Source organism: Perognathus longimembris, unplaced genomic scaffold (genome assembly GCF_023159225.1).
Source record: "Perognathus longimembris pacificus isolate PPM17 unplaced genomic scaffold, ASM2315922v1 HiC_scaffold_5537, whole genome shotgun sequence".
Taxonomy (NCBI): domain Eukaryota; kingdom Metazoa; phylum Chordata; class Mammalia; order Rodentia; family Heteromyidae; genus Perognathus; species Perognathus longimembris.
The window spans coordinates 32,038-252,779 of NW_025960975.1; the positions used below are offsets into that span (position 1 = coordinate 32,038).

Consider the following 220,742-nt stretch of genomic DNA (forward strand, 5'->3'; position numbering starts at 1 on the left):
CACCCCATCCCTCTGGGCCTGGACAGGGGACAGGGAGAAGGCAGGGAAGGTGGAAGGCCACTGCCCGCAGGGGCCTCCAGGCCTGAGCCTTCTGACCAGCCCCAGCACCGAGGAACTGACCCCACGGGAGAGAGGCCAGAATTTTCCCAGCGGGGCCTGGGACCTGAGTGGAGTTGTTGGGACGCGGATGTGCTTTCCCCGGCCCCACGTGGAGCCGCTGGCCCAGCCTGGCTGGCCCTTCCTCCCTGGCCTCCCTACTAAACCCACCCTACCACACGGGGAGCCACCCGCACCCTGGCCGTGGGGGACAGTGACCACCCTCTCCCTGTCCAGATCTGGACCTCGATGAGACCTGTGCTGAGGCCCAGGACGAGGAGCTGGACGGGCTGTGGACCACCATCACCATCTTCATCACACTCTTCCTGCTCAGCGTGTGCTACAGCGCCACGGTCACACTCTTCAAGGTCAGCCACAGTGTCCCCATGCTGTCCCCGTGCTGTCCCCAAGCCTCACCACAGGGTCTCCATGATGTCCCAAGCTGAGTCTGTGCCTTTGCCACCGTGTCCCATGCCATTTCCCTTCATGTGACACTGCATCCTGACACTGGCTACTGCCATCCACACTGTCGCCATGCTGTTCTCCAGCAAGGCCCCATGCTGTCCCCACGCTGTCCCCATGCTGTCCCCATGCTGTCCCCACGCTGTCCCCACGCTCTCCCCCATGCTGACCCCCACGCTGTCCCCACGCTCTCCCCCATGCTGACCCCCACGCTGTCCCCAAGCTGTCCCCACGCTGTCCCCATGCTGTCCCCATGCTGTCCCCATGCTGTTCGCCACTCTGTCCCCATGCTGTCCTCATGTTGTCCCCATGCTGTCCCCACGCTGTCCCCACGCTGTCCCCCATGCTGTCCCCATGCTGTCCCCACGCTGTCCCCACGCTGTCCCCCATGCTGTCCCCATGCTGTTCGCCACTCTGTCCCCATGCTGTCCTCCATGCTGTCCCCATACTGTCCCCATGCTGTCCCCATGCTGTCCCCCATGCTGTCCCCATGCTGTCCCCATACTGTCCCCATGCTGTCCCCCACGCTGTCCCCACGCTGTCCCCCACGCTGTCCCCACTCTGCCCCACGCTGTCCCCATACTGTCCCCATGCTGTTCCCCACACTGTCCCCCACGCTGTCCCCATGCTGTCCCCATGCTGTCCCCCATGCTCTCCCCATGCTCTCCCCCACGCTGTCCCCATGCTGTCCCCATGCTGTCCCCATGCTCTCCCCCATGCTCTCCCCCATGCTCTCCCCCACTCTGTCGCCATGCTGTCTCCCACACTGTCCCCCACGCTGTCCCCACGCTGTCCCCCACACTGTCCCCATGCTGTCCTCATGCTGTCCCCCACACTGTCCGCCACTCTGTCCTCATGCTGTCCCCATGCTGTCCCCCACGCTGTCCCCATGCTGTCCTCCACGCTGTCCCCATGCTGTCCACCACTCTGTCCCCATGCTGTCCCCCACGCTGTCCCCATGCTGTCCCCCACAGTTTCCCAATGCTGTCCCCATGCTGTCTGCCACTCTGTCCCCATGCTGTCCCCATGCTGTCCCCACGCTATCCCCATGCTGTTCCCATGTTGTCCCCCACAGTGTCCCCCACAGTGTCCCCATGCTGTCCCCATGCTGTCCCCCACAGTGTCCCCCACAGTGTCCCCATGCTGTCCCCCACAGTGTCCCCATGCTGTCCCCCACAGTGTCCCATGCTGTTCCCCACAGTGTCCCCATGCTGTCCCCCACAGTGTCCCCATGCTGTCCCCCACAGTGTCCCCTTGCTCTCCCCCACACTGTCCCCATCGGTCCCATGCAGTCCCCCTTTTTCCTGCATGTGCTGGAGTGAGGAGCCCAGGGGTCCTTTGCCTGGCTCACCCCTGCCCTCCCACAGGTCAAGTGGATCTTCTCCTCCGTGGTGGAGCTGAAGCAGACAATCGCCCCCAACTACAGGAACATGATTGGGCCGGGGCCCTAGGACTGCCTGCTACAAGGGCCCACGGCTTTGCATACCCTGAGGACACAGACCCTGCAGTCAAGGAGCCTGACAGCCAGGTCACACGTGTCCTGGGCCCTCACTGCCCTGTGACCCTGTGGCTCCTGATCCTATGCTCTGGACCCCTCTTCCTGTGAAGGAGAAGGTGAACAGCAGGCTCTGCCCCACCACCTCAGCCTCACAGACATGCACAGCACCCACCAAGAAAAGTGCCTATGCCCACAGGGGCCTGCGTCCCTCACTGTGGCACCTCTGGCCTCAGGGCTGCTAGGCTCCAATCTATCGGGTGTGGACGTCAGCACTGTCCACATCCACCTCAGGAGGATCATAAGCCCTGGAGACAACCTCCTCCATGCCAGCCTCGGACAGGAGTGTTCCGGGGAAGGACAAGTTGTCAGAGCCTTGAATGGAGACATCCACCATGAGGATACGATGCACACAGCCCTGGGTCCCCAAAGAGCTTCAGAAGGGGTTGCCATGATCGTGTCACGGCCTTTGCCCCAGCCATGCACAGCTAGGCTCCATCCTAGAACTGGAAACCCAGCCGGGGCCAAGGTCTGAGATGGCGCATCCCATAGGAGGGCAGCTCTGCCCTGCTTTTTCTGCTCACCCACCCACCTGCTGGATGCTCTGAGGAAACATTCAACCCTGACACAGGCAAACTCACCCTCTCAGAACAAGACACAACCACCTCCTCTAGAGCCAGGCTCCATCAGGGCACCGCACAGAAAAGGGCCTCTGTTGCCCGGCTGCTGTGGGAGGCTCTGGCCCATGCCCTTCCGACAGGTAGGAGGGCAGGGATCCCTTGAGGAGGGGCAGCCACTCCCCCAGATCACATTCTGGGGGAAGGTCTGGCGAGCAGATCCTCTTACAGGAGTCATGGCTCATGTGCGTGAGATAGCAGTCAGTTCTTTCTGACATCCAACAAAACAGTCACATTATGTTTGGACCAAGGGGTCTGTTTCTCCCTCCTAAACTTGATACCTTTGACTCCACTTTCTCCTCTTAGTGCATTAGCGGGACCTTGCTGTTCATTATGCAGTAAAAGTGTTTTAGGGACAAAGTCTCCTTGCTCCTCTTCTTAGGCAGAAAGCTTAGTGCTTCTCATCATTAAGCGTGATGGTCACTGTAGAGGTTTACTTTGTCAATCTGAGGATAGTCTCTTTATAAAGATTGCTGAGGGCTGGCCATATGGCCTAGTGGCAAGAGTGCTTGCCTCCTATACATGAAGCCCTGGGTTCGATTCCTTAGCACCACATATATAGAAAAGGCCAGAAGTGGCGCTGTGGCTCAAGTGGCAGAGTGCTAGCCTTGAGCAAAAGGAAGCCAGAGACAGGGCCCTGAGTCCAAGCCCCAGGACTGGCAAAAAAAAAAAAAAGAAAAAAGAAAGAAAGGAAAAGATTGCTGAGACTTTTGTGATAAATGGTGTTAGGTTTTAGTAAGTTTATTTTCTTCATCTGCTGATATGACCATGTGAGGATTCCTCTATAGCCTATACATGCAGTGGGTTGTGTTCGCTGAGTGGGAACGACTTTTACTATTGTCGGGTTGTTGGGTTTGCACTTCCGGGAATCACAATGAGGGCCTATGGGCACTAAGCAAGCATCACACAATTAAGCCGTGATCCCAGCCCCTTAGATGACTTGGGGAAACTAAGCCAGCCTTATTGAAGGAGCTCAGTTCTACAAATAGGTAGAGATCGCAGTATACATCATAGCATGATAACTTATTTGGAAAGACAGATTTTGAGAAGCTGGCTCCCATGATTGCAGTGGCACCAACGTGAGACCAGTGCTGACCTGGTACCAAGCCTGGCCAATGAGACACGCGGATGGACCGCCAAGCCCACTTAAGTCAATGAGTCCCAAAGGCCTGATTGCGTTTTCATATTGTGCTATTCAATTTGGCAATATTTTCTTGACATTAAACTTTACAGTGTAAAGTATGAAAACGATTCTCAAAATTAGTCCTTTTCATCTCCCTTACTTCACTTTTTATTATGATTGATGGACATTGCATATGCAGAGTTGAGTTCTCATTGTGGCGTTTCTCCTCGTTTATGCAATAGGTCTTACTACGTCCCCACCCCACACCCCATTTGTCCCCTTCAGTCTTTCCCTCCTTCTCCTTTTGTCCACAGCACAGTATCTTATCGCTTGACTTTATTTTTCATTTTCTAACCCTAGCATTCACAAGTGAGAGAAAACAGGAGTTTTTGTCTTTCTCAGTCTGGCTGATTTCACTTAACAAGATGAAGTCCAGTTTCCATCCATTCTCCAGCAAATGACACAATCTCATTCACCTGTTACTGCTACGTAACCTTCCATTACATACACACACCTGCCTCTTTGCAACTTCATCAGTGGACAGGCTTGTCAGGGCTGAATCTGACAGGCCAGGCCTCCCCGTGAACCCTCAGGTCCAGTCATCCCGCTCAACCCCCTCCAAGTGAGGCGCCGAATGATGTCCTGGGGCCTGTGAGGATGTCCCCCACCTGGAATGATTTTATGACTGGCTACTGGGAATGCTGCCACTAGACCACTAGTATGCAGGACTCTCTGCATAACCTGACTTTGATTTGGAGGCTCCAGACCCAGATGTAGCATAGTGGATATTAGAGGAATTCTAGCTGTAATTGAGGGGAACTTCATACTGATTTCTGCAAAAGCTGAACCAATTTACATTTCCTCTGGTAGTGAATAAAGGTGCCATTTCTCCACAACCTAACAATTTTCTGTCAGTTATTTTCTTACTGCCATTCTGTTGGTTAAGGCAGAATAGCAACACAGGTTTTATTTGCTTTTTTCCTGCTGGCAAAGAATGCTAAACATTTTTATCTTGTATTTATTGGCCATGTGTACTTCTGCAGTTGAAAAGACTCTGCAATTCATTTACCCATTTATTATTTGTTATGATTGTTTAATTTGTGTGGATTTTTAGTATTTTATTGCTATTATAAAGCTAGATACAGAAGGGTTACAATTACTTAAGTCAGGAAAAGGATACATTGCTCTATTTTTTTCCTTTTTCCTTTTTGTCTGGTCCTGGAGCTTGAACTCAGGGCCTGGACACTGTCACTGAGCTTCTTTTTGCTCAAGACTAGCACTGTAACACTTGGGCTACAGCTCCACTAGTGGCTCATTTACGAGTGGTTTATCGCTCTAGTTTCAAACCTAAAGCCTCAGAATTGAGCCTCCTGAGTAGCTAGGATTATAGGCGTGAGCCACCAGAACCCAACCTTCATATACAGTCTTCATTCTCTTGAGGAATTCCCCATGAATTCCTCGCCTCTTTCGTGCTTTTATCATAAAGAGGTCTTAAATCTTGTCAAGTGCTTTTTCTGCAACTAGTGAGATGATGATGTGCTTCTTCTCCTTGCTCCTGTTAATATGTGGAATTACATTTATTGACTTACATATATTGAACCAGGTTTGCAACCCTAGAATGAATCCCATTTGGTCATAGTGTGATTTTTTTTGGTCATTTGTTGACATCCACTGGTCAGAATTTTATTGGGAAGTTTTGCATCAACATTCATCAAAGAGATGGGTCTATAGTTCTCTTTCTTTGGTGGGTCCCTATCTGGTTTGGGGATGACCGTTATGCTGACCTCATAGAATGAGTTTGGTAGTGATCCTTCCCTCTCAATTCCATTGAAGGTTTGAGGAGTATGGGAGTATGTTCTCCTCTGAAGGCCTTACAGAATTCAGCAGTTAGAGAGCTCACAGAAGGTGGCAGAAAGACAACAGGGAACAAACTAAGCTCTCTCCGAAGAAAGAGAGTCTTATGGAGCCACCAGATTTCCACATCTAGAGTCACACCAACTAAGCTGTGGTTATACAGAGAGTTATACCAAAGAATGAAATTTTCAACAGCCTGCATAAGAAGGCAGAATTAAGCACTCACTGGTGGTGGGGGCAGTGGCAGTGGCGGCAGAGCTAGTGGGGGTAATGCCGGCGGCAGAGGCTGAGACAGTGCCGGTGGCCGAGCCTGCTGACTTTCCATGTGCTTCCACTGCAAATTTAAAGACCAGGAAGAGGAGCCCACAATCTAGCCAGACGCACGTGGATGCAGGGACACCTTGTCACGTTTCAGACAGCCTGAAACACCAAGGGAAAGTGTGAGTTCCCCACAAAAGCCCAACCTCTTGACCAACCTAATTCTCAAATTCCATCCACAAGAGAATGTATTTGCTTACTACAGACGTAATGGTTTTGCCATACGCGTATAGTCACAGTAGAAACATTAAGAAACAAGATTCTTCGGAACCTCCTAAAGAATGCAATCAATTCCAAATATGAAATACTCTAAAACAAATTCAAAATAATTATCTTAAGGAAATAGTGAAATACATCAGTGTTGGGCTCTGGGTATACCTTTAAGGGGCAGTCCCGAGAGGCCTGCCTCTTTTCCCGCCCAGGGGCTGCGTGGCTGTTATCCACTCCTACCTTTTCCCCGGGTTCGGAACCGGAAAGGCGGTCCAAACCATCCCCGCCTCCCGTCTGGCTCGGAGCTCATGGATATCATGATGGCGCCGAGCCCAGCCCAAGGGGGCGGTCTGTGGGCTGTGATCTCTGTCTCTGGGGGAAGCTCCGTGACATCACTGTGATGGACAGCTCAGATTAGCCTGTCGCCAATCTGAGCTAGGGACTCCAGGTCCCTCCCCTTTCTGCCGCCATTACTGTTATATAAACCCCTCCCCTGAGTAAAGCTGGTGGACGTTCCAGAAGCTCATCCGGAAACACCGGCGCAACTCCCCTGTCGTTCTTTAAGTGTGCAAGGGGAGGAGGGTTGTCTTGTGACTACACACCACCAACGTTTGCATATTGGGATGCCATCCAGCTTTCCGCCCGGCGGGACGGGGCAGAAAACGCACGAGGGTGAAAGGGGTCCCGACACAAGAGAATATTGTGTGGTGTCAAGGGTTCGTGCCTGTAGCTACTCAGATATCTGAGATTTGTGGATCCTGGCTTGAAGCCAGCCCAGGCAGGAAAGTTCATGAGACTCTTATCTTCAATTAAAACTCTGGAAGTGGAGCTCTGGCTCAAGTGATAGAGTGCTAGCATTGAGCAGAAAAGCTAAGGGACAGCAATCTCCAGGGTGGGTGTACACACAAGAACACAAAAATCTTGAAGCTGAAGCAATCAGTGAATGGAACATAATAACAATGGAGAGCTTCAATGAGAGACAGGATCAAGCAGAATAAATAATTTTGAATTTGAAAGCAAACCCTTTGAAATGCCATAAGAGAAAAGCAGAAATGAGCATCAGGAAGAACTAGGAAGCTCACAGGACCTATAGGACACCATTAAGCAAACAGATAGCCACACTGTGGGAATTCCAGAGGGAGAACAGCTGGAGGAAGTGACAGAAAGCTGGCTTGATGCAATTAGAATGGAAAGTTTCCAAGTGTTGGGAGAAATAAGGACATCCAGATATAGAAACTTCCCAGATAGACTCAACACAAGGGGTCTCCCCACGGCATGCACAATCAAAGTGTGGGCAGTAGACAAAGAGAAGTCCTGGTGCACTGCCATGAGATTTCTCAGGTCGAATCTCCTAGAACAGGAAGGGAAAGGATGATGATACATTCAAAGTGCTGAAAGGAAAACAATCTCTGCCAATCATGAAGACTATTCTGAGCCCAGTTATGCTACCGAAACGAAGGAGAGGTAGTCTTTCCCTAACAAGCAGAAGCTGAGAAATTTATCCCCATGACACTATCCTTACTAGATGCTTAAGCACGCGTCACCTCTGTAGGCAAAAGGACAATCATTGTATCAGAAAAGCATATGAAGCTGTAAAACTCACTCTTGTGGGGAAATTTACTATTTATATACCGATTTATAGTCAAGCTCATTATTTGCTAGTACCATACCATGCCATATAGGTCTCTCAAATCACTAGGATGAAGGTTAAAATTCAAAGTGGTCTAAGTAACTGCAGGTAGAATTTCTTGTTAAGAACACAGGAGGGCTGGGAATATGGCCTAGTGGCAAGAGTGCTTGCCTCACATACATGAAGCCCTGTATTCGATTCCCCAGCACCATATATATGTAGAAAATGGCCAGAACTGGTGCTGTGGCTCAAGTGGCAGAGTGTTAGCCTTGAGCAAAAAGAAGCCAGGGACAGTGCTCAGGCCCTGAGTCCAAGGCCCAGGACTGGGAAAAAAGAAAAAGAACACAGGATACAAAAACATGTAAATTAAGGTGCCAAATATGTAAGTTGTCAGGTAGGAGATAAAATTCAAAGTATTTGTACATGTCTAAGAATCTTCATGTCAGTTCTGTGGTAACCAGCAAGACATGCAGCAATTATTTGAGGGACAGCACTTTACACTAGGCCATATTCCCAGCCCCAACAGCAATTATTCAAACCAGAAAGAGAAGGGACTCAAAGTTCATCGGGACAGTAAGCCACCAGTCCATCAGGTAAGCAAGGAGGGGAAGAAGGCAGCCACCATGTTCAGGACAACCAGAGAACAACAAACACCATGAAGGAAGAATGGCCTTCCTCCCCACCAGTAAGCCTGAAGAAAACTGGTTTGAACTGTCCAGTTACAAGATGTAGAGTCACTGATGGGGTGAGGGAAAGTGGCCCCAATGCAGGCTGCCTACAGAATACTCCCCTCTCCTGTAAGGACGCAGAGACTGAGAACGAGGGAACGGAAGAGATACTTCATGCCAACAACCAAAAGCAAGCAGGAATAGGTACACATGTATTAGGCCTCAAGTCCAAACTGCAATAGTAGATATACATATTTGTGGTAGAGATCAGTTCAGCTAGAGCCTATAATGTAACAAATGTAAATCCAGCCACTCTTTTTTTTTTTGGCCAGTCCTGGGCCTTGGACTCAGGGCCTGAGCACTGTCCCTGGCTTCTTCCCGCTCAAGGCTAGCACTCTGCCACCTGAGCCACAGCGCCCCTTCTGGCCGTTTTCCATATATGTGGTGCTGGGGAATTGAACCGAGAGCTTCATGTGTAGGAGGCAAGCACTCTTGCCACTAGGCCATACTCCCAGCCCCCGACCACTCTTAAATGTAAAGCAGATATTATTGTATCTGTAACGAGATACAGAGTGAATGTAATAATCATGCAAAAATTTGAAGTATATTTTTTATGATGTTTATGTGTCCAAAGGAGTTGCCATTTAACAAAGTAATTTATAAGTACAATTTCTCATGGTGTCACCCTATCAACATTCTCCCTCACCCCTCCAAGTGGTGAGTTGGCCAGAACAAGTCTGTCAAGCCTTTGATTTAGGTTTAGGAAGATGCCTGTGTCCTGTTTGTTACCACTGCTGGAAACAGATGGAGTCTGTCCTGTAGGCTGGTGTTGCTACAGGAAAGCTGTGAGGGGCAAGCTGTGAGGCATGGCAGTGGCTAGGACCCCATGTCACAAGGTCGAGTGACAGCTTGTGGCTTTGGTGCCAGGAAGGTGCAAACCCACAGTCACGTGGAGGCCTAACTTTGTCTGCCACGTGTGCAGCACATAGATTTCTGTAGTGGTAAAGAATCAACTGACATTGACGTGATGAAAAGGGGAACTCATGTGGGAAGGCAGCAACCTGTGCTCTGTGGAAGTGGTGAAGTCGGAGGAAACTTCACAGAGGGCCGGGGTGCTGGGCCTCAGATGTGTTGGAAAATACGACGGCTGTGTGTGACAAGTGGGGTCACTGTGTCCTGGGTGAGGCTCATGAGTGTCACAATGTAGTTTTTAAAAATATGTTTCCTAACCTGAAGAAAAGCTCAAATACTGCCCCTCCAGTCCCAACCATGGAGCCTCTGTCCTCAGGCCAAACCATGTCTTACGTTCCCTCCCACTGCATGGAAATCTGTGGATGGGGCTCTGAACCCAGGGAAAAGTCAGGAACTAGCCACCCAGGGACAGCCAAAGGGCAGCTGTGATCACTCAGGAGGACTTCTCCCCATGAGCTGTCCCAGACCTACCTTAGGACAAGGGCTAACCTATCCCTCCTCTAGTCTACAGGATCCAGGACTATTTTCCTGTCTTCCCGGTCAATTTTCCCTCCACCATTCATTTATTCACCCACTTATCCATGAGTTCTTCATTCACTCATGTGCTCACCCTGCTGGCTGGGGTGTGGGGTGTGTGTTTTGCTCTCTCCTGGCCTTTGATCCAGTGAAGGAAGCAGATGGACAATGACATAAGACGTAGGATTAGGATGATTGGTGGTCAGAAGATGGGCCTTGCAAAGGGTGTTTGTGAACAGGAGTTTCTGACTCTGAGAGCTGTGTGTGGAGGCACGGGGTGTGGGCAAAGTCCTACATTGCTAGAGTAGCCTGGGTTTCAGCGGGTCCAGGCCACAGGATGTCTAATTTCTTAACAGGCTTAGTGGACAGACTACAGATGAAGGTTTCAGAAGGACCATCCTGGCCTTGCGTGGGGCAGGGGCCTTGCCTGTGATGGACCCACAAAGGAAGGATGTGCAATTTGGGGACAGGGCAGATTTTGAGGATGGAGTCAGCAGGACCTGCTGATATGGGTGATTGGGACTGTGGCCATGACTCAGGAGTCCTTGGGGATTTGGCTGGAAACACGAGAAGTGTGAGCAGGGCAGCGTGGCCAGGCATGCAGAAAGTGTGAGGGGGGGGCGGCCTGGCCCAAGGCAGCAGAAGTGTGAGTGGCGTGGCCTGGCTGGGGACATGGGAAGTGTGAGCGGTGTGGCCTGGCTGGGGACATGGGAAGTGTGAGCGGCGTGGCCTGGTTGGGGCTGCTGGAAGTGTGAGCGGCGTGGCCTGGCTGGGGACATGGGAAGTGTGAGCGGTGTGTGGCCTGGCTGGGGACATGGGAAGTGTGAGCGGTGTGGCCTGGCTGGGGACATGGGAAGTGTGAGCGGTGTGGCCTGGCTGGGGACATGGGAAGTGTGAGCGGTGCGTGGCCTGGCTGGGGACATGGGAAGGGTGAGCGGTGCGTGGCCTGGCTGGGGACATGGGAAGTGTGAGCGGCGTGGCCTGGTTGGGGACATGGAAGTGTGAGCGGCGTGGCCTGGTTGGGGACATGGGAAGTGTGAGCGGCGTGGCCTGGTTGGGGACATGGAAGTGTGAGCGGCGTGGCCTGGTTGGGGCTGCTGGAAGTGTGAGCGGCGTGGCCTGGTTGGGGACATGGAAGTGTGAGCGTTGCGTGGCCTGGTTGGGGACATGGAAGTGTGAGCGGCGTGGCCTGGTTGGGGCTGCTGGAAGTGTGAGCGGCGTGGCCTGGTTGGGGACATGGGAAGTGTGAGCGGCGTGGCCTGGCTGGGGACATGGGAAGTGTGAGCGGCGTGGCCTGGTTGGGGACATGGAAGTGTGAGCGGCGTGGCCTGGTTGGGGCTGCTGGAAGTGTGAGTGGCGTGGCCTGGTTGGGGCTGCTGGAAGTGTGAGCGGCGTGGCCTGGTTGGGGACATGGAAGTGTGAGCGGCGTGGCCTGGTTGGGGACATGGGAAGTGTGAGCGGCGTGGCCTGGTTGGGGACATGGAAGTGTGAGCGGCGTGGCCTGGTTGGGGACATGGGAAGTGTGAGCGGCGTGGCCTGGTTGGGGCTGCTGGAAGTGTGAGCGGCGTGGCCTGGCTGGGGACATGGGAAGTGTGAGTGATGCGTGGCCTGGCTGGGGACATGGGAAGGGTGAGCGGTGCGTGGCCTGGCTGGGGACATGGAAGTGTGAGCGGCGTGGCCTGGTTGGGGCTGCTGGAAGAGTGAGTGGTGTGGCCTGGCTGGGGACATGGAAGTGTGAGCGGTGTGGTCTGGCCTGAGACAGCAGAAATGCCAGTGGTCGGCCAGAAGCAGCCTGCCGCAGAGGGAAGGTCAGTGCACCCATTATCTCGGCTGCGTATGAGAACCACAGACTCGCAGCAGACCTCTGCCCTCTTTTGGTGCTGGAGGTGAAGTCTGAGGCTGCCTCAGGGGATCAGAGTGAAGATCTGGCACCCCACGGCTCATTCTAGCCTGTGTGGGATCCATCCCTGCCCTTCCTGCAGTCCATCTCTGTAGCTACTGCCTCTGGCTTCAGTGTCACATCACCTGTGTGTCATGAGAACTTCCATCTTCCTCTCGAAAGGACACATGTAGGACCCCCTGCGCATCTATCTCAGAGTCCTTCATTATATCTGCTCCTGGTGTGATGTCTGCTCACGGGTGCATGTGTGTGAATAGATGCACATCCTTGCATGCCTGTTTGTGTCTGTATGCACTACTATGTGTTGGAGGGTGAGTAGTAAGTTGCATGTGAAAGTGCATAAGCTGTACATGAGTGCACATATATGTTTGTGTACCTTATGTGTGTGTGTAAATGCTAGTACATGCTGGAAGTAGGAGGAAGATCTCACCCCACTAACTCCACAGCAGTTTTCCTCAGTGTATCAGTTGACATTTTTGCCCTCTAGAGAGTGCTCAGCCTCTGTGAGCTTTGATTTGATATAGTTGAGACTTCAGAGACAGAGACGCAGGGGACAAGTGAAATGAACCAAAGTATGTTTATGGGGAGGGAGGGAGGAAGGGGAACAACAGCTAGAATGGCTCTCAAGGGAGCAGGGGACAGTGCAAGTCAAAGCCAGGCCAGCAGGACACCCTGCTTGCCTGCAGCTGAGAAAGCCCACCGGATTTGCCTGTGAGGCTAGGTGGACAGAAGGTAGCTGGGAGGTAGGGCTGGGGTATCTCCATGTGTGGAGGGCATCCAGGACAGGCTGTCTCTGTGGACCTCTTCTCAAATCCAATTGCAGGAAATTCTTCTGTTTGGGGGTTACTTCACCTGCATAGAAGGCTGGGGTCAAATGGGCCACACCCAGAGGAGTAGGAGGAAGGGAGCAGGACCCTGCAGATAGGCAGTGTCCACTGTCTAGTGATGTCCTGGAGCATTTCCCCAGGCTCCCCTCAGCCCTGCCCTTGCCCATCCAGAATTTCTGACATGGATCCAGACCTCTACCAGGATTAGCATCTCATGCAAGCCGCATACACACATGGAGGGTTACCAAACCCAGGGTCCCTCACCTTGATGAAGGTGACAAAGCCACTGTAGAGCAATGTGAGGAGGAACAGAGCCACAAAGGTGCACAGAGTGGTCCACAGGCCGCCCTCCTCCTCCAGGTCTGTGTAGTCATCACTGTTCTCATCTCGGGTCTGTGGGGCCAGTGGTGTGGTGGTGACCAGGTCTGGAAAGGAGCCAGCACTTGGTGAGAAGGTCCCTATGTGGTGGGAGGCTGCCCCTCGCCCAGCCACACCCAGGTGGTGCTGACTGACGGCATAGCTCCCTTCCAGGGCTATCTTCTTGCCATGATCACCTGCAGCAGACACCCACTAGCCATTGTTCTCACCTATCTGCACTGGGCCCAGGGGGCTCAAGGGCAAACAGACCTGAGCCTGACTTGATGGACATAAGTCTACACTGTGCTGCAGTGAAGAGCAAGGTTGTGGGGGTGCTCACACAGACCGAGGCACAGGGCGGTCCCAGGCAGGCCTGCCTAGGAGGTGACTGTGGAGCGGCAGCATGAAAAACAAGAGCCTGTTAACCAGGTAGAGGGGAGGAACAGCAATCTGAGAGAAGGACAGCATGCTGTGTGGCCTTACTTGAAGGGAGAACGGCAAGGAGAGGATAGAGGGGAGGCCACCAGCTTATGGTAGGTCCCGGGGAGACATGACAGTGTCCAGGGCATGGTAGCTTTACCATAACATCAATGGGGATGCACAGTGAGATTTTAAGGAAGTGTGAGTCATAAACAAAAGTGTACATTAAAAATCTAGCTGGAGATAAGACTTGAAGGTAGCTGTTGTCCAGGCCCATTTCAACACACTTCCACAGAAAGCACATGCCAGCCTGTGGTGGGAGAGCCTACGGGCCTTCGGGGAGCGCGGAGACACGGCACTGCCCGCTGCCCGTGCCACAAGTGCTTTACAAGGTTGCCCCACCTGCCCCGTTGGTGGCACTGCAGGTGGCACGGGTGGGGGGGGGGCTGGTCCAGGACCATTTCACAGGGGATGGGCAGAAACTGGGGGAGTGTCAGAAACATTTATAGCATCTAGTGGATCGAATAACAACATAAAAAAAACACCACCAATCAGTATGCTGCTGGGCACCAATGGCTCATGCCTATATTCCTAGGTACTCAGGAGGCGGAGATCTGAGGACTGCAGTTTGAAGCCAGCATGGTCAGGAAAGTTTATGAGACTTGAGACTCTGATTAACCACTTGGAAGTTCAAGGTGCCCTCTGGCAAGGGTGACCTTCCTGTTCACTCTGTGGAGGAAATACAGTCATGGTCGGGAGGCCCTATTTGTGGTGGGGAGACTGGGCGCAAAGGACGGGTTCCTGGTTGGATGGGTGGTCAGGAGTGGACTGAAGCATCAGGGTATACCCTGAGATAGAGGGGCCTGAATTGTGGCTGCTCTTTAAAGGCACCTTTGCAGGGCAAGGAGGAGTAGCTGCCCACTAGGATAACTTCTGAGCCACCTAGGCAAGCCACCTGGAGCCAGGCACAGCCTATGTCCTGCCCCTTGTTGTTGAGGTGTCTTCCTGATTCCTCTGTGTCCAGACCCCAGGTCTGTCTCACACCCGGGTGCTCTTCTGGCAGTTTTCTTGTCCAGGACTCTGGGTACAGAGGGCACACACTCGGTGTTTCCTCAGTCACCCTGCGGCTCTGCCGGTAGCAGTAAAGGCCATGTCTGGGTATCATCCTGACCAGACACCGAAATTTCCTGTGAGGTCCGCTCCCATTGTCAGAGAGGAGGGCATGCCTACACCCTGGCTGCGTGACCCAAAGGCTGGGTGCCTCGACCTCTCTCTGGCCCCTCTGAGCAGTGTACCATGGCACACACAGATGCGAAGTCACTCCCATCACTGAGCCCGGTCCTCACTCCTGGCTGCCTCTGCAGACTCTCCTGATCTGGGGTCCTGGAAGGCGAGACGCCATCTCTGGGGGCTGGAGGGGCAGTTTTCAGTAGAGACCACACCCACATTTACCCGGACACCAAGCAACAGGGTCATCTGACTAGGCTTGTTGGGAATTGTCCAGGGACAAGGCCCACTTGGTGCTGGCCACTCCAGGCAAGCATACAGCATGCTGGCATGGAGGGGAGCTAGGTCAGGACAGGTTCCAGGACACTGAAGTTCAGGAATTTTGGAAAGGCTGTTTTCAGAGGAGTGTGGAAAATAGCACTGGGAACAGCTGTGCTCCATGGGGAGTGGGGCCGTCACCTGTAGCAGCCCAGGGCCCTGCACCACAGACAGAGCTAAGGGCCCCTGTGGCCTGGCCTCCCAGACCTGTGCCTGCCCAGCCCTCCCTGCCCCAGGATTACTCACCACCGGTGTTCAGGCTCCTGCTGGCGTTGAGTATGGTCCGGGAGGCCTCGTGCCCCACCACGCACGTGTAAGTGGCCCGAGAAGGGCTGGAGGTGGCCGGGATGTGCAGGACGCTCCAGGTTTGGAATGTCATGTTGCCAGATTGAGGCATAGGACTTGCAGAGGTAAGCCAGGCAGAGTCCACCTCCTTCTGGTCCTCCAGCCACATCAGGAGGATGTGTGTGGGGGAGAAGCCAGACACCATGCACAGGAGCCATGAAGCTGTCTCCATAGAGACTGGAATGGTGAGCAGGATGACAGAGAGGCTGCTGGGAGCCTGGGCTCCTGCGGAGAAATGTGAGGTGAAGCTTGTCATACTGGGCAGGTGGTATCAAGAGAGAAGCCAGGGAGCTTGACTGACAGTAGATACTCTGGCTTTGGAGCTGACTGGGCCCTGCTGGGGGCCAGTTTCCCTTGGGTGGGACAGGGGTGAGGAGGCCTCAGGGTAGGAGTGGGGGTGGGTGGGACCCTGGGCATTCCTTCCTGGGTGCTGCCTTACCGTGCTCCTTCATTGATGTCAACACTTTTGGGGACTGTAGGCTGGCATGGCTCAGGGTGCAGGTGACGGGGGTCCCCTTGTCCCACGTGGACCTAGGCAGGGCCAGGTGACTGCTCTGACTCTGGGATCCATTGGCCAGCCGATCCAGAAGCCCCTCCTTCACACCACTGGTGGGGGGCTTTCCATCTACCTCCCAGGAGAGGTGGGCCTCCTGTAGGTCATTCCCCACCATGAGGCAGGTGAAGGTGGCATTCTCTCGGAACCACAGGTCCTGAAGCGGAGGGGGCAGCAGGTAGACTTGGGGAGGTTGGTGGTGGCTTGGACATTCTGAAAGGAGAGGGCAGTCGGGAAAGTGTTATGGCCACATACTTAGGAGCTGTGCAGAGCTGCTGTGTCCTGGGGTTTGGAGAGTGAAGATGTGGTCAGTGCTGCCCTTGTCATTGCCTGCCCTCCAGGACTGCCTAGTGTCTCCGGACACACCCAGATCCCAGCTTTCCTGTCAGTTGGGTTAGGGACTCATTGCATCCCAGGTTTTCTCTGGAGCCCTCTTCTAGTCTCACTGTTTCTCCATCTGTCCTGAGGCATTGAACAGTTTCCTGAGAGTTCTATCTTCCTGGTTTCCTGAGAGTTCTATCCTCTGGCTTCCTGAGAGTTCCATCCTCCTAGTTTCCTGAGAATTCTATCCTCCTAGTTTCCTGAGAGTTCCATCCTCCTGGTTTCTTGAGAGTTCCCTCTTCTGAGTTTCCTGAGAATTCTATCTTCCTGGTTTCCTGAGAGTTCCATCCTCTGGTTTCCTGAGAATTCCACCCTCCTGGTTTCCTGAGAGTTCCATCCTCCTGGTTTCTGGCTAGGAGTGGCCAGGAGATACTGCAGGGGGAAGTGGAGTGGTGAGACAGGGTGTGGTCTTTGGTGTGGTCATGGTGGGGCACCTGTTGTCAGGCTGTGTCCTGCCTGGAGGTGTGGAGGCTGCTCTGGCCTCTTCGTGGAGCCCTGGATCTGCCCTCAATCTCGGAAAGTAAGGGTACCCATGTTCTCGGCTGAATGTGCTCCCGCCCCCCCTCTCAGAGCCCCTCATTGCCTTTAACATGCTCTTTTTGAAATCCTGGTTCTAACAGGACCCTGATTGGCCCCTTGGAAGCTCTTAGAGGTCAAAGGTTCTCAATATTCAAGGGAATTCATATCCTATTCACTTCTATACTTTAGGAAACAGACAGCTCACATGTTACTGTGCCATAGATCTCTATAGATCTCTATGGCACAGTAGTCTATGGTCTTTGCTTTCTGAACCTCCTCTTCCTTCTTCTCTTCCCTTTTAAAACATTTAAGTGACAAAAAATTTGTATGTCTTTACCATATGTAACAGGTTGGGTTTTCTTTGTTTCCATTTTCATTTGTCTTGAAGTTTTGAATTTCAGTTTCTTGACTAGCTTATGTATTATTCAGGATTAGGCTAATTTCACCTTGTAAAATTCCTGAAGAGCCTTTTGATATAGTCTTATATTGCCATTCTAGTCTAGTCTTATATTGCCATTTCAGTCTTCTTAAGTTTGCTAAAACCATCAATGGTCAAACATATAGATAAATACTGGAAAAAATTACAGGTGTTGTGAGGAGAAAGTACTTTCTACAGATGTTGGATGAAAGGTTCAATAATGTCTGTCTGTCCACTTAGTCTAGATTGCAGTTTAAGTCCAGTGAATCTTTGCTGATTTTCAGACTGAATGACCAGTCCATTGCTATAAGTGAGTGTTGAAATCTCCTGTTACTATTGCATTGCAGTTTATCTTTACTTATAGATTGAATAGTACCTGGTTTATATATTTACATTAGTATCTTTGCATTTGCAATCATTGCATTCTTTTCTAAATTGATAGTTTTTTGGAGGAAATAACCATTTTAATCTTCTTTTGCAGTTTGAACTTGAGGCCTATTTCATGTAATACAAGTGTATCTATTTCTGCTTGCTTTTGGTTGTTGGCATGAAGTATCTCTTCCGTTCCCTCGTTCTCAGTCTCTGCGTCCTTACAGGAGAGGGGAGTATTCTGTAGGCAGCCTGCATTGGGGCCACTTTCCCTCACCCCATCAGTGACTCTACATCTTGTAACTGGACAGTTCAAACCAGTTTCTTTCAGGCTTACTGGTGGGGAGGAAGGCCATTCTTCCTTCATGGTGTTTGTTGTTCTCTGGTTGTCCTGTACACGGTGGCTGCCTTTTTCCCCTCCTTACTTACATGGTGGACTGGTGGCTTACTGTCCCGATGAACTTTGAGTCCCTTCTCTTTCTGGTTTGAATAATTGCTGCATGTCTTGCTGGTTACCACAGACTGACATGAAGATTCTTGGACATGTACAAATACTTTGAAATTTATCTCCCCCTCACAACTTACGTTTTTGGCACCTTAATTTACATGTTTGTGTATCCTGTGTTCTTAACAAGTAATTCTACCTGCAGTTACTTAGACCACTTTGAATTTTAACCTTCATCCTAGTGATTTGAGAGAACTATATGGCATGGTATGGTACTAGCAAATAATGAGCTTGACTATAAATCGGTATATAAATAGTAAATTTCCCCACAAGAGTGAGTTTTACAGCTTCATATGCTTTTCTGATACAATGATTGTCCTTTTGCCTACAGAGGTGACGCGTGCTTAAGCATCTAGTAAGGATAGTGTCATGGGGATAAATTTCCTCAGCTTCTGCTTGTTAGGGAAAGACTTTACCTTTCCTTCGTTTTGGTAGCATAACTGGGCTCAGAATAGTCTTCATGATTGGCAGAGATTGTTTTCCTTTCAGCACTTTGAATGTATCATCATCCTTTCCCTTCCTGTTCTAGGAGATTTGACCTGAGAAATCTCATGGCAGGACTTCTCTTTGTCTACTGCCCACACTTTGATTGTGCATGCCGTGGGGAGACCCCTTGTGTTGAGTCTATCTGGGAAGTTTCTATATCTGGATGTCCTTATTTCTCCCAACACTTGGAAACTTTCCATTCTAATTGCATCAAGCCAGCTTTCTGTCACTTCCTCCAGCTGTTCTCCCTCTGGAATTCCCACAGTGTGGCTATCTGTTTGCTTAATGGTGTCCTATAGGTCCTGTGAGCTTCCTAGTTCTTCCTGATGCCCATTTCTTTTTTCTCTTGTGGCATTTCAAAGGGTCTGCTTTTAAGTTCAAAATTATTTATTCTGCTTGATCCTGTCTCTCATTGAAGCTCTCCATTGTTATTATGTTCCATTCACTGATTGCTTCAGCTTCAATATTTTTGTGTTCTTGTATGTACGCCTACCCTGGAGATTGCTGTCCCTTAGCTTTTCTGCTCAATGCTAGCACTGTATCACTTGAGCCAGAGCTCCACTTCCAGAGTTTTAATTGAAGATAAGAGTCTCATGAACTTTCCTGCCTGGGCTGGCTTCAAGCCAGGATCCACAAATCTCAGATATCTGAGTAGCTACAGGCACGAACCCTTGACACCACACAATATTCTGTTACATTTCACTATTCCTTAAGATAATTATTTTGAATTTCTTTTAGAGTATTTTATAATTGGAATTGTTTGCATTCTTTTGGAGGTTCCGAAGAATCTTGTTTCTTAATGTTTCTACTGTGACTATACGCGTATGGCAAAACCATTACATCTGTAGTAAGCAAATACATTCTCTTGTGGATGGAATTTGAGAATTAGGTTGGTCAAGAGTGTGGGCTTGGGTTTGGCCAGGTTGCATAGAGGAGCCCCTGTAAGGTGACCTTCACTGTCGGTCCAGTCAGCCATGTCAGAGCGTTCTCCGGTGGCCCAGGCTGTGAGATTAGTGGCAGCAGTGGACAGAGGGTACTGAGCTGCTTTTCTGATGGAAGAACTGTCAGTGCTCTAGGCTGGCTGACCACAGAGGCAGCTCGGGTTGAACAGAGTCATAACTGTGAACTCTACATACAGAGCTCCTGCTCAGAACCCTGTTCTGGAGGCAACACACAGGGAACAGGTGGCTCCAGGGCCAGCCCAACCAGGGGGCTTGCAGACAATGGAGGGAGCAGGAGGGAGCAGGCAGCACCAAGGCTCCTCTGCTGTCCTGCAGAGTGGGGGCCATGGCGCTAGTCTCTCAAATGAGGTCTTCCACTTCTTAATGGTCTCAGAGCCACATTTTGCTCTCTCATCAGCCATATGCTTCCCTGGGCAGTCTTGAAGAGCTCCTGACACAGCTCAGAAATGCAAAGCTGGGCCTGGTGGGCCAGGAGAGTCCCAGTGCTGCTTCCTGCTCTGTGTTCTGTGATGTGAGGGCACCCTTCACTCAGGAAGGGCTGAGCATGGCCTCTTCTGTGGCCCACACAGGGCCTGGCTTGCACCAGGTGGAGCATAGGCATCAGTTCAGTGCCTGTTCCTCATCTTGACTCTGGGTTAGACACTGAGCTGAGCAGTCAGGGGAGCAGCCTAGAGGATTCAGCCTGGGGGGTGAGACATGAGTACAAGAGAGGCTTGCTGAGAGGGCAAATGCTCACCTGTATTCCTGGTGGTGGCTCTCATGGTCTCAGTGGAGCCCTTCTCTCCTGGAGGAGGAACAGTGGATTTGGGGAGGATCTGAGCCTTCCCAGAGGCTGAAATCAAAGAAGGAGTGGGCAGATGAGGGTGAGAACACAGAGAGGACTGAGGATCCCAGGGCTTGGTGTGGACCACTGGCAACTAGTGGAAGGAGGATAAGCAGGCTGGGTCACGGCACATAGCAGTATGGAGAAGGGATGTGTGTGGAGAGGGTCCGCTCTCAGCTGTTGCCTTGGCTGGGCCAGCTACTTCCTTGCTCATTTGGGAAAGCATCTCTGAGACAAGCATGGAAGCAATGGACAGATTGGCAGCTGAAAGGGGGTGAGGAAAGTCCAGAAGGAACAGTGAGGGGGAGGGCAGGGGAGCACCACAGAGATAGCCTGAATGGGAGGGCCAGGCAGAGGGGGCAGACGCAAAGACTAGAAGAGAGGGGCTGGGAAGGGGGGCGCGTCATTAGAAGAAGATGATAGGAGAGCCCTGGCAGAGGGAAAGGAGAGAAGGAAGGGCTGCAGTGGACAGACAGAGCAGAGAAGGAGGGGTTCCGGGACTAGAGCTAGAGGGAAGGACCAAAGTGCTCACCACAGAGGGTGGTTAGATGGGGAAGGTCAAAGGACCTGAGAGCAGTGGCAGTGGGGTAGAGCCAGAGGGCACCCAGCAAGAAAGGCCCTCCTGGGTGGTCCAGGACTACCCACCTGGCTTCTGGAAAGTCTTTTCTATGTTGCTCTTGGTCCACTCGTGGTAGACACTGCATTTGTGTGGGCCCAGTTTCCACTGTGAGGCAGGAAAGGAGAATTGGCTGGTCACGGTGTAGAATGTGCCATTCCACGTGGAGGGGAAGGTCTTCTCACCCTTTCTCTCTGCCTTTGAGTCCCAGGTGACCCTCACTGGCTCGGGATTGTACCCAGTCACCAAGCACGCCAGGTTCACGTTTTCACTTGGAACTTTGCACCCTGAGGCCATGGGGAACACACTCGGAGCCATGGTGGTTTCTGCAAGACAGACAGTGGGGTGAGATGGCAGAGAGCTGTGGCAGGGGAGGAGCTCTGAATGAATGGGAAGAGGTGAATGAATGGGTGGAAATGAGCTTGGAGAGAATGGGACTGGATATGTGTCCTGGGCCTTCTGACTTCCAGCCCCACAGGTGTGAGTGACTCAGGTCCCATGCCTCCTCAGTTGGTAGAGACATCTTTGTTTGCTGATGATGTGATGCCAGAATGGGGCCTTTCATCCCTTTGCTACCCGCAGGCCTTTTGTGATGTATTGTCTTTGCCTGAGAGTAGGAGGGATACCCTAGTTTAACGTGAGGCTGGGCACTTCAGCCCTGGCCAGTGCAGACAGTGTCCTGTCCATTCTCAAGGTGCTTTCTCCTTCTGCATTCTCCCCTAACTCCCCACTATCTCTGTGCATGTGCAGTACTCTTCTTCCAGGAACTGCTCCACTAGTCTCACATTCCACATTTCTTTCTGACTCCCTCTGGCCTAGCTCACAAGCACCTGAATAGATCAGTCTCCACATCACATCTTAAGTGTCTCTGGATTATTCTTTCTAAAAGTGTCTTTTAGCAGTTGCACAAAGAGTTTTTTCCTCGCTGGGTAGGTTCATGAGTACAATGCACCTTAACCAATATTCCCCATTTGGTTGTCCCACCCCCCCCCCATCTCTCTCAACCCTACCCATCCCCATCAAGTTACCAGCTTCCAAGTTCACACATGTGCATGGACTATTATGACCACATTCACCACCCTCCTTCCTCTCTTCATTCATCTACCTCCTTGCCTCTTGGTCTCCCACACTGCTACAACAACACATTCTTCTGCTTATGGGTGTGTGTGTGTGTGTGTGTGTGTGTGTGTGTGTGTGTGTGTGTGTGTGTGTTAGTCCTGGGCCTTGAATTCGGGCATGAGAGCTGTCAGAGAGCTCTTTTTGCTGAAGGCTAGCACTCTACCACTTTAATCCACAGCATCACCTCTGGTTTTCTGGTAGTTAATTGGAGATAACAGTCTCCTGGACTTTTGTACCATGGCTGGCTTTGAACTGGGATCCTCAGATCTCAGCCTCCTGAGTAGCTAGTATTATAGGCACTAGCCTATGGTGCTTGGCATTTCCTGGAACTGTTATTGTTAAACGCAAAGTTCACAGAAGACACTCTATTGAAATCTTCCTCTGCAGATACCACATTTATTATGTTTCTGCATATATGCATAAGACCCTGCATGTTTTCATATATGTTTGTAATTTAAATCTAACTTCCAGATATGAGAGGAAACATGTACCCTTTTTTCCCACTGAGCCTGATTTACTTTACTTCACATAATTTTATTACAGGTCCATCCATTTCTCTGCAAATGACATAATATTTTTCCTGATGCATGAGTAAAATTCAATTGTATGAACATATATACAAATATATCTCACACATTCATATTACATCTAGCACACACATACTCACAGATTGATAGGTGATCAACAGGCAAACAACATTTACTGACCCATTCATCTGTTGTGGCACATCTGGGCTATAACTTGGCCATCCGTAGTGCAGCAATGAACATGGGTGTGCAAGTTTGATTACTATTTTCTGACTTGTCATGTTTGGGTACATGATTCTTGGCCATTCTTGACTATACTGGGATTTTGGATGTTTTCCTTGCCTGATTACCAACCCTACATCACCGGGAAGGAGATGTTGGGCCATGGCTGTGATTACAGAGTGTGGTTATATTGCTGAAATGGCCCCGGAATGGGAACCAAGCTGGGGTAGACTCATATTGGCTCTGTCCTGGCACCTAATCCAATAGGACTGGGGTCCCTGTAAAGGGCCAGTTGGGGATTTGGACACACGCCTGAGCAGGCCAGGAAGAGGAGGCTGCCTGTAGGCACTGCTTCAGCTGGCCAAGGGACAGCATCCTGAGTGTCACAGAATGAGGAAGGAGGCCTGGGACAGCGTCTCCCCATGACAAAGGCCCTGCCCTGTGACCCCAGCTCTGGCCTCAGAGCTGGAAAGAACCAAGCCCTGAGGCTCCAGCCAACTGTCTGTGTTGCTTTCAACCTGCACAGGTTTGGGTCCCAGGTATAGTGTGCAGGTGTAACAGACACCTGAATGTGTGTAAGAGGATTTGGAATTGCTTACTGGGGCCTGCACATCCCCAGTTCTGTAGGCCCAAGATGTGCTTAGCTGCTCTCTGCATGCTCAAGGGGCCCCTTCTGAGTCCTGGCTCTTGACCTTGACCCTTCTAATGGCACCGTCCTAGATACTTCTGTTCTGATCCCTCTTCACGCTCTGCATCCCCAGGGTAGGCTGCTCTTTCCCATGGCTTGGTGTTTACTCTAGCTGTCAACACCATGAACAAGGAGTGTCCCACCGCCTTCCATCCTGTTTTTTCAGGGCTCCCATCTCTGGGTGGTGGGTGGGGGTCCCACCATGAGCAGCCCTCTGAGGAATCCCCTTCCCTCTTGTGTGCTGTGGCCCGGCCACCACTTCCTTTCTATTCCCAGTGCTGCCGGACCCTTTCTCCTCTTCCTATGCCTCCTGGTCCCACAAGATTTCAGCAATTACTTTAAGTCTAAGTGTTCCTGACCACTCCCAGGGTGATGCTCTGAATTCCAGCCTGGGGAGGGGGGAGGGAGGTGATGAGGACACCATGGGATTTGCGCTTGGAAGAGAGAGACTCCACAGGGACCCCCACCCCTTCTGAGGCCTAAATGAGAAGGTGCCACCGCGGCACCAGGAAGTTGACTTCCCCACACAGGAATCTGCTGAAGCCTTCATCTCAGACCTCCAGCCTCAAAACCTTGAGAAATACATGCCTCTATCTTAGGTCATCACTGTGGGACATTTTGTTATGGCAGCCCAAATGCCCTGAAACACTGGTTCACCCAGAACTCCCACACTCCTGGCTGCAGTTCACCAACAGGCACACATGGAAGGTAATTCTTGCACACTATGGGAGGGACATGCCCAGAGTGCTTAGCCTGCTAGTCTTGTATCCTGATGGCACAGGCCTCACAAGCCACAAAGGTTTGGAACAAGACCCAAAGTGTCACAGCTTGCTAGAAATCCCGCACAAGAGAGATGGTGGCGGTGCTGGACTTCCACTGTGTCTGAGAGACCAGTTCTGGAATTCTCCCAACTGAACAAGCCTGGCCTGGCTGGCCACATGTGTTGTGGTCTCCAATGCTGAGCGCTCCGGATGGCTCTCTTCCCTTCCTCACAGCTCCCTTTGGACTTAGGTCATCCCTCCAGATGCCTACGTGGAAAGTTTGTAAAAGAAACAATCCTTCACGAGAAAGTGGTTTCACAGGAGAAAGTATCTGTTTATTTTGGTCCACATATGCGCACAGCACAGAAGTAAGCAGGCAGACCCACAGACGGGCTCCACTGGCCTTGGTGGCCAGTCTATTTCAAAGCTCAAAGCTGAAGGGTGACATGCGGGAGAGTTGGGTACAAGTCTGTCTGCCACACAGATTGAGCCTGCCAAGCTCAGAGGTGGTCCCTTGTGGCTCAGCCCTTAGATCTCCAGTGTGCTTCCCTAGGCAAGTCACTTCACCTGCAGGCATCAAAGAAAGCGAGTGTGAGCCACGGTCCCCTATTATGAGTGGATGTCAGGGAAAGTGAGCCCAGGGTGGACCCCAGAAACTTCTGTCCAGCCCAGGCTGCTGCTCCGAGTCAGCTCCCAGCACCCTCTCAGCCCCAGCCAGTCTACCTTGAACAGGGTGACTGTGGTGCTGTAGAAGAGGCTCAGGAGGAAGAGGACGATGAAGGTGGAGGCCGTGGTCCAGAGGTTCTCGAAGCCCTCCTCCTCGGCATTCACCTCCCCCTCTGTGAGGGAAGACACAGAAGGAGAGGGGGTCAGTGTGCGGTGGGTGCTGGAGGTACAATAATGTCTAATGCTGCCTGGGCACCTGCCTGATACCTGCTGTTGGGCTGGGAGCATCCAGGCTGGGTCTGGAGGAGACCTTGCCAGCACAGGATGGGTTCCTTGACAGTGCTGGCTAGACAGAGGACCAGCATAGCCAAGCAGAAGCAGGCAGTGACCCAGCACCCTGCCCTGAGCCCTGGGGCGGCAGACAGAGCAAGTCAGATACAGTATGTGGACATGGGTGCAGGGAAAGAGGAAAGACAGTGTCTGGTGTGTCCTGGACTCTCTGTGCAGGTGCCAGATCCTAGGCTACCTGGCCACTTGTCTTCTGAAAAGCTGAAGAGGAGCTCCCTGTCCCTGTGCTTCACGACAGAGCAGTGGGAGATGGAGTCTGAGGTGGCCCTGTCCTTTTTTTTTTTTTTAAACAGTCCTTGGGCTTGAACTCAGGGCCTGAGCACTGTCCCTGGCTTCTTTTTGCTCAAGGAGAGCATTCTATGATGTGAGCCACAGCACCACTTCTGGCTTTCTCTATGTATGTGGTGCTGAGGACTGGAACCCAGGGCTTCATGCATGCTAGGCAAGCACTCTACCACTAGGCAACATCCCCAGCCCTGCTCTGTTCTTATTTCTGGGCAGGACTCTGACAGCTGGTCCCACCCCGGAGCAGAGTCCCTATGGGTAATTGTCCTTCCTCTCCCAGCACTGATGGCTCTTGGGTCCTGAGGACAGACACAGAGGGAGACAGGGGGATGAGAGCACTCAGCAAGGCCTCTGCCTGGGAACACAGGCTACTGGCAGCAGCTGCAGCTCAGGTCATAAGGGGCTGAGAGCCCTGGGAGTGTCTAGGGTCTACCCCAGCCAGGCAGTGTCTGGTGGGCATGTAGTTCTCACCAGGGCTTTGTCTTCCCGGCCTGCCTCTCCTGGGTAGCTGGCTTCTGCAGGCCAGCCTGGCAAGCAGGGTGGGTATATGGGGGACAGGTTCACTAGACTGATCTCCTGTGGCTTCCTACTAAAAGGGAGCATCCAAGAGCAGGCCTAGATGCCACTCTCTCTGTCAGGATGTTTCTCCAAACCCCGGGGCTGGAGTTACCTACTGCCTTCACCTCAAACCTAGACAGGCAGGCACACTCTGTCCTTGGGCACAGAGTTGGTTCTCCTGGAAGCTGTGGTGGCTCAGCCCAGGGCTTTGAGCCCTGGGCTTGGACCGAGGGATGGTGAGCCTGGTCAGAATCCAGGCTGGGCTGGGCTTGGAAGTATGTCCATAAAGACAGAGACAAACAGAGCTGTGGGAGAGAAGCCCTGGAGACAATACCTGCAGCATAGTGCCCCTACTGGCATCTGTGAACCTTGTCTGTGCCTATGTGTCCCTGTGTTGATGTGTGCAGGTGTGTGCTATGTCCGTATCTTTGTACACAGGCATGTTTGTGCTCTCATGTCTTTGGTCTGTGTGTGTTTACCTTTGCCCCTTCTGTGTTTGTGTGCATACATGTGTATAGGTGTGCATGTGTCCATGTGTATCAGAGCCTGCAATGTTTCTCTGTGTGGCCACACGTGTTGATGCCTGATTGTGCTTCTCTTCCTGCTTGTGTGCATCATGTTTGTTGCATGTAGAGTCCATGTGTGTCCACGTGTGTGCCTATGTACCAGTGCAGCTCTCCGCTTATGAATGCGTGTTTGCATGTATGCACACATTCACATCCATGTTCATGTCGCTGGCTCTATTTCCTTGTGCGGCAGGTATTTCCATGTGTGCTCATGTGTGCGTGTGTATTTCCACATGTGTCTGTGTCATTTAGTGCTCTGTGTGTGCATTCTGTGGGTTGCGCAGATCCTTCCTGGGGTCACACAGAGGCAGGCAGTGCAGAGGTAGAGCATAGGCCAAGAGGGAGGGACCCTGCAGGGTGTGGGCGGGGTGGGCACGGCCCAGCCATGCTCGCAGCAGGCAAGAGCATCGCACACTCAAGACCAGCATCTTTTGAAAGGATCTTTTTATTTCTACTTTTATAAAATGCACTATTTCATCCCCCTGACATGCTTAGTTTGCACACACCACATACACACACTCACACATACAGAGCCCCTGGGTCTCAGAGCCTGGCTGGTGGGGGCCATGGTCAGTAGCAGGTATTGGCTGTGTCGGACATGATCAGGGACACGTTGTACAGAGTGGGTTTACCAGTGGACTTGTCCACGTTCCTCTCTGTCACCATGAATGGCAGGGCCTGGTGAGCCACGACGCATGTGAAGATCTCCCCGGAGTTCCAGTCCTCCTCGGGCACCGTCAGGAGGCTGTGGGTGAAGTAGAGGCCTGGGGCCTGGGGCTCAGGAACCGGGGGGCTGGTCACATACTTGTCCGAGGACAAGGGCTTCCCCCCCTGGAGCCACCGCACAAAGACATCGGGGGGAGAGAAGGCCTTCACCAGGCAGCTGATTGTGGCTGACTCCCGCAGGACCAGCTGTTCCCGGGCTGGGGGCAGCAGGTACACGGCGGGTGGGTGCTTGGCCACATCTGTGAGCAAAGAGACAGTGGTGAGTGCAGGGCGAGCAGCGGGCAGTTACCTCCCGGGGGCCATGGAGAGGCGGGAGTGGGAGCCTGGCCTACCTCTGGGCTTGGAGATGGTCTGCTTCACCGGTGAGGGAAGGTCTGTGTGGGTCACGGTGCACGTGAACCTCTCCCCAGACTCCCAGTCCTCCACACAGACGCTCGCCTCCCCACGTCTGCTGAAGGTGCCATTCGGGTGGCTGTTGACGTTAGTTAGGTTGGTTGGCAGTGCCTCACCATTCTGGCGTGTCCAAGAGATGTTTAGGGTTTCACTGGTGGCCATGTCTGTGACCAGGCAGGACAGCTTGGCTGACTTGGTGAGGAAGATATCGGCAAAGGAGGGGGGTGTGGCGAAGACTTGGATGTCTGTGGATGGACCTGTGGTCAAGAGAACACTGCTCTCAGCACTGGATCTGAAGTCCAGGAAGGGTTTCATTTCCTCCACAAGAGTAGCAGCTGACTTCTGAGTCCTCCCTGTCCTGTTGCAGGGGGACACTTGTCCCTCGCTGGACCTCCCACCCTGCTGCCCCTGCCCCTGCCCTTGCACTTGGCAACTGTGGGAAGCCAAGGCTCAGGGAGCAGAGGGACATATGTGATAGAGTCTGCCACGCTTGGGTGGACGTGTGTGTGTGTGTGTGTGTGTGTGTGCGCGCACATGTGTGTACTCTGACCTGGGACGTTGGGCAGTGTTCTCAGGGAAAGCCACTCACCAACATTGCATGTGGATGACACGTTCTTCATGAAAGTGAGTCCTTTGTGATCCACGCGACAGGTGAACACGCTCTGCCCCAGCCACTCAAACTGGGTGATGGTCAGTTGGCTAACGATGCTGAAGGTTCGGGGCCCGGATTCTTGGATCTCTGCCCTCACCTCTTCAGTGGTAAAGCCAGACATCACAGGCTTTCCATCTCGTAGCCAAGACACTGTGATCTGCTTGGGGCTGAAGCCTGTGGCCTGGCAGATAAGACTGGACTTGCTTGTGCCAAAGAAGGCATCTCGAGGGGGCATGAACACGGTCACAGTGGGAGGCTGCTCTCGGACCTCTGCAGTGGAGGCAAGAGGCATTAGTGGGGTCTGATCTAAGCCCTGCCCACTGGTCCCCCCATCCCAATCTTTCCGCCTACAGTGGGGAGTAGTTGGCTCTCACCTGGAAGATGCACATGTAGGTCTTTGTTGTGGTCACCATGCTTGACTTTGCACACCAGGTAGTCATCTGTGCCTTCCACGATATCCCTTGAGGGCAGGAGCACCTGCGAGGTGGCTACATACTTGCCCCCCTTCTGCTGGGTGGGGAAGGTGGTGATGCCCTGGCTGACCTCAGATCTGTTCTTGTAATTCCAGGAGAAGGAGATGGAGCTGGGCAGGAAGTCCTGTGCCAGGCAGCCCACGGCCACCTGGTTCTCATCGGACAGGGGGCTCTCGCAGGAGACGAGGGGGAAGACACTTGGGGGAGATGGGCTTGCTGGGGACCCAAAAGGGACAGAAGAGAAAGGAGGGGTGAGAAGTGTCTTCCCATGCCTGTAGGCCAGGGACTCGCTGTCTACTCCCTATCCCACTGCAGCTGCCGGCTCAGGACCAAGTCTGTCTACAGCCCTCCCAGAGCAGGCAGGGCTCCCGCTGGCAGAAGGCATGGTGCTTCCTGGTGTACTGACACCAGGCTGGTGGGGGAGTGAGAGGACCTCCATGGCCCCCTGCTCCTACCCAGTTTGGAGCCTGGCCTGAGGGAGATGCGTGTGTGTTAGAACTGGGGATCTGGCTGTCACCAGCCAGCACCATGCAACACCAACACTGTGCTCAGGCTCAGGCTGCATTTTGTACCTCTGCTTCCTCTGCGCATCAGTCCAAGGTGCCAGGTCCCACACCCAGAACCGGAGGAGCCACAGGGGCCTCAGCCTCAGGCAGCACCTGGCCCAGTCACGCTGGAAGTCACTATAAAGCCTCTGTAGGCTTGTGGTGAGGGTCCTGTGTGGTAGGGGTGAGGTGAGATCTGATGGGAGAGCAGGTGTAGAACCAACTTGATCTTCTACCTAGATACAAAATCATAAACACCTGCCCAGACCCCAGGACCAGTAGCTCAGCACAGCTACATCTGGCTTTGGACAAAGTCAGCTCAGTCAGCTCAGACCAGCTCAGGCCAGCGTAGCCTAGCACAGCCCAGCTCAGGCTAGCTCAGGCCAGCTGAGCCTACCTAGCACAGTCCAACTCAGACCAGCTCAGGCCAGCTCAAGCCAACTCAGACCAGCTCAGGCCAGCTCAAGCCGACTCAGACCAGCTCAGGCCAGCTCAGGCCAACTCAGACCAGCTCAGGCCAGCTCAGGCAAGCTTAGCCAACTCAGACTAGCTCAGGCCAGCTCAAGCCAACTTAGGCCAGCTCAGCCTAGCACAGCTCAGCTCAGTCCAGCTCAGTCCAACTCAAGCCAGCTCAGTCCAGCACAGGCCAACTCAGGCCACCACTGCTCATTCACCACGGCTCTCCTAGCTAATCAACTTGGAACAGCTAAGTTGATACCCTGACTCAAACCAGCTTCAGAGGTGCTCCTCAGAGCCCAATTCAGGGGAAGCCACCCCAGCTGCTTCTAGAAAGGTTTACTCCAGCCCAGTTCACCCTAGCCTATCTCACCTTATCCCAGTTCAACTCACCTTAGCCCAGCTAGCCACAGCCCTGCTCACTCCAGCCCAGCTCACCCCAGCCCAGTATACCCTAGGTCAGCTAATCCCAACTCAGCTCACCCCAGCAAGGATCACCATAGCTCAGCTAACTCAGCTAACCCAGGCTCAGTTCAGCTCAGCTCAGCTCAGCTCAGCTGAACTCACCCCAGCTCAGTTCACCCCAGATCAGCCCAGCTCCCCCCAGCTCAGCCCAGCCAAGCCCAGCTCAGCTCAACTCAGCTCACCCCAGCTCAGCTCACCCCAGCTCAGCTCAGCTCACCAAAACTCAGCACACCGCAGCTCACCCAGGCCCAGCTCACCCCAGCTCAGCCCAGCTCATCTCAGCTCAGCTCACCCAAGCTCAGCACAGCCCAGCCCAGCTCAGCTCAACTCAGCTCACCCCAGCTCAGCTCAGCTCAGCTCACCCCAGCTCAGCTCAGCTCACCCCAGCTCAGCTCAGCTCACCCCAGCTCACCCCAGCACAGCTCAGCCCAGCTCAGCTCAGCTCACCCCAGCTCAGCTCACCCCAGCTCAGCTTAGCTCACCCCAGCACAGCTCAGCTCACCCCAGCACAGCTCAGCTCACCCCAGCTCAGCCCAGCTCATCTCAGCTCAGCTCATCCAAGCTCAGCACAGCCCAGCCCAGCTCAGCTCAACTCAGCTCACCCCAGCTCAGCTCAGCTCAGCTCACCCCAGCTCAGCTCAGCTCACCCCAGCTCAGCTCAGCTCACCCCAGCTCAGCTCAGCTCACCCCAGCACAGCTCAGCTCACCCAAACTCAGCTCACCGCAGCTCACCCAGGCCCAGCTCACCCCAGCTCAGCCCAGCTCACCCCAGCTCAGCTCAGCTCAGCTCAGCTCAGCCCAGCTCAGCTCAGCCCAGCTCACCCCAGCTCAGCTCAGCCCAGCTCACCCCAGCTCAGCTCAGCTCAGCTCACCCCAGCTCAGCCCAGCTCAGCTCAGCTCAGTTCACCCCAACTCAGCTCACCGCAGCTCATCCAGTCCCAGCTCAGCTCAGTTCACCCCAGCTCAGCTCAGCTCACCCCAACTCAGCTCACCCCAGCTCATCCAGTCCCAGCTCACCCCAGCTCAGCCCAGACCAGCCCAGCTCAGCTCAGCTTACCCCAGCCCAGCTAAGCTCAGCTCACCCCATCTCAGCTCAGCTCACTCCAGCTCAGCTCACCCCAACTCAGCTCACTGCAGCTCACCCAGGCCAGCTCACCCCAGCTCACCTCAGCTCAGCCCAGCCCAGCTCAGCCCAGCTCACCGCAGCTCAGCTCACCCCAGCTCACTGCAGCTCAGCTCACCCAATCTCACCTCAGCTCAGCCCAGCTCAGCTCAGCTCAGCTCACCCCAGTTCAGCTCAGCTCACCCCAGCTCAGTTCAGCTCACCCCAGCCCAGCTCACCCCAGCTCAGCTCAGCCCATCCCAACTCAGCTCAGCTCAGCACAGCCCAGCCCAGCTCAGCTCACCCCAGCTCAGTTCAGCTTACCCCAGCTAAGCTCGGCTCACCCCAGCTCAGCTCACTCCAACTCAGCTCACCACAGCTCATCCAGGCCCAGCTCACCCCAGCCCGCGCCAGCCCAGCCCAGCTCAGCTCACCCCAGCTCAGCTCAGCTCATCCAGTCCCAGCTCACCCCAGCTCAGCTCAGCTCATCCCAGCTCAGCTCAGCCTAGCCCAGCTCAGCTCACCCCAGTTCACCCCAGCCTAGTTCAGCTCAGCTCAGCTCACCCCAGTTCACCCCAGCCTAGTTCAGCCCAGCTCACCCCAGCTCAGCCCAGCTCAGCTCACCGCAGCTCATCCAGGCCCAGCTCACCCCAGCCCGCGCCAGCCCAGCCCAGCTCAGCTCACGCCAGCTCACCCCAGCCTAGTTCAGCCCAGCTCACCCCAGCTCAGCCCAGCTCAGCTCAGCTCAGCTCAGCTCAGCTCACCCCAGCTCAGCCCAGCTCAGCCCAGCTCAGCTCAGCTCACCCCAGCTCACCCCAGCCTAGTTCAGCCCAGCTCAGCCCAGCTCAGCCCAGCTCAGCTCAGCTCACCCCAGCTCACCCCAGCCTAGTTCAGCCCAGTTCAGCTCACCCCAGCTCACCCTAGCCTAGTTCAGCCCAGCTCAACTCACCCCAGCTCACCCCAGCTCACCCCAGCTCAGCCCAGCTCACCTCAGCTCAGCTCAGCTCACCCCAACTGAACCTACCGCAGCTCACCCAGGCCCAGCTCACCCCAGCTCAGCCCAGCTCAGCCCAGCTCACCCCAGCTCAGCTCAGTTCAGCTCAGCCCAGCTCAGCCCAGCTCACCCCAGCTCAGCTCAGTTCAGCTCAGCCCAGCTCAGCCCAGCTCAGCCCAGCTCACCCCAGCTCAGCCCAGCTCAGCCCAGCTCAGCTCAGCTCACCCCAGCTTACCCCAGCTCAGCCCAGCTCAGCCCAGCTCAGCTCAGTTCAGCTCACCCCAGCTCAGCTCACCCCAGCTCAGCTCAGCTCACCCCAACTCAGCTCACCGCAGCTCATCCAGGCCCAGCGCACCCCAGCCCAGCCCAGCCCAGCTCAGCTTACCCCAGCTCAGCCCAGCCCAGCTCAGCTCACCCCAGCTCAGTTCAGCTCACCCCAGCTCAGCTGAGCTCACCCCAGCTCAGCTCAGCTCACGCCAGCCCAGCTCACCCCAGCTCAGCTGAGCTCATCCCAGCTCAGCTCAGCTCAGCCCAGCTCAGCCCAGCTCAGCTCAGCTCACCCCAGCCCAGCTCAGCTCACCCCAGCTCAGCCCAGCTCAGCCCAGCTCAGCTCAGTTCAACTCACCCCAGCTCAGCCCAGCTCACCCCAGCACAGCTCAGCTCAGCCCAGCTCACCCCAGCTCAGCTCAGTTCAGCTCAGTTCAGCTCAGTTCAGCTCAGCCCAGCTCAGTGCAGCTCACCCCAGCTCACCCCAGCTCAGCCCAGCTCAGCCCAGCTCAGCCCAGCTCACCCCAGCTCAGCTCAGTTCAGCTCACCCCAGCTCAGCTCACTCCAGCTCAGCTCAGCTCACCCCAGCTCAGCTCAGCTCAGCCCAGCTCACCCCAGCTCAGCTCAGTTCAGCTCACCCCAGCTCAGCTCACTCCAGCTCAGCTCAGCTCACCCCAGCTCAGCTCACTCCAGCTCAGCTCAGCTCACCCCAGCTCAGCCCAGCTCACCCCAGCTCAGCTCAGTTCAGCTCACCCCAGCTCAGCTCACTCCAGCTCAGCTTACCCCAGCTCACCCCAGCTCAGCTGAGCTCACCCCAGCTCAGCTCAGCTGAGCTCAGCTTGCCCCAGCTCAACCCTCTCCAGCCCAGTTCACCCTAGCTCAGTTCAGTTCAGCTCACCCCAGTTCAGCCCAACTCAGGCCAGCCCTGTCCATATCATTAGCTCAGGCAGGTCGGCCAGCCTGGGTCTTCTCTACCCCTCTGAATAACGATAGAAGTTGCTCCTGAAGAGCAAGGCCAATGCACCTTCTCAGCAAAAGCTTTATTCTTCCCACCTCTGCCTATGGCTCTCCACCCATCACTGCTTCTGTGTTTAAGGCTTCCAAGCAGTCTTGTTCACCTCATCCTTTAATAACTGGGAGGAGTGTTTCCTGGAAACTTTAAAACTTACTAAAAAGTCTTGGGATTTAGATTAAAAATATATAAGGTCTTTTCCAAAGAAAAGTTGCTTCTCCTCCATTGTGAACAACTTTGTCTGTGCCTAGGGGCTGGGGAGTACCCAGAGGATCCTCCATCAGAGCCTTTGCCTCCCTGAGCACCCCTTTATCCAGAATCTCTCCTTTCTGAGTGTAACGCTAGCTTCCTACCCTAATGTCACTCTAGATTAAAACCATCATCAGCAACAACCAAGATATTTATTTTGTCAAAATTTGCCACTTAAAAATTCTTCTGTTGGCCATAAAAGCTCCTTAGAAGTCATAAGAAAGATATAAAACTCAAAGCTGCAGCTAGAACATAAAGTGGAGACCGTACTAGTGGTCTTTTGTATTTTTTAAAGCATTATAAGCATCATAATCAATAGTTGATATGCAACAGAGCATTCCACTTCTCCTTGACAAGTCAATTATGGAAAGTTAAACGACTCAGGCAATAGTCACTCAAAGAAGTCATGAATCAATCTTCCCTACCTGAGACAATGATTGAAGACCGATTCCCCTTCAATTAGAAAGACACTTGCAGAGCAGCGTCTGCAGCATGAGCTGCCTTCTGCTTACCGTGCAGGGCGCCTGGTCACTGGGAGGTCTGGGGTCTTGGCATGGAATGGCTCCTCCAGGCCCATTAGAAATGGTTGATTCATGAATAGCCAGATGGGCTGATAGCAGAAGCCACAACTGCACGTTTGTCTGTCTGAGTTGTCCCCAGTAGGCCTGGCCTGGTCCAGCAGCAACCCACTTCCAGCTCCTGCACACGTACCCCTTCAACAAGAGGCCAGTCCGGTGGCCACTCAAAACAGAACTTGTTTTTCCACAGTGGTACAATTTCCTTTCTTTTTCTCTCTGGCTGGGTTCCTTCTTAATTCACCAACTAATATATGTAACTGAAATAATCCAAATTCTAACCATTTAAACTAAAATTTATCATCTCAAAAAGTGGTCTTGGAAGGTACTTATGAAGGTATCTTTATCAAAGTATTTCTTCTTAATCATAAAGAGAAAATTGACAAGACTATAGTCATGTAAAAATATGGCTTAAGATATTGGGGAAAAGGTTGAGATTAATTATCAGAGAGCAACAGCAAAGTAATTTAAAAAACTTTCCTAAAAACATTAATGATAAAAGATAAACTTCCCCAGGCAATTCAATTTCATATGCTGTTGACCCTTACTTGAAAGTGAATATAATTTAGAAGTTGATAAGCTAGGTTTCAGCAAATTAGACATTAGTAAACTTAGATTGAAAAATTGAATGCACAAGGTTAAAAGAGGATCTTTCCAGTTTCGGTCAGTATCCTCACTCTATTTTAGAAGTTGATAAGCTAGGTTTCAGCAAATTAGACATTAGTAAACTTAGATTGAAAAACTGAATGCACAAGGTTAAAAGAGGATCTTTCCAGTTTCGGTCAGTATCCTCACTCTATTTTAGAAATGCAAATTATCCAGGTGTTGTTTTGCTCAGAGGGAACTTTCAGAACTGTGGTGCTGGGCAAAACACTTCAAAACCACATTTCCACAACTAATGCTATAAATTCACCTGTGGTGTTTTTCTTGGTTCCTAAAATAGACTCTTGACATGACTTGCTTCCAGCCACCTGCAGCAGGTGTCCTGGCCCCAGGAGGCCATCTTGACTCTAACTCAGCAACTACTCCTGGCATCACTCAATCAATTAAAAAAAATAAGCTTGCTTTATTATGATCACATCTCAGTTCTGAACCAAGGGAAACCTTGGCTAGACTGTCAGAATGCCAATTCCAAATGACACACAATTGCTGAGAGGTAAAGGTTTTAAATACTTAGACATTAAAAAATTGAATGTAGTTGAAAACCTCTCATGTTTCTAAGTCACACTTTGCTTTCATAGGAGCCACTTATCTTCTAACACTTAGCAGGCACTCTTGCCAGCATTTTAACCCAGACGCACTCCCCTGGCCTTCCCCAGTCTCTGGGCAGTGGCTGCCCTTTCTCTCAAGACAAAGGCACATCTATCAAAAGACAATTGTCAGATTTACTTATCCAGACTATTTGCTTTCCAACCAATATAGAATTCAAGACACAATGCCGCTCAGAGCATTACTTGCAGTGTTAAAGAAAACATTCCACTTTGGACTTTACGCCTGGTTATCTTGCTGCTCTACAAATGCAGTTGCCAGCACAGTGACTCCCAAGCGGAGCTGCCCCAGCATGGTCACAGTGATTCTCCAGTCACCGGGACAGTTTTAGCATCATGTCTGTCCCCAGGCCCCTCTTTGAGAGCCCCAGCCACACCGTCAGAGGTGTCTGTCCTTATTCCAGCTTTCCAAAAGCAGCAGAAAACCCAAGGAGGCTCTCAGAGCCCCCAGACACTCCAGTCCCTGGCCTTCCCTGGCCAGCCTGCCCTGTCACCTCAGGGACATGCCCCAAGGACCACTCTGCGATGCTCAGCAAACCCCACAGGCAAGAGCAGAAAATGAAGGCCCCAGAGAGGCAGTTCTTACCTGAGGAGACGGTGACATGGGTCCCTGGACCCCAGGTATCTAAGGCGTAGTAATCACAATGGTGGAGTCCCCATCTGTATCCCACATAAACCGTGGTGCCTTTCTGCCATGGCCCCTGCCACCCGAACTCCACGCTGGTCCCAGACACCCATCAGAACTGACAATTCAAGTTTCTATCCTAGATTGTCCTTGCTGCATTCCCACTGGGCCAGACACTGGGGAGCCCTCTGTATCTGCCAGGCACTCAAAATTCTAAGTCTAGACTCTCAGAAGCCAAACTGCCAGTGGCCTGGAGAGTTTCTCAGATCACATAGGAATCTAATCTACCCTGGTCGGGAAAGTGGGGTCACAGAACAGGTAGAGCCAGGTCACAACAGTCCCAGTATCTCTGATGTTGCTCCACAGAGGAGGGAGCCATCACCCATATCAGCCAGTGAAGAAGCCTGTCCTGAGCTCTCATGGCCCAACTTGGGGACCAGGGTGCCTGGATGTGCAGCTCCCATTTGTGGGTACCCTCTCATTGGCTCCCTTTCTGACTCCTCAAATGATCTGAGCCTCAAGTGCAGTTAAAGTAAGTAAAGGTCAGAATTCATTAGAGGAAAAGGTGACCAGGGCCTCTGTCCCTGGGCAATCAACCATAGTAGGACACTCAACAAGAACAGGTACCTTACCGGGTCCTCTGGACAGGAGCCCTGCAAGGACCAGGACAGCAGGACCAAGGGACCTGGTGGCCAAGGGTGGCCTGGATCCTTGATGGTCTCCTGGCTGCAGAGTCTACAAGTTGAATGTGTCTGTCTGTGAGAGTCAAGGCCCTCAAAGACCCCCCTTCCTGGCCCCCAGGCGGCCTTGGTCCTTCCTGGCCTGAGATCCAGAGATACTCGCTTTTGTCCCCCAAGTATTGCAAAATTCTCCAAAGTAAGTAGAGGAGAGAGGCTGTAAGGACTCACCTGAGGAGACGGTGACCAGTGTTCCGGAGCCCCAGTAGTCAAAGTAGTCACACTGCCTCAGACGCCCTTAGGGCATCTACAAAAACCTGATTCCCCACCTGCGCCTGCTTCCCATGGTCATCACAGTCCTAGTGAGGCCCATAGCTCTTCCCATCCTTCACCCTGAGCCAAGGGTCCCTATCTCCTCAGAAAAGCCATCTGCAGGGCACAGAACCCATAGTCCAAGAGACCCCTGTGAGCCCGAGAAAGCTCTACACAAAACAACAGACTTGTGAAAATCTCTTTCCCAGTTCCAGACAGAGGATACTGGCTCTGATCAGGAGGCAGAGAGGAAATCAGCTTACCTGAGGAGACGGTGACCTGGGTGCCCTGGCCCCAGACATCAAAGTACCAGTATCACAGTATTAGCTTTCCTGCTGTCCCTGCTCATAAACTTATCACCCGCCCGTTTCATAACACTGTTGGTCTCAGATGCAGGACTCACCTGAGGAGACGGTGACCAGTGTTCCGGAGCCCCAGTACGCAAAGTAGTCACACTGCTTCAGACACCCTTAGGGCATCTACAAAAACCTAATTCCCCACCTGAGTCTGACCGGCCTGCTTCCCATGGTCATCACAGTCCTAATGAGGCCCATAGCTCTTCCCATCCTTCACCCTGAGCCAAGGGTCCCTATCTCCTCAGAAAAACCATCTGCAGGACACAGAGCCCATGGTTCAAGAGACCCCTGTGAGCCCGAGAAAGCTCTACACAAAACAACAGACTTGTGAAAATCTCTTTCCCAGTTCCAGACAGAGGATACTGGCTCTGATCAGGAGGCAGAGAGGAAATCAGCTTACCTGAGGAGACGGTGACCTGGGTGCCCTGGCCCCAGACATCAAAAGCATTGACACAGTGAGCTAGCCCTGTACTTAAGGCCACAGAATACCAAGGCCATGATCTCCAAGACCCCAGAGAACCTGTTTTCTGCTTGAAAACATGGCCACACCCACCCACAGCCCTAGCAAACTTCATCTGCCTCAGATCCTGATGTCTGTTGTGGGCTACAGGGCCCCTGCCCAGTCCTTCTGATACTGGTGTCCACTCACCCACTCCTAATTTCAGTGCTCCAGGCCCTTCCCATTCCACTCTCTTCTGGCCTGACTCCTGTCCCCAGGAAAGGTCCTCTCTCCCTCAGAGATGGCCAAAATCTCTTCTGCTCTAGCTTCCTTCAGATCTCTACTGCTGTGGGGCTCTGCAGGCTGCCCTAGGAAAGCTTCAGAGCTGGGTTTTTGTAGAATTGTCAATCACTGTGGTCCCAGTTAGCACAGTGGTTCCTTGCTCAGCCAAAACCTCTCATTAGCCACACTGCCCATGGCTCCTCCTGTCCCAGTTGTCACTGAGTCAGGAGCCAACCACATCCCTAGTGGTGATCATGCATGCAGGAAGTTGCCTTGGATCTCTTGCTTTTAGAGCAGATTGGAGGCAGGCTCCACCTCCTGTCTTTCACTTACCTGGAATGTCAGCTGGAGAGAAAGTCATTCCCTGGTGGGCAATGCCTTTACCTAGGTGGCAGTGGACCCCTGGGCACCCAGAGCTGGGCATCTCTGGAGTGTGCCCTGGGTGTTCCAAGTACTCTTCCTGTTTAGTATCCCCCATTTATGCGGATGGGCAGCTTCCTTGGTGCTGGGGCACCTGCTTCCTTGGTTGGCTGTGTCTTTATCTGTCTCTGTTGGAGTTTCTAGGCCTTAGTGAAAGGTCTCAGCTCTGCCTTGGATGGGTGAAAGTGGAGGGTAAGGTGGTCAGACCTGTACAGTCTGTCCTTACCTGACTTTGTGTGGTCCTAAGGGAGAGAGAAGTCTCCATTCACTACCTACAAGACTTTGGGTCACAAAGAAACATGGACTGTATGGTCTCCCTTATTGGGAATAATTAGTAACAGGTTTAGGCAAGCCACAGCAGAGGCTCACAAGAGCCCAATAGCTATACCCTTATGAACACATAAGATGATGCTAAGTGAAATGAACTCCATGTTATGGAGACAATTGTTATATCACAGTTGTAACTACTTTCAACGTCCCATGTGTATCTGTAGCTTCTATTATTGATGATGTTCTTGTATCACCTTCCTGTGGTTGTATCTACACTATGTCTGTAATCTTATCTGAGTATATTGGAAACCATGTATACAGGTATTAGAACTAGGAAATTGAAAGGGAATACCAAAATTGAGAGACACAGGGTAAAAAAAACCAACAACTACAAAAGCAATACTTGTAAAACTGGTTGGTGTAAGTGAACTGAACACCTCATGGGGGGAAAGGGAAAGGGAGAGGGGGAGGGGGGTATGAGGGATGAGGTAACAAACAGTACAAGAAATGTATCCAATGCCTAACATAAGAAACTGTAACCTCTCTGTACATCAGTTTGATAATAAAAATTGGGGAAAAAAAGACTTTGGGTCAGGCTAGGCCCCTTAGGTGAAGCAGGAGTAGACCTTTAGGGAGGCATATGGGTCAGGTGTAAGCATTGCAGGTGAACTCATGCATATAGGTCACTGTGGGAGGAGGCAGGGCAGCTGCAGATGGGAGGGTGCTCCCGGAAGGCCTGCTCAGGGATGTGATGGGGGTGACATTTTGAAATGTCTATGGGTGAGGGGAAGTAAATTCTAGGCAGTGGAACAGCCAAAGCAAAACCCAGAAGCTGGAACCTGTATCTGGTGATATGGTTGGTTTACAGGTGGCTAAGAGCCCATCCAGTGGGCAGAAAGGTGTGGGGGCTTGTTTGGCATTCCAAGAGTGGGGAATATCCAGGCAACAGGCCATAAAAGCCTGCAGCATCATTTGGTACATGTCAGGACATAGATGCTTTTTCTTGGCTGCTCCTGAATGTCTGCCTGTACTGAAAATTTTGCATGGCCTGTGGATGATGTAAATATTCATTGACCCCTGGAAGAAGGTTTCTCACTGCTGCACAGCTCTCTTGCATCCATTTGGCTTAGGGCAGGGCTCCTGGGGAGGGAAGGCTGGATGCAGAGTTGGGGCTCCCACTGTGGTGTGGGCAGGGTGGGAGTAGATTGTGGGATCCTTAAAAGGAGTCTGGACATGAGAGGTGATGTTGAGTAGTGGCTATTATCCAGATGTGGCTGGATGTCTTTGCTCCTGTGATATCAAGGATAAGGACAATGGGAGAGCCTTAGCCAAGCCACAAGGGGCTGGGAACCCTTTTGTTTAAGGATGGGTGGGACCCAATATCCCAAGAAGGGGTTGTGGAGATTGATTGAGACCAGAGCGGACTGTGTTCTGGGAACCTGGGGGTACTGGGGGTCTGAGTGAGCAGAGAAATGATTCTGGCTGGGGGTCCACAAGGCAATGACGGGATGGAGGTGGAAGGTGTGTAAGAGTAGACTGTGGGCTTGAGGCTTCAGGTCCTCAGTCCTGAACATCTGAGACACTGGGGTAGGTGACAGAGTAGGATCTGGTCATCTTTCTCCTCTTGGCTGAGGCTCAGTTTTGGAGGAGCACTGGAGCCCTATCCTGAGGCTCTGGAAGACCACTGGAGCCTGCGGCTCTGGAGCAGCGCTGGAGGCCTATCCTGAGCATTGTAGGAACATTGGAGTGCTACCCGAGGCTCTGGAGGAGCACTGGAGGTCTATCCTGAGCATTGTAGGAGCACTGGAGTGCTATCTTGAGGCTCTGGAGCAGCGCTGGAGCCCTATCCTGAGGCTCTGGAGGAACACTGGAGCCTGAGGCTCTGGAGGAGCACTGGAGCCTGAGGCTCTGGAGGAGCACCGGAGCCCTATCCTGAGCATTGTAGGAGTACTGGAGTGCTATCTTGAGGCTCTGGAGCAGCGCTGGAGGCCTATCCTGAGGCTCTGTAGGAACACTGGAGTGCTATCCCAAGGCTCTGGAGGAGCACTGGAGCCCTATCCTGAGGCTCTGGAGGAACACTGGAGCCTGAGTCTCTGGAGTAGCACTGGAGCCCTATCCTGAGGTTCTGGAGGAACACTGGAGCCTGAGGCTCTGGAGGAGCTCTGGAGCCCTATCCTGAGGCTTTGTAGGAACACTGGAGCCTGAGGCTCTGGAGGAGCACTGGAGCCCTATCCTGAGGCTCTGGAGGAACATTGGAGTGCTATCCCGAGGCTCTGGAGGAGCACTGGAGGCCTATCCTGAGCATTGTAGGAGCACTGGAGTGCTATCCCGAGGCTCTGGAGCAGCGCTGGAGACCTATCCTGAGGCTCTGGAGGAACATTGGAGCCTGAGGCTCTGGAGGAACACTGGAGTGCTATCTTTCCCTTTAAAACTCATTTTTATTGGGTGGGGGCCAAAAGAGCCCTTTCAGTCTCTTTTTCTTGTCTTGTTTTTGTTCTCAGTCCTTTTTTTAAATGTAGGAAATGAGGGGGTAGTGTTGCCTTGGTCCTTCAGGAAGCACCTGCTTCTGCAGTTTAGTGCCTCAGTTCCTGATGGGACAGTGTAAGCCTTGCCCAGTCCCCAACCTTGACTCATTGGTCCTGCCTCTTCACAAGCTTCCTAGGGACCACCAAGCTGCAGACACCATCTGCCATCTGAGGTCCTGGTCCTCTCTTGAAGTGACGCATGCCCTATTTTTCAATTTTGAGGGGGCTCTGATTTTCCAGAGGGTCTTCTGATGGGCACTTTCTCTCCCCATTTCCTTCTGCAATGCTGTGCAGAATTGCCAAAGATGAGAGGTCAGGGTCCCCACCATGTCATAGCAACTCCCCACCATGCCCCACCATGTCTTCTGAAGCAGGTATGACCCTGTTGGAAGCACATTCTTATCCTACTCACTACTGTCACATGCCAGAAAGCATATGCACATTACAGGCATCTGGCTTAAAAGGCCTGGCACTGCAGCAGACCAGATGGAAAAGCAAGCTGTGGGAACACCAGAGGCGCTCCTCAGGGGAGAATGCATTGTCTGATATCTGACTTATGATGTTCTTGACTCTGGGGGAGGTAAGTCTCCATGCTCCCATACCACCTTGCTCCATAAATAGGTCCTGCTGCATTTCTTGGGTCAGAAGCAACACGAAGTGATATGGCCACTGAATTTTGGAATCCAACAGGTGTAACAAGCTGAAAGAAAAAAGAGAATCAAACAAGAAGAAGCAGATTGCCTGTACTTTGACACCCAGAAGCAGAGGGAAACAAGAGTAAAAATGAGAAGCAAAGTAGTGGGAAGAGGGCAAAGCTCATGCTGTCAGTTTCACAAGGTGACTGTTACAGAACATGATATCTAAGAGACCTTGCTCATACATATTAAGAAAATGGAGGAGAACAGAAAAGGAATAGCCTGGACTAGATCCTCAACAGGTGAGGACTATTTATTGAGGACTAGCAAGGGGCACAGACCTTCTCCTGGGTTTGGAGGTTGTGCTGCTGACTGGATTTTGGGCTTAACAAGGAAATAGAAAACGGGTTATGGTCCCAGGGTGATGTCCTCGACCAGCCCCACAGTGGAATGTTCCACCTGGGGTGAGGAGCTATTGTCCCTTGGGGACCAAGGGTGGTGTCCTTGGCCCAGCCCAGATTGGAACTGCCTGAGGACCAGCATGTGGTCAAGCTTGTTATCTTGCTTGATCTTGGGGAATAAGGTAGGAATCAATCCTTCAATACCCATACCCTACACAGCTCAGAGCAAGCCACCAAAGATAAATGTAGACTGCCTGTCTCCATTAGGGCAATGTACTTAACCCTGGCTGTAAACATTCCATCTTGGGCCCAGCTGAAAAGCCCCCCACCTCCCTTGACCTAATGGCTTTTTCATTAACCTCTGCATCCTTTCTCAGACCTCATAAAAACCCAGCTCCTTTTCCAGGTCTACACAGTCTCCAAGCCTGTGGGAAGACTGTGTCACTTGCTACTCTATCTCAATAAACAGTCCTCCCTTGTGGAAGATTGAGTCCAACCTATTTCCTTCCTTTCTCTTCCATTTTCCTAAAGCATACTACCATGTTCAACAGGCAAATTCATGCCACCATGTTTGTTGCTGCAATGCAAACACTGTAAATTTGTAGAATGCCCTCCAGTTCAGGCATAAGATCTGCCCTTGGCAATGTGATTCTGCCTTTGATGTTGGTACCTGAGGGGCAGGTGGGGCAGCTCTCACTCTAGCCCCTTGAGGGTATAAAGGTCCCCCCTGAGAGACAGTTGGGCACCATTTTCCTTACTCCTTTATGGGAACTTGGCCCTGTCAGCTCTGCTGGCAATAAACTCTTGTTTTACGTGGTCTTCTGGGATAATTTCCTTTCAGACACATTGTTCCTTCTTGGTCCTGTTTTACCAAAGATGAGCATCATGTAATTATGTCTCCTCCAAAGAGTGACCAACACTGAAATACGGATACTGGATCTAAGTAATGTCATCTTGTCCTCACCATCATCTTGATGTCTTAACAGATGATGGGGACTTTTCACCCAGTTCTAAGAACTCTAGATGTGATATAGGTTATTCTGTGAGCTGTAGCGGTGTTAAGGGCTGTTAAGTACTATAGAGGTAATATAGGGCATTCTGTGAATTGCAGAGGTGTCATGTGTTGTTTAGCTCTAGGAATGTCTTGCTTCAAGGGATTCTTGCCCTAAGTCCCTGATAAGCCCCTAATTATTCCCCCTAGTTTGATTTGCTTTTTTCTGTAATACTTTTGCTAGATTTAGTTCCCCATACCAATCATGTGATTTTTGCCTTTACAAGCTTTGTATTAACTGCATTCCAGGCTTTGAGTTCTTAATAAGACTCCCAATTCCACCTCTCAAAGTGTGGCTGGTCTGTATCTTACTGATCAAATGCCTGTATAACACCACTAAACAGCAGTCCCACAGGATTTATTGTTTAGTGTTGCTGCTGCCATCTTAATTTGCATAAGCATACTTGTACAATAACAAAATCACCTCAAGGGAAAGACCTCCCTAAGAGAACCCCTGCAAACCAGGAGGGGAGGAGGGAAAGCTAACAGGCAGTAGCTCTCAGCCCAGTAGGGCTGGATCTTCTCTATTTCTTCTCTGCCCTGGAGCAGAGGGGAGTCCTCCACGCCTGCTCTTGCTGTCTGAGCCCTTGCAATTAGGGCTGGGCTTGGGGCCTAGGTGTAAGGTCCTTTTTCTCTGGAGAGGAGGTAGATGAGTGACACCTGAGGAGAGCTGCAGAGTCTCTTGGGGCTGGCTGGGGGTAAGATGTCAGGTGGGTGGGCAGATTGATGACCAAGCGTGGGGTGGAGTGTTGCCAAGAGGCTAGATCCTGCCTGCTGTGTGACTGAAGCCCCAGGAGAACACATGGGGTGGGCTGTGTCAAATGGGGTGACTTGTGTCAGTCATATGAGGTGACCTCTGTCAGTCAGATGGGGTGACCTGTGTTAGATGAGGTTGGCTGTTTCAGGTGGGGTGAACTGTGTTGAATGAGATGACCTGTGTCAATCAAGTTAGGTGGGCTGTGTCAGATAAGGTGACCTGTGTCAGTCAGATGAGGTGACCTGTGCCAGATGAAGTGACCTGGGTCAGATTGGGCACTTTTTTTTTTTTTTTGCCAGTCCTGGGCCTTGGACTCAGGGCCTGAACACTGTCTCTGGCTTCTTTTTGCTCAAGGCTAGCACTCTGCCACTTGAGCCACAGCACCACTTCTGGCTGTTTTCTATATATGTGTTACTGAGGAATCAAACCCAGGACTTCATGTATGGGAGGCAAGCACTCTTGCCACCAGGCCATATTCCCAGCCCCAACCTGGGTCAGATTGGGTGACCTGTGTCAGATGAGATGACCTGTGTCAGTCAAGTGAGGTGGGCTGCGTCATGGGCTTGTGGGAGACCTGGCCATGGACTGCCTCCCTCATCTTGGGGAGGGAAGTAGGCTGAGCTGTAAATCATAAGAGGAGTGGTCTGTAGAGGTCTTTGCAGTGACTAGGCCTGGGTTCTGTGCCAGGTTTGTGATCTGGTTGGGCTTGGGCCCCTTATGGAACCCTCACATCTGTGAGCTTCTCTATCTTCCATGAGTGGGGGACAGAGATGCAGTTTGTGTGTGTGTGTGTGTGCATATGTGCATATTTGTGTGCATGCATGTGTATGTCTTTGGTTTTGGAGTACAGCAGACAAAGATAAGTGTGTAGTGGGGTTGGAGTCCTCCAGGTTGGGTTTCTGTGCTCCTGGTATTCTTTCTGGATATCATGGGAGTCATGCTTGGGGTCTGGCCTGTAGTGATGGTGGTAGGAACCAGCTACTCCTGTCTGTCTGACACCACTCCTCTGAAGGGTCAGCTCTGCCCAGGAGTGCCAGGTTAAGATAGAACAAGGATGGCCCACCCTGTGGTCCCCACTAAGGAATGGGGGTTCTAAGAAACATCCTGGTGGTTGGGGCTATGCATGTCTCTGGGCAGGGGCCTGGCCTGGAGGGTTGCTGTAGCTAGAGTTTTGGGCACTGTGTTTGCTAGCACTGTAACACACTGTGATCCAGTGCTGCTCAGAATCTGTTCCAGCCTTGAGGCCTTCTTGGTGAACAGTTGGCGGGACTGCATGCCTCAGAGCAGGGCTGGTGTCTTAGCCAGGGCTCTGGGTGGCCTTGGGGAAAGTTTTATGTGTGGGGTGAAGCACTGTGCGTCCCAGCTGCTATACCAATAACACTGTGATAGAGGCCCATACAAATTCCCCTTCACTGGGTCCTAGTCCAGACTCCTTCACTGCAGACTGCAGTTAGACCCTTCCCTGAGGGCCTCCTAGGATGAAGTCGAGATTCCTCAGCCCTCGGCTCCTGGGAGGGTTTCCTGGGCGAGGGAGTCTGCTGTGCCTTCCTCCTGGCTGTGACATGGCGAGGACAGAGGGTGGATCAGGACACCCCCTCAGGTTGCACCTGTCCTCCCAGAACACAGAGCAGGGTGAGGAGCCCTTACCTCCAGTGAGGTACGTGCAACAGGGATGGTGGAAACTGCATTCAAATCCCCAAGGGCTTTTCCAGGGGTGGGGCTGCCCTCTGGGGTTTTAGGCTGATGGAGAGTCACTGTGGTACCAGGTACTCCCAGCACAATGATACAGACTGCAGCAGAAACCTCCAGGCCCCAGAAACCAACTCCCCTCCCCCACTGCCTGTCCCCAGTGTGTAGGGAAAGGAGGATTTCCTGAGCCTTGGGGCTTTCTCTCGGGAGCTTTGATGGTTTCCTTTCTAGTGCAGGTGGCTCCTTCAGGGCTTTTGGCTCTCAGTCTGTTTGTGCCTGTGTGGGTGGGGGTTCGTCAGAGGCCAGCTCTCCTCTAGCTCCCCCTGCTTTCCGTACGGCTCCGGCCATCCAGGTCAGAGTTGAGATGCCAGCCAAGACCTGGGTGCCCTCTGTCCTGCCCAGCTGGCTCTCAGAACTTCTGGCTCATGGTACCCTGGGGCATTGGTCTATCCCGTCTGAGAGGGTTCGGTGTCTGGTTGTTTACTGAAATCAAGGACCAGGCTCATCATGGGCTTTTTGGAGGGGCCGAAACCACTGTGGGGGTATACCACTGTGAGAGAGGTCTTTGCAGAATCTCTGCACTGCTGCGTGGGGTGGAGTCTGTGGGTCCCAGAGTGAGGATAGGGAGGGGTGAGGGGGGGGGCCTCCTCATCTGAGCGTGACTGCTCCTTGCATGTGTTTTCTGCCGACCCCTGCCCTACGGATGTGTGCTCTAGAGGAGATTGAAAGGGTAAGCTGGATGTGGCCAGCTGAGCCTGACTAGCCAAGGGCAGGGGGAGAGGTGGTCTGGTTCATGGGTTTTAGGGTCTCGGTTCAGTGAGGACTCTGGATGCAATAGTATTTTGTCTGCTGATGGTAAAAAAATTGGGGGGGGGGGAAATACAGCTGTTAAATGAATAGCTAACACTTGTTCATAGTCTCCTGTGATATAGCTTGGACCAAATCCCAAAGCGGTCCTATGTTTGCACTTGCTGTTTCTGTAGTTTTTCAGAGGAAGAGGGGAGAACAGAATGGGAGGAGGAGGAGTTAGCCCTGGGCTGCAGGAAGGGGCTGCTCCGGGGACTGGTCCCTGGAGAGAAGCCTGGGGCTCATGCAGACCCTCCAGGTGACCACTCTTCATGTCTTTGCCCTGAGGGCTCCAGTGGAAGCCATTGTGTGGAGAAACTGTATGGGCCTCCCACCATCTTCTGTGGTCTCAGGGAGGGCAGTGAGGACTGGGGGCCTCTGCAGGGCGTGGGGCAGGTCAGGGCAGGCCCTCTGGGTGTGGGACATCAGGCTGGGCATCTCCGAATTCACAGCCTTTCCTGCTCAGGTTACTTGACTTGCCACTGGCCGGGCACAGCCCAGTCTGCAGCACCTTGGGATCTGCCCTGGTGGTGGCACCGGTGTAGGGCTGTACCGGAGCCAGCAGCCTCTGGGGGCAGGGCAGAGGGCAGCAGGGCTCAGTAGCGGTTGTCGAGTTTTGAACACAGTCCATACCACTGTGGTAGATACTCCATACACAGTGATAGAGACCTCGACAATATGTCCACCCATCCCCCCTGGGGGCTCCTCAGGGGGCCGAGCTGAGCTGTTGGTGGAACTGAGAGGAGCCGGAGGAGAGGTGCAGCGACGGCTTGATGGAAGTGGTCTGCAGGTGGGGTGCGGGATCTGCAGGTGGGGCGCGGGGCCCACAGGTGGGGTGCGGAATCTGCAGGTGGGGCGCGGGGCCCTCGGTGGGGTGCGGGATCCACAAGTGGGGCACGGGATACACAGGTGGGGCTCGGGGTCCACGGGTGGGGTGCGGGATCTGCAGGTGGGGCGCGGGGCCCTCGGTGGGGTGCGGGATCCACAAGTGGGGCTCGGGGTCCACGGGTGAGGCTCGGGGTCCACGGGTGGGGTGCGGGATCCGCAAGTGGGAGGCGGGATCTGCAGGTGGGGTGCGGGATCCGCGGGTGGGCGCGTGGCCCGTAGGGGGGGCACGGGCGCGGGGAGGCTTGACCGTGGTCCGGAGCACCCCTTGGCTCCTGACCCCAGAGAGTGGGGGCTTCCTCTGCAGGCTGATGATTCAGTGTCCTGGGGCTCCAGGATGGACTCAAGGCCTCGTAAAAGGAGGTCCCGGACTCCTCCACGAGTGGCCAAGCCTCAGTTTCCCCACTGTGGAAGGGTACAGATGAAGCTTGTAGGAGAGCTGATAGGAGGAGCTTATGAGGCCCTCAGAGCCTAATGTGGGACTCGGAGCCCCCGCGTCCGGGAGACTGGGCCCTGGGACTCGGTTCCTTCCCCTTGGGCACTGCACTCTCTGTGGCTGCACCGGATTCACAACTAAGCTCTCCACCTCGGCCCTTCCTCAGGCTGGTGGTTCAGACTTCTAGAGGGGTTTTTGCTGTTGAGTCCATCACTGTGGTAGCTACCGTAGTTACACAGTAGAAAAGACCCTTACAAAAAGCTGGGCTCACCAAGTCTAAGCATCCAGCCAGACCCCGGAACCTTCCACTGGCCATCACAGATGTGGCCCAACCCATCCTCCCAGGAAGGACCTTCGTGGTGGGCAGGTGCAGGGCCCAGGGCTTCCCCAGAGGGCGTCCAGGCCCCATCCACTCTCCCTGACAGGACTGTGAGGATCCTGAGGATTTCCTTGAGTGTAGAGCAGGGTCCTGGACTGCCGTCTGCTGGTGAGGGCCTGGTGAGGTCAGGTCCTGGACTGCCGTCTGCTGGTGAGGGCCTGGTGAGGTCAGGTCCTGGACTGCCGTCTGCTGGTGAGGACCAGGAGCTGGTAAGACTCAGAACTGTTGGGCACATGGATGGAATGCTTAGCTCCAGTCTGCCCTAGGAAAGTATTTTTTTCCTGGAATGGCCCCGGAACATTCATATGGTGTCAGGGCCCACCTGGCTGGGGGCCTTGGGTCTAGGACCACCAGTTTTTCCTCATCTGTCATTCTCAGTTCCATGTCCTGGCCACAGCCAGAGCTCAGAGCACAGCAGCCAGTAAGTCTCTGCCAAGAAGCCTCCCCAAAAGACTGTTGGTGTGCCCCGTGGAAGAATTATTTCTATACCCAAGTTCACCAGCTGGTCCTAAGGGGATGAGACCCTGACTCACTGATGGGGACTGGAGTGCCACCCCCTCTCGGAGGTGGAGGATGCACGTGGCTTGCGTTGTGTAGAGTGCAGTGTGCAGGAAAGGTGTTGCATTGCATGTTGCAGGCTGTGGTGTGATATGGGTTTGTGCTGGGGATGGTATATTGATGGTGCTTGGTGTGGATGGGGAAAATACGGTGTTTGGGAGAAAACATATTTGTCCTTCTAATTCTGGCTTTTCCACTTATGTTCTCCGGTTCCATCTACTTTCTTGCAAGTGATATAATTTTATTTTTTTTTCTGTGACAGCAAAAATTTAGTTTAAAAAATTTGAAGTCTACATCCGTTCATTAATAAATGGGTCAGACAATTTACCAAAAGCAATGACATATCAATTCCAGATTTTGCAGAATTAAAGATCACTGAAAATCAGGCTTATGTTAAATAGCTGCACATTATTCCTCTACCCAGATCCCTCTTTGAATCTTTTAATATGTGCAGATGCTTTTAGAATAGGATCTGAACGAACTTTTCCAATACTCAAAGAATGAAGTCTTATAACACTTCTAAGTAGTTGCTGGTTTGTTGCCAACCACATTATCAAAAGCACTGATTACTAAGTAAAAAATGTTTTTAAGACTAAATTACAGTAAATATGAAAGCTCCACAGTTTAAACCCAATACAAATCAACCATATCCAATTATCAAATTAAAACAAGATATATTAACTCCTGAAAGCTGAAAGCAAGATTTAAAAAAAAATCACTGAGTACTTCAGACTTTTGCCATTTTTAAAATGTAGTTTTGTTTTTTGCATTTGTGTTTATTTTTTATTTGTTGTCAGGGACTCTTGCTTTCAACTTAAACAGAAGTTCAAGTCTGTAACAGGTTGCAGCTCAGGTAAAATACCATGCACAGCATTTGATTACTTCAAAACAGCAGGAACACACAGGCTGAAGTGAGTGGTGAAATAGGGCTTGCTGTTCTCAAAAATTAGGTATAATGGCAAAAGCATTACCATCGATATCTAAAGTTCTCCAACCCTGGCTTCTGAGGCAGATAATAAACACATCAATTACTGGCAGATGAAGTACAGTTTTTTTTTTTTAAACTTATCTGTTTAATCAATAACCAAGTTTCTTGTCTTTAAGTTACTTTTTTGTGTGTCAGTTCCAGCAATGAAAAGCATTTGGCTTGTAATTTAAAATCTATTCTTCCACATAAAGAATATGAAAATATGTTTGTGGAGGACAATGATGGAGGCTCAGATCACACTGCACCTCTTTAGTCTTCCAGCGTGAATATGCATCATACCAAAGTGTCTTGATCCACAGTGCACCATTTTCCAAAGGAATATCAGTGGGCAGCTGACATGCCACCACTATGGAATATTCTAAACTGGAGCCTGCAGTTGTCAGCAGGTGGCACCAGGGAAGGAGGAAAATAGGATAGTAGAGATTGTTAAGGAGAATTCTAAAACAGTTCAGGAAATCATGCATATGCATTTACAGTCCATGTGAGAGTGACTTTTGGCAACTGCAAAGTGACTGAGACATGGCTTGCTTTAGAAGCATTGAAACGAAGAGGCATGTGTGTTGGGAGCCTTTTGTTGCTGTTGTTCTTGTCATTTGGTAGCCGCAAGTGATATAATTTTATTGTTCTTTTTCAAAATATAATTTTATTGTTATTATTATGGTGTTGTGCAGAGAATTTCACATTTAATGGATCAATGATACTTTCTTTTTCCCCCTTCTTGGGGCTTGAACTCTGGGCCTGGGTGCATCCCTGAGCTTCTTTTACTCAAGGCTAATGCTCTACCACTTTGAGCCACCGCTCCATTTCTGTCTTTTTTGAGTAGTTTATTGGAGATAAAGAGTCTCATGCGTTTCCTGCCCAAGCTGGCTTCAAACTGTGATCCTCAGATCTCAGCCTCCTGAATAGCTATGACTACAGGCATGAGCCACTGGTGCTGGCTTGATACTTTCTATCATCTGTCTGTCTGCCTGTCCCTCATACTTTATTTATCCATTCACACACTTGTGGGTACTTAGACCTAGTCCATAGTTTGGCTATTGTAAATAGCACCAAAACATGCATGGGTGTATAGCTCTGTCTACAGAATGCTATGTTGATTCTTGTGTATATATTAGGAAGTGGTATATCAAGACCATGTGGAGGTTCCAGTTTTAACCACTTGAGGAACCTCTTCTTTTTTCCATAGTGGCTGAACTAATCAAATTCCCATCACACTTTGCCAGTATTTGCTGTGATTTGTTGTCTTTATTCTTGACATTGTGATGGCGTTAGATGGAATCTCATTTTTCCCCCACTGGTACTGGGGCTTGACCTCAGGCCCTAGGTGCTGTCCTTGATCTTTTTGTGCTCAAGGCTGGCACTCTACCACTTGAGTTACAGCTCCACTTATGGATTTTTTGTGGTAAATTGAGATAACAGTTTCACAGACTTTGCTGCCTGGGCTGGCTTTAAACTGTCATCCTCAAATCTCAGCCTCCCGAGAAGTTAGGATTACAGTGTATTCACCAGTGCCTAGTGTTAATGCATTTTTGGCTTGCATTTTACTGATGTATAAGGATGTTGAGCTATTTATGCTTCTTCCTTTGGAAGAATATATATATATATATATATATATATATTTATTTATTTATTTTTTTGCCAGTCCTGGGCCTTGGACTCAGGGCCTGAGCACTGTCCCTGGCTTGTTTTTGCTCAAGGCTAGCACTCTGCCACTTGAGCCACAGCGCCACTTCTGGCCATTTTCTGTATATGTGGTGCTGGGGAATCAAACCTAGGGCCTCATGTATATGAGGCAAGCACTCTTGCCACTAGGCCATATCCCCAGCCCCTGGAATATATTTGTTAAGACCCATTGCTCATTTATTGTTAGCTTTTTCAATGCAGAGGCTTTTTAATTTGGTGCAACCTAATTTGTCACTTCCTGCTCTTCTTTCTTGAGCTGTTGGTGTCTGGTTCAGAAAGGCATTGCCAAAACAAGGAGGTTTTTTTTTTTTTTTTTAGGTTGGTATTATAACATTTATTAAAATAATGCTATGGATTAATAGAAACAGCAAAGAACCAAAGAATTAAAATGCAAGCTATGTAAAATCCTAACTAAAACCCAGAAGTGTCTAATGTATTTATTCATTAGTTAACTAAAAGCCCAAGAAAGACAAGACAGCCAATATAATAAAGTATAGCAAAACAATTGGCAATTTTCATTTATCAAAATTGTGGATTTTGCATTTGTATCCTTTTCTCAATAAAGAAAAAAAATCTTTTTGAATGTTATATAACATACATATAAAACAAGATAGAAAAATACATTATAAACTTGTAACAATGGCTGTAAATACATTATCTTACATGTTTCTCATAGGCAATAGGTTGGTTATGGTACATACATAGCATGAAACTACTAAGACAATAAAGAATAGACAAAAAATACATGTCAGCTGTACGATAACATACAAGTGACACGCCCATCTATCCATACTAAAAAATTATATAATACTGTCAGAAAAGTCTTAAAAACTACATACTTTAATAAGAAATAAATTCAATAAAGAATTATAATATCGAGAACCAAGGCAGTCAGAGATTTCAAAAGTCATGCTTTTTTTCAGTTGATCCAAAATCTTGTCAACTAAGTTTTCAAAAGTTTTTTCAGAGCCAACATTACTCATAAATGTCATACATTTATTGTTTCATACATTTACTTTCTTCCCCATAAAAGACCTTAGATAAACATCTAAAATGTCCAAGTATAACACAGTTGAGATGAAACTGAATCAAATACTGGTATTTTTTTTTTTTTTTACTATCACCTCAAGTGTTTGAGTGTTGCAAATTTATTTAACCAACCAACAAAAATAGAAATTAAAATGGCACAGCATATATTGCAAATAAATCAAAACAACTGTATGTGTAACAGAAAGACAAAGCAGTGGCACATTAAACCAAAGCTAGCTGAGTAGGAAGCAATGTCTATTGCATAGTAAATAAATGGAAAAGGGTTCCAAGTGAGACAAGATGATAGAGGTCACCTTGAAGGTGCCCACTGAGCTTCCTGCTGACCTTGACTGTGGAGCTGAGAAGGTATGGAAGAGGGCCTGAGTTGATGAGCTGGGGATCCACCATCACTTGAGATTTGCCACATCTGGTACTGAGCAGTTAATGGTATTCACTCAAGTGTTTAGATGCAGGCTTCGCACACAAGTCACTTAAACTACAAAATGGTTTGAACTTCGCGAGAAACTGCAAGCTCAAACTGAAATGCAGTTCCATATTTATATGCATAATGATGCTAGTTTTTCACATTCTTTTAAAGTTTAAAAAATAGGGGTGAGGGATAAAAAATGTGTGCCTATAGGGGCGACTACTAAAGCCAGCAGAGATGGACTGCACAAGTTATCTGGTATGAGGTAAAGAAGTCTGATGAAATGTGGGTCACTTAAAAACACTTTTTCAGAATGAAAATCACAAAGGATCATTTCTACGAAAAAGTTTAAAAGCGAGGAGTTTTGATGGATGCCGTGACACTGTAGAAGTAGCAACTGGACCCAGAGCAGTAGTAAATGCCACAGTGATGCAGTCCTATCCGCAACTCCACTGCTGGATCAGGGGGCTGAGCAGTGAGGCTGGCATGCGGAGAGCTGTGCAGGGAGTGAGGCAAAGCCCCAAGGGCAGTGCCTAGTGAGTGTCCCGTAAGGAGCCTCTGAGGTTGGCCTTTCCCCAAGTGCCCAGGGATCTCCTCAGTGTGGCCTGGGCTCCAGTTCAGGGATATGTCTGTCCCCGTTGTGGTACCATTCCAGTTGATAAATGGCCCCCAACAAGGGTCTGGGTCACTCCAGGACCTAACTGCCTCCATCCAGGAAAGCCGAGGTGGGAAGAGGTCCTGAGTTATTTCTGCAGAAGCTGATCAGGACTCTAGACACACATGGTGCTCCTTGTTCCCTGAGGGGGCTCTCTTGGAGCATGGACATGATATAATTTATCCTACTGTGGAGGGACATTTTGTCTGTGTCTGTTTGAGGGCTGTGTGTATTTGTGCATAGAGAAGTGTACAAGGGGTTGGGAGTATGCACGAGTTCTGCTTTGCTACGTGATGTGTTTTCCCATGTGTGCCCAGCAACACGTGGAAGTTCCCATTGAATCATGTCCTTGACGTCATAGCAGGAAACTGCTTGCTTCTCTATTCCATGTTCTGGACAATTTCTGCAAATCTGCCAAGCTTAGGGTGGGTTGGAGACAGACTCCTGCTGAGTCCTCAGCATCTTCTCAGGACGGCTTGGGGCATTTCTTGGCAAACTTTCTATTATTTTGTAACAAAAGCATGTGCTATAGTAACTGAAAAAAATGAAACCAAACTAGAAATCAATGCCAATGAGTTCAGAACTACCAATCTTGTTTTGTCTCTGTCTAGGTTGCGGTCATCTCCTGGTGCCCGGTCATCTTCTGACCTGCATCTTCATCATCTCATGATGCGCTGCTTTTGTGGCCACCAAAGCCACCTGGGCTGCTGTGTTCTCTGTGTACTTCCCTGCAGAGTTGCACCGAACGTCCACACACTGCTGTGAGACCTGGAGCAGGTCCTATGGGGGCGTCCAGTTTCTTGTCAGTTCAAAACTTGACTTGTGAAGCCATTGGGGCCTATTACTACTTGTTGAGGGTTATTGCTTCAACTATGATTTCTATTCTCAAGGCAGGTTATTTTATTTTATTTTGTGCTAGAAAAGGGAAATCCTGATTGCTTTTATCCCTGTCACTGCTTTGTGCCTTACAGCGGCATTCTGTGTCTGCTCTGTTCTTCCCAGTACAGGAGCCCACAGTGGTCAGACCTGGCAGGGACCACAGAACAGAGAGCTCCGTGCTGACGTGTGGCAGCAGGTGGCTGGGGGGATGCAGTGCACAGGACCTCCAGTGCCACGAAGGGATACTTCCCCTGGAGGTGGACCGGTGGGCCTTCAGCAGTCCCTCATGGAGCCTTTTCCCCAGCAGCTCTCAGGGTTTGCAGTGAGCAGTGGGAGGGATATAGCATCTCTGGTTTACAGAGGAGGAACTGCTCCTTGGTGCAGGGATTGGGGAAGAATACTGGCTCCAACTTCTTGGCTAGGTTCAATGGAGTGAGTGGGGGGTCTTTGCACAGCAGTGAAGCTGTTGGCCTCAGGCACGTAGCAAGTGCAGCAGACTGGATGGCCTGGAGGGGACCAGGGTGGCTGGTGTTCATTTAAGCAGAACAGTACAGGAGACGGACAACTCAGCCAGTGCTGGCACCACACCCAGCCCCGATGTGTGCCATTCAGCGCTTACTGTTAATTCAAGGGAGCCATCACTATCATCATCACGATTGTCGTCAACTTTTCCCTCTGTGCAGCTAGAGGGGCTGAGCACAGAGCGGTGACTGCTGAGAGTGCCCAGTGAGTAGACAGGCCAGGCCTCCGAGGCAGGAATGTTGGCATGCTCGGGTATGGTGGGGAGATGGTGGGAGAAGGTGAAAAGGACGATGGCCTTGGCTAGTCCTGGAACAGGGCTGTGTCCAGGCTGCTTCTCAGGGACTGGTGGCTGACAACCTGCAAGACTCCCTGTTGAGCCCACCTCAGGGCCTTTGCAAAGCTGACTTCTCTCTTCTCCTTTCCTCTAGGTCACTTCCAGACTCACGAGAAAGTACTGGCAGCTCCTGGCAGAGAGTGGCGCCAACTCCAGGAATTTCACCGGGCCTGGCTGGTGCCCCAGGAAAGCCAGCCCCTGTGTAAGCAGAGTCCCACTCACCTTCAGAGGGCCCCATGCTCCAAGGGTCCAATAGAAGGAGAAGTCCACCCTGAGAAGGCTCTGGAGGCTGCCGGCCCCCCTGTGGGTTCTGTGTGGCATCAGGCACTGGAGGGGACCACCCAGTCCTGTAGAGTGGATGTTGGGAGGCTTGCAGGCTCTGTGGAGTGGTGGATTGAATTCCTGCAGGATCAACCCTGCCTTCATCGGCCTCCACTGCTGTGGTCCTGCCCCGTGGTCCTACGCCATGACCTGTCCCGTCCTCTCTTCGACCTGTGCTCTCTGCTTCCATCTTCTCCTATGCCAGGCCTTGTTTTGCCCTCCTCCTATACAGCCACTGCTCGCTTTGATAGGACAGCCTATTTAATCCAGCATCACCTCCCCACCTTATGCTCTGTAACAAATTACTTCTTCAAAGACCCACCTTTCACAGGAAAGCACTCAGTTCCAGTCCCCAGGGATAAGAATCTGAGTGACCTTACAGGTCCTCTCTGTCCTGCAGAGCTAAATGAGACCACTGTGAGATAGGCCTGGCTCTGTGTCCCGAGGTAGCTACTGGGTTCTGGCACTTTCTGCTGCTTAGGTTTCAGAACCTGTGCACTGGGGCCATCTAGTATGTGTCACAGAGGCAGAGAGGTGAGGGTATTGCAACCTGTGCTTGATGGCCAGTGTTAGGAAACTGAGTCACTAGTGTTAGGAAAGATCAAGAGGACAAAGGAGAGAAAGAAGGTAGAGCAGACCAAAACAGGCTTTAGTCATGGCTGCAGAGGGATTCCATGTAACACCGAGCAGGGTTGGAGAAGCAAGAAGAGAGTAGTGGGGAGGGGGCGGTTTAGTGTTTTTATACATTCAAGTATGGGCGTTTCTTTTGTCTTCATAGTTGTAGGAGGCTATGTAATGTTCTTGCAGCTGTGTCAGATGGCACACTTTCAATAAGGTCAGGGGTGAAGTTTTGCTGAGAAGAACTCAAAGACAGGGCTAGGATTCCTGGGAGGAGATTTTCAGGTGGGGTCCCCAGGGCGAGCCATCAGTGGGCCATGGGAGCAACATGGAGTTACAAGAACAAAGCATATTCCCATCACTTGAGACCCTGAAGGGGTATAAAAAGTTGAGGGGTGTCATGGTCTTTCCTGGCCACTTCCTGCGGACACAGGGGCACCAAGGGGCCACTGGGGTTGGGGTCTTCAGGGCCAGGGTCTGTGTTGGGCAGGCCAGTGTGGGGCATGCCGGATGCCTTGCATCAGAAAGAGGAAGTCCCAGCTCTGGGGCCACGTGTGGCTGTTACGCCACAACCCGGAAAGACGGTCCTAGTTGGTCCCGCCTGTCTTCTGGCCCCGGGGTCACATGTGGCTATTACGCGGAACCCGGAAAGGTGGTTCTAGCTGGCCCCGCCTCCCAGCCTTGGGACCACGTGTGGCCAAGATGGCGCCTGGTGGTGAACCCGGAGGCGGTCCTGTGGGCTGTGACGTAGAGTTAGGCCGCCTCTTAGGATTGGTCCCTCGGCCCTCCACCCTTGACGGACAGCTCAGGACTCCCTTCACAGTCCCTAGATAGGTATGGATACACCCCTCCCATTCCTGCCACTCTCTGACCTATTTAAGAGCGGAGCTTATTTCAATAAAGCGAGATGTGCGCAAGACATTCTCCTGGGCCGTCTGATTGTCCTCCGGTGAGGGGGGGCTGGGTGCGGGCGGTCTGTCGACCCTTCTCCTTTCTTGGCCCACCCCGGTCCATCTCTCCCGCAGGTCAGGAGAGTGCTAGGGGCCAAAGACCCCAACAGGCCAATGTAAGCCACCTCAGGTTTCCTGCAGTTGTAGGATGGCTTTGACTTGCTCCCAGATGATGGCTGGTGTGATTGCTGTTATGTGATTAATGAAGAATTTCTGAAAAAAAGATCTTTTTAAAATAAAAAATAAGGTACAAAGGCTAAGATAAGAATGCTCACTAGAGATGGAGTTATCAGTGGTAGAATCCTAGAGGTCCAACTCTAGATGCTATGCCTCTGACTCCCGGAGTTTATTTAGTAGAAGACAGGTGAGGAAAACAGATTGACAAGTACAGTTACAGTCAGGTCACAGTCCAGGTGGAGGTTTGTGCAGCTTCCTTAAAAAGTAGGGGCTCCTTGCTTTGAGTTCTTGACTTCATTAAGAAAATGTGCCAGACAGCTAAAGACATAGCCACCATATGGGAAAGGATCTTCACCAGCACAGCAACAGACAAAGGCCTAATATCTGTCATCTACAGAGAACTCACCCCCTCCAAACCCAGAAAACCAATTATTAAATGGGAAAAGGAGCTAAAGAGAGACTTCACAGGAGAAAAGATAAAAATGGCAAAGAAACATATGAGGAAATGTTCAACATCCCTGGCAGTAAAGGAAATGCAAATAAAAACAACCCTGAGATACCACCTCACTCCAGTTAGAATGGCCTATACTCTGAACTCAGGAAACAACAAATGCTGGAGTGGGTGTGGGGGAAAGAGGAACCCTTCTCCACTGTTGGTGGGAGTGCAAATTAGTACAACTACTTTGGAGAACAGTATGGAGGTTTCTCAAAAAGCTCAGCATAGACCTACCCTATGACCCAGCCATACCACTCCTAGGCATCTATCCTGAACAACAGGTCTCAGGATACCAAAAAGACATCTGCACATCCATGTTTATCACTGCACAATTCACGATAGCCAAAATATGGAAACAACCCAGATGCCCCACTACAAATGAATGATCCAAAAAATGTGGTGCCTATACACAGTGGAATACTACATAGCGATTAGAAATGATAAAATATTGGTATTCTCAGGGAAATGGTCAGAACTTGACAAATAATGTTGAGCGAGACAAACCTAGAACACAGAGAACAAAGGGGCATGGTCTCCTTGATATATGACTGTTAGGGTGGCGGGGGGTACAGTAGAGACCAGGTCTGCGAAACAAAAAACTTCTTTTCAAATGGTATTTCCACAGGTTTGGGTCAGTGACCTTACATTATGTATTTAAAACCAAACAACTACTAAACATACCCTGGCTTCTTTTTGCTCAAGGCTAGCGCTCTGCCACTTGAGCCACAGCGCCACTTCTGGCCATTTTCTATATATGTGGTGCTGGGGAATTGAACCCAGGGCTTCATGTATACAAGGCAAGCTCTCTTGCCACTAGGCCATATTCCCAGCCTAGAATAGACCTATCAGTGGATCACAATAGCTCAACAGCTATGTACATATGATATATAAGACGAGGATAAGCAAAAACAACTCCAAGAGAAGGACACAGGAGGAGTCTATTGTTGACATTACATTTAAAATTCTAGGTGAATTTCCTTTGGTGTATGCTACGTGGTTACTGTATATGATTTTGGTACACTGGGTATTGTATATATGCCTACCTGATCTAGGGAAGGGAAAGAAAAATGAGGGTGTAAGTCATCACAAGAAATGTAGTCACTGCCGTATTATGTAACTGTACCCCTTTTGTACAACACCTTGTCAACGAAATTTAATTAATTAAAAAAAATAAGAAAATGTGCCAGAGCCCGAGTGAGTCACAAGCAGGCAAACAGAGAAGAAGACAGGCAGGGTCATCGAGAGAAAGAATGCATCCTGCCACATGTGTCCATTCTTTAAGCACTTTGTGCCAGGAAAAGCCATGGTTCTAAGTTTTTGCTTTGCCGGGACACATGACCTCCCCCCTCCCCCTTTTGGATGTATGTTTTGAGTTTTTAGAGCACATTCATTGTTTGTGGCCAGCAGGAAAAGTAGCATTAATATGGGTGTGCATATTATGAAGGACTGAGGCAACATCATCTGAGTTTCTGCAATATATAAAAAAAGTTTAACTTTCATAATAGGTCTATTAGGTCCAAATGGCCAGGTGTCCTTATCTTGAGCATCTAGAAGAGTGCTTTGATTTACTGCCAATTAGAGCCTTGAGCAGATACTGGGGGCTGTGCGCTCTGTTACTTTAAATTATCTCCACTATACAAGCTTATCATTTCTACTATTAATGAGAAGATAGACAGGCATGCTTATTATGAACTATTTTCTTTTGACCCCCTGACTTTAGTTACTTTTGAAAGGACAAGCGACTCCATTTAGGATTGATTGGCCACCAACCCCTGTCATCTGAGCAGTCCTTCCCACCTGCCTCTTGTGGTCCCTTGTCGCCAGGGTCAGCTCTGTCCTGGTGTCTCTCTTCTTATTGCTGGGATAATGTCCCAGTAGGTGTTTTTGCTCATTGCTGGGGTGAGGTGTCTCACTTGGCTGAATCCCGTGTGTGTGTGTGTGTGTGTGTGTGTGTGTGTGTGTGTGTGTATGGGACTGACAGGTCAGGTGAGCATCTGAGCCCAAAACCCTTTTAGTTCCAGTTTAAGAAATTGCTTTTAAGCAGGGCTTACCCGGAACTTATTAACAATCAAAGTTAAATATGACACAAATTTGTAAGAGTCATCTGTCCCTCTATGGCTCTGCCTGTAATTGCCACAGAAGATCAACTCTGTAAAGGCAAAACTTATGAGTAGTCTTGATGAAACAATCTAGTTTTACCTAAACATTTAAATAAACTTTGGTTAAAAACTTCACAAGCTTAATAGTACACAGCAATTACTTTGATAAATGGACAGAGTGGGATACTGGTTTTACATCAGTATTCATCTTGACCTTAGGAAAAAAATCTCTATATTATTTCTTAAATAATAGCCAATGTAATATTTTGAATGAGCTCTTAGAAAACGTTTAAACTTCAAGTGACATAGTTTTTCTTAATGTAATTTGATAACTCTTAGACACATTTGTTAAAACCCAAATCTGATGACCTACTTTGTGTTTTGAGTTTAAAACTACCCATCTTTCCTTTTGGCCTGTGGAGCCAGTTAACTCTCAGTGAATAAATAAACAAACAAACACACAAGAGATACCAAGTTCCTCAAGGCAATTCTGCACAAATGAGTGCAATAATATTACTCTACCCAGAGTTAGACAGGCATACCTGGCAGAGCAGTTTGCTAGGTTTTTATCCCAGTCCAAACTAGCCCTTTCCCTTGTCAAGGAGTTAGGCTGACATTCTAAGTAAAATTGATTACCAATCAGTTGTTTTTTTTTTTTAAGGTTTGCAATTTTCTCCATCACAGCTGCTGGGAGCGGCACTGGGAACAAGGTGGCTGGCAGACACAGTTGGAGGAGTTGATGAGGTCACTAGTAGGTTTCCTTCCTTTCAACTCCACTGATGAAGATTTCTCCTGACAAGCAGGACACTTGACAGTTACTACTCCTCTGACAAAAATTTGTCTCCCTATCTTGGCTAGCTGGTCACAAGTAGCATACCTGGCAATTACAACTTACTCTCTTAACTCCTTCAACACATTGATATTCTTTACATGGTTGCTTGTCACAAATAGTACAGATAATAGTTAAAAAGCAAATAATTTCAGGAACTATCAATACAAAAAGTCAAGACAGAAAGACAGAAAAGAAAAATCAAGACAGAAAAGACTACTTTCACACCATGATGACAGTTCTTATGGATTAAAATGAGATTATTTTGAACATGTTCAATATACACACACTTGTGCATAAAGTTTTAAGCCACTCTAGATTAAAAAAAATAAAAATGTTTGGTGTAAGTGAACTGAACACCTCAGGGGGGAAAGGGGGAGGGGGGGAGGGGGGTATGAGGGACAAGGTAACAAACAGTACAAGAAATGTATCCAATGCCTAAAGTATGAAACTACAACCTCTCTGTACATCAGTTTTATAATAAAAACTTAAAAAAAAAGAAAAAAAGAAAATTTGCTATAAGTTTTCTGGAATATCCAGTGGCAAAAATGATATTTTTGCCCTTACATCATAGAACCACCTGGTCAATACTAGAAAAAGAGACAACACTGTAATATGGAGGTCAGATCTGGCCAGCACCATCACTGGCTGTTGAGGGGTGTCAGATTGACTTCATCTCAGATTAGTTAAAGAGAGCAGAAGCTGACTCCATCTTCACTAAGATCTCCCCTGCCCTATCCAGGGAAGTTCCCCTTCACTATGATAAGATTGTGTGAACTGCTTGACCACCTGAGGTGTGGAAGTTTCAAGGCATGTTCAAGGTTAAACCTGTGCCCTCCCATGAGTAGGCATATCCACCTGCATCATGTGAGCCCCACCAAATCCATGAGCCAGTTCTAACTAGAATGATAGGTTGGTTCAAACAGATACTGTGAGACAGACTGTAACTCCATTGGCCACCTGCGTGTGGCAGGTTTGACTATGTGATGTTTGCCTTTATAACCAGGCCTGGAAGGCTGCACGTGGTTGCAGTTTCAGCTCCCGAGTCTGGGCTGCCACCCTGGCCAGTTGGTTCACTTTTTACTTCCCCAATAAATCCATCCTTTTATCATCTTTTTGCTGGAGACTGAATGGTGGACTCTAGGAGGAACCAGGAATCCCCTCCCTTTGGTGTGGGGGTGGGGGGTGACTCCATTACAAACACCAAGCTGAACACAAGACAAAACACAAAGTTTTTGTCAACAACAAAGACTTTAATGGAATCGCTGCTTAAACAAACATGGATTACCAAGAACAATTTTGTTAATGGGGAACATTAGCATATGAATTGACCTTTGAATGCTTCCTGGGTGGGTTTCTTTCCCTGTCTTGGGCCTGCAGAGGGAATTGGGGGAGGAAGTGTAAGGGCTGACCTGAAAACTGGAGTAATGAAATATAAGTTTTAGTGTTAAAATTATAACAGCTTCTAAACCCTGGTAATGACTCCATGATAGAGGGCTGCACCCCCACCGTGAGACTAGTTTCTTATAGTTTGACATTTAAAAATGTAGGGAGCACTTGTTCACCTCTATACCTGGGTAGCAACCATGGTAACGGACAGTAAAAAATGATCATAGTCATAGACTATAGAAATAACCATAATAGTAGTAGAAATGCCATGGTAACTGTCAGGTTGGTTTACTTATGATTGAGTACTGGATTGTTTTAGCCCGCTCAAGCTTGATTAGTGGTAATGGGGAAACATGGTCACAATTGTTAAAATAAAGTTGGTACTAGGTCAGCCTGACCGCAATATTCTGCTTCTGTAGTCGGCTTGCTTAACCCATTTGTGACTTGCTCTACCCCCTCCCCCTGTGCACTAACCCCCTGCATCAGTGCTATGTGACCACCTGTTGTCAGTTCCTGATATTGAGGCCAGTTCCTGATATCAAAGTCAAAATAGATAACTGAAAGGGTAGAGAGCCAATAGTAATAGGACAAAACTTGCTTGCTAAATGCCATCCAATCAAGTATCTGCCAAGTTGGAAATACCCTGCCCCTGTTGTAATCACAATAAAAACCCTGCCTATCTGAGGGTCGGGGCTCTCAATCCAGATCTGCTGGTTGGGAGTCCAGGCTCCAGCTTGAAATAAAGACTCTCATGCATTTGCATATCGGCTCCTTGGTGGTCTTTGGGGACCAGAAATCTAGGCATAACAGAAGAACCTCTCCTAACTTCCTACAATAAATCAGACATTTTGAATCTGTTGACAAAATTCCTTTTTGTTAACTGGATGCACTTTAAGGAAGGGACCTAAACTCTGTTTTCTACCCATTTTTAAACATATCATTTTTTTTTCTCAGAATGAAAATACAGAAAGAAAAGCTTAGAGAGGGAATGTTTGAGCAATAGCTTCAACTAGGGAAGAGACAAGAGGGAGGAATTCCTCCAGGGGGCCTTTTGCAGCCTCTTAGAGGAGTATTGCCTGAAAGGAGAAAAAGGGACAAATTAAGAATCCAGATCCTGAAGTGAGTAGACTGAGGAGAGAGAAAAGTACTCATTCTAGTTGAGGGAGGAGGAACTCAGTCTGGCTGAACAAGGGAGGGAGGGCTTTGTTTCTGAGAATAGTCCATCTTCCAGGGTCCCCATGCACCATAAGGTGGGGAAGCTTAAAGGGGGACTATGGGTTGGAGCAAGCTTTTGCTCGCTACATTGGAAGCAGCCACTAGGAGGAGCAGATGAGCCTTACATTTAGTAGGATTTTCTGAAGAGCTGTCAGGTATCTCCTCAATTTGTGCCCTAGAGAGTAGAATATGACTATGTAGTGCCCTCCTCTCCTGCCACCTCATGGAGGAAGATATAATGTTGGCAGTTTGGGGTGAGGGACTTTAGTAGTTTGAAATTGAATGTGAGGGGAGAAAGAGAAAGGGAGGAGGGGGAAGGTTTGATAGAGGAGGAGGGTTTGAGGGAACGGTTCTGGCTAAAAGAACTTGGATTGTGGAACAAGAACAGTGTAGGGATGGCGGGGGGTGGAGGTGGAAAAAGCCTTGGAACCTCTGGCCATTTGCCATTCCATTGGAGAAAATTATTCATATCTTGCAATACTGTGGGGTCAAAAGTCCCAGACTCAGGCCATTGCTTGAGCGTGTCCAATTGATACTGAGGCCAAATTTCTACACAAAAGCAGGTAAGTTTCTCTGACTTTAGATCAGTTTTGACTGAAAATGGCTAGATTTCTTAGGAGACAAGTCAAAGGGCTGTCAGCTGGAATGTACTGTTGTGATCCCATGTAGAGGAAAAGAATGACAACTAAGAACCTGTGTTAGGGTTAGGAATACTAGGTTAAGGCCAATGTGACTCTTCATTGAGTGGCCAGGAGTCCTCAACTGATCATCCAGAGGTGGTCCGTGGGACCTAGAAAAACAGCAGGTTCCATGATCAAGGGCCCTTCAAGAGGGAAACTGGAATCCTTACCTCATAATGCCCAGAGAGAGGTACTCATGGGAAAAGTGGGCATAGGTGATCAAATGGCAAATGATTTATGGTATGGAGGTTTTTTTGGTGTGTGTGTGTGTGCGAGAGAGAGAGAGAGAGAGAGAGAGAGAGAGAGAGAGAGAGAGAGAGAGAGGAAGGGAGAGAGATTTCCAGTGGTCTTACTGTTAGGAAAATAGAGGAGAAAGGAAGGAAATAGACCAGATTCAATCCTTCACAAGTGAGTACTGTTTATTGAGATACAGCAGCAAGGGGCACAGCCTTCTGCAGACTTGGAGACTGTGCAAAGAGATGAGAAAAGAGTTGGGTTTTTATGAGGTCTAGGCAAGGAAACAAAGGTTAGTGAAAAAGCTATTCAGTCTAGGGAGGTGGGGGCTTTTCGGTTGGGCCCACAATGGAATGTTTACAGCCAGGCCTTGGTGGATTGCCCTGCCTGCAGTCTGTACATATCTTTGGTGGCTTGCCTGGTGTCTGTATGTACCTGGAAAAACAAGTGGGGGTCAATCCTTCACTTACAATTTCCAGTGGTCTTACAATTGAGTTTACCAGTTGAGTCAGTATAGGCCTAGGTGAAGACCTAGCCTCCCTCATGTGGCAGAAAGGCAGTGAGGGCCAAGGGCTCCAGGTTGTGTTTCAGCTGCTCTTTAGTTGTAGTAAGCAGAGACACACATACACCACACACAGATCTTCTACAAAGATGAGAGTCCTCTGGGGAACACTGTTCCAGATCTCAGCATCATGTTAGGAAAGATCAAGCTGGTGTTAGAAAACTGTTAGGAGACATCAAGCAGATGAAAGGAGAGAAAGAAGGCAGAGACCTCAGCAGACCAGAGCAGACTTTAATCCTGGCTGAAAAGGGATTCCATGTAACATCGAGCAGAGTTGGAGAAACAGAGTGAGGAGTGTGTGGGGGATAGGATTTTTGTATATTAATGTGTGATAGTTTCTTTTGAATGTCTTTGAAACTGTAGCAGATTGTATGTGTGGGGGAGTGTATGCACGTGTGGGCCTGTGTATGTGTGCTGGTGGGAATGTGTGTACATACGTTCATATGAGTGTACACATGCATGTATGTATATGAGTGTGCACACATGTTCTAGTATGTGCATGTGGATGCGCATCTGTGCACACGAAAGTGTGTGCTATGTGCATGTATGTGCATGTGTGCATGCATGATCATTTGCATGTGCACTGTTGCCCTGCGCTCCACAGGCTTGTGACTCCCCCCCCAGAACACTGGGTGATTGTGCAGAGTCCCAGCCGAACAGACTACTGAGCCTGGTGTGTGGTCCAGTGCACATGTGTCTCCACTATTGTACATGTGCTGTTGTGCCCCTGAGTGTCCTCCCCGCCTCCCGTGCTTCATAGGAGAGTTTGCATGAAGTGCCTTGATGTCACATCCCCTCAAAGGCCTGTGCAGTAGCATCGTGCAGATTGGGAGCCCCTGGTCTTCAGTTCTCTTCCCTTATTCCTTCCTTCCTTTTTCTCTCTTTCTCTCTCTTCTTTGTTTTTTCGTCTTCCTTCCTTCCTTCCTTCCCTCCTTCCTTCCTTCCTTCCTTCCTTCCTTCCTTCCTTCCTTCCTTCCTTCCTTCCTTTTTCTTTCCTTCCAGTGGTCATAGGCTTGAATTTACCTTGGGCACTCTCCCTGAGCTTTTGTGCTCAAAGTTACCACTCTACTACCACTTTAAGCCACAGATACTTTCCCAGTTTTCTGGTGGTTAACTGGAAATAAGAGTCTCATGGACTTTCCTTCCTGGCCTGGCTTCAGACTGAGATGCTCAGATCTCAGCCTCCTGAGTAGCTAGGATTACAGGCATGAGACACCAGTGCCTGGGCAAAACTACATTTCTTTTTGGATAGTGTCAGCCCTTCCCTCACTCTCACCCCCACTCTTTGTTGCCTCTCTTGAAATGTGATTACTTGGTAACCCTAGAGCTTGCTCCCTTATAACTTTATGCTGCTACCCCCAAAATAACCTATGTTTTTTTTTCCAAGTCTCCTAGCTTTAACATAAATCTCACTAAGAAAGCCTGAAAAGTTCAGCTCTGTCTTCAAAGGCCAAGTCCTTTCATGAGTGTGTACTTTTCTTTATTAAAATTTCCCTCCAGGGCTGGGAATATGGCCTACTGGCAAGAGTGCTTGCCTTGTATACATAAAGCCCTGGGTTTGATTCCCCAGCACCACATATATAGAAAATGGCCAGAAGGGGCGCTGTGGCTCAAGTGGCAGAGTGCTAGCCTCGAGCAAAAAGGAAGCCAGTGACAATGCTCAGGCCCTGAGTCCAAGCCCCAGGACTGGCCAAAATAAATAAATAAATAATTAATTAATTAATTAAAATAAAATTTCCCTCCAGCCAGGCACTGGTGGCTCATGCCTATAATCCTAATTACTCAGGATTCTGAGATCTGAGGATCATAATTTGAATCCAAACCAGGTAACTGCTTGAGGATATAACTGTTTACTGTGATTTAAATATTGTACAATGTATACATTACGAGACATTGCGTGCTACCCTACTAATATGTAAACCTCATGTTCTGTATAAATTAGGAAGTACATCAGGGCCTTGTGGGAGGCACTGCTGGTGTCTATGGGCTCTGCCAACAAGATGGGCTTGAGACCACAGGCTCCAGATGGTGAAGCCACACTGCACATTGGCCTATGGGAAGGAGGGAATAACGTCAACTTCGCCACTGCTCCTGTTGGGATTAGTGAATTTTGGTTTCTTACATACATCTTTGCTCAAAAATTTTCAGGTTTCCCCAGTGCCAGGAATGATGGACTCCATGGTGGATGGAATGAACAAGGGCAAGTTCTGCATCCACGTCCTATGATTCCTGGTAAGTCTCCATCCAGACTCCTAATGTCCACTTCCATTTCCCACAAATATCCACGTATTTTCACTTATTTTACTCTTACACTGCTTGTGGTGAAATGCGCACATAGCTGTGCAGTCATCACTATAAAAGGAGTAAGAAAGTAGTGAAATCATTGATCACTGAGGATGAGGTCCTCTCAAGAGTCATGGAGTGTGATGGGCGAGAGGGAAACACTTCTAACTGTGCCACAGATATACACAGATTTCTTAACCTTTTAGTTCCTTATTATAAGACCTGTGTGCTTGATATTAGGGAGCAGACTCATAGTTCCCACTGTTTGTAGGCCCAGACAGCATTCTAGAGGGCAGGAGTGTCCTTAATGGCTTTTTAACTAGAGAATATCTTGCTTCCTGGAAAAAAAAAGCATAAAACACAGTCAATACACCCATACCATGCCTTTTGTAAAAGCTCCAGTGTTTCTCTTGCCTATTGACCTCTGCCTTCTGAAAGGTTTGATAGAGATGGGACACCAGGAGTCCATGATACTCTCTAAGCCCCCCATCCTGCTGTCCATGTCGCCTGGACTTCCCGGTCTCTGAAACACAGCTGAGCAACTCTTTTCAGAGATACTCGACTCCCCAGCCAGTGTGTCTGGCAGCAGCAGGAGGCCAGGGTATGCAAGCCAGAATAAACCAGGTCAGATCCACTAAGAACAATACCCACGCATCTGGAGTTCAGTCAATTAAATCCATGTCCCCGGTGGGTCAGCCACATGCTGGCACCTTTGTGTTGACTCCTCTGAGATCTGTCACTCTCACCCCAGGCCCACTGGAGGAATGATCTCGTCAGCCGCTGGAAGTCACCCAGCCCTTCATCCAAGGTTCCTGCAGGAGAAGCTCTGACCAGCCAGGGGCTCTGCCAGTGCTGAGCTGCCTGCACTGCACTCCTGATGAGCCTTTCTGTTAGGGGTCTCTGCTCTCTTCAACTGAGCTTTCCTTGTCTTGACTTTCTGGTTCTTTTTGAATGGTTTGCCCTTCTGTCTCATCTTAACATATGACTATGGCTATCATTTAATAGTGTTGAGATCAGGGCATCAAAAGAGACACCAAATGCTCTTACAAAAGGGAGATTCCAGCCCTCTTTCTGTCATGTAGTGATGTCACAGGAAACGTTTACTAGAGGCGGCTTCTTGACCTTCAGCTTTCACTCTGGAGAAGCACGAGTCAGCATGCTGTTGCTCGTTATATGGCAGATGAAATACTTAAACTCAGAAGAAGACAGATGATTCCTTTTTTATTTTTGTTATCCCCTGAGGTATGAGGATACAGCATTACCAACGGGTGCACAGCTAGGTGATTACATCTTAAGAATGTAACAGATGTTTGTACAACATTTAATAAAAGGGTACAGAACACATCTCTTGTCAGCACAGGGCCTGTCCTCTGTGACTGATCCTATAGCTTCCTCAAGACAACACTCAGAAATTCAGAAGGCTGAAATGATGTCATCTTCCCCCAACATGGAGGTGTTCATGTGAGGTGACCCCCTGTGAATTAGCTTCATTTAGAAAATGGTTTCACAGTAACTGTACACATGGTGCTACACAGAATTGGATGTCCCAAGGGTGAATAAATGCAAAAGTGGTTCTCACTAGATATTATGTTGACAAGGACATATACAATTGATTAGAGGGAATGTGAGGGAGATACTGGGAAGGATATATGTCAACAGGGTACGATCTAATATTCAATACACATATACATTGCTACATAATTATAGGGTACATGGATTTGTATCCTAAAGTATTGAGGATTTCTTTTTGGTAAAAGTCTTCACATTCCTTTGTTCACTCTTTCACCATGATTAACACAGAAGTGTTAATCCTGTGCTACGGGAAGCAGAGCCTCCTGACCAGGAGTTTTCTTCTTCATATGAGGTCACATCGGTCTCCATATGGACACAGGACAGATGTGTCCTGGAGAGTAGAATGATTTGTCTTGTTAGTCACAAAAATTGTCCATGGGAAAATCTCAAAACTTGGAAGTCATCTTCCTCAAGTCTATATAGTTTGTACATTAGTTCTTGTTCAGTAAATGAAACTTGCTCTTTTCTGATCATGATGTCATGAGAGAAATGCACAGGACTTGTTTGGGAGCAGGTGAGGGAAGTCAGTGACATAGAGGAGGACGGTCAGGTTGCTTTGAGGGTCACCTGGGCCCAGCCCCTATGCACCACGACTCGCGGGCACAGTGACTGTCCTCATCTCATGATGGAGCCCAAGGACCTGGCCACCATCCCCAGAGGTTCCATCCACAGCACTCGCACAGCCATCACTGATGGAGGAAACCCCAGGACAGACGGGGCACAGCAAGGGCATTCTACACACACAGGGTATGTGTCCTGTTCAGTCACACCCCAGACTCCTAGTGTCCACTTCTAAATCCCTCTGGAGGACAGCAAGAGGTCCTGCTCAGTGGAGACTGAGAATCCCCAACAGCTTTTCCCAGGGCTCCATGGACTGAGCTCTACGTGTGTGGTTGATCCTTGTGCTTTATATCTTGAGGGTTCCAAATTACGTTTGTTGGACAAAGAAAAAAATAAGGTTGTGATAACAAGGATCACTGAGTAAGAAAATGAAATACTTTCAGTAATTCTCTTGGGTAAATTCTGAATCCTTGTGTACTTTTTAAAAAAAGACTTTTTTTTTTGGCCAGTCCTGGGGCTTGGACTCAGGGCCTGAGCACTGTCCCTGGCTTCTTTTTGCTCAAGGCTAGCACTCTGCCACTTGAGCCACAGCGCCCCTTCTGGCCATTTTCTGTATATGTGATGCTGGGGAATCGAACCCAGGGCCTCATGTATATGAGGCAGGCACTCTTGCCACTAGGCAATATCCCCAGCCCCCCTTGTGTACTTTTTAATAGACATAGGAGGAGGGAAAGATTTGAGTTAGGTTTCATGGGTCAGTGAGCTGTTCTCTCTCTTTCTCTTTCCTCCTCTGTTTTTGTCTTGGTAATGTTTTGAAGTCAGGCCCTCCTTCATTAGGTACACAACGGCCACTTTAGCCATTGTACAAAGTTGTCTGATTTCATTTATTCTTTCTGGTATTGTGTTGTGTTTTTGCCTGAGCTCAGTTCCAGAGAGCGAGTCTACACTTGTCTCCTATGCAGCTGGATTCAGAGGAAACAGCCACCACATCCAGCTTCTTGATTAAGATAGGTTCTCAGGAGGGTTTTACCCCATCTGGCCTCCACAAATAATCATTTTGCTCTCCTCCGCCACAGTAGCTAGGATTACAGGCATGAGTCACCATGGCAGGCCTTTCCCTCTGGTTCACAGAGTGAATTCCAAAGTCTGTGAATCCTGGAATCTTTGCTCTGAGTCTCGTGAATCACCAGGGTCCTCAGATTCTTTTTAGGATCCAATACTGGTTACTACCACAGTGCCACTTTTGCTTCCAAAGTGATCTCTGTTTCACTTTTAATAGTCATAGCAAAAGATTAGAGACCTCACGGAGGAGTGCAGGTCATAAACTCAGGGAGGAATCCTGTCAATTCAGGGAGGAATCCTGTCAAAGCTGCTGGGCACAGAGGCAGCTCAGACACCAGGAGACCAGCCCTGGGCTCCTGTCTGCAGCTGCTCCCCAGGCTGACCTGGCTGCAAGCTGTGCCGCGCGCCCCCTGCTGGTCCTGAGCGGCCCTGCAGGGAGGTTCGTGTCTGGGCCCACACTGGATTTCCTGCACTGTGTGTCTAGCACAGTAATAAAGGGCCGTGTCCTCCTCTCTCAGGCTGTTCATCTGCAGGTAAACTGTGTTCTTGCTGTTATCTGTTGAGGTGGTGAAGCGGCCCTTCACGGAGTCTGCATAGTTTATGCTACTACCATAGATGGATGCAATCCATTCCAGCCCCTTCCCTGTAGGCTGGCGGATCCAGTGCATCCGGTAACCACTGATGCTGAATCCGGAGGCTGCACAGGAGAGTCTCAGGGACCCCCCAGGCTGCACCAAGCCTCCCCCAGACTCCACCAGCTGCACCTCACACTGGACACCTGTAAACAAAAGAAATCCTGGTCAGAAAACATCACACATATCCACTGTTCCTCTCACTCCTATCCATTTGCACACTTGGTATCTGTGGTTCCTCACAAATTACCTTTTAGAAGAGCAGCAAGGAAAACCCAGCACAGCCCCAGCTCCATGGTGAGTGGTCTGTGTCAATCACTGGGTGGAATCCAGCTCACTGGGCTTCAGGTCAGGGATGGTCTGGTTTTCATGAGCCGTGGGGCGTCCCATTTGCATATCCTCAGGTATAAAGCAAACTTGGGGCAGAAGTCTCAGAGACTGAGCTCCCAGAGCAGATGTGACTGTGCTGGCAGAGTTTGGTGACAGTGCCCACCTGGGAGAAAACATTCTGTATTGGCCCCTTGTGGTACACCCTGTAATTGTAGTTTTGGGAGCTTGAGGCAGGCTTGTTGGAATTTTGAGACATGTTTATGGTGCAGAGAGGGTGAACAAGTCCTCCCACTGTGTCTTTGTGGCTTTGTGAGAATTCTGTTCAACATTTCTGAGTATACAGAAACCCTGAAGTACAAGAAGAATGTTAGGTCCTTTGAGCACATAAGCGATTGTAAAACAATGACACATGCTTTTCCATGCTTGCAGACTCTCACGTGCTCTAACATTCATCCCGAATTCTAGGCGTGCACACCCCAAGGTGAAGGCCGACAGTTCCCTGATGTAGTTCCAGGGTAATGGTGATCATCTGGTGAGGTTGTAGAGCCTCCTGCTTGAGGTGAGATCAGGTGTGGCTTGGCTGCCCTTTCCTTCATTCTGACAATAGACCAAGCAGGCCAGTGTTCAGCAGATGCACGACAGTGAGTCTCTGGTGTGTCATTTATCACAGTCTAGCTGTCTTGTTCGCTCTTCTCCTATTCATGTGTGCTGGGTATCTCTAGCAATATCACATGTACGGTGTATTTGTGACAGCCTCCCTGAGCCACCACAGGTAACATGAAGTGCCTGTAGGTGAGTGGTGATTTGGTAAGTGTAGACAGGTAGGAATGCTCTCCCACTCCCAGCACAGCCAAGCAGTGAACCCAGTGCTTCCTGACCTGCTTCCTGTCGTGCTCTGTAACCCTTCCTCGACTTTTACCTCCTTCTGTCCTCCCTCCAGACAGCCCGTGAGCTTTATGTGGCATTCAATTGATTTTCATTTCTCAAAATGTGTACAAATGCAGCATTCAGTGTGAGTGTTTAATGTTTGGTATGAAAGCACCCATCCCAGAATACAACCGGGACAGCTGGAGGGATCACTGTCATGACCACATCCAGCTTGGTTACACTGGGTCTGTGGGGCTGACTGCATTTGGTCCTGACAATGTCCCCTACTGAGGAGGTGGAGCCACCCATCTGCCCTGGTTGTCCTTTTTGAACTATGGAAATGCACTTATTTTATTTGTTGCAAACTTATTAAGGTTTAAAATACAAAGCACATCCATAAAAATTTCATTAGCACCACAGTACCGGGAAATCTGCTTAACCAGCTTCAAAGTCAGGAAGTGGAGCATGCTTTCATCTGGAACAAGGCCTTGGCTTCCACACCACATGTGTGGATTCCTGAAGGCTGTGTGCTCCCTGGTGCGAATATGCTAATGTGAAATCTTGAGGTTGTCATTTTATATTTACTTTTCATCGATTTTTATTTTTATTAACTGGTTTTGAAATCACAGCCTTGTGTTTGTTCAGCAAGCTCTCTTCTATGCCTTCAGCTCCTTTTAGTAGGTTGATTCTCACTTAGGGTCACATGATTTTTGTGTAAGGCTGGCCTCAGGCTAGTATCTTTCTAGTATCTCTCTATTGATGCCCTAATATATGGGATTACAGGTGTATTCCCCATGCGTGACTTTTGTTAACATAAAGTCTCATCAGCTTTTTGCCCAGGCTAGCCTCAAAGCATAGTTTTCTTAATATCGTCCTCTACATAGCTGGAGTTATAGGTGTGAGTAAACATGTTCAGCTCAGTGGTATCTTAGTCCATTCTTAATGGTATAAAAATATCCCAGACTGGGGGAGTTATAAAGGGTGGAGATTTGTTTCTTCTAGTCTGGGGGCCAAAGTGTTCAAGGTCAAGCACTTTGCTGTCTGATTTAGGCCGGTTTTCTGCTTCCTGAGTTGTCTACCTCCTGTGTCCTCATGTGGCAGAAGAGACACATGAGTTCTTCCCTTGCAGGATGGGGAAGGAAAGATCCACTCACTGCCTCAAGCCAGATAGGAGGACAGTAAACCACCCATGAGGTCAGACCACTTTCCTGCAAGAGTTCAGTTCCAGGTCATGAATGTTGGGGAGCCAAGGCATTCAAACCATAGCACACCACCTTTGCCCTGAACAACTTTCAGGCTTTTAACTCCCAAATGTATTTATCCTATACCAATGGCACCAAAGTGCTAATGCCCTCCAGTGAAGATTTTACATTCAGATAGATTATAGTGATTTCCTTATATCTCCTGAGTCCCATAGTGTTGAGTCCCAATTGAAGTATGTACTAAATTCAATGGTGAGACTGGAACAGGATAAACATTGACATTCCAAAAAGGATGATAGGAAAGAATCTATAAACATATTTTCCAACAAAATCCAAACATCAACTGGGAGGACATGAATCCTGAAAGTACAGGGGATTTAGTTGACTTGACATGGGCTGTGCATTTGAACACCTGAGGTCTCACCGCCCCCTCCCTTCCCCCACCACTGTACTGGGTCTAGCAGAGCAAAGAGCCCCGTTACTGGGAGTTGTGTGTCTGCAGCTCTCCCAGGCTGGATTTTCATGGGGGCTCAGTCCACCTGTAGTACTGAGGACAGCGTGCCCCCTGGGGTGGCCCTAATCCGTAGTTCTGACAACAGTGAGTGGTCTTTCTTCACTATCTCATTTTTTCTGGATGTCTCCCCTTGAAAACTAGATGGGGGTTTCCATGCATCTCTTGGATTCTGTGGTCCTGAAGAGAGAGAACCAGATGGACTGCACCGAGGCCTGTGCTCCTTGTAGGGTCAGCACTGAGGCCCACACAGGCCTGACACACGAGTCACACCTAGGAAGACTGAGGTGGGGCCCCATCAGCATGCATGGGGCAGAACCTGAGGTGGGCCTGTTGAGGGAGCCCTGTGCTGGTCAGGTGCCCTGCACCATTCATGCCACTGCCTGTCCTCTGTCCCTGTGCCCCGGGTCTATGATGGAATCACAGTCTCCAATACTCCTAACAGCCATATTCTAGGCGAGCAGGACTTGGCTCTCCTTTCCATCACAATCTCTTCATCAGAGATCCCCAGACACACCCTCCATGTTCATGCTGAAGCTCACATTTCTGTTCCTCCACTTGTTGTTTATTTTCATTTTGTAGCTAGTCCTGGACCTGGCACTCTGTCCCTGGGCCCTGTCCCTAAGCTCCTTTTGCTCAAGGGTAGCACTCTACCATGGGAGCTACAGCACCACTTCTGGCTTTTTCTGTGATGAATTGGAGATAAGAGTCTCAGGGACTTTCCTGCCCAGGTTGATTTTGAACTGTGATCCTCAGATCTTAACCTCCTGATAGTCAGGATTACCGCTGTGAGCCAGCAGTGTCCTGCCATTTTTCCTATTTTAAGTAACTTTATTGTGTAGAGTAATGGATTGCCTCACAATATTTCCAAATTAGTGTATAAATTCACTTTGGTTGTCACCTTTGCGTGCCCTGTACCTATCTTGCTGGCTGCCCCATATTATTGCCATTTCAATTTTAGATTCATGTTTTTATTCTTGTTATGCTCTTCATTCCTCATATGAGACAAAAATGCAGTATTACTCCTTTGGAGTCTGAGTTATTTTCATCAACGTACTGTTCTCTACTTTTTCAATTTCCTGCCAGTGATGAAATTTCATTCTTTTTTATAGGTTCGTATTTCCACTATGTGCACACAGCATAATTTTGGTCTTGATTCACCCACTGATGGGCACCAGTCTCATTCCATAACTTTCCTGTTGTGGACAGTGCCAAGACAAACACAACTGTGTAGTAACTCTATCACAGACTGACCTAGATACTTTGGGGTGTGTGCAGGCATGAGGAGAAGGAGCATTGGTGGTTCTACCTTTAGTTGGTTGAGGGTTTTCTATTTGGAATCCCATTGTGCAGTAGCTTATAGACTGAGTGGCACCACGGAAATCTTTCTTTCCTGCCTCTTTGCCAGTACTTGTTTGTTTTCTTGATGATTCCCTGGAGTAAAGTAGAAATTCACTGCAGTCATGATGTGCAACTCATTTATGGATGAGTATATTGAATATCCTTATCTGTTATTGGTCATATGCGATGATTATTTTGAGATCTGACCAGTTCCTCTGCATATTTATTAATTGAATCATTTGTACCAATGTATGGTTATTTGAGGGCTTCATATACCCTGGAAATTAATCGTCTGTCAGATGCATGTATGGCAAAATTTCTTCCCCTTCTGCATATTGTCTTTTTTACTATAGGAATTGAGTCCTATTCTCTCCTCAGTGGAAAATGTGAATTAACATTTTGTCCTACTTCTAGCATTACTCCTTTTGCTCAAGGTCTTTGCTGCTTCCGTGTGACACTTAGTATCCTTTATTTTCTATTTCTGGAATGAAGGTCATTGGACTTTTGAGGGGAATTGATCAAGTCTTTAGACCACTTTTGTTACTATGGCCATTTTCACAATGTCTTTTCTGTGAATTCCTCTAATGGAAGTCCTTCCATTCCCTTGAATGATATGAGTGTCTCCTTCAAGTCCTTTCATCAGTGTTTTAGAGTTGTCATTGCAGAAGCCTTTTACCTCCCTGGTTATACTTATCACCAGGAATTTTATTTGTTTTCTGAGGCTATTGTGACTGGCTATTTTCTTGATTTCTTTCTTAGTATGTTACTGGTACATGAGAAGAAGCTGATTTTAATGCTGATTTACTTTGTTGTACTTTGCAGCATGTACTTATCATATCCAAAGGTTTTGTTGGGATCTTGGTGGTCTTTCAATAGAGCGCCCCCTTCAGCAATGAAGGTAATTTAACATCACCTATCCCATCTGCACTTCTTTAATTTACTTCTCTTACCCTATTGCTTTGGCTAAGAATTCAATCACTTGATGAAGGGAGCAAAGACTAGATACTCTTTTTTCCTTTCTGAAACCAGACTTTCCTGCCTCTCTCTTCCCATGCGTGGGGCCCTCCCTGGATTCCCTGTGTGCCTAGTGCCCCCTGCTGGTGCTCAATGCCTCTACAGGAAGGTCTGTGTGATCTCAAGCAGAAGCTCCTCATGGCACTCAGCTGCAGGGAAACCTGGTCTGGACAACTCTCTGGAAATGGTGTCTCAGGTTTGTGAGACCTGCAGTGGGAAGTACCATCTGGATAACATGTGTTCCTCAACCAACCCAGCCCCTTTTCTGGGTGCTGGCAAAGATATTACCAACCTAAGTTCTACACATGTGAGCAACCTGACACTTTCATTTGGCACACTGTTATATTTTCAATAACACGATGATCTCCAGTTCCACTGTTTTCCTGCAAATGACACGCTTGCATTCTCCTTTATGGCTTAGTACTCCACCAGGTATGCATCATTCTTTGTCATCCTTTGCTTGGCACATAGGCAGATTACAGAATACTGTCACTGGGGCCAGTACCTTGAAAAGTATGAGTATAAAGGTATTGAGGTAGTCAGAGGGCTTGGTCTTTGTCTTTATACCCAGAAGGGGTGTAGTGGAATCTTGTGGTAGTCCATTTTTAATATATCAAGAAGCACTGTACTATTTTCCATAGTTCATAGACTAATATGTATAGTCACCTCTACTGTACCTGAGGCATTGTGGCCCCTCCTCTGTCTTCCCACCAATATGCATTGCATTTCTTTTTGTTCTCCTTTGTTTGTGCAACATAGCCATTGTGGTGGGGGCAAAATGGGATGCCCATGTAGTTTCGAATTACATTATTTGATGGATACAGATCTTGAGGATTAGTCTTATACATTCCTTTATTCATGTGTGTTTCTTTATTATAAGTGCCTATTAAGTTTACTGGATAACATTGTTTATATTAATTTTTATTTTGTTTAATATTTATCTCTTTAAACATCCTGGATAGTAATCCCTTGTTGTTTGGTAACATACCAAAATTTTTCCATTTATCACATCTGTTTCTTCCCATGCAGATTTTACTTTCATATAATCCTATTTGAAAATTCATGCTATTATTTCTGGGGCTACCTGTGTCCTATAATTTTCCTTCCCTGTGCACAGCCCTTGCATGATTCTCTGCCTCTCCTCCCACCAGGTCCACTGCCCAGTGACAAATCTGGGGAAATCAGCATCATCTCTGTTAGCATTTCCCCTGCTTTAGGTCCTCAGCTCCTCCCATTAGCCCCCAGATCCACCCATACCTAAACTCCCTGCCCTAGAACTATAATGGGCCACTCCTACTCACCATTAAGACCTGCCTACTTCCTCTTTAGCCCCAGAGAGAAGCTGCCACCTGGATAAGGTGCAGCCGCCATGTTGCTCCCTCTCCCGTGGGAGATATGGCCCCACTAATAAATCTCCTTATGAACCTGTTAGGTTTTTTAAAGTAGGTAGCCGGTAAAAGAGAACGCCACGCGGTATTCAGGCAGGAGAGAAAGTTTATTACCGAACTGCTGGCCTGTGGCAGAGATGATCCATGGCCAGAGAGAAGGGAGAGAGGGAGAGAGGGAGAGAGAGAGAGGGAGAGGGAGAGGGAGAGGGGGAGGGGGAGGGGGAGCGGGAGAGGGAGAGGGAGAGGGAGAGGGGGAGGGGGGAGGGGGAGGGGAGGGGGAGGGGGAGAGGGAGAGGGAGAGGGAGAGGGAGAGGGAGAGGGAGAGGGAGAGGGAGAGGGAGAGGGAGAGGGAGAGGAGAGCGAGAGGGAGAGAGGGAGAGAGAGAGAGAGAGAGAGAGAGAGAGAACGACCCCCACCCAGACCTGCCTTATATGAAAGGCAGGGGCAGGGGGTGTGGCCAGGTGGATTAGGGTGTGACCTCAGGGAAAGGGGAGGTAATTGCCTCCAGGTCTGCAGGTTACCCAGGTAACTGGGTGGAGACTTAATGAGGTGGGCGCATCAGCATGGAGCCCTCAGGGTGAGGACCTAACAGAACCTTTTTCTCCTGTCTGTGACTATCTCCACATGGTCTCCTGGGATGGGGACATATGCTTTCAAATTCCCTTTTCTATCTCCTCATCAACATGACTGGATAAGGACAAAATGTGAGAGCCTAAAACCCAATCAGTATTGAAAATATATGAAGAAAGATATTTCTAGTAGCATATTCTTCACCTGGAAAACAGCACAAACATAAAACAGTGACTCTTAAGGATCACAACTGGAAACTGTCAGGTCCTCTCCCAGAGGAGAGGCCTGTGCAGATGCCCTCCACCTGATTGTATCCACCGGTTACCTAGGTAACCTGCTTACCTGGAGGCAGCTGCCTTGCCCTTCCCTGAGGTCACATCCTGGCCACACCTCCTCATCCCTGCCCTACATAAGCCATCATCTCCAATGGCCATTCTGGTGTGACATTTCCCAGCACTGCCATTTTCTCATTCTCCATACTCTGTGTCCAGCTGAAGCCTTTAGACCACAGTGCTGCTGTCTTCTTGGAAAGCATGCAGGGGATCAGCGTGCCAGCTCCTGAGGGAGGATTAATTCAGTATAGACTCTGCTGTGTCTTTATTCTGAGAGCAATGTTTACTCCTCAAAAATTAGTGCTTGCTGCAGTCTATTTCTCTCCCATTCAAGGACTAGACCTGTCAACATTTCCTTGAAAATACTGTGAAGATGAGCAAAAGTCCCTTTCCTACCTTTCCCACTCTAAATTTATACCCCACAGCCCCAGGCGGCCTGCAGCTAGCACTCCTGTCTAGTGCAGGAGAACCAGCTTCTCTGTAAGAGTTTCTGACACCTTCCGGATGTGGTTTCCACACTGTGCCTTGCACAATAATACACAGCCGTGTCCTCGACCTTCAGGCTGCTCATCTGCAGATATGCTGTGCTGACAGAGGCGTCCAGGGAGAAGACAGCCCGTCCTTTGAAGCCCTCAGCATATGTTGGATTTCCATTGTTAGTGTTGATCCATCCCATCCACTGCAGGCCACTTCCTGGCTCCTGCCTTATCCAGTTCATACCATAGCTAGTAAAAGTGTATCCAGAAGCCTTGCAGGAGACCCTCACAACCTCTCCAGGCTTCTTTAGCTCAGGTCCAGATTGCACCAGCTACACCTGGGAGAAGGAACCTGTGGAGAAGACACAAGGAAGTTAGGGGCCCAGAAGCTGCCTCAGTGTCCTCTGCAGCCCTTGCCTCTAGGTCCTTACCTGTGGCAGCTGCCAGCAGGAAAAGGAGCCTCCATGTCCACTCCATGGTGTGGGGATTTGGACTGAGTGTCTCTGTGAGACAGCTGGGCAGGCCCTTGCTGTGTGTGTCAGAGGAGCCTCAGCTTTCTGCTCTGTGGTCCCTTGGAGATTTGCATATGGCTCTGCCCCTAAACACCTGCTGTGCTAATCTAGTCCATGGATATCCTGATGCCTTCCACCCCTGCTCCTGATCCCATCCCAGCAGAAATGCAAATGGCTTCTCTGGTGTGTATAAGTTCCAGGTGTTCTCATGAGTTCCAGTGTGTCCTGCCTGATGCCAGCTGTATGAACCTGATGGTAGGACCCAGTCATCCCCAGAATCACCGTCACCCAGAACTCTCAGCACACCAGGGCCCCCATTGATGGCTTTCCACAAGTCATGAGTGGAGGAGTGAGAGCATGAGAGTCAGAACAGATGAAGATAATTCCATTCTTGAGAAAACTTACAATTTTCCCCTTGGTGAGTAATGTGCACTCTATATTTCAGATGAATCTGTGCTGTCAGTGTTAGGAAAAAATACCGAGAAGCACTGTAAGGTCCCTTAGTTTAGTAGCATTTTAATCCAATGTGGGTGTGGGTACCCTCCTCTGCCTCCTCCTTCTCTGTCACTTGTGTTTCTTTGTCATGTGAGCCACCATGTTGGAAGTGACACCATGCACAGGGAGCAGAGGCCAGCAGGAGGTGCTGGTGATAGGGAGGGAGGAAGCTGTCACCTTTTCAAAGACCAGGACTCCAAATGTGAGCTTCCCCTGAGCTCCTGGTAAAGGCCCTGTGTCCTCAGAATCATGTTGACCAAAAAGAAAACGAAGAGTAAGTTGTGTGAATATATCATTACTATTTTTAGTACTAATTGAACAGAGAAGCTAATTTTACCAGACAATATGTCCACCCTGGAGCCATGCTTGGGACTCTGGTTATTAATGTTTGTTAATGAGTAGTTATCATACAAAGAGGTTTTGTTGTAATATTTTCACAGAATCCTATAGTCTGCCTTCATCATACTTACCTATTATCCTTCCTTATTTGCCCCTTCCTCTCTTCCACCCCCTATTAATAGGTGGCACTATTCTATTTTTATTCATACATATTGTAAGGTCCATCCCTGGAAGGCTCCATGTAGAAGCCCCCACCTCATTAAGTCTCCACCCAGTACCTGGGTAACCAGCAGACTGGAGGCAGTTACCTCCCCTTTCCCTGTGGTCACATCCTAATCCACCTGGCCACACCCCGTGCCCCTGCCCTAGATTAGGCAGGGCTGGGTGGGGGTGGGTCCTTCTTGCCCTTCTCTCTGGCCATGGATCATCTTGGCCACAGGCCAGCAGTTTGGTAATAAACTTTCCCTCCTGCCCGAATACCACGTGGCGTTCTCCTTTACCAGCTACCTACTTTGAAAAACCTAACCTAACACATATAATGTATTTTTCCTTTTTAGTTGACAGTCCTTGGGCTTTGCACTCGCATCTGGGGCTGTTCTTGAGCTTGAGCTTCAGTCGAGTGCTCTATCTCTTGAGAGACGGCTTCCTTTCTGATCTTTGGTGGTGAGTCAGATAAGATTCTCATTGCGTTTCCTTCTCCAGCTAGCTCTGGGCCGCAGTCCTCGGATCTCAGCCTCCTGAATACCTAGGACTCCAGGTGCGATCCACTGGCCCTTTCTGTTGAATTTCCAACATTGGGGGAGTCTTAAAAGGACCTACGTTTCAGTGCCAGAGCAAGAGACCCCCGGGTCAGAAGAGCGCCTGCGCGGCTGCCCTCGTGGGAGGCGGAGGTCGGGGCGGAACCCCGGCCTGCACTGCTCTTTGGCTCTGACCTCGGTCCTGGGAACTCTGTGCCCCCAGGGAACCCCACGACCTTCCAACCCCACGGCAGCCTCCTCTTCTGCTCCCCAGGAGACACTCGGCTCTTAGGGAAGGGGAATGAAGGCTTTTAGGACCCCCGGCATGACCCGGGGCTGTTCTCTCAGCGGTCAGAGGCTCGCAGGGGACGCTACACGCACAGGTGTTTCCTAGAGCAGCGGTTACAGGCAGGGGAAGCCGAGGCCGCCCCGAGGAGGCCCGCGGGTCCATGCCCTGAGCATGCGCAGCCGCCCTGCCCTGCCCTGCCGCAGTGTGTCCGTGCGCCACCTGCTGGTGGTCAGCGGCCCTGCGGGTGTGGAAGCCCAGGGGCTCCCGTGGACAAGCACCCAGTGCCCTCTGCTGCCATGGAGCTCTGCGGTGTGGACACCTGGGCCCTGCCGTCTCTCCGAGAGGCCAGTGTGGCTTTGGAAGTCTGGATTGCATTTTGTGACTTCAGTGTCTCCTGTCCAGTGCAGCCCCTTCCCGGGAGTCAGTGAAGCAAATGCCAGGGGCACCACTGGTTCTGATGGAGCCCGAGGCCCTACAAGGAGAATGGAATCTTCTAGGCTTTCACAGACTCGATGCTGACTCTGCAGCCACATCCGGGACCGGACACCCACGGACAAGGAGAATCACGTCTGTGGGTCACCTGCAGTCACAGTCTCTCCCGAGTCACACGTGTGGCCCTGGGCAGCCGCCAGCAGGCCCAGAGCACCCAGCAGACCCCCTCCTAGACCTCACCTTGCCTTCCCAGGAGTTCTCGGTGTGTGACGGGACTGCGAGCGCCCACGGGGCGAGATGGACATTTTATCTTAGAGGTGGAAGGCACATTTACACGCGAGTCCTGTCGGTAGAGGTGCAGAGGCACCGAGCTTCGTCTCTCTCCCACAAGGCCTGCTGGGACTCGCTTCTCCTCAACGCTCATCGGGTGCAATTCTGGCGTGCAGCAGCGTTTCACCCTCAAAACACTGAATGGTTTATTTATTACAATGCACCAGTTTTAAAGAATCTGTATGTCTTAACATATTCCTAAGAAAAAATACTACCGTGCATGATAATGTTCCCTTCATGTAATATGAAAATAATAAGCATACTTTTTCTATTTTGAATCCAACAATAAGAAGATTATTTTTACTTTCAGGAAATATTGTGGTTTATTTACACCCTTGGGTGGGTGGATCACGTCCCAGATAAAGGCTTGTTTGCTTTTCTGGGTAGGAGGAAGAGGAAAGGCATTCACAGCTGAAGTGAGCCAAACAATTGGAAACCTCTCCGCAGGTCCCATGCAGGTGCTCTCCTGTCAGGTGCGTGCAAGCCATTCCCAGCTTCTCCTCTGGGAAATATAATTAAGTTCATCCAAACATACGGATAGCCACTTCCATTGTATCTGGAGAGCTGTCTTCAATTCATAGTCTAGGTTCACATTGTTCCCCACTCTCCAGGAAAAGGAAGGAAGACATTAGGCTATCTTAACTTGAGGCACTTGAAAATGTATATTTAATACAAACTAATATTTCAGCACTCGTCCAGTATGAAACTGGATGGTGGATGTAAAGTTTGCCATAAGACTTTCTAAGAATGATGCCTTTCAGACGAATTGGGCAACATTCTTATTTGTCCCAAGAAGGAATCCATCTTGTCCTACACAAACTCAGTCACTATAGAGATAATGGGACTTCACATGACATGAAATCACAGACTGTCAAGTGCAACAAGTTTCCATGACCATCAGTTTCACTCATTTTCCTCAGATACGCCCAGCACCATGACCCCAGATAGGGTCACAGGGACTGTGGGAGATGGTGGTACATTGATGTGGGTCCAATTACTGTAAAACATTCATGACACAGGGAAGGCCAGGGGGACTGTGGGAGGTGGTCATACATAGATGTCAGCCTGTGAACTGTAACACATTTGAGACACACATAGGATAACGGGGACTCTGGGAAGTACTGGTATACAGATGTCAGTCCATGAACTGCAACATACATACCAAGTCTGTGGAAGTTGGTGGTACATGGATGTAGGTCCATGAATCTTACACATTCACAACACAGGTATGGTTACCAGGACTGTTAGGGGATTGTGGGAAGTTGGGGTACATTCATGTAACTCCATGTACTGTAACTCATCTATGACCCCAGTCATGGGGACTGTGGCAGATTGGGGTACATGGATGTTGGTCCATGAACCATACCATATTTATGACACTGGTAAGGTCAGTGTCTTGGCACATCAATGGTGGTCCAGGAACTGTAACTCCTTTATGACCCCAGACAAGGTCATGGGGACTGTGGGAGCTTGGAGTACATCCATGTAGGTCCATATACTCTAATACATGTATATACATGTATATATATAATAATAGGTTTATATAATATATGTATGACCCCACAGCAGGCTCTTGGAACTTGGAAAAGCTATGCATGGGTAAGCATGGGATTCTGGTTGAATCTCTGACATAGCCTCTGGATGATGTCATGAACATCAACTGGTGTGTAAATCCTGCTAAATAAAAGTGACATGGACTTTGAACTTATTTCACAAGAATTACACTTAGACTCAATATGAGATGAATGTTCCATGTTCTATCAGCGTAGGTTCTCTAATGGTAGAAATATTTCAAAGAGTAAGGAGGGAGCTGAATTGAAACAACAAAATCTACTTAAACTCATGGAGATGGAATTACACCCTACTGAATTTTTGAGTGGGTCATAGAAAATATAAGAGAGGGAATTAAGATGTCCCAAGAATCTAACGAAAATGTAAAGCAAACATATTAGAACCTCTGGGATACGTCAAATGTAGTTTTAAGAGGAAAATTCTTAGCTATGAACATAAATCACCTCCAAACTGAAATATTTCAAATTTATGCCTTAAAGATTCAAGTCCTTGAGAAACAAGAGCAAGTTAAATTAGACAAATAGGGAGGATGAAATGTAAGGACTAGGGCAGAACTGAATGAATTAGGTACTGAAGAATCTCCACATGAAACAAATCAGTAAAACAAAAACATTGCTTCTTTGAAAAGATAGGTAAAAATTGATTAGTCCTTAACCATTATGACTAAATGGAGAAAGAAAGCAGCTAAAAAAATCAGAGGTTAAAATGGACAAGTCATGACAAACACAAAGAAAATCCAGAAGACTGAGGAAATATTTCCCATCCTTTTCTCAAATAAACTAGAAAAATCTAATGGAAATGGATGCATTCATAAATAATTTCAACCACCATACTTGAGCAAAAGGATATAAAAGATTTAATATCTCTATAACAAGCAATAAAATGGAGATGCTATTTAAGGACCTCCCTACAAACTGGAGCCCAGAATCCGAGGGAATGTGTGGATTTGGATTTCACATGTCAAGTTTACAAGATCTTGAAGACATCAATATTCATCAAAATTTTCCATGGAAGAGAAAGGGAAGAGACACTACTGAATGTGTTCTATGAAGCTGGCATTACACTCATCCCCAAACTGGAGAGACAACAAAATAAGAGAATTGTAGACCAATCTTTCTGATGAACATCAATACAAAAATCCTCAATAAAATACTTGCTAAGAGAATTCAAAACTAATCAATAGGATTGTATGTAAACCGTGATTAAATGGATTTCGTTCCAGATATACAAGTCTGGATCAGGACAGTAAAATAAATAAATGGAATGCACTATATAAAAATAATCAAGAAAAAAAATGATTATTTTGATGCAGAAAAATCCCTCAACAAACTCCAGCCTCCTTTTAGGCTAAAAGCACTGAAGACTCAGGCTCAGCTGACTGGGAAACATGTTCACATGACTGTTAGGTGGGAAGTGTTTGCACTGACTGTATAGCTGGAAACTCCCCTTGCTCTCTGCATTTTCTGAGGATGGTGACTGGGAGTGGAAGCCTTCCCATACACTCAGAGTGGACTCAGGTTTGCAGCCCCTTTGTTCTATTAATTATCTGTATTTTCTGGTCAAGAGCTCAGGGAATCGTCCTTCTCCTCACAGCCCTGAGGTGGCTGCCTTCCCCTCAGGGTTCCTGACACACTCAGGATGTGGGTGTGCACACTGTGCCTCGCACAGTAATACACGGCCGAGTCGTCAGCTGTCAGGCTGCTCAGCTCCATGTAGGCAGTGCTGGAGGAGGTGTCTGCAGTCAGGGAGGCCTTGCCCTCGAACTTTGGAGCATATTCGGTCTCACCATCTGCAGGGTCAATCCGTCCAATCCACTCAAGCCCCTGTCCTGACTTCTGCCTCACCCAGTGCATGTAGTAGCTGGTAAAGGTGTATCCAGAAGCCCTGCAGGACAACTTGGCCGAGTCTCCAGGCCTCCTCACTTCAGCCCCAGGCTGCTCCAGCTGCACCTGGGAGTGGACACCTGGGGACAAGGTAGACTGCATGAATTCTCCAGTTAGGGTCTGGACCCTCCGAACCTGGTCCTGGGCAGCCACGTACCTGTAGCTGCTGCCACCAAGACGAGGAAGCTCCAGTTCAGATTCATGGTGGGCTCTGTGAGCCGGGTGTGCGTGTTCAGGAGAGGAGACTGTAGGCTTCTCTGGGAAGAGCCCTGTCTATATTGACCCCAGCAGACACTGCTTATTTTCATATTCATGAAGCAGGGTACTTGTTAGCTCAAGACTTGAACCAGCTTGAGAGGGGAGAGGGAGTGAGGCTTTGATACACAGGCCTGTGTGTGACCAAACTGAAGATGGGAATCCAGGGGAATTGTTTGCTGATGGACTCAGGCTTTCTACAGCCTCTCTCAGGAATTTGTGCTTAAATATGGTTGAATCTCATTCACATTTCACAAAACAGGATTTTGTACGTTATTCAGAGACTCCATAATTGTGCACAGGGCTCAAGTTTTCCCATTGATTCTGGTTGATCTGCTCAATATACCTACTACAGTCTGAGCACCACCCTCTGCCTCGCACTCAGCCCAGGCCTCTGACAAAGGTCCAGGCTTTGCAGCTGAGCTGGGTGGGTCCTGACCCCCTGGAGTCCAGCCTGCCCTGCAGGGAAGCCCCTGTGTCTGCTCACAGGGCATTTCCTCAGAATCCCCAACCCAACTGCAGTGGCTTTACCCTGCCCATAGCCAGCTCCTTCAGAGAGGCCGCAGCTACTCACTGCTTCTCTGGGAGCAGCGACTTGCTCTCACTAACCAAACTGTTGTGCAGGGAGACACCAAACAAAGAATGTCTTCACAAGGGAGCCTCCCCTTGAGTCTGCCAGGGCTTCCAGAGAAGCTGGTAGAGCAGAGGAGGTGGTGAGGGACACTCTTGTCTCCTTTAGGCTCGTCAGGATGAGGATCACAGCAGACAGCTGTGTGTGCAGGCAGCTGTGGCTCAAGCCTGCTCACCTCCACCTTTCATGAACTGTGGATAGATGCAGGGTGAGGCTGGTGATTTCTCCTCATCCTGCACCTGTACTTTACAGGGCCCCTCACTTGCCCTCCCTGAACGGTGACTTGTTTGGTCAGAAGAACAGAGGTAAATGTGATGCACACAGGGACCTGGGCAGGGCCTGCACTGGGTGTTCTGTTCTTACAGGACCTAGGAACCCTGTGGGTTCCATGCAGGATTAGGCCTTCCTGCTTTGCCTCTCAATGCAACAGGCCGCTGCAGCCTGTACCAAGGCCTTAAGCATGGAAGGTTCTGAGGAACCCACAAACTAGCCAGGTGATGGTTTCACAGGGCTAAGCTGAAACAGGCTCAGATGTGAGTTCCTTCACAGGTTTCCCAGGTGATGGATTGAGCACAGGTTCTTCATAGAATCTGGGGATGATTGTATTGGTTGTGGCTCAGTCCAGGCTGCTTATGGAAGTTTCTCCTTGGGGAAGGAAGCTGTACTTCACATGTGCAGGTGGCTCCGCTGCAGGACTGACTTATTTTCAGTTCTCCAGACTCCACCACAGAAAACTTTCAGGAAATCAGGTGGAGTCCAGGACACAGATCAGCATCCCCATGAGAAAGACTGAGACTGCCCTCTGCAGCTGGGCTTCAAGTCAGCTGAATAGAACCTGGGCACAAGAGCAAGGCCAGCATCTTCCACTCTGCTAGAGTCCTTGCTATTCAATCCCCTGCACCCCCTCCCTCAGGAGAGTGAATGTGGTCCCACATGAAGGACAGCAGAGGGAATATGGAAGCCTCCCTTTCCAGCCCAGTGATCACAGTGTGTGTGTGTGGTGACATGTATAAATATATATATTCCCTTCTATCCCAGTGAATAAAGTGTGTGTGCATTGTGAATTTGAATATATATATATGCACAGTCACAAACAATATTAATACAAGCTTCTGCTTTATATTTAGATGCAATTATATAAATAATAAACTTTAGTATATACACATATTTGTACACGCATACATATATGCACCAATATACACACATAATATGGACATGCATTTGTGCATACATAAACTAATATGTGTTAATATATGCACATTTGTGTGTATTTACATGTATATCACAATATTGACTGAAATCAGTTATTATTCATTGATCATTTTCCAATTTGAATATTCTGCCATTTTGAGGCACTGTCTTTGTGTTGTTATGTCACTTAGTGAAGAATAAAATGACTTTGGTAGAAAATCTTTCTTGAATTCTAAGCGTCCTGAGTGACTAATGTTTCATGTTTGGGTTTGTACCGTGTTACTAGGTAGGAATTTTTGTTCATTGTTGGGAAAATGGAGGAGAATGGGAAAGGAACAGGCCATACTGCATCATCAACAGGTAAGGACTGTTTCTTGCCAGAGAGAGGCACAGACCTTCCCACAGGTTTGGAGTTTGTGGGAGGGGGTGAATTTGGGATCAGGCTTATACGAGGTCTGAGCAAGGAGGCAGAGGTTAATGAAAAAGCTTCCAGGTCTACGAAGCTTGGGGCTTTTCCACTGGGCCCTCAAAGGACTGTTTACAGCTGGGCTTAGGTGAATTACCCTGCCTGCATCTCAAAGTAGGTCAGTGTATACCTGGGATTATGGCAGGCGCCTGTATGGACCTGGGACAATAGGGTTGGGTCAATCCTTCATATATGACACCCCAGTTTGTTCACATAGACTCAGGGCCTCACAACATGTATGCTTGTCAAGCAGGAGCTCTGTAGCACTGAGCCATGAGTCAAGCTCTGTTTGTACTGGTTGTTTTGCGATGGGTTTGGGACTTTTCCCAGGCACGCATCTGAACTGTGGTCATCTTATCTGAATCTTCCCACCATAGCTGGTGACAGGTGTCATAGAGACCCCATGCTCTGCTTCTTCCTCTGAGATGGAGTCTCACGAACTTTCTGCCTGAGCTGGCCTGGACGGCAGAGCTCCCAAACTTAGCATCCCATAATCCCAACCTTAACTCTGGTTGAGAAGGCATCTTGTGAGTTATGTTTGGCTGGGCAGGTCTGCAACTATGATCCTTGCAATCTCTGCCTCTAGAGTAGCTATCGTTATAGATGTGATCCACAGGCACAGGGCCCTAGCATTTGAAAGTACCAGTTCATGCTTTTCCTGTAGAAATCTGAGATTTTGTATAAAAACAAGCTGTGTCCCCAGACCCAGTATGGGAGAAAATGTTGAACTTGAAACTTTGCAGAGCTGGAGGGAGACTCCTAGTGAACGAAAGCCCTGAACGGAGTAGACCAGTGATTAGCTTTCAGGTTCACTCAGCTGCGTTCTCAGAGGTCTTAATTCTTTTCACTACTAGAATGAGTTAGATTTATAAAATCATTTTTTACTGCCTTGGTACAAAGCCTCTCATGAGACTTGGCAATGAAGTTTCACACAGGATGATTTTCAAGGCAACATTCCTACTTGGAACCCAGGAATTCTTCTTGCTTTAAAATTGTGTTGTTTTAAAGATCCACCAGATAACTCCTGCTCTGACAGCCCAGCTGCTGGATCCTGGGATTGGGGCTGAGCTGCTGTGAGGGGTGGAGGAGCAGAGAGCAGCTCCATCCCCACAGTATAGGTCAGCAATATGGACACCTCCTGTGATCTCTGTTCTAATGAGCAAAACCTTGAGGGTCCAGCACGACTCTGTATGACTTTTAGAGCAGAGAACTACTCGATTCCCACATTGCCACCATTGCTACATGGTCCTCCTAATTCCACATTGAAGCCAGGGAACACCTGTTTGAACGCATCTCCAACTACACACAGACACCTCTGTGACATGTCACACTTGAGAATGTGGGGGATCAAAGACTCAGTCCTCCTGCCACTGACACCTTTGGACAAAGCAATCCCAGCAAATCCATGTCTGAGAGCACTGTTAATCTTGTTATCTATACTCTGTGCTCTGACTGAAGAGCAATTGTCACTCACATTAAAACCTTGTTTTTATATATTTTCCCCCTAAATTTTTTAAAAAACACTTTCAGTTTCTTATATGTCACTTATACAGCAAAGGTGGTTTTATTCTTCTTTTTCTAATTGTCAAAGTATTGTACAAAGGGGTTAAGTTTCATATGTAAGGCAGTGAGTACATTTCTTATCAAACTTGTTATCTCCTCCCTTGTTTTTCTTCTACCTTCCTCCACCCCCAATTCCCATCATCCCACGTTGCACATTTGGATTATAGCACATTGTCTTGTAAGTAGTGCTGTTGCATTGGTTAGTCTTTTACCCTTTGTTTCTCCATTTTGATGTTCCCCTTCCCTTCCCTAGTTCTGATAACCACACATACAATACCCAGAGCACGAAAATCAGTTACAGTGGCATTAAGGCTAGAACTATGGGGAAGAAAGACAAAAGAAAAAGGCATAATTTCACATGGTAAGTTGAAAACAAAAACAGAGATAAATCCACTTATTTCCAAAACTTGGATTTCATTTTGCTCAATATCGTCTTTATGTTCACATGCACATAGCTATTGAGCTATTGTGGTCTTCTCCTAGGCATATCCTAGACATGTACTAATTTTTACCAATGAGGGAAACCATAGAGTCTATGCTTCTGTCTGGCTTAGTATGCTTCTGTAGGTCTTCACTTAGTATGATTTTTTTCCAAGTCTTTCCATTTCCTTATGAATGGGGCAATGTCATTCTTTCTGATAGAAGCATAGAAGCATATGTACCACATTTTCTTGATCCATTCATCTACTGAGGGGGTATCTGGGCTGGTAACTTTAGTGTGATCTTGCTTGTAATCCTTTGGATAAATACCCAAAGCGGTATTGATGGGTCATAGGGGAGCTCTATGTTTAGCCCTTTGAAGAACCTCCACACTGCTTTCCAGAGTGGTGGAAAAAATTTACACTCCTGCCTACAGTGTAGTAGGGCTCCCTTTTGGCCACAGCCTGAATACCTAGGATCACATGTATGAGCCATGAACACCTGTCTACAATGATAGAAAATATGAAAACCTGATGTGCGTTCTTGACTAATATTCAGCATCGATATTTTAGCACTTGGTAGGCAATGAAAATGAGATTCTGCGTACTTGTGATTTTAATATTTATATCAAGTCAGCTAGACACACAGGAGGTGACTCAAGCCACACCTTCCAAATAGCCCTGTGTCTTGGAGAATGGAGTCAGCTCACATCCTGATGAAGTCAGTGCTGGCCTCTGCACAGACTGTTCCAGTTATCAAGACAAGACACACAGAGCTGACTGCTAGGTTTCAACGTCTGTGCAGAGCCTGCCTGCTGTCGTCACTCTGTCTCTATGGCAACAGCAGCTATTGTAGACCCATGCACAGGTGCCAGGGTCCACACACCAACTAGTTCTGAATGGGAAGTGGTCAAATGCCCATTGGACGCAGTATGTATGTGTGTTTCTGCACGCATGTGTGCGTGTAATTGTTTCAAGCCACATTACTGATGTATAGCTTCAATATATAAAATTACTGTGAAGAGGCACATCTTCATGAATGTTGACTAGTTTTAGGATTTGTATCAGATTCTCACTCTCAGCTTTATTGGCATCGGGTGGGTGATCCTGTGCTGAGGTCCTGAAATGACGTAGGAAGCTGGCAATAGTGATGGCCTCTTTAATCTAGATCCAGGAAGAAAACCCCTTCTGCACTGTGACAGTGAGAATATCAACGCAGTGTAAGATATCCCCTGAAGAGGAAAGGTCTGAGGTATATGATCCCAACGTCAACAGAGCATACACAGGCCAGTCCCCAAGACACTGCTGAGTGAACTAAGACTAGAAGAGAGGACAGGGAGTGGAGGTTGGAGAGATGCATCCATTCCATCACATGTGTATAAGTGTGATATTCTATGTCATTATATGGGAAGCATAATTGAAAACTCAGCCATCATTATTATGATGAAAGAACCTATTCTGAGAGGGGAAAGGGCAGCCAACCTTGACTTAAGAAGAGAAAAGCAATGTGATGCAAAGGCAGGAATGATCTCTGGAATCACTGCTCATGGAGGGGATGGGGGTAATGACCCACACTTCAGAGAGTGAGGTTCTCACACTGCCCAGCACCCTGGCCTGGGAGGCCCTCTGCTTTCCGTGTCTCCAGCTCCCCCTGCTGGAGCTGAGCACCCCAGAGTTTGGGTCTGTATCTCACTGAATTTCACTCCCAGTCACCCATGGCTGTGTCCTCCTCTTCCAGGCTGCTCAGTCACAAAAACACCTGGTTCTTGCAGGTGTTGCTGCTGATGCTGCATTGTTTTAAGACCTGGATTGTGCTCTGTGCTTCCTCTACTCCAGATAGCACCAAACCACTCAAGACCCCTTCCTGGAGGTTGAGGGACCCAGTTCACACCACAGCTTGTTATAGAGACTGAGACAGGGGGCTGGGAATACGGCCTAGTGGTAGAGTGCTTGCCTCACATACATGAAGCCCTGGTTCAATTACTCAGCACCACATATATAGAAAAAACCAGAAGTGGCGCTGTGGCTCAAGTGGTAGAGTGCTAGCCCTGAATAAAAAGAAGCCAGGGACAGTGCTCAGGCCCGAATCCAAGCCACAGGACTGGCAAACAAACAAACAAAAAAACCCCCACAAAGTTAGAGACTGAGACAGAGCAGGTGATCAACTGAGTCTGTGAGGACTTCATCCAGCCAGGTCCTGATTCCTGCAGCTGCCCCTGTGACAGGACTCCTGCGGACAAGGAAAGTGGTCATCAGACACATCACAAACCCATGTCCAGGCCTGTCTTCATGCACAGCAGGAACTGCACCTGGCAGAGGAGCAGCGCCAAGATTCTGTAGTCTGTGATGATCCTGCACAAGGGCGACCAGGACTCCTCAGCTGTCCGGCTTCATCCTGAGGCTTGCATCTGCAGTGACTGTTGGAGGGGGGGGTCCCTGAAGAGAGAAGTGGAGCAGGTTTGGACCCTAGTTCATTATTCTTCTTGGTGGTACAATCTTCATGAGGTGGGACCCAGCAGAAGCAAGGAATGAACTGCTCGTGTGACCTTTCATGGGTTACTGAGGTCCAGCCAGTTCCTGAGATTCATCCATACTCCTCTCCTCTTATTCCTGTGAAAAAGAGTTAGCTTCTTTGAAATGGCCTTCATCATCTTACCAATGATATCTCCTTTACCTGAGGTTGACAAGTGCTGTTTTCTGGTCCAATTGCAACTTTTACAAATCTTCCCATTCGTTCCATTGCTCAATTTCTCACTGTAAATCTGGCTAAAAGTAGCGGTAAATACTCAGCCCAGTTCCTGAGTGGTGTGTTTCCTCAGGCCAGATAAACTAGTCCATCGTCTTTCAATTCAGCCTCACACAGCATCTAAGTGCAGTGGCAACACAGAGACAGGTTCTTTCTCACAATGGAGCAGTGGTGACCTCCAGACCAATTCCCCGTGGAATCACCACTGCTATGAGAACCCTTCATCATAGTCTTACTCCCCACCTTCCTATCAATGTCATGGTCTTCTAAAACTGTGGAGGATTCACCACTAACCTCTGCTCACACATCTAAAATTTCCCCTGATCTACTTCTCAAAACTTAGAACCCAGTCACCAGGTAAAGCCCCAGTCCCAGTTTTCCCATGTTTGTTATCTTTCTACCATGTCACAGTGACTTTTAAGAGCTCCTTATCTCAAGCAAGTTCTGCCCTCATGGATTCTGGTGAAGGAAACTTGGACTCTATTCTCATAATATTTACAAAACCTGAACTTGAAATATATGAGTGACTTAGATACAAGAGTTGAATTAATAAAACTAACAGAGGAAAACACAGTGGAAGTGATCTTGATAGTATTCGTGGCAAGAAATTCAGTTCCAGAACTCCAAAGGGGCAAGGAAGAAAGCCAGATTACACAAATGAGAGTGCATCAACTCACAAATTGCATAGCCAAGATGAGAATGAATGAAGTGAAGAGACACCACACAGATTCAGAGACAGCATTTGCAAATCATGAGTCTGGTTAGGAGGATATATCCAGATATAGAAGGAACTCAACTCAATCTAAAGAAAACAAAACAAAAATGGCCAGAGAACATCAATAGATATTTCCCAAAGAACACAGGTGGCTAAATGATATATGGCAATGCTCCAGCTCTTTATCAGCGGTATGAATTAAATCAATAACAAGAAGCCAAGTGCAGTGGTCCGTGTCTGTAATCTTAGATAGATACTCATGAAGCTTAAGTCTGGAGGATTAAAGTTTATGATCAGCCCAGGCATAAAATTTTGCTAGACTCCACTTCTATAATAACCAGGAAATCACAGAACTGAAGGTGTGTCTCTAGATTTTTGGTGCCAGCTCAACACAAGCAAGGTAACAAAATTTAAAATCTAGTCTAACAAAAAAACTTTAAAAAAGACCAATTAGAATAGCTATTATAGCAAAAACAAGAGATGACAAGTGATGGTGAGGATGTGCAGAAGGGTAACTCGTATTCGCTGTTGGACAGAGTAGAAATAAGAACAGTCATCGTGGAATCCTGTATGGAGAATCCTGAAGAAACAGAAATTTCAGTAATCAGAAATGCCACCAACACCAGTGGAGTCGAGGTAGTTATAACCAAAGTGCTCAAGTAGGAAGACACGTATAAGGTGGCGTGGTTCATTCATACCATGGAATATTTAGATGACCTTGAATATAAAGAAATGATGCTCTTTGAAACAACATGGATAACACTCAGGACATTAGCTACATGGGACAACCCAGAGCTGGTAAAGTTCTGCATTGTTTCCTTACATGTGGAATGTGGAAAAGTGTGCATTCTAGAAGTAGAAAGTAGACTAGGGGTGTATAGAGGCTATGGGCAAAATGAGAGATGTTAATTTAAAAAGAGTGCTAATTCTTATTTTCACAGGATGACCTGCTGTACAGAAAACTGGCCACAGTCAGAAATGATGTAGTTCAGATGGAAAATTTGTTTAATCAGTAGATATTAGATGATCAAAGTGAATAGTAATAAAGGAATTGAGATAGACTTGGTACTAACTAGCTTGATGCATTCATCCCTAAAGGGGTACATAAATGATTGATTTCATGATATACAAACACTGTATTAGTTGCCATTTAACTTTTTTGAAATATTAAATGTGAAATACTGACCATATTCTGAAGAGAAAATTCAATGTGGACCTGGATTGCACCTGTTTGTGACTGATCTTCAAGATGATAAATCAACACAGTCATGTTAGTTATGTTAACATATTTGTGAAGCTTTGAGATTATTGCCATACTAGAAGAAATAAGAGTTTTCCAGAAGATCCTGCAAGAGCAACTGGTTCCTGAATACTGCCATATTCCTGTACATCTCTTTCACTGTGGTGCATTTCCATAGTGTGATAGCCCTTTCCTGTCTCATAAGGGTTTGAGGTAGGCAGCTCCCCAGCCAACTTGTGTATTACTAAGCAGGACAAAGCATCAAGCATCACACTGGGTATAGAAGACATGTTTAATGCACCAACCTTGATCTACGCTCCCTAGCATGGAGAATTCAGGCAGTGACCACCCATTCCCTATTTTTCCAGACAGGATGACCAGTTCTGCTTTTAACTTGTCAATACTTGTCTTACAATGTTAAGTACCCCATCCTCTTGTCTCTGCAGGGTTACATAGAGCTTCTGGCACAGTGAGAGGAGTTCAATAGAGCTCCCTGCACACTAAGAAGAGTTCCACAGAGCTGGGATGAGAATCTCTATAGAATTTGTACCAGTGAAATATCCATGTTAGCTCATTATTTACCTATATATATAATATATTGTATATTGTGTAAATAATATATACACATGAATACACACAACTATCTATATGTGTCTATATAATTGAACCTTGTAAGATGATGATTCATATACGTTATATAGCTTATTATCTTTAGTTTATATTCATTAGCTTCACTTTGGCAATTGCCTCACAATGTTGATATGTTTACTGAAACATTGTTCTGTAATGCTAAACATACAATATTTTAAATTTAAGTTTATTTTATTAAGGTAAACTTTAAGCCAGCATTAGAACTATAGAAACTTGTTGGAGAGCATCTCTACAAACCTCCAAGTAAATCAAACATTTCTATGAAGCAGTGGCCATGGCTGCCCCTCTTGCCTCTGTCAACATCGTGCTCAGTGTGGCTCCAGCATCCTGGACCCTGCAGTCAAAACCCATCCAATCTGCAGGGCCTTCAGAAGACAGAAGAGCCTCACACATCGTTCCTAAAGAGTTTCCTGGTGGAAATGAGAACTGCATCTTCTCTTCAAATAGACAGGAGAGTCATCAAGAATGGAAAAGTCTCCATGGGTTGAGCATTTGCTTCATTTACCAGAGAATCCATGACAATACAATGATGGATCTGGCATGGGGAGAGGGAGAAGACCTGTTGAGGCAAGTGTGATGTACATGCAAATGTGTGCAAGGCATAAAACACTTTACTTTTTATACTAATGAGATGAGGATGGAAGTAAGTAGGAATTCTAACTTTTAGAGAAGGGAGGAGAGGGTGGCAGAGAACCATCAGTAGTGAGAGAAGAGAGGACCTGGGGCTCTGGGACAGAGGGTCACCTGGGTAACGACCTTCGTGTACCAGGACTCATTTTCAGGGTGATTCACCATGATGCATCCTCAAGGACATGGCTCACAGTCACCTGGCCACTCTCCACAGACTTGACAGCACAAGGATGTGGCCCATCTTCCCGCTGGGTGACTCCATGGCAGTCTGTGCATAGCAAGGTCAGCTCTCACTCCACTTCACATTCTGTCCTGTCAGTCTTACCGACAAGTCCATAATGTCCATTTTCATTTCCTAACCCATCCTTGAAGGAGGGCAACTGGAGGTTGTGTACAATGGAGCCCAAGCAGACGCATCAACTTTCTCCAGATGATGAGCCACACTTGGTCCTCAGGAAGATGTGTCAGGTAGTGTGCTTTAGTCCACAGGGACACAAGCAGCATTTTCTGGTTGAACACACGTGAAACACACATGAACACACATGAGGTGTGAACATTAGTATTATCCAGCAAGAAGAGAAATCTGCTGCTAGGACAGGAGTGGATCAGGCCTGAGTCTGAGGTCCTGGTCCCTGTGGAAGAGCAGGGTGGCCTGGGACCTGTCACGTTTTATGCATCCCTGAGTCTGCTCTGCCCTGCTCCTTCTCACAGCACGAATCCCAAAGTCTGTCCTCATCAGGAAAACCCTCTGAGTCTCTGTCCTGAACGTGCTGGGAGAGAACCCACTGAAGAACCCTGAGCTCTCTCAGGTCCTGGTTGTGGTGACTGTGGCAGAGTCATTTCTGCCCTGAACGTGACCCTGTGCTTTACTCCTATTGTAAGGTATCCTATCTATCTTCTCAAAGAAGGCAAGCCCAGCCTTTTGCATTCAGTGGCATCCTGGTTCAGCAGAGACATAAGTCTAGAGGCTCCTGGGACCACTATGAGATGGGGAGGGAGCCAGGCACCAGGAGACATCTCCTCCCTCTGCCCTGCAGCTGACCCAGGGCCCAGCGCCCCCTGCTGGCCCAGAGTCCCTGCTGAGAGGTTTGTGTCTGGGCTCACACTGAGCTCCTTGCACTGTGTCTCTTGCACAGTAATACACAGCGGTGTCCTCGGTTCTCAGGCTGTTCATTTGCAGATTCAGCATGTTTTTATTGTTGTCTCTGGAGATGGTGAATCTTCCCTTCACAGACTCTGTGTAGTATGTGCTACCACCATTTGGATCAATTCGTGCAATCCACTCCAGTCCTTTCCCTGGAGCTTGTCGGATCCAGTGCATCCAGTAACTACTGAAGGTGAATCCAGAGGCTGCACAGGAGAGTTTCAGGGACCCTCCAGGCTGCACCAAGCCTCCGCCAGACTCCACCAGCTGCACCTCACACTGGACACCTGCAAACACAAGGAATCCTGGTCAGAAATGGCCAAACGCTCTTGCTCCCACTCGTGTCTATTTTCACATGGAGTATCTTTTGTTCCCCATTAATTACCTTTTAAAAGAGCAACAAGGAAAACCCAGTGCAGTCCCAGCTCCATGGTGAATGGCCTGTGTTCAGCCTGATCACTGAATGGGTTCACCTGGAATCCAGGACTGACGCCTCTCTCAGACCTTCAGGCTCAGGGCTGGCTGGTTTTACTGAGGAGAACAAGGCCCTATTTGCATGTCTTCTACTATATAGCAAGACCTGGGCTGGAAGTTTCAGCATTGGTAGTGCCAAGGTCAGATGTGAGAGTCCTGAGGGACATTGCTGCAAAGATGATCTCCCAGAAAATATATATCTAATTGCATCCATGTGCCTTGTTATACAGAGTCATCCTACTTTGATCTATATATTACAATTACCTCCCTTCTGTAGATGTGAATGTGTAAGAAGATTCCCACATATTAGCATGACCTGGATAGAAGATTTCATGTTTTATCATTTGTTCCTCTCTCTCAGTGCCCTCTGGTTCATATCTTGTGTAGAGTGAACCTGGCTGTTGCTGTGTCCAGGACCCCCTTCCTCTAATGGGAGTAGGCGAGGTGTGACACACTGCAGTGTTTGCTGAGAGAAGACATAGAGAATCCAAGTTCATGCCGACACATGCTGACACGTCTGCATTTCTCATGTCATTATATACATGCCTGTCACTTCCTCTAATCAGCTCTACTGCTCATTGTTAACAATACTTAACTGATACAATACTTAACTGATAAATACTTAACTGAGTACAAATACTTAAGATGTACCTCACAGTTACAAAGTATGCATTTGGTGTGCATTAATATGTGGAAAATTACACAATGTCTGTACAAGTCTTTTCCCAATTCATCAGTGGATTTTCCAACACGTGAGTGTTGAGGATTCCTCTCACATTCTGGATACACAAATGTAGTTGGGTATGTGATTTCCCAATATTTCTTCTATTTGAAAGCTGGTCACTTACTTATTTGATTGTCACTTGAGCAGAAAATAAAATGTCAAAATTTGATGAGTTCCAACTTACATCTTTAATTGATCCTGATACAAGATCGAAATTATTGGTTGACTATTCCATGTGCTCCAAGGTCCACATAGAAGTCACCATTTTCCTGTGCCTTCACAGAAGACCTGATCTGTCACTGGTGTATATGAGTGTAGATGCAGGGTAGACACAGAGAGGAAACACAGAGAGGAGAACTGGTAGAGGAGGAGCAGAGGCAGGGTGGACACAGAGGAGCACAGGTGGAAGTAACCCTCTGCTCCAGTTCCTGGGGCTGAGCCTGAGCCCTGTATGTCCTGATCGCCCCCTGCAGCCCAGAACACATTTACAGGCAGGTTTGTGTCTGGGCTGGCACTGAAGTCCATTCACTGTGTCTTGCACAGTAATACACGGCGGTGTCCTCTGCTTTCAGGCTGCTCATTTGCAGGTACAGCATGTTCTTGGAGTTGTCTCTGGAGATGGTGAAGCGGCCCTTCACAGACTCTGCATATTTTTGTTGACTTCCATCATACCATATAACTGCCACCCACTCCAGCCCCTTCCCTGGAGCCTGGCGGATCCAGTGCATGTCATAGCTACTGAAGGTGAATACGGAGGCTGCACAGGAGAGTCTCAGGGACCCCCCAGGCGGCACCAAGCCTCCCCCAGACTCCACCAGCTGCACCTCACACTGGACACCTGCAAACACAGAGAATTCTAGTCAGAAAATGTCACATGTATTCACTATTTCTCCTACTCATGTCGATTTGCACACTTGATATCTCTTATTCCCGATAAATTACCTTTTAAGAGAACAACAAGGAAAACCCAGCACAGACCCAGCTCCATGGTGAGTTGTCTGTGGCAGTTACTGGATGGGATCCAGCTCACAGAGCTTCAGGTCAGGGATGGGCTGGTTTTCATGAGCAGAGGGACGACCTATTTGCATGTCCTTGGCTATAAAGCAAGGTCTCAGGTTGAAATCTTAGGAGCTCAGTGTACACAGAGATGCAAGTGGAAAACAGAGGTTTTTTTTTTTTTACACAAGTAGATAAACTATGAAACATACAAGGCTAGCATAATGTGTCACTAAAGAATTGGCTTCAAGACTAACCACTGATTGCATAGAAACTTCTTTAAGGCCGGCACCTAGTAACTCACCTACCTTTAGTCAAGATTGCTAAACTGTTTGGTTTCTAAAAAATATTTTTTTTATTATTTTTAACTATCTTTGTAGCACTACAAAGGAGTTGCCATTTAATAAAGCTGTTTAACGAATACATTGAGGCTTGATCAATGTCACACCATTTTACATTTTTATCCACCCTTCCAAAACCACCCCTCCCCTCACTTTTTTTAATTTTTAGGATATGTATTATTTTGTTTTCCATTTAACAAAGCAGTTTATGTATATAGTGCATGTTGATCCTTGTCATCCCGTCAACATCGTTACTTCCCTTTGACCCATCCCTCACCATATTTTTCTCAATTTTGTGATATTCAGTGTATTCTTGCCTGAGTTCTCCCACTTTTCCCCTTCATTCTTCTAACATTGTCACTTCCCCTCACTTGTAGGTACCCATTTCCTGGTACTTATTTTGCTGGTGTTTGACTTAGTCTTTGTAAAGAATTACACTACTTGATCTCTCCATAGAATCTATCATATATGTTTTTCCTCTCTTAGTGTGTACCTCCCTTCTCCTTTTCAACCTCCAACTTTTCCTCATCCAGATCCTGAGAGTTTGTTTCTATAGAGAGAAAGGCTGTAGCTTTCTCACATCATGCCTGGTCTTCCACGGAGAATGAATCTTCCCTGTAGTCTAGTATTCTCAGTGAAGTGTAGAATTTACTCTTCTCCTGCTGACTTCTGACCCCCCAGAAATCTCCTTTTCAGCTCTACTCCTTGCCTGGAGGTTCTCCTCAATGGAAGAGGACCATGGCCCAAGAGGGGACATTGCTGTGGACAGAAACAAGCTTGGTTCATGCATGGGGAGGAGCCTGCAAGTGTGTTGTGTCTAGCAGAGCACAAGACCAAATGAAAAGAATATTGTAGTTTCACTGACAAAAACAATATTTCTAGATACATGCCACTGGAATGTGAGATAATAATATTAAAAAAGGAGCAGGTGGTAAAAGTGAGCATGAAATCATTTTTGAGACACAGATGCTTGGTGTAGTATGTGAGGGTATTTTCTTACTATGAAAAGTAACTGAGATAATCAAAGCTTTACTTGGGCTCCTGGATTCATAGTTAGCTCTGTATGACCAAGCAGACTCATGGCTTTAATCCTTCAGTGTTGTGTCTAATGTCAAAAACAGGAAACACATGGTGTAGAAATACCCATCCCCTTCATAATTAGAGAGCAAAAGAGAAGGAGAAACACACAGGGACACACACACACACCGGCACACAGAGACAGCGAGAGGTCAATTGAATGGCACAAGCCAGTGACATGAGACTATTAGCTGGGCCACACCTTTAAAAGTTTCACAATCTGTGCTGGGGATATGGCCTAATGGCAAGAGCGCTTGCCTTATATACTTGAAGCCCTGGGTTCGATTCCCCAGCACCACATATACAGAAAATGGCCAGAAGTGGCACTGTGACTCAAGTGGCAGAGTACTAGCCTTGAGCAAAGAGAAGCCAGGGACAGTGCTCAGGCCCTGAATCCAAGGCCCAGGACTGCCCCCCCCCCAAAAAGTTTCACAATCTTGACACAAATTGGAGACAGCTCTTCTAACACATGGTACCTTGAGGAACATTTATGGTATATACGTGGCATATGCACACATATGTGCACACATTCCCATACATACACTTGCACATTCTCACACAGGCCCACATTTCTACACATGCACACACACAGCTATAGACACTTACACACAAATCATATATACATATTTGTGTATCCTTTGTTCATCAAGTGCTTCGGAATTGCCCACTGGTGTCTCTGCAGCATGGGGTGGACTATTAGCGTCATTTTTCTGGGAAGCAGAGATAACCTGAGCATTTTTCTCTTATTGTACATGGTGGGTCTGCTCTTATTCCACTCACATTGTGAGAAACCTGTAAGTCAGGAAGGTCACCCACCCTAGACTCCGGTTCTCCACTACCACTTTGACCCATCTTCCTCAATTTGTCTCTGAAGAGCCATTTTCTCCAGGTCTTTTCCTGAAGTCAGACTTGCCATTGAGCTGGTGCAGCCTGGCTTTTTAATGGCACAGAACAGGAAATAGCCCCCAGAAGAACCATGTGGTATATTAAAATCTAAACATTAAGTAATGTGGGAAGGAGGCTTAGTCACCCATTAAAATAACTTACCTGTAAGTCCCTTGCCCTTAATCCAAGGCTACTTAGAAAAAGGCCCAGTTGGCCAACCTCCCATGTGACAAAGGAGGGCAAGACGTGGAAGTGGAATCAGGAGGCAGGAGAGTGTGTGAGTGTTTTCAGAAACAGCTTTAAGTGCTTTCCAATGAATATTAGTTAAATTTGTTATTGAAGTTTCCTTCATTGCTCTGAATATGGGTTGGAAGGCAGTTTAAACACCAAATGGGGTTATTTCCTCACACTGAGTTACCTCATTATGTTTTTGCCCCATCTGATCACCACAAATGATGATTTTGCTCTCCTCCTCCCAAGTAGCTCGGGTTCCAGGCATGAGTCACCATACCAGGCCTTTTTGCTTTTGTCCACAGAATGAATTCCAACTCTATGAGTCCTGTAATCTTTGTCCCGAGTCTCATGGAATCACCAAGGTCCCCGGAGTTTCTTCAGGATCCAGTATGGGTTACCATTGCAGAGCCATTGTTGCTTCCCAAGTGATCTGTGTCTCATTTTGAACAGTCATAGCAAAAGATCAGAGACCTCACGGAGGACGCACCGGAGTATGCCAGGGGCTGTGTCTGCTCTCTCACATGGTGCACTTCGGAGTTGCGCTACTTTGTCTTACTGTGTACTGGCTTCCAAGGCTGTAGGATTCTACAGTTTGGCCTTCTCAGGTGCAGGTCATAAACTCAGGGAGGAATCCTGTCAAAGCTGCTGGACACTGAACTAGCACAGACACCAGGAGACCAGCCCTGGGCTCCTGTCTGCAGCTGCTCCCCAGGCTGACTCGGCTGCAAGCTGTGCCGCGCGCCCCCTGCTGGTCCTGAGCGGCCCTGCAGGGAGGTTCCTGTCTGGGCCCACACTGGATTTCCTGCACTGTGTCTCTGGCACAGTAATAGAGGGCCGTGTCCTCCTCTCTCAGGCTGTTCATCTGCAGGTAAAGTGTGTTCTTGCTGTTGTCTCTGGAGATGGTGAAGCGGCCCTTCACGGCGCCTGCATAGTTTATGTCACTACTACTGCCACTGATGTATGAGAGCCACTCAGGCCTCTTCCCTGGAGGCTGGCGGATCCAGCTCATGTAGTAATCACTGAAGGTGAATCCGGAGGCTGCACAGGAGAGTCTTAGGGACCCCCCAGGCTGCACCAAGCCTCCCCCAGACTCCACCAGCTGCACCTCACACAGGACACCTGTGAACACAGATATTCCTAGTCAGGAAATGGCCATACACAGCCATTGATCCTTCCACCCATGTCCACTTACACACTCAGTGTCTCTTATTCCCTATAAATTACCTTTTAAGAGAGCAGCAAGGAAAACCCAGCACAGCCCCAGCTCCATGGTGAGTGGTCTGTGTCAATCACTGGATGGAATCCAGCTCACTGGGCTTCAGGTCAGAGATGGTCTGGTTTTCATGAGCACAGGGGCGTCCTATTTGCATGTCCTCTGCTATAAAGCCATCTTGGGGTAGAAGTCTCAGAGCGTGAGCTCCTAGAGCAGATGTGTCTGTGCTGGAGGAGTTTAGTGGCAATGGTCACCTTTAAGTAAACCTTACATATTGACCACTTGTGTTACACAGTCGAATTGTATCTCCTTGGGAGCCTGAGGCAGGAGTGTTAGAACATTGAGAGCTGTCTGAGGTGCAGAGGGAATAAACATATCCTCTCACATTGCCATTGTGCCCGAGTGAGCATTCTGCCTAACATTTCTGCATATGCACAAAACATAAAGTACAGCAAGAATGTTATATTCTTGTACACACACAAAAGTATAAAACAATTAGAAATGCTTTAACATACTTGCAGGATCTCCCATGCTACAAAATTCGTGCCTAGTCTGGGCTTGCACATCCCAAGACGAGGATCAACATTTTTCTCATGTCTTTCTAGGAGAATGGTGCTCATCTGGTGAGGTTTGCAGAGCCTCCTTCCTGTGGTGAGATCAGGTGTGGGTTTGCTGCACTTTACTTCATTCTGACAATACGCCATGTAAGCCAGGGTTCAGGCAGATGCTGCACAGTGAGTTTCTGCTGTTTCATTTATCACAGTCTAGCTCTCTTGTTTATATATCCGCTTCATGTGTATTCTTTATTGTAACAATATCACATGTATTGTATATTGGTAACAACTTCAGTCAGCAACAACACATTACATAGAGTGTTCTTAGGTAAACACTGATTTGGTAAGCATGAACAAATTATTTGTGTCTTCTTCAAATTGTTGCACCAACCCTTTGATATTTTCCTTGAATCTGTCTTTCAACTCATTGGTAATAGTTATTCCTAGCCAGTGCTGGACTAGATGTTGAGCTGAAGGTTAACAACATTGTTTCCCACGAGGAAGAATCCACTGAAACAACAGTGAGCAGATTCTGAGGAAGTGAAGAAAGGAGAAACCAGAAGAGCTTGTGGGGAGCCAGGAAATCACAGAGACGAAATCAGGGCTGGAGAAATTGTGGTATTGACTTCTGACCTGGTGTGCAGCTCTCCCTGCTGAGGTAGAAGAAATGAGAAGTCAGCAGGTGACATCAGATGTTCTCACAGAGGGATGGACAGGCTCCACTGTGGGACAAACAAGCTGCGGAGTTCGCTGTCACCCCAGGACTTGGGAGATGGAGACTGGTGTGCTGTGAGGAGCTCAACTTCAAGAACTGAAATCATGGCACAGAGTGGGTTGATCTACGTCCCTCGGTTCTAAGAATTGGCTGAGCTGTCATCTTGAGAGGGCTGTGTGGGAGCAGTAAGAATCTGGTAGTTTACAATACACCTGCCGTAGACCTTGTGTTTAAATAAGTTAGAAACAGCTTGGGAAGGAAGGTCAAGTTTCTTGCAGGAATAAAGGGAAGCCAGGCTGGAGGTTGAAAGCTGGAGGCACTGGTGGGCAGCTGTCCTGGGAGACTGTGGCTGGTCATGCCTGCCAGGCTGGGATAAGATGCACCAGGGTGTCAGCTGAGGGTCCCACCATGGGAAGTGCACCAGAAAGGCAGCCACATGTATGGGATGCACAGCCAAGCTGTGGTTGCTGAAAGAAAGTCTATCAGAGTTCACCACTAGATCAAGGAAGCCTCTCCATGCCTGGCAGGTAATGAACAAAGGAATTCCCTACTGAGTTAACAAGAGAGGCTTCAGTAATTGGTCCTCAGCTACAGCTCTGAAGCCCTTCCCCTTGTAAGGTCTCCTGAGTGAAACAAAGCTGCCACACTTGACCTGAAACTACTGCTACTTGTATAGAAGTCTACATAAATGTACATATAAGAAAACTGTATTTGATTCTGGTACCCTGGGTATTGTATATACATTGGTATCCTGGATCTTGACCTCAGGATGTGGGTGCTGTCTCTTAGCTCCTTTGCTCAAGGGTAATGGTGGACCACTTTGAGAGACAGCACCACTTACAGTTTTTGAGTGGTAATTGGAGATATGAATCTCACAAAGACATTTCTTCCCAGGCTAGTTTTGAATCGTGGTCCTCATATCTCAGCCTCCTGAGTAGCTAGGTTACAGGCATGAACCACTGGTGCCCAGCCTAACTGCTTTCTTAAATGGCAACTTCTTTGTATAACTATGTAAAGATAATAAATTAGTAAAAAAAAAAAAAAGCACTATAAGGATTTAAAAAATGGAATTGTAGGCCTGTGTGTACCTCGGGAGATGTGCCAACATTCTAAGAAATGTTGATGATACAAATTCAATTTCACACACAAAAAATCCTAGTATAAGACAATAGTGTTTATCCAGATAAGTGAAATATGTTTATCTATAACAGTCACTAAGTCTAAATGAAACGAAGGAACATGTTACACCCCAAGACTCCAGGCTTACATAGCAAAGGAAACAAGTTCAGGCAGTCACCTTTGGTGGGAGGTTCTGCAGCACCCACAGGTGATCAGTAGTCTGCCCTGCCAGTCAGTGGTCACCAGTGCTGCCGGCCTTACTTTGTAATGACGATGTCAGCCTCTCCATCCAGGGAGCTGGGCTTGGAACTGTAGGCTTGTCTTCGTTTGTGTTTCTCTTTCTCTGTGGTTTGAATGGTGCTGTTCCCACTTTCATGATTCCGGAAGCTCTTTCTCTTTTCTTATCTTCTGAGCACAGTCTGTCATTTGTGACCCTGAGCCTTCTCATTGGCAAAGGGAATTAGAAGCAAGGAGGAAGCTGTTAATTTTCTGGCTTGCTGTTTGTGGTACAGCGATTGAAATCTGTGTTTTGCACTTGCAATTCAGATGATCTTCTGCAGAATCAGAACCGCAGCACTATTTTTATGTTGTTTAGTTTTGAGAGAGTATTTGGTTTTTTGCAGAGGCAGATACCTGGATGGTGATGCAGAAGAGAGTCCAGAAAGCAGTGGGATTCATTATTCACTTGTATTCTCCCCCCATGGAAGCTGAGGGTCCCGTCTTAGGACAGGGTCACTGGACTGCTTTCAGATACACGCCAGAACTCTGCCCAGCAGGATGTGAGGGTGTTAATGTCTGCACTTGCCTTCCTGCCTCCCTCATGGGGATGGAGAGCTGGGGATTGCTCCATCCTTCTCCATCCTGAGGATTTAACAGAGAGGGGAAACGCCAGCCATCAATAGGTGCCACGTGCTTGTCAAACAGGAAGGTCCACAGAGTTGGGCAGCATTGCCACTGAGGGAAGGGAGTGGGGAGGCCCTGCTCACCTGTGACAGGTGCTGACTTATGGAGGAAGGACACACAAAGAGGCAGAAAGCTCTGGACTAAGCTGATGACTGATCTCTTCTCACCCATAAATAAAGAAAGTCATTTCTTCCCATACTGCCAGAATCCTTGACAATACAATGATGAATCTGGCGTGGGGTGAGGGAGAAGACCTGTTGAGGCAAGTGTGATGTACATGCAAATGTGTGCAAGGCATAAAACACTTTACTTTTTATACTAATGAGATGAGGATGGAAGTAAGTAGGAATTCTAACTTTTAGAGAAGGGAGGAGAGGGTGGCAGAGAACCATCAGTAGTGAGAGAAGAGAGGACCTGGGGCTCTGGGACAGAGGGTCACCTTGGTAACGACCTTCGTGTACCAGGACTCATTTTCAGGGAGATTCACCATGATGCATCCTCAAGGACATGGCTCACAGTCACCTGGCCACTCTCCACAGACTTGACAGCACAAGGATGTGGCCCATCTTCCCGCTGGGTGACTCCATGGCAGTCTGTGCATAGCAAGGTCAGCTCTCACTCCACTTCACATTCTGTCCTGTCAGTCTTACCGACAAGTCCATAATGTCCATTTTCATTTCCTAACCCATCCTTGAAGGAGGGCAACTGGAGGTTGTGTACAATGGAGCCCAAGCAGACGCATCAACTTTCTCCAGATGATGAGCCACACTTGATCCTCAGGAAGATGTGTCAGGTAGTGTGCTTTAGTCCACAGGGACACAAGCAGCATTTTCTGGTTGAACACACATGAAAGGGAGGTGTGAACATTAGAATTATCCAGCAAGAAGAGAAATCTGCTGCTAGGACAGGAGTGGATCAGGCCTGAGTCTGAGGCCCTGGTCCCTGTGGAAGAGGAGGGTGGCCTGGGACCTGTCACGTTCTATGCATCCCTGAGTCTGCTCTGCCCTGCTCCTTCTCACAGCACGAATCCCAAAGTCTGTCCTCATCAGGAAAACCCTCTGAGTCTCTGTCCTGAACGTGCTGGGAGAGAACCCACTGAAGAACCCTGAGCTCTCAGGTCCTGATTGTGGTGACTGTGGCAGAGTCATTTCTGCTCTGAAGGTGACCCTGTGCTTTACTCCTATGGTAAGGTATCTTATCTATCTTCTCAAAGAAGGCAAGCCCAGCCTTTTGCATTCAGTGGCATCCTGGGTCAGTGGAGACACAAGTCTAGAGGCTCCTGGGAACACTATGAGATGGGGAGGGATGCAGGCACCAGGAGACATCTCCTCCCTCTGCCCTGCAGCTGACCCAGGGCCCAGCGCCCCCTGCTGGCCCAGTGTCCCTGCTGAGAGGTTTGTGTCTGGGCTTACACTGAGCTCCTTGCACTGTCTCTTGCACAGTAATACACAGCGGTGTCCTCGGTTCTCAGGCTGTTCATTTGCAGATTCAGCATGTTTTTATTGTTGTCTCTGGAGATGGTGAATCTTCCCTTCACAGACTCTGTGTAGTATGTGCTACCACCGTTTGGGTTAATTCGTGCAATCCACTCCAGTCCTTTCCCTGGAGCCTGTCAGATCCAGTGCATGCAGTAATTACTGAAGGTGAATCCGGAGGCTGCACAGGTGAGACTCAGCGACCCCCCAAGCTGCACCAAGCCTCCCCCCAGACTCCACCAGCTGCACCTCACACTGGACACCTGTTGGGGTCCACTGTTCCTTTAAGGGGCCACAGCTAACCTCGGCCTGTCCCTCCCCTTCCTGTCTTTAACAGGAAGAGAAGCCCCTGTTCCTGGGGCTAGCACATGTGCTATGGCAGATGGGTACCCCAGGAGTCCATCCTTGGGGGGCTGGACCTCTGCCCACAAAAGAAATCTCCTGACATCACTTGAGGGACAGCCTCTTGGGACCAATCAGGGGCCCCTCTCTTGTGCCCGCCTTTGGGGTATATCTGGGGGGGCTCCTCATTTGAATAAATAGAAGCCCTAGAGGTTTTCTTCAGGGGCCCAGGCATCTGTGTCTTTCTTGGCGGTTTTGGGCACCCTGCGACCACACACCACCGAGGGCTACCTGTGTCCATCGCTCCCACGTGAGAGCAATAAAGGACCACCCAGGAAGGGGTGAACAAGCCCCTTCTCCCCCAAGCGAAGGGGAAGTAGAGAGAGAGCCCAACAGATACCTGCAAACACAAGGAATCCTGGTCAGGAATGGTCATACGCATTCACTGCTCCTCCCACTCGTGTCCATTTACACTTGTGTCTTGTTCCCCATAATTTACCTTTCAAAATAGTGAGAAGGAAAACCCAGCCCAGGCTCAACTCCACGGTGAATTGTCTGTTTCAGTGCTGAGCACTGAATGGGATCACCGGAGTTCAAGGCTGGTCTGGTCTCCTGGAGCTGCATGGTCTGATTTTCATCTGCTGATGGCTACACTATTTGCATGTCTGCCTGCTATATAGCATGCTCTGGGTTGGATGCCTTAGAGGGGGAAAAGCTGATGTTAAGTGTGCTAGTGGGGATTCTGACAATGATTGCATTAAAGAAAGTACAATAAAGTTGTTTAATTGTGACTTGTTAAGCAATATGAACCCCTCATCTTACTTAATTTTGTGCATGTATACAAACATGACCTGCAAAATATAAATATTATTTTTGCAAATAGATAGCACAAAAATAATTATGAATAACTGTGACATGTCCCCAGGACTTCACAATTCATTGAGTACATAGATCAGTACATAGATCTGTGGTTCTCAATCCTCCTCCAATATGCTCCCTAAAACATCTTGTGAACACAGTGGGGCTGACCTGGTGAGGTTTTCAGAAGAAGCTGTTTTATGCAATAGGGCCTGGTATGACTTTCTGCATTACTGTGTTTACTTTACTGAAAGAAAATGGAGGGAATCAGGGAAAGGCACATGTGTGATTATGAGTCTCTTGAATCTCATTTGTTTTCACTGACAGATATGAATAAATAAATATATATAACTTTTATATTTTGATATGTGTTGATTATCTGCTGAAAAAGATCACAATTTATTATGAATTAATGTGGAATGTAATAAACTGCACATTTTAAAGGTGCATTTGACACGGATGCATATGAATACTTGTTCAACCATGGTCGCAAACAAGCAAATGCATGGTTCATCCTAATGTGTTTGCTTTGGTTCCACTGTAATTTTCCACTTCCCCATCTCTCCCTCTGACTTTCCTACTTTAAGCTGCATTACATTCATTGTAACTTTCCAGAATTTATGCAAATATCATATGAAGCATTCACATCATGTTTAAGTAATAATTGTTAGTCAGAATTCCTCCATGATTGTGAAGAATGAACTGCTGTTGGGTCTGATTGACTGTTGATGGATTGTGGTGTGGTGTATCTGGAGGCTATTGAATGCAACTTATAATGCTTAATAAAAATCTTTATTCTTTTCGTATAAAAAAAGAATTCCTCAATGATTTTGGGTGGATCAATAGAGTATTCATGTGTATTTTATGCTCAGTTATTTTTTCAATAGAATAAAAGTTTTAACTGAAATAGAATTCAACTGTTCTGTTAATCAGTGCTAAAAATTTTCAGCTCCATGTTATTAAAAAGTAAGGTGTTAGTGTATTATCCTAAATATATGTGCTCATTAGTTATGCTGATATATATACATGTATGCTGCTATATATACATATATTCTATATATATATATATGTATAATAGCTGTGTACAAAGGAGAGACAGAGAGAAGATAGAGATCCTCGTTGTCCCCTGCTGGTTCTGCCCCTTCATGGAGGAAACTCTGTTTAGGCTCCCATTGAAGACGCCTTGCTCTATCTTCTGCACAGTCTTACAGGACTGTGTCCTCGGTGCTCACAGAGTTCAGCTGCAGAGTTCTCAGTGTTGACCATGGTTCTGGAGATGGAGATGGAACCCTTGTGGAATGGGCTATAGATAGTGGGACCACCATAGATGGTATACTCCATTCACTCCAAGCTCTTCCTGGGGAGTGGAGGGTTCCGTGGTCCTGATGGAGAATCCAGAGACAGCACATGTGAGGGAAAGGGGCCATGAGAGCTTCACCAGGCCAGGCTGTTACTCCTACAGCTCACCTGGGGCTGCACACCTGAGGACACAGAACCACAACTTCCTAGCTACACCCCAGAGACACTCAAATTGGAAGGCAGACACCCCAGGAATCCTCAGTGTTCTTGTAGAATAGGCCAGGAATAGAAGAAAATATTTGGAAGACAGTGGATGAACACAAATGTAGTATAAGTCAATCTGGTTACCTAAACTGATATTCTCATGGGGGATTTACACATATACGTGAAGTCAAGAGAAGGAATGAGAGTGTGTCCTTGCCTGACGTTCCCTTGAAGTATAGTTTTTGGCTTTGCCCTCAGAGAGCTCAGTCCTAGGTCAAGTTTCCAGTTCATCAAGTCCAGCACCCATCCTCACAATATGGACAGTTCCTGATGTAGAGGAGCTTTTCAGGGACCTAGATGTGTTCACAGAAGAAAGACAGTGTAGGGAAAATGGAAACCTCCCTTCTCATCCCAGTGATTTGAACGCATTTAAACATATATATGTACAGGTATAAGCAGACTATGCACCAATACCTCCATATATTTACACATGTAATATACATATGTAAATACTTTATATGTATATGCATACACTGTATATGCATACACATAATAGTGTAAATGACTGGGTATGGACTAGTCTAATAGGAAGGAGAGAGTTTTCTTTCTTTTTTGTTTTAGGTCCAACACCCAAACTTGAACTTAGTACTTGATGATTTTGCTATTTGTAGGGCTCTACTCTACCAACTGAGCCACACCTCTAATGCCAGAGATCATTTTCAAGACAACCTAGCCCACACCTTCTTTCTTTTTTGTTAAATAAAATTTTATTGACAAGGTGATGTACAGAGGGGGTACATCTACATAATAAGGCAGTCAGTACATTTGTTACACCCTCCCTCATTTTTCTTTCCCTTCCCTAGTTCAGATAAGCATATATACAATATCCAGTGTACCAAAATCATATACAGTAACCACCTGGGGTACGCCACAGGAAATTCACCTAGTACGTAAAACCTAACGACAATGATAAAATCCTCCTGTTTCCATCTCTTAGAGTTCATTTTGCTTAGCCTCATCTTATACAATCATATGTACATAGCTGTTGAGCTCTTGTGAACCTCTGATAGATCTATCCTAGACCTTTTTATGCATATTCAGTAGTTGTTTGGTTTTAGAGACATTATGTAAAGTCGCTGACCAAAACATGTGGAAAAACTATTTGAAAAGAAGTTTGTGTTTTACAGACATGGTCTCTACTGATCTACCCCGCCCTCCACCCCCCCCCCTGCTCCAACAACCACATATCAGGGAGACCATGGGCCTTTGTTCTCTGCCACCCTTATTTCTGACACACAATACAGATTTACTCACATTGTGTCCATGTGTGCACATAAGAATGCTGGAAGCATTTCATTTTGGGCAGTACAGATACTTTTGTTTTCTTGAACTCAAGGCTTCATGTCCGCAGTGTAGGTGCTATAGCACTGAGGCAGTCTTACAGATCTTCTTTGTACTGATTCCAGTTTTGAGAAAGGGTCTAGTGTTTTCTTGAGATTCACACATGGTGTACAATCTTCCTATCTGAAGTTTCCTGTCTTGGTTGGGATTATAGCCATATGTCAGCACAAGGAGCATCTCTCTCTGAGATGGAGTCTCATGAACTGTTTTGCCTGGCCTCTGCTGGCATGGTGAGCTCCTCAATTTAGTCTCCAGGAGTTGAGATGACACAAATGTACCACCACACCCAGCTATTGGTTGAAAAGTGTTTTCTGAAATCTCTTGCTAGGGAAGAGCTCAAACTTCAACCATCCTGGGCTTGTCTCCAGAATTGCTAGGTTCATAGATATGGACCACTGACACCTGGCCTGAGCCTTTTGACCATGGTAGTCACTTTCCTGCCTCTATTTTGTCTGGTAGAATTCAGGTGTTTTTCAAGAGCATCCTGGACCTGTAAGATGCTTGTTTAGCAGAGAACAATGAGCCTGAACCTCCTCAGATCTGGAAATGGAGGCACCTAGTGAAAGCCACTCAGCTGCAACAGACAGTCTGTGGTCTCTCTCTCTCTCTCTCTCTCTCTCTCTCTCTCTCTCTCTCTCTCTCTCTCTCTCTCTTCCTCTCTCTCTCCTATTTCTTTCTTTCTGTCACACACACACACACACACATATACACACATGTACACTCACACATCTAAAACCCAGTGGTCTCCAATTCTTTTTCACTACTGGTTTATATATTTGATGAAGTGAAATTTATGTTTTCTCTTCATTGGCCAAATATTTACATTTCAGTGATCAGTGTTCGACAACTACATATACAATCTGCCTCAAAAACCAAAGCTTGGGACTGGGGATATGGCCTAGTGGCAAGAGTGCTTACCTTGTATACATGAAGACGTGGGTTCAATTCCACAGCACCATATATATAAAAAAAATGCCAGAAGTGGTGCTGTGGCTCAAGTGGCAGAGTGCTAGCCTTGAGCAAAAAGAAGCCAGGGACAGTGCTCAGGCCCTGAGTCCAAGGCCCAGGACTGGCATAAATAAATAAATAAATAAATAAATAAATAAATAAATAAATAAATAAATGCTTTTCCTATTTCCCCTAATGTTTTCCTGATCATTCACTGACCTCTGGCCATTCAGGTAATTCTAGTTGTGGGTGTACTGACACACTTTCATGGATGATTTTCCAAAAGTAGTGAAAAATTCTATGTTCATGGTTAACATGAACTAACTATCATGAGTAACACAAACCTACACACTTTCATGGATGATTTTCCAAAAGTAGTGAAAAATTCTATGTTCATGGTTAACATGAACTAACTATCATGAGTAACACAAACCTATATGCTACATTTCTTTGTGCTGGTCCTAGGGCTTGTCTTCAGGGTCTGGACACTGTCCCTGAACTTTTGTGCTCAAGGCTAGCACTCTATCACTTAAGCCACAGCTTCATGATTGGCTTCTTGGTTAATGGGAGATGAGTCTCACAGATCTTCTTGACCATGCTGGCTTCAAAACTGAACCTCATATCTCAGCCTCCAGAATAGCTAGGATTACAGGCTCCACTGCTCTTTACTTTTTTTGATGTTCTAAAGTTGATACTTTTATTTTTTACTTAGTTTAAATCTTTAAGTAATCATCCATGTTGTTTTATTTATTGATTTAATGTTACTTTATTCTAAAAGTGAAGTATAAAGGGGTTACAGTTACATAAGGTACTGAGTACATTTCTTGGGGAATAGTGTTAACCCTTCCCTCCTTTCTCCCATTTTCCCTCTTCCCTGGCTTTCCTTCCATCCAAGTTGGTAGGTTTGTTTCCAACACAGTGTCTTGTGAGTATTCTTGTTGCATTGGTTCACCCTGTGTTCTTTGTGTCACCTTTTTGTTATTCCCCTTCCATTCTCCAAATCAGACAAACATATATACAAGACACAGGCTACCAAAACCAAAGACAGTGGAACTCCCTATGACCCAGCAATCCAACTCCTGGGCTTTTGCCCAAATGTGCACAAACAAGGCCACACTAAAGCTATCAGAACAACTAAATCCATTGCAGCATGATTTACCATAGCTAAGATATGGGATCAGCCCAAATGCCTCCCAGTAGATGAGTGGATCAAGAAAATATAGTATATATACACGATGGAATTTTATGCTTCCATCAGAAAGACATTGCTGCATTCATAAGGAAATGGAAAGTCTGGAAAAATCATTATATTAAGTGAATTAAGCTAGATCCAAAGAAACATGGGCTCTGTCGTTTCCCTCATTTGTAATAATTAGTGTGTCTGGGACAGTCCTAGCAATGGTTCAAAGTAGCTCAATAGCTATGAACATATGGCCATACAAAATGATGCTTATCTAAATGAACTCCAACATATGGAAACAAGAGGGTATTTTTTTAATGCATCGTGAGAAGGTATTTCCTTTTTCTTTTACGTTTCCCCCTGTAGTTTATCCAATTTTCTTTTCAAAGCAGTAGCTCTTCATGAACATTTTGCAGGAGCCTGTGATGTCAATTTAGAAAAGAAACAGGAAACCCAACAGAGACCCTGAGGGGGAAGAGGAAAGCCCAGAGGCTGACAGGAAAGGGCACCTGCTCCATCCACACTTCCTGCTCCATGGAGCAACCAGAGGGCTGAGGCCAGCCTGAGATCATGTACGGGAGGCAGCTGTGCTGTGCCTCTGTGGTCTCCTAGCACAGTAATAGGTGGCTGTGTCTGCAGGTTCCACGCTGTCCAGTGTGAGGAACACCTGGCTGCTGGAGCTGTCCTTGGAGATGGAGAGCCTGCTCTTCAGGGCTGGGTTGTAGTACTTATCATCATCCCACCACACATTTGCCAACCACTCCAGGGTCTTCCCTGGGGGCTGCCGGATCCAACTCACACCCATACCATTAGTGGTCAGTGAGAACCCAGAGACAGAGCAGGTCAGCCTGAGGGTCTGGGAGGGTGTCACCAGCTCAGGGCCAGACTCCTTCAGGGTGATCTGGGCTAGGGACCCTGTGGAGAAACACAAAGAGAAGGTGAAGCAGGGTCAGACGAGGACAGGGAGACTTCCCACCCAAAAGGGGGACAAGAGTACTCACAGGCAGGGAGAGTCAGGAGCAGGAGGGAAGAGCACAGCTTGTCCATGGTGGCAGAGCCCTCAGAACCCATGCTCTGTGCTGGCCTTTTCAACCCAGGAGTGGGAGGAGCTGGTGTGGATTTGCATCCCTCTCCCCTGGGTGCTGACTGTATTTCATGCACTCAGGTCTCAGGAAGGAGGGAGTCTGTGAGCTCAGGAGAGAGGCAGCTCCGTGCACTGTTGGGCAGTGTCCAGGTCTGATGGACAGGGACGGCCACCTGACACTCGGAGCCAGGGTTCTGAGCACAGCCTTCTGATGAACCCTCTGGTTTGGAGGCAATGAGGGCTCTGAGGGACTCTGTTTGGAAGGGTCCTGTCTCTGGACAATGATCCAAAGACTCTCTCACCTGACTTTAGTCTGGAGAGAGTGGGAGAGAGACCAAGAGAGATTTTAATATTGTCAATGATAAAATAGAAAAGGTTAGCTTTTGCCTTTACCTCATAGTATCCCATCTCAGTCACTCATTTAAATCCATCCACAGACAAAACCTAGGTACTAGGTGACATTGTTCAAATTAATGTACTTACTACACGAGTTAGGAAATAGTAACTGCTCTGGACAGCACCTTAATAATAACAATAAGCTTATATTAAAGACTTCATGTGTTAAGCTCAAAGGCACCAAATATCTTTACCTTAGGTAGTCCCTGAAACATATAAAGGTCCAAACTCTACACTTACTGACCTATTCAAATATAAAATAAAATATAAACAGGTCATGCTCAATTTAAATATAAATACATCCCCAAAAATCCTCCCTGAATATTACTCTCCAATAGTTCTAAGGAATATTTTAAATTCTGTTTCAATAAAATTGAATTAAAATTAGCCAGGCATGAGTGGCTTATGTCTATAATTGTAGCTACTCAGGAGGTTGAGCTCTGAGGATCATGGTTCAGAGCAAGCCAAAGCAGGAACCATGAGACTCTTACCTTCAATTAACTGCCAAAAAGCCAGACTGGAGCTGTGGTTTACATGGTAGAGCACTAGCCTGGAGCATCACAGCTCAGGGACAGTGCCCAGGCACCGTCTTCAAGCCCCAGGACTGGTACACACACACACACACACACACACACACACACACACACACACACACACACACACACACAGTGAGAGAGAGAGAGGAATTAAAATGGATGAAATTCAGTTTAGAGAACTGAAAAAGATCACGGCTTGAATAGATGCTGCATGATAACCTCTGCACAGACTGTACATAGATCAAACTATTTCACAAGACCTAAGCAAGTTGGGTAAGAAACCATATATACCTCTATCTATCTATACCTCTATCTATATGTGTGCATTATCTATATCTTTATCTGTATCTGCATCTACATCTATCATCTAATATATCGTTATATGTATCTTAAATATACAGTGCACATTTATTTAGTGTATCTATGTATATAAATACATATATATTTTATAAACTAAAAGACTCAATGCAAAGCCAAGTGCCAGTGTCTCATGCCTGTTTTCCTGGCTACTTAGGCTTGTGAGACTGGGAAATTGCAGTCCAAAGTCAGTGCCAGCATGCATGTGAGACCCCTTCTCAACTAAAAGCGCAGCATGGTGACATGTGTCTGTCATTCCAGATATGTAGGAGGATTGAGATCAGATGATTATAGTGACAGGCTGGCTGTGGCAAGAAAGACTTCCCAAGATGCCCTGTTAAAAGACGCCAGACATGATAGAGCACACCTGTCGTACCAGGTACAATGGGAAACTTAAATAAGAGGACCATAGTTCAGGCATAGGAGTCTACACAAAATGAGATCTTTTTCTTGGAATAACTATTGCACAAACGGACTAATGGGGACTCCGAGGTAGAGTGCCTTCCTAGCAAGGGTGAGGCCCTGGGTTAAAACTCCAGTGTTACCAATGGGAAGCAATGAGTCCTTGAAGTAGAATGCAGGCTGGAAATTTGCCTGTGTCACCCCCATAGCTCTACCTGGGTCATTTAAAATATTTTTTTGTGGTATTGAGGGTTTAACTAACGGCCTCCCACAGTCTAGCCAGGCACTCTCATTGGTTCTACCTGAAGTTTACCTGACATATTTCTAAGCAGCACAATCTGGAGAAAGATGCCTCCTGCTTTAGTGTGGATAAGAGAGGTTAGTCTATGCCTGAGACTTGAAGCTCAGTAGTAGGCCTGCCATTGTGACAGTCATTTCCATACAGAATTCATGACCCCTTCTGTCTGGCCAATGCCCCCAAACTATGTTAAGACAATCAGAACTGACATTTCATCTCTTCTTTCTCCCCCAGCCTCAGGGGTACAGCCAGAACACAGAAGTTAAAACGCAAGGCAGGAATTAACACATGTTTATTAGGAGGCTCATGGCCAGGGGTCCACTGCACTTAGACCCTGGACTGGGAAGAACCTAGTCTCTGCCCCTGGGACTCAGAGCCAGCAATACAGACCCACGTTTCATGGTAACCATTGCTATTTTGCGAGGTCCTGGAGCACACAGCCTTTCAGCCTGGGGATGTGAGGTTCAGTAACACACCAGATCTACATCAGCCCAGCTGGGCAAGGGGTTATTCTCACACCTTGACAACTGCAGGCCTCTCAGTGTGGTGTAATATGTTGTTGTTTGGGTGTAGAAAAGGATGGTAAACATAGGAAATTTGTTCTGGGTCTTAGTGCCAGAAATACTAGAAAAACCCCAAAGGTCTCCATTGCCAGACTTGCCTGTGGACAAAACTTTTGTACTAGCTCTTCTGCTAAGTGAGGATGTACTTCCCCCTGCTCTCACTTTTGTCCATCTGTCACTAAGTGTGGACTGCACAGCCTTTACCGTAGCAGTAAGCAACCCCAAACGGTGTAGACTTGTTTTCCCTCTGCAGTCATTTGTTGATTGTGTAGAACCCAGGACTCAGGGTTTGACCCTGCTTGACTTAGTAGCCATATGTGTGGGAAATGAGCTGTAGGTTCTTTGTTCTTGGCAATTTTGGCAAACAGTAGGCAAAACACATTAGTGTGTATTATACACCTTTACCTACTCCAGGGACAGGCCTGAGATGATAAAACTATTATTCCTAGGTTAGTCACTGGTTCATTCTGAACACATCTGGGCTCCCATTGCCCTCTAGTGATGAAATAATGACAGCCCCCTAGTGGCAGACTCTCAGCATAAACCAGGGCTGACTGAGTGGAAGGGACGAGCAGCTCAGAGAGCCAGAAACGTACTTATCCAAGGTGTGGGAACAGCCCAGATGCCTCTTCAATGGATGGATGAATCAAGTGGTATATATATACATGATAGAACTTCTCTGGTCCATTAGCAAGAATGATAGTACATCATTTGCAAAGAAATGGATGGACCTGAAAAAAAAATACCTTAAACAAGGTCAGTCAGGCTGATAGGGACAAGGATGCATCTTCTCTGTCCTGTGTAGAAGCCAGAACTAAACATACATGTGCAAGAGAACACAAACAGGATTGTATGCAAGTGCACAGAAATGTTGAAACTGAAGTACGGCATTTGAAGTTTAAAATGATGAATTCAGGGCTGGGGATATAGCCTAGCGGCAAGAGTGCCTGCCTCGGATACACGAGGCCCTAGGTTCGATTCCCCAGCACCACATATACAGAAAACGGCCAGAAGCGGCGCTGTGGCTCAAGTGGCAGAGTGCTAGCCTTGAGCGGGAAGAAGCCAGGGACAGTGCTCAGGCCCTGAGTCCAAGGCCCAGGACTGGCCAAAAAAAAAAATAAAAAAAAAAAAAAATAAAATGATGAATTCAAATGGTGGAATTCCTTAGAATATGAGCTGACACTCCGTCAAGATGAATACCAGACAAATAGCACTTGAAAAGTGTTGGAGGGTGAAAGAGGATGGGTATAGAAAAAATGGAGGGAGGAAGGGGTGATAAAGGAGCCATAGTATCCAATGTATATCTCTCAAAGCTAAATGAATTGAGGGGAAGGGTTGTGTTTGGAGAGCTGAGGAGAATAATGAATAATGAAAGCGGTAACATTGATCAAGATGCATTGCTCATATTAACTGATTTGCTGCTTTCCAGAGGGGTTAAACAAGTTTACCCTCGCTTTTGGACACATTCCTGATAGCAGGTGTTACTTTTAGTTTTCTTTTTTTTTTTTTGGCCAGTCCTGGGCCTTGGACTCAGGGCCTGAGCACTGACCCTGGCTTCTTTTTGCTCAAGGCTAGCACTCTGCCACTTGAGCCACAGCGCCACTTCTGGCCGTTTTCTGTATATGTGGTGCTGGGGAATCGAACCTAGGGCCTCGTGTATCCGAGGCAGGCACTCTTGCCACTAGGCTATATCCCCAGCCCGCTTTTAGTTTTCTTGATAATGGCCATTCTAGCTGGTGTGAGATAGAATCTCAGTGATGTTTTGATTTGCATTTCCTTTATGGGCAGAGATGTTGAACATATCTTCATGTGTCTGTAGGCTATTATTTCTTCTTCAATGAAGTCTCTCCTTAAGTTCTTAGCCCACTTATAAATTGGATTGTTATTTCTTTCAGGATTTGTTTTTGACGGTTTTAATTTTTTGTGTTCTAATCATATTTTAGATATGAGGCCCTTGTCTGATGCACAGCCAGTAAAATAGAGCTTCCCCATGACCCAGCAATCCCACTCCTGGGCTTTATCTTAATGACCACAAACCAGGCCACACTAAAGCCACCTGCACAACTGTGTTCATTGCAGCATTGTTTACCATAGCTAAGATATGGAAATAAATCCAAATGCCCCTCAGTGGAAAAATGGATTGGGAAAATGTGCTATCTATACAAAATGGAACCATATTTTGTGTATCAAAAGAATGACATTGCCCCCAGTTGTAAGGAAATGGAAAGATTTGGTAAATTTATATTTAGTGAAGTAAACCAGACCCAAAGAAATATAGGTTGCATGGTTTCCCTCATTTCTACCTGTAAACCCAAAGGATAGTAAAAGATTAAAAATTACATTTGGTTTTTTTGCCAGTCCTGGGACTTGAACTCTGGGCCTGAACACTGTCCCTGGCTTGGTTTTGCTCAAGGCTAGCACTCTGCCACTTGAGCCACAGCACCACTTTTGGCCGTTTTCTATATATGTGGTGCTGGGGAATTGAACCCAGGGCTTCATGCATACGAGGAAAGCTCTCTTTCCACTAGGCCATTTTCCCGGCCCTGCGCCCCTGCCTGACCTCTGTCTCTGAGATATTCCAGGAGATCTGGGAGTCCAGCAGCAGAGCTCCGTAAGTGACAGGTGATAAAACGACATGGTGACTGTCACAACTGAATAACAGTGACAATGAACGTGATGATGATGATGATATACCAATTCTACCTCCACATGCTCCTTTGAAAAGCCCCTCATCCCTTATCACCTTGTGTCCACATTCCAAATGTGGCATAGACATGACAGTAGGAGTTCCCAGTGCCATGATGACATTGGCTCCTCTCCTAAGAACATCCCTTTTTGTTCTCACTGTGTGACTAGTTAGATTGCTGTTTAATTAATCATGTCAAGTGTTATTTTTTGTCTCTTACTACCCATTGTGTTTTCTTGTAGATTTATAGGCACATTCAAATTATTAAAAAATAAGGGAAATCATGCAGCCCATGTTTCTTTGTGCTGGCTTAATTTGCTTAGTATAATTTTTTCCAAGTCTTTCCATTTCCTTATGAATGGACTAATGTCATTCTTTCTGATAGAAGCATAGCATTCCATTACATATATACACCACATTTTCTTGATCCATTCTTCCACTGAGGGGCATCTGATTGATTCCATGTCTTAGCTATGGTAAACAATGTGTCAATGAACATGGTTGTCTTGGTGTGTGGTCAGTTGGATAGATGCCCAGAGGTGGGATTGCTGGGTCATAGGGAAGTTCTATGCTTAGTCTTTTAAGGAGCATCCAAACTGCTTTCCAGAGTGGGTGGACAGGTTTCCATTCCCCGCGACAGTTTACTAGTGTTCTCTTTTGGCCACATCCCTGCCACCATATGTTATCATTCATTTTCTTGAATATGGCCATTTTCACTGGGGTGAGGTGGAATCTTAATGTTGTTTTTATTTGCATTTCTTTAATGGCCATGGATGTCAAACATTTTTCATGTGTCTACTTGCCATTCTTATTTCTTCTTCAGAGAAGTCTCTCTTTTTAAGTCTTTAGCCTATTTATTAATTGGGTTGTTGTTCCTTTGAGGATTTGTTTGGTTGGGGGTGTTAATTGAGCTCTCAGTATATTTTATATATGAGACGCTTGTCTGATGCATAGCTATCAAAGATCTTCTCTCATTTTGGAGCTTTCTATTTATTGTGCCAGTATGTCTTTTGCCATGCAGAAACTCTTCGGTTAGATGCAATCCCATTTATATAGTCTTTCTTTGATTTGTTTGATTCTGGATCTTAAGACGTTTCTGCCTTTGCCCAGGAGTCTTAGTGTCTCCTCTGTCCCTTTTATAATATTTTTAGGGTACTTGGTCTTACATTGAGGTCTTTGATGCATTTAGAGTTGATTCTGGTACAGAATCTAGATAAGGATAAAGCCTTAATTTTCTGCATGTGTATAGCCAATTCTGTCAGCATCATTTTTTTTGAAGAGACTGTCTTTCTTCCATCCTGTGTTTTCAGCTCCCTTATCAATCATTAGGTGGCTATAGTTCTGTAGCTCTTGTTTCTGGGTCTTCTGTTCTATTCCATTGGTCCTCAGGCCTATTCTTATATCACTACTGAGCTGATTTTCATTACTATACCTTTGTAATAGAGCTTGGAGTTTGTTATAGATATTCCTCCAACACTGTCTTCTGCTGAGGATTGTTTTTGCTATTCAGGGCCCTCTATTATTCCGTCTGAGTTTTTGCTTGCTTCTTGTATATCATTGAAGATTGTTGTTGGGATTTTGATGGGCATTACATTGAATTTGTAGATAGCTTTGGGCAGTGTTGCAATTTTCACGATGTTAATCCTTCCAATCCAGAAACATGAGAGGTTTTTCTACTTTTTAAAATCTGCTTTAATTTTCTTTTTTAAGGTTTTTAATGTTTTCATCACAGAAGTCCTTCATATATTTGGTTAAGTTAATTCTTTTGGTATTTTATTATTTTTGAGGCTATTACCAACGGAGTTGCTTTCCTCATTTCAGTCTCTCTCATCTCATTGTTGGAATAGAGAAAAGCTACTGATTTTTGTTGGTTAATTTTATACCTTTCTACTTTGCCAAAGTTTCAGATCAGCTCAAGTACTTAGGAGAATAATCAAAGGGGCAGACTTAAGTTATCTGTAAAGAGGGAGAATTTTATTTCTTCTTTCCCTATTTGGAAATTTCCCTATTTGGTTTGCTTCTTGCCTTATTGCTTTAGTTAGGAATTCCAGTACTATATTGAAGAGGAATGGAGAGAGAGGTCATCCTTGTGTGGTTCCTGATGTTACAGGGAATGGTTTTACATTTCACCATTAAGTATAATGCTGGCTGTAGGTTTGTCATAGATAACCTTTATTATACTGAGGAACACTGCATGGATTCCTAGCTTCTCCAGAGTTTTTATCAAAAAGAGGTGGTGGATTTTTAAAAATATAATTTTCTTGTTAGTAAGGTGTTGTATACAGGGGTTACAATTTCATCAGTCAGTAATGAGTACATTTCTTTCTGGAGAAGGTTACCCCTTCCTTTGCTTTCCTCCAGTTTCTCTCTCCCACCCCTGCTCACTGATGATTTTCTAATGGGGGTACAGTACAAGGAAGTTCATGTCATTGTTCTAGGTTATATATTGTATTAATGGCCAACTATAAACAGAAAGGGCAGATTCAGTCTGACTCACACAGTTTCAGATTGATGCGAGTGAAAGGGTTGGTAAAATACTGATATTTCTATTTTCTTGCCGCCTGCGAGCTGGGGAATGTCTTCACATGACTTTGGAATCATAGAACATGAACTAGGTCAGGAAATGGACTAGGAACCCTCACTTACCCTTCACACTTTTTTTCCCCAAAAGTGCACTGGTTGGGGGAGGCTACCTGGAAGGATTATTAGGCTCTGCCCAGCCATTGTGATTGAGACCCTAGGAGGGGCCTACCCCACCTTCTTCCAGTGCTAATCAACTCACTGTGAACAGAAATCTCAGAACAATTTTATTTTTTTATTTTTTAATAATAGTAATTACGCATTTATTGTCAATGTGATGTACAGAGGGGTTACAATGTTCAATAGATAAGTATCTTCTGCAGTCATGGCCCTGTGATATGGGGCTCCAGAGCGTCCTGAGCAGGAGTTTTCTCTTCCAAGGGAGGACACAGTCTCTACATGAACACAGGAACAGAAGTCTCCTCAGAAGATGAATGGTTTGTCTCATTACCCACAAAAATTGTCTATTGGAAAGTCTAAAAACTTAGAAATCATATTCCTACAATGTACATAGTTTTCACACAAGCTGATGAAATATAACTCTTTTCTGATCATGATGTAATGAGAGAAATAAACAGGACTTATTGGGGAGTATATAAGGGGAAGTCAGTGGCATAGAGGAGGATCTCAGATCACTTTGAGACTCACCTGGGCCCAGCTCCTCATGCACCACGAGTCGCTTGCAAAGTGACTATCCTCATGATGATGGAGCCACAGGGATCTGGTCACCATCCACAGAGGTTCCATCCGCAGGACTCCTGACGTCATCAGTGATGGAGAAACTCCAAGACAGATAGGGCACAGCAAGGCAGTTCTACATGCACAGGGTATGTGGCCTGTCCAGTTGTAACCTAGAGTCCTAGTGTCCACTTTATTTTCCAGAGGACAGCAAGAGGTCCTTGTCAGTGGAGACTGAGGAGGCCCACTAACTTTTCCCAAGGCTCCAGAGGCTGAGCACTAAGTGTGTGGTTGAACTCTGTTTTTAATAACTTGGGGGCTCCAAATTACATTTGTTTGTTGGACTAAGAAATAGGCTGTGATAACGAGGATCACTGAGCAAGAAAATGAATTCGTGGGAGCAATTCTATTGGTTCATTTCTGAACTCCAATAAATCTCTCTCTCTCTCTCTCTCTCTCTCTTTCTCTTTCTCTCTCTCCCACTCTTTTGATTTGAATTCGGGCCTCCTTATTGTTAGGCACACCCTGCCACTATAGCCATTTGGTTATCTTTCTGATTTCATTTATTTATCTGGTATTGTGTTGTGGTTTTCCCTGGGGCAAGTTCCAGAGAGTGATATTACACTTTTCTCCTATGTAACTAGAATCACATGAAACAGCTACCACATCGTGCTTTTTGATAGAGATGGGGTTCTCATTAAGGTATTGACCCATTTGGTCTCCAAAAAATCATTTTTCTTTCTTCCCCATGGTAGCTGGGTGGCAGGCATGAATCTCCATGCCAGGCCTTTTCCCCCTGGTTCACAGAGTGAATTCCAAAGTCTATGAATCCTGGAAACTGTTCTGGGTCTTATGGATTCGCCAGAGTCCCTTGAGTTTCTTCATTACCCAATACTGGTTACCACTGCAGAGCCATTGTTGTTTACAAAGTGATACTTTGCCTTTTAATAGTCATAGCAAAAGATTAGAGACCTCACGGAGGAGTGCAGGTCGTAAATTCAGGGAGGAATCCTGTCAAAGCTGCTGGGCACAGAGGCAGCTCAGACACCAGGAGACCAGCCCTGGGCACCTGTCTGCAGCTGCTCCCCAGGCTGACCCGGCTGCAAGCTGTGCCGCGCGCTCCCTGCTGGTCCTGAGCGGCCCTGCAGGGAGGTTCGTGTCTGGGCCCACACTGGATTTCCTGCACTGTGTCTCTAGCACAATAATAGAGGGCCGTGTCCTCCTCTCTCAGGCTGTTCATCTGCAGGTAAAGTGTGTTCTTGCTGTTCTCTGTTGAGGTGGTGAAGCGGCCCTTCACGGAGTCTGCGTAGTGTATGTTACTACTATAGATGGATGAAATCCATTCCAGCCCTTTCCCTGGAGCCTGGCGAACCCAGCTCATCCAGTAACCACTGATGCTGAATCCTGAGGCTGCACAGGAGAGTCTCAGGGACCCCCCAGGCTGCACCAAGCCTCCCCCAGACTCCACCAGCTGCACCTCACACTGGACACCTGTGAACACAAGGAATCCTGATCAGAAAACTTCCACATATCCACTGTTCCTCTCATTCCTTGCACACTTGATATGTTGTTCCTCACAATTACCTTTTAAAAGAGCAGCAAGGAAAACCCAGCACAGGCCCAGCTCCATGGTGAGTGGTCTGTGTCAATCACTGGGTGGAATCCAGCTCACTGGGCTTCAGGTCAGGGATGGTCTGGTTTTTATGAGCAGTGGGGCTTCCCATTTGCATATCCTCAGGTATAAAGCAAACTTGGGGCAGAAGTCTCAGAGACTGAGCTCCCACAGCAGATGTGACTGTGCTGGCAGAGTTTGGTGACAATGGCCACCTGAGAGAAAACATTCTGTATTGGCCACTTGTGGTACACCCTCTAACTGTAGCTTTTTGGGAGCTTGAGGCAGGCATGTTGGAATCTTGAGACCTGTTTAGGGTGCAGAGAGGGTGAACAAGTCCTCCCACTGTTTCTTTGTGGCTTTGTGAGAATTCTGTTCAACATTTCTGAATATGCAGAAACACTGAAGTACAAGAAGAATGTTAGGTCCTTTGAACACATAAGCGATTGTAAAACAATGGCACATGCTATTCCATGCGTGCAGACTCTCACGTGCTCTAACATTCATCCCGAATTCTAGGCGTGCACACACCAAGGTGAAGGCCGACAGTTCCCTGATGTAGTTCCAGGGTAATGGTGATCATCTGGTGAGGTTGTAGAGCCTCCTGCTTGGGGTGAGATCAGGTGTGGCTTGGCTGTCCTTTCCTTCATTCTGACAATAGACCAAGCAGGCCAGTGTTCAGCAGATGCACAGCAGTGAGTCTCTGGTGTATCATTTATCACAGTCTAGCTGTCTTGATCACTTTTCTCCATTCATGTGTGTTGGGTATCTCTAGCAATATCACATGTATGGTGTATTTGTGACAGCCTCTCTGATCCACCACAGGTAACATGAAGTGCCTGTAGGTGAGTGGTGATTTGGTAAGTGTAGACAGGTAGGAATGCTCTCCCACTCCCAGCACAGCCAAGCAGTGAACCCATTGCTTCCTGACCTGCTTCCTGTCGTGCTCTGTAACCCTTCCTCGACTTTTACCTCCTTCTGTCCTCCCTCCAGACAGCCTGTGAGCGTCCTGTGGCATTTAATTGGTTTTCATTCCTCAGAATGTGTACAAATGCAACATTCAGTGTGATTATTTAATCGTCGATCTGAAAGCATTCATCCCTGAAGACAACCGGGACAAAGTTACGAAAAGAAAAGTAGTTTATTGCCAGCAGAAGCCACTTTCCTGGGTCCATTCCCTTGGAGGTATCTTATTTAATTTTTAACCCCTTCCCTGCTTCAGTCGGGAGCCAAGCTAGCAGCTAAATTCTTCTTGACCTCTGGCTGTGTTTTCAAGGACATGCAAGGACATGGCTTAATGGAAAATCGGAAATGCTTTACTGTGTCTGCCATGAGTCCATTCTTATGTTAACCAACCTCATCCTGTCTTTGCTACCATCAGATATTGCTCTGGCGTCCATTCTTATGTTAACCAACCTCATCCTGTCTTAGCTATCATCGGGTTTTGCTAACACCAAGCCTTTTAGTGTTCTGGAATTTTAAGCCTATGCTGTTTCCTGGTTTTCAAACTGCATATAAGCTCTAAGGTTAAGAATAAACATGGCTGCAGTCTTGAGTTTCAACCTTACGGCTGCAGACCTCCCGTACCCCATCTTTGTCTCTTGTCTTTTTTCTCTTGCCTTATTTTTCCTTTTCCTTAATCCTCGCCGCCCCTCAGTCAGGATTCCCGTTTCATTGCCAGCTGGCTCGGCAGGTGCTTCTATGACAAAACACCTCACCAGGTGACTTTCCATTTATGGAAAATTGTTTCCACTGTCTGAGAAATCCATACACAGGCAGTAGCACAGAACTTCTTCCTGCTTTGGCTGGCTTTGAACCTATGCAGCAGTCTTTCTCCAAGCCCCCCTCCCCTTCCTCTTTGTACTTGATACCAGTGTTCTGTCTTCTGCTCCCTCTCACAATCCAGTACTCCACATATGAGTCTATTAGGCACCATGTTTCTTCTCTCAGCTGGGTTAGTTTCTTAACATGTGAGGACAAGTCCATCCACCTTGCTGTAAATGACATTTTTATGTTGGAACAGATTTCCATGTGACTGTAAATGGCAGACTGCATCCCCTCTTGTGGCTGAACTGTGTTCCAGTGTGAGTAGAAATAGCTGTGCTGTGTCTATTTTCATGGCTGACCAGCCTCCCACTGTGAGTGTGCTCCTTGATTTTCTCATCCATTTCCTGGGGTAGGAACTCATCACTGAAGCCATCGTCTTCTCTTCTGAAGTTGTTGTCACAGGAGACGGGGAGTGCAGGTGTCTCTGGGATGCAGGCATGTCACTTGTTTGAAGGATGTGCTCCATGTGGAGATTGGTGGCTGAAAATGGTTCTACCTCTGATATTATGCTCCAGTCATGTAGTTTTCTTAAGTATTTTTTAAAATTGTTATTATAAAGTTTATGTGTAGAGGGTTTAGAGTTACACAGGTCAGATGGTGAGTACATTTCTTGTTGGACAATGTCACCCCTTGCATAGTTCTCTCCCGGTTTTCCTGTCTGTTCCCACCCACAAGGTGTATAGTTCATTTTCAACATCGAGTGAAGTGAGTACCACTGCTGTCTTTCTTCACCCTTTGACCCTCCATTTCTGTGTCTCCCACCATTAGCCACCCCCTAACAATCAAACAAATAAGTGAGAAATGGAAACAAAAACAACAATGATGTCAAATCCTCTTATTCCCATTTTCTGGATTTCATTTTGATAAACACTATTTTATACAATCAGAGGCACATATTCATTGTGCCTCTGTGTTCTTTCCCTATGAATACTCTCCTCTGGTCTCACTGAATGGGAATGTAGTGTTTGCAGATTATTTATTGTAATGCCTACAGAACACATCTGCTTGTCAGCACAGGGCCTGTCCTCCATGACTGATCCCACAGCAGCCTCAGGAGAAGCCTCAGAAATTCAGAAGACTGACATGATGTCTTTTCCCCACCTGCGTGGTGGTGTCCAAGTCTCAGAACTGCAGAAAACATCATCTCTCCACCAACAAAATCGTGTTCAAATCTCAGAACCCCAGAAGATACCATCTCTCTACCAACACCGAGGAGTCCATGTGAGGTGGAGCTCTGTGAATTAGCTTCATATAGACAATGGTCTCACAGAACTGTGCACATTGGAACACGGTGCTGTAGAAAGTGGGAGGACAAAGGGTGAACAAATGCAGCAGTGTTACTCACTAGACGCTATGTTGACAATGACATGTACAACTTATAGGGAAGAATAGGGTGGAGAGAACTTTAGAGAGTTAGGAAAGGGTTGACATTGTCCTAAAAGATTTGTATTCTTATCTAGCTTATGCAACTGCAATCTGTCTGTACATTGCATTTATAATAATAAAACTTGTAAAATGCTACAAATTTAAACATATATATGTAATTAAACATTAATGTTTATTCAATATAGGTCGGCAAATGTTTCATTCTGAAGAAATTTTGAAAAATGTTTTCAGGAAACCAAAGTTACCCCAAATATCAGAAGTAGTCACACTTGTCCTGAGATTATCCTCCTCTGTCTCCATTACCCATGGTACACAGTGTGGGGCCCTTACCTGCAGTCTGTGGTCTAAAGACACCCTACTGGCATCCCTGCAGGTGTCAGTGCAGTCTCACACAGGTTTATTGTATGTTTCCCAAGTTATTTGTCTGCAAATATATTTATTTATTCATTATTGTGCCTTCCCATGAATAGGTACTTTATAATATTCAATAGACATATGCACCATTGAATGTTTAGTAGAGTAAGTAGATTTATGTTCTCAACCATTGATGATTTCCTTTTGGTAAAAATCCTCACATTCCCTTACCATGACTAACACAGAAGTGTCATCTACACCACCACTCTGTGCTATGGGAACCACAGCCTCCCAAGCAGGAGTTTTTCTCCTTCAGATGAGGTCACATCTGTCTCTGCATGGAGACAGGATGGATGTTTCCTAGTGACAAGAATGATTTGTCTCGTTATCCACAAGACATTGTCCATGAGGACACCTCAAAACCTGGAAGTTGGCTTCCTAAATTCTACATAGTTTACATGTTAGTTCTTGTTCAGTAAGTGAAACTTGCTCTTTTCTGATCATGATGTCATGAGAGAAATGCACAGGACTTGTTTGGGAGCGGGTGAGGGGAAGTCAGTGACATGGAGGAGGACGGTCAGGTCACTTTGATGGCCACCTGGGCCCAGCCCCTATGCACCACGACTCGCGGGCACAGTGACTGTCCTCATCTCATGATGGAGCCCAAGGACCTGGCCACCATCCCCAGAGGTTCCATCCACAGCACTCCCACAGCCGTCACTGATGGAGGAAACTCCAGGACAGACGGGGCACAGCAAGGGCAGTCTACACACACAGGGTATGTGTCCTGTTCAGTCACACCCCAGACTCCTAGTGTCCCCTCTAAATCCCCCTGGAGGACAGCAAGAGGTCCTGCTCAGTGGAGACTGAGAATCCCCAACAGCTTTTTCCAGGGCCCCATAGGCTGAGCTCTACGTGTGTGGTTGATCCTTGTGCTTTATATCTTGAGGGTTCCAAATTACATTTGTTTGTTGGACAAAAAAAAAATACGGTTGTGATAACAAGGATCACTGAATAAGAAAATGAAATATTGGCAATAATTGTCTTGGGTAAATTCTGAATCCCTGTGTATTGCTTAATGGACATAGGAAGAGGGAAAGATTTGAGTTAGGTTTCATGGGTCAGTGAGCTGTTCTCTCTCTTTCTCTTTCCTCCTCTGTTTTTGTCTTGGTAATGTTTTGAAGTCAGGCCCTCCTTCATTAGGTACACAACTGCCACTTTAGCCATTGTACAAAGTTGTCTGATTTCATTTATTCTTTCTGGTATTGTGTTGTGTTTTTGCCTGAGCTCAGTTCCAGAGAGGGAGTCTACACTTGTCTCCTATGCAGCTGGAATCACAGGAAACAGCCACCACATCCAACTTCCTGATTGAGATAGGGTCTCATTAGGGTTTTACCCCATCTGGCCTTCACAAACAATCATTTTGCTCTCTTCCTCTCCAGTAGTTAGGATTACAGGCATGAGTCACCATGGCAGGCCTTTCGCTCTGGTTCACAGAGTGAATTCCAAAGTCTGTGAATCCTGGAATCTTTGCTCTGAGTCTCGTGAATCACCAGGGTCCTCAGATTCTTGTTAGGATCCAATACTGGTTACAACGGCAGTGCCAATTTTGCTTCCAAAGTGATCTCTGTTTCATTTTTAAAAGTCATAGCAAAAGATTAGAGACATCACGGAGGAGTGCAGGTCATAAACTCAGGGAGGAATCCTGTCAAAGCTGCTGGGCACAGAGGCAGCTCAGACACCAGGAGACCAGCCCTGGGCTCCTGTCTGCAGCTGCTCCCCAGGCTGACCCGGCTGCAAGCTGTGCCGCGCGCCCCCTGCTGGTCCTGAGCGGCCCTGCAGGGAGGTTCGTGTCTGGGCCCACACTGGATTTCCTGCACTGTGTCTCTAGCACAGTAATAGAGGGCCGTGTCCTCCTCTCTCAGGCTGTTCATCTGCAGGTAAAGTGTGTTCTTGCTGTTGTCTCTGGAGGTGGTGAAGCGGCCCTTCACGGAGTCTGCGTAGTATATGCTACTACCATAGATGGATGCAATCCATTCCAGCCCTTTCCCTGGAGCCTGGCGAACCCAGCTCATCCAGTAACCACTGATGCTGATTCCGGAGGCTGCACAGGAGAGTCTCAGGGACCCCCCAGGCTGCACCAAGCCTCCCCCAGACTCCACCAGCTTACACTGGACACCTGCAAACACAAGGAATCCTGGTCAGAAAACTTCACACTTATCCACTATTCCTCTCATTCCTGTCCATTTGCACACTTGGTATCTGTGGTTCCTCACAAATTACCTTTTAAAAGAGCAGCAAGGAAAAGCCAGCACAGCCCCAGCTCCATGGTGAGTGGTCTGTGTCAATCACTGGGTGGAATCCAGCTCACTGGGCTTCAGGTCAGGGATGGTCTGGTTTTCATGAGCAGTGGGGCGTCCCATTTGCATATCCTCAGGTATAAGGCAAACTTGGGGCAGAAGTCTCAGAGACTGAGCTCCCAGAGCAGATGTGACTGTGCTGGCAGAGTTTGGTGACAATGGCCACCTGAGAGAAAACATTCTGTATTGGCCACTTGTGGTACACCCTCTAACTGTAGCTTTTTGGGAGCTTGAGGCAGGCTTGTTGGAATTTTGAGACCTGTTTAGGGTGCAGAGAGGGTGAACAAGTCCTCCCACTGTGTCTTTGTGGCTTTGTGAGAATTCTGTTCAACATTTCTGAATATACAGAAACGCTGAAGTACAAGAAGAATGTTAGGTCCTTTGAGCACATAAGCAATTGTAAAACAATGACACATGCTTTCCCATGCTTGCAGACTCTCACGTGCTCTAACATTCATCCCGATTTCTAGGCGTGCACACCCCAAGGTGAAGGCCGACAGTTCCCTGATGTAGTTCCAGGATAATGGTGATCATCTGGTGAGGTTGTAGAGCCTCCTGCTTGGGGTGAGATCAGGTGTGGCTTGGCTGCCCTTTCCTTCATTCTGACAATAGACCAAGCAGGCCAGTGTTCAGCAGATGCACGACAGTGAGTCTCTGGTGTATCATTTATCACAGTCTAGCTGTCTTGATTGCTTTTCTCCATTCATGAGTGTTGGGTATCTCTAGCAATATCACATGTATGGTGTATTTGTGACAGCCTCTCTGAGCCACCACAGGTAACATGAAGTCCTGTAGGTGAGTGGTGATTTGGTAAGTGTAGACAGGTAGGAATGCTCTCCCACTCCCAGCACAGCTAAGCAGTGAACCCATTGCTTCCTGGCCTGTTTCCTGTCGTGCTCTATAACCCTTCCTCGACTTTTATTGCCTTCTGTCCTCCCTCCAAACAGCCCGTGAGCTTCCTGTGGCATTTAATTGGTTTTCATTTCTCAGAATGTGCACAAATATTACATTCAGTGTGAATGTTTAATCTTTGGTATGAAAGCACCCATCCCAGAAGACAACCGGGACAAAGTCACGAACAAGAAGAGGAGTTTATTGCCAGCAGAGGATGACAAGGCCACCTTCCTGACGAGAGGGAGAAATGGTGCCTGCCCCTACACAGGGGGCTTCCTTATTCCATAGGGGCTTGAGGGGGGTTGGGCATTTGGGAGGAGGTGTAGCTCTGCATGTGCAGGTCACTGAAAGTAGCCCATTGCACGATGGAGTTGAGGTCTGAGCTGAGAGCTGAAAAGGAGACCTATCCCCAAGAAACTGGAGAATTCGGTGGGAGCCTGGGAGAGTTCTCTTTCCTTTGGATGGGGCAGGATGGAGGCCATGTCTGGGTGGAGATGTTCTGCTGATGCATCTGGGGGCTAGAGATGCATGCTACCAACATGGTTGTCTTGGTTCTGAAACTTTATTTAAAATGCTTCTTTGTTTGTGCATGAATCAGGCATTTGTGGATTTATACTGACTCATTTTCCAGTGGATGAAAATATTTCAAATTACTTTTTCATTTTGCTTTTTTTTTAAAGTGGGGTTCAAAATCAGGGCTTCCATTGATAGGCAGGCACTCTACCAATATGATCCTCATCTAGCTTTTCTTTCCCAACACTGCTTTCTCTGAAATGAGTCCTTTTTTTGTTGTAGGTGTTATTGCTTGCTCTCATGACTAGATTATGATCCTCATATGTTATGGTTGCTCAAATAACTGGGATCACAGACCTGAACCAAGTCCAGTGTCTACCATTGAGAGGGAGTCTCTCAGATATTTTTTCCTAAGCAGGGTTTGATGTCTGGTCATGTTAATCTTAGCCCCCTTCTTGGCTGGGTGACAGGTGCATGAGAGTGAATACATTGGATGAGAAGCATTTGTATGAATTTTTCCCCCATCTGTCCTGGAGTCACCCACCATCCTCCCAACTTCAGGCTCTCAAGTAGCTGTGATTAGAGCTGTGAGCCACTGTGTCCATTGTTTAAAAACTCTTTTCAAAGAATTGAAAGTGTTCTATATTAGTTATTATTCCAAAGTAAGCTGATAGGTTGTAGATATAGATACATAAAAAAAGCTTTTGTTGTTGTTGGTCATGGGCTTGAACTCAGGGACTGGCTGCTGTCCCTCTGCTCTTTTGTTTAACTTTGAGCTACAGCAGCACTTCAAAACTTGTTTGTGTATGTGGTGCTGAGGAATTGGACCCAGAGCTTCATACCTACTAGGCAAGCACTCTACCATCAAGCCACATTCCCTGCCCCACTTTCAGCTCTTGATTAGGTCCTGGAGCTATGATTCTCACTGGGACTTCTCTTCCCAGGCTGGCTTTAAGCCACGATTCTCAGATCTCAGTCTCCTGAATAGCTAGATTAACCGGGATGAGCCACTGGCTGCTGTCCAAAGATTTTATTCTGAAATGTTGCAAATCTAATAATAACACAATTCTAGTAAGCCCAGATTAAGTCAAAACATTCATTTTAGCCCCACAGAGTGTAATTGACTAGAGAACCAGAAACTACAGACTGTAGAGCATCCCTGTCTTCCCGGGAAGTCTATACACTTGTTAAGATAAATGAGTTAAGGGCTGGGGATAAGGCCTAGTGGCAAGAGTGCCTGCCTCATATACATGAGGCCCTGGGTTCGATTCCCCAGCACCACATATACAGAAAATGGCTAGAAGTGGTGCTGTGGCTCAAGTGGTAGAGTGCTAGCCTTGAGCAAAAAGAAGCCAGGGACAGTGCTCAGGCCCTGAGTCCAAGCCCCAGGACTGGCAAAAAAAAAAAAAAAAGTTAAATGAGTTAAAGTTCCTAGAGATTATATGACTGAGAAAAAAAGGAAACTGGGTTTTCTTTGTGGAAATCGAAGGCCAAACTGGCCGAAGCATTGGTTCATGTGTATTTCTGGGTCCACTTACTTGGGGGTGTCATATTTAATTTTTAACCCCTTTCCTGCTTCTAGGACAAAACACCTCACCAGTTGACTTTCCAATTATGGAAAATTGTTTCAGGAGTCTGAGAAATAAATACATAGGCAGTGGCACAGAACTTCTTCCTGCTTTGGCTGGCTTTGATCCTATACTGCAGTCTTTCTCCAAGCCCCCCTCCCTTTCCTCCTTTGTACTTGATACCAGTGTTCTGTCTTCTGCTGCCTCTCACAATCCAGTACTCCACATATGAGTATATTAGGCATCATGTTTCTTCTTTCAACTGGGTTAGTTTCTTAACATGTAGGACAAGTCCATCCACGTTGCTGTAAATGACATTTTTATGTTGGAACGGCTTTCCATGTGACTGTAAATGGCAGACTGCATCCCCTCTTGTGGCTGAACTGTGTTCCAGTGTGAGTACAAATAGCTGTACTGTGTCTATTTTCATGGCTGACCAGCCTCCCACTGTGAGTGTGCTCCTTGATTTTCTCATCCATTTCCTGGGGTAGGAACTCATCACTGAGGCCATCGTCTTCTCTTCTGCAGTTGCTGTCACAGGAGACGGGGAGTGCAGGTGTCTCTGGGATGCAGGCATGTCACTTACTTGGAGTGTGTGCTCGTTGTGGAGATGGATGGGTAAAAATGGTTCTAGTTCTGATATTATGCTCCAGTCATGTAGTTTTCTTAAATATTTTTTAAAATTGTTATTATAAAGTTCATGTGTAGAGGCTTTAGAGTTACACAAGTCAGGTGGTGAGTACATTTCTTGTTGGACAATGTCACCCCTTGCATAGTTCTCTCCCGGTTTTCCTCTCTGTTATCACGCACAAGGTGTATAGTTCATTTTCAACATTGAGTCAAGTGAGTACCACTGCTGTCTTTGTTCACCCTTTGACCCTCCATTTCTTTGTCCCTCAATACATCACCCCAAAGCAGGCTGACAAACAAATGAGAAAAGGTATCAAAATCAACAATGAAGTCAAAACCTCTTATCCTCATTTTCTGGACTTCATTTTGATAAACACTATTTTATACAATCAGAGGTACATATTCATTGTGCCTCTGTGTTCTTTTCCTATGAATACCCTCCTCTGGTCTCACTGCATAGGAATGCAGTGTTTGCAGATCATTTATTGTAATGGCTGCAGAACACATCTCCTTGTCAGCACAGGGCCCGTCCTCCATGACTGATCCCACAGCAGCCTCAGGACAAGCCTCAGAAATTCAGAAGGCTGAAAGGATGTCTTTTCCCCACCAGCATGGTGGTGTCCAAGTATCAGAACTCCAGGAGATACCATCTCTCCACCAACACCGAGGAGTCCATGTGAGGTGGTGCTCTGTGAGTTAGCTTCGTATAGACAATGGTCTCACAGAACTGTGCACATTGAAACATGGTGCTGCACAAAAGTAGAAGGACAAAGGGTGAGCAAATGTGGCAGTGTTGCTTACTAGACACTATGTTGACAATGACATGTACAATTTATGGGGGGGAATGGGAGGGAGAAAACTGGAGAAATGTATTGTTATCTAACTCATGCAACTATAAACTGTAGATTACACTTATAATAATGAAACTGGTAAAATGCTACAAATTTAAATACATATAAGATTAAATACTATTTTTTGATTAATATAGGTGGAAAAATGTTCCATTCTGAAGAAATTTTGATAAATGTTTTCAGAAAATCAATGTTAGCCCATATATCAGAAGTAGTCACACTCGTCCTGAGATTATCCTCCCCTATCTCCATTACCCATGATGCACAGTGTGGGGCCATTACCTGGACTCCGTGGTCTAACATACCTTACCTGTCTGCCCTCAGACATTAGTGGAGCCTCACACAAGGTAATTGTATGTGTCCTAATCTATTTGTTTACTAATTAATTAATTTAGTTATTCAATATAATCCATACATGTGAACAAGGTACTTTATAATAAAAAGTCATATGCAAGGCTAATATTTAATTGGGTAAGTAGCTTTATGTTCTAAATTATTAATGATTTCTTTTTGGTATAAATTGTCCCATTCCTATCTTCTTTTTTTACCATGATTACCACAAAAGTGTCATCTATATCACCACCCTGTGCTCTGGGAACCACAACCTTTTAAGCCAGGGTTTTCTCCTTCTAATGAGGTCACATCGGTCTCTGCATGGACACTGGATGGATGGCTCCTAATGGGGTGAGTGATTGGTCTTGTTACTCACAAAATTTGTACATGGCAAAATCTCAAAACTTGGAAGTTGTCTTCCTGAAATCTGTATACTTTACTACTGTGACTGACCTTGAATTCAGTGTGATGCACGCCCACTGCTGGTCCTGAGCGGCCCTGCAGGGAGGTTCGTGTCTGGGCCCACACTGGATTTCCTGCACTGTGTCTGTGGCACAGTAATAGAGGGCCGTGTCCTCCTCTCTCAGGCTGTTCATCTGCAGGTAAACTGTGTTCTTGCTGTTGTCTCTGGAGATGGTGAAGCGGCCCTTCACGGAGTCTGTGTAGTATATGGTACTACTACTACTACTGATGTATGAGAGCCACTCAGGCCTCTTCCCTGGAGGCTGGCGGATCCAGCTCATGCCAGAGCTACTGAAGGTGAATCCGGAGGCTGCACAGGAGAGTCTTAGGGACCCTCCAGGCTGCACCAAGCCTCCCCCAGACTCTACCAACTGCACCTCACACTGGACACCTGCAAACACAAGGAATCCTGGTCAGAAAATTTCCACATATCCACTGTTCCTCTCATTCCTGTCCATTTGCACACTTGCTATCTGTGGTTCCTCACAAATTACCATTTAAAAGAGCAGCAAGGAAAACCCAGCACAGCCCCAGCTCCATGGTGAGTGGTCTGTGTCAATCACTGGGTGGAATCCAGCTCACTGGGCTTCAGGTCAGGGATGGTCTGGTTTTCATGAGCAGTGGGGTGTCCCATTTGCATATCCTCAGGTATAAAGCAAACTAGGGGCTGAAGTCTCAGAGACTGAGCTCCCAGAGCAGATGTGACTGTGCTGGCAGAGTTTGGTGACAGTGGCCACCTGCGAGAAAGCATTCTGTATTGGCCACTTGTGGTACACCCTGTAATTGTAGACTTTTGGGAGCCTGAGGCAGGCGTGCACACCCCAAGGTGAAGGCCGACAGTTCCCCGATGTAGTTCCAGGATAATGGTGATCATCTGGTGAGGTTGTAGAGCCTCCTGCTTGTCGTGAGATCAGTTGTGGCTTGGCTGCCCTTTCCTTCATTCTGACAATAGACCAAGCAGGCCAGTGTTCAGCAGATGCACGACAGTGAGTCTCTGGTGTATCATTTATCACAGTCTAGCTGTCTTGATTGCTTTTCTCCATTCATGTGTGCTGGGTATCTCTAGCAATATCACATGTATGGTGTATTTCTGACAGCCTCACTGAGCCACCACAGGTAACATAAAGTGCCTGTAGGTGAGTGGTGATTTGGTAAGTGTTGACATGTAGGAATGCTCTCCAACTCCCAGAATAGCCACGCAGTGAACCCATTGCATCCTCACCTGCTTCCTGGCATACTCTGTAACCCTTCCTCGACTTTTACCTCCTTCTGTCCTCCCTCCAGACAGCCTGTGAGCTTTATGTGGCATTCAATTGATTTTCATTTCTCAAAATGTGTACAAATGCAACATTCAGTGTGAGTGTTTAATCTTTGGTATGAAAGCACCCATCCGAGAATACAACCGGGACAGCTGGAGGGATCACTGTCATGACCACATCCAGCTTGGTTACACTTTGTCTGTGGGGCTGACTGCAGTTGGTCCTGACAATGTCCCCTACTGAGGAGGTGGAGCCACCTATCTGGCCCGTTTGTCCTTTTTGAACTATGGAAATGCACTTATTTTATTTCTTGCAAACTTATTAAGGTTTAAAATGCAAAGCACATCCAAAAAAATTTCATTAGCACCACAGTACCAGGAAATCTCCTTAACCAGCATCAAAGTCAGCAAGTGGAGCATGCTTTCATCTGGAACAAGGCCTTGGCTTCCACACCACATGTGTGGATTCCTGAAGGCTGTGTGCTCCCTGGTGCAAATATGCTAATGTGAAATCTTGAGGTTGTCATTTTATATTTACTTTTCATCGATTTTTATATTTATTAACTGGTTTTGAAATCACAGCCTTGTGTTTGTTCAGCAAGCTCTCTCCTATGCCTTCAGCTCCTTTTAGTAGGTTGATTCTCACTTAGGGTCACATGATTTTTGTGTAAGGCTGGCCTCATGTTAGTATCTTTCTATTGATGCCCTAATATGTGGGATTACAGGTGTATTCCCCATGTGTGACTTTTGTTAACATAAAGTCTCATCAGCTTTTTGCCCAGGCTAGCCTCAAACTATAGTTTTCTTAATATCTTCTTCTACATAGCTGGAATTATAGGTGTGAGTAAACATGTTCAGCTCAGTGGTATCTTAGTCCATTCTTTTTTTTTTTTTTTTTTTTTTTGGCCAGTCCTGGGCCTTGGACTCAGGGCCTGAGCACTGTCCCTGGCTTCTTCCCGCTCAAGGCTAGCACTCCGCCACTTGAGCCACCGCGCCGCTTCTGGCCGTTTTCTGTATATGTGGTGCTGGGGAATCAAACCTAGGGCCTCGTGTATCCGAGGCAGGCACTCTTGCCACTAGGCTATATCCCCAGCCCAGTCCATTCTTAATGGTATAAAAATATCCCAGACTGGGGGAGTTATAAAGGGTGGAGATTTGTTTCTTCTAGTCTGGGGGCCAAAGTGCTCAAGGTCAAGCACTTTGCTGTCTGGTTTGGACTGGTTTTCTGCTTACTTAGATGTATACATCCTGTGTCCTCATGTAGCAGAAGAGACACATGAGTTCTTCCCTTGCAGGATGGGGAAGGAAAGATCCACTCACTGCCTCAAGCCAGATAGGTGGACAGTAAACCACCCATGAGGTCAGACCACTTTCCTGCAAGAGTTCAGTTCCAGGTCATGAATGTTGGGGAGCCAAGGCATTCAAACCATAGCATACCACCTTTGCCCTGAACAACTTTCAGGCTTTTAACTCCCAAATGTATTTATCCTATACCAATGGCACCAAAGTGCTAATGCCCTCCATTGATGATTTTACATTCAGATAGATTATAGTGATTTCCTTATATCTCCTGAGTCCCATAGTGTTGAGTCCCAATTGAAGTATGTACTAAATTCAATGGTGAGACTGGAACAGGATAAACATTGACATTCCAAAAAGGATGATAGGAAAGAATAAATAAACATATTTTCCAACAAAATCCAAACATCAACTGGGAGGACATGAATCCTGAAAGTACAGGGGATTTAGTTGACTTGACATCGGCTGTGCATTTGAACACCTGAGGTCTCACCGCCCCCTCCCTTCCCCCACCACTGTACTGGGTCTAGCAGAGCAAAGAGCCCCGTTCCTGGGAGTTGTGTGTCTGCAGCTCTCCCAGGCTGGATTTTCATGGGGGCTCAGTCCACCTGTAGTACTGAGGACAGGGTGCCCTCTGGGGTGGCCCTAACCCATAGTTCTGATGGCACGGAGTGGTCTTTCTTCACTATCTCAGTTTTTCTAGATGTCTCCCCTTGAAATCTAGATGGGGGCTTCCATGCATCTCTTGGATTCTGTGGTCCTGAAGAGAGAGAACCCGATTCACTGCACCGAGGCCTGTGCTCCTTGCAGGGTCACCACTGAGGCCCACACAGGCCTGAACACACGAATCACACCTAGGAAGACTGAGGTGGGGCCCCAGCAGCACGCATGGGGCAGAACCTGAGGTGGTCCTGTTGAGGGAACCCTGTGCTGGGCAGGTGCCCTGCACCATTCATGCCACTGCCTGTCCTCTGTCCCTGTGCCCTGGGTCTGTGATGGAATCACAGCCTCCAATACTCCTAACAGCCCTATTCTAGGTGAGCAGGACTTGGCTCTCCTTTCCATCACAATCTCTTCATCAGAGATCCCCAGACCCACCCTCCAGTGTTCATGCTGAAGCTCACATTTCTGTTCCTTCACTTCTTGTTTATTTTCATCTTGTAGCTAGTCCTGGACCTTGAACTCTGTCCCTGGGCCCTGTCCCTAAGCTCCTTTTGCTCAAGGGTAGCACTCTACCATGGGAGCTACAGCACCACTTCTGGCTTTTTCTGTGATGAATTGGAGATAAGAGTCTCAGGGACTTTCCTGCCCAGGTTGATTTTGAACTGTGATCCTCATATCTTAACCTCCTGATAGTCAGGATTACCGATGTGAGCCAGCAGTGTCCTGCCATTTTTCCTATTTTAAGTAACTTTATTGTGTAGAGTAATGGATTTCCTCACAACATTTCCAAATGAGTGTATGAATTCACTTTGGTCATCACCTTTGCGTGCCCTTTACCTATCTTGCTGGCTGCCCCATATTATTGCCATTTCAATTTTACATTCATGTTTTTGTTCTTGTTATGCTCTTCATTCCTCATATGAGACAAAAATGCAGTATTACTCCTTTGGAGTCTGACTTATTTTCATCAACGTACTGTTCTCTAGTTTTTCAATTTCCTGCCAGTGATGAAATTTCATTCTTTTTTATAGGTTCATAGTTCCACTATGTGCACACAGCATAATTTTGGTCTTGATTCACCCACTGATGGGCACCAGTCTGATTCTCATAACTTTCCTGTTGTGGACAGTGCCAAGACAAACACAAATGTGCAGTAACCCTATCACAGACTGACCCAGACACCTTGGGGTGTGTGCAGGTGTAAGGAGATGGAGCATTGGCTGTTCTACCTTTAGTTGGTTGAGGGTTTTCTATTTGGAATCCCATTGTGCACTAGCTTATAGACTGAGTGGCACCATGGAAGGCTTTCTTTCCTGCCTCTTTGCCAGTACTTGTTTGTTTTCTTGATGATTCCCTGGGGTAAAGTAGAAATTCACTGCAATCATGATGTGCAACTCATTTATGGATGAGGATATTGAATATCCTTTATCTGTTATTGGTTGTATGCGATGATTATTTTGAGATCTGACCAGTTCCTCTGCATATTTATTAATTGAATCATTTGTACCAATGTATGGTTATTTGAGGGCTTCATATACCCTGGAAATTAATCGTCTGTCAGATGCATGTATGGCAAAATTTCTTCCCCTTCTGCATATGGTCTTTTTTACTATAGGAATTGAGTCCTATTCTCTCCTCAGTGGAAAATGTGAATTAACATTTTGTCCTACTTCTAGCATTACTCCTTTTGCTCAAGGTCTTTGCTGCTTCCGTGTGACACTTAGTATCCATTTATTTTCTATTTCTGGAATGAAGGTAATTGGACTTTTGAGGGGAATTGATCAAGTCTTTAGACCACTTTTGTTACTACGGCCATTTTCACAATGTCTTTTCTGTGAATTCCTCTAATGGAAGTCCTTCCATTCCCTTGAATGATATGAGTGTCTCCTTCAAGTCCTTTCATCAGTGTTTTAGAGTTGTCATTGCAGAAGCCTTTTACCTCCCTGGTTATACTTATCACCAGGAATTTTATTTGTTTTCTGAGGCTATTGTGACTGTCTATTTTCTTGATTTCTTTCTCAGTATGTTACTGGTACATGAGAAGAAGCTGATTTTAATGCTGATTTACTTTGTTGTACTTTGCAGCATGTACTTATCATATCCAACGGTTTTGTTGGGATCTTGGTGGTCTTTCAATACAGCACCCCCTTCAGCAATGAAGGTATTTTAACATCACCTATCCCATCTGCACTTCTTTCATTTACTTCTCTTACCCTATTGCTTTGGCTAAGAATTCAATCACTTGATGAAGGGAGCAAAGACTGGATTCTCTTTTTTCCTTTCTGAAACCAGACTTTCCTGCCTTTCTCTTCCCATGCGTGGGGCCCTCTCTGGATTCCCTGTGTGCCTAGTGCCCCTTGCTGGTGCTCAATGCCTCTACACGAAGTTCTATGTGATCTCAAGCAGAAGCTCCTCATGGCACTCAGCTGCAGGGAAACCTGGTCTGGACAACTCTCTGGAAATGGTGTCTCAGGTTTGTGAGACCTGCAGTGGGAAGTACCATCTGGATAATATGTGTTCCTCAACCAACCCAGCCCCTTTTCTGGGGGCTGGCAAAGATATTACCAACCTAAGTTCTACACATGTGAGCAACCTGACACTTTCATTTGGCACACTGTTATATTTTCCATAACACGATGATCTCCAGTTCCACTGTTTTCCTGCAAATGACACCATTGCATTCTCCTTTATGGCTTAGTACTCCACCAGGTATGCATCATTCTTTGTCATCCTTTGCTTGGCACATAGGCAGATTGCAGAATACTGTCACTGGGTCCAGTACCTTGAAAAGTATGAGTATAAAGGTATTGAGGTAGTCAGAGGGGTTGGTCTTTGTCTTTATACCCAGAGGGGTGTAGTGGAATCTTGTGGTAGTTCCATTTTTAATATATCAAGAAGCACTGTACTATTTTCCATAGTTCATAGACTAATATGTATAGTCACCTCTACTGTACATGAGGCATTGTGGCCTCTCCTCTGTCTTCCCACCAATATGCATTGCATTTCTTTTTGTTCTCCTTTGTGCAACATAGCCATTGAGGTGGGGGCAAAATGGGATGCCCATGTAGTTTCGAATTACAATATTTGATGGATACAGATCTTGAGGGTTAGTCTTATACATTCCTTTATTCATGTGTGTTTCTTTATTATAAGTGCCTATTAAGTTTACTGGATAACATTGTTTATATTAATTTTTATTTTGTTTAATATTTATCTCTTTAAACATCCTGGATAGTAATCCCTTGTTGTTTGGTAACATACCAAAATTTTTCCATTTATCACATCTGTTTCTTCCCATGCAGATTTTACTTTCATATAATCCTATTTGAAAATTCATGCTATTATTTCTGGGGCTACCTGTGTCTTATAATTCTCCTTCCCTGTGCACAGCCCTTGCATGATTCTCTGCCTCTCCTCCCACCAGGTCCACTGCCCAGTGACAAATCTGGGGAAATCAGCATCATCTCTGTTAGCATTTCCCCTGCTTTAGGTCCTCAGCTCCTCCCATTAGCCCCCAGATCCACCCATACCTAAACTCCCTGCCCTAGAACTATAACGGGCCACTCCTACTCACCATTAAGACCTGCCTACTTCCCCTTTAGCCCCAGAGAGAAGCTGCCACCTGGATAAGGTACAGCTGCCATGTTGCTCCCTATCCCGTGGAAGATATGGCCCAACTAATAAATCTCCTTATGAACCTGTTAGGTTTTTTAAAGTAGGTAGCCGGTAAAGGAGAACGCCACACGGTATTCAGGCAGGAGAGAAAGTTTATTACCGAACTGCTGGCCTGTGGCCGAGATGATCCATGGCCAGAGAGAAGGGAGAGAGGGAGAGAGGGAGAGAGGGGAGAGAGAGGGAGGGAGGAGAGAGAGAGAGAGAGAGAGAGAGAGAGAGAGAGAGAGAGAGAGAGAGAGAGAGAGAGAGAGAGAGAGAGAGAGAGAGAGAGAGAGAGAGAGAGAGAGAGAGAGAGAGAACAACCCCCACCCAGACCTGCCTTATATGAAAGGCAGGGGCAAGGGATGTGGCCAGGTGGATTAGGATGTGATCTCAGGGAAAGGGGAGGTAATTGCCTCCAGGTCTGCAGGTTACCCAGGTAACTGGGTGGAGACTTAATGAGGTGGGGGCATCAGCATGGAGCCCTCAGGGCGAGGACCTAACAGAACCTTTTTCTCCTGTCTGTGACTATCTCCACATGGTCCCCTGGGATGGCTGGGACATATCCTTTCAAATTCCCTTTTCTATCTCCTCATCAACATGACTAGATAAGGACAAAATGTGAGAGCCTAAAACCCAATCAGTATTGAAAATATATGAAGAAAGATATTTCTAGTAGCATATTCTTCACCTGGAAAACAGCACAAACATAAAGCAGTGACTCTTAAGGATCACAACTGGAAACTGTCAGGTCCTCTCCCAGAGGAGAGGCCTGTGCAGATGCCCTCCACCTGATTGTCTCCACCGGTTACTTAGGTAACCTGCTTACCTGGAGGCAGCTGCCTTGCCCTTCCCTGAGGTCACATCCTGGCCACACCTCCCCATCCCTGCCCTACATAAGCCATCATCTCCAATGGTCATTCTGGTGTGACATTTCCCAGCACTGCCATTTTCTCATTCTGCATACTCTGTGTCCAGCTGAAGCCTTTAGACCACATTGCTGCTGTCTTCATGGAAAGCATGCAGGGGAATCAGTGTGCCAGCTCCTGAGGGAGGATTCATTCAGTATAGACTCTACTGTGTCTTTATTCTGAGAGCAATGTTTACTCCTCAAAAATTAGTGCTTGCTGCAGTCTATTTCTCTCCCATTCAAGGACTAGACCTGTCAACATTCCCTTGAAAATACCGTGAAGATGAGCAAAAGTCCCTTTCCTACCTTCCCCACACTAAATTTATACCCCACAGCCCCAGGCGCCCTGCAGCTAGTGCTCCTGTGTAGTGCGGCAGAACCAGCTTCTCTGTAAGAGTTTCTGACACCTTCCGGATGTGGTTTCCACACTGTGCCTTGCACAATAATACACAGCCGTGTCCTCGACCTTCAGGCTGCTCATCTGCAGATATGCTGTGCTGACAGAGGCGTCCAGGGAGAAGACAGCCCGTCCTTTGAAGCCCTCAGCATATGTTGGATTTCCATTGTTAGTGTTGATCCATCCCATCCACTGCAGGCCACTTCCTGGCTCCTGCCTTATCCAGTTCATACCATAGCTAGTAAAAGTGTATCCAGAAGCCTTGCAGGAGACCCTCACAACCTCTCCAGGCTTCTTTAGCTCAGGTCCAGATTGTACCAGCTGCACCTGGGAGAAGGAACCTGTGGAGGAGACATGAGGAAGTTAGTGTCCCAGAAGCTGCCTCCGTGTCCTCTGCAGCCCTTGCCTCTAGGTCCTTACCTGTGGCAGCTGCCAGCAGGAAAAGGAGCCTCCATGTCCACTCCATGGTGTGGGGATTTGGGCTGAGTGTCTCTGTGAGACAGCTGGGCAGTCCCTTGCTGTGTGTGTCAGAGGAGCCTCAGCTTTCTGCTCTGTGGTCTCTTGGAGATTTGCATATGGCTCTGCCCCTAAACACCTGCTGTGCTAATCTAGTCCATGGATATCCTGATGCCTTCCACCCATGCTCCTGATCCCATCCCAGCAGAAATGCAAATGGCTTCTCTGGTGTGTATAAGTTCCAGGTGTTCTCATGAGTTCCAGTGTGTCCTGCCTGATGCCAGCTGTATGAACCTGATGGTAGGACCCAGTCATCCCCAGAATCACTGCCACCCAGAACTCACAGCACACCTGGGCCCCCATTGATGGCTTTCCACAAGTCATGAGTGGAGGAGTGAGAGCATGAGAGTCAGAACAGATGAAGGTCATTCCATTCTTGAGAGAACTTACAATGTTCCCCTTGGCGAGTGATGTGCACTCTATATTTCAGATGAATCTGTGCTGTCAGTGTCAGGAAAAAATACCGAGAAGCACTGTAAGGTCCCTTAGTTTAGGCAGTATCATTTTAATCCAGTGTAGGTATGGGTACCCTCCTCTGCCTCCTTCTTCTCTGTCACTTGTGTTTCTTTGTCATGAGAGCCACCATGTTGGAAGTGACACCATGCACAGTGAGCAGAGGCCAGCAGGAGGTGCTGGTGATAGGGAGGGAGGAAGCTGTCACCTTTTCAAAGACCAGGACTCCAAACATGAGCTTCCCCTGAGCTCCTGGTAAAGGCCCTGTGTCCTCAGAATCATGTTGACCAAAAAGAAGAAGAAGAGTAAGTTGTGTGAATATATCATTACTATTTTTAGTACTAATTGAACAGAGAAGCTAATTTTACCAGACAATATGTCCACCCTGGAGCCATGCTTGGGATTCTGGTTATTAATGTTTGTTAATGAGTAGTTATCATACAAAGAGGTTTTGTCGTAATATTTTCACAGAATCCTATAGTCTGCCTTCATCATACTTACCTATTATCCTTCCTTGTTTGCCCCTTCCTCTCTTCCACCCCCTATTAATAGGTGGCACTATTCTATTTTTATTCATACATACTGTAACTTCCATCCCCGGAAGGCTCCATGTAGAAGCCCCCACCTCATTAAGTCTCCACCCAGTTACCTGGGTAACCTGCAGACCTGGAGGCAGTTACCTCCCCGTTCCCTGTGGTCACATCCTAATCCACCTGGCCACACCACTGCCCCTGCCCTAGATTAGGCAGGGCTGGGTGGGGGTGGGCCCTTCTTGCCCTTCTCTCCGGCCATGGATCATCTAGGCCACAGGCCAGCAGTTTGGTAATCTTTCTCCCCTGCCTGAATACCACGTGGCGTTCTCCTTTACCAGCTACCTACTTTGAAAAACGGAACCTAACACATATAATGTATTTTTCCTTTTTAGTTGACAGTCCTTGGGCTTTGCACTCGCATCTGGGGCTGTTCTTGAGCTTGAGCTTCAGTCGAGTGCTCTATCTCTTGAGAGACGGCTTCCTTTCTGACTTTTGGTGGTGAGTCAGATAAGATTCTCATTGCGTTTCCTTCTCCAGCTAGCTGGGGGCCGCAGTCCTCGGATCTCAGCCTCCTGAATACCTAGGACTCCAGGTGCGATCCACTGGCCCTTTCTGTTGAATTTCCAACATTGGGGGAGTCTTAAAGGGACATACGTTTCAGTGCCAGAGCAAGAGACCCCCGGGTCAGAAGAGCGCCTGCGCGGCTGCCCTCGTGGGAGGCGGAGGTCGGGGCGGAACCCCGGCCTGCACTGCTCTTTGGCTCTGACCTCGGTCCTGGGAACTCTGTGCCCCCAGGGAACCCCACGACCTTCCAACCCCACAGCAGCCTCCTCTTCTGCTCCCCCGGAGACACTCAGCTCTTAGGGAAGGGGAATGAAGGCTTTTAGGACCCCCGGCATGACCCGGGGCTGTTCTCTCAGCTGTCAGAGGCTCGCAGGGGACGCCACACGCACAGGTGTTTCCTAGAGCAGCGGTTACAGGCCGGGGAAGCCGAGGCCCCCTGAGGAGGCCCGCGGGTCCATGCCCTGAGCATGCGCAGACGCCCTGCCCTGCCCTGCCGCAGTGTGTCCGTGCGCCACCTGCTGGTGGTCAGCGGCCCTGCGGGTGTCTGACGCCCAGGGGCTCCCCGTGGACAAGCACCCAGTGCCCTCTGCTGCCATGGAGCTCTGCGGTGTGGACACCTGGGCCCTGCCGTCTCTCCGAGATGCCAGTGTGGCTTTGGAAGTCTGGATTGCATTTTGTGACTTCAGTGTCTCCTGTCCAGTGCAGCCCCTTCCCGGGAGTCAGTGAAGCAAATGCCAGGGGCACCACTGGTTCTGATGGAGCGCCAGAGGCCCTGCAAGGAGAATGGAATCTTCTAGGCTTTCACAGACTCGATGCTCACTCTGCAGCCACACCCGGGACCGGACACCCACGGACAAGGAGAATCACGTCTGTGGGTCACCTGCAGTCACAGTCTCCCCCGAGGCACCCGTGTGGCCCTGGGCAGCTGCCAGCAGGCCCAGAGCACCCAGCAGACTCCCCTCCTAGACCTCACCTTGCCTTCCCAGGAGTTCTCGGTGTGTGACGGGACTGCGAGCGCCCACGGGGCGAGATGGACATTTTATCTTAGAGGTGGAAGGCACATTTACACGCGAGTCCTGTCGGTAGAGGTGCAGAGGCACCGAGCTTCGTCTCTCTCCCACAAGGCCTGCTGGGACTCGCTTCTCCTCAACGCTCATCGGGTGCAATTCTGGCGTGCAGCAGCGTTTCACCCTCAAAACACTGAATGGTTTATTTATTACAATGCACCAGTTTTAAAGAATCTGTATGTCTTAACATATTCCTAAGAAAAAATACTACCGTGCATGATAATGTTCCCTTCATGTAATATGAAAATAATAAGCATACTTTTTCTATTTTGAATCCAACAATAAGAAGATTATTTTTACTTTCAGGAAATATTGTGGTTTATTTACACCCTTGGGTGGGTGGATCACGTCCCAGATAAAGGCTTGTTTGCTTTTCTGGGTAGGAGGAAGAGGAAAGGCATTCACAGCTGAAGTGAGCCAAACAATTGGAAACCTCTCCGCAGGTCCCATGCAGGTGCTCTATGCTGTCAGGTGCGTGCAGGCCATTCCCAGCTTCTCCTCTGGGAAATGTAATTAAGTTCATCCAAACATACGGATAGGCACTTCCATTTATCTGGAGAGCTGTCTTCAATTCATAGTCTAGGTTCACATCGTTCCCCACTCTCCAGGAAAAGGAAGGAAGACATTAGGCTATCTTAGCTTGAGGCACTTGAAAATGTATATTTAATACAAACTAATATTTCAGCACTTGTCCAGTATGGAACTGGATGGTGGATATAAAGTTTGCCATAAGACTTTCTAAGAATGATGCCTTTCAGACGAATTGGGCAACATTCTTATTTGTCCCTAGAAGGAATCCATCTTGTCCTACACAAACTCAGTCACTATGGAGATAATGGGACTTCACATGATATGAAATCACAGACTGTCAAGTGCAACAAGTTTCCATGACCATCAGTTTCACTCATTTTCCTCAGACAAGCCCAGCACAGCACCATGACCCCAGATAGGGTCACAGGGACTGTGGGAGATGGTGGTACGTTGATGTGGGTCCAATTACTGTAAATCATTAATGACACAGGGAAGGCCAGGGGGACTGTGGGAGGTGGTCGTACATAGATGTCAGCCTGTGAACTGTAACACATTCGTGACAGACATAGGATGACGAAGACTGTGGGAAGTAGTGGTATACAGATGTCAGTCCATGAACTGTAACATACTTACCAAGTCTGTGGAAGTTGGTGGTACATGGATGTAGGTCCATGACTCTTACACATTCACAACACAGGTAAGGTTACCGGGACTGTTAGGGGATTGTGGGAAGTTGGGGTACATTCATGTACGTCCATGTACTGTAACTCATCTATGACCCCAGTCATGGGGACTGTGGCAGGTTGGGGTACATGGATGTTGGTCCATGAACCATACTATATTTATGACACTGGTAAGGTCAGTGTCTTGGCACATCAGTGGTGGTCCAGGAACTGTAACTCCTTTATGACCCCAGACAAGGTCACGGGGACTGTGGGAGCTTGGAGTACATCCATGTAGGTCCATATACTCTAATACATGTATATACATGAATATATATAATAGTAGGTCCATATAATACATGTATAACCCCACAGCAGGCTCTTGGAACTTGGAAAACGCTATGCATGGGTAAGCATGGGATTCTGGTTGAATCTCTGACATAGCCTCTGGATGCTGTCATGAACATCAACTGGTGTGTAAATCCTGCTAAATAAAAGTGACATGGACTTTGAACTTATTTCACAAGAATTACACTTAGACTCAATATGAGATGGATGTTCCATGTGCTTTCAGTGTAGGTTCTCTAATGGTAGAAATATTTCAAAGAGTGAGGATGGACCTGAATTGAAACAACAAAATCTACTTAAACTCATGGAGATGGAATTACACACTATTGAATTTTTGACTGGGTCATAGAAAATGTAAGAGAGGGAATTAAGATGTCCCAAGAATCTAACAAAAATGTAGAGCAAACATACTAGAACCTCTGGGATACGTCAAATGTAGTTTTAAGAGGAAAATTCTTAGCTATGAACATAAATCAACTCCAAACTGAAATATTTCAAATTTATGCCTTAAAGATTCAAGTCCTTGAGAAACAAGAGCAAGTTAAATTAGACCAATAGGGAGGATGAAATGTAAGGACTACGGCAGAACTGAATGAATTAGCTACTGAAGAATCTCCACACGAAACAGATCAGTAAAACAAAAACATTGCTTCTTTGAAAAGACAGGTAAAAATTGATTAGTCCTTAACCATTAGGACTAAATGGAGAAAGAAAGCAGCTCAAAAAAAAATCAGAGGTTAAAATGGACAAGTCATGACAAACACAAAGAAAATCCAGAAGATTGAGGAAATATTTCCCATTCTTTTCTCAAATAAACTAGAAAAATCTAATGGAAATGGATGCATTCATAAACAACTTCAACCACCATACTTCAGCAAAAGGATATAAAAAATTTAATATCTCTATAACAAGCAATAAAATGGAGCTGCTATTTAAGGACCTCCCCACAAAATGGAGCCCAGAATCCGAGGGAATGTGTGGATTTGGATTTCACATGTCAAGTTTACAAGATCTTGAAGACACCAATATTCATCAAAATTTTCCATGAAAGAGAAAGGGAAGAGACACTACCGAATGTGTTCTATGAGGCTGGCATTACACTCATCCCCAAACTGGAGAGACAACAAAATAAGAGAATTGTAGACCAATCTTTCTGATGAACATCAATACAAAAATCCTCAATAAAATACTTGCTAACAGAATTCAAAACTAATCAAAAGGATTGTATGTAAACCGTGATTAAATGGGTTTCGTTCCAGATATACAAGTCAGGATCAAGACAGGAAAATAAATAAATGGAATGCACTACATAAAATAATCAAGAAAAAAAATTCATGATCATTTTGATGCAGAAAAATCCCTCAACAAACTCCAGCCTCCTTTTATGCTAAAAGCACTGAAGACTCAGGATCAGCTGACTGGAAAACATGTTCACATGACTATTAGGTGGGAAATGTTTGCACTGACTGTATAGCTGGAAACTCCCGTTGCTCTCTGCATTTTCTGAGGATGGTGACTGGGAGTGGAAGCCTTCCCATACACTCAGAGTGGACTCAGGTTTGCAGCTCCTTTGTCCTATTAATTATCTGCATTTTCTGTCAGGAGATCGGGGGAATCGTCCTTCTCCTCACAGCCCTGAGGTGGCTGCCTTCCCCTCAGGGTTCCTGACACACTCAGGATGTGGGTGTGCACACTGTGCCTCGCACAGTAATACACGGCCGAGTCGTCAGCTGTCAGGCTGCTCAGCTCCATGTAGGCAGTGCTGGAGGAGGTGTCTGCAGTCAGGGAGGCCTTGCCCTCGAACTTTGGAGCATATTCGGTCCCACCATCCTCAGGGTCAATCCGTCCAATCCACTCAAGCCCCTGTCCTGACTTCTGCCTCACCCAGTGCATGTAGTAGCTGGTAAAGGTGTATCCAGAAGCCCTGCAGGACAACTTGGCCGAGTCTCCAGGCCTCCTCACTTCAGCCCCAGGCTGCTCCAGCTGCACCTGGGAGTGGACACCTGGGGACAAGATGGACTGCATGAATTCTCCAGTTAGGGTCTGGACCCTCCGAACCTGGTCCTGGGCAGCCACGTACCTGTAGCTGCTGCCACCAAGATGAGGAAGCTCCAGTTCAGGTCCATGGTGGGCTCTGTGAGCCGGGTGTGCATGTTCAGGAGAGGAGATTGTAGGCTTCTATGGGAAGAGCCCTGTCTATATTGACCCCAGCAGACACTGCTTATTTTCATATTCATGAAGCAGGGTACTTGTTAGCTCAAGACTTGAACCAGGTTGAGAGGGGAGAGGGAGGTGAGGCTCTGATACGCAGGCCTGTGTGTGACCAAACTGGAGATGGGAATCCAGGGGAACTGTTTGTTGATGAACTCAGGCTTTCTACAGCCTCTCTCAGGAATTTGTGCTTAAATATGGTTGAACCTCATTCACATTTCACAAAACAGGATTTTGTACGTTATTCAGAGACTCCGTATTTGTGCATAGGGCTCCATGTTTCCCATTGATTCTGGTTGATCTGCTCAATATACCTACTACAGTCTGAGCACCACCCTCTGCCTCGCACTCAGCCCAGGCCTCTGACAAAGGTCCAGGCTTTGCAGCTGAGCTGGGTGGGTCCTGACCCCCTGGAGTCCAGCCTGCCCTGCAGGGAAGCCCCTGTGTCTGCTCACAGGGCATTTCCTCAGAATCCCCAACCCAATTGCAGTGGCTTTACCCTGCCCATAGCCAGCTCCTTCAGAGAGGCCGCAGCTACTCACTGCATCTCTGGGAGCAGCGATTTGCTCTCACTAACCAAACTGTTGTGCAGGGAGACACCAAACAAAGAATGTCTTCACAAGGGAGCCTCCCCTTGAGTCTGCCAGGGCTTCCAGAGAAGCTGGTAGAGCAGAGGAGGTGGTGAGGGACACTCTTGTCTCCTTTAGGCTCCTCAGGATGAGGATCACAGCAGACAGCTGTGTGTACATGCAGCTGTGGCTCAAGCCTGCTCACCTCCACCTTTCATGAACTGTGGATAGATGCAGGGTGAGGCCGCTGATTTCTCCTCATCCTGCATCTGTACTTTACAGGGCCCCTCACTTGCCCACCCTGAACAGTGACTTGTTTGGTCAGAAGAACAGAGGTAAATGTGATGCACACAGGGACCTGGGCAGGGCTTGCACTGGGTGTTCTGTTCTTACAGGACCTAGGAACCCTGTGGGTTCCATGCAGGATTAGGCCTTCCTGCTTTGCCTCTCAATGCAACAGGCCGCTGCAGCCTGTACCAAGGCCTTAAGCATGGAAGGTTCTGAGGAACCCACAAACTAGCCAGGTGATGGTTTCACAAGGCTGAGTTGGAACAGGCTCAGATGTGAGTTCCTTCACAGGGTTCCCAGGTGATGGATTGAGCACAGGTTCTTCACAGAATCTGGGGATCAGTGTATTGGTTGTGGCTCAGTCCAGGCTGCTTATGGAAGTTTCTCCTTGGGGAAGGAAGCTGTACTTCACATGTGCAGGTGGCTCCGCTGCAGGACTGACTTATTTTCAGTACTCCAGACTCCACCACAGAAAACTTTCAGGAAATCAGGTGGAGTCCAGGACACAGGTCAGCATCCCCATGAGAAAGACTGAGACTGCCCTCTGCAGCTGGGCTTCAAGTCAGCTGAATAGAACCTGGGCACAGGAGCAAGGCCAGCATCCTCCACTCTGCTAGAGTCCTTGCTATTCAATCCCCTGCACCCCCTCCCTCAGGAGAGTGAATGTGGTCCCACATGAAGGACAGCAGAGGGAATATGGAAGCCTCCCTTTCCAGCCCAGTGATCACAGTGTGTGTGTGTGGTGACATGTATAAATATATATATATATATATTCCCATCTATCCCAGTGAATAAAGTGTGTGTGCATTGTGAATTTGAACATATATGCACAAACAACATCAATACAAGCTTCTGTTTTATAATTAGATGCAATTATATAAATAATAAACTTTAGATTAGTATTTACACATGTATGTACATACATACATATATGCACCAATATACACACATAATATGGACATGCGTTTGTGCATACATAAACTAATATGTGTAAGTATATGCACATTTGTGTGTATATACATGTATATCACAATAGTGACTGAAATCTGTTATTATTCATTGATTATTTTCCAATTTGAATATTCTGCCATTTTGAGGCACTGTCTTTGTGTTGTTATGTCACTTAGTAAAGAGTAAAATGACTTTGGTAGAAAATCTTTCTTGAATTCTAAGTGTCCTGAGTGACTAATGTTTCATGTTTGGGTTTGTACCATGTTACTAGGTAGGAATTTTTGTTCATTGTTAGGAAAATGGAGGAGAATGGAAAAGGAATAGGCCAGACTGCATCATCAACAGGTGAGGACTGTTTCTTGCCAGAGAGAGGCACAGACCTTCCCACAGGTTTGGAGTTTGTGGGAGGGAGTGAATTTGGGATCAGGCTTATACGAGGTCTGAGCAAGGAGGCAGAAGTTAATGAAAAAGCTTCTAGGTCTAAGTAGTTTGGGGCTTTTCCACTGGGCCCTCAAAGGACTGTTTACAGCTGGGCTTAGGTGAATTACCCTGCCTGCATCTCAAAGCAGGTCAGTGTATACCTGGGATTATGGCAGGCGCCTGTATGGACCTGGGACAATAGGGTCGGGTTAATCCTTCATATATGACACCCCAGTTTGTTCACATAGACTCAGGGCCTCACAACATGTATGCTTGTCAAGCAGGAGCTCTGTAGCACTGAGCCATGAGTCAAGCTCTGTTTGTACTGGTTGTTTTGCGATGGGTTTTGGACTTTTCCCAGGCACGCATCTGAACTGTGGTCATCTTATCTGAATCTTCCCACCATAGCTGGTGACAGGTGTCATAGAGACCCCATGCTCTGCTTCTTCCTCTGAGATGGAGTCTCACGAACTTTCTGCCTGAGCTGGCCTGGACGGCAGAGCTCCCAAACTTAGCATCCCATAATCCCAACCTTAACTCTGGTTGAGAAGACATCTTGTGAGTTATGTTTGGCTGGGCAGGTCTGCAACTATGATCCTTGCAATCTCTGCCTCTAGAGTAGCTATCGTTATAGATGTGAGCTACTGGCACAGGGCCCTAGCATTTGAAAGTCCCAGTTCATGCATTTCCTGTAGAAATCTGAGATTTTGTAAAAACAAGCTGTGTCCCCAGACCTAGTATGGGAGAAAATGTTGAACTTGAAACTTTGCAGAGCTGGAGGGAGACTCCTAGTGAACGAAAGCCCTGAACGGAGTGGACCAGTGATTAGCTTCCAGGTTCACTCAGCTGCGTTTTCAGAGGTCTTAATTCTTTTCACTATTAGAATGAGTTAGATTTATAAAATCATTTTTTACTGCCTTGGTGCAAAGCCTCTCATGAGACTTGGCAGTGAAGTTTCACACAGGATGATTTTCAAGGCAACATTCCTACTTGGAACCCAGGAATTCTTCTTGCTTTAAAATTGTGTTGTTTTAAAGATCCACCAGATAACTCCTGCTCTGACAGCCCAGCTGCTGGATCCTGGGATTGGGGCTGAGCTGCTGTGAGGGGTGGAGGAGCAGAGAGCAGCTCCATCCCCACAGTATAGCTCGCAGTATGGACACCTCCTGTGATCTCTGTTCCAAAGAGCAAAACCTTGAGGGTCCAGCACGACTCTGTATGACTTTTAGAGCAGAGAACTACTCGATTCCCACATTGTGACCATTGCTACATGGTCCTCCTTTTTCCACATTGAAGCCAGGGAACACCTGTGTGAACGCATCTCCAACTACACACAGACACCTCTGTGACATGTCACACTTGAGAATGTGGGGGATCAAAGACTCAGTCCTCCTGCCACTGACACCTTTGGACAAAGCAATCCCAGCAAATCCATGTGTGAGAGCACTGTTAATCTTGTTATCTATACTCTGTGCTCTGACCGAAGAGCAATTGCTGCTCACATTCCATTGTTATTTCTGTATATTTTCCCCCTCAATTTTTTAAAAAACACTTTCAGTTTGTTATATGTCACTTATACAGCCAAAGGTGGTTTTATTCTTCTTTTTCTAGTTGTTGAAGTAATGTACAAAGGGGTTAAGTTTCATATGTAAGGCAGTGAGTACATTTCTTATCAAACTTGTTATCTCCTCCCTTGTTTTTCTTCTACCTTCCTCCACCCCCAATTCCCATCATCCCATGTTGCACATTTCGATTATAGCATACTGTCTTGTAAGTAGTGCTGTTGCATTGGTTAGTCTTTTACCCTTTGTTTCTCCATTTTGATGTTCCCCTTCCCTTCCCTAGTTCTGATAACCACACATACAATACCCAGAGCACGAAAATCAGTTACAGTGGCATTAAGGGTAAAACTATGGGGAAGAAAGAAAAAAGAAAAAGGCATAATTTCACATGGTAAGTTGAAAACAAAAACAGAGATAAAACCACTTATTTCCAAAACTTGGATTTCATTTTGCTTAGCATCATCTTATATGTTCACATGCACATAGCTATTGAGTTACTATGTTATTCTAATAGGCGTATCCTAGACATGTACTAATTTTTACCAATGAAGGAAACCATAGAGTCTATGCTTCTTTGGGTCTGGCTTAGTATGCTTCTTTGGGTCTGCACTAAGTATGATTTTTTCCAAGTCTTTCCATTTCCTTATGAATGGGACAATGTCATTCTTTCTGATAGATGCATAGAATTCCATTGTGTATATGTACCACATTTTCTTGATCCATTCATCTACTGAGTGGGTATCTGGGCTGGTAACTTTAGTGTGATCTTGCTGGTAATCCTTTGGACAAATTCCCAAAGCGGTATTGATGGGTCATAGGAGAGCTCTATGTTTAGCCCTTTGAAGAACCTCCACACTGCTTTCCAGAGTGGTGGAAAAAATTTACACTCCTGCCTACAGTGTAGTAGGGCTCCCTATTGGCCACAGCCTGAATACCTAGGATCACATGTAAGAGCCATGAATACCTGTCTGCAATGATCGAAAATATGAAAACCTGATGTGCATTCTTGACTAATATTCAGCATCGATATTTTAGCACTTGGTAGGCAATGAAAAAGATTCTGCGTATTTGTGATTTTAATAATTACATCAAGTCAGCTAGACACACAGGAGGTGACTGAAGCCACACCTTCCAAATAGCCCTGTGTCTTGGGGAATGGAGTCAGCTCACATCCAGAAGAAGTCAGTGCTGCCCTCTGCACAGACTGTGTTCCAGTCATCGAGACAAGACACACAGAGCCGACTGCTAGGTTTCAACGTCTGTGCAGAGCCTGCCTGGTGTCTTCACTCTGTCTCTATGGCAACAGCAGCTAGTGTAGACCCATGCACAGGTGCCAGTGGCCACACACAAAATAGTCCTGAAGGGGAAGTGGTCAAATGATCATTGGATGCAGTGTGTGTGTGTGTGTGTGTGTGTGTGTGTGTGTGTGTGTCTGCACGCATGTGTGTAATTGTTTCAAGCCACATTACTGATGTATAGCTTTAATATATAAAACTACTGTGAAGAGGCACATCTTCATGAATGTTGACTAGTTTTAGGATTTGAATCAGATTCTCAGTCTCGGCTTTATTGGCATCGGATGATCCTGTGCTGAGGTCCTGTAATGACGTAGGAAGCTGTCAACAGTGATGGCCTCTCTAATCTAGATCCAGGAAGAAAACACCTTCTGCACTGTGACAGTGAGAATATCAACGCAGTGTCAGATGTCCCCCGAAGAGGGAAGGGCTGGGGTGTATGACCCCAACGTCAACAGAGCATACACAGGCCAGTCCACAAGACGGTGCTGAGTGAACTAAGACTAGAAGAGAGGACAGGGAGTGGAGGTTGGAGAGATGCATCCATTCCATCACATGCGTATAAGTGTGATATTCTATGTCATTATATGGGAAGCATAATTGAAAACTCAGCCATCATTATTATGATGAAAGAACCTATTCTGAGAGGGGAAAGGGCAGCCAACCTTGATTTACAAAGAGAAAAGCAATGTGATGCAAAGGCAGGAATGATCTCTGGAATAACTGCTCATGGAGGGGATGGGGGTAATGACCCACAGTTCAGAGAGTGAGGTTCCCACACTGCCCAGCACCCTGGCCTGGGAGGCCCTCTGCTTTCCGTGTCTCCAGCTCCCCCTGCTGGAGCTGAGCACCCCAGAGTTTGGGTCTGTGTCTCACTGAATTTCACTCCCAGTCACCCATGGCTGTGTCCTCCTCTTCCAGGCTGCTCAGTCACAAAAACACCTGGGTCTTGCAGGTGTTGCTGCTGCTGATATCTCCTTTACCTGAAGTTGACAAGTGCCGTTTTCTGGTCCAACTGCCACTTTTACAAATCTTCCCATTCGTTTCATTGCTCAATTTCTCACTATAAATCTGGCTAAAAGTAGCCAGTAAATACACAGCCCGTTTTCTGAGTGGTGTGTTTCCTCAGATAAGATAAACTAGTCCATCATCTTTCAATTCAGCCTCACACAACATCTAAGTGCACTGGCAACACAGAGACAGGTTCTTTCTGACAATGGAGCTGTGGTGACCTCCAGACCAATTTCCCCTGGAATCACCACTGCTATGAGACCCTTTCATCAAAGTCTTGCTCCTCACCTTCCTATCAATGTCATGGTCTTCTAAAACTGTGGAGGAGTCACCACTAACCTCTGCTCACACATCTAAAATTTCCCCTGGTCTACTTCTCAAAACTTAGAACCCAGTCACCAGGTAAAGCCCCAGTCCCAGTTTTCCCATGTTTGTTATCTTTCTACCTTGTCACAGTGACCTTTAAGAGCTCCTTATCTCAAGCAAGTTCTGTCCTCATGGAATCTTGTGAAGGAAATTTGGACTCTATTCTCATAATATTTACAAAACCTGAACTTGAAATATATGAGTGACTTAGATACAAGAGTTGAATTAATAAAACTAATAGAGCAAAACACAGTGGAAGTGATCTAGAGAGTATTTGAGGCAAGAAATTCAGTTCCAGAACTCCAAAGGTGCAAGGAAGAAAGCCAGATTACACAAATGAGAGTGATTCAACTCACAAATTGCATAGCTAAGATGAGAATGAATGAAGTGAAGAGACACCACACAGATTCAGAGACAGCATTTACAAATCATGAGTCTGGTTAGGAGGATATATCCAGATATAGAAGGAACTCAATTCAATCTAAAGAAAACAAAACAAAAATAGCCAGAGAACATCAATAGATATTTCCCAAAGAACACAGGTGGCTAAATGATATATGGACAATGCTCCAGCTCTTTATCAGCGGTATAAATTAAATCAATAACAAGAAGCCAAGTGCAGTGGTACGTGTCTGAAATCTTAGATAGATACTCATGAAGCTTAAGTCTGGAGGATTAAAGTTTATGATCAGCCCAGGCATAAAATTTTGCTAGACTCCACTTCTATACTAACCAGGAAATCACAGAACTGAAGGTGTGTCTCTAGATTTATGGTGCCAGCTCAACACAAGCAAGGTAACAAAATTTAATATCTAGTCTAACAAAAAAACTTTAAAAAAGACCAATTAGAATAGCTATTATAGCAAAAACAAGAGATGACAAGTGATGGTGAGGATGTGCAGAAGGGTAACTCGTGTTCGCTGTTGGTCAGAGTAGAAATAAGAACATCTTCGTGGAATGCTGTGTATGGAGAATCCTGAAGAAACAGAAATTTCAGTAATCAGAAATGCCACCAACACCAGTGGAGTCGAGGTAGTTATAACCAAAGTGCTCATGTAGGAAGACACGTATAAGGTGGCGTGGTTCATTCATACAATGGAATATTTAGATGACCTTGAATATAAAGAAATGATGCTCTTTGCAACAACATGGATGACACTCAGGACATTAGCTACATGGGACAACCCATAGCTGGTAAAGGTCTGCATTGTTTACTTACATGTGGAATGTGGAAAAGTGTGCATTCTAGAGGTAGAAAGTAGACTGGGTGTATATAAAGGCTACGGGGAAAACGAGAGATGTTAATTTAAAAAGAGTACTGACTCTTATTTTCACAGGATGACCTGCTGTACAGAAAACTTGCCACAGTCAGAAATGATGTAGTTCAGATGGAAAATTTGTTTAATCAATAGATATTTAATGATCAAAGTGAAATAGTAATAAAGGAATTGAGATAGACTTGGCACTAACTAGCTTGATGCATTCAACCCTAAAGGTGTACATAAATGATTGATTTCATGATATACAAACACTGTATTAATTGCCATTTAACTTATTTGAAATATTAAATGTGAAATAATGACTATATTCTGAAGAGAAAATTCAATGTGGACCTGGATTGCACCTGTTTGTGACTGAACTTCAAGATGATAAATCAACACAGTCATGTTAGTTATGTTAACATATTCGTGTGGCTTTGAGATCATTGCCATACTAGAAGAAATAAGAGTTTTCCAGAGGAGCAACTGGTTCCTGAATACTGCCCTATTCCTGTACATCTCTTTCACTGTGGTGCATCTCCATAGTGTGATAGCCCTTTCCTGTCATAATGGTCTGAGGTAGGCAGCTCCCCAGCCGACTTGTGTATTACTAAGCAGGACAAAGCATCAAGCATCACACTGGGTATAGAAGACATGTTTCATGCACCAACCTTGATCTATGCTCCCTAGCATGGAGAATTCAGGCAGTGACCACCCATTCCCTATTTTTCCAGACAGGATGACCAGTTCTGCTTTTAACTTGTCAATACTTGTCTTACAATGTTAAGTACCCCATCCTCTCGTCTCTGCAGGGTTACATGAGCTTCTGGCACAGTGAGAGGAGTTCAATAGAGCTCCCTGCACACTAAGAAGAGTTCCACAGAGCTGGGATGAGAATCTCTGTAGAATTTGTACCAGTGAAATATCCATGTTAGCTCATTATTTACCTATATATATATAATATTGTATATTGTGTAAATAATATATACACATGAATACACACAACTATCTATATGTGTCTATATATAATTGAACCTAGTAAGATGATGTTTCATATACATTATATAACTTATTAGCTTTAGTTTATATTCATTAGCTTTATTTTGGCAATTGCCTCACAATGTTGATATGTTTACTGAAACATTGTTCTGTAATGCTAAACATACAATATTTTAACTTTAAGTTTATTTTATTAAGGTAAACTTTAAGCCAGCATTTGAACTAGAGAAACTTGTAGGAGAGCATCTCTACAAACCTCCAAGTAAATCAAACATTTCTATGAAGCAGTGGCCATGGCTGCCTCTCTTGCCTCTGTCAACATCATGCTCAGTGCGGCTCCAGCATCCTGGACCCTGCAGTCAAAACCCATCCAATCTGCAGGGCCTTCAGAAGACAGAAGAGCCTCACACATCGTTCCTAAAGAGTTTCCTGCTAGAAATGAGAACTGAATCTTCTCTTCAAATAGACAGGAGAGTCAACAAGAATGGAAAAGTCTCCATGGGTTGAGCATTTACATCATTTACCAGAGAATCCTTGACAATACAAAGATGGATCTGGGGCGGGGTGAGGGAGAAGATGTGTTGAGGCAAGTGTGATGTACATGCAAATGTGTGCAAGGCATAAAACACTTTGCTTTTTATTCTAATGAGATGAGGATGGAAGTAAGTAGGAATTCTAACATTTAGAGAAGGGAGGAGAGGGTGGCAGAGAACCATCAGTAGTGAGAGAAGAGAGGACCTGGGGCTCTGGGACAGAGGGTCACCTGGGTAACAACCTTCGTGTACCAGGACTAATTTTCAGGGTGATTCACCATGTGGCATCCTCAGGGACATGGCTCACAGTCACCTGGCCACTCTCCACAGACTTGACAGCACAAGGATGTGGCCCATCTTCCCGCTGGGTGACTCCATGGCAGTCTGTGCAGAGCAAGGTCAGCTCTCACTCCACATCACATTCTGTCCTGTCAGTCTTACCCACAAGTCCATAATGTCCATTTTCATTTCCTAACCCATCCTTGCAGAGGGCAACTGGAGGTTGTGTACAATGGAGCCCAAGCAGACGCATCAACTTTCTCCAGATGATGAGCCACACTTGATCCTCAGGAAGATGTGTCAGGTAGTGTGCTTTAGTCCACAGGGACACAAGCAGCATTTTCTGGTTGAACACATAGGAAAGGGAGGTGTGAACATTAGTATTATCCAGCAAGAAGAGAAATCTGCTGCTAGGGCAGGAGTGAATCAGGCCTGAGTCTGAGGTCCTGGTCCCTGTGGAAGAGGAGGGTGGCCTGGGACCTGTCACGTTCTATGCATCCCCGAGTCTGGTCTCCCCTGCTCCTTCTCACAGCACAAATCCAAAAGTCTGTCCTCATCAGGGAAACCCTCTGAGTCTCTGTCCTGAACGTGCTGGGAGAGAACCCACTGAAGAACCCTGAGCTCTCTCAGGTCCTGATTGTGGTGACTGTGGCAGAGTCATTTCTGCCCTGAAGGTGACCCTGTGCTTTACTCCTATGGTAAGGTATCTTATCTATCTTTTCAAAGCAGGAAAGCCCAGCCTTTTACATTCAGTGGCATCCTGGGTCAGTACAGACACAAGTCTAGAGGCTCCTGGGAACACTATGAGATGGGGAGGGAGCCAGGCACCAGGAGACATCTCCTCCTTCTGCCCTGCAGCTGACCCAGGGCCCAGCGCCCCCTGCTGGCCCAGAGTCCCTGCTGAGAGGTTTGTGTCTGGGCTCACACTGAGCTCCTTGCACTGTGTCTCTTGCACAGTAATACACAGCGGTGTCCTCGGTTCTCAGGCTGTTCATTTGCAGATTCAGCATGTTTTTATTGTTGTCTCTGGAGATGGTGAATCTTCCTTTCACAGACTCTGTGTAGTATGTGCTACCACCATTTTGATTAATTTGTGCAATCCACTCCAGCCCTTTTCCTGGAGCTTGTCGGATCCAGTGCATGTAGTAACTACTGAAGGTGAATCCAGAGGCTGCACAGGAGAGGCTCAGGGACCCCCCAGGCTGCACCAAGCCTCCCCCAGACTCCACCAGCTGCACCTCACACTGGACACCTGCAAACACAAGGAACCTGGTCAGGAATGGCCAAACGCTCTTCCTCCCACTAGTGTCTATTTTCACACACAATATCTTTTGTTCCCCATTAATTACCTTTTAAAAGAGCAACAAGAAAAACCCAGTGCAGTCCCAGCTCCATGGTGAATGGCCTGTGTTCAGCCTGATCAATGAATGGGTTCACCTGGAATCCAGGGCTGATGCCTCTCTCAGACCTTCAGGCTCAGGGCTGGCTGGTTTTACTGAGTAGAACAAGGCCCTATTTGCATGTCTTCTACTATATAGAAAGACCTGGGCTGGAAGTTTCAGGGAGGATAGTGCCAAGAGCAGATGTGAGAGTCCTGAGGGACATTGCTGCAAAGATGATCTCCCAGAAAATATATATCTAATTGCATCCATGTGCCTTGTTATACAGAGTCATCCTACTTTGATCTATATATTATAATTACTCCGCTTCTGTAGATGTGAATGTATAAGAAGATCCCCACATATTAGCATGAGCTGGATAGAAGATTTCATGTTTTATCGTTTCTTCCTCTCTCTCAGTGTCCTCTGGTTCATATCTTGTGCAGAGTGAACCTGGCTGTTGCTGTGTTCAGGACCCCCTTCCTCTAATGGGAGCAGGCGAGGTGTGACGCACTGCAGTGTTTGCTGAGAGAAGACATAGAGAATCCAGGTTCACACCGACACATGCTGACATGTCTGCATTTCTCATGTCATTATCTACATGCCTGTCACTTCCTCTAATCAGCTGTACTGCTCATTGCTAACAATGAGGATAAATACATAACTGAGGACAAATACTTAAGATGTACCTCACAGTTACAAAGTATGCATTTGGTATGCATTAATATATGGGAAATTACAAAATGTCTGTACAAGTCTTTGCCCAATTCATCAATGGATTTTCCAACAGGTGAGTGTTGAGGATTCCTCTCACCTTCTGGATACACAAATGTAGTCGGGTGTGGGCTCTCTCTCTCTACTTCCCCTCTCTTGGGGGGGGAAGGGGCTGACAAGCCCCTTCCTGGGTGGTCCTTTATCGCTCTCACGTGGGAGGGATGGCCATAGGTAGCCTCCTCTCTCTCTCGACTTCCCCTCGCTTGAGGGTGGAAGGGGCTTGTCCGCCCCTTTCTGGGTGGTCCATTATCACTCATGCGGGAGTGATGGCCACGGGTACCTCGGTGGCATGTGGTCGCAGGGTGCCCCAAAGCCGCCAAGAATGACACGGACAAGTGGGCCCCTGGAGAAAACCTCTGGGGCTTCTGTTTATTCAAATGAGGAGCCCCCCCAGATATACTCCAAAGGCGGGCACAAGAGAGGGGACCCCTGATTGGCTCCAAGGGGCTGTCCCTCAAGTGATGTCAGACTTCCTTCTCTTCCTGTTAAAGACAGGAAGCTGAGGGACAGACTGAGGTCAGCTGTGGCCCCTTAAAGGTGCAGCTGACCCCAACAGTTGGGTATGTGATTTGCCAATATTTCTTCTATTTGAAAGCAGGTCACTTACTTATTTGATTGTCACTTGAGCAGAAAATAAAATGTCAAAATTTGATGAGTTCCAACTTACATCTTTAATTGATCCTGATACAAGATCGAAATTATTGGTTGACTATTCCATGTGCTCCAAGGTCCACATAGAAGTCACCATTTTCCTGTGCCTTCACAGAAGACCTGATCTGTCATTGGTGCATATGAGTGTAGATGCAGGGTAGACACAGAGAGGAAACACAGAGAGGAGAACTGGTACAGGAGGAGCAGAGGCAGGGTGGACACAGAGGAGCACAGGTGGAAGTAACCCTCTGCTCCAGTTCCTGGGGCTGAGCCTGAGCCCTGTATGTCCTGATCGCCCCCTGCAGGCCGGAACACATTTGCAGGCAGGTTTGTGTCTGGGCTGGGACTGAAGTCCATTCACTGTGGCTTGCACAGTAATACACGGCGGTGTCCTCTGCTTTCAGGCTGCTCATTTGCAGGTACAGCATGTTCTTGGAGTTGTCTCTGGAGATGGTGAAGCGGCCCTTCACAGACTCTGCATATTTTTGTTGACTTCCATCATACCATATAACTGCCACCCACTCCAGCCCCTTCCCTGGAGCTTGGCGGATCCAGTGCATGCCAGAGCTACTGAAGGTGAATCCGGAGGCTGCACAGGAGAGTCTCAGGGACCCCCCAGGCTGCACCAAGCCTCCCCCAGACTCCACCAGCTGCACCTCACACTGGACACCTGCAAACACAAGGAATCCTGGTCAGAAAACTTCACATGTATTCACTATTTCTCCTATTCATGTCGATTTGCACACTCAGTATCTCTTATTCCCGATAAATTACCTTTTAAGAGAACAACAAGGAAAACCCAGCACAGACCCAGCTCCATGTTGAGTTGTCTGTGGCAGTTACTGGATGGGATCCAGCTCACAGAGCTTCAGGTCAGGGATGGGCTGGTTTTCATGAGCAGAGGGACTTCCTATTTGCATGTCCTTGGCTATAAAACAAGGTCTCAGGTTGAAATCTTAAGAGGGCAGTGTACACAGAGATGCAAGTGGAAAACAGAGTTTTTTTTACACAAGTATATAAACTATGAAACATACAATAAACTATGAAACATACAAAGTTAGCATACTGTGTCGCTAACGAATTGGCTTCAAGACTAACCACTGACTGCATAGAAACTTCTTTAAGGCCGGAACCTAGTAACTCACCTACCTTTAGTTAACATTGCTGAACTGTTTGTTTTTGAAAAAATATTTTTTTATTATTTTTAAACTATCTTTGTAGCACTACAAAGGAGTTGCCATTTAGTAAAGCTGTTAAATGAATACATTGAGGCTTGATCAATGTCACTCCTTTTAACATTTTTACCCACCCTTCCAAAACCACCCCTTCCCTCACTTTTCTTAATTTTTAGGATATGTATTATTTTGTTTTCCATTTAACAAAGCAGTTTATGTGTATAGTACATGTTGGTCCTTGTCATCCTGTCAACATCTTTACTTTCCTTTGACCCATCCCTCACCATATTTTCCTCAATTTTGTGATATTCAGTGTATTCTTGTCTGAGTTCTCCTGCTTTTCCCCTTCATTCTTCTAACATTGTCACTTCCCCTCACTTGGAGGTGCCCATTTCCTGGTACTTATTTTGCTGGTGTTTGACTTAGTCTTTGTAAAGAATTATACTACTTGATCTCTCCATAGAATCCATTATATGTTTTTCCTCTCTTAGTGTGTACCTCCCTTCTCCTTTTCAACCTCCAACTTTTCCTCATCCAGATCCTGAGAGTTTGTTTCTATAGAGAGAAAGGCTGTAGCTTTCTCACGTCATGCCTGGTCTTCCACGGAGAATGAATCTTCCCTGTAGTCTAGTATTCTCAGTGAAATGTAGAATTTACTCTTCTCCTGCCGACTTCTGACCCCCCAGAAATCTCCTTTTCAGCTCTACTCCTTGCCTGGAGGTTCTCCTCAATGGAAGAGGACCATGGCTCAAGAGGGGACATTGCTGTGGACAGAAACAAGCTTGGTTCATGCATGGGGAGGAGCCTGCAAATGTGTTGTGTCTAGGAGAGCACAAGACCAAATGCAAAGAAAATGGTAGTTTCACTGACAAAGACAATATTTCTAGATACATGTCACTGGAATGTGAGATAATAATATTAAAAAAGGAGCAGGTGGTAAAAGTGAGCATGAAATCAGTTTTGAGACACAGATGCTTGGTGTAGTATGTGAGGGTATTTTCTTACTATGAAAATTAACTGAGATAATCAAAGCTTAATTTGGGCTCCTGGATTCATAGTCAGTTCTGCATGTCCAAGCAGACTCATGGCTTTAATCCTTCAGTGTTGTGTCTAATGTTAAAAACAGGAAACACATGGTGTAGAAATACCCCTCCCCTTCATTGTTAGAGAGCAAAAGAAAAGGAGACCTACACAGGGACACACACACAAACACACACACACACACACACACACACATACACACACAGGGAGAGGTCAATTGAATGGCACAAGTCAGTGACATGGGCCACACCTATAAAAGTTTCACAATCTGTGCTGGGGATATGGCCTAGTGGCAAGAGCGCTTCCCTCATATACTTGAAGCCATGGGTTCAATTCCCCAGCACCACATATACAGAAAATGTGTAGAAGTGGCGCTGTGACTCAAGTGGCAGAGTGCTAGCCTTGAGCAAAGAGAAGCCAGGGACAGTGCTCAGGCCCTGAATCCAAGGCCCAGGACTGGCAAAAAAAAAAAAAAAAAGTTTCACAATCTTGACACAAATTGGAGACAGCTCTTCTAACACATGGTACTTTGAGGAACATTTATGGTATATAAATGGCATATGGTCCCATATGTGCACACACTCCCATACACACACTTGCACATTCTCACACAGGCCCACATTTCTACACATGCACACACACAGCTGTAGACACTTACACACAAATCATATATACATATATGTGTATCCTTTGTTCATCAAGAACTTTGGGATTTCCCACTGGTGTCTCTGCAGCATGGCGTGGACTATTAGTGTCATTTTTCTGGGAAGCAGAGATAACCTGAGCATTGTCCTATTATTGCACATGGTGGGTCTGCTCTTATTCCATTCACATTGTGAGAAACCTGTAAGTCAGGAAGGTCACCCACCGTGGACTCCAGTTCCCCACTACCACTTTGACCCATCTTCCCCAATTTGTCTCTGAAGAGCCATTTTCTCCAGGTCTTTTCCTGAAATCAGACTTGCCATTGAGCTGGTGCACCCTGGCTTTTTAATGGCACAGAACAGGAAGAAGAACCATGTGGTATATTAAAAGCTAAACATTAAATAATATAGGAAGGAGGCTTAGTCACCCATTAAAATAACTTACCTGTAAGTCCCTTGCCCTTAATCCAAGGCTACTTAGAAAAAGGCTCAGTTGGCCGACCTCCCATGTGACAGAGGAGGGCAAGACATGGAAGTGGAATCTGGAGGCAGGAGAGGGTGTGAGTGTTTTCAGAAACAGCTTTAAGTGCTTTCCAATGAATATTAGTTAAATTTGTTATTGAAGTTTTCTTCATTGCTCTGAATATGGGTTGGAAGGCAGTTTAAACATCAAATGAGGTTATTTCCTCACACTGAGTTACCTCATTATGTTTTTGCCCCATCTGATCACCACAAATGATGATTTTGCTCTCCTCCTCCCAAGTAGCTCGGGTTCCAGGCATGAGTCACCATACCAGGCCTTTTTGCTTTTGTCCACAGAATGAATTCCACCTCTGTGAGTCCTGTAATCTTTGTCCCGAGTCTCATGGAATCACCAAGGTCCCCGGAGTTTCTTCAGGATCCAGTATTGGTAACCATTGCAGAGCCATTGTTGCTTCCCAAGTGATCTCTGTCTCATTTTGAACAGTCATAGCAAAAGATCAGAGACCTCACGGAGGACGCACCGGAGTATGCCAGGGGCTGTGTCTGCTCTCTCACATGGTGCACTTCGGAGTTGCGCTATTTTGTCTTACTGTGTACTGGCTTCCAAGGCTGTAGGATTCTACACTTTGGCCTTCTCAGGTGCAGGTTATAAACTCAGGGAGGAATCCTGTCAAAGCTGCTGAACACTGAACTAGCTCAGACACCAGGAGACCAGCCCTGGGCTCCTGTCTGCAGCTGCTCCCCAGGCTGACCCGGCTGCAAGCTGTGCCGCGCGCCCCCTGCTGGTCCTGAGCGGCCCTGCAGGGAGGTTCGTGTCTGGGCCCACACTGGATTTCCTGCACTGTGTCTCTGGCACAGTAATAGAGGGCCGTGTCCTCCTCTCTCAGGCTGTTCATCTGCAGGTAAACTGTGTTCTTGCTGTTGTCTCTGGAGATGGTGAAGCGGCCCTTCACGGAGTCTGCGTAGTTTTTGTAATTACTATCACCACTGATGTATGAGAGCCACTCAGGCCTCTTCCCTGTAGGCTGGCGGATCCAGTGCATGTAGTAATCACTGAAGGTGAATCCGGAGGCTGCACAGGAGAGTCTCAGGGACCCCCCAGGCTGCACCAAGCCTCCCCCAGACTCCACCAGCTGCACCTCACACTGCACACCTGCAAACACAGATATTCCTAGTCAGGAAATGGCCTTCCACCCATGTCCACTTACACACTCAGTGTCTCTTATTCCCTATAAATTACCTTTTAAGAGAGCAACAAGGAAAACCCAGCGCAGCCCCAGCTCCATGGTCAGTGGTCTGTGTCAATCACTGGATGGAATCCAGCTCACAGAGGTGCAGGTCAGGGATGGGCTGGTTTTCATGAGCAGAGGGACGTCCTATTTGCATGTCCTCTGCTATAAAGCCATCTTGGGGTAGAAGTCTCAGAGCGTGAGCTCCTAGAGCAGATGTGTCTTCGCTGGAGGAGCTTAGTGGCAATGGTCACCTTTAAGAAAACCTTACATATTGACCACTTGTGTTACACACTCTAATTGTATCTCCTTGGGAGCCTGAGGCAGGAGTGTGAGAACTTTGAGAGCTGTCTGAGGTGCAGAGGGAATAAACATATCCTCTCACATTGCCATTGTGCCCGAGTGAGCATTCTGCCTAACATTTCTGCATATGCACAAAACATAAAGTACAGCAAGAATGTTATATTCTTGTACACATGCAAAAGTATAAAACAATTAGAAATGCTTTATCATACTTGCAGGATCTCCCATTCTACAAATTTTGTGCCTAGTCTGGGCCTGCACACCCCAAGACGAGGGTCAACATTTCTCTCATGTCTTTCTAGGAGAATGGTGCTCATCTGGTGAGGTTTGCAGAGCCTCCTTCCTGTGGTGAGATCAGGTGTGGGTTTGCTGCACTTTACTTCATTCTGACAATACGCCATGTAAGCCAGGGTTCTGGCAGATGCTGCACAGTGAGTCTCTGGCATTTCATTTATCACAGTCTAGCTCTCTTGTTTATATTTCTCCTTCATGTGTATTCTTTATTGTAACAATATCACATGTATTGTATATTGGTAACAACTTCAGTCAGCAACAACACATTACATAGAGTGTAAACAGTGATTTGGTAAGTATGAGCAAATTATTTGTGTCTTCTTCAAATTGTTGCACCAACCCTTTGACATTTTCCTTGAATCTGTCTTTCAACTCATTGGTAATAGTTATTCCTAGCCAGTGCTGGACAAGATGTTGAGCTGAATGTTAACAACATTGTTTCCCACGAGGAAGAATCCACTGAAACAACAGTGAGCAGATTCTGAGGAAGTGAAGAAAGGAGAAACCAGAGGAGCTTGTGGGGAGCCAGGAAATCACAGAGACGAAATCAGGGCTGGAGAAATTGTGGTATTGACTTCTGACCTGGTGTGCAGCTCTCCCTGCTGAGGTAGAAGAAATGAGAAGTCAGCAGGTGACATCAGATGTTCTCACAGAGGGATGGACAGGCTCCACTGTGGGACAAACAAGCTGAGGAGTTCGCTGTCACCCCAGGACTTGGGAGATGGAGACTGGTGTGCTGTGAGGAGCTCAACTTCAAGAACTGAAACCATGGCACAGAGTGGGTTGTTATACATCCCTCGGTTCTAGGAATTGGCTGAGCTGTCATCTTGAGAGGGCTTGTATGGGAGCAGTAAGAATCTGGTAGTTTACAATACACCTGCCGTAGACCTTGTGTTTAAATAAGTTAGAAGCAGCTTGGGAAGGAAGGTCAAATTTCTTTTTTTTTTTGGCCAGTCCTGGGCCTTGGACTCAGGGCCCGAGCACCTTCCCTGGCTTCTTCCCGCTCAAGGCTAGCACTCTGCCACTTGAGCCACAGCGCCGCTTCTGGCCGTTTTCTGTATATGTGGTGCTGGGGAATCGAACCTAGGGCCTCGTGTATCCAAGGCAGGCATCCTTGCCACTAGGCTATATCCCCAGCCCAGGAAGGTCAAATTTCTTGCAGGAATAATGGGAAGCCAGGCTGAAGGTAGAAAGCTGGAGGCACTGGTGGGCAGCTGTCCTGGGAGACTGTGGCTGGTCATGCCTACCAAGCTGGGATCAGATGCACGAGGGTGTCAGCTGAGGGTCCCACAATGGGAAGTGCTCCAGAAAGGCAGCCACATGTATGGGATGCACAGCCAAGCTGTGGTTGCTGAAAGAAAGTCTATCAGAGTTCACCACTGGACAAAGGAAGCCTCTCCATGCCTGGCAGGTAATGAACAAAGGAATTCCCTACTGAGTTAACAAGAGAGGCTTCAGTCATTGGTCCTCAGCTACAGCTCTGAAGCCCTTCCCCATGTAAGTTCTCCTGAGTGACACAAAGCTGCCACACTTGACCTGAAACTACTGATACTTGTATAGAAGTCTACATAAATGTACATATAAGAAAACTGTATTTGATTCTGGTACCCTGGGTATTGTATATACATTGATATCCTGGATCTTGACCTCAGGATGTGGGTGCTGTCTCTTAGCTCCTTTGCTCAAGGCTAATGGTGGACCACTTTGAGAGACAGCACCACTTCCAGTTTTTGAGTGGTAATTGGAGATATGAATCTCACAAGGACATTTCTTCCCAGGCCAGTTTTGAATCGTGATCCTCATATCTCAGCCTCCTGAGTAGCTAGGTTACAGGCATGAACCACTGGTGCCCAGCCTAACTGCTTTCTTAAATGGCAACTTCTTTGCATAACTATGTAAAGATAATAAATTAGTAAAAAAAAAAAACCACTATAAGGATTTAAAAAATGGAATTGTAGGCATGTGTGTACCTTAGGAGATGTGCCAACATTCTAAGAAATGTTGATGATACAAATTCAATTTCATACACAAAAAAATCCTAGTATAAGACAATAGTGTTTATCCAGATAAGTGAAATATGTTTATCTATAACAGTCACTAAGTCTAAATGAAATGAAGGAACATGTTACACCCCAAGACTCCAGGCTTACATAGCAAAGGAAACAAGTTCAGGCAGTCACCTTTGGTGGGAGGTTCTGCAGCACCCACAGGTGATCAGTAGTCTGCCCTGCCAGTCAGTGGTCACCAGTGCTGCCGGCCTTACTTTGTAATGACGATGTCAGCCTCTCCATCCAGGGAGCTGGGCTTGGAACTGTAGGCTTGTCTTCTTTTGTTTTTCTCTTTCTCTGTGGTTTGAATGGTGCTGTTCCCACTTTCATGATTCCGGAAGCTCTTTCTCTTTTCCTATCTTCTGAGCACAGTCTGTCATTTGTGACCCTGAGCCTTCTCATTGGCAAAGGGAATTAGAAGCAAGGAGGAAGCTGTTAATTTGCTGGCTTGCTGTGTGTGGTACAGCGATTGAAATCTGTGTTTTGCACTTGCAATTCAGATGATCTTCTGCAGAATCAGACCCACAGCACTATTTTTATGTTGTTTAGTTTTGAGAGAGTATTTGTTTTTTGCAGAGGCAGATACCTGGATGGTGATGCAGAAGAGAGTGCAGAAAGCAGGGCAGTGGGATTCATTATTCACTTGGATTCTACCCCCATGGAAGCTGAGGGTCCTGCCTTAAAGACAGGGTCACAGGATTGCTTTCAGATACACGCCAGAGCTCTGCCCAGCAGGATGTGAGGGTGTTAATCTCTGCACTTGCCTTCCTGCCTCCCTCATAGGGATGGAGAGCTGGGGATTGCTCCATCCTTCTCCATCCTGAGGTTTTAACAGAGAGGGGAAACACCAGCCATCAATAGGTGCCACGTGCTTGTCAAACAGGAAGGTCCACAGAGTTGGGCAGCATTGCCACTGAGGGAAGGGAGTGGGGAAACCCTGCTCACCTGTGACAGGTGCTGACTTATGGAGGAAGGACACACAAAGAGGCAGAAAGCTCTGGACTAAGATGATGACTGATGTCTTCTCACCCATAAATAGAGAAAGTAGTTTCTTCCCATACTGCCGGAATCCTTGACAATACAATGATGGATCTGGGGTGGGGTGAGGGAGAAGACCTGTTGAGGCAAGTGTGATGTACATGCAAATGTGTGCAAGGCATAAAACACTTTGCTTTTTATTCTAATGAGATGAGGATGGAAGTAAGTAGGAATTCTAACTTTTAGAGAAGAGAGGAGAGGGTGGCAGAGAACCATCCGTAGTGAGAGAAGAGAGGACCTGGGGCTCTGGGACAGAGGGTCACCTGGGTAACGACCTTCGTGTACCAGGACTCATTTTCAGGGAGATTCACCATGATGCATCCTCAAGGACATGGCTCACAGTCACCTGGACACTCTCCACAGACTTGACAGCACAAGGATGTGGCTCATCTTCCTGCTGGGTGACTCCATGGCAGTCTGAGCAGAGCAAGGTCAGCTCTCACTCAACATCACATTCTGTCCTGCCAGTCTTACCCACAAGTCCATAATGTCCATTTTCATTTCCTAACCCATCCTTGCAGAGGGCAACTGGAGGTTGTGTACAATGGAGCCCAAGGAGTCGTATCAACTTTCTCCAGATGATGAGCTACACTTGATCCTCAGGAAGATGTGTCAGGTAGTGTGCTTTAGTCCACAGGGACACAAGCAGCACTTTCTGGTTGAACACACATGAAAGGGAGGTGTGAACATTAGTATTATCTAGAAAGAAGAGAAATCTGCTGCTAGGACAGGAGTGGATCAGGCCTGAGTCTGAGGTCCTGGTCCCTGTGGAAGAGCAGGGTGGCCTGGGACCTGTCAGGTTCTATGCATCCCTGAGTCTGGTATCCCCTGCTCCTTCTCACAGCAGGAATCCCAAAGTCTGTCCTCATCAGGGAAACCCTCTGAGTCCTGAACGTGCTGGGAGAGAACCCACTGAAGAACCCTGAGCTCTCTCAGGTCCTGATTGTGGTGACTGTGGCAGAGTCATTTCTGCCCTGAAGGTGACCCTGTGCTTTACTCCTACTGTAAGGTATCTTATCTATCTTTTCAAAGCAGGAAAGCCCAGCCTTTTGCATTCAGTGGCATCCTTGGTCAGTGGAGACACAAGTCTAGAGGCTCCTGGGAACACTATGAGATGGGGAGGGAGCCAGCCACCAGGAGACATCTCCTCCCTCTGCCCTGCAGCTGACCCAGGGCCCAGCGCCCCCTGCTGGCCCAGAGTCCCTGCTGAGAGGTTTGTGTCTGGGCTCACACTGAGCTCCTTGCACTGTGTCTCTTGCACAGTAATACACAGCAGTGTCCTCGGTTCTCAGGCTGTTCATTTGCAGATTCAGCATGTTTTTATTGTTGTCTCTGGAGATGGTGAATCTTCCCTTCACAGACTCTGTGTAGTATGTGCTACCACCATTTTGATTAATTTGTGCAATCCACTCCAGCCCTTTCCCTGGAGCTTGTCGGATCCAGCTCATCCAGAAACCACTGAAGGTGAATCCAGAGGCTGCACAGGAGAGGCTCAGGGACCCCTCAGGCTGCACCAAGCCTCCCCCAGACTCCACCAGCTGCACCTCACACTGGACACCTGCAAACACAAGGAATCCTGGTCAGGAATGGTCACACGCATTCACTGTTCCTCTCACTCGTGTCCATTTACACGCTTGTGTCTTGTTCCTCATAATTTACCTTTCAAAATAGTGAGAAGGAAAACCCAGCCCAGGCTCAACTCCATGGCGAATTGTCTGTTTCAGTGCTGAGCACTGAATGGGATCACCGGAGTTCAAGGCTGGTCTGGTCTCCTGGAGCTGCAGGGTCTGATTTTCATCTGCCTCTGGCTACCCTATTTGCATGTCTCTCTGCTATATAGCAGGCTCTGGGTTGGATGCCTTAGAGGGGAAAAGCTGACGTTAAGTGTGCTAGTGGGGATTCTGACAATGATTGCATTAAAGAAAGTACAATAAAGTTGTATAATTGTGACTTGTTAACCAATATGAACTCCTCATCTTACTTAATTTTGTGCCTGTATACAAACATGACCTGCCAAATATAAATACTATATTTGCAAATATATAGCACAAAAATAATTATAAATAACTGTGACATGTCCCCAGGACTTCACAATTCATTGAGTACATAGATCAGTACATAGATCTGTGGTTCTCAATCCTCCTCCAATATGCTCCCTAAAACATCTTGTGAACACGATGGGGCTGACCTGGTGAGGTTTTCAGAAGAGCTGTTTTATGCAATAGGGCCTGGTATGACTTTCTGCATTACTGTGTTTACTTTACTGAAAGAAAATGGAGGGAATCAGGGAAAGGCACATGTGTGATTATGAGTCTCTTGAATCTCATTTGTTTTCACTGACAGATATGAATAAATAAATATATAGAACGTTTATATTTTGATATGTGTTGATTATCTGCTGCAAAAGATCACAGTTTATTATGAATTAATGTGGAATGTAATAAACTGCACATTTTAAAGGTGCATTTGACACGGATGCATATGAATACTTGTTCAACCATGGGCACAAACAAGCAAATGCATGGTTCATCCTAATGTGTTCGCTTTGGTTCCACTGTAATTTTCCACTTCCCCATCTCTCCCTCTGACTTTCCTTCTTTAATTGCATTACACTAATTGTAACTTTCCAGAATTTATGCAAATATCATATGACATCATATCACATCATGTTTAAGTAATAATCTTTAGTCAGAATTCCTCCATGATTGTGAAGAACGAACTGCTGTTGGGTCTGATGGACTGTTGATGGATTGTGGTGTGGTGTATCTGGAGGCTATTGAATGCAACTTATAATGCTTAATAAAAATCTTTATTGTTTTAGTATAAAAAAAGAATTCCTCAATGATTTTGGGTGGATCAATACAGTATTCATGTGTTTTTTTTTTTTTTTTTGGCCAGTCCTGGGCCTTGGACTCAGGGCCTGAGCACTGTCCCTGGCTTCTTCCCGCTCAAGGCTAGCACTCTGCCACTTGAGCCACAGCGCCGCTTCTGGCCGTTTTCTGTATGTGTGGTGCTGGGGAATCGAACCTAGGGCCTCGTGTATCTGAGGCAGGCATTCTTGCCACTAGGCTATATCCCCAGCCCTCATGTGTTTTTATGCTCAATTATTTTTCAATAGAAAAAATGATTTAACTGAAATAGAATTCTACTGTTCTGTTAATCAGGGCTAAAAACTTTCAGCTCCATGTTATTAAAAAGTAAGGTGTTAGTGTATTATCCTAAATATATGTGCTCATTAGTTACGCTGATATATATGTTGACATATATATATAGTCATGCTGCTATATAAACATATATGCTGAAAAAATATATATGTAATAGCTGTGTACAAAGGAGAGACAGAGAGAAGATAGAGATCCTCGTTGTCACCTGCTGGTTCTGTCCCTTCATGGAAGAAACTCTGTTTAGGCTTCCATTGAAGACGCCTTGCTCTATCTTCTTCACAGTCTTACAGGACTGTGTCCATGGTGCTCACAGAGTTCAGCTGCAGAGTTCTCAATGTTGACCATGGTTCTGGAGATGGAGATGGAGCCCTTGTGGAATGGGCTATAGATAGTGGGACCACCATAGATGGTATACTCCATTCACTCCAAGCTCTTCCTGGGGGGTGGAGGGTTCCGTGGTCCTGATGGAGAATCCAGAGACAGCGCATGTGAGGGAAAGGGGCCATGAGAGCTTCACCAGGCCAGGCTGTTACTCCTACAGCTCACCTGGGGCTGCATACCTGAGGACACAGAACCACAACTTCCTAGCTACACCCCAGAGACACTCAAATCGGAAGGCAGACACCCCAGGAATCCTCAGTGTTCTTGTAGAATAGGCCAGGAATAGAAGAAATTATTTGGAAGACAGTGGATGAACACAAATGTAGTATAAGTCAATCTGGTTACCTAAACTGATATTCTCATGGGGATTTACACATATACGTGAAGTCAAGAGAAGGAATGAGAGTGTGTCCTTGCCTGAGGTTCCCTTGAAGTATAGATTTTGGCTTTGCCCTCAGAGAGCTCAGTCCTAGGTTAAGTTTCCAGTTCATCAAGTCCAGCACCCATCCTCACAATATGGACAGTTCCTGTGGTAGAGGAGCTTTTCAGGGACCTAGATGTGTTCACAGATGAAAGACAGTGTAGGGAAAATGGAAACCTCCCTTCTCATACCAGTGATTTGAACATATTTAAACATATATATGTACAGGTATAAACAGACTATGCACCAATACATCCATATATTTACACATGTAATATACATGTGTAAATACTTTATATGTATATGCATACACATAATTGTGAAAATGACTCGGTATGGACTAGTCTAATAGGAAGGAGATACTTTTCTTTCTTTTTGTTTTAGGTCCAACACCAAAACTTGAAGTTAGTACTTGATGATTTTGCTATTTGTAGGGCTCTAACAAGAGGTGTGTAGAGCCACACCTCTAATGCCAGAGATCATTTTCAAGACAACCTAGCCCACACCTTCTTTCTTTTGGCGTGTTTAGTCCCCAGAGGCCCCTCCTCCCCTTGGTCCCTTAAAGAACGACACAGGACGTGAGTGCAGGCAATCTCGGGGTGAACTTCTGGAACTCCCACCAGGTTTACTGGGGGGGGGGGGCTGTTATATACCAGTAATGGCGGCAGGAAGGATGGGGACTAACTGGGTATGAACGATTGGCTACCAAACTGTCCATCACAGTGATGTCACAGAACCTCCCACAGAAGTGGAGACCATGGCCCCCCAAGGACCAGCCTCCCTGCACCATGGTGGCACACGTGCTCACAGACTGAGGGTGGGGTTCGTTTAGCTCCCTCTTCCGGGGGAGAAGAGGCAGGACTCTCGGGACTGCCCCCTTAAAGATGTTTGACAACTACATATAAAATCCGCCTAAAATATCAATGCTTTTCCTATTTCCCCTAATGTTTTCCTGATCATTCACTGACCTCTGGCCATTCAGGGAATTCTAGCTGTGGGTGTACACACTTTCACAGATGATTTTCAAAAATCAGTGAACAATACTGTGTTCATGGTTAACATGAACTAACTTTATCATGAGAAACACAAACCTATATGCTACATTTCTTTGTGCTGGTCCTAGGGCTTGTCTTCAGGGTCTGGACACTGTCCCTGAACTTTTGTGCTCAAGGCTAGCACTCTATCACTTAAGCCACAGCTTCATGATTGGCTTCTTGGTTAATGGGAGATGAGTCTCACAGATCTTCTTGACCATGCTGGCTTCAAAACTGAACCTCATATCTCAGCCTCCAGAATAGATAGGATTACAGGCTCTACTGCTCTTTACTTTTTTTTTTTTTTTGGATGTTCTAAAGTTGATAGTTTTAATTTTTACTTAGTTTAAATCATAAAATAATCATCCATGTTTTATTTATTTATTTATATTATTTTGTTCTAAAAGTGAAGTATAAAGGGGTTACAGTAACATACGGTGCTGAGTACATTTCTTGTGGAATAGTGTTAACCTTTCCCTCCTTTCTCCCACTTTCCCTCTTCCCTGGCTTTCCTTCCATTCAAGTTGTTAGGTTTGTTTCCAACACAGTGTCTTGTGAGTATTGTTGTTGCATTGGTTCACCCTGTGTTCTTTGTCTCCCCTTTTTGTGATTCTCCCACCATTCTCCAATCAGACAAACATATATACAAGACACAGGCTACCAAAACCAAAGACAGTGGAACTCCCTATGACGCAGCAATCCAACTCCTGGGCTTTTGCCCAAATGTGCACAAACAAAGCCACACTAAAGCTATCAGAACAACTATATCCATTGCAGCATGATTTACCATAGCTAAGATATGGGATCAGCCCAAATGCCTCCCAGTAGATGAGTGGGTCAAGAAAATATAGTATATATACATGATGGAATTTTATGCTTCCATCAGAAAGACATTGCTCCATTCATAAGGAAATGGAAAGACTGGAAAAATAATATTAAGTGAATTAAGCTAGATCCAAAGAAACATGGGCTCTGTGGCTTCCCTCATTTGTAATAATTAGTGTGTCTGGGACAGTCCTAGCAAAGGTTCAAAATAGTTCAATAGGTATGAACAAATGGCCATACAAAATGATGCTCATCTAAATTAACTCCAACATATGGAAACGAGGGGATTTTTTATGCACCATATAAAGGTATTTCTTTTTACTTTCACTTTTCCCCTTTAGTTTTCTTTTCAAAGCAGTAGCTCTTCATGAACATTTTGCAAGGAGTGATGTCAATTTAGAGAAGAAACAGGAAACCCAACAGAGATCCTGAGGGGCAAGAGGAAAGCCCAGAGGCTGACAGGAAAGAGCACCTGCTCCATCCACACTTCCTGCTCCATGGAGCAATGAGCAGAGCTAAGCAAGTTGGGTAAGAAACCATATATACCTCTATTTATCTATACCTCTATCTATATGTGTGCATTATCTATATCTTTATCTGTATCTGCATCTACATCTATCATCTAATATATCTTTATATGTATCTTAAATATACAGTGCACATTTATTTAGTGTATCCATGTATATAAATACATATATATTTTATAAACTAAAAGACTCAATGCAAAGCCAAGTGCCAGTGTCTCATGCCTGTTTTCCTGGCTACTTAGGCTTGTGAGACTGGGAAATTGCAGTCCAAAGTCAGTGCCAGCATGCATGTGAGACCCCTTCTCAACTAAAAGCGCAGCATGGTGACATGTGTCTGTCATTCCAGATATGTAGGAGGATTGAGATCAGATAGTTACAGGCCGGCTGTGGCAAGAAAGACTTCTCAAGGTGCCCTGTTAAAAGACGCCAGACATGATTGAGCACACCTGTCATACCAGGTACAATGGGAAACTTAAATAAGAGGACCATAGTTCAGGCATAGGAGTCTACACAAAATGAGATCTTTTTCTTGGAATAACTATTGCACAAACGGACTAGTGGGGACTCCGAGGTAGAGTGCCTTCCTAGCAAGGGTGAGGCCCTGGGTTAAAACTCCAGTGTTACCAATGGGAAGCAATGAGTCCTTGAAGTAGAATGCAGGCTGGAAATTTGCCTGTGTCACCCCCATAGCTCTACCTGGGTCATTTAAAATATTTTTTTGTGGTATTGAGGGTTTAACTAACGGCCTCCCACATTCTAGCCAGGCACTCTCATTGGTTCTACCTGCAGTTTACCTGACATAATTCTAAACAGCACAATCTGGAGAAAGATGCCTCCTGCTTCAGTGTGGATAAGAGAGGTTAGTCTATGCCTGAGACTTGAAGCTCAGTAGTAGGCCTGCCATTGTGACAGTCATTTCCATACAGAATTCATGACCCCTTCTGTCTGGCCAATGCCCCCAAACTATGTTAAGACAATCAGAACAGACATTTCATCCCTTCTTTCTCCCCCAGCCTCAGGGGCACAGCCAGAACACAGAAGTTAAAACCCAAGGCAGGAATTAACACATGTTTATTAGGAGGCTCATGGCCAGGGGTACACTGCACTTAGACCCTGGACTGGGAATAACCTAGTCTCTGCCCCTGGGACTCAGAGCCAGCAATACAGACCCACGTTTCATGGTAACCATTGCTATTTTGGGTGGTCCTAGAGCACACAGCCTTTCAGCCTGGGGATGTGAGGCTCAGGAACACACCAGATTTACATCAGTCCAGGTGGGCAAGGGGTTATTCTCACACCTTGACAACTGCAGGCACCTCAGTGTGGTGTAATATGCTGTCATTTGGGTGTAGAAAAGGATGGTAAACATAGGAAATTTGTTCGGGGTCTTAGTGCCAGAAATACTAGAAAAACCCCAAAGGTCTCCATTGCCAGACTTGCCTGTGGACAAAACTTTTGGACTAGCTCTTGTGCCAAGTGAGGATGTACTTCCCCCTGCTCTCACTTTTGTCCATCTGTCACTAAGTGTGGACTGCACAGCCTTTACTGTAGCGATGAGCAGCTCCAAACAGTGTAGACTTGTTTTCCCTCTGCAGCCATTTGTTGATGGAGTAGAACTGAGGACTCAGGGTGTGACCCTGCTTGACTTAGTAGCCATATGTGGAACACACCCAGAAGTCAGCTAGCTGGCCCCCCGCCACTGTTTCTCAGTCCTGGGGCCAGGTGTGGCTAAGATGGCGCCTGATGGTGAACCCAGAGGCAGTTCTGTGAGCTGTGACGAAAAATTAGGCCGCCTCTAGGATTGTTCCCGGGCTCTTCCGCCCTGACAGACAGCTCATGCCTCCCCTTACAGTCCCTAGATAGGTGCACATATACCCCTCCCCTTCCTGCTGATCTTTGACCTGGTTGGCTCCTGTGCCATATCTTAGTTAAACGTGTTCCCCTCAATAAACGAGATCTTGCGCTGACTTGTCTCCCAGACACATCTGATTGTCCTTCGCTGAGAGAGGGCTGGGTGCAGGCGATCTGTCAACCCTTTCCTTTCTTGGCTTGTCCAGTCGGGTGTGCCTTCCCCATCACTCCCGAAGGTCGGGGGAGCTGGAAGAGGGAGGGGGGGCTAAAAACCCTGACAGCCATATTTGTGGGAAATGAACTGTAGTTTCTTTGTTCTTGGCAATTTTGGCAAACAGTAGGCAAAACACATTAGTGTGTATGATACACCTTTACCTACTCCAGCCCCAGGGACAGGCCTGAGATGTTAAAACTATTATTCCTAGGTTATTCACTGGTTCATTCTGAACACATCTGGGCTCCCATTGCCCTCTAGTGATGAAATAATGACAGCCCCCTAGTGGCAGACTCTCAGCATAAATACACTTTAGTAATGTCCAGGGCTGACTGAGTGGAAGGGACGAGCAGCTCAGAGAGCCAGAAACGTACTTATCCAAGGCGTGGGAACAGCCCAGATGCCCTTCAATGGATGGATGAATCAAGTGGTATATATTTACATGATAGAAATTCTCTGGTCCATTAGCAAGAATGATAGTACATCATTTGCAAAGAAATGGATGGACCTGAAAAAAAATACCTTAAACAAGGTGAGTCATGCTGATAGGGACAAGGATGCATCTTCTCTGTCCTGTGTAGAAGCCAGAACTAAACATACATGTGCAAGTGAACACAAACAGGATTGTATGCAAGTGCACACAAATGTAGTAACTGAAGTACAGCATTTGAAGTTTAAAATGGTGAATTCAAATGGTGTAATTCCTTAGAATACTCCATCAAGATGAATACCAGACAAATAGCACTTGAAAGGTGTTGGAGGGTGGAAGGGGAGGGGTACAGAAAAATAGAGGGAGGAAGGGGTGCAAAAGGAGCCACAATATCCAATGTATATCTGTGAAAACTAAATGAATTGAGGGGAAGGGTTGTGTTGGGAGGGCTGAGGAGAATAATGAATAATGAAAGGGGTAACACTGATCAAGATGCATTGCTCATATAAACAGATTTGCTGCTTTCCAGAGGGGTTAAACAAGTTTACCTTCCCTTTTGGACACATTCCTGATAGCATCTGTTACTGTTAGTTTTCTTGATAATGGCCATTCTAGCTGGTGTGAGATAGAATCTAAGTGATGTTTTGATTTGCATTTCCTTTATGGGCAGAGATGTTGAACATATCTTCATGTGTCTGTAGGCTATTATTTCTTCTTCGATGAAGTCTCTCCTTAAGTTCTTAGCCCACTTATAAATTGGATTGTTATTTCTTTCAGGATTTGTTTTTGATGGTTTTAATTTTTTGTGTTCTAATCATATTTTAGATATGAGGCCCTTGTCTGATGCACAGCCAGTAAAATAGAGCTTCCCCATGACCCAGCAATCCCACTCCTGGGCTTTATCCTAATGACCACAAACCAGGCCACACTAAAGCCACCAGCACAACTGTGTTCATTGCAGCATTGTTTACCATAGCTAAGATATGGAAATAAATCCAAATGCCCCTCAGTGGAAAAATGGATTGGGAAAATGTGCTATCTATACAAAATGGAACCATATTTTGTGTATCAAAAGAATGATATTGCCCCCAGTTGTAAGGAAATGGAAAGATTTGGTAAATTTATATTTAGTGAAGTAAACCAGACCCAAAGAAATATAGGTTGCATGGTTTCCCTCATTTGTAACAATTAGAATTTAGTATAAATCTACACGTAAACCCAAAGGATAGTAAAAGATTAAAAATTACACTTGGTTTTTTGCCAGTCCTGGGGCTTGAACTCAGGGCCTGAACACTGTCCCTGGCTTGGTTTTGCTCAAGGATAGCACTCTGCCACTTGAGCCACAGCACCACTTTTGGCCGTTTTCTATATATGTGGTGCTGGGGAATTGAACCCAGGGCTTCATGCATACGAGGCAAGCTCTCTTTCCACTAGGCCATTTTCCCGGCCCTGCGCCCCTACCTGACCTCTGTCTCTGAGATATTCCAGGAGATCTGGGAGTCCAGCAGCAGAGCTCCGCAAGTGACAGGTGATAAAACGACATGGTGACTGTCACAACTGAATAACAGTGACAATGAACGTGATGATGATGATGATATACCAATTCTACCTCCACATGCTCCTTTGAAAAGCCCCTCATCCCTTATCACCTTGTGTCCACATTCCAAATGTGGCGTAGACATGACAGTCGGAGTTCCCAGTGCCATGATGACATTGGCTCCTCTCCTAAGAACATCCCTTTTTGTACTCACTGTGTGACTAGTTAGACTGCTGTTTAATTAATCATTTCAAGTGTAATTTTTTGTCTCTTACTACCCATTGTGTTTTCTTGTAGATTTATAGGCACATTCAAATTATTAAAAAATAAGGGAAATCATGCAGCCCATGTTTCTTTGTGCTGGCTTAATTTGCTTAGTATAATTTTTTCCAAGTCTTTCCATTTCCTTATGAATGGATTAATGTCATTCTTTCTGATGGAAGCATAGCATTCCATTGCGTATATATACCACATTTTCTTGATCCATTCTTCCACTGAGGGGCATCTGATTGATTCCATGTCTTAGCTATGGTAAACAATGTGGCAATGAACATGGTTGTCTTGGTGTGTGGTCAGTTGGATAGTTGCCCAGAGGTGGGATTGCTGGATCATAGGGAAGTTCTATGCTTAGTCTTTTAAGGAGCATCCAAACTGCTTTCCAGAGTGGGTGGACAGGTTTCCATTCCCCGTGACAGTTTACTAGTGTTCCCTTTTGGCCACATCCCTGCCACCATATGTTATCATTCATTTTCTTGAATATGGCCACTTTGACTGGGGTGAGGTGGAATCTTAATGTTGTTTTTATTTGCATTTCTTTAATTGCCATGGATGTCAAACATTTTTCATGTGTCTACTTGCCATTCTTATTTCTTCTTCAGAGAAGTCTCTCTTTTTAAGTCTTTAGCCTATTTATTAATTGGGTTGTTGTTCCTTTGAGGATTTGTTTGGTTGGGGGTGTTAATTGAGCTCTCAGTATATTTTATATATGAGACGCTTGTCTGATGCATAGCTATCGAAGATCTCCTCCCATTTTGGGGCTTTCTATTTATTGTGCCAGTATGTCTTTTGCCATGCAGAAACTCTTCGGTTAGATGCAATCCCATTTATATAGTCTTTCTTTGATTTGTTTGATTCTGGATCTTAAGACGTTTCTGCCTTTGCCCAGGAGTCTTAGTGTCTCCTCTGTCCCTTTTATAATATTTTTAGGGTGCTTGGTCTTACATTGAGGTCTTTGATGTATTTGGAGTTGATTCTGGTACAGAATCTAGATAAGGATAAAGCCTTAATTTTCTGCATGTGTATAGCTAATTCTGTCAGCATCATTTTTTTGAAGAGGCTGTCTTTCTTCCATCCTGTGTTTTCAGCTCCCTTATCAATCATTAGGTGGCTATAGTTCTGTAGCTCTTGTTTTTGGGTCTTCTGTTCTATTCCATTGGTCCTCAGGCCTATTCTCATATCACTACTGAGCTGATTTTCATTACTACACCTTTGTAATAGAGCTTGGAGTTTGTTATAGATATTCCTCCAACACTGTCATCTGCTGAGGATTGTTTTTGCTACTCAGGGCCCTCTATTATTCCGTCTGAGTTTTTGCTTGCTTCTTGTATATCATTGAAGAATGTTGTTGGGATTTTGATGGGCATTACATTGAATTTGTAGATAGCTTTGGGCAGTGTTGCAATTTTCACGATGTTAATCCTTCCAATCCAGAAACATGAGAGGTTTTTCTACTTTTTAAAATCTGCTTTAATTTTCTTTTTTAAGGTTTTTAATGTTTTCATTGTAGAAGTCCTTCATATATTTGGTTAAGTTAATTCTTTTGTTATTTTATTATTTTTGAGGCTATTACCAACGGAGTTGCTTTCCTCATTTCAGTCTCTCTCATCTCATTGTTGGAATAGAGAAAAGCTACTGATTTTTGTTGGTTAATTTTATACTTTTCTACTTTGCCAAAGTTTCAGATCAGCTCAAGTACTTAGGAGAATAATCAAAGGGGCAGACTTAAGTTATCTGTAAAGAGGGAGAATTTTATTTCTTCTTTCCCTATTTGGAAATTTCCCTATTTGGTTTGCTTCTTGCCTTATTGCTTTAGTTAGGAATTCCAGTACTATATTGAAGAGGAATGGAGAGAGAGGTCATCCTTGTGTGGTTCCTGATGTTACAGGGAATGGTTTTACATTTCACCATTAAGTATAATGCTGGCTGTAGGTTTGTCATAGATAACCTTTATTATACTGAGGAACACCGCATGGATTCCTAGCTTCTCCAGAGTTTTCATCAAAAGAGGTGGTGGATTTTTAAAAATATAATTTTCTTGTTAGTAAGGTGTTGTATACAGGGGTTACAATTTCATCAGTCAGTAATGAGTACATTTCTTTCTGGTGAAGGTTACCCCTTCCTTTGCTTTCCTCCAGTTTGTCTCTCACACCCCTGCTCACTGATGATTTTGTAATGGGGGTACAGTACAAGGAAGTTCATGTCATTGTTCTAGGTTATATATTGTATTAATGGCCAACTATAAACAGAAAGGGCAGATTCAGTCTGACTCACACAGTTTCAGATTAATGCGAGTGAAAGGGTGGGTAAAATACTGATATTTCTATTTTCTTGCCGCCTGCGAGCTGGGGAATGTCTTCACAGGATTTTGGAATCATAGAACATGAACTAGGTCAGGAAATGTACTAGGAACCCTCACTTACCCTTCAACTTTTTTTTTTCCCAAAAGTGCACTGGTTGGGGGAGGCTACCTGGAAGGATTATTAGGCTCTGCCCAGCCATTGTGATTGAGATCCTAGGAGGGGCCTGCCCCACCTTCTTCCAGTGCTAGTCAACTCGCTATGAACAGAAATCTCAGTACAATTTTATTTTTTTATTTTTAATAATAGTAATTACTCATTTATTGTCAATGTGATGTACAGAGGGGTTACAATGTTCAATAGATAAGTATCTTCTGCAGTCATGGCCCTGTGATATGGGGCTCCAGAGCGTCCTGAGCAGGAGTTTTCTTTTCCAAGGGAGGACACAGTCTCTACATGAACACAGGAACAGAAGTCTCCTCAGAAGATGAATGGTTTGTCTCATTACCCACAAAAATTGTCTATTGGAAAGTCTTAAAACTTAGAAATCATATTCCTACAACGTACATAGTTTACACACAAGCTGATGATATATAACTTGCTCTTTTCTGATCATGATGTAATGAGAGAAATACACAGGACTTATTGGGGAGCATATAAGGGGAAGTCAGTGACATAGAGGAGGATGTCAGATCACTTTGAGACTCACCTGGGTCCAGCTCCTCATGCACCGCGAGTTGCTTGCAAAGTGACTATCCTCATGATGATGGAGCCACAGGGATCTGGTCACCATCCACAGAGGTTCCACCCACAGGACTCCTGACGTCATCAGTGATGGAGAAACTCCAAGACAGATAGGGCACAGCAAGGCAGTTCTACATGCACAGGGTATGTGGCTTGTCCAGTTGTAACCTAGAGTCCTAGTGTCCATTGTATTTTCCAGAGGACAGCAAGAGGTCCTTGTCAGTGGAGACTGAGGAGGCCCACGAACTTTTCCCAAGGCTCCAGAGGCTGAGCTCTAAGTGTGTGGCTGAACTCTGTTTTTAATAATTTGGGGGCTCCAAATTACATTTGTTTGTTGGACTAAGAGGCTGTGATAACGAGGATCACTGAGCAAGAAAATGAATTTGTGGGAGCAATTCTATTGGTTCATTTCTGAACTCCAAGAAATCTCTCTCTCTCTCTCTCTCTCTCTCTCTCTCTCTCTCTCTCTCTCTCTCTCTCTCTCTCTCTCTCTCTCTCTCTCTCTCTCTCTCTCCCACTCTTTTGATTTGAATTCGGGCCTCCTTATTGTTAGGCACACCCTGCCACTATAGCCATTTGGTTATCATTCTGATTTCATTTATTTATCTGGTATTGTGTTGTGTTTTTCCCTGGGGCAAGTTCCAGAGAGTGATATTATACTTTTCTCCTATGTAACTGGAATCACAGGAAACAGCTACCACATCGTGCTTTTTGATAGACATGGGGTTCTCATTAAGGTACTGCCCCATTTGGTCTCCAAAAAATCATTTTTCTTTCTGCCCCATGGTAGCTGCGTGGCAGCCATGAATCACCATGCCAGGCCTTTCCCCCCTGGTTCACAGAGTGAATTCCAAAGTCTATGAATCCTGGACACTGTTCTGGGTCTTATGGATTCGCCAGAGTCTCCTGAGTTTCTTCATTACCCAATACTGGTTACCACTGCAGAGCCATTGTTGTTTACAAAGTGATACTCTGCCTTTTAATAGTCATAGCAAAAGATTAGAGACATCACGGAGGAGTGCAGGTCATAAACTCAGGGAGGAATCCTGTCAAAGCTGCTGGGCACAGAGGCAGCTCAGACACCAGGAGACCAGCCCTGGGCTCCTGTCTGCAGCTGCTCCCCAGGCTGACCCGGCTGCAAGCTGTGCCGCGCGCCCCCTGCTGGTCCTGAGCGGCCCTGCAGGGAGGTTCGTGTCTGGGCCCACACTGGATTTCCTGCACTGTGTCTCTAGCACAGTAATAGAGGGCCGTGTCCTCCTCTCTCAGGCTGTTCATCTGCAGGTAAAGTGTGTTCTTGCTGTTGTCTCTGGAGGTGGTGAAGCGGCCCTTCACGGAGTCTGCGTAGTATATGCTACTACTATAGATGGATGCAATCCATTCCAGCCCTTTCCCTGGAGCCTGGCGGACCCAGCTCATGTAGTAATCATTGAAGGTGAATCCGGAGGCTGCACAGGAGAGTCTCAGGGACCCCCCAGGCTGCACCAAGCCTCCCCCAGACTCTACCAGCTTCACCTCACACTGGACACCTGCAAACACAAGGAATCCTGGTCAGAAAACTTCACACTTATCCACTATTCCTCTCATTCCTGTCCATTTGCACACTTGGTATCTGTGGTTCCTCACAAATTACCTTTTAAAAGAGCAGCAAGGAAAACCCAGCACAGCCCCAGCTCCATGGTGAGTGGTCTGTGTCAATCACTGGGTGGAATCCAGCTCACTGGGCTTCAGGTCAGGGATGGGCTGGTTTTCATGAGCAGTGGGGCGTCCCATTTGCATATCCTCAGGTATAAAGCAAACTTGGGGCAGAAGTCTCAGAGACTGAGCTCCCTGAGCAGATGTGACTGTGCTGGCAGAGTTTGGTGACAATGGCCACCTGAGAGAAAACATTCTGTATTGGCCACTTGTGGTACACCCTCTAACTGTAGCTTTTTGGGAGCTTGAGGCAGGCATGTTGGGATTTTGAGAGCTGTTTAGGGTGCAGAGAAGATGAACACATTCTCCCACTGTGTCTTTGTGGCTTTGTGAGAATTCTGTTCAACATTTCTGAATATACAGAAACCCTGAAGTACAAGAAGAACGTTAGGTCCTATGAATACCTAAGCGATTGTAAAACAATGACACATGCTTTTCCATGCTTGCAGACTCTCACGTGCTCTAACATTCATCCCGAATTCTAGGCGTGCACACCCCAAGGTGAAGGCCGACAGTTCCTGATGTAGTTCCAGGGTAATGGTGATCATCTGGTGAGGTTGTAGAGCCTCCTGCTTGGGGTGAGATCAGGTGTGGCTTGGCTGCCCTTTCCTTCATTCTGACAATACACCAAGCAGGCCAGTGTTCAGCAGATGCACGACAGTGAGTCTCTGGTGTATCATTTATCACAGTCTAGCTGTCTTGATTGCTTTTCTCCATTCATGAGTGTTGGGTATCTCTAGCAATATCACATATATGGTGTATTTGTGACAGCCTCACTGAGCCACCACAGGTAACATGAAGTCCTGTAGGTGAGTGGTGATTTGGTAAGTGTAGACAGGTAGGAATGCTCTCCCACTCCCAGCACAGCCAAGCAGTGAACCCATTGCTTCCTGACCTGCTTCCTGTCGTGCTCTGTAACCCTTCCTCGACTTTTACCTCCTTCTGTCCTCCTTCGAGACAGACCGTGAGCCTCATGTGGCATTTAATTGATTTTCATTTCTCAGAATGTGCACAAATATAACATTCAGTGTGAGTGTCTAATCTTTGGTATGAAAGCACCCATCCCAGAAGACAACCGGGACAAAGTCACGAACAAGAAGAGGAGTTTATTGCCAGCAGAGGATGACAAGGCCACCTTCCTGACCAGAGGGAGAAATGGTGCATGCCCCTATTCAGGGGACATCCTTATTCCATAGGGGCTTAAGGGGGTCGGGCATTAGGGGGGAGGTGTAGCTCTGCATGTGCAGGTCACTGAAAGTAGCCCATGGTAGGATGGAGTTCAGGTCTGAGCTGAGAGCTGGAATGGGCCCTATCCCCAAGAAACTGGAGAAACCAGTGGGAACTAGGGAGAGCTCTCTTTCCTTTGTGAGGGGCAGGATGGAGGCCATGTCTAGGTGGAGATGTTCTGCTGATGCATCTGGGGGCTAGAGATGCATGCTACCAACATGGTTGTCTTGGTTCTGAAACTTTATTCAAAAAGCTTCTTTCTTTGTGCATGAATCAGGCATTTGTGGATTTATACTGACTCATTTTCCAGTGGATGACAATACTTAAAATTACTTTTTCAATTTGCTTTTTTAATTTTTAAAAAGTGGGGTTCAAAATCAGGGCTTCCATTGATAGGCAGGCACTCTACCAATGAGATCTTCGATCTTCACCTAGGCTTTTTTTTTTTTAACCTGCTTGCTCTGAAATGACTTTTTGTTGTTGTTGTTGTTGCTTGCTCTAATGACTAGATTATGATCCTCATATGTTATGGTTGCTCAAAGAACTGGGATCACAGACCTGAACCAAGCCCAGTGTCTACCATTGAGAGGGAGTCTCTCAGATATATTTTTCTGAGCAGGCTTTGACCTCTGGTCATGTTAATCTCAGCCCCCTTCTTGGCTGGGTGACAGGTGCATGAGAGTGAATACTTTGGATGAGAAGCATTTGTTTGAATTTTTCCCCCATCTGTCCTGGAGTCACCATTCTCCCAACTTCAGCCTCTCAAGTAGCTGTGATTAGAGCTGTGAGCCACTGTGTCCATTGTTTAAAAACTCTTTTCATAGAATTGAATGTGTTCTATATTAGTTATTATTCCAAAGTAAGCTGATAAGTTGCAGATGTAGATATATAACAAAGGCTTTTGTTATTGTTGGTCATGGGGCGTGAACTCAGGGACTGACTGCTGTCCCTGAGCTCTTTTGTTTAACTTTGAGCTACAGCACCCCTTCCAGCATTTTTTTTTTTTGCCAGTCCTGGGGCTTGAACTCAGAGCCTGAGCACTATCCTTGGCTTCCTTCTGTTCAAGACTAGCACTCTACCACTTGAGCTGCAGCAGCACTTTCAGTTTCCTCTGTGTATGTGGTGCTGAGGAATTGAACCCAGGGCTTCATGCCTGCTAGGCAAGCACTCTACCATTAAGCCACACTCCCTGCCCAACTTCCAACTTTTGATTGGGTAACTGGAGCTAACAATCTCACAGGGACTTCTCTTCCCAGGCTGTCTTTGAACCACCATCCTCAGATCTCAGTCTCCCGCAAAGCTAGAATTACAGGCATGAACCACTGGCTCTTCATCAACGATTCTATTCTAAAATGTTGCAAATCTAGTAATAACACAATTCTAGTAAATCCCGATTAAATTAACCCATTCTTTCCAGCCCCACAGAGTGGAATTGACAAGAGAACCAGAAACGACAGACTGTAGAGCATCCCTGTCTTCCCGGGAAGTCTATAGCCTTGTTAAGATCACTGAGTCAAAGGTTACCAGAGAGCACATGACTGAGAAAAAAAGGAGACTGGGTGCTATTTGTGGAAGTCGAGGGCCAAGCTGGTAGAAGCATCGGTTTATGTGTATTTCTGGGTCCACTTACTTGGCGGTGTCATATTTAATTTTTAACCCCTTCCCTGCTTCTATGACAAAACACCTCACCAATTGACTTTCCAATTATGGAAAATTGTTTCAGGAGTCCGAGAAATCCATACACAGGCAGTAGCACAGAACTTCTTCCTGCTTTGGCTGGCTTTGAACCTATGCAGCAGTCTTTCTCCAAGCCCCCCTCCCCTTCCTCCTTTGTACTTGATACCAGTGTTCTGTCTTCTGCTGCCTCTCACAATACAGTGTTCCACATATGAGTCTATTAAGCACCACGTTTCTTCTCTCAACTGGTTTAGTTTCTCAACATGTGAGGACACGTCCATCCATGTTGCTGTAAATGACATTTTTATGTTGGAACGGCTTTCCATGTGACTGTAAATGGCAGACTGCATCCCCTCTTGTGGCTGAACTGTGTTCCAGTGTGAGTACAAATAGCTGTACTGTGTCTATTTTCATGGCTGACCAGCCTCCCACTGTGAGTGTGCTCCTTGATTTTCTCATCCATTTCCTGGGGTAGGAACTCATCACTGAGGCCATCGTCTTCTCTTCTGAAGTTGCTGTCACAGGAGACAGGGAGTGCAGGTGTCTCTGGGATGCAGGCATGTCACTTACCTGGAGGATGTGCTCCACGTGGAGATGGGTGGCTGAAAATGGTTCTACCTCTGATATTATGCTCCAGTCATGTAGTTTTCTTAAGTATTTTTTAAAAACTGTTATTATAAAGTTCAGGTGCAGAGGGTTTAGAGTTACACAAGTCAGGTGGTGAGTACATTTCTTGTTGGACAATGTCACCCCTTGCATAGTTCTCTCCCGGTTTTCCTCTCTGTTATCACGCACAAGGTATATAGTTCATTTTCAACATCGAGTCAAGTGAGTTCCACTGCTGTCTTTGTTCACCCTTTGACCCTCCATTTCTTTGTCCCTCAATACATCACCCCAAAGCAGGCTGACAAACAAATGAGAAAAGGTATCAAAACCAACAATGAAGTCAAAACCTCTTATCCTCATTTTCTGGATTTCATTTTGATAAACACTATTTTATACGATCAGAGGCACATATTCATTGTGCCTTTATGTTCTTTTCCTATGAATACCCTCCTCTGGTCTCACTGCATGGGAGTGCAGTGTTTGCAGATCATTTATTGTAATGGCTACAGAACACATCTGCTTGTCAGCACAGGGCCTGTCCTCCATGACTGTTCCCACAGCAGCCTCAGGAGAAGCCTCAGAAATTCAGAAGGCTGAAAGGATGTCTTTTCCCCACCAGCATGGTGGTGTCCAAGTATCAGAACTCCAGGAGATACCATCTCTCCACCAACACCGAGGAGTCCATGTGAGGTGGTGCTCTGTGAGTTAGCTTCGTATAGACAATGGTCTCACAGAACTGTGCACATTGAAACATGGTGCTGTAGAAAAGTGGAAGGACAAAGGGTGAACAAATGCAGCAGTGCTACTTACTAGACACTATGTTGACAATGACATGTACAATTTATGGGGGGGAATGGGAGGGAGAAAACTGGAGAAATGTATTGTTATCTAACTCATGCAACTATAAACTGTAGATTACACTTATAATAATGAAACTGGTAAAGTGCTACCAATTTAAATACATATAAGATTAAATAGTATTTTTTGATTAATATAGGTGGAAAAAAGTTCCATTCTGAAGAAATTTTGATAAATGTTTTCAGAAAATCAATGTTAGCCCAAATATCAGAAGTAGTCACACTCGTCCTGAGATTATCCTCCCCTGTCTCCATTACCCATAATGCACAGTGAGGGGCCATTACCTTGACTCTGTGGTCTAACATACCTTACCTGTCTGCCCGCAGACATTAGTGGAGCCTCACACAAGGTAATTGTATGTGTCCTAATTTATTTGTTTAACAATTAATTAATTTAGTTATTCAATATAATCCAAACATGTGAACAAGGTGCTTTATAATATTAAAAACTCATATGCAAGGCTAATATTGAGTAGGGTAAGTAGTTTTATGTTCTAAATTATAAATGATTTCTTTTTGGTATAAATTGTCCCATTCCTATCTTCTTTTTTTATCATGATTACCACAAAAGTGTCTTCTATATCACCACCCTGTGCTATGGGAACCACAGCCTTTTAAGCCAGGGTTTTCTCCTTCTAATGAGGTCACATCTGTCTCTGCATGTACACTGGATGGATGTCTCCTAATGGTGTGAGTGATTGGTCTTCTTACTCACAAAATTTGGACTTGGCAAAATCTCAAAACTTGGAAGTTGTCTTTCTGAAATCTGTATACTTTACTCCTGTGACTGACCTTGAATTCAGTGTGATCCACACCCCCTTCTGGTCCTGAGCGGCCCTGCATGGAGGTTCCTGTCTGGGCCCACACTGGATTTCCTAGACTGTGTCTCTAGCACAGTAATAGAGGGCCGTGTCCTCCTCTCTCAGGCTGTTCATCTGCAGGTAAAGTGTGTTCTTGCTGTTGTCTCTGGAGATGGTGAAGTGGCCCTTCACGGAGTCTGCGTAGTTTATAGTACTACCACTACTACTGATGTATGAGAGCCACTCAGGCCTCTTCCCTGGAGGCTGGCGGATCCAGCTCATGACATAGCTACTGAAGGTGAATCCGGAGGCTGCACAGGAGAGTCTTAGGGACCCTCCAGGCTGCACCAAGCCTCCCCCAGACTCTACCAGCTTCACCTCACACTGGACACCTGCAAACACAAGGAATCCTGGTCAGAAAACTTCACACATATCCACTGTTCCTCTCATTCCTGTCCATATGCACACTTGCTATCTGTTGTTCCTCACAAATTACCTTTTAAAAGAGCAGCAAAGAAAACCCAGCACAGTGCCAACTCCATGGTGAATGGTCTGTGTCAATCACTGGGTGGAATCCAGCTCACTGGGCTTCAGGTCAGGGATGGGCTGGTTTTCATGAGCAGTGGGGCGTCCCATTTGCATATCCTCAGGTATAAAGCAAACTTGGGGCAGAAGTCTCAGAGACTGAGCTCCCAGAGCAGATGTGACTGTGCTGGCAGAGTTTGGTGACAATGGCCACCTGCGAGAAAACATTCTGTATTGGCCACTTGTGGTACACCCTGTAATTGTAGACTTTTGGGAGCCTGAGGCGGCGTGCACACCCCAAGGTGAAGGCCGACAGTTCCTGATGTAGTTCCAGGATAATGGTGATCATCTTGTGAGGTTGTAGAGCCTCCTGCTTGTGGTGAGATCAGTTGTGGCTTGGCTGCTTTTTCCTTCATTCTGACAATAGACCAAGCAGGCCAGTGTTCAGCAGATGCACGACAGTGAGTCTCTGGTGTATCATTTATCACAGTCTAGCTGTCTTGATCGCTTTTCTCCATTCATGTGTGTTGGGTATCTCTAGCATTATCACATGTACGGTGTATTTGTGACAGCCTCTCTGAGCCACCACAGGTAACATGAAGTGCCTGTAGGTGAGTGGTGATTTGGTAAGTGTAGACAGGTGGGAATGCTCTCCAACTCCCAGAATAGCCACACAGTGAACCCATTGCATCCTCACCTGCTTCCTGTCGTACTCTGTAACCCTTCCTCGACTTTTACCTCCTTCTATCCTCCCTCCAGACAGCCTGTGAGCTTTATGTAGCATTCAATTGATTTTTCATTTCTCAAAATGTGTACAAATGCAACATTCAGTGTGAATGTTTAATCTTTGGTATGAAAGCACCCATCCCAGAATACAACCGGGACAGCTGGAGGGATCACTGTCATGACCACATCCAGCTCGGTTACACTGGGTCTGTGGGGCTGACTGCAGTTGGTCCTGACAATGTCCCCTACTGAGGAGGTGGAGCCACCCATCTGGCCGGTTTGTCCTTTTTGAACTATGGAAATGCACTTATTTTATTTGTTGCAAACTTATTAAGGTTTAAAATGCAAAGCACATCCAAAAAAATTTCATTAGTACCACAGTACCGGGAAATCTGCTTAACCAGCTTCAAAGTCAGGAAGTGGAACATGCTTTCATCTGGAACAAGGCCTTGGCTTCCACACCACATGTGTGGATTCCTGAAGGCTGTGTGATCCTGGTGCAAATATGCTAATGTGAAATCTTGAGGTTGTCATTTTATATTTACTTTTCTTCGATTTTTATTTTTATTAACTGGTTTTGAAATCACAGCCTTGTGTTTGTTCAGCAAGCTCTCTCCTATACCTTCAGCTACTTTTAGTAGGTTGATTCTCACTTAGGGTCACATGATTTTTGCGTAAGGCTGGCCTCAGGCTAGTATCTTTCTAGTATCTTTCTATTGATGCCCTAATATGTGGGATTACAGGTGTATTCCCCATGCGTGACTTTTGTTAAGATAAAGTCTCATCAACATTTTGCCCAGGCTAGCCTCAAACTATAGTTTTCTTAATATCTTCTTCTGCATAGGTGGAATTATAGGTGTGAGTAAACATGTTCAGCTCAGTGGTATCTTAGTCCATTCTTAATTGTATAAAAATATCCCAGACTGGGGGAGTTATAAAGGGTGGAGATTTGTTTCTTCTAGTCTGGGGGCCAAAGTGTTCAAGGTCAAGCACTTTGCTGTCTGGTTTGGGCCGTTTTTCTGCTTCCTGCGTTGTCTACATCCTGTCTTCACGTGGCAGAAGAGACACATGAGTTCTTCCCTTGCAGGATGGGGAAGGAAAGATCCACTCACTGCCTCAAGCCAGATAGGTGGACAGTAAACCACTCATGAGGTCAGACCACTTTCCTGCAAGAGTTCAGTTCCAGGTCATGAATGTTGGGGAGCCAAGGCATTCAAACCATAGCACACCACCTTTGCTCTGAACAACTTTCAGGCTTTTAACTCACAAATGTATTTATCCTATACCAATGGCACCAAAGTGCTAATGCCCTCCAGTGATGATTTTACATTCAGATAGATTATAGTGATTTCCTTATATCTCCTGAGTCCCATAGTGTTGAGTCCCAAATGAAGTATGTACTAAATTCAGTGGTGAGACTGGAACAGGATAGACATTGACATTCCAAAAAGGATGATAGGAAAGAATCAATGAACATATTTTCCAACAAAATCAAAACATCAACTGGGAGGACATGAATCCTGAAAGTACAGGGGATTTAGTTGACTTGACATCGGCTGTGCATTTGAACACCTGAGGTCTCACCGCCTCCTCCCTTCCCCCACCACTGTACTGGGTCTAGCAGAGCAAAGAGCCCAGTTCCTGGGAGTTGTGTGTCTGCAGTTCTCCCAGGCTGGATTTTCATGGGGGCTCAGTCCACCTGTAGTACTGAGGACAGGCTGCCCTCTGGGGTGGCCCTAACCCATAGTTCTGATGTCACTGAGTGGTCTTTCTTCACTATCTCAGTTTTTCTAGATGTCTCCCCTTGAAATCTAGATGGGGGCTTCCATGCATCTCTTGGATTCTGTGGTCCTGAAGAGAGAGAACCAGATGGACCACACCGAGGCCTGTGCTCCTTGTAGGGTCAGCACTGAGGCCCACACAGGCCTGGACACATGAGTCACACCTAGGAAGACTGAAGTGGGGCCCCATCAGCATGCATGGGGCAGAACCTGAGGTGGTCCTGTTGAGGGAGCCCTGTGCTGGACAGGTGCCCTGCACCATTCATGCCACTGCCTGCCCTGTGTTCCTGTGCCCCGGGTCTATGATGGAATCACAGCCTCCACTACTCCTAACAGCCATATTCTAGGTGAACAGGATTGGGCTCTTCTTTCCATCACAATCTCTTCATCAGAGATCCCCAGACCCACCCTCCATGTTCATGCTGAAGCTCACATTTCTGTTCCTTCACTTGTTGTTTATTTTCATTTTGTAGCTAATCCTGGACCTTGAATTCTATCCCTGGGCCCTGTCCCTAAGTTCCTTTTGCTCAAGGGTAGCACTCTACCATGGGAGCTACAGCACCACTTCTGGCTTTTTCTGTGATGAATTGGAGATAAGAGTCTCAGGGACTTTCCTGCCCAGGTTGATTTTGAACTGTGATCCTCAGATCTTAACTTCCTGATAGTCAGGATTACCAGTGTGAGCTAGCAGTGTCCTGCCATTTTTCCTATTTTAAGTAACTTTATTGTGTAGAGTAATGGATTGCCTCACAACATTTCCAAATGAGTGTATGAATTCACTTTGGTCATCACCTTTGCTTGCCCTTTACCTATCTTGCTGGCTGCCCCATATTATTGCCATTTCAATTTTACATTCATGTTTTTGTTCTTGTTATGCTCTTCATTCCTCATATGAGACAAAAATGCAGTATTACTCCTTTGGAGTCTGACTTATTTCCATCAACGTACTGTTCTCTACTTTTTCAATTTCCTGCCAGTGATGAAATTTCATTCTTTTTTATAGGTTCATAGTTCCACTATGTGCCCACAGCATAATTTTGGTCTTGATTCACCCACTGATGGGCACCAGTCTGATTCCCATAACTTTCCTGTTGTGGACAGTGCCAAGACAAACACAACTGTGTAGTAACTCTATCACAGACTGACCTAGATACCTTGGGGTGTGTGCAGGTGTAAGGAGAAGGAGCATTGGCTGTTCTACCTTTAGTTGGTTGAGGGTTTTCTATTTGGAATCCCATTGTGCACTAGCTTATAGACTGAGTGGCACCATGGAAGGCTTTCTTTCCTGCCTCTTTGCCAGTACTTGTTTGTTTTCTTGATGATTCCCTGGGGTAAGTAGAAATTTACTGCAATCATGATGTGCAACTCATTTATGGATGAGTATATTGAATATCCTTTATCTGTTATTGGTCATATGCAATGATTATTTTGAGATCTGACCAGTTCCTCTGCATATTTATTAATTGAATCATTTGTACCACTGTATGGTTATTTGAGGGCTTCATTTACCCTGGAAATTAATCGTCTGTCAGATGCATGTATGGCAAAATTTCTTCCCCTTCTGCATATTGTCTTTTTACTATAAGAATTGAGTCCTATTCTCTCCTCAGTGGAAAATGTGAATTAACATTTTGTCCTATTTCTAGCATTACTCCTTTTGCTCAAGGTCTTTGGTGCTTCCGTGTGACGCTTAGTATCCCTTTATTTTCTAGTTCTGGAATGAAGGCCATTGGACTTTGGAGGGGAATTGATCAAGTCTTTAGACCACTTTTGGTACTAAGGCCATTTTCACAATGTCTGTTCTGTGAATTCCTCTAGTGGAAGGTCCTTACATTCCCTTGAATGATATGAGTGTCTCCTTCAAGTCCTTTCATCAGTGTTTTAGAGTTGTCAGTACAAAAGCCTTTTGCCTCCTTGGTTATACTTATCACCAGGAATTTTATTTGTTTTCTGAGGCTATTGTGACTGTCTATTTTCTTGATTTCTTTCTCAGTATGTTACTGGTACATGAGAAGAAGCTGATTTTAATGCTGATTTACTTTGTTGTACTTTGCAGCAAGTTCTTATCATATCCAAAGCTTTTGTTGGGATCTTTGTGGTCTTTCAATACAGCGCCCCCTTCAGCAATGAAGGTATTTTAACATCACCTATCCCATTTGCACTTCTTTCATTTACTTCTCTTACATTATTGCTTTGGCTAAGAGTTCAATCACTTGATGAAGAGAGGAGAGACTGGACACTCTATTCCTTCCTGAAACCAGACTTTCCTGCCTCTCCACATGGTGGGGCCCTCCCTGGATTCCCTGTGTGCCTAGTGCCCCCTGCTGGTGCTCAATGCCTCTACAGGAAGGTGTGTGTGATCTCAAGCAGAAGCTCCTCATGGCACTCAGCTGCAGGGAAACCTGCTCTGGACAACTCTCTGGAAATGGTGTCTCAGGTTTGTGAGACCTGCAGTGGGAAGTACCATCTGGATAACATGCGTTCCTCAACCAACCCAGCCCCTTTTCTGGGTGCTGGAAAAGATATTACCAACCTAAGTTCTACACATGTGAGCAACCTGAAACTTTCATTTGGGACACTGTTATATTTTCAAATAACACAATGATCTCCAGTTCCACTGTTTTCCTGCAAATGACACGCTTGCATTCTCCTTTATGGCTTAGTACTCCACCAGGCATGCATCATTCTTTGTCATCCTTTGCTTGGCACATAGGCAGATTGCAGAATACTGTCACTGGGGCCAGTACCTTGAAAAGTATGAGTATAAAGGTATTGAGGTAGTCAGAGGGCTTGGTCTTTGTCTTTATACCCAGAGGGGTGTAGTGGAATCTTATGGTAGTTCCATTTTTAATATATCAAGAAGCACTGTACTATTTTCCATAGTTCATAGACTAATATGTATAGTCACCTCTACTGTACATGAGGCATTGTGGCCCCTCCTCTGTCTTCCCACCAATATGCATTGCATTTCTTTTTGTTCTCCTTTGTTTGTGCAACATAGCCATTGTGGTGGGGGCAAAATGGGATGCCCATGTAGTTTTGAATTACATTATTTGATGGATACAGACCTTGAGGATTAGTCTTATACATTCCTTTATTCATGTGTGTTTCTTTATTATAAGTGCCTATTAAGTTTATTGGATAACATTGTTTATATTCATTTTTATTTTGTTTAATATTTATCTCTTTAAACATCCTGGATAGTAATCCCTTGTTGTTTGGTAACATACCAAAATTTTTCCATTTATCACATCTGTTTCTTCCCATGCAGATTTTACTTTGATATAATCCTATTTGAAAATTCATGCTATTATTTCTGGGGCTACCAGTGTCCTATAATTTTCCTTCCCTGTGCACAGCCCTTGCATGATTCTCTGCCTCTCCTCCCACCAGGTCCACTGCCCAGTGACAAATCTGGGGAAATCAGCATCATTTCTGTTAGCATTTCCCCTGCTTTAGGTCCTCAGCTCCTCCCATTAGCCCCCAGATCCACCCATACCTAAACTCCCTGCCCTAGAACTATAATGGGCCACTCCTACTCACCATTAAGACCTGCCTCCTTCCCCTTTAGCCCCAGAGAGAAGCTGCCACCTGGATAAGGTACAGCTGCCATGTTGCTCCCTATCCCGTGGGAGATATGGCCCCACTAATAAATCTCCTTATGAACCTGTTAGGTTTTTTAAAGTAGGTAGCCGGTAAAGGAGAACGCCACGCGGTATTCAGGCAGGAGAGAAAGTTTATTACCGAACTGCTGGCCTGTGGCCAAGATGATCCATGGCCAGAGAGAAGGGAGAGAGAGAAGAAAGAAAGAGAGAGAGAGAGAGAGAGAGAGAGAGAGAGAGAGCGACCCCCACCCAGACCTGCCTTATATGAAAGGCAGGGGCAAGGGGTGTGCCAGGTGGATTAGGATGTGACCTCAGGGAAAGGGGAGGTAATTGCCTCCAGGTCTGCAGGTTACCCAGGTAACTGGGTGGAGACTTAATGAGGTGGGGACATCTGCATGGAGCCCTCAGGGAGAGGACCTAACAGAACCTTTTTCTCCAGTCTGTGACTATCTCCACATGGTCTCCTGGGATGGGGACATATCCTTTCAAATTCCCTTTTCTATCTCCTCATCAGCATGACTGCATCAGGACAAAATGTGAGAGCCTAAAACCTAATCATTATTGAAAATATATGAAGCAAGGTATTTCTAGTAGCATATTCTTCACCTGGAAATCAGCACTGAAAGGGTCGAGAAGCGCATCCACGGAATGGAGGACACCAAGAGACATTCTCATGCAAAAGCAAAGGGTTTATTGGAGCAGGCTCGGGCTCACAGCATGACCGTAAACCAGTCAATAACTGAGAGCCCCGAGCTTTTCTGAGGGTGACCTTATATAGGACTCTACTATCCGTTAGGGTAAAGCCCGTGCATTTGTAACCAATAGATTTAAAGTAACACATCGTGGTCTGCACGCAGGCAGCCAATCATTTTACACTGAGTCACATACATTTACCAATCATTTTAAGGAATCCTAATTTAGGCTGGTAAGGGATATGTGCCAAGCTGCATGTGTGCGCGGATTCTTGGAATGTGGAAGTGACCTTTTGGACGCAATTTCCCGAACAGGGCTGGCGCCTTTTGTTTGTTCCCCTCAAGGTGGGGTTGGGTGACTGCTTGCAGGCTACAAAGTCCAGATAACTGCAAAGTCCAGATGACAATAGATGACAGGATGGGGGGTTTGTCCTGGTGTCCCGGAGGGAGAGGGCTTGGGTAACTTCCTACTCAAGGGGGCTCGTATAGCCTCTTTCATTCCCCCCTTTTCTTCTTTAACCATTTCTAATCCTAGAAATCAGAATCCTGAACCTCGTTAAGGGCAGCATACTGTTGTCTGATTATTATAAGTTTTACTTGGCCTATTTGCCCCTGCAGGAAGGTCACTATGAGATCTTTCTGGTTAACATTTAGATGACATCACACAAGTCCCTTAACCCTGCAGATGCAGGTACAGAAGTTTCACATCGAACCCCCAATTCTGACCCTTTTTACCTATTTATATTATAGCCAATTTGATTATATACCAACTCTACTCATAAACTTTAATTTTAAGACATATTGATATTATTTGCTACATACTCAAACTTTCTAGGGATTGTCATTTTTACTTTTAAATTACCAAAACCTTTTTATCTTAAAGGAAACGTTTATGCTTTCCTCATTCTCTTTCTAAAGTCTTTCTTTATACAGTTATCCCCACTCACACCATCTTTTACTTCCTCACTCCAGCAGCGACTTACTGAAACATTCTGTGACACTTGACTCTTTAAATTCCCTTTTTTTTTTTTAAGGCTTACTTCCAAGGCTTACTATACTAACTTTCCTCTTTACAGTTTCTGGGGCTTTTTTTTTTTTTTTGCTGCTAGAGTTTTAAACTGTGTACATTTTTTTCCCCTCTGGTTTGTAGAATCTGGTTTATCTCAACTACATCAAGGCAATTTACTGTGACTCTACCCACAGGCTGTTGGGGAAAACAAAGGTGGGGCAAGGGTCAGCCTGATGAGGACTGCTGCTCCTAAAAAGCCAGACCAGAGCCAACTATTATGAGTTAATATTTTAGAGTGGATTTCTCCTGATTCCAGTGCCTTTAAGTGCCTAAGTTTGGCCAGTGGCACCTGTAAGATCCACCCTCAGGAGGGCTCCATGAAAATGCCCCCAGACAGTTTAAATCTCTGTCCAGGTACCTTGGTATCTGGCACACCTGATGGCAGTTACATCCCTTTCTTTTGAGGTCACACCCTAATTCATCTGGACACATTTTAATACTCCCACTCCAGGCATTGCCTGGAAGTGACTCTCCAGCCTGTCATACATGCTTTGATTTTAGCAGCAGGCCAGTCTGTTTGAAAATTTCTTACACTATCCAATTTTCTTAATAGAGCTAGTTAACTCTGTTAGGTCCTCTCCCTGAGGGCTACATGCAGATGCCCCCACCTCATTAAGTCTCCACCCAGTTACCTGGGTAACCAGCAGACCTGGAGGCAGTTACCTCCCCTTTCCCTGAGGTCACATCCTAATCCACCTGGCCACACCCCTTGCCCCTGCCCTAAATAAAGCAGGGCTGGGTGGGGATCGATCTCTCTCTCTCTCTCTCCCTTCTCTCCGGCCATGGATCATCTTGGCCACAGGCCAGCAGTTCGGTAATAAACTTTCTCTCCTGCCTGAATACCGCGTGGCGTTCTCCTTTACCGGCTACCTACTTTAAAAACCTAACAAACTCCAGTCAACTCAAGGATATCCCCCAAAAATTTTAGTTTCAACAGATCCAAAGTACTTTCCAGCAGAAATTAGCTGCTTTTGATAAGAGTCCCATTTGTTTTACCAAGATAGGGCTACACAGGGTGAAGATGTAGATTCTTTATAGATGACTGTCAGACTGTCCTTGATAGCTTAACCTAAGTTAACCTAAGGCCTAACTTTAGTCAAATTTCCTTGTATTTTTCTAATTCCTTCTTAAGCACACTAGCTTTTGTAGGCTGAATGTCAAGACAGCTTTAGGCAATCAATGGCCCTTGGGTCATTTCGCCAGGGCAATAAGTTTAAATCAGATATTTAAAACCAACATAGAAGGTTTGGCCTGTAACCATTTTTCACAAGTGCATCTTCTGTATGCTGTTACCTCTGTTTTCCATGCCCCTAGTTTTATCCTGTCTTATTTTCCCAAAAACAACTTTGGTCCCTTGGTCCTAAAAGGGGGGCTGATGGGTGAAGATCATCCATCTTCTGTAACTTCTTCAGGCTGACTCAGGGGCGTTGGCCTTACCTAGCCAGGGACCTATAACCTTAGTCTACTTTACCAAGGGGCTGCAGGGTCAGATGTCCAGTAGGAGCTTTACTCCAAACTGGAAATTACATTCAACATTTAACTTTAACTTAAATATACAGACTTTTCGGGGCTACATCAGTATAGCCTTTTAACATTTTAGTTTGCAAAAGCATTTTCCTGACTGGCTGGGGAAACGGATCTCTGATAACCTAACAATGCCTAAATTACCTTTGTAGGCCTCAGGTAGGTCTCGATAAAGACATAGTCTCAGGTTCACAAGCTTCCTTTCCTGAACAGATATGCCAACTCAGAATTTTCACTGCCAGTTAGGGCTTTGAGCAGATGCAGGGGGTTGGGATTTTAAACTATTCCCCATTTGACAATCTTAGCTTTACTACCCACTACCACAGATGACTGGCAAGTTCCTGTCCAGTTACAAAGTAGATAGACATAGGCAATAAAAGGCATGCTTACGAACTATTCTTCTAGGACCTCCTGGCTCTGATTAACTTTTGAAAGGCCAAACAGGAGAGACTCTAGGATCTGACATGCTCTCTGTCATCCAAGCAGTGGCTTACTGCCTCTGGATGCGCAATCACTCTGTCCCAGGAGTAACTTTTCCATGCTGGTATAAATGCACCTTTGGCATTTCTCTTGGTCCGTCACTGGACTTGGACTCAGGGCCTGAGTGCTGTCCCTCAGCTCTCCAGCTCAAGGCTAGCACCCTACCACTTTGAGCCTCAAAGCAACTCATGACTATTCCCAGCACTTCTGCTGGTCAGCGGGACACGAAGACTCCCACAGGGACCTTTTTCTGCCCGGACTGGCTTCGAACAGCAGATTTCAGATCAATGAGTCTTACAAGAGGCCACTTTACTCCAATTAGAAGCAAGAAGGTGGTCCACTCAGAAATAGTTTTTAAGCATTCTCTTACCTGGAGCTTATTAAGGGCCAGTGTTAGATCTTGACAAACTTGTAGGGATCATCTGTCCTTCTCTGTGGGCCTGCTGGAAATGGTTACAAAAAAACTACAGAGAAACTGGAATGGCAATTAAACATTTTGGTAGCCATAATTCTCCTTTTCTCACTTTGCAATAATAATTTAGGACAATTTTTCTTCCAGATTTCTTATCTAGAAATGCATGGTTGATTTGCAAGGCCTTTTACTAACCTCTGTTTAACACTAACACTTTAGCGCTTATCTGTGTTGGAAAAACTCTGAAGCTTAGAGGCATTCTGAAACCAGTACTGCCCTTTGCCTTTGGGCTGCCCATTTTAAAAGAGCCTTTTTTCTTTTCTTTTTTTTTTTTTAGTCCCAGTTACCACATGGCATGAAGACCTTTGGACTAAAATGACAATTTTTTCTGAATGCAAGAATTACAATTACAAAATTAGAAATACTTATCCATTCAGCTTTCCAATAAAGTAGTGAGAAATATTAGCCCATTTTGCCATTTCTTCCTACATACAGTTAATGAGAGTTTAATTTTATACTTGCCTCATTATATGTAACTTAAGATAGTTACGAGTCTTACTATTACATCACATAAAATTTAGTACCTGAATCATTAAACTGATATCCAAAACAATTGTAACAAAAGTACTTTTAACAGCGTTAAAACAGTCACCAAAATCACAAACACATGAAATCCAGTCTCAGCATCTTTGCTTTTTCAATACATCCGAATTACAAAAATAGCACAGGAATCAAATTACATCAGATAAATATACTTTTTAACCATTTAAAAAACTTTTCTAATTCTTAGTACCTCAAGGGGTAGTCCTACCAAACAGCCTATCGTCATCCTACCCATCAGCTTGATGAACTGTCTTGGTGCTGGCTTGTCCTCTTCCACCATGAAAGGACACTCCCTTTTGGCTGTCCCACCACGTGGATTCCCTCCAGGGCCTGTGCCACCACGTGGGCTGGCTAAGCTGCACCTTTGCCAGATCACCACTCACTCCTGTGGATAGGCATACAGGCCCATTTTTCTCCTTTCCTAGAAACCCTTTACATTAAAATTTCTGACATTTAACCTTAATTTCTTTTTTTAATTAATGAAGCATTTTCTTTAACTATAGTTCCTCTTTAAAACAATGCAATAATTTTTTAAAGCATTTGGTAACGCCCAAACTTAATGACCATTTGAATTTAAACTTAAACTCACGCAATTTTACATCATGCTAACAGTCTTGTACATGTTCACACTCACACATGCAGACACACACACACACATATTAAAAAAAGATCTTAAAGCGCTCAAAATAAACATCGGCCGTACATTTTCCAGTGGCAGGAGGTATTTTTGCCAATCTTACTCCTGCAACACCCAAATTTTAAGACAAGCTTTTAACAAATGATTTTAGCATTCTCCAGCCTCATTTTCCAGGGCTTGATAATTTTAGCAAAACATTTTAGCACACCAAATAATTTTCTGCTGAAGAAGGCTGGGTGGGGGTCACCCAGAGTTCTTTTTGCGGACACTCACACTCTGATTGTGAGCTGTTGCCTGTACATTTTTCAAATGAGCTAAACATAAATCCAAGGGGGTAGAGGGAATATGTCCTATTACGTCCGTCACAGTCAGGAGATATAAAAAACAGGGAAGAACAGTCTAGACCAGACAATTTTTTTCTGCAACATAATCTTTTTTAGTATGTAATTGGATTTACTATTACTTTCTTTTCTAATTTACCACCAGACATAGTCTCCTCAGTACTCACTCTCGTCCTAGGCCCTTCTGCTTTCGATTTCACTTTCTCTTTTACATCAAAGTCCAATTAACCACATCATTTAGACTTCTCAGAGCATTTTATATAACTCAAGGGGGCTCGTATAGCCTCTTTCAGCACAAATATAAAGCAGTGACTCTTAAGGATCACAACTGGAAACTGTAAGGTCCTCTCCCAGAGGAGAGGCTTGTGCAGATGCCCTCCACCTGATTGTCTCCACCGGTTACCTAGATAACCTGCATACCTGGAGGCAGCTGCCTTGCCCTTCCCTGAGGTCACAGCCTGGCCACACCTCCCCATCTCTGCCCTACATAAGCCATCCCCCTGGGGTGACTTGCTCTCTTGCTCACCTCCTGCACCTTGAACTTGGGAGCAGGACAGTAGAATAAACTTTTCTCTCCTGCCTGAAGACTGCGTGGTGTTCTCCTTTACCAACTACCTATCTTAAATATCTAACAGAAACATGTCCTCAAGGAGAAGCTGTAAGGTCTGGCTGTAAGTCTTATGGTATTGCGGCCTCAGAGAGAAATGTCAGATATATGAAGTTATTGAACTATAATTCATGCTAGAGACTCAAATTTATATTTTACTATGCTCTGGTGCTTTTCTTACATTTTATTTTATTTAAAATTATTTCCCCTGATGATGATCCCTTCAGCATTTCTGGAAACATTCAGTACTTTCCAGATGCATCTATGAAGCATGCAGAGACACCAACATTCACATGGTCACACCTGTGTTCACTTATGTTCACACATGGCTATGGGTGACCATCATCTCCAATGGCCATTCTGGTGTGACATTTCCCAGCACTGCCATTTTCTCATTCTCCATACTCTTTGTCCAGCTGAAGCCTTTAGGCCACATTGCTGCTGTTTTCTTGGAAAGCATGCAGGGGATCAGCGTGCCAGCTCCTGAGGGAGGATTCATTCAGTATAGACTCTGCTGTGTCTTTATTCTGAGAGCAATGTTTACTCCTCAAAAATTATTGCTTGCTGCAGTCTATTTCTCTCCCATTCAAGGACTAGACCTGTCAACATTTCCTTGAAAATACTGTGAAGATGAGCAAAAGTCCCTTTCCTACCTTTCCCACACTAAATTTATACCCCACAGCAACAGGCGGCCTGCAACTAGCGCTCCTGTCTAGTGCAGCAGAACCAGCTTCTCTGTAAGAGTTTCTGACACCTTCTGGATGTGGTTTCCACACTGTGCCTTGCACAATAATACACAGCCGTGTCCTCGACCTTCAGGCTGCTCATCTGCAGATATGCTGTGCTGACAGAGGCGTCCAGGGAGAAGACAGCCCGTCCTTTGAAGCCCTCAGCATATGTTGGATTTCCACTGTAAGTGTTGATCCATCCCATCCACTGCAGGCCACTTCCTGGCTCCTGCCTTATCCAGTGCATAGCATAGCTGGTAAAAGTGTATCCAGAAGCCTTGCAGGAGACCCTCACGACCTCTCCAGGCTTCTTTAGCTCAGATCCAGATTGCACCAGCTGCACCTGGGAGAAGGAACCTGTGGAGAAGATACAAGGAAGTTAGGGGCCCAGGAGCTGCCTCAGTGTCCTCTGCAGCCCTTGCCTCTGGGTCCTTACCTGTGGCAGCTGCCAGCAGGAAAAGGAGCCTCCATGTCCACTCCATGGTGTGGGGATTTGGACTGAGTGTCTGTGAGACAGCTGGGCAGGCCCTTGCTGTGTGTGTCAGAGGAGCCTCAGCTTTCTGCTCTGTGGTCCGTTGGAGATTTGCATATGGCTCTTCCCCTAAACTCCTGCTGTGCTAATCTAGTCCATGGATATCCTGATGCCTTCCACCCATGCTCCTGATCCCATCCCAGCAGAAATGCAAATGGCTTCTCTGGTGTGTATAAGTTCCAGGTATTCTCATGAGTTCCAGTGTGTCCTGCCTGATGCCAGCTGTATGAACCTGATGGTAGGACCCAGTCATCCCCAGAATCACTGCCACCCAGAACTCACAGCACACCTGGGCCCCCATTGATGGCTTTCCACAAGTCATGAGTGGAGGAGTGAGAGCATGAGAGTCAGAACAGATGAAGGTCATTCCATTCTTGAGAGAACTTACAATTTTCCCCTTGGCGAGTAATGTGCACTCTATATTTCAGATGAATCTGTGCTGTCAGTGTCAGGAAAAAATACCGAGAAGCATTGTAAGGTCCCTCAGTTTAGGCAGTAGCATTTTAATCCACTGTGGGTGTGGGTACTCTCCTCTGCCTCCTTCTTCTCTGTCACTTGTGTTTCTTTGTCATGAGAGCCACCATGTTGGAAGTGACACCATGCACAGTGAGCAGAGGCCAGCAGGAGGTGCTGGTGATAGGGAAGGAGGAAGCTGTCACCTTTTCAAAGACCAGGACTCCAAACGTGAGCTTCCCCTGAGCTCCTGGTAAAGGCCCTGTGTCCTCAGAATCATGTTGACCAAAAAGAAGAAGAAGAGTAAGTTGTGTGAATATATCATTACTATTTTTAGTACTAATTGAACAGAGAAGCTAATTTTACCAGACAATATGTCCACCCTGGAGCCATGCTTGGGATTCTGGTTATTAATGTTTGTTAATGAGTAGTTATCATACAAAGAGGTTTTGTCGTAATATTTTCACAGAATCCTATAGTCTGCCTTCATCATACTTACCTATTATCCTTCCTTGTTTGCCCCTTCCTCTCTTCCACCCCCTATTAATAGGTGGCACTATTCTATTTTTATTCATACATACTGTAACTTCCATCCCCGGAAGGCTCCATGTAGAAGCCCCCACCTCATTAAGTCTCCACCCAGTTACCTGGGTAACCTGCAGACCTGGAGGCAGTTACCTCCCCGTTCCCTGTGGTCACATCCTAATCCACCTGGCCACACCACTGCCCCTGCCCTAGATTAGGCAGGGCTGGGTGGGGGTGGGCCCTTCTTGCCCTTCTCTCCGGCCATGGATCATCTAGGCCACAGGCCAGCAGTTTGGTAATCTTTCTCCCCTGCCTGAATACCACGTGGCGTTCTCCTTTACCAGCTACCTACTTTGAAAAACGGAACCTAACACATATAATGTATTTTTCCTTTTTAGTTGACAGTCCTTGGGCTTTGCATCTGCATCTGGGGCTGTTCTTGAGCTTGAGCTTCAGTCGAGAGCTCTATCTCTTGAGAGACGGCTTCCTTTCTGACTTTTGGTGGTGAGTCAGATAAGATTCTCATTGCGTTTCCTTCTCCAGCTAGCTCTGGGCCGCAGTACTCGGATCTCAGCCTCCTGAATACCTAGGACTACAGGTGCGATCCACTGGCCCTTTCTGGTGAGTCTTAAAAGGACATACGTTTCAGTGACAGAGCAAGAGACCCCCGGGTCAGAAGAGCGCCTGCGCGGCTGCCCTCGTGGGAGGCGGAGGTCGGGGCGGAACCCCGGCCTGCACTGCTCTTTGGCTCTGACCTCGGTCCTGGGAACTCTGTGCCCCCAGGGAACCCCACGACCTTCCAACCCCACAGCAGCCTCCTCTTCTGCTCCCCCGGAGACACTCGGCTCTTAGGGAAGGGGAATGAAGGCTTTTAGGACCCCCGGCATGAACCGGGGCTGTTCTCTCAGCGGTCAGAGGCTCGCAGGGGACGCCACACGCACAGGTGTTTCCTAGAGCAGCGGTTACAGGCAGGGGAAGCCGAGGCCCCCCGAGGAGGCCCGCGGGTCCATGCCCTGAGCATGCGCAGACGCCCTGCCCTGCCCTGCCGCAGTGTGTCCGTGCGCCACCTGCTGGTGGTCAGCGGCCCTGCGGGTGTCTGACGCCCAGGGGCTCCCCATGGACAAGCACCCAGTGCCCCCCGCTGCCATGGAGCTCTGCGGTGTGGACAACTGGGCCCTGCCGTCTCTCCGAGATGCAAGTGTGGCTTTGGAAGTCTGGATTGCATTTTGTGACTTCAGTGTCTCCTGTCCAGTGCAGCCCCTTCCCGGGAGTCAGTGAAGCAAATGCCAGGGGCACCACTGGTTCTGATGGAGCGCCAGAGGCCCTGCAAGGAGAATGGAATCTTCTAGGCTTTCACAGACTCGATGCTGACTCTGCAGCCACACCCGGGACCGGACACCCACGGACAAGGAGAATCACGTCTGTGGGTCACCTGCAGTCACAGTCTCCCCCGAGGCACCCGTGTGGCCCTGGGCAGCTGCCAGCAGGCCCAGAGCACCCAGCAGACTCCCCTCCTAGACCTCACCTTGCCTTCCCAGGAGTTCTCGGTGTGTGACGGGACTGCGAGCGCCCACGGGGCGAGATGGACATTTTATCTTAGAGGTGGAAGGCACATTTACACGCGAGTCCTGTCGGTAGAGGAGCAGAGGCACCGAGCTTCGCCTCTCTCCCACAAGGCCTGCTGGGACTCGCTTCTCCTCAACTCCCATCGGGTGCAATTCTGGCGTGCAGCAGCCTTTCACCCTCAAAACACTGAATGGTTTATCACAATGCACCAGTTTTAAAGAAGCTGTATGTCTAAACAGATTCTTAAGAAAAAATACTACAGTGCATGATAATGTTCCCTTCATGTAATGTGAAAATAATAAGCATGCTTTTCCTATTTTGAATCCAACAATAAGAAGATTATTTTTACTTTCAGGAAATATTGTGGTTTACACCCTTGGGTGGGTGGATCACTTCACAGATAAAGGCTTGTTTGCTTTTCTGGGTAGGAGCAAGAGGAAAGGCATTCACAGCTGAAGTGAGCCAAACAATTGGAAACCTCTCCGCAGGTCCCATGCAGGTGCTCTAGGCTGTCAGGTGCGTGCAAGCCATTCCCAGCTTCTCCTCTGGGAAATATAATTAAGTTCATCCAAACATACGGATAGGCACTTCCATTGTATCTGGAGAGCTGTCTTCAATTCATAGTCTAGGTTCACATCGTTCCCCACTCTCCAGGAAAAGGAAGGAAGACTTTAGGCTATCTTAACTTGAGGCACTTGAAAATGTATATTTAATACAAACAAATATTTCAGCACTTGTCCAGTATGGAACTGGATGGTGGATGTAAAGTTTGCCATAGACGTTCTAAGAATAATGCCTTTCAGACGAATTGGGCAACATTCTTATTTGTCCCAAGAAGGAATCCATCTTGTCCTACACAAACTCAGTCACTATGGAGATAATGGGACTTCACATGACATGAAATCACAGAGACTCTCAAGTGCAACAAGTTTCCACGACCATCATTTTCACTCATATTCCTCAGACAAGCCCAGCACAGCACCATGACCCCAGATAGGGTCACAGGGACTGTGGGAGATGGTGGTACGTTGATGTGGGTCCATGTATTGTAAAACATTCAGGACAGGGGGAATGACAGGGGGACTGTGGGAGGTGGTCGTGCATAGATGTCAGCCTGTGAACTGTAACACATTTGTGACACACATAGGATGACGGGGACTGTGGGAAGTAGTGGTATACAGATGTCAGTCCAAGAACTGTAACATACTTACCAAGTCTGTGGCAGTTGGTGGTACATGGATGTAGGTCCATGAATCTTACACATTCGTGACACAGGTAAGGTTACCAGGACTGTTAGGGGATTGTGGGAAGTTGGGGTACATTCATGTAAGTCCATGTACTGTAACTCATGTATGATTCATCTATGATAAGGTCATGGGGACTGTGGCAGGTTGGGGTACATGGATGTTGGTCCATGAACCATACCATATTTATGACACTGGTAAGGTCAGTGTCTTGGTACATCAATGGTGGTCCAGGAACTGTAACTCCTTTATGACCCCAGACAAGGTCACGGGGACTGTGGGAGCTTGGGGTACATCCATGTAGGTCCATATACGCTAATACTTGTATGACCCCATAGCAGGCTCTTGGTACTTGGAAAAGCATTGCATGGGTAAGCATGGAATTCTTGTTGAATCTCTGACATAGCCTCTGGATGATGTCATGAACATCCACTGGTGTGTAAATCCTGCTAAATAAAAGTGACATGGACTTTGAGCTTATTTCACAAGAATTACACATAGACTCAATATGAGATGAATGTTCCATGTTCTTTCAGTGTAGGTTCTCTAATGGTAGAAATATTTCAAAGAGTGAGGATGGACCTGAATTGAAACAACAACAAAATCTACTTAAACTCATAGGGATGGAATTACACACTATTGAATTTTTGACTGGGTCATAGAAAATATAAGAGAGGCAGTTTGTGAACTGAACATCTCATGGGGGGAAAGGGAAAGGGGGAGGGGGGGGTATGAGGAGCAAGGTAACAAAGAGTACAAGAAATGTATCCAATGCCTAACGTATGAAGCTGTATCCTCTCTGTACACCAGTTTGATAATAAAAATTTGAAAAAAAAGAGAGGGAATTAAGGTGTTCCAAGAATCTAATGAAAATGTAAAGCAAACATGCTAGAACCTCTGGGATATGTCAAATGTAGTTTTAAGAGGAAAATTCTTAGCTATGAACATAAATCACCTCCAAACTGAAATATTTCAAATTTATGCCTTAAAGATTCAAGTCCTTGAGAAACAAGAGCAAGTTAAATTAGACCAATAGGGAGGATGAAATGTAAGGACTAGGGCAGAACTGAATGAATTAGCTACTGAACAATCTCCACACGAAACAGATCAGTAAAACAAAAACATTGCTTCTTTGAAAAGACAGGTAAAAATTGATTAGTCCTTAACCGTTATGACTAAATGGAGAAAGAAAGCAGCTCAAAAAATCAGAGGTTAAAATGGACAAGTCATGACAAACACAAAGAAAATCCAAAAGATTGAGGAAATATTTCCTGTCCTTTTCTCAAATAAACTAGAAAATTCTAATGGAAATGGATACATTCATAAATACCTTCAACCACCATACTTGAGCAAAAGGATATAAAAGATTTAATATCTCTATAACAAGCAATAAAATTGGGATGCTATTTAAGGACCTCTCAACAAAATGAAGCCCAGAATCTGAGGGAATGTGTGGATTTGGATTTCACATGTCGAGTTTACAAGATCTTGAAGACACCAGTATTCATCGAAATTTTCCATGAAAGAGAAAGGGAAGAGACACTACTGAATGTGTTCTATGAGGCTGGCATTACACTCATCCCCAAACTGGAGAGACTACAAAATATGAGAATTGTAGACCAATCTTTTTGATGAACATCAATACAAAAATCTTCAATAAAATACTTGCTAACAGAATTTGATAACTAATCAAAAGGATTGTAAACCGTGATTAAATGGGTTTCAGTCCAGATATACAAATCTGGATCAAGAAAGAAAATTAATAAATGGAATGTGCAGCATAAAAATAATCAAGAAAAAATACATGATCATTTTGATGCAGGAAAATCCCTCAACAAACTCCAGCCTCCTTTTATGCTAAAAGCACTGAAGACTCAGGATCAGCTGACTGGAAAACATGTTCACATGACTATTAGGTGGGAAATGTTTGCACTGACTGTATAGCTGGAAACTCCCGTTGCTCTCTGGATTTTCTGAGGGTGGTGACTGGGAGTGGAAGCCTTCCCATACACTCAGAGTGGACTCAGGTTTGCAGCCCCTTTGTTCTATTCATTATCTGCATTTTCTGTCAGGAGATCGGGGTAATCGTCCTTCTCCTCACATCCTTGAGGTGGCTGCCTTCCCCTCAGGGTTCCTGACACACTCAGGATGTGGGTGTGCACACTGTGCCTCGCACAGTAATACACGGCCGAGTCGTCAGCTGTCAGGCTGCTCAGCTCCATGAAGGCAGTGCTGGAGGAGGTGTCTGCAGTCAGGGAGGCCTTGCCCTCGAACTTTGGAGCATATTCGGTCCCACCATCTTCAGGGTCAATCTGTCCAATCCACTCAAGCCTCTGTCCTGACTTCTGCCTCACCCAGTGCATGTAGTCGCTGGTAAAGGTGTAACCAGAAGCCCTGCAGGACAACTTGGCCGAGTCTCCAGGCCTCCTCACTTCAGCCCCAGGCTGCTCCAGCTGCACCTGGGAGTGGACACCTGGGGACAAGATGGACTGCATGAATTCTCCAGTTAGGGTCTGGACCCTCCGAACCTGGTCCTGGGCAGCCACGTACCTGTAGCTGCTGCCACCAAGATGAGGAAGCTCCAGTTCAGTCAGGTTCATGGTGGGCGCTGTATGCCGGGTGTGCGTGTTCAGGAGAGGAGATTGTAGGCTTCTCTGGGAAGAGCCCTGTTTATATTGACCCCAGCAGACACTGCTTATTTTCATATTCATGAAGCAGGGTACTTGTTAGCTCAAGACTTGAACCAGCTTGAGAGGGGAGAGGGAGGTGAGGCTCTGATACGCAGGCCTGTGTGTGACCAAACTGAAGATGGGAATCCAGGGGAACTGTTTGTTGATGAACTCAGGCTTTCTACAGCCTCTCTCAGGAATTTGTGCTTAAATATGGTTGAACCTCATTCACATTTCACAAAACAGGACTTTGTACCTTATTCAGAGACTCTGTGTTTTTGCACAGGGCTCAAGTTTTCCCATTGATTCTGGTTGATCTGCTCAATATACCTACTACAGTCTGAGCACCACCCTCTGCCTCGCACTCAGCCCAGGCCTCTGACAAAGGTCCAGGCTTTGCAGCTGAGCTGGGTGGGTCCTGAACCCCTGGAGTCCAGGCTGCCCTGCAGGGAAGCCCCTGTGTCTGCTTACAGGGCATTTCCTCAGAATCCCCAACCCAATTGCAGTGGCTTTACCCTGCCCATAGCCAGCTCCTTCAGAGAGGCCGCAGCTACTCACTGCATCTCTGGGAGCAGCGATTTGCTCTCACTAACCAAACTGTTGTGCAGGGAGACACCAAACAAAGAATGTCTTCACAAGGGAGCCTCCCCTTGAGTCTGCCAGGGCTTCCAGAGAAGCTGGTAGAGCAGAGGAGGTGGTGAGGGACACTCTTGTCTCCTTTAGGCTCCTCAGGATGAGGATCACAGCAGACAGCTGTGTGTACATGCAGCTGTGGCTCAAGCCTGCTCACCTCCACCTTTCATGAACTGTGGATAGATGCAGGGTGAGGCCGCTGATTTCTCCTCATCCTGCATCTGTACTTTACAGGGCCCCTCACTTGCCCTCCCTGAACGGTGACTTGTTTGGTCAGATGAACAGAGGTAAATGTGATGCACACAGGGATCTGGGCAGGGCCTGCACTGGGTGTTCTGTTCTTACAGGACCTAGGAACCCTGTGGGTTCCATGCAGGATTAGGCCTTCCTGCTTTGCCTCTCAATGCAACAGGCCTCTGCTGCTTGTACCAAGGCCTGAAGTATGGAAGGTTCTGAGGAACCCACAAACTAGCCAGGTGATGGTTTCACAGGGCTGAGCTGAAACAGGTTCAGATGTGAGTTCCTTCACAGGGTTCCCAGGTGATGGATTGAGCACAGGTTCTTCACAGAATCTGGGGATCAGTGTATTGGTTGTGGCTCAGTCCAGGCTGCTTATGGAAGGTTCTCCTTGGGGAAGGAAGCTGTACTTCACATGTGCAGGTGGCTCCGCTGCAGGACTGACTTATTTTCAGTTCTCCAGACTCCACCACAGAAAACGTTCAGGAAATCAGTTAGAGTCCAGGACACAGGTCAGCATCCCCATGAGAAAGACTGAGACTGCCCTCTGCAGCTGGGCTTCAAGTCAGCTGAATAGAACCTGGGCACAAGAGCAAGGCCAGCATCCTCCACTCTGCTAGAGTCCTTGCTATTCAATCCCCTGCACCCCCTCCCTCAGGAGAGTGAATGTGGTCCCACATGAAGGACAGCAGAGGGAATATGGAAGCCTCCCTTTCCAGCCCAGTGATCACTGTGTGTGTGTGTGTGTGTGTGTGTGTGTGTGTTGACATGTATAAATATATATATTCCCTTCTATCCCAGTGATAAAAGTGTGTGTGCATTGTGAATTTGAATATATATATGCACAGTCACAAACAACATTAATACAAGCTTCTGCTTTATAATTAGATGCAATTATATAAATAATAAACTTTAGATTAGTATATACACGTATATGTACACGCATACATATATGCACCAATATACACACATAATATGGACATGCATTCGTGTATACATAAACTAATCTGTATAAATATATGCACATTTGTGTGTATATACATGTATATCACAGTACTGACTGAAATCTGCTATTTTTCATTGATCATTTTCCAATTTGAATATTCTACCATTTTGAGGCACTGTCTTTGTGTTATAATGTCACTTAGAGAAGAGTTAAATGACTGGTAGAAAATCTTTCTTGAATTCTAAGTGTCCTGAGTGAGTAATGTTTCATGTTTGGGTTTGTACCGTGTTACTAGGAAGGAATTTTTGTTCACTGTTAGGAAAATGGAGGAGAATGGAAAAGGAATAGGCCAGACTGCATCATCAACAGGTGAGGACTGTTTCTTGCCAGAGAGAGGCACAGACCTTCCCACAGGTTTGGAGTTTGTGGGAGGGGGTGAATTTGGGATCAGGCTTATAGGAGGTCTGAGCAAGGAGGCAGAGGTTAATGAAAAAGCTTCTAGGTCTAAGTAGTTTGGGGCTTTTCCACTGGGCCCTCAAAGGACTGTTTACAGCTGGGCTTAGGTGAATTACCCTGCCTGCATCTCAAAGCAGGTCAGTGTATACCTGGGATTATGGCAGGCGCCTGTGTGGACCTGGGACAATAGGGTCGGGTCAATCCTTCATATATGACACCCCAGTTTGTTCACATAGACTCAGGGCCTCACAACATGTATGCTTGTCAAGCAGGAGCTCTGTAGCACTGAGCCATGAGTCAAGCTCTGTTTGTACTGGTTGTTTTGCGATGGGTTTTGGACTTTTCCCAGGCACGCATCTGTACTGTGGTCATCTTATCTGAATCTTCCCACCATAGCTGGTGACAGGTGTCATAGAGACCCCACGCTCTGCTTCTTCCTCTGAGAAGGAGTCTCACGAACTTTCTGCCTGAGCTGGCCTGGACGGCAGAGCTCCCAAACTTAGCATCCCATTATCCCAACCTTAACTCTGGTTGAGAAGACATCTTGTGAGTTACGTTTGGCTGGGCAGGTCTGCAACTATGATCCTTGCAATCTCTGCCTCAAGAGTAGCTATTGTTATAGATGTAAGCTACTGGCACAGGGCCCTAGCATTTGAAAGTATCAGTTCATGCTTTTCCTGTAGAAATCTGAGATTTTGTAAAAAACAACAACAACAAAAAAAAAAACAAGCTGTGGGGGCTGGGGATATGGCCTAGTGGCAAGAGTGCTTGCCTCCTATACATGAGGCTCTGGGTTCAATTCCCCAGCACCACATATACAGAAAACGGCCAGAAGTGGCACTGTGGCTCAAGTGGCAGAGTGCTGGCCTTGAGCAAAAAAAAAAACAAAAAACAAGCTGTGTCCCCAGACCCAGTATGGGAGAAAATGTTGAACTTGAAACTTTGCAGAGCTGGAGGTACACTCCTAGTGAAAGAAAGCCCGGAACAGAGGGGACCCGTGATTAGCTTTCAGGTTCACTCAGCTGCATTCTCAGAGGTCTTAATTCTTTTCACTATTAGAATGAGTTCGATTTATAAATCATTTTTTACTGCCTTGGTGCAAAGCCTCTCGTGAGACTTGGCAATGAAGTTTCACACAGGATGATTTTCAAGGCAACATTCCTACTTGGAACCCAGGAATTCTTCTTGCTTTAAAATTGTGTTGTTTTAAAGATCCACCAGATAACTCCTGCTCTGACAGCCCAGCTTCTGGATCCTGTGATTGTTCCAAAACTTGGATTTCATTTTGCTTAGCATCATCTTATATGTTCACATGTACATAGCTATTGAGCTATTGTGGTCTTCTAGTAGGCCTATCCTAGACATGTACTAATTTTTACCAATGAGGGAAACCATAGAGTCTATGCTTCTTTGGGTCTGGCTTAGTATGCTTCTTTGGGTCTTCACTTAGTATCATTTTTTTCCAAGTCTTTCCATTTCCTTATGAATGGGGCAATGTCATTCTTTCTGATAGAAGCATAGAATTCCATTGTGTATATGTACCACATTTTCTTGATCCATTCATCTACTGAGTGGGTATCTGGGCTGGTAACTTTAGTGTGATCTTGCTTGTAATCCTTTGGATAAATGCCCAAATCGGTATTGATGGGTCATAGGAGAGCTCTATGTTTAGCCCTTTGAAGAACCTCCACACTGCTTTCCAGAGTGGTGGAAAAAATTTACACTCCTGCCTACAGTGTAGTAGGGCTCCCTTTTGGCCACATCCTGAATACCTAGGATCACATGTAAGAGCCATGAACACCTGTCTACAGTGTTCTAAAATATGAAAACCTGATGTGCATTCTTGACTAATATTCAGCATCGATATTTTAGCACTTGGTAGGCAATGAAAAAGATTCTGCGTATTTGTGATTTTAATAATTACATCAAATCAGCTAGACACACAGGAGATGACTCAAGCCACACCTTCCAAATAGTCCTGTGTCTTGGGGAATGGAGTCAGCTCACATCCAGAAGAAGTCAGTGCTGCCCTCTGCACAGACTGTGTTCCAGTCATCGAGACAAGACACACAGAGCTGACTGCTAGGTTTCAACGTCTGTGCAGAGCCTGCCTGGTGTCTTCACTCTGTCTCTATGGCAACAGCAGCTATTGTAGACCCATGCACAGGTGCCAGGGTCCACACACCAACTAGTTCTGAATGGGAAGTAGTCAAATGCCCATTGGACGCAGTATGTATGTGTGTGTGTGTGAGTGAGTCTGCACGCATATGTGTGTGTGCACGCATGTGTGTGTGTAATTGTTTCAAGCCACATTACTGATCTATAGCTTCAATATATAAAATTACTGTGAAGAGGCACATCTTCATGAATGTTGACTAGTTGTATCAGATTCTCACTCTCGGCTTTACTGGTATCGGATGATCCTGTGCTGAGGTCCTGTAATGACGTAGGAAGATGGCAACAGTGATGGCCTCTTTAATCTAGATCCAGGAAGAAAACCCATTCTGCACAGTGACAGTGAGAATATCAACACAGTGTCAGATGTCCCCCGAAGAGGAAAGGACTGGGGTGTATGACCCCAACGTCAACAGAGCATACACAGGCCAGTCCACAAGACGGTGCTGAGTGAACTAAGACTAGAAGAGAGGACAGGGAGTGGAGGTTGGAGAGATGCATCCATTCCATCACATGCGTATAAGTGTGATATTCTATGTCATTATATGGGAAGCATAATTGAAAACTCAGCCATCATTATTATGATGAAAGAACCTATTCTGAGAGGGGAAAGGGCAGCCAACCTTGACTTAAGAAGAGAAAAGCAATGTGATGCAAAGGCAGGAATGATCTCTGGAATCACTGCTCATGGAGGGGATGGGGGTAATGACCCAAACTTCAGAGAGTGAGGTTCCCACACTGCCCAGCACCCTGGCCTGGGAGGCCCTCTGCTTTCCGTGTCTCCAGCTCCCCCTGCTGGAGCTGAGCACCCCAGAGTTTGGGTCTGTATCTCACTGAATTTCACTCCCAGTCACCCATGGCTGTGTCCTCCTCTTCCAGGCTGCTCAGTAACAAAAATACCTGGGTCATGCAGGTGGCCCTGCTGATGCTGCAAGCTTTTAAGACCTGGATTGTGCTCTGTGCTTCCTCTACTCCAGATAGCACCAAACCACTCAAGACCCCTTCCTGGAGGTTGAGGCACCCAGTTTACACCACAGCTGGTTATAGAGACTGAGACAGGGGGCTGGGAATATGGCCTAGTGGTAGAGTGCTTGACTCGCATACATGAAGCCCTGGGTTCAATTACTCAGCACCACATATACAGAAAAACCCAGACGTGGCGCTGTGGCTCAAGTGGTAGAGTGGCAGCCCTGAGCAAAAAGAAGCCAGGGACAGTGCTCAGGCCCTGAGTCCAAGCCACAGGACTGGCAAACAAACAAACAAACAAACCACAAAGTTAGAGACTGAGACAGAGCAGGTGATCAACTGAGTCTGTGAGGACTTCATCCAGCCAGGTCCTGATTCCTGCAGCTGCCCCTGTGACAGGACTCCTGTGGACAAGGAAAGTGGTCATCAGACACATCACAAACCCATGTGCATGCCTGTCTTCATGCACAGCTGGGAACTGCACCTGGCAGAGGAGCAGCGCCAAGATTCTGTAGTCTGTGATGATCCTGCACAAGGGAGACCAGGACTCCTCATCCGTGTGGGCTTCATCCTGAGGCTTGCATCTGCAGTGCCTGTGGAGGGTGGGGCCCTGAAGAGAGAAGTGGAGCAGGTTTGGCCCCTAGTTCATTATTCTTCTTGGTGGCACAATCTTCATGAGGTGGGGCCCAGCAGAAGCAAGGAATGAACTGCTCGTGTGACCTTTCATGGGTTACTGAGGTCCAGCCAGTTCCTGAGATTCATCCATACTCCTCTCCTCTTATTCCTGTGAAAAAGAGTTAGCTTCTTTGAAATGGCCTTCATCATCTTAGCAATGATATCTCCTTTACCGGAAGGTGACAAGTGCCGTTTTCTGGACCAACTGTATCTTTTACAAGTCTTCCCATTCGTTTCATTGCTCAATTTCTCACTGTAAATCTAGCTAAAAGTAGCGGTAAATACTCAGCCCAGTTCTTGAGTGGTGTGTTTCCTCAGGCCAGATAAACTAGTCCATCGTCTTTCAATTCAGCCTCACACAGCATCTAAGTGCACTGGCAACACAGAGACAGGTTCTTTCTCACAATGGAGCAGTGGTGACCTCCAGA

General features: G+C 46.7%; 1 long non-coding RNA gene and 14 gene segments (V, D, J or C); 2 read left to right on the plus strand and 13 right to left on the minus strand.

Annotated features, from left to right (window-relative positions):
- Nucleotides 1–2,146, plus strand: part of LOC125345363 — a 4,241-nt gene extending 2,095 nt beyond the window's left edge. Inside the window, 2 exon segments of the C gene segment in view lie at nucleotides 334–464; nucleotides 1,926–2,146. Coding sequence covers nucleotides 334–464; nucleotides 1,926–2,009 — 215 coding nt within the window.
- Nucleotides 2,147–12,652: 10,506 nt separating this feature from the next.
- On the minus strand, nucleotides 12,653–16,883 carry LOC125345364. The segment is given in 5 exon segments: nucleotides 12,653–12,773; nucleotides 13,013–13,173; nucleotides 15,317–15,640; nucleotides 15,855–16,181; nucleotides 16,880–16,883. Coding segments are annotated over 5 exon segments (825 nt in total).
- Nucleotides 16,884–24,674: 7,791 nt separating this feature from the next.
- On the minus strand, nucleotides 24,675–103,991 carry LOC125345382. The segment is given in 9 exon segments: nucleotides 24,675–24,931; nucleotides 25,088–25,203; nucleotides 27,420–27,752; nucleotides 27,846–28,163; nucleotides 28,496–28,828; nucleotides 28,933–29,247; nucleotides 38,335–38,380; nucleotides 103,518–103,825; nucleotides 103,931–103,991. Coding segments are annotated over 9 exon segments (1,824 nt in total).
- LOC125345386 lies at nucleotides 34,548–36,088 on the plus strand. The gene is made up of 2 exons (XR_007209725.1): nucleotides 34,548–35,280; nucleotides 35,399–36,088. It is a non-coding gene; the product is annotated as an uncharacterized LOC125345386 (long non-coding RNA).
- Nucleotides 103,992–106,473: 2,482 nt separating the features above from the next.
- On the minus strand, nucleotides 106,474–126,146 carry LOC125345365. The segment is given in 4 exon segments: nucleotides 106,474–106,485; nucleotides 116,309–116,314; nucleotides 125,684–125,988; nucleotides 126,082–126,146. Coding segments are annotated over 4 exon segments (369 nt in total).
- Nucleotides 126,147–127,077: 931 nt separating this feature from the next.
- Nucleotides 127,078–137,867, minus strand: LOC125345366. The segment is given in 5 exon segments: nucleotides 127,078–127,107; nucleotides 131,557–131,686; nucleotides 137,275–137,278; nucleotides 137,502–137,678; nucleotides 137,782–137,867. Coding segments are annotated over 5 exon segments (387 nt in total).
- A 7,556-nt stretch (nucleotides 137,868–145,423) lies between these two features.
- On the minus strand, nucleotides 145,424–146,265 carry LOC125345367. The segment is given in 2 exon segments: nucleotides 145,424–145,809; nucleotides 145,889–146,265. Coding segments are annotated over 2 exon segments (432 nt in total).
- A 5,455-nt stretch (nucleotides 146,266–151,720) lies between these two features.
- On the minus strand, nucleotides 151,721–152,307 carry LOC125345368. The segment is given in 2 exon segments: nucleotides 151,721–152,145; nucleotides 152,223–152,307. Coding segments are annotated over 2 exon segments (498 nt in total).
- A 9,573-nt stretch (nucleotides 152,308–161,880) lies between these two features.
- LOC125345369 lies at nucleotides 161,881–163,294 on the minus strand. The segment is given in 3 exon segments: nucleotides 161,881–161,990; nucleotides 162,811–163,137; nucleotides 163,235–163,294. Coding segments are annotated over 3 exon segments (483 nt in total).
- Nucleotides 163,295–163,660: 366 nt separating this feature from the next.
- On the minus strand, nucleotides 163,661–165,533 carry LOC125345370. The segment is given in 3 exon segments: nucleotides 163,661–163,789; nucleotides 165,003–165,359; nucleotides 165,464–165,533. Coding segments are annotated over 3 exon segments (532 nt in total).
- Nucleotides 165,534–168,667: 3,134 nt separating this feature from the next.
- On the minus strand, nucleotides 168,668–169,354 carry LOC125345371. The segment is given in 2 exon segments: nucleotides 168,668–169,185; nucleotides 169,273–169,354. Coding segments are annotated over 2 exon segments (564 nt in total).
- Nucleotides 169,355–173,682: 4,328 nt separating this feature from the next.
- LOC125345372 lies at nucleotides 173,683–188,363 on the minus strand. The segment is given in 3 exon segments: nucleotides 173,683–173,709; nucleotides 174,114–174,502; nucleotides 188,279–188,363. Coding segments are annotated over 3 exon segments (462 nt in total).
- Nucleotides 188,364–193,559: 5,196 nt separating this feature from the next.
- On the minus strand, nucleotides 193,560–194,049 carry LOC125345384. The segment is given in 2 exon segments: nucleotides 193,560–193,899; nucleotides 194,004–194,049. Coding segments are annotated over 2 exon segments (363 nt in total).
- Nucleotides 194,050–207,208: 13,159 nt separating this feature from the next.
- Nucleotides 207,209–207,742, minus strand: LOC125345374. The segment is given in 2 exon segments: nucleotides 207,209–207,594; nucleotides 207,674–207,742. Coding segments are annotated over 2 exon segments (432 nt in total).
- A 5,860-nt stretch (nucleotides 207,743–213,602) lies between these two features.
- On the minus strand, nucleotides 213,603–214,141 carry LOC125345375 (the record flags this gene model as incomplete). The annotated part of the segment is given in 2 exon segments: nucleotides 213,603–214,030; nucleotides 214,108–214,141. Coding segments are annotated over 2 exon segments (462 nt in total), but the record flags the coding sequence as incomplete, so codon positions are not given.
- Nucleotides 214,142–220,742: the final 6,601 nt, after the last annotated feature.